The 288,358-nt window shown below is 44.0% G+C and overlaps 1 long non-coding RNA gene across 3 annotated transcripts; it reads left to right on the top strand.

The window, feature by feature from the left end:
* The first annotated feature begins 57,534 nt into the window (after positions 1 to 57,534).
* Positions 57,535 to 265,195, top strand: LOC144773648 (uncharacterized). Of its 3 annotated transcripts, none has more exons than XR_013600043.1 (5): positions 57,535 to 57,547; positions 178,208 to 178,303; positions 195,165 to 195,263; positions 203,730 to 203,793; positions 265,002 to 265,195. It is a non-coding gene; the product is annotated as an uncharacterized LOC144773648 (long non-coding RNA). The 3 variants fall into 3 exon arrangements; XR_013600041.1 differs by lacking the exon at positions 57,535 to 57,547 and adding an exon at positions 167,558 to 167,803; XR_013600042.1 differs by lacking the exons at positions 57,535 to 57,547; positions 203,730 to 203,793 and adding an exon at positions 167,532 to 167,803.
* Positions 265,196 to 288,358: the final 23,163 nt, after the last annotated feature.

The following is a 288,358-nucleotide window of genomic DNA, read 5'->3' as shown; positions in this document are numbered from 1 at the left end:
GGTCTGAAATGTGGCCCCAGTAATTACCAAATGCAGAGATGAATTCCCGCGTTCCACCAATCGCCATCGCTTTTCCTCAACGCTGGTCTTGGGTCGCTGCACCTTGTCTCTTTTAGCAAGAGCTCAATACCTGGTGATCGCATGGCAGGACCCAGCGTGCTACAGAGCGGAGAGACGAGTCGTAGGGAGCTTGAGGTGAACGCCCTGCCCAGCTGTCCATACGAGGATGGAATCATCTGAGCTCGCAGTCACCAATCGGAGGCAGGCGCTTCTACCCCTGCATTAGCCTTTTAAACCCTGGCACCAGCCTTGCTGTCCCTGCTCTGAGGTCAGGACACCAGAGGCATGAAGGGAAAGGTCACTGTCTTTCTGAGCACAGTTTACCTTATACAATTCGATCAGTTTGTCCTTCTCTTGTCCCTTCTGCATCAAGTAGGAGACTACTTCAAGCTTAGGGGCTAGGAGAAGGGGGAAACATCTGATGTCATGAGTCCCAAAGCATAAATGATCTCACTTCTTTTACAGCCGCCATTTTGGTGACTTGTTGTTTATGTTTGAGTCTGGAACATACCAAGGGAGGGTTTCTCTAGGGAGTGGATTCAGAATGAGGCAGGTGGGATATGGATTTCGGTGTTGAGAAAAGTCAGCGAAGGTTCACGGTTCTGAGGGAATGGCGTATCGACTCCCGCCGCCATTACTCATGAACATATTCAGGTAATAAGATGCTGTTTCATTACTATGGTGACCGAATGGGACACTCACAGGTCTTTAACGTGTTCATAATGTCTATTCATACTGCCGTATTTCTCTCTTCTAGTTGTAGGACTGTGCGTTGAACGGTGTGGACGAGGAGGATATTGTCCTGAGGGTCAGACCTGCGTAAGCAATGGCTGTGGACATCACTGCAAACCAAGCCCCAGTGAGTATTGAAGTGTGATAGGAAATGGCCGACCTCAGAAGAGAAGGCTGGCAGCAAGTCTTGTGGTCCTCCCATGGTGGAACCCCTCCTCCCAGGGGTTGTGAGGGTCCTTCCCTGAGCTGTGATGCTGCCTTGAGCCTTTGTCTGATGCAATAAAGCCTTAATGCACCTGTGTCTGATAGTAAAATGGAGGCATGTGATGACATCATGAGATGGATCACTGGCTAAGATGATCAAACATGATGTGAGTTCTACATATTTTGTTTATAGTGTGCATTGATATATAACTACTGTATAGTCTTATTAGTATATTTATTTTATATGCTGTGTTTATAAAGGGCAATATTAATATTTAAGTCAGGTGATGTTTAAAGCAAACCAGACTACAGGTGCTGCTGAATTCAAAAGCACCGACACATATAACTACATTAACACTGGACACATGTCCTCGGAAATATAGCAATGGAACAAGTTACCATATTTAAATCACAATAATGTCTAAGACCGGGACATCCCAATATATATTATGAAATCAGCCAAATTAAAATAAACATTTGAGCAGAATCCCAAAGAAATAAAAAAAATAAAAAAATTTGGCTTGCTTTACCGTTTTATAAATCCCGTGTAGGTTTTTCAAAATGTCAATTGGTGGTATGCCTCAAACAGCTGAAAGCCACACTGATCTTAAACAGATGTGTGGAAGTTGGTATCACAAAAATTGTGTTTAGAGAGTAAACCAGGTATTATTAGGAAGTGAAAGTGTTCACCCTGCCAGGGCACAGGGGACACTTCACCGATTCCTTTTGCCTCAAGTAGGGGGAAGGAAGGGAGACCCCGCTCTAACTATAGGGGGCGGGTCTCTCCACACCCCCAGGTTCACCCCCGTCTTGTGTACGCAGCATCTCAGTCTAATGAAAGACTGACTGCACAGAAGGAAGTGTGGAGAAGGCACATGTAAGGCTGCAGTCCCAACCCCACCCCAGCGGAGACAAGGGAGGGTGTAGTTAATGCCTACAGCCCCCCTCCGGCTCCACAGCCTCGACGTCACCATTTATGGCTTTAGTGCCCCAAATAAATCCCAGCTCCACGCACCGACCATCAGATCAAACATCTGTCCGTTTCTAGGCGTGTGGTCACTTCTGATAAACAGGGATGCCCTGGACGTTGATCCCCCCTGAAATACCAGGGTCAGGGTCAGTGAAAGTGACATCACACACCCTTTAACATTAATGATATCACAGGAAGTGACATCACACACCCGTTGACATTAATTATATCACAGGAAGTGACATATGACTTTGAATCCCAGAAAGTGATGCAACATGACCTTGAACCTGATGACATCACAATAATTGATGCCACTCCACTCAAGAACGAAATGATTACATTTTTCAGGCAACGCAGCAGCTACTTTGCGGCGCTGCACCGCCTAAAAGGGAGAGGGCAGGAATGCCCCATATATAACATTACATGGTGCATTCCTGTCCTCTCCTTGCACGGGTGTACTTTTGTCTGTCTAGCGCAGTGAAGGCCGCTTTGCATCATGCTGCAAGTGTGCCTGTTTGCTAAGCAGGATTGTTTTTGGGCAGGAAGGGACGCCTGATGCTTTTCCTCATGAATGCAGCACACATAAAAGAGAAATAAAAGTCAAGGAAAAATCAAGATATTTCCCCTCGTTACTCCTCCCTTGGGAAGGCGTTGGATTTTGACATATTCCCAGGTCTAAGACTCATGGTAAATCTGGGACTGCGCCTACATTCATGGCGGATGTGACTCCATCCATTGAACACCTCCATGGGCAGAGTAATGGACGCTGAGACTTCTGCTGTCTTGTGTTACTCCAGATTTACCGAACCCTACAGGGACGTGCAAGGGGGCCATGCGTGGCTCGGTAAATCTGACTTTAGTTTTGCATTACTGTTGCGTTACTCCAGATTTACCGAGCCCCACAGGGACATGCAAGGGGGCCATGCGTGGCTCAGTAAATCTGACTTTAGTTTTGCATTACTGTTGCGTTACTCCAGTCGAGCCAAAGTCTAGCCCGTCTGCGCCGGTCCGCGGCCGGACGGGGCGCGGGGTCATAGCCTCTGTCACCTCTAAGTCCCTCGATATACAGTATGACAGACAAGAATTGTTAGATCTATGCCCTACCATTGCCCTTCGCTGTAAACACTCTATGGAGGCTACATCGATACATAGCTGCACTATATGCACCTTCACTCCTGATAAATGCCTCACCACATTTAACACGAAAGGGCTGCTAAAAGCGGCGTTGCTGAATTGCAGATCCCTTAAGAAACATCGTACTCAAATTTATCATCTCCTTGAGGATGAGGAACTCAACATCTTGTTTCCCACCGAGACCTGGTTGGATGAGCATTCTGACCCTGATATAATAGAGGCCATGCCACCTGGATATTCCCTCTCCAGACTCTATAGGAAGGATGGCAGAGGTGGGGGTATTGCTATAGCAACTAAGGCACCCTTAGAATACTCCCTATCTCCCCTCTCAATAGATCATAGTGAAGCAGGTTCCTTCAATATCTTAATAGGGCCGAAACACTCCCTTTCAGGTATCCTTGTATATCGCCCCCCAGGAAGGCTTCACGACTTTACATCTAGCCTTATTGAAGCTACAACTCACCTAGCACTGAGAAAAACCAGATTTCTAGTGCTGGGAGACTTGAATGTCCACTTTGACAATCCCCTTGATAGTGAGGCCTCGGACCTAAAGGATGATTTGCTCTCCTTACAGTTAGAACTCAAAAACCAGGACCCAACTCACCAACTAGGACATTTGTTGGATCCCATTTTTGGGAACTGGAATGGAGTACTCCCTCTGCCCCCACTACCGATACCCTGGTCTGACCATTTCGTGATTCCGATGCAAATACAGATTGCTGCTACCGAACTTAGTCCTGATACTGCTCAACGCTATCAATGTAGAAAATGGAAAAATTTCTCCCTTGACACCTTCATTAAGCTACTTGATAATGCTGGTCCTCCTGGAGGGTTTGACTGTGAGACAGTCTATAATCCGCTACAAAAACGCATCTTAACAGCTTTAGATAGCACTGCCCCTACTCGCACGCTGACCAAAACCAAGAGGGCCAGTAAAGCTAATCCGTGGTTCACCCAGGAACTACGTGTAGCCAAATCCGCATGCAAAAAACTTGAGCGGACATGGCGCATCAATTTCTGCCCAAAAATTTAAAACCTTGTATAAAAAAGCTCAAAAAAACTATAACAAAATGATTCGAGCCTCCAAAGCATCCCACTATAACACTCGTATCACAGAAGCAGAGAGTTCCTCGAAAGAGCTTTTTAAGATCTTTAAAGAAATCTCTATAATGACTTCGAACAATACTTTCCATAATGATTCGGTGGATACTTGCAACAAGATCGCCAAGTATTTTGCTGGCAAGATCACTGACATTTATGCCAACTTCTTGGGTAATATAAAACCAGGACACGACTTTGAGAGGGAAGATGCCGCTTCCACAGACTTCTGCCTGTGTAATTTCACGGTCCCTCCCCCGGAAACCTTTATAAAAACATGCCAAAGCATTAAATCTGGCTCCCCTCGGGACCCTGCTCCTCCCAAAATAGTAGCTGCTAGTCTAGCTGTCCTGGAGCCGCACCTTAGATATGTGTTACAAATCTCCTTCTCTACAGCCGGTCTGCCTGAAGACTGGAAAAAAGCAATCGTACTTCCTATAAAAAAAAGCCCAATGTGAGTCAGGAAACCCTAGAGAATGTAAGACCTATATCTCTGCTACCTTACCTAGCAAAAGTCGCAGAGAAAATAGCCAATACTCAACTTATGTCTCACCTTGAATCTCAAAATGCTTTACATAGCTCTGTCTGGTTTTAGATCGGGCTACTCAACAGAGACAGCGCTCCTGAGAGCGACTGAAACCTTACGGGAGGGAGCAGATGAGGGTAAGACCATGGCACTCATTATGTTGGACCTCAGTGCCGCGTTTGACACTGTAGCACACTCCATCTTGCTACAGTGTCTAAACAAAGCTGGGGTCACCGGGAAGGCATTGGGTTGGCTGAAAGCTTTCTTAACCAACCGGAGCTTTCAGGTTCAGAGAGGCAACTTTCTCTCGGACAGCATAGCTTTAGACCAGGGGGTACCTCAGGGCTCGTCCCTGAGTCCCACCATGTTCAACCTCTACATGGCCCCGCTGGCAGGGGTGGTCCAATCGTATGGCATGTAGCTAGTCTCTTACGCCGACGATACCCAACTGCTGATCTCCCTGTCCCAAGCCCCCTTCTTGGCTGCCGAAAACTTTAAAACCTGTATGAGCGATCTTGCAGATTGGATGACCCAACACTGCCTCAAACTTAACGGCTCTAAAACTGAGGTGTTAATAATTGGAGGTAAGGATACAAGCTGGACCAAAGAGTGGTGGCCATCCTGTCTGGGGTCTTTACCCACTCCTAGCAGAGAAGCTAAAAATCTAGGTGTTTGGGTGGATACCAAAGTCTCCTTTGACAGCCATGTAAACAAAATTGTAGGGAAGTGCTTTGGGGTCATGAACTCTCAACCGTACCCTGGACCTCCTCCCTTTGGAGGCCAGGCGTACCATGACTCAGGCCCTAGTAACTTCTCGTATGGATTATGGCAACGTGCTTCTTCTTGGTACTTCGGAAAAGAACGTTAGGAGACTGCAGGTACTACAAAATTCAGCAGCACGGTTAGTATTGAGACTTCCTAGTAGAGCGGCTTCTAAACCCACCCTGGCAACCCTTCATTGGCTGCCTATTAGGAAGAGAATTCTGTTTAAAGCACTCCTCTTGTGCTATAGAATTATCTCTCATAAAGCACCATCCTACTTGTCTGACCTAGCTGTTTTGTACGAGCCAAACAGAGCACTTCGCTCGATGGGAAAGGGCCTCCTCATGATCCCCTCTATAAAAAAATCCAGAATGGGAGGTCGGTCTTTCCGTTCCCTGGCAGCAATCAAATGGAACTCCCTTCCCACCAATATTAGGCTAGCAAATAATGAAGCCACCTTCAGAAAACTACTAAAAACGTACCTATTTGCCCTTTAGGCTCCCTACCTCCACTGTTCTGACACTTTCCTTTAGCGCGGGGATATGCCGGGAGGTGTCACCAGGCGCTTTATAAACCCCTTTATTATTTATTATTTACCGAACCCCACAGGGACGTGCAAGGGGGCAATGCGTGGCTCAGTAAATCTGACTTTAGTTTTGCATTACTGTTGCGTTACTCCAGATTTACCGAACCCCACAGGGACGTGCAAGGGGGCCATGCATGGCTCGGTAAATCTGACTTTAGTTTTGCATTACTGTTGCGTTACTCCAGATTTACCAAGCCCCACAGGGACGTGCAAGGGGGCCATGCGTGGCTCAGTAAATCTGACTTTAGTTTTGCATTACTGTTGCGTTACACCAGATTTACCGAACCCCACAAGGACGTGCAAGGGGGCAATGCGTGGCTCAGTAAATCTGACTTTAGTTTTGCATTACTGTTGCGTTACTCCAGATTTACCGAACCCCACAGGGACGTGCAAGGGGGCCATGCATGGCTCGGTAAATCTGACTTTAGTTTTGCATTACTGTTGCGTTACTCCAGATTTACCAAGCCCCACAGGGACGTGCAAGGGGGCCATGCGTGGCTCAGTAAATCTGACTTTAGTTTTGCATTACTGTTGCGTTACTCCAGATTTACCGAACCCCACAAGGACGTGCAAGGGGGCCATGCGTGGCTCAGTAAATCTGACTTTAGTTTTGCATTACTGTTGCGTTACTCCAGATTTACCGAGCCCCACAGGGACATGCAAGGGGGCCATGCGTGGCTCGGTAAATCTGACTTTAGTTTTGCATTACTGTTGCGTTACTCCAGGTTTACCGAACCCCACAGGGACATGCAAGGGGGCCATGCGTGGCTCAGTAAATCTGACTTTAGTTTTGCATTACTGTTGCGTTACATTGCGCAATGCAAGGGCAACACAACACTTTGATAAATGTGGCACCTAGTGTATGTATTGATAAATAAAAGGGACAGTTACATAAAACATGTTTAAGAAAATGGTCAACCCCACCAATATAAATCAATATGCAACAATGCAATAATATACCCTCCATTAGTGCTGATTCGACATGCATTTCTTTTACCAAACAAAGTGTAATGTCCCAATCAGAGCTGTAGAAATTAAACCGCACGATTACTGCATGGGTTACATACTGTTCTTCATGCCTCTTTTGCCACCTGTGAGGCCAGAGTTTGCAAAGGCAGTGCTAGGGGTCTGAAAGGGTAACCCCAGAGCCGCACCCCCTGGTGAGCCCTAAATGATGTGAGGTCTGCAGATCAAAAAACAAAAGCAAGGGGGTGCTTGGCCACTCCCCACTGCAGAGGTGTGAGCTAGCTGTGTTCATATGGGTGTGATTACCCTTTCAATGAGTATCTGTCTCTCTGCCCCACATTGGGGATGGGATAGATAGTGAGACAGCGAGAGATGGTGAGGAGGAAAGGAGAATGAGAAAGGGAAAATTGTGAGAGTTACAAAGAAGGACAAATTGGGAGAGAGAAGAGATAGTGAGAGGGCAAGTGAGATGAGAGCAAGAGGCAGAGAGAGAGGAAAGGCAGAGATTAGAGGACAGATGGAGAAACACGAGAGAGAAGAGTGGAACAGTATGACACAGTGAAAGGGGAAGTGTGAGAGATGCAGCGAGAGAAGGATAGAGGTGTGGGAAGGGAAGATTTCGCAGACTACCAGAGAAGGAAAAATGGTGTGAAAGAGAAGAAATCCAAAGAAGCAGAAGGAATCAGAAGGGAAAAGAGAGGAGGGAGAAAATCATACCAATTGAATTTCATGCATGATCCTTCACTCATACCCTTTCACATTCACACATGCCATTCACATAAACCTCATCACATGAACAATACCCTTTTCCATTCACATACACCCCTTCACATTCACACACACCACTCTGATTCACATACACCACTTCACATTCACACACACCACTTCACACACACCACTTCACATTCACACACACCACTTCACATTCACACACACCACTCTGATTCACAAACACCCCTTCACATTCCACTCTGATTCACATACACCCCTTCACGTTGTCCCATATCCTTTAACATTTAGACCTACCATACACTTTCAAATGAATCCTGTTGTATTCAAACATGCCCATTCACTTTCACACATACACTGTCATATTACATTTACCCTTTCACACTCACACATGCCCTTCCATATTAGCACGTCATTCACATTGAATTATACCCCTTCACATTCAATCATACCCTTTACATTCATATAGGCCTTTCGCATTCACACATAGCATTAAATGTTCATATATATACCCCTTCACATTCACGAATACTCTTCACAAATACTCTTTTATATCCACACATGCCCGTTTACATTCACAAATACACTTACACACTCACACATACCATTTCCATTCACGTATACCCTTTTATATACAAGCAAGCTGGTATATCCAGGCCTGGACTGGCCATTGCGGGCACTGCAACAAAATCGGCTGAAAAGCGGCACAGGCAAAGAGCTCTGTCACCCCCTTTTCCGGGAGAGGGTTGGGGGGCAGCCGGCCGAGCACTTTGCCAGGGCCAGTTTTCGTTCCCAGTCCGTCCCTGGTTATATCCTGCCGATTTAATCATATGTATCCCAGTTTACCTTTTTTCCTGGATTTACAGCAATAATCGCACCTTCATCACCTATCGCTTTTCAGATATGCGTTGCAGATCGTGCGCTATCTCAGCGATAGAAACCAGCGATAGGCGGCAATAATTATCCTAGCGCTAAGTGTGCTTAGCCATAATTAACGTCGGTTGTTGGTGATATGCCCCAATGAAGGTTCACGGTTCTGAGGGAATGGCGTATCGACTCCCGTCTGCCATTACTCATGAACATCTTCAGGCAATAAGATGCTATTTCATTACTATGGTGACAGAATGGGGCACTCACAGGTTTTTAACATGTTAATGTCTATTCATACTGCCGTATTTCTCTTTTCTACGTGTAGGACAGTGCGCTGAACGGTGTGGACGAGGAGGATATTGTCCTGAGGGTCAGGCCTGCGTAAGGAATGACTGTGGACATGTGTGCGAACCAAGTCCTAGTGAGTATTGACGCGTGATAGGAAATGGGCAGCTTGAGAAGAGGAGGCTGGCAGCAAGTCTTGTGGTCCTCTCATGGTGGAACCCCTCCTCCCAGGGGATGTGAGGGTCCCACCCTGGGCTGTGATGCTGCCTTGAGCCTTTGTCTGAAGCAACAAAGCCTTAATGCATCTGTGTCTTATAGTAAAATGGAGGCATGTGATGACATCATGAGATGGATCACTGGCTAAGATGATCAAACATGGTGTGTCAGTTGTACATATTTTGTTTATAGTGTGCATTAATATACAACTAAGGTATAGTCTTATTAGTATATTTATTTTATATGCTGTTTATAAAGGACAATATTAATATTTAAGTCCGGTGATGTTTAAAGCAAACCAGACAGCAGGTGCTGCTGAATTCAAAAGCACCGACACATGTAACTACATTAACACTGGACACATGTCCTGGGAAATATAGCAATGGAACACGTTACCATATTTAAATCACAGTGATGTCTAAGACCGGGACATCCCAATATATATTATGAAATCATCCAAATTAAAATAAACATTTGAGCAGAATCCCAAAGAAATAAAAAAAATTAAAAAAAATGGCTTGCTTTACCGTTTTATAAATCACTTGTAGGTTTTTCAAAATGTCAATTGGTGGTATGCCTCAAACAGCTGAAAATCACACTGATCTTAAACAGATGTGTGGAAGTTGGTATCACAAAATTGTGTTTAGAGAGTAAAAGAGGTATTCATTAGGGAGTTAATGTTCGTAAGCAGCCCCCCGCGGGGCCTCTGGTGCACATCCAGAGGCTGCTCCCAGTGGGCTGGGTTTAAAGCGCCCTGAGGCCAGATTACACAAGTACAGCATCATTACATCCAAGCAGCCGCCCTGCCAGGGCACAGGGGACACTTCCCTGATTCCTTTTGCCTCAAGTAGGGGGAAGGAAGGGAGTCCCTGCTCTAAATACAAAGGGGGGGGGTCTCTCCACACCCCCAGTTTCACCCCGTCTTGTGTCCGCAGCATCTCAGTCTAATGAAAGACTGACTGCACAGAAGGAAGTGTGGAGAAGGCACATGTAAGGCTGCAGTCCCAACCCCACCCCTGCGGAGACAAGGGGGGGTGTAGGTAATGCCTACAGCTCCCCTCCGGCTCCACATCCTCGACGTCACACTTTATGGCTTTAGTGCCCCAAATAAATCCCAGCTCCACACACCGGCTAACACATCAAATATCCGTCCGTCTCTAGGCGCGTGAACAGTTCTGATAAACAGGGCTGCCCTGGACGGTGATCCCCTGAAATACCAGGGTTAGTAAAAGTGACATCACGCACCCTTTAACATTAATTATATCACAGGAAGTGACATCACACACGCATTGACATTAATGATATCACAGGAAGTGACATTATATGACTTTGAAGCCCATAAAGTGATGCAACATGACCTTGAGCCTGATGAATTCACAATAATTGATGCCACTCCCCTCAAGAACGAAATGATTACATTTTTCAGGCAACGCAGCAGCTACTTTGCGGCGCTGCACCGCCTAAAGGGGAGAGGGCATGAATGCCCCATATATAACATTATATGGTGCATTCCTGTCCTTTCCTTGCACGGGTGTACTTTTGTCTGTCTAGCGCAGTGAAGGCCGCTTTGCATCATGCTGCAAGTGCGCCTGCTTTCTAAGCAGGATTGTTTTTGGGCAGGAAGGGACACCTGATGCTTTTCCTCATGAATGCAGCACGCATAGTAAGAGAAATAAAAGTCAAGGAAAAATCAAGATATTTCTCTTCGTTACTCCTCCTTTGGGAAGGCGTCGGATTTTGACATATTCCCAGGTATAACACTCATGGTAAATCTGGGACTGCGCCTACATTTATGGTGGATGTGACTCCACCCATGGAACGCCTCCATGGGCAGAGTAATGGACGCTGAGACTTCTGCTGTCTTGCGTTACTCCAGATTTACTGAGCCGTGCAAGGGGGCCATGCGTGGCTCGGTAAATCTGACTTTAGTTTTGCATTACTGTTGCGTTAATCCAGATTTACCGAGCCCCGCAGGAACGTGCAAGGGGGCCATGCGTGGCTCGGTAAATCTGACTTTAGTTTTGCATTACTGTTGCGTTACTCCAGATTTACCGAGGCCCACAGGGATGTGCAAGGGGGCCATGCGTGGCTCTGTAAATCTGACTTTAGTTTTGCATTACTGTTGCGTTAATCCAGATTTACCGAGCCCCACAGGGACGTGCAAGGGGGCCATGCGTGGCTCTGTAAATCTGACTTTAGTTTTGCATTACTGTTGTTACTCCAGATTTACAGAGTCCCACAGGGACGTGCAAGGGGCCATGCGTGGCTCAGTAAATCTGACTTTAGTTTTGCATTACTGTTGCGTTACTCCAGATTTACCGAGCCCCGCATGGACGTGCAAGGAGGCCACGCCTGGCTTGGTAAATCTGACTTTAGTTTTGCATTACTGTTGCGTTAAATTGAACGATGCAAGAGCAACTCAACACTTCGATAAATGTGGCACCTAGTGTATGTATTGATAAATAAAAGGGACAGTTACGTAAAACATTAAGAAAATGGTCAAACCCACCAATATAAATCAATATGCAACAATGCAATAATATACCCTCCATTAGTGCTGATTCGACATGCATTTCTTTTACCAAACATAAAGTGTAATGTCCCAATCAGAGCTGTAGAAATTAAACGGCACAATTACTGCATGGGTTACATACTGTTCTTCTTGCCACCTGTGAGGCCAGAGTTTGCAAAGGCAGTGCTAGGGGTCTGAAAGGGTAACCCCAGAGCCGCACCCCCTGGAGAGCCCTAAATGATGTGAGGTCTGCAGATCAAAAGACAAAAACAAGAGTGCTTGGCCACTCCCCTCTGCAGAGGTGTGAGCTAGCTGTGTTCATATGGGTGTGATTACCCTTTCAATGAGTATCTGTCTCTCTGCCCCACAGTGGGGATGAGATAGATAGTGAGACAGCGAGAGAGAGATGGTGAAGAGGAAAGGAGAATGAAAAAGGGAAAATTGTGAGATTTACAAAGAAGGACAAATTGCGAGAGAGAAGAGATAGTGAGAGGGCAAGTGAGATAAGAGAGCAAGATGCAGAGAGTGAGGAAAGACTGAGATGGAGAGATTAGAGGACAGATGGAGAAACACGCGAGAGAAGAAGAGTGGAACAGTATGACAGTGAAAGGGGAAGTGTGAGAGATGCAGCGAGAGAAGGAAGGAGGTGTGGGAAGTGGAGATTTCACAGATTAACAGAGAGGGAAAAATGGTTTGAAAGAGGAGAAATCCAAAGAAGCAGAAGGAATCAGAAGGGAAAAGAGAGCAGGTAGAAATTCATACCAATTGAATTTCATGCATGATCCTTCACACTCACATACCCTTTCACATTCAGATAAACATCACATTAACAATACCCTCTTCCATTCACATACACCCCTTCACACACACACCACTCTGATTCACATACACCCCTTCACATTCCACTCTGATTCACATACACCCCATCACATTCACACACCACTCTGATTCACATACACCCCTTCACATTCACACACCACTCTGATTCACATACACCCCTTCACATTCACACACCACTCTGATTCACATACACCCCTTCACATTCACACACCACTCTGATTCACATACACCCCATCACATTCACACACCACTCGGATTCACATACACCCCTTCACATTCACACACCACTCTGATTCACATACACCCCTTCACATTCACACACCACTCGGATTCACATACACCCCATCACATTCACACACCACTCTGATTCACATACACCATCACATTCACACACCACTCTGATTCACATATACCCCTTCACGTTCTCCCATACCCTTTAACATTTAGACCTACCATACAATTTCAAATGAACCCTGTCGTATTCAAACATGCCCATTCACTTTCATGCATGCCCCATCACATTCACACATACACGGTCATATCACATTTACCCTTTCACACTCACACATGCCCTTCCATATTGGCACGTCATTCACATTGAATTTTACCCCTTCACATTCAATCATACCCTTTACATTCATATAGGCCTTTCACATATAGCTTTGAATGTTCATATACACCCCTTCACATTCACGAATACCCTTCACAAATACTTTTATATTCACACATACCATTTCCATTCACGTATACCCCTTTATATACAAACATACTGGTATATCCAGGCCTGCACTGGCCATTGCGGGCACCGTGCAATCCCCCTGTGGGCCGCAAGGGTGGGGGCCGATTTTGGGCCCCTGGGGGCTGTTTTTGTTACAGGGCCGTTTTTGCAGCATCGCTGCAAAATCGGCCCTGTAACAAAATCTGCCGAAAAGCGGCCCAGGCAAAGAGCTCGGTCACCCCCTCCCACTTTCCTGGAGGGGTTGGGCGGCCGGCCGAGCACTTTGCCAGGGCCAGTTTTCGTTCCCAGTCAGGCTGTGGTTATATCCTACCTATTTAATCATATGTATCCCAGTTTACCATTTTCCTGGATTTCCAGCGATAATCGCACATTCATCAGCTATCGCTGGTATTCCTATCGCTTTTGAGATGAGCGTCGCTGATAGCGCACTATCTCAGCGATAGCCGGCGATAATTATCCTAGCGCTAAGTGCGCTTAGCGATAATTATCGCCGGTTGTTGGTGATATGCCCCAATGAAGGTTCACAGTTCTGAGGGAATGGCGTATCGACTCCCGTCTGCCACTACTCATGAACATCTTCAGGCAATAAGATGCTATTTCATTACTATGGTGACAGCATGGGGCACTCAAAGGTTTTTAACAAGTTAATAATGTCTATTCATACTGCCGTATTTCTCTTTTCTACGTGTAGGACTGTGCGCTGAACGGTGTGGACGAGGAGGATATTGTCCTGAGGGTCAGACCTGCGTAAGGAATGACTGTGGACATGTGTGCGAACCAAGTCCTAGTGAGTATTGACGCGTGATAGGAAATGGGCAGCTTGAAAAGAGAAGGCTGGCAGCAAGTCTTGTGGTCCTCCCATGGTGGAACCCCTCCTCCTAAAGGTTGTGTGTCCCACCTTGGGCTGTGATGCTGCCTTGAGCCTTTGTCTGATGCGATAAAGCTTTAATGTACCAGTGTCCTACTAAAATGGAGGCATGTGATGTGATGGGATATCATGAGACTGATCACTGGATACACAGCGTTGGCTAAGATGATCAAACCTGATGTGTAAGTTCTACATATTTTGTTTATAGTGTGTATTAATATATAACTACGGTATAGTCTTATTTGTATATTTTATGTTTTGTGTTTATAGAGGGCAATATTACTATTTAAACCCTTCCATGCTGATGACTGCCCCCAGCCTTCATGCACTATGGGGCTCGTGTACTGATGACGGCTGGGGGCCGTCATAAACCCGCCCACTCGCGATTCTGCCGCACAGGCGCAGAATCGTGGCCGCATGGAAGGGTTTAAGTCTGGTGATGTTTGTTGGCAGTTCAAAGCAAACCAGACTAATGGCGCTGCTGAATTCAAAAGCACCGACACATATAACTACATTAACACTGGACACAAGTCCTGGGAAATATTGCAATGGAACAAGTTACCATATTTAATTCCTAACAATGTCACTTACAGGGACATCTATCTATATATATATATATAAAACCTACTGGCGGTCGCCAGTAGGTAGTTATAGTTAGATTCGTTTTCCATAGGAAATCCGCAACATTCTATTGGGAATAACTTTGGCGCCGAAGGAGGGATCTGCCTGTAACTTTCCTTAACTTTGCCTCGCTGCGCTCCGCTCCTTCCCTGAAAGTTTCAGGGGGATCCGTCAAGCGGGGGCCGAGATAAAAGGGGTGTCCCAAAACGTGTTTTCCCCCATGTTAATTTCCATAGGGCGGTTGGACTCACTTTTAGCCCGAACGGCTGAATGGATTTCCACCAAACTTGGCAAAATTGTAGGAACTGGTACCCCGATGTGCCTTTGCTATGTCTCAAGATATATGCTCCTGTGTTTTTTACGAAAATGAACTTTGAAAAAATATATATTGGGCTACATTGGGCTATATATATGTTAGAACCCAAATGTAGCCCAATGTAGCCCAAAGATGGCCACCAGAGACAAAAAAAACAAATGTAGCCCAAATATCAGCCAGATGTAGCCCAACTATAGCCCAATGACAGAATGTCCCAGAGTGTTCTAAAGAACAACTAGAGCGCTAACAGTCTTACTTATGACAAAAGTATGGCACACCTGAAGTCATCTTGATTGGAATGAAGTGTTAACACTTAATACATTGAAGTTGAAAAGGAACAAAATGAGGGGTTTCACTTTGCCATAGAAATTTTATATATATATATATATTCACTGAAAAAACCATAGGTTTTACACCAGTTGTAGTTAGGTGGACATTTTACTGATATAAAACCAATGAAATTCCACATTATAGTTAGTTGGACTCACTATAACTTGCGCGTGTAATGCACTGCTGATGACGTCACATATTACATCACTCATGACACCATCCAGTGAATGTGTGTCTTTCTGAAAAATAAATGTTATATATGTATATATTATTGAATATCTTAGTGAATACATATATTACTGAGTAATGCTTAAATATTTAAATATATGTATTAGTGTTTCACTTTGTGTATAAGTGGCTGCATGGGTTGATGAGTAGGTACATGTGTATGTATATAGGTTATTAGATGTTTTTCTTAGTATCAGTATGAGTGTTTGCATGGTTTGGTGGAGGTATTACTTAGTACATAGATGCAAGAATGACTGAGTCTCTGTATGTGTTTTGAAGACAGCATATGTGAAGGACTGTATGGGTGGATTAGTGTGTATATGTCTGTATTAGTGAGTGAATGACTGTCTTATTAGTGTCTTTATCAGTAACTACATATGTTTTAATGTAGTATATGTGAATATTGCTGTTTATAAGTGACTATATGTGAGAGTGAGGGATTGTAAGAGTTCCTGTTTAAATTAGTATGTGTTTCTATACGTGATTTTTTATGAGAGTAAGTATGCGTAAGTTTCCTTAGACGTAAAGTGGTAGTGTGTGTATAGCTGTTTATGCAAATAAATGGATGTTCAATAGTTTATTTGCATGTGTGAGTATGTGTGTGAATAACTTTTGGATGATTGTCAGTGTGTAACAGGATGTGTAGGTGTATCACTACATATGATTAGTGAATATATGTATGAGTGACTATATAGAACTGTTGGTGAATTAGTGCATGTGTATATAGATGGTGGAATTATTGAATTGGTTGTTGTAACTGGTATGGGTATCTCCATTTTTTTGAAAATGTTAGTTTCAATTGTTGAATGTGTTTCAAGGGTTAGATTACAGTGAAAGGAGGTCTGTCACTGTCACAAGGATGGTGTCATCAGTGATGTCATGAGTGATGTAATATGTGACGTCATCAGCAGTGCATTACACGCGCAAGTTATAGTGAGTCCAACTAACTATAACGTGGAATTTCATTGGTTTTATATCAGTAAAATTTCCACCTAACTACAACTGGTGTCAAACCTATGGTTTTTTTCAGTGAATTTCATAGGTTTTGTAAATGCTACTTCCTAACTATAACGTGTGTAAAACCTATGGTTTTTTCAGTGAATTTCATTGGTTTTTAAAATGCTAATTCAGAAATATCTCGTGTATACAACCTATACTTTTGTCAAAGGTCTGGCAATATTTTTTTCGGAAACAAGCCGTTTTCTTCACTGTTCAAGTTGCATAGAGACTCCTTGTAAAGCGATACAGAATTAGAAAGTCTGTACCTTGCCTTTTTTTGAACGCATTAAAATTTGTCTGTAAATAAAAATAGCCTTTCTAAACTTTCGTGCGCGACCCGGTGTGCGCACTCTCAGCAACAGTTCTCAATAAAATGGATAGCGCATTTCCAGGCTTTCGTGCGCGACCGACTGCGCGCACCCGCCTATATATTTCGTGAAAACTTTGCAATCTGAACTTATTGAATTTCTTCACAGACCCATCAAAGAACTTATACTACGTCAAAGACACTAAACCTAGGCTTCTTTTTTATTATGAAAATTTACATTAAATGGAGCCGAATGTCTTTTTAAACTTTGGTGCGTGACCGAATGTACACACCTTGGTATTTTAAAAAAAAATATAAAAGGTTTTATACTTTAACAATTCTATGCTTGAATCGAGCTCAGAAGATATATTAAATCCGGATGTGTTTGGATTTACTCCTTTTCACGTTTTGAAACTTCGCTGAATTAGACCGCTCCTTCCAAATGGCGTACGTGACCAGATACTGTCACCGCCTACACGTCCCGAAACGCGCATGTGAAGTCATGTGACTCGAAAACAACACTTCCAATTGGTTCTTAGTAGTTTCTATTCTGCAATTTACACGGAGCACTCCACCCACTTATCTCACTATCTTTTCTACTCTCCAAAGAGAACAACGTTCAACATCTTTCGAAAGACTTTCTTTTCACGCGATAATGTGAAATACTGAGATTGTTACAGGATTTTCTATCAGCTATGTGTTCCCATTTCTGTTGAAGCACTAACACCGTGGAAAATTCCACCGATAGCAGTGATATTTTTAACGCCGAGCACCGGCGATTTTTATCACTTAGAAGCCTTCCTATTAGGAAGGTTTATCTCCTAAGTCTCTGATTCTCAAACTGTGCAACGCGGCTCCCCTGTGTGCCGTAATGAAGTGCTAGGGGCGCCGCCCACACTCTAGTGTGACTAACCATCTATAAATTCCAGACATCTCTACCCTGTTATCTGCAATTATGAGCATCAAAAGGAGCTACGCTACGCCCCTGTGAGAGGCCTCACTCCCACTGCTCGAACAGCTTGGCAGTCCTCCAGATGCACAGGAACAGCCCCTCCGATCCATTGAAGTTCTCTGTCGTGAGAGGCCTCACTCCCACTGCTGCAACGGCTTGGCAGTCCTCCAGATGCACAGGAACAGCCCCTCCGATCCATTGAAGTTCTGTGTCGGTCTCAATACCACTTACGAAATGAAAATAAGCACTGAAGAATATTCAAGCATGTAGTACTCCTCCTGCTACAGCATACAGAATGCATTGTATTACCTATAAAAAAGTGAAACACCCACGCTACAATCATATAGAATACTTCCTCTAAAGAAGCCTGTGAATAACTTTAAAACATCAGGTTAACCTTTTTTTACTCTCTCATCATTGTTAAAGATAAGTATTTACAATACTATATTAAACAATGCCATGGTTGTTGCTTTTTAATTTTAAAAATCTTGCAATCTTTCACAAACCCAATACTCATGGCTTCTTTTTCGTGACAAAAATATTGCAATATTACATACCTACATAGAATAACAGAAAAAACATAAAACTACAAAGGCCAAACAGTCTACTAAACGCGGATTTGTAACCTATGGGGCAGATTTATGTTAACTACTTCATACCCAGATATGCACCAGTTAATGTGCACCACAGTATGCTAGTGCTCCGTTACCCATGGTGTGCCACATTTGAAATGTGGCGCACCATGGTACAAAAACACCATACATGCGTAACACATCTGTGCTGAAAAAGTAATACATTGCTAGAGTTGCATCGCAACTGTGATGCAGCTCCAGCAAGGCTCACCAATGCACTATATTCACAATCCTGCGTCAATACCTACGCCTGCTTCAAGCACATGCACAGTTTTGAAACAGCATGGGCCTGAAAGTCACTGAGTGAAATATCATACATTAGTCAGCCACTTTCAAGACGCAATCCTTCAGAGGAACACTTACCGTTTATTAGAGGTAGATCGTCCGACTCCACCGGAGGACACCCCTAATAAAAAAGACATATATATATATAAAATGCGGACTAGCCGCTGTATCGTGCTAGCAAACTTTAACTTAAAAATCGTTAGAAAAAACAAAAGGAATCGAGCAAAATCAGTAGGCCACTGATAGGATCTCTTTTTGACCTCGCTAAAATAGAAACATTAGGAACAACCCCTCATGAGAAATATGAAACTAGTAAGAGAAACCGAGCTCGACGCCATGATGGCTGCAACATAGCTCGGCTCCGCCGCCCACCCCGCCCAAAATAATGACCAACCCTATGCAAATATTATAAATAAATACAACACACCAGCAAAGTAACAGGGTAAAACGTTTTATTAAATAACTATTTACATGGCAGCCTGCTGCAACATGAAAACACTTCCAATTGGTTCTTACTAGTTTCTATTCTAATTTACACGCAGCACTCCACCCACTTCTCTCACTATCTTTTCTACTCGAGAGAGAACGTCCTACATTTTTTGGAAGACTTTGGTGAAATGGCTACCGTATCTCATTCATCTTCCGAATCTGAACAAAATGATCGACTACCTTTAAGAAGAAAAAAAGAATCTTTCATCTGGCAATTTTTCACTTATCCTGAAGATCAAAAGTAACCTGCACGATATGTGACTCGTTTCTCTCAAGAGGAAATCCAACAAAAAAATATTCCGTTTCCATACATACCATGGTGCGGCAAGTCAAACAAGTGCACCCTCTGCAATTTGCAGAGGCATCGACAAAAGTCCTGGCCACACTATTACCATTAGAGGTGGCCAGCACATTTTCTGATCGACGACCTGTATCTCCATCGAGTGCACTGATGGACTTGAGATATTTAACTATATATGGTCTATAACCTATGGTTTTTTCAGTGAATTTTCAAGGTTTTGTAAATGCTAATTCCTAACTATATATGGTCTATAACCTATGGTTTTTTCAGTGAATTTGCTCCGTCCCCACCCCGCCCAAAATAACGTCAAATCCTATGCAAATATTATAAATATATACAACACACCAACAAAGTAAGAGGGTAAAACGTTTCATTAAATAACTATTTACATGGCAGCCTGCTGCAACATCGATCCAAATGCATGACACTGTTCCTGTCAAGGTAGCATAGCTGGCGGCCTAGGGGTAGAGGACCGTTGTGCAAATACCCCGGGGAGGACTCTGGATATGCTTGGTCCCTGAGATTCTTCGATGTCACTGCCTTCCAAAAATGGCATAAGTCCTGGATGTTCGGTGCCATACTTGAGGGTTTGACCTAAAGACACGTCCTACGGTGCCCAGGTCCAACCATCACATATACCTGCGCCAGGAGATGGCGTGGGGTGCACTGGAAGGGAGAGGCGGGGCGAACGAGCCTCCCCCACCTCCCCAGGTGGAGGTTTCTCAGCTGCACCCCAGCACTTCACTCGACATAGGCGGCCGGCTCCCGGGGTCCGGTGGAACTTTCATCCTTTTGGTGACTCTTCCATTCTGGACCTTGTCCCACAATCCATTTGACCTGAAGACACGTCCTGCGGTGCCCTGGTCCAACCATCACATATACCTGCGCCAGGAGACGGCGTGGGGTGCACTGGAAGGGAGAGGCGGCGCGAACAAGCCTCCCCCCACCTCCCCAGGTGGAGGTTTCTCAGCTGCACCCCAGCGCTTCACTCGACAAGATGAGTTGCGCCCGCTCCTGTGGCACATTGCCTCGCTCGGCCAGCTGAATTATGCCTGCTCTTGCTATTACAGCGTCTCACCCGCCATCCGGCTGAATTGCACCCACTCTTGCGGTACAGCGACAGGCGGCTGCCACGGAGCTCAGGAAATGGCGGTCAGCTCCACAGACTTGGGCCTGGCCTGCAAGGATGGCTCTGGACAACCCTGGAACTCGGACGCTTGACTGCTACGGCATGGGCCCCACTCCCAAAAGCGTCCCCTCAGCCTTGAAGATTCTACAAGAGTCACCGGGGCCCCCGACTCCCGCAGACTTCCGGTGGGGAGCGACTGCCATGATTGCTCGCGGAATGGCCACGACGTAGCCATGGGGTGCTCTCATGCTGACGCCAGCTTGAGTCTGAAACTTCCAGAAACACTGTAGACTACCAATTCAATCAGTTCCGGTGGAGCCCCAACGACGTATCGCGTTGTTGCATAATGCGTCATATGACGCGCCGTGTTTGCGCACCCAGAAGTGCTCCGGTGCGCGAGGCGCAGCTTCCCGGAAGCAATCCGGGGCGCGGAGCGCGTAACGTAAGCATAACAGGTCATGTGACTTGATGATAAAACTTTTCATTGGTTTAGAAATATTTTTTGTCCCAAATGATGAAAACCCTCCTTGTTTCCTCTTGGCTCCTGCCCCCTCCCCAAGTCTTGCTCGGCCAGCTGAGTTTCGCCCACTCTTGCGGCCTACGACATGGATACGCCGGGGCGTTCTGGATCAGTATGAGCAAATATACACTTGGGGATTCACAAGCAACAACAAGCCTTTGTATTTGGGGCTCTAAATCAACAACAGTGACAGAGAACAGAACCGAACCGAACTAAGCACTCAGGGGCTACGTTTAAACGTAACATCATCTCCCCAGAGTTACATCACCTTACACACACATCCACTCTGATCTCCTTGGCCTCAGTCAAGCATCAATAGTATGATTTTCATAGGTGAGTCTAGGTTCATGGATTTCCATCCACAGACTAAAAGCCTGGAGTGGGAGTGAAAAAACCATAACTAAGTAAGAAGGAAGGCAGAAACAGAATCTTCCTCTGCAACATCCGGCTCTGCATCGCTACTTACTTATAAATGCAGAAAACTCAATTAACACAAGGGCTCTTTACAGAGCCACCTTGTATCAAAGCACTGAAACTTCTGATTTATCTCAGTTTTCACACGCTTGTAAATAGGTGTGCGCGCCCGAGTGCGCGCACCCCGCAACTTTTTAAAAAAAATAAATATATATTTTCGCCTTTAAGTACCTTACTGCACACCCTGAGAACCTACGCAGCAAAACAATCTCTACCTTCTCCCCTTTCCATGTTCCAACGCTTTGAAATGAACAATATATTTACTCGCAGTGACAAAATGGCGGTCAACACTTCCTGATTTCCTTCGAATCGAACGTTAACAGACGTCACGCAGCAAAAAAAAAATTCCGCGCGCAGCCGCTTCAGTGCGCGCACCCGTGCGCGCGTATACATATATAATTGACTTTAACTTTAATTTTCTCAGCAACTACTGAACGGATTTATACCATTCCAAAAAAAGCGTAATCTGCGAGCCGAACTCTACAGTTTTGCCAAATTTCTTATAAATCCATTCAGCCGTTCGACCTGTAGCCGTGTCTAAACGTCCTATGGAAAATAACATGGAGAAAACACGTTTTGGGACCCCCCTTTTATCTCAGCCCCCACTTCACCAATCCCCCCCAAACTTTCAGGGAAGGAGCGCAGCGGACCGAGCCATCTTCTTTGAGAAATTCGCAAAGATTCATCCACCAGGGCCAAAGTTAATCCAAATAGAATGTTGAGGATTTCCTGTGGAAACTAGGTCCTAACTATAACTATCTACTGGCGACCGCCAGTAGGTAATATATATATTCACTGAAAAAACCATAGGTTTGACACCAGTTATAGTTAGGTGGAAACTTTACTCGCATAAAACCATTGAAATTCCCACGTTATAGTTAGTTGGACTCACTAAAACTTGCGCATGCACTGCTGATGACGTCACATATTACATCACTCATGACATGGTCAGTGACATCACTGACATCTCAAATGACATCTCAAATGACATCATCCAGTGAATGTGTATCTTTCTGAAAAATAAATAATTTTTATATATGTATATCTAAAGGTTGATGGAAGAATAAATGGGTTAATTAATGTCTAAATGGATGTTTTTTTGTGTAAAATTGATTGGTTAACTGACTTATTAAATGTATTTTAGTGAATACATATATTAGCGAGTAATGTTTAAATATTTAAATATCTGTGTCTCACTTTGTGTATAAGTGGCTGCATGGGTTGGTGAGTAGCTACATGAGTGTATATGGGTTATTAGTTTTTTTGAGTATCAGTATCAGTGTCTGTATGGTTCGGTGGGGGATATTACTTAGAGCACAGATGCATGAATGAGTGACTCACTATTTGTATGTATTTTGAAGACAGCATGTGTGCAAGACTGTATGGGTGGATGATTGTGGGTATGGGTGGGTTACTGAGTATGTGTTTTTATAATTGATTGTTTAAGAGGAAGTATGTGTAGCGGTGTGTATATAGCAGTATAATCAAGTAAATGTTGTTTGATAGGTTATTTGCATGTGTGAATTTGTGTGTGAGTAACTATATGGATGAGTATTAGTGTGTAACAGGATGTATAGGTGTATGAGTACATATGATGAGTAAGTACATGCATGAGTGACTTTATAGAACTGTTGGTGAATGAGTATGTAGATGTTGGAATTACCTAATAAGTTGTTGTAATTGGTATTGGTTTCTCCTTTTTTAAGAAAATGTTAGTTTCTATTTTTGAATGTGTCAAAGGTTATTTTATGCTGATAGGTCTGCCACTTTGTCACAAGGATGTTGTCATCAGTGATGTCATGAGTGATGTCACTGACCATGTCATGAGTGATGTAATATGTGACGTCATCAGCAGTGCCTTGCACGCGCAAGTTATAGTGAGTCCAACTAACTATAACGTGGGAATTTCAATGGTTTTATGCGAGTAAAATTTCCACCTAACTATAACTGGTGTGAAACCTTTGGTTTTTTCAGTGAATATATATCTCTCATAATAGTCCATACTTGGAACTAAACCAGTCCCTTTGAAATGATCAACAGTTTAGCATAACCCCAAAGAAACGAACATTTTGTTTGCTTTACAATTCTATAAATCAGATTCTATATATCAATTTGTGGTATACCTCAAACAAAGCTGAAAGTCACACGGGGGCATATATACAAAAGGCTTATTGCCGCAGGAACCTCACGTCTTGCGACGTTCCTTTGGCCATAAACTCTTCACGTTATTAACACAGACTTTAAGCCACTTACCGTGGCTTAACGCCACCTTGTTAATAATGCCGCGTTTCACGCTACAATTAGTAAGGGCTGGGAAAGGTTGTTGCATTGGGCATTCGGTTGCAAACACTCTTTGATGACGCTGCTCCCTATTTACAAGGGTGGTGTAAATAGGAGGCAGCCACAAAATTAAGACAAAAACCCCCCAGGTCTTAACATGGCGAAACAAGGAGAAATTGTTTATTTCTCCTTGTTTTTGCTGTTTCTATCTGTTATATTCTGTAGCATACATAGCAAGAGCAAATCGCCATGAATGACTGTTCATTTGCAGGAATGTGTCCCTTCCTGCACATAAACAATCATTAAAAAAATGAGAATTTGCAACTTGTTAGTGTCCTGCACAATGCAGCACACATAGGAGTTACTAATCGCCATTAGTGATTGTTTATGTGCAGGAAGGGATACCTTCCTGCACATTAACGATTATCCCCTCAACACAGACACCTTTGCACTATGATGCAAGGGTTCCTGCGTTGGTGCTGCAGCTGAACTTAGAGCCAGCGCTAGAGGAAATGCAGGGCTATGCAGTATCATCGTAAATACGGCACAGCCCTGCCTTTTCAGAATGGCGCAGTGTGGTGTTAGCGATTTCGGCTTAATGCTGCGCTTCACCATCCCCTAGTAAATATGCCCAACTGTGCTTAGACGTGTAGAACTTGGTATAACACCTTTAAATTATGTTTATGGAGTCGACAAGGTATTCATTTGGCAGTAGATGGGTTAATGTTAAGTCCGATAAGAGATTTCCAAGCAGGGACCACCCCCCTCCCCCCTCCCCCCCGGGTCTTTAGTGCACATCCAGGGGCTGCTCCCAGTGGGCTGGGTTTAAAGCGCCCTGAAGCCAGATTACACAAGTACAGCGTCATTGCATCCAAGCAGCCACCCTGCCAGGCACAGGGGACACTTCCCTGATTCCTTTTGCCTCAAGTAGGGGGAAGGAAGGGAGTCCCCACTCTAAATACAAAGGGGGGGTCTCTCCACACCCCCAGGTTCACCCCTGTCTTGTGTCCGCAGCATCTCGGTCTAATGAGACTGACTGCACAGAAGGAAGTGTGGAGAAGGCACATGTAAGGCTGCAGTCCCAACCCCACCCCTGCGGAGACAAGGGTGGGTGTAGGTAATGCCTACAGCTCCCCTCCGGCTCCACAGCCTCGACGTCACACTTTATGGCTTTAGTGCCCTAAATAAATCCCAGCTCCACACACCGACCATTAGATCAAATATCTGTCAGTTTCTAGGCGCGTGAACAGTTCTGATAAACAGGGCTGCCCTGGACGGTGAGCCCCTGAAATACCAGGGTTAGTAAAAGTGACATCACACACCCTTTGACATCAATGATATCACAGGTCAGGAAGGGAAATCACACACCCTTTGACATCAGTAAACAGACGGTGGGGAGAGGGAGAGAGGGGACAGTTGAGAGACGTAGAAGAGAGGCACACACATACCGCTCACTTTCACATAAATCATGTCATGTACAAACATACCCATTGAATTTCATGCATGACCCTTCACACTCAAACATACCCTTTCACATTCACACATACCATTCACATACATGAAACAGCCCTAACCACACAGCCTAAACTGTGCATGACTAAACAACGCAGGCGGCACCACGCATATGCCTTTACCACGCATATGCCTTCACCACGCATATGCCTTTACCACACGTCTTTACCACACAATTGCGTGGTTTAGACGTTAGTAGTTAACACTTATTACTCGAGGCGAAGGGTCAGAGGTGACTTCCTGCCTGGACGAGAAACTGCTTGGTGAGTATGATTTCTGGGACTTAAGGGTCGGGTAACTTTTTAGGGTTTTAAGGCTCAGGGCCAGTGGTCAGGATACTTTATAGGGCAGGATACTTTATAGGGCAGAGAGGCCGGTTTTAGGGTTCAGTGGGGGGCCGGGTACGCTGCAGGTCCGTGTTTTGGGCCTTCAAGACAGGGGTCAGGGTACTTTTACAGCTGCAGGGAAGTTTTTAGGGCGGGAGTCTGGGGTGTTTTTTTAGGTCCAGGGCCAAGGTTTTAGGGCAGGGGGTGTTGGGGTCAATTTCAAAGCTGGGAGCTGGGTTTTTAGGGCTCAGTGCCTGGGAGGGGGGGGGCCTTCATTTTTAGAGCTGGGTCCGGGCTTTCAGAAGTCAGGGTGGGGGGTTGGGGTGTTTTTAGGGCTAGGGTTGTACTCTGGGCGGGGGGCTGGGGTTTAGGATAGGTTTTAGGACTAAGGGGAGGCGAGGGCATAACTTTAACTGCACATATGCCTTTACCAAAAATGCTATTACAGCTAAATCCGTTGTAAAGGCATGCGTGGTAAAGGCATGCATAGTTAAGACACGCATAATTAAGACACGGTTGTTGGTAAGACCGCGTGGCTCAGGCATGCCCTGTGAGGGATTGCACCCCTTCACATTCACACATGCCACTTTGATTCACATATACACTTCACGTTCACCCCTACCCTTTCACATTTAGACCTCCCATACACTTTCAAATAAGCCCGGTCATATTCAAACGTACCCATTTAATTTCACGCATGCCCCATCACATTCACACATACACCTTCATATCACATATACCTCTATGCATTCACTAATACCCTTTCACACTCACATTTACCCTTTCACACTAATTTCCCATTTCACACTCACATTTACCCTTTCACACTCACATGTTGTTCACATATACCCCTTCAAATTCAAACATACCCTTTAGATTCATATATATCCCTTTACATTCAAGCATGCCCATTCACACATAGCTTTGTACGTTCATATAGTCCCTTTAACAGTCATGCATACCATTCACAAATACTCTTTCATATTCACACATACACCTTTACATTCACACATAACCTTACACATTCACACACACCCCATTAACATTCACAGATACCGCTTTATGTTCCAACATACCCCTTCACATTCATGCTTACCCCTTCACATTCATGCTTACCCCTTCATGTTCACACACAGGTTGTAATATTCATGTATACTCCTTCATACTCATGCTTATCACTTCACATTCAAAATTACCCCTTCACAAACGCACATACCACCCTGAATCACATTTTCCCATTCACTCCTACCCTTTCACATTTAGACCTACCATACACTATCAAATAAGACCTGTCTTATTCAAACCTACTTATTCAATTTCATGCATGCCACAGCACATTCACACATACACTTTCGTATCTTATATGCCCCCACATTCACATATATTCTTTCATATTGACATTTACTCTTTCACACTCACACATACCCTTTGACATTCCCGTCGTTAGCATTCACTTATACCCCTTCACATTCAAACATCTCTTAATTCACATTTATCCCTTTCACATTCATACATGTCCTTTCACACTCCCACATGTCCTTTCACACTCACACATAGCTTTGTATGTTGATATAAACCCCTTCATTCACCCATACCCTTCTCAAATTCTTTTATATTCACATATGCCCTTTTTATATTCACACATACTCTTCCAAATTCACACATACCATTTGAATTCACATATACTCGTTTATATTTAAACATACCCCTTCATATTCATGCACACCCCTTCCACAGCTCTTAATATTCATGCATACCCCTTTGTACTTGTGCATAACATTTTTCAAAATTACCCCTTCTCATTCTTTGATACTCCTTTCCATTCCTGCACACCCCTTCACACCCCACTATGGCCCTTCAGATCCATTCTTATCTTGTGACAATCTTGCATTTCCTCTCACATTTATGCGTTCACTGTCGGATTCATGCTCATTGACTTACATTCACATATTGCCCTTCGCTTTTAGGCATATCCCTTCACTTTCACACACACCCCTTCACATTCACACATAGCACTTCACACTCAAGCATACCCACTACATTCATTCACTACCCATCACATTCCCTCATAAGTTCACAATGACATTTAAACCATCACATTACGAATTTAAATCTGGCCTGGGTTTTCTTACATTTCCTCCGAGGTGGATCTGGCCTGGCACTATAGGGTGGACTGTTCCTATTGCAGTGGAATCAAGACTGATTCACATATGGTCTATCTTTGTTTAAAGTAGCACATTGACAAAAAACAAGGGTCTGAAATATGGCCCAGTAATTACCAATTGCACAGATTAATTCCTGCATGCCACCCGTCACCAGTGATTTTTCTCAATGCTAGCCTTAGACCTCTGCACCTTGTAACTTTTAGCAAGAGTTGCACACCTGGGGCCTGATTCGCAAAAGTAAACAGACTAAAGTCTAACTTTATGATTTTCGGTATTCACAAAGGGCATTTAGGAGTAGTAAAGTTAGACTTTTGTCCCAGTTACATTTACGTTTTGATCTTAGGGCCTAAGAGTAGGTTGGAACATCTGATGTCATGAGTACCAAAGCATAGATGTTGTCACTTCTTGTACACCGGCAAGTTCTGGTGACTTGTCCATATTTGACAGTGGACTGCATAATTTATTCTTGCACCCACTATGGCTTGAATAGTGGGATAGCTAGTGTTGTCAGCGATGAAAGAAATTCTTTCCCCTAAAACTCCGAGGTGGAAGAAGCAGCCCTAAGATATCTCAGGATTCAGGATCTTGAAGGAAATGTCCTCATCAAATATCCTACCAAGATTTGCAAGAGACCTGAAAGAAGCTGGGTTGAGACCCAGTGTGTCAGGTCAGCAACCTGAGAAACACATAGATGACCCAGATAACCCAGCACCCTTAGCAGAGTTATGTTGAGTTAAGTTTAAGGCATTTTCTTGTCATCCAGCATGCAAGTGCTGTGAATCCCCTTTGTAATGTATTATGGACCCCAGTGGTGTTTCTATCAAGGTTTGGAACCAACAAGGTATAAGACTTACATGAAAGATGGTATGTAGTAAAGAGAGTGGGAGGAGTTACATACAGATTGAAGAGTCCTGCTTAATGAGGACTCCTGCTGGCGTCTGCAAAATGTGGGTAGCCAATGACTTAAGGGGTGGGATGCAGCGCTCCTGGGTACAGCCCACTAAGAAAGACCAGTCCAACCCTTGGACTCCCCTTTGACGCCCGGCCTTACAAGTCAAGATAAATCTGGTCATTGGCTGTAGAAAGGTCAAGAAGACTCAGTGGCAGCTCTTCCTCGGCCAATGATCATGCAAAGCTCTTTTTGAACAGTTATCAGGCCCACAGTAGTGCAGCGCTGAGCCCCACAACCAGCTTGACCTGGGTCTAGCAAAGGTGCATGCATTCCTTCCATCACATTTTGTATGTTTGATGTACAGCCTTAAGTGGCAAAGTTACGCTCAGACGCGGGTCCCGTTCTCACAGTGCGACTAGTAGCAACCTACACCCGACTGAGCCCCAATTAGTGCAAAACTAGTCTTGCGTTACTAGTGTTATGGTTCAGGAAGGAAGTCTCCTGGCTGTTCGGGCTGGACTGTTCCTATTGGCGCAGGGTCAAGACTGGTTTGCATATGGTGCTACCTGAGATGGCATGATGGGGGGGGGGGAGAATGCTGGATTAGAATGCTAGTGAGTGTCCGTGGTCATACACTTTGAAAGCATGTCTCCCATCTTTTGTGTGTTTAATAAACTACTGAGAACGTCACATGGTATCTGTGCTCCTATTTCCTCTACATGGAATTCTTCAAAGCATAGATTTAGGCAAAGGTGTAATGGAACCCGCTGTGCAAACATATATATATATATATTCACTGAAAAAACCATAGGTTATAGACCATATATAGTTAGGAATTAGCATTTAAAAAACCTTATTTTACTCACACAAAACCATTGAAATTCCATATATAGTTAGTTGCACTAACTATATATCGCGCACCCGTAATCCACTGCTGATGATGTCACATATTACATCATTCATGACATGGTCAGTGACATCACTGATGACATCACTGATGACATCACTGATGACATCTCAAATGACATCACTGATGACAACATCCAGTGATTGTGTTTCTGTAAAGTTTAAATATGTTTTACATATTGAAGAATGAGTGGATGTATAAGTGTCTCAATGAAGGTTTTAGTAGGTGCGTGATTGACTGTATGAGTGAGTGATTAAATGCGTCTTACTAAATGCACGGGTTAGTGACTAAACTGTCTGAAAGTGTGCATCAGCATGTCTGTTGTTGTGCAAGCTGCTGCATGTGTTGATCAGTAGCTATATAAGTAGCTATATGGGTTATTGATTGGTTGCACAAGTATTTGTATGGGAGACTGAGTGTGTGTATGACTGGCTGGGAGGTGTGTAACTCTGTGCAGATCAATGTGTACTTGTATCAGTGATTCTATAAGAGAGTAAGTATGTGTTAGTATATGTTTTAAAATGTAAGGTACTCTATGTTTAACTGTGTAGATTAGAAAATGGAACTGTGATTGATTCTTTACAGGACTGACTAGGTGTGTGAGTAACTCCATGGATGAGTGGCAGAGTGTGAGTGTCTGTATAGGTGTATGAGTGCATATGATAGTGTTGTAAAGATGAGTGATTGTATGTATGAATGATTGTATGGGTGAATGAGTGAATGTGTGTGTAGACGTAGGAATCAGTGAGTGGGTATGTAGTAACTAGTATTGGTGTGTCAATGGTTTCAAAAATTATACTCTGTATTTAACACTGGGTGTAACAGAGGTTATATTAAAGTGTGAGGAGATGCATTGTATTGTCACATTAATGATATCATCATTGATGTGACCATTGATGTCAAATGAGATATCATCAGTGATGTCATTTGAGATGTCATCAGTGATGTCATCAGTGATGTCACTGACCATGTCATGAATGATGTAATATGTGACATCATCAGCAGTGGATTACGGGTGCGCGATATATAGTTAGTGCAACTAACTATATATGGAATTTCAATGGTTTTGTGTGAGTAAAATAAGGTTTTTTAAATGCTAATTCCTAACTATATATGGTCTATAACCTATGGTTTTTTCAGTGAATTTTCAAGGTTTTGTAAATGCTAATTCCTAACTATATATGGTCTATAACCTATGGTTTTTTCTGTGAATTTCATTGGTTTTTTAACAGCTAATATCTGTAGCTGTAAAATGTATTCTTCTTTAAATCCAAAAATATATTTTATATGTTTATGAATAATTTTTTTTTTTAAATATTTTTTTTTCTTCGTTCCCGCTTCGCGAATCGGGAAGCTTCCCGTTAGCTGACCTTGATGCCGCGAAATAGACCGCGAGCCGGTAAACGTTTCTTTACCGCAACTGCCGCGTTAGAAAACAACATCGTGACGCCTCCCGTCCGCATGACGTTTCGCGTTGTCGCGTGATACGTCATATGACGTGCTACGTTAGCGAACTCGTACGCTTACCGAGTCGCAAAGCACAGGTTTCTGGAAGCAAACCGGGAGGCCCTGCAAAGCGCGTAACGTAAACACAGCAGGTCATGTGACTTGGTAATAACACTTTTCATTGGTTCATTTCACTTTCGGTTTCCTAATGATGTAAGACTAGGTCATATGATCTAAAATGAACACTTTTCATTGGTTGAGAACTATTTTTTTTCCCAAATGGTGAAAATCCCTCCTTCTTTCCTCACTCTGACTTTCATCATTGTGAGAGAAAGACCCTTTGTTACCAGTGAGCAATGGCTTCTTTACTAGCTTCAGCTGGTGCTTCCCCACCACCTCCACCACATCCAAGGAAGAGTGGACCACCTGCTAAAGTTATAATTCAGCAAGAAGAGGAAGAAGAGGAACAGGACGACCTAGATAATCTCCCTATTATGGCCAGAAGATCTGTTGTACCGGAAGTAACGGGACCAGAGGGCAGGGAGATGGTGCCAAATATACAAACGAGATTTCGTGAAGTAAAACAAGTCTGCGTACATTGCAGTGGAATCATTTGCTACGCAGAAAGTAGCATCACTCTGATCAACAGAGCTATTAACAATCATGCTCATGTTTGTCCGAAACTCCCCAAACAATAAATTCTTTTTTTTGTTTTCTTCCTCCTGTTGAGCCCTTTACAATGAATCGTTTTCGTTGCCCCCTCCGAAAAAAAAACAAAAAAAATATAAAACTGTTCAGAAAAATTCAAAAAAAGTAAAAAAATGTTCAGAAAAATAATAAAAAAAATATAAAACAACAAAAACAATTTAAAAAAAAGTTATTTTCAGAACTACCTCCCCGTTATAAAAAAATTGGTACAATATTTGCAACTGTGCCAACCTCTATTTCTCTTAGTTCGCTTCCCAGTTCGCTCCCCGGTACGCGAACCGGAAGCGAACCAAAAATTTTTTTTTATAAAAAAGAACAGTAAGTATAAGGGAAGGAAACAGACAGTTATGTTAAAAGAAAGACAGCTATAGGGGAGTAAACTAGAGATACTATTACCCGTAATCCACTGCTGATGATGTCACATATTACATCATTCATGACATGCTCAGTGACATCATCAGCAGAGGATTGCGGGTAACAGTATCCCTAGTTTATTCCCTATAGCTGTGTTTCTTTTAACATAACTGTCTGTTTCCTTCCCTTATACTTACTGTTCTTTTAAAAAAATTTTTTTTAGATCTGTCAGAAACAGTGAAAGTAATGAAATATAAAAGACTACGTAGAATATGAGCACTGTATGCAACAACTTTGACACTGACAGAAGCCTCACCTTCTCCATGCCTCCTACACAGTTCTACATGTACATCATAAATGCAAACAGAACAGAATTAATTATACATGTTAAATGGTTTATTTTTGCTGTTCTCAGAATGTATCAAATTTCACTAAAACAGTGACTTGAAGGTATTCATCATATAACAGCGGGAAAAAAAAAACACAATCAAAATGATTGTGTTTAAAAAACCCATACATTACAAATCAGAATTCAGAACTCCTTAAAGTTAACTTACTTTCCATGACGGCCAAGGATGTCCTATGAACAGCTTACACTCTGTTGTGCTGTTATTACTTTCAACCCGCCACTTTCTGAAAGAAAACCTCCATCGTTTTCAAAAACATGTTACATACAATAAATGACTTCTCGCTCTCTACCACACGATTCCACAAGGCCAAATCGTGTCAGAGCCATGTATAACTCTTGGATTTCTTGTAAGCCAATCCCGTCTTTTCGCATTTCCGCAACTTTCAGAATTAAAATGTTGAAGATCATTTACACAATCCTGGACTAGTAATATCTTCCCCTTCTTGCTCAATCATGTTCTACATTTCCTATCACACTGATACTGCTTACTATGAAGCAGACTTACACTACCTTTATGACTAGTACAATTATTTAATTCTCTACATCACTTTTAATCACAAAGCAATGTAAAACAGTAGACAGCATTGCAGACTTACATTCCCTCTACTCCATGTTTTGATTCGCTGCTTCAATTAGCTTATAAAAAGAAATAGTTTTTCTGAACTCATTCAAAGTGCACGTATTTCTCAATAACGTCCAGTGTTATGGTAAAAAGTTATGTCTCTGTACTACACTTATCCTCAAGGCCAAATAGTGTAGGAGCCATGAGAACTTCTTGAAATTCCTCAGAGCACATCCCGAGATTCTTTCCCTAAAATTTTGGTTTTAAAAACACCAGGTAAGAGTTTTTAAGGTCATATGGCAATTTTTTTTTGAAAATTAAAACAGAATCATTGCAGAATGACCAGCCATTTCTACACTTTAAATAAGCTGTATAATGTCCTGATGTTATTGAAGGACCATCATGATATATAATTGCTACAGTTACAAAAGTCCTTCCTGATATTGACAACTGTGAAGCCACAAAATTTTTAATTAAAGTTGTCAATTTTGTTCCATCAGGCCTACATCGTTGGAACATTAAAATGACATACTGGCCATATGTTCGTATAAATAAAGTGGACATCATTTCAGATTTACATTGGCTACACTCCATGTTGTGATCAGCTGCTTTTACTAGCTTATTAAAAGAGACTGATTTACTGTCTGGCAAAGTTAAATATATAAATCTTTCTGAGTCTACACTAGTAGTAGCTGATACCCTACAGTTCTCGCAGTCATGCTGCCATTGATAAGAAAGCCCAAACAGGTGATCTACATCTACACCTTCATCATGCAATACATCAAGCATATACATTAAAAACTCCTGACAATCTTGCTGACTATTTTGAGAGAATTGTGTTTGGCCTGAACATCTGTCTAACAGATTTCGAATTTCAGACACACTTTCTATGTTTGTTCTATCAGTGCTACATTTCTCTAACACAGAATTTAACAAACTGCAAAATCTTTGATCCGAATTGACCACAATCTGTTCTTTTAAAGTTTCTAGAGAAAAGACAACATTAACCACTACATTAGCATAGCAGTTGACACCAGAACTGTTTTCAAATTGAAAACCAACAACATCTTCAACAGAATCCTTTTTGTTTCTGCTTATAATTTCAGGTTCATCAACTTTTCGTCTTTTTGCTACAACCTCCCCAGTATTGGTCACATTTCTTCGTTTCCGGCCTACCACACGTTTCTCAAACAAAGGATACTGAGGCAAATGTGGCGCATACTCTCTTCTCAACCTATTGTATTCCTTAACACAATCTAGATCCGCACAAATGTTTGTGACATCACACTCAATCAAGTACAATCCCGATAAAGTCCTAACTCGTGACAATGCCACATATGCCATACCCTCCTTGAACACAGAACTGCCAATATTCACCAATGCACAGTCTACACTTAAACCTTGCGATTTATGGATTGTCACCGCATATGCCAAGCAAACAGGAAACTGCTTACGACGAACATATAAGTCTTTTACAAGCAAAAATCTAGCAGAACAACGAGCAATTAGCTGTACTTCCTCAATGCCATCAAATTTAATTTTTAAAAATTCAATTCCATCTCTATTTCTGTATTTCACAAAATCAACAACATTACCCATTGATCCATTTACCAGACCTCTTTCAACATGTAAATTCCTTCTTAAAATTATACGGCAGTTCAAGCACACATTCAGAGTCTTTTCAAAACCCGCAGTTTTAGATATACTCTTCTCTAATGAATCCAATTTTGTTTTCAGATTCTCAGACAAAATAATTGTTGATCCCATATGCTCTACTCTGTCAATAGCTTCCAATTTCACAATCTCTTGCTTTTCTAAATGCAACATTTTGTTGTTGAATTTGGCACATTCTGCAAGAGTTGGCATCAAACATATTCCAGATTTTTTCTCAGTAACTTTCTGAAAAATATTCTCAGGCACAACATCTTCGTCTGGATATAAATTTGTCAGTAATCGTGCATGTAAAGCTTCTTTCCCATGCTCGGTCACTTTTCCAATTCTAACATCTTGTAGAATAGTCTTGTAAACTTCATCCTTTGCCTGACGCATATTTTCATGCAGTTCAGCATAATTGAAGTTTAACCATATATTGACGTTGCCAATACTCCCTAAGCACTTCCTGGTATCTTCATGCGTGAGCATTTTGAACACAGGTTGCCCTTTCACTGGTGTCAGCTGCAGAAGATCTCCAAAAACAATGATGTGTTTGCCACCAAATAACACATCATACTCTGTTTTGAGAACTTCTTGCATTCTCAAATGCACAAAGGCAAGCATAACATTGGAAACCATGCTTACTTCGTCAATGATAAGAAGTTTCATTTTCCTCAAGACTCTTGAAACTTCAAAACAAGCATCTCCAGATAGCTTGTGATATTCTAATTTGTTGTCATGCTCCACTGGCAGCATCAGTAAACGATGTAAAGTAATCCCTTTAATGTTATGTGCTGCCAGTCCAGTTGGAGCGGTGACAACACAAGACAGCGATGACTCTGTCCTTTCCTGCAAATAACATGAAATTGCTTTAATAAGGAAACTTTTTCCAGTTCCCGCTTCTCCACTCACGTACAGTCGGACAGGCTTCAACGACGTACATGAGCACTCTTTCTTGTCATGACTTAATCCATGATCAATTTGCATGGTAAGTTCGTCATATATTTTCCCCTGCTCAACGTTGAGTTGTCTTTCCAACTCTTCTAAGTTAACCGCATCCTCCTGAGCATGTGCCATGGCTCTTTCCACTTCATTCATAGCAGTGGCAGCTTCATTTTCGATAAGAGGTCCTCCTAGTGGATCCTGACTCAATGAAGCAGAACTCTGACTGTCCTGAGAACTGTCTCTGGCAATCTCGGCTGCAATCGTTGCTTCCTGCTCAATTTCCACATTCAACATTTCTACATATTTGGGAAAAGCAGGACATTCTATGGTCTCCTTGGCAGCATTGAAAGAGTCTTCGTAACAGAGGAAATCTCCAAGCAGTTCCTCTTCTGCACGCCAAGGCTTAAAAAGTTGCAAAAGTGCTAAATAGAAAAACTCCTTTTTTTCACGAGATTCGCCACTCAATTTTCGATGGTTTATCAAGTGGCATTTTCTTTGCTTGACCAGACATCCCTCACTTCCTATTACAGCATACACTCCTTTCTCAGTATCTTCTTTGATGTTCCTCTTGAATATGTAATTTTGCAGAACCTCATACAGACAAACATTCTCGAGGTGACTGCTTCGATTTGGATAATATGTATCCAACATGTTGCTCTTCAAAATGTCGGTACTGTTTGGCTCCTTTTCCGCCAAATACTCAATTTCCCGCACAGGTTTCAGAACTCGATTACGCGTTGCAGCAAGACCAACACTCGCCCAAACGATACTCCTGGACTTGGCATAGAGACTTGCTGAAGACAACCGGTCAGAACATTCGTAAGCTCCGATTTCTCGATGCGACAACATCTTCAGACTGAAACTGTACAACTTCTTGCTGAGGCTCTTTTCATGGGAAATGTCCTCCCACATATCCTTCAATTCTGTCTTCTCTTTTTTGGTGATGTAAGATGTCACATACCTAGCCACAGCCATACAGTTATCAGCCACAAACTGTATATCCATGTTAGCATTCCACATGGACAAAATCACCGGGTTGTAGTCGTTGATGTACTTAGACTCTTCGTTCCTCTTCAAATTGTATGTGTTTTTAGGTGATTTCTTCATCACATTATGTCGCAGCGAAGACATCAAACTGTTCACTCTTCCTTTAGAAATCACCGATCGTGGAAAGCCGAAACGACATTTGGTGTAGAACTTGTCTTTGTTCCGGAATTTACGACGACAGTACTTTCCACATCGATGGCTTTGGAAACGTAGAACTTTTTCTCTTAGGTTTTTTTTCTCCTTTGCGTTTGGAACAGCACACGTAGAATACTGTTCTATGAAACTCATCACTGAGTCGTCTGCATCCGTTCCAAATTTAGGTGCATCCTTGATCCACAGCAACATATGTATATGAGGAGCACCTCTTGCTTGGTACTCCTTCCTCCAGAAGAAATCCAACACCTCTCCAAGAGGTGGATTCTTCTTATTCATGATGAAAGACATCATACCTTCAAATCTATGATTGAAGTACCTACATACATTGACTGGATCCAAAGAGCACAGTTCTCCGGGTGTCTTGAATTCGATGTTTTCTACGTTAGCATTTGCCTCTCGTAGAAATTCAAGTAAGTCTTCCCAGCCATACTCAGCACAGCTCAAAGTGAGGAACCATGTGGGAGTTCCTAAGTTCCTCAGCATACATTTTAAATCACCATGACGACGGTACCAGTACTCATTAGTACCACGCTGACACGCCATGAGATTAATCAGGTGAGAATCCAAAATACTGTCTTGGACATTGACTTTATCCATAAAGTCACTTGCCGAGATGTTTTGCATGTGTATACCACTTTTCAAGATGTGGTTCACTGCATATGACAGTCCAGACAGATCGCTTTCAAACAGGAGATGAAACAAATAAGGAATGCATTGTCGAAACCTAGGATCTCCTGCATACAATCGCAAAGTCCGGTATTCAGAAGCAGGAATTTGATGAGGTCGCTCATCATATCTTCCTCCCTGACCTGTTGGAAAAAGCTGTGGGAAACACCGAGCTTCCAAACTTTCCTCACAAACACTAATGGGACTCCCTTTCGCTTGTTTCATTTGAAACAACTCAATAGCATTCCCCATGACTTCCTTGGAATGCAAAGGATGAACACTATAATGTTCATATATTTCTTCACTAGTACAGGGTTCTACTTTCTCAATTTGACCAGCACACAAATCGCTATCCTCTTCCTCACTTACTTCCTCTTCTGCAACATATACATTTTTATAGTATTTATTATATTTTTTCAAATACAATGTTGCCCTTTTGACTTTCCTAACATCTACTAAATCTTGCCATATTTTCTTATTCTTTGTCGGAACCCCATTAACTAAGATAACCAGAGGTTCCTCTTCCACTTTTTCTACTCCAATTGTGTTAATGTTTTTCTTCAAATCTAGAGGCAAATAAACAACTCTTCCCTTTAATCCTCTCTGTAAATCTGATGGAGGCAATTTCCCTGTCTTTGGCTCCATTCTTACAATAGCCTGAAAGGGATGGATACTTTGAATCAAAATAGATTCATAAGTATTTAAATCCTTCAATTCAGAAGGAATTTCAACCAATTCCAGATTATTATGAACTGCTCTAGCAGGCATCTGGTTTTGATTTAATTTGTTACAACAATAAGTACACACACGTTGATCCAATCCCAAATCAAAACAATTTTCTACCATCAAGTATGTTGTAAAATCCTTCCATTCACTATTATTTTCCCTTTCACTTTTTCCATATAAATCCACTAACTTAGTCTGATTCTTATAATAAGTGCGTCGACAACACACACAAGTGAAATTTGGCCTCTCACTTGATTTCACCTCAAACGTCGCAATTTCCCTCTGGAAATTATCTGTACTGGAAACCTGTACACTATCTTCCACATTACTCTCTTCTTCTTGGTCAATTTCAACATTCTCCTCTTTACTTCCAAAGTAACAAAACTCAATTTCTTCACATATATTCTTCACATCTATTTCAGAACCATGCAAAAGAGCAGCGCATAATTGTTTTAGCATAATTGCTGGACTCTTAGCATAATACAACATTCTAACTAATTTCCTCACTTTATTATGATGCACTGCTAGCATCCTGAAATGATGAAAAACACTCTGGCATACTCTCCTGGAAAGACAAGCCAGTGAATGACCATGCAAACCTATCACTTCTCTCACTCTGCAAGGATCTAATTCTTGCAACAACTTCATTTTCTGCTTCAAACTTTTCTTACTAAATGACCGTATAAAATCACAAAGCAAATTGATGGAATCCTGTCGTACACTGCAAATACTACTACACTTCCAGGTGTACACAGGACCCTTAGGACGTCTCCCTAAAACCTCATTACCTAACACCTCTTCTGCCTCTGTTCTCACAAGTTTTTCTTTTTCAACTGGACAACCATCTTTCACTTCATAAGCTCGACCACTGGTGTCAACTGCATGCACCAAATCATTATCCTGGAAATAACTCTCCTCATTAAAAAATGCCTCAGAGCTTGAACTATGCATCCATTCTCCAGAAAAAACTTCACAAAAATTACTACGATTAACTATTCTCTTCCATCTACTATTTCTTTTGAAATCATAAATTACCTTGTTTAGCTTCCTAATTCTATTGATTGTCAAAATAAATAACTTACGTTTAATTTCAAATGCCTGATCAATAACTTTCTCAACTATTTTTTTTCTCTTATAAAAAACCACTTTCTGCTGACCTTTCTTAATATTTTTTAACAAATTCCCAATTATCCTGTTGCGGAACATTCGTTTACGAATATCCCTAAACTGTTGTTTCCTTCTACTTTCATGCATAGAGTTATCTCTTACTCTAGCAGTAACATTTCTCATTGGCCTTTCCTTACCATTTGAATTCGGTCTCCTTTTCTGGAGTGAAACATTTTCTGTAGTAATATTTTTTTTACTACACATATTTCTTATGACTGTTTTTCGACTCTTACCCGGTGCTTTCTTGGTGACTTGACAAATCTTTTTGTTAGAGGACTGTTGCAATATTCCATGCTCCTGCTGTCTTTGACGTTTTCCAGCCTTTCTTACTCTTTCTTTGCTAGGCATCCTAAAATCTTGAAATAATGTGCAGTTGAATCTGTGGTAAAATATAATAAAAAATGTTATTAACCACTATTACCCAACAGTAAATTAATAACAGTCATCAAAAACTTAACACACTACTTAAGTATATAATATACTGAAGCCTATCTCCAATTTTTCACTGAACAGGACTCATCTCTTCTTAACCTTGGATAAACCTCACCTACTCTGTGTCCCCTGCACATAATTAAATGTAAAGGGGCAGATTTATATTAACTAGCACATCCCCAGGGATGCACCAGTTAACGTGCACCGCTGCTCTGCCACCCACGGTGTGCCGCATTTACAATCAGATAGGACAAAGCTACATCAAAACCCTGCGCCTGCTTGAAGCAGGCATAGATCTTGACGCAGGTAGGCTGAAAGCTAAAGCAACAACTAAGTGTCGTGTGCAGAAGTTACAAAAAAGGAAAAATGGCGTTTAAACCAGTAATGAGACCATGCTAACGTAATACAGAGTAAAAATATCCAGGATCTACATCAGTTTGGGGTTCACGAACCTGGCAGGTACAAGGCACTGAGGCTTTCCACCGTGCATGTCTCATCCCAAAACATATGTTGTTTGTGAATGAAACAATTTCCCAGACCAAATGCTTTGGATTGGCTACTTCTAAAAAATTAAACACCCCTACTATCCCGGAGTTAGAGGAATACGATGGTTGGAGTAATTTTACTCGTTGTCTATTAAAGATTTACAGGCCCTACTCCGTAATTCTTCCTTTAACATTTCCAGTATAAATCCAAAAGGTTGACTGCTTTGGCAACGTGCCTTATCCACGGTTTAATAACGCTGCCTTTTGCTTTATATAAGTTTTCAAATTGTATGAAATATATACCAATAGGTCGTTATTAACCTTTAGGTAGTGGTTTTCTTCATCAAGTCTGGTCGCTTCCATACACATACAGATTTTCAAAGATGATCAAGAACTTTATCTGAATGGAGAGGAATGCACTGAGACGCCAGATCATTCACTAATGTGTAGGCTCAGACAGTTACACGGTTCATGCAACAAACACCGACCAAATATGGCTTGCGTGTTGCAAGGCACGCCAGTTCCTGCTATCATCCCCACGTTCAAGTTCTTGGAAAATGGTAGTTATTTGATGCTCAATAATGAAGATTGTTCTGGGTTAATTAAAAGTATTCATTTTATCGTAACAGTAAATGAACGGGTTATTTGCTGCAGAAATGTTCTATTTCCTCCCACACATGAACATAGGGAGTCTTCAATCTGGCCACAAATACCAACCTTGGGAGCACATTTCAACAGCATGGCAAGAATAAGAGCTCTTTTGTCTCAGAGAGAGGTGGCCTTGAGTTCGGCCCGTGAAACTTTCGTGCTTCACATAGCGAACACCCGTACAGAGGTGCAGACCCTTTTAAATACAGATTCGACTTTGCATTTCAGCAAGATTACCCATTCATTTCCATGCAGCAGGAGGCCCATAGGAATGAAGGTGCAATTTGCGATTAGCAATTACCTCATCGCAAATTACGAATTTTTCCGACGGTGCAGGGGTATCTCAAGAACACCCTGCTGCACCCCTGAAAAAAAAATTTGGGGTCATATGGCGCACATAAATTTTGAAAACATTCCTTTACCTCAAAAACGATTTTCAACTCATAATTTGAAAACACTGCACATGGGGAAATGACTTAAAATGTCCTTAAGACACATAAAAGCATTTTTTGATTGCCTTTGCAGCATGTTTCAGTCACCTTTAACATGCCTATGTAACGGAAACATTCAAAATCTAAATTTGCCATGCACAGGTGGGAGCATATTTACAAGCAATTTGCTCCACAGACAAACTTCTTACATTGAAATGGGAAAGACTCTCAATTACCTTATAAAGAAGCAGACACCATTATGTCCTTCTCATCAATATTAAAACCATTGCTTTTTCTCAAAAACGATTTACAAGTCATAATTTGAAAACACTCCACAGCTCCTATGCACATAAAAGCCCTGTCAGTACTAATACTTCACATTTTCTCCAATTACAATTTCTCAAACAAACAAAATCTATTTGTGAAACACTTGAGACAAAGCAACATTTGAAAAACACAACTTTCTTCATAATTTTCTCCTTAAAGCACACTATTTTCTATCTAAATTAAAGAAATTTTTTCTCACCTTAGCAAGTACTTTGAGTTTCAAAACAGTCTCAGAAACACACCAATTTGTCTTCAGCAGAGCAAAAGGTATGCACTCCAGAGTCTGCAGCTATCAAAAGCACAGAAATGCTGTAATTCCTCACACATATCTCTCATGTCACCCAATCAAAACTCTTCCCTCACTTTTTTTCAAAGCAAAACCCTTCCCCCCTCTGCCCCCTCTCTGCTTTTTCTGCATAGCAACCACCTCTTGCAAGACCTCTCACACAACAATGTTGCAATTGAACTCTGAACTCTCAGTGCACCTGCATATCCAAAGCATTCTTTCATTTAATGATTTTTTCTTCGCCACTCAAAATACATCTTTCAACGAACTCATCCATGCACACTAACTTTCTGTTTTCAGCAATCAAAATCCACCAATCACTCTTACTGCTTCATTAACACAGAAACTCCTCAGTTTTTTTCATTTTACACTCTCATTTTTTCAACTGCCATTTCATTGCCACACTTCATCTGACTGCAGGAGAACCTTCTCTCGCCATGTTTTCTGTCTGGATTGTTGGACATAGCTACATCTATTGGGCTCAAAGGTACGCTGAAAACAGGAATTTACCTAACCTCAATTTACAAGATGTGGAAATTAAGTGGTTTGGCCACAGAGGATTAAAATGTCACCAATTGATACCATTGGTGAAAACCTTTATGCATTTGCCAAAACCTGACCTGTTAATTGTGCACTGTGGAGGTAATGATTTGGGCACTTTGACTGGGGTAGGTCTGGAAATGCTTTTAAAGGACACCTTTGAGCAATTGATGGCACTTTTTCCTCAGACTGCCTTGGTATATTCAAATATATGCCAATGACAGAAATGGAGGTGGTCGAACCAATTTTGTCCACAAATTGAGAAATCGAGGAAGCATGTAAACAAATCTGTTTCAGCTTACATGAGAGACCATGGAATGGGCTCCCTGTACAACAATAACTTGCGTTACTACATGCAAGATATCTACAGAGGAGATGGAGTTCACTTCTCAGATGAGGGCAACAGAGTTTTCACTCTGAATTTAAGAATGTGCATTGGTACCTACTTATAAGTACCTAAATGTACCATAAACCCAAAAGCTCTTCTCAGAGCTACCCTACATCTGATCACTCACAATTATTATTGTACTCTAACTTTTTTCACTAATTTTCAAGAAAGTACGCTCCCCAGAACGCTTCCCGGTTCGCGAACCGAGCGCACTCCACGCAAAAAAACTAAAAAAACGGTATATATTTTTTTGCCCTGCGAGAACCTTTCAAAGCCTCCACATCAAACCTAGGGGGTCAGGGACGATCTACTATGCCCCCTTATGGTCATTTGCCCCTTCGCTTTGGCCTCCTCTTGTCTCTCGATCCTACCGAGAGACAAGATGGCGGCCGCTACGGACTGTTTGGAATGTTTACAGACGCCGAAAAACCAATCAGCTTCGCAAACCTCCGTAACGCGAAAAGTACGCGAAGCGGAGCGCTGTTACAGATATATATCTTTTTTTGAACGTTAATTTCTCAAAATCCACTGGAGCACATATATTGAGACCTAGCAAAGGCACATCGGGCTACCAGTCCCTACAATTTTGCCAAGTTTCGTGCAAATCCATTCAGCCGTTTTATTATTATTATTTTTTTTTTTGCCCCGCGGGGCCCTTTTAAAACCTCCACATCAAACCTAGGGGGTCAGCGAGGATCTACTATTCCCCCTTATGGTCATTTGCCCCTTCGCTTTCGCCTCCTCTTGTCTCTCGATCCTACCGAGAGACAAGATGGCGGCCGCTACGGACTGTTTGGAATGTTGACAGACGCCGGAGAACCAATCAGCTTCGCTTCACAAAGCTCCGTTGCGCGAAAAGTCCGCGAACCAGACCGCTGCCTGGTCCGCGCTTACAGATATATATCTTTTTTTAAACGTTAATTTCTCAAAATCCACTGGAGCACATATATTGAGACCTACAAAAGGCACATCGGGCTACCAGTCCCTACAATTTTGCCAAGTTTCGTGCAAATCCATTCAGCCGTTCGGGCTAAAAGTGAGGCCAACCGCCCTATGGAAATTAACATGGGAAAAACGTGTTTTGGGACCCCCCTTTTTTCTCGGCCCCCCCTTGACGAACCCCCCCCAAATTTTCAAAGGCTGCTCAGAAACAAAATGTGCCATTTTCCTGAAAATTTCAGCCAATTCCGTCCACAAACGGCAAAGTTATTAGACATAGAATTTTCAAAAAACCCATAGAGAAAAAATCCTAACTATATATACCTACTGGCGACCGCCAGTAGGTAATTTTCCTACGTTCTTCAGTAAAACATTTTGCCTTCGGAGAAAGCACTTCTCCCACACCCCATCAAAACTGAGTGTGATCCATCCCTTGGCTCAAATAAATCTCTGGCCATTTTGAGGGAGGGAGGGGTTGATATTAGAGTTCCCCTTGGTGGGATTTATGACTGCGGGTGTCTTTCCTTTCATAGTGGAGGAATCCACAACAGTAAATCTATTTATTGCTGCCAGGAATCCCTTTGTGAATATGTGGCAGACTGAAGTGGAGATTTTTTCAGTACACTTCTAAACTAGTCAAGAGCTTCTGGTCAAGGTTCAACATTGGCCAGGTTAACCGTTCTTATGCAGATTACTTTGTTGTGCTACCTCATTGATCCTTAACTTTGCTTACAAACCATGCATGGCCTTTTATTGAATTTGTATCCTTGTTTTTCAGAATAATAGGATCATCATCTGCATCCAGGGTCTCAACATTCAATGTCCACCTGGCCCTGGCTCTTCTCTCTTTGCGCCAATTGAGGATGGAGCAGTTGTGGCATTGTTTGCGGATGCTGTTTGTCGCAACTTTTTATTTATGATATTGTTTGGTACACTGATGCATAACAGGAAAAATAAAGATGTATTTTAATATCAGAATCCTGCTATTTAATTTATTGCAGATAGTTTCATGCGTTGACTACAAAAATCTTCATAAATTCATAACATACGCTTTCATGATGCATACCGTTGTTGTGAAGGGTCTTTTGGGCTTGGGTGAGCAGTATATAATAAGATTTTCATACAAAAATACAACTTGAAAATAAAATATTCAAAATACATAGAACAGAAACAATATTACAACATTTCCAAGTTATATATTTAAATTCTTATATTGTTGTTGGTTAAGTCAAACAATCCGGGGCTTGTATAGCGCAGTTACTCACCCGTGAGGTCCTCCAGTCACTGGGGGGGGGGGGGGGGGGCTTGCGGGTCCTTCCGGGTGTAGGATCATTAGAAGAACTAGGTCTTGAGGGCCTTCTTGAATTGGGTCAGTGACGCAGATTGCCTGAGGTGGAGGGGCAGGGTGTTCAGGTCTTTGTGACAAGGAAGAAGAACAATCGTCCTCTGGTTCTGGTCTTGTGGATCCTGGGGACGGAGGCTAGGGCAAGTTCGGCGGAACAGAGTTGCCTGGCGGGTACGTGGAATGCAAGGCAGTGGTTCAGGTATGCTGGTCCTTCATTGTGGAGAGCTTTGTAGACATGTGTGATGAGCTTGAAGGGGCTTCTCTTGTTGACTGGGAGCCTGTGGAGTTGTCGGAGGAGTTGGGTGTTGTAGCTGTGGCGAGGGATGTCAAGGACCAGTCTGGCAGCTGCATTTTGGAAGTTCTGTAGTTTCTTGAGAAGTTTCGGTTGACGCCAGCGTAGAGTGCGTTGCTGTAGTTTAGTCTGCAGGTGATGAGTGTGTGAGACCGTCTTTCTTGATTCTGTGAGGATCCATCTGAATGTCTTTCGAAGCTGGCGGAGCGTGTGGAAGCAGGCTGAGGAAACCGCATTCATTTGACGGTTCATTGTGAGCTGTGAGTTCAGTATGATGCTGAGGTTGCGTTGCATGGTCCGACGGGGTGAGAGGGGATCCTAGAGCGCCTGGCCACCAAGAGTCCTCCCAGGCTGAAGGGGTGGGTCCCAGGATGAGTACTTCAGTCTTGTTTGAGTTTAGCTTGAGGAAGCACCTTTCATCCAGGTAGCATCGTCCTTCATTCCGCTGTGGAAGTTGGTTTTGGTAGTTTTGGGTTCGTTGGTGAGGGAGAGGATCAGCTGGGTGTCGTTAGCATAGGAGACGATGTTGAGTTTGTGGCTTCTGACGATGATTGTGAGGGGGTCCATGTAGATGTTGAAGAGGGTGGGGCTCAGGGAGGAACCCTGTGGCACTCGGCAGCTGATCTCTGTTGGTTCTGAGAGGAGCGGGGTGGTTTGACTCGCTGAATCCGGCGGGTGAGTAAGGAGTGGATTCAGTCCAGTTCCTTGCTGCGGATGCAGGCGTCGTGGAGTCTCGTCATTGGGGTGCAGTGGGAGACCACGTTGAAGGCGGCCGAGAAGTCCAGTAGGATGAGGGCTGCAGTCTTGCACCGGTCGAGGAGGGAGCGCATGTCATCAGTGGTGGCGAGGAGTGTGGTCTCTGAGCTGTAGTTGCTTCGGAATCTGGATTGGGAGATGTCCAGGACGTGGTTTACTTCTAGGAACGCAGATGAAGAGTTGAGTGTGAATGTCCTTCTAGATTACCTTGGATGTGAAGGGGTGGAGGGGGATGGGTCTGAAGTTCCTGAGGTCAGTCGGGTTTGAGAACTGCTTCTTCAGCTGGGTATTGATCTCGGTGTGTTTTTAGCCATCGTGGCAGGTGGCGGTTTTGAGGGAACAGTAGTTTGTGCAGCGAAGCTGAGGGGCTATGGAGGTGGCTGCTCTATGGAAGATGTGGTGCGGGCAAGGATCTGACGGGGCTCCTGAGTAGATGTTTTTCATGGTTAAGTGACTATATAGGTATTCTCCAGTTATAGATGAATGAAGTAACTATAACTTGCTTACTAGCCATGTATGCCTTTTGCCCGTTCATATGACATCACCTATTACATCGCTCAGTTCTTGTTTTGTGATATCATCGATAACATCCATAATTACATATGATAGACAGGATTAATGACATCACCATCCATGGCAAATGCTTTTTTGAGATTAAAATGCTATCTTTTAAGTTACATTTACATCTAACTTTGGCATCACTTTAAATTTTAACCATACATATATATATACACCCGAAAAAAAATGCTGCCCTGTTCTACCCACGACCCTCTCACACAGCCAGCGCTGACTTCCGCTGGGCAGCTGATACGAAAACCAGATGCAACTGAGACTCAGAATATGTCTCGAATAAATAAAATCAGCATATATATGTTCCGTTGCATAGCGTTAGACACAGATTACACATTTCAGACTAAACGCAACCTTTCTCTGACCAGCATTTTGTCAGTTTTTCTAAAACTTTGACTTATTCAGCGTTCTTGAGTCACAGTACAGAACATAAAATAGGATTACAAACTTTGTTACAACTTTCGGATACAAACAGCTGCCAAATTTGAGTAGGGTTTCTTTATTATATCTAATATATTACTGAAAGTCAAACACTATAATATTGCACATACTTTCCCATATTCCATCCTTTCAGAAAATTCTGACAATCACTAATTAAACATTTCTTGAAATTAAAAATTAGACCAATCTAGTCCAAGTGGACATTCTGTCATTATAGATGGTTTATAGTTCAAAGGCAAACATATAAACATCCCCAAAGATACACTCGAAATGAGTATCTCTGCAAAACTGTCATTCAAATTTCTCCTCTCCCCCGGCTTCTGATAATTTGGGTATATCATACCAAGTTCACAAAAAAAAATAAAAACCATGACATTATAAATGTACAAGAAAAATAAGTAAATGAAAGGAGAAAGAGTTTCAATTTAGAGACAGCTTATCAATCAGTCCATTGTAATTGTGTTGCTACATTGATATACCCTTATTGATCCAAATGAACCCACAGTTCTTTGCCCTGATTCAGACCTCCTGGATAGTTAGTTTCTAATGCACTAATGCGCTCCAATTCTAACTTTGTCAGGAATTCTAGTCTAACACCATCTCCTGGTTATATTTCAACACAATCAATGCTTAAACACAAGTTTAGTTGCATCACTATTATGTTCAAAAAGGGGTTCTCCGATATTTCCAGAATTCAGAGTTGAGGTTGTGGTTTCAACATATCTTCATTATTAGACAACCATGAATCCATTTTGCCCTCGCCAACAGGTGTTTCTTCTCTTGCTGATAATGTTGCCTCAGACCTCATCTGTGCCGCAAACATAAATATAATCACAATTTAAGGAGGAGCACCTAAGTATTTAAGATCCCATCACCTGGGTCAGACTCCCTTATAAATATCACATGATCAACATCGGCCCTATGTCGATAAGTGTGAGCGGTTTAGGTCTGAATTGAAAACATTCTGAGTCAATTTATTTACAAATTCTCATCAATATGGTATTAGTTGGTAAAGTGAAGGTACTTGTCAAGACACCCTATGACCTGCACATACTGGTGTCACCATTCATACATGTGCCCCCTGGGACCACGTAGTAGTCACAAAAGGTCTGAAGACTCACCTAGTCTTCCGGTAATGTATGCAAATGATAAAAAGAAGGCGGATTGTCTTCGAGTATTGTCTGTAAACGCCTCTACATAAGCTGGAGTCTGGTTGTATACAATAAATTAAATCTAAACTCTTACCTTATATGGCCCCACAGTCCTGTATGGAGTCTGGGGTGCTGTGTGGCTGTTATACCATTCTGCTGTGGAGAGAAATATATGTTGTACTTAAGCAAACTACCCAGTACCACCCTATCTATTTCTATAGTGTTAAACTGATATATAATATAATTGGTCTGTCAACTACAATTTTTCATACGCATCCTTTCATACATTCTTCTCTCACTATCTGGTGTCACACATCCTTCATTGTTATCCATTTGTGCCCCACTACTAATCACCATACTGCTCATGTAGGAAACTTCCAATGTAATCAGATATCCCCCAATCTATCATCAAATCCTTATAGGACCCTCTGTATTTGGTAGTATTCCGATTATTATCTCATGATAGCCCTCCATATCATCATGCAGCTCGTCTTATTTCGATTGACATCATATCCCGTGTCCACCCGTGACTCGCATACAGTCACAAATCCTCCTAATTTATCCATCCCCCACAGAGGGTGAAGGCTCTTGTATCACTGCTACCACGCCTGCACTAGCATACACTGTTGCCTGTATCTCACATCCGCCTGCACCTCGTTTACCGTCACAGCTTGCACCACAAAAGCTACACTACACCCTCGGTTTCGGGGTTTCACAATAACCCCGCACTCTGCGCCACTCCTACATGCACTTGATATAACATTTTCTTTCACAACTTCCCTTCCCGCCAAGAAAGCCACTACACTTTTCCGTCTCGTGGTGGTCAATTGTTGGCCGCATTTTATTAGGGTTACTAGGAAACATGTATATATTTTGAATTTCGCATGTTATGTCATTATACACTTCCTTGGTATTGTCTCTTGGCCCTTCTGGGCCGGTTCTTTTGTAGGTTGGAATTTTCTTGCGCCTCATTTGCACGGGAAGGGGGTAGCCTTTGTCCCAGAGTTAGGCCGCCTCGCTACCTTGTCCGACTTTGTTGTGCCCTCTGCCTTTTGTTTACCGAGCCCCGCTTTCGTGCCAAACTGGGTCCCCCGCCCCCTCCTGCCTGCGGGCTTGATGCAGGGTTATGGCGCCGGCTCCTGAGCCCCCTTTGGGGGCCTGCCTCTGCAAAACCCACTCATATCAAAATAACCAGGCCTTGTCTATGTTATTATATGCCTGTGTCTCGTCAGCCAGTAACTCGCATACATCAGCAACAGAGAATCCCTGTACACACCCAGTTCCGGGGTCCCTAAATGGTACTCGTAACATACTTACATACTTTAAATGTTTGAAATGCATTCCTTAGGGAGGATGCTCCTGTGTATACACTCACATGGCATGTTGTGGAGCTCAGCATGGGGGCCATGTTCAATCTAGTATAAGTAGGCAGTGTAAGAATAAAGAGACTACCTGTATTCAGAACTCTATTTAAATACACAAGTAATGAGGCACACAACACGTAGTCCATACAGTAACATAGATGTGTAACCGTAAAAGAAATTCAAAGTAGTCCAAATAGGATTTCCTTCTTTTATTTTCTGGTCTTATTAAAAAGGGGGACACACTGGCAGCCGACATGTGTTTCTGCCTATGGACTTTTTCAAGGACCACAGAAATGAGATGTCACGGCCATCCGGGGAAATCAGAAATAACTGGTCCCAGTGAAATATGTACTCCTTAACATATTTCTGAGGAATGTTCTTGCCAACAACTATGGAAACATCATAATCCTGGACTCACTTCAAATTATTTTTTTGTTGCATATTTATATAGTGCGTACTCGGGCCGAAGATCTTGGAGCGCTTTACATGAGCACCGTATTTACATTGCACATTCAGGCACAGGGAGATGAAGTGATTTGCCCAGGATCACAGGATGTGGACGCGACCTCGAGGCTCGAACCTTTGTTTCCACCACCAAAACAGCAGAACTGGCCGACGGGCCACATCCTCCCCCCCTCTCTCAATGGTGGACCCACCCACTTAATTCCGGCGTGAACTATATGTGGCCTTGATAGGCCTGGTAATTATCCTGGAGACGAGGAGATTATCTCACCGCTGTGTTGAATGCTGAATACGTGTATTCAGAGCTCTGCTGTCTATACATGAATGTGGGTGCCATATTCCAATGATGGGCATTGGCATAGAAGTGAGCCCAGGAGTGTAGTAACTTAAAATTGATAGTCTCTATTCATCATCACAGTCTTTATTCGGTAAAAATATCACCATAAAAGAACATTTTATACAGTTATACATTACTTTGAGTTAAAAGAAGGGGAAAGAAGAACATTAGATGAAACCTAAAACAATAAAATTCCCTTATTAATAAAGGATAAAACCTGCACCTTATACAGTAAGGTTGGGTAATTTTTGTAAGCCCCAACCAAACATTCACATCAATACACTGTTGCAAAAAGGTTGGATTGACTTGAAAAACCATGCTGATCTCACCATATCATCCAGCCAGTAAGGGCCAGCTATCAGTTTGGCGGGAGAGAGTGTTGCTTCATCCTCCTAATACGAGTCAACCATGCACTGCTTAGAAATTTGGCCACCCCGCATACCATAGCAGGGGAAGACGGGTCAGTAGTGAGAACTCGTAGGGCCATTCTATGGCACCTCACACCTAACCCCATGCATACTGGTTTCAGCCAAACCGTCCTAGCAACTTTATAAGCGGGGCAGGCAAAAAGTAAATGTGCCACAGACTCCTTTGGAGCCGCACACCCGGGGCAGGAGCGCGGAGAGCCACCAGCGTTAGACCACCCCGAGGTAAACTCGTGCACCGGCAGGGTCCCATACCTGAGTTTTAAATAAAGGGCTCTGTCTAGGGGCTTGGCTATGAGGTCGAGGAAGGGTTCCAACCTCCTAGACCATTTAAACTCTAAGAATCTCTCTGTGTACACCCCCAACCCCACTACGTGTTGCCTCTGCCTGAACCCAATCCCAGTATATCTTCTTAACCACTAGTTTAGGAGGTGGCATTTGGCTCGCCCACGCATCCCTCAGGCCCAATTGCACCACCAGCTGCCTCACATTGCTCAACCACCTGATCTTATTATCGATGTCCAGCAAAATTAGTTCGTCCAGCACGGCAGCATAGTTGGCGAGTTCCCTGGTTCTTCGCAGCCGAACCCAAAACAGTAGGGGGCGCAGCCGCGCTAGGTCTTTAAAGGAACGCCTGCCTAGATCTAGCCGCAAGGGGATTAGCGGGGTAGAGCCAGGAAGAGCCACCAAGTCCCTCATGAATTTGTTTTCCGCTGCAACTAGCTCTGCAACATTTTCGAACCCCCACAGCTCTGAGCCGTATAGTGCAGCCGGGAGTATCTGACCCTCATAAATTGCCATGACTGGTGCCACGGGTTTACTCGTTGACTCCCGATGCTCTCTGAGTCACCCCTGACACTCTTTTATGGCTAAGCAACATTTTAGCCAGGTGGTCCTTCCAGTTCATCCGACTATTTACCCGAACCCCCAAATAGTCGAATGAATCTACCAACTCCAAGGGTGCCCCATGAAGTGAGAAATTATTTCTAAATCTTTTGGAGGGTGAAAGAGCCATGAGCTTAGTTTTCGAGGTGTTAATGGTGAGTCCTCTATCTGTACAAAAGGTACTAAATCGATGTAGGAGCCTTTGGAGTCCCACCGGGGATTTGGAGATCAGTATGGTGTCATCCGCGAAGAGTAGAGTGGGGATTCTTACCCCCGCCAGGGATGGTGCGTCCACCTCTTCCTCTCTCAGATGATCCACCACTCCATTAACGAACAGAGAGAAGAGGGTTGTTGCCATAACGCATCCCTGACGTACTCCCCTCCTCACGGGCACTCTGTCTGTCAACTGGCCCTGGGTGCCCCATCTGATCCTCGCATAATTCCCCTCGTGGAGCCTTACAATGAAACTCAAAAGAGACCCGGGGAAACCCATCTTTTCCAACGTCTCCCACAGCCTTGCTCGAGGGACCAGGTCGAAAGCCGTCCTGAGATCTATGAAAGCCATATAAAGGCTGCCCCTTTAGATGGTAACTGACTTCCAATAGATCCCAAAAAAGCGAAAGACCTGGTCCATCGTGCCCACCTTCTGGCGGAATCCTTGCTGAAGGTGGGAGAGGATTTGTTCCTCTTCCATCCATGCTCCAACCCCTGAGATAATGACCCTGCCAACCACTTTCTGAATCACGTCTATCAGACTGATGGGTCTGTAATTGGCAGGGTCCTCTCTAGCCCCCTTTTTGAACACAGTGACCACCTCAGTGCCCTTCCAAGAATCTGGCACGGGGTGACCCCTGGCAATGAGGTTCATAATAAGGGCAATTAATTCGGCCCAAGCCCTAGGTTCCTTTATCAAAAGGTCCCCCGGTATCCCGTCCGGTCCGGCCGCCTTCTTCGGGATCAGATGTCTGATAGCCACTTCTACCTCCGAGGGCAAAAATGGATCCTCAAGCTCCCTTATAAGTTCCCCTTCACTACCCCTAGCTGCCGTTAAACAAGGGGCGACTTCAGGTCCACCATATAGTGTCGAAAAATTATCTACCCATTGCTGACTTGTTATGTGGGTGGCTAGTGGCTGTGTGCTCTGTTGCCTAGCTTTATTGATAAGGTCCCAGAATACCCTTGAATTCCTCATGCTGACTGCACAGGTTAAGTCCTGCCAATATTGTTCCTCCCACTCTCGTTTGGCCTGTGCCACTACCCTTAAATAATCCTTCCTAGCCGCTCTGACTAGTGAGGAATCTGTCATGAGTAGGGCAACTGTTAACTCTTGCCTTTTCCCCTTAAACTGGGCCGAGTACCAGGGGTTACTAGAAATGGGAGGTCTATAATTAGTTCTACGGCTTTTCCCTTTAGATGAGAAATATTGGCTCACCTGCTCTATTGTATTTTTATAGGCTGTATCAAAAGCAATGGGCGGCTCCAGGGCACGTCCCAACCCCTGTTGCTGTGCTACCAAGTCCAAGGTCAGATCTACCACAAGAGATTTTATTCTCCCAAGTTGATCTTCCTTTAATTGTACCTTGTCCCATTTCAACCTGCGGTTGCTATTGTAGGGGACCACCTCTTTGGTTGACCTCAAGGGAGCACTCGTCTCCCCACCCTTTGATTTACCCCACCTAAACTTGGTGCAGAGGGGGTTGTGGTCCCTATCCTGTGTAGCCACCACCTCCATATCTATTAGGTCTTTCCACAGTCTAACGTCCAGTAAGATATAATCAATTCTAGATGGACCATTAAGCCTATTGAATGTCATTGCACCAGCCCTATCGGAAATAGTCCTACCGTTGAGTGCTCTTAGGTTGTGTACTCTGGTTAGGGCATTGATTTGTATTGCCCTTGCTGACCATTTACGAATAGGGGAAAGTGACAAAGCTGGGATAGACCATCTAGAGTCTTCCCCCTCAGTACCCAAGGGATCATCCCCGCTAAGAGGTTCGAACGTGCAATTAAAATCCCCACCCACAATAATTTTAGCAGAAGGGGAACAATTAGCTATTGCTGAATCTAAACTCGTTAAAGTTGCTGAGGATGTATCCCCCGGTGCCCCTCTAGTGTAGACATTAAATAATTCAAACCTACTCCCCTCAGCGTATCCCCTGAAAGAGAGATGTAGGATATCTCTACACACAAATTCATGAGTAGCAACGTCCCGATTCAGATCAATTTTGATCCAAACCAGCAGTCCTCCCGCGGGTCTACCCTTCCCACTACTTACTGCAGGGGAAAAGTGTGTAGTATAGCCTGATTTGTATAGTGGGAGCAGGCTCCAGGTCTCTTGGAATAGGCAAACATCAAACTTCTCGATGAATGTGTGCCATTCCGGTAGGGTCATCTTCCTTTTTAACCCTGCCACCTTCCAGGATAACAGGTGTATAACCCTGTGGCCTATAGGAGAAAAACTAGGAGCCCCCTTACTCCCACTCCATCCCCCCTCCTTAGGTATGGGAATGACGTCCACATAGGTAGATGGCTTGGGGGATTCAATGCTACCAACTTTGGTGTCTATACACGGTGCATCTGTCGTGGCTCTAATAATGCTACTATCCGAGCTTTGTACTACCAAGGGACCTGTATGTCCATTATCATTCCTCTTGCCACCCTTAGTTCCTCGAAATCAATGCCCTTTGGGTTAGCCATACTTGGTTGGTCCTCCTTCTCCCCCCATAATCTGTGAACGTCAGTCACAGTCTTCCATACCAGATAGCAATGAGAATCTGTTGCCTGTCTCCAGGGGAGTAAAGGGCCTCAGGTGCTCCATTCTACTATTGGTATTTCTGTTGTTTCTCTGGGGTGCCGTGATCCAACCAAAGGGGTCAGCCGCCTGGACAGGAAGCTGGCCATAAGGGGTATACCTATTACTATATAGTGGAGGAGGGTTAGCATGGGGAGGGTACAGCCCGTTTGAAAAAGATGGGGGAAGCACCACAGATCTCAGGTAAAAATATGTCAGAGCTCGTGGGGTGGTACAATTATCCCCGCTCCCAGTGGGCCAATTTAATATGTAATCCACTGCACGCGGGTCTCTAAAATTGACCACCACCAGGTCGCCCTCAATATCTTTACATCTGCTGCCCAACCAGTTAAGCCGCCTGACATGCACTATCTCCCCGTCGATGTTATGTGAAATAGGCCTATAAGTACACAGCCAGTGCATTATTTTGTTTTTCAATTGAGCATAGCCCTCTCTCTTATTATCTAATAATGGCGGGACCCCGGTCAAGACGACCACAAAAGGCACCGCTTGTGGAGGTATCTCCACTTGTGGCCTTTTGGTCGCTGGAACTCTATTGTGCCTGGCGGTTCCCTGTTCCTCCCGCGTATTTCCGGTGGGGGCCCTTGTCAATCCCCTCTGGGAGTCACCCACTGGCCCTGCTACTGGGATGTTTGGGGGCTTTGGAGGGGTCGATCTTTGGTGTACAGGGTCGGCCCTACCAGGGGGATGTGGCTTCGTCTTGGGGGGCTGGGTTGGAGCTATTGGAGCATTGGTAGCGAGTGGCCTTAAGGTGGTAGCGGGCGGAGCAGCCCCAGTCACCTGGGCCTTGGCTAAGGTAGCCATACTACTTATGGCGGTCTCCAAGATGGTGAGTCTAATCTCAACTTTTTTTATGCTCTCACTAATGGGCAGGAGCAGGGACCTAAGTAAGAATTCCAAATTCCCTAGCGACATGATGGGAGGTAATGCATTGGGTACAGGGTCACCCGGAGTGTTGGCATGGTCTGTGGTGTTAATACCCAAGACCGAAGGAGCCACTACTAGCGGTGTAGGCAGAGTTGGATGAGATTCTGGCACCTCCACTGGTACCATATCAGGGATGGGAAGGGCCTTTGAAACTTTCCCAAAATCGGAATGGGGGATTTTGGCTTTACCCTGCCCTCAGCTTCCTTCTTCTCTTACTTGGAGGTGTACCATGCATCTGTACCACAACAACCTGTTTTGGCTTAGTCTTCCTTGGCTTTGCTGCAGTGGGGGGTCTGGGTGATTAGATCAACAGCCGTACAACTGAGACTGGGAGGGGGGGGGGGGAGTCATTTGCAACCTGGTCGGAAGGTAAACCGGGATTGGGAATACAATCCCGCAATAAAAGAGGAACGCCATCCTGAGATAATGGATCCTCACTAATGTTTGGTGAGCCTCTCTCCTGGGCGACAAGATGAGGAGTGGTGTCGGTAAGAGGCCTGTTTTTCATATTTTCAATAGAGCGACGACGCTCTGCCCTACGCTCAACCAAAGACGTTTCCTTATCACCATTACCCGGGGCCCTAGAGAAATAATTGTACAAAGTCCCATTTCTAGCTGCCGCCACCCTCCCAGTAAGTCCCTCCATAGCCGGTGATGCCATCTCCGTCGCCTGAGTCAAGGTCCACAGTTCCGGGAAAGCAAAGTCGTAAGAGAGTAGGCCCTTCCCAGCCTACACTGGCCTGCGAGGGCCTTAGAGGGCCAGCCCTTTGCCCGGTCTTCACCCTGCGCTTCGTCCCGCGCCGCGGAATGATTAGCCTGGTTTTATCCTCCCAGGCGTGTGGGCGTGTCCGCTGCGGGAAGAGCCTGCAGGTGTGTTTAGATCTGCCTCGCAGTCCCGCAGCGGTGTGGGCGGGTCTGACAGCACTGCCGAGGAGCGGGTGCCGCGACCGGGAGCCAGGAAAGCAGGAAATCCTCCGGTGATCCAAGTCTTCAATGCCCCGTAAGAACTGCCTGTGAGTAGCACCCGCGAAGCGGCGGGTGCTGCGGAAAGTTATACTGGAGCCAGGCGTGGGGGCGTGTCCGCTGCGGGAAGAGGCTGCAGGTGTGTTTAGATCTGCCTCGCAGTCCTGCAGCGGTGTGGGCGGGTCTGACAGCACTGCCGAGGAGCGGGTGCCGCGACCGGGAGCCAGGAAAGCAGGAAATCCTCCGGTGATCCAAGTCTTCAATGCCCTGTAAGAACTGCCTGTGAGTAGAACCCGCGAAGCGGGTGCTGCGAAAAGTTATACTGGAGCCAGGCGTGGGGGCGTGTCCGCTGCGGGAAGAGGCTGCAGGTGTGTTTAGATCTGCCTCGCAGTCCCGCAGCGGTGTGGGCGGGTCTGACAGCACTGCCGAGGAGCGGGTGCCGCGACCAGGAGCCAGGAAAGCAGGAAATCCTCCGGTGATCCAAGTCTTCAATGCCCCGTAAGAACTGCCTGTGAGTAGCACCCGCGAAGTGGGTGCTGCGAAACGTTATACTGGAGTCAGGCGTGGGGGCGTGTCCGCTGCGGGAAGAGGCTGCAGGTGTGTTTAGATCTGCCTCGCAGTCCCGCAGCGGTGTGGGCGGGTATGACAGCACTGCCGAGGAGCGGGTGCCGCGACCGGTAGCCAGGAAAGCAGGAAATCCTCCGGTGATCCAAGTCTTCAATGCCCCGTAAGAACTGCCTGTGAGTAGTCTCTATTCTGAAAGTATCATAATATATGCAGCTGGCCTGAACTCACTATAATGAGACAATGGCCTCCCATGCTGGTCTGAGTAATGCAAATGCCAGCCATTGTAAGAATCACTACCGGGAGGATACTGGCAGCCATATTAGAGTGTGTTTTCTTACTGAACAAATTAATATATACATGGCCTGCAAATGGTGTAGTCCGTTCCAGGGGTCATATATGGCGGCCAGATTGGTATATTGGATAGCAGTTATTATAATGTGTAAAGTTATATGTTATGGCATATGTTCACAAATCAATGCTGTGAACCGCTCATAGAAAATTGCTCAAAAGTGGGTATTTATATGAAAGGTTGTGTATATTCTTGAACAGGTCCAAGCTGATGCTGGGTACTCATGTGATAAGCCAGACTGTGCCATCAATGTCTGGCCTTATTATGCCTGCCGTTGTCCTCATTACAGTTTGACGCTATATTTGTCTACTCATTTGTGTTATAAGTGAAAATCAAGGTGATAGAATGAGAAAGCTTCAGAATGTACTCCAAAATATAGAGAACAAGCATTGGCATAGCCAATGGGTCCCACCTTTGCGAACTTATAAGTGTTTAGCTAGATATTGACTTTGCCTATGTCTTTTAGCTGTGCTGTACAGAAGTATGCAAAAACAACAATTGATGGACAGAATGCAAAACAATGTCATACACTCACCCCAGTACAGAGATTTGGGCCTAAATCCATCGTTTCTTTGCACTCCACACCACCCCAGTTCAGACATGGCCATATGCAAATCAGCCTTGACCCTGTGCCTCATGGGAACAGTCCAGCTCGAACTGCCAAGCCATGTCTTTCCTGGACCGGAATCAAGCATCCTAGGACCGATTTCTGGCTATCAGCCATCTTCAGCCATGATAACTTGACTCCAGTGATGTGGAGAGCATGGGACTCACGTCTGAGCATACCCACCCCACTCAGGGTGACAAATGCAAAAACAACAATTGATGGACAGAATGCAGAACAATGTCATACACTCACCCCAGTACAGAGATCTGGGCCTAAATCCAACGTTTTTTTTTGCACTCCACACCACCCCAGTTCAGACATGGCCATATGCAAATCAGCCTTGACCCTGTGCCTCATGGGAACAGTCCAGCTCGAACTGCCAAGCCATGTCTTTCCTGGACCGGAATCAAGCATCCTAGGACCGATTTCTGGCTATCAGCCATCTTCAGCCATGATAACTTGACTCCAGTGATGTGGAGAGCATGGGACTCACGTCTGAGCATACCCATCCCACTCGGGGTGACAAACGCAAAAATAGAAGTATGCAGCATGCTGAAAAGTTATAATAATGACCTGTCAGAAGCATTTTTGTTAACTTAGATATGACCAAAAAAGCATTATGTGCAACTGAACGACCATATTAAAAAAGTATTAAAAATAATGTCTAGAGTTTTTTTTGTCCTTTCAATGCTGGCAACTTGTATCTACCTGTTCCAATGGTCAGTCAGTTAGTGAGAGTGAGTGAGACAGTCAGTTAGTGAGAGAGTCAGTCAGTGAGAGAGTCATTCAGTCAGTGAGAGAGTGAGAGTTAGGGAGAGAGTCAGTCAGTGAGAGTCAGACAGTCAGTGAGAGTGAGAGAGTCAGTCAGTGGGAGTGATAGTGAGTCAGTCAGTCAGTGAGAGTGAGTGAGAGTCAGTGAGAGTCTGTCAATGAGAGAGAGTCAGTGGGAGTCTGTCAGTGAGAGTGAGTTAGTCAGTCAGTGAGAGAGAGAGAGAGTGGGAGAGTCAGTCAGTGAGAGAGGGGGAGAGTCAGTGAGTGTCTGTCAGTGAGAGTGAGACAGTGGGTGAGAGTGAGTCAGTCAGTGAGTGATAGAGAGTGGGAGAGTGTGTCAGTGAGATTCTGTCAGTGAGAGAGAGTGGGAGAGTCAGTCAGTGAGAGAGGGGGAGAGTCAGTGAGTGTCTGTCAGTGAGAGTGAGTCAGTCAGTGAGTGAGAGTGAGTCAGTCAGTGAGTGAGAGTAAGTCAGTCAGTGAGTGAGAGAGTGGGAGAGGGAGTCAGTGAGTGAGAGAGAGTGGGAGAGTCTGACATACTTGCTGTGTTTCCTGTTATCCATATGCATCCACAGAAGTTGTGCTGGGAAATATTCTGTTAAGGATGGGCCATGACAACGAGGGATGCTGAAAACGTTTCGGTGACTCCCAATTTCACCACCACCCTTTCCAATCTCCCAGGAATGGCTTTGTTAACGAGTCTCTGTCGTTTGCCTAATGATATATTGTTTTAACACGATGAGAGGCATCCTAAAGTATGTCTGATGGAGAAGAAAATGTGTACCGCCATCAGAGCCATTTTAGATCCAAAACAAAAACAAGGCGTTTTAAAAAGGCTCCGCGCTCTAAATATTGAATATACCAGAGCAGAAAAGGTCTGGCAGGAGCTATCATGCTGATAGTACAACCGCAACAAGATACTGGTGCGAGATATACCTCAATAAACAAAAGAAGAGAGGTTAATGTCTCTTATAAGCCACTTAGATGGAGCCAAAAGACTCGAGGAGTTCGCACCCTATTTGGGTTTGAGAAGAAAGCCCTCACACACCGACCTAGTCAGTGTCATGCTTCATCATCGGGCCCCACCGAAGAGACCTAGTGCCTCTTCGGTGTGCTGCGACGCCAGGAGACTGCGGAGCTGGTATTGTGTGATGGGTGTGTTGAGAGGTTAAATTAAACTTAAAAGTGTCTAAAGGGTATCTGAAAAAGTTTATTAATGATCCCTAGGACACAAATAAAAGGGTTCTATGTGTCTGAATTATAAAGCCAAAGGTAATGGATGGTTTAATTCAGATTTAACTTAGTCAACATGTTTCAGCCTTAGTATTGGCTTTATTTTACCTAGGCATTCGTCAGGACAATAATAAACCCCGGCGGTATGTACTCTCTAATCGTCCACCCTAACCTGGGGGCGTGAAAGTGAAAAATTAATGAAAAAAAGTGTTTAAAGTGCATAAAAATTGGAAGAGCGAAATGCTCATTCCGAAAAATCACTCCTAGTTGTGGAGTGTCTCGGCACTTTAAGGTTTGGCGCTATCTGCACCATGGGTCTCAGGAGGGGGGTTGGAGTGTCCCTGGCACATCGCCCTCAGCACTCGCAGCCCACTTGTACACCTCGTACTTCCTCAACTGGACCCCGACGATTATATTGATATACCTCTACAGTGCGCCCAGAAAGGGCCAACTAGGAGCTATCATGCTGATAGTACAACTGCAACAAGATACTAGTGCCAGCTAGCCCTTTACAGCGTGACCAGAACAGGGACTGCTAGGCGCTATCACACCAGCGTTCCCAGCTGTTACTAGCGTTCATGATGATACGATCTACAAAAGAAACTATCACACTGGCAACACAACCAGAACAGAGGCTGTGAGGACCAAATCACTCAACCAATCAACCAGAGGCGGGGTTTCAAGGAGCTATAGCATTAAAACACAACTAGAATTAGCAGCCACAAGGAACTATAACACAATTATATCTAAACCACGGCGCTGCTAGGAGAGATCACACCGCAGTACTACATGCAGCCTTTAAAGATCTAGCATACAAAAAAGGCAACTTAGGGCCTGTGATGAATTACCAGAAGACTAAGGACTGGAGGCTACCAGGAGCAAATGCACCTGCAGAATAAATCAAGCAGGGCAACCAGGCAAGGCGCAATCACAGCACACAAAAACAAGCATTTTAAAGATGAAATTGTTCTTGTATTGAAGTAGACAACTTGGGAAGAGGGTTGGGAAATGTTTCTCTTCGAAGAAGCTGCTGAAAACCTTTAAAAAGAATGCGCGTATTAAAACGCGCTGAAAGTTTGAACAAGCATTGGCCGCGCGGATGAAAAAGTAACGCAGCGCGGCCGCGAAATGGAAAAAAAAAACGTGAGTGGTGACGCGAGTTGTGCACACGCGCGCGACGAGGAAAAGTGCTGTGCACGTCCTGCGCGCTTGTGCGCGTTCTAGCAAGTTGGTGGCCGGCAAAGTACTGCTTTTTGAAGCAGCTACAAATGTCTTGCCAGGGCAGCGCATGCGCTGACTCAAGCGAGACCTAAAAAAGGTGCCAATATGAATGTATTGGGGGACGCGCTTTGCCAGTAACAGGGATGTAGCCAGGTTCAGGGACTCAGTCACCCAGGCTCCCCTGCACCGTAACCTGCTTTCTACACACCTGCCATCCATCCAAGCCAACGGCGTTTAAATCGTGCTGCAGGACATCGCTGCACGGAACGCGCTGCGGTACGTGCCCGGACGAAGCCTGGACCAAGGACGGGCCCGTCTTTGCCCGTCATTGGCTGGAAGAGGCAGGGCAGGGCAGGGCCACACCTCTAACATTGCTCCATGACAACATCTTTAACATTAGAGGTTCTGTTAACCCATCTGCTTACGCCATACTTTAGAACTCTGTACCAATCGTTTTTTGTACTCGCAATCAGAACTAATTTGACTGACTCTCTCATTAAAGTTCAAGTTCAAGTTCAAGGATTTGTATAGCGCACTACTCACCCAGAGGGTCTCGAGGCGCTTGGGGGATGGTGGGTGCGTTATTTATTGAATAGCCAGGTTTTTAGTTGCTTTCTGAAGGAGAGGTGGTTCTGTGTAAGTCGGAGGGGAGTGGGGAGAGAGTTCCAGGTTTTGGCCGCTAAGTAGGAAAATGATCTTCCTCCCATGGTGGATCTGTGGATGCGCGGAATTGCGGTGAGGGCTTGATTGGATGATCGTAGTTGGCGGGTGGGTGTGTAGAAGGATAGTCGTGTGTTGAGGCATTCGGGTCCTAGGTTGTAGAGGGCCTTGTGTGCGTGGGTGAGGAGACGGAACGTTATTCTCTTGTTGACGGGAAGCCAGTGGAGGTCTTTCAGGTGACCAGTAATGTGAGCTTGACGAGGGATGTCCAATATGAGTCTGGCTGATGCGTTTTGGATGCGTTGGAGTTTTTTCTGTAGTTTGGCTGTGGTTCCGGCGTAGAGGGTATTTCCATAATCCAGTCGGCTTGTGACCAGTGCGTGGGTGACTGTCTTTCTTGTTTCGGTGGGGATCCAGCGGAAGATTTTTTTGAGCATGCGTAGGATGTTGAAGCATGAGGATGAGACGGCGTTGACTTGTCTGGTCATTGAGAGGGAGGAGTCAAGGATGAATCCCAGGTTGCGTGCGTGGTCTGTAGGTATGGGTGCTGTGCCCAGGGCCGGTGGCCACCATGAGTCGTCCCATGCGGAGGTGGAAGATCCTAAGATGAGAACATTTAAATGGCTGTTCTTCATCCATTTGGCTACTTCTTTCATTCCTTCGTGTAGATTGGTTTTGGCGGTGTTTGGGTCTTTGGTGAGGGAGAGGATCAGCTGGGTGTCATCTGCGTAGGAGATGATGTTGAGGTTGTGTTGGCGCGCGATGGATGCGAGGGGGCTCACGTATACGTTGAAGAGGGTGGGGCTGAGTGAAGATCCTTGTGGTACACCACAGATGACTTCGGTGGCCTCTGATTTGAAAGGGGGGAGGCGGACTCTCTGGGTTCTCCCGGCGAGGAACGAGATGATCCAGTCCAAAGCTTTTCCTTGTATGCCGACGTTGCTGAGGCGTTGTATGAGGGTGCTATTACATACTGTGTCAAAGGCGGCGGAGAGGTCAAGTAGGATGAGGGCAACTGTTTCTCCGTTGTCCAGTGGCGTTCGGATGTCATCTGTAGCTGCGATGAGGGCGGTTTCGGTGCTGTGTTTGGCTTGGAAGCCGGATTGTGAGGGGTCGAGGGAATTGTTGGATTCAAGGAAGGCGGCGAGCTGGCTGTTGACGGCTTTCTCGATGACTTTAGCAGGGAAGGGGAGGAGAGAGATGGGGCGGTAGTTCTTAAGCTCAGAGGGGTCCGCTGTGGGTTTCTTCAGAAGGGCGCTGAGTTCGGCATGTTTCCAGCTTTCTGGGAAGGTAGCAGCATTGAGGGAGCAGTTGATGACATCGCGGAGATGGGGTGCGATGATGGAGTTTGCTTTGTTGACGATGTGGTGGGGGCATGGGTCAGTTGGTGAGCCGGAGTGGATGGAGTTCATCAGACGGATGGTGTCTTCAGTAGTGATTGGGTTCCAGGCGTAAAGGTTGTGAGAGTGCTGTTTAGGTTCTGATGTGGGTGGAGTGGGTTGTTCTTCAGACAGGTTTTTAAAGCTGTTATGAATGTCGGTGATTTTGTTGTGGAAGAAGGAGGATAGAGAGTCGCAGAGGTCTTGGGAGGGAGTGATGTCGTTGGTGCCGGCGGTGGGGTTGGTGAATTCTTTGACGATGTTGAATAGTTGCTTGCTGTTTTGGGCGTTTTTGTCGAGACGGTCCTTGAATGCTGATTTCTTGGTGGATCGGATTAATTGGTGGTGTTTGCAGGTTGCGTCTTTGAAGGTTGTCAGGTTGTCAGTGGTTGGGTTTTTTCTCCATGATTTCTCGAGGGTACAACATAACTTCTTGGATTTCTTAAGGTCATCGTTGAACCAGGGGGCCTTTTTGTTACCTTGTTTGGTCTGGTGGTTTTTCAAGGGTGCTAATTCGTCAGCGCTGTGGGTGATCCATTGTGTGAATTTGGTGGCAGCTTGGTTTGGGTCCGATGATAAGGTGGGGGGATTATGGTTAAGCGATGTGAAGAGCTGGTTGGAGGGGATTTTGTTCCAGTTTCTTCGGGGAATAGGTTGTGGTGGGATGTGGGTCGTGGTCTTTTTGTAGCTGAAGTGAACGCAGCTGTGGTCCGTCCAATGGAGAACTGTGGTGTGATCAAAGGTGATGTATTTGCTGGAGGTGAAGATAGGGTCGAGCGTGTGTCCGGCTAAGTGGGTGGGGGTGTTAACAAGTTGTTTGAGTCCGAGATTGGCTAGGTTGTCCAGAAGGGTGGTGGTGTTGTAGTCGTTATTCTTTTCCAGGTGGAAGTTGAGGTCTCCCAGTAAAATGTAGTTCTCGGAGGTTAGGGCATGTGGGCTGATGAAGTCAGTGATGTCTTCGTTGAATTGGGTGCGGGTCCCTGGTGGTCTGTAGATGAGGGTGCCTCTAAGTGTGGTCTTGCGGTAGGTGTGGATCTGGAAGTGAAGGTGTTCGGCGGTCCCGAGGTTATCGTCGGAGGTGGTCGAGATTCGGATTGTGTTCTTGTGGACGATGGCGATGCCTCCTCCTGTTTGGTTGGTTCTGTCTTTTCGGATGATCTTGTAAGCGTCCGGGATGGCTATGGCTATGTCGGGTGCTGATGATGCGTTCATCCAGGTTTCTGTGAGGAAGGCGATGTCCGGTGACGCAGTGTTTAGTAGGTCCCAGAGTTCAGTGGCGTGTCTGTGGACCGAGCGGGTGTTCAGCAGGATGCACTTCAGGTGGTTAGAGTCGGAGTTGTGTCTGGAGGAAGTGGATTTGGTGTAGGTCTTGTTGCAGGCGAACTTGCAGGAGTGGCAGGTGAATGGGCCGTGGGTACGTCCTGGTGCAGCTTCGTAGCATTGTGTTGTGCGTCCGGGGTTGAGGGCTAAGAGAGAGACGGCATCAAACGTTATGCGGGTGGAGTGCGGTTTGCGGGGGCCAGGGGGTCTGGCGCTGGGCGCGGTCCAGGCGCGGACGGGCGTAGACGGGCTTACCTTTGGCGCGCCTTCGGCGCGCATGGGGCGCGACCGCTGCGCGTGAACGCTGCAAGCGAAGGCATCTGACATATGTGGATAGTGGAAGGGGAGGGGCGAGGGAGGGTCAGCTGGGAGGTGGGAGCGGGGTGGAGCTACGGGCTAGGGAGCACAACAAACAACAAAATGGCTGCACAGGTATAAATCGAAACTGGGCAAGACTGGGGCTCAATCGAGCATAAAGTAATTCACAGAAAACAATGCGAACACACAATGCGCTGATTGAAATATGCAGCGCTATAGAAGTCAATTGCACAATGCAGGCAGCGTCAGTAATGCGGGGGTCAAATATCGCTAATTAGAGGCAGCAGAACGAGCGGAGCCCGGACGCGGTGGTATGAGTCAGCTACGATACCGCTATCTGCTTCAGGGCGCTCTGGAGTCACCAGGTCAGCAAGCCTTGGGAGCGTGGGGGAGCGACCTCTTCTGAGCAGGTCAGGAGAGTCACAGCGCGGGGAAGGGGGTGCCGGTGTATTACTATTTGTGGGAGGGAGGGTCAGCTGGGAGGCGGGAGCGGGGTGGAGCTACGGGCTAGGGAGCACAACAAACAACAAAATGGCTGCACAGGTATAAATCGAAACTGGGCAAGACTGGGGCTCAATCGAGCATAAAGTAATTCACAGAAAACAATGCGAACACACAATGCGCTGATTGAAATATGCAGCGCTATAGAAGTCAATTGCACAATGAAGGCAGCGTCAGCAATGCGGGGGTCAAATATCGCTAATTAGAGGCAGCAGAACGAGCGGAGCGCGGAGCTCGTAGAGCTTTCCGTGTTATATCCAAGTATATTCTGTAAGCATTTGGTAAATAAGTGCACCTCTTTAATAGCCTTATTGTTTATAAGTATGGGCAAAAGAAAGGCTATGGACGATCTGGGAAGGGGAGGGGTAGGAAAGGGCAAGACATCAAAAACGCTGAAGAAAGGTGTTTTGCCTAAAGGGAACAATTGTGTAATGAATCGTACAGATTATATAATAAGTGAGTGTGAGGAGGTCCTGACAGCTCCCATGGGTTAAGATGTATGCACTTCTGGGGCATTAGCTATCAAACATCCCTCCTCCCAGCGTACTCTAAAATCTATACCAGCCATGTTTAAAAAGTCCATTCGGCGAACATCTGTAAGTTCTGACACAGGGGTTGGTGTAGGCGCTGGTTTGGACATACAAGCGTCCTCCCCACCCCATTGTGAGTAGTGATTTCCAGCCAGAGTTTGCCGTAGTATGTACCAACAGATTTAACCCACTGACGAGTATAACCGAGGACAGCATGTCCGCCCAAGTGAATATTAGACCTGTGCCACCAGGAGATCGGTCGATTCAGTAACCCAAGCGACATGTACCTGTAAGTGCCTGGGTTCTTTAAACAAACAGTCAGCCGACTTGGTAGCTCATATAGGAAGGGTTGCGGAATTAGTAAGCTTAGTGAAGGGGTTGATAGAGCAACTAACTGACATCACAAAACGTATTTTACAGAAAGATACCCCCCTTCTAGCTAATTGACAAGGTAGCTACCTTAGCCACGTCATTCCAGAACAGACACATAACTGCTAGTACTCTTTGTAGTGCTTATAAAGGCAGATTGGGTAATGACCCAACATCTTCACAGCAAACAAAGCTAAACTCCTGTCCACCACCCAACGAATGCCGACAACCTAACCAAGCAACAGGGTATGTTTCCGCAGGTGCTAAACAGGCTCATCATAGTGATTACTGAGATCAGAATAAGGGGTTCTGCAGACTGTGCAAGGTCTTATTCCTCCAACATTAGGAGCTCTAGTCTATTGATGCCTGGGACTGTTAAAAGGCAAGCAGAGTCTATTAACCCCTTCCACGGGGGGCTAATTCCCCCGCAAGGCGGGGGATGGGGTGGCGCTGCGGTGATCGTGACAAGCTCAGCTCATCATGCTGCACAGTGGAGCTGTGCTCATGACAAGCTGAGCTCATCATGACTCCGCCCACTCAATGGAATGCCCTGCACAGGAGGGGAATTAGCCCCGCGTAGGCGTTCCGCAGACGTTATGACAAGCTTAGCTCATCATGAGCACAGCTCCACTGTGCCTCATGACAAGCTGAGCTCGTCAAGAGCGTCCAAGGGGTTAATGGGTGTGGGAGAGTAGGATCTGCTTCACATGGGTACCCCCACCACTGTTTGCTGATGTTTCACTGTTTTTCGACCTTAGTCTAGCTGGGGCCCTGCTATCCAGGACCCCAGCCTAGCTGCTTCCTCTCTATAATGGTTTCCATGTACATTAGGTACATCTCTGATTCTATTCTGGAGCACCCTTATAAGTCCCTAGTATATGGTATACTATGTACCCTGGGCATAGGTACCCCAGAGGCCTACCAAGGGGTGCAGCATGTATTATGCCACCCATGGGAAGCCCTCCAAAATGACACCACAGGTCTGCTACTGCAGCCTGGGTAAGGTGGTGCATGCACCGCTTACTGTGGTATAGGTCACCTAAATCACTACCAATGCACACACATATAAACCTATAAGTCCCTCCTATGGCAGGCCTTAACAATCCTGAAGGCAGAGTTCTTTGTTTTTATGTGAGAGGGTGCCCCTGCATGAGCAGAGCCCCTTTGCAGCGTTCGGAGTCAATCCTCTGATGCTGTTTGTGGTGCAGCTGTGTTAGCCTTTTACTCAGGTTTGTAGATCTAGCATAAAACTTAGTGGCATTTGACATAAGAACCTCTCACATGAGTACTTCAATTATTAGGATTAAAAACAACCCCCTACAGTCAACATTAGCAACTGTTTTAACAAATCAGACAAATGTGGTATTGAGGGGTCCTCCTTAGAGAAGGTTGATTGGAGGTTAAGGAACCTTCAATTACCCTCCCAGTTTAGGGACAACACTAAGAAAGGGGACAAAGTTGGTTGTAGTAACAAGGCCCTTGCAGCTGATGGCCCAAGTGGGATGGAAGTGGGTACCAAGACAAGGGAGGAAGACCCTATCAATACTCTTTTGGCTAATCTGTCTATGCCTACTTGAATCAAAATACGTTTCCAGCTAAGGATAGGAATGAAGTGTATTTTTTCCACTAGTCAGGGAATTTTTAATACCTTGTATCTTTTGTAAATGAGCACACTCCCTACCACTCTCACAACCCACCACACATATAGTCAATCCACATAAAATCAAGTGCTCCCACGTAGTCATAGGCCGAAGCACGCCCCGCCCTGTAGGGGGATGGGAAGACACCTATGAGGAAGCATGACACTATGGGATTCATAGTGTGTGAGGGGTATTTTAAAAACACTTAGTGCTTTCCCCTTACATTCTTAAGGACTAGCTATTTCACACATCACAAGAAAATAAATGAAAAAAGAAATAGGATAGAATCTCGTTGTTTATACTATGCCTACTTGTACCCCAGGTTCAGAAGTGTTGGCCAAGGCTCACCCACTCTATACCCCGGTGATCTCTAGTGCTATGATACAAGGGCACCAAAAGTCAAATTTGGCATTTGTCTCCTGGTGGGACTATCCTAAAAAGTAGCACCAATAGAATGGCCAGCATTCATTGAAGACCACAATATTTGGACTTTTCACTTCAGGAGACATGGTCATTGGACCAAATTTACCCTCTTGGTTTTCTCAACTTTCAAAAGCAGCACTGGGGGGACAGCGAGGTCGTCCACTAGGTGGACTTACCATTTGGATTAAACAACAAGCAGGATACAAAGTGGAGGAAGTATTCATTGATAGTCCTGATATTATGGTTATACAGCTTCGTCTGGCAAACGCACCTGATATATTGATTATCAATGTATATGCAAGAGTGTTGCCGGGTGCTAAAGGATATAACACAGTCACCCTTCTTGATAGTTTTTTAGAAAGTAATAGAGGACATTGTAACCTAATAATTGCTGGGGATTTTAATTGTTCCTTCGACCCCTGAGATCAGGATGATGGTGATCTTAGTGTAGAGGAGGATGCACAGTGGAATATTCCATCCCAAGACTTACGTCCGATTAAAAAATGGACCGAAGCCGCTATACAATTAAAAGGTCTTTGTTTGGAAAGGGGAGTCAGGGCAGTTAAAAGGTCACACTCGGATAGATTAGGCTTCTCACACATTTAGTAATGGGGTGAGAAGTAGACGTATAGACTATATATTTCTAAATATCGAATTTTGGTCCTTCCTCTTAGATATGGTAGTACAGGAGCGGACTGAAAGTGACCACAACCCATTGATATTATCTTTGCAGATAGAGGGATTATTCAGCCATAAAAACAAGATAGTCGAGAAGGTAACAGCAGATGTCCTGCGTACCAATGATATGAGGAGAGTTAGATGGGCCATGATTATTGATAATGACAGGGCTATGGAACAGATAAAGGGTGCGATCGTTTGCACCCGAGCAATCCTCCAAAACTGCAAATCACAGGAGAACATCAATTCTATCATTTTGCAGGTCCATAATGATATGTTCTCTGGACACGAAATCTCGCCCCAGGGCAGGATCATGGTTTAATCAATCCTGTAGAGATGCCTATAAGTCCCTATCTATAGCCATTAGATCGAAAGCAATGGGTGTAAAGCAGCAAAGGTAAGGTACAAAAAAATTCAACAACAGGCAAAGAAGGACTGGGGTGAAAAACGTGGGCAAGATTTACTTCTAGCCAGCAAAGGGAAAAATATGAAAAAAGTTTGGCAGCTTGTCAAATGGGGAAGTGGTGATTCCATCCAAACACCAGTTAGTCATGTAGCCCTTGAACTGTGGTCCTCACATTATGAGGCCCAGTTTGCTTCCACTTTTAATAGTAAAGAACAATTCCAGCTCCCAACCCTAGAAACCATGCTGCATTTTGAGAGTTAAGAGGTTGAATCCGTACTTAAATCAATCCCGAGAGGTAGGGCCCCAGGTCTGGATTCTATACCAGCTGATTTGTTTCTGCATGACAAAGGAAATTGGGTAACCTATATTCAGATACTCGCCAATGCAATAGCCAGTGGTGCCCCATCCCACATACATGGAGAGGTGCGGAAATCCTCCCAATTTACAAAAAAGGTGATCGATCCCTACCAGGCAACTATAGGCCAATAAGCCTCATAGACTCTATCCAAAAGATTGTTGCCAGGTTAGTGTTGTGCAAAGTCCAGTCCTGGAAAGCAGATAATGACATCTTGACAACGCTCCAGGCAGGGTTCCACCCACACACTGGCACCATAGACCAGGTTTTTAGGTTCATGTTAATCTATTGGCGGGTTGTTATCATTGGAGGGGGTACAATTTTCGCTGCTTTTATTGATCTCAAATCCGCCTTTGATTTGGTCCCTCATAACAAAATGTGGAGTGCTTTTGCGGAAATGGGGATTGTTAGACCTGACATCATTGGCGTGAGTTTACCTTCCATTTTTGACGGATTGCCTCCTCTGTTATGATCTATTTTTGCTGGTTGTATGTTTTGGGCCCTGTGCCACTGCTAATCAGTGCCACAGTGCAAGTGCTCCCCATGTTAAATTGATATACTGATTGGATTCCATGATTGGCTTATTTGATCTACTGTCAGCCCCTAGTACAGTGCACCATGGGTGCCCAGGGCTTGTAGAGCAAATGCTGCTGGTGGGCTTGCAGCACTGGTTGTGCCACCCACAGAAGCAGCTTGTAAAGTGTGTCTCAGGCCTGCCATTGCAAGGCCTGTGTGTAGTCTGTGACTACCATGTCGACTTGGCCATGTGCACCCACTTGCCAGTCCCTAAACCTTCCCTTTGCTTCATATTAGACACCCCTATGGTAGGCCCAAGGGCAAGGTGCATTGTAAGTATAAGGTAGGACATGTTCTGATGTGTGTAGCATGTTCTAGTACTGAATTGCAGCCATTTTCATTTTTCACTATTGAAGGCTACCTGTTGTCATAGATTAGACTGGGCAGTGAAGATTGTTACATCCCTACAATCCTAACTGACTCCGGAAACATGGTAGAAATTCGAGTTTAGTATGCCTGAACTCAGAATAATAAAATACATCTTTTAGTAAAGTTTATTTTAGTATTCTGTGTTTGCAAATACCACTTTTAGAAAGTAGGTATTTGCTTGCCTAACCATTTGAGACCGCCTCTGCTGACTTGTGTATTCCTTGTCTGGGTTTGTGTGTGACAGGGCTGGGGAAATTCCAGGAGACAGTCTGGGACAGCCCAGTGGTGATTAAGGAGATTTACCTCCAGATGGGAGGGGGAGAGTGCACCTGGGACCTGAATAAGGCTGGGCCTTCTCTCCACGATGCTGGCTCCACCCCCTGTGGCTTGTCTGAAGTCTCTGCCCTGCACAGTGAAAGGAGAAGGGGAATCCTGTCAACAGAGTACTCCAGAGCTGCATCTTCCCTCCCCTGTGCTGGCTCCACCTCCTGTGGGGCGTCTGATGTTTCTGCCCTGCACAGTGAAAGGAAGAGAAGAGTCATGTAAACACAGTGCTCAGGAACTGGTTTAAACTAGGTAGAGGCCTCTCTGCCTTCAAAGAACAAAGGATTTTTTGGTATAAATATTGGGACCCAGTCCCACAGACTTCAGATCACTTCTGGAACAAGAAATCTTTCTGCCAAGGAGAAGAACCAAGGAAGCTGCAGGAGTATGGACTGCCCCTCTGCCAGTGTGCTGTTTGCTGAGTTGGCCTGCAGTGGTTGCTTCATTGCCAAGGGAAAGGAGAAGGAACTTTGTAAGGATTTTCATCTACAGAATATTCTCCAAGGGCTTGAACTGTGCTTGCCTCCTGCTGAAGTCTCAGTGCCAAAAGACTTCACCTCCAGCTCCTTCCTGAATTTCCTTGCTGGGAATTCTGACTCCAGTCACTTGCGTGCCGCTGGGAGCTGGAAGCGCGACGCTTTGAGAAGAAGCGTGTCGCCGCCGCAGCTGAAATCATCTCAATGCCGGAGAAGCAAGAGTTCATCGCATCTCCCTGGAAGCGTGTGTTTATCGAAGCTGTCTGCTGTCTAATCGCCGGAGAAGCGCGACCCATCGAGAGAGCTGTCATCGTATCACCGGAGAAGCGCATCGCAGGGCCTGTCGCGGCTCCAAAGTGCAGAGTCGCCGCAAGGCTGCCAGGTAGTCATCGCATCACCGCATCAAGGGCGCCATCTTCTCACATCGCAACTGGATCATCGCATCGTCATCGCATTGCCTTAAGGCGCCATCTTGCGCACCGCAACAGGTCGAGAATCTACGCATCACCTCCGCACCGGTAAGGCTCACGACGAGTACCCTACTCTGCGCAAGCATTGAGGAAGGAAGCAACCGTTCCCCCGGGTCACGGAACCGACGCATCTCCCCTTTTGCAAGCCTTTTGTTCACTTTGCGTGCCACATCCAAGAACTTTGTTAAGAACTTTGTCGCATTTACCATCAACTTGAATTAAGAGACTTTTATCATCTTTTAAGTAACCTTTAGTATAGTATTGTGGATTTTCGTCGTTTGTGGTCTTGTGTTTAAGTCTATACCTATTTTTTATAAAACCTGTGTTGTGTCCATCTGTAGTGTTATCACTGTATTACTGTGTATATTCACAAATGCTTAACACACTGCCTCTGAGATAAGCCTGTCTGCTCGTGCCAAGCTACTAAGGGGGTGAGCAGGGGTTATTAAGGAGAGTAATCCCTTTGCCCTGACTTAGAAGTAAGGGTCCCTATTTGGACAAAGGTGATAACCATTGCCAACTAGAGACCCCCAGATCTAACAGGGATGCCATTGGAAATACTGGCAATCTTAGTTAAACTTCATGATTCTAATTATGCACAGGTTCGCTGGGGCTCGCAGGGGAGTGTCACGCACAGGTTCCCTGTTTCTAAGGGTGTATGTCAAGGGTGCGTTTTGGCACCTACCCTATTCTCTTTATTTATTAAGAGGGTTGTTCAATATTTTTCTACCCATCCAACAGATGTCCCCACATTAGCCTGCATGAAGTTACCCCTGCTCATGTTCGCAGAAGATACCTTGATAATTTCAAAGACACAAAAGTGGTTGCAGTCTGCCCTGACTAGATTTATAGAGTTCTGCTGTGATCATGAACTTGTGTTAAAGTGGAGAAGACCAAGTTTATGGTCCTCCACAAACACAAAGCCATTAAAGGGAGAGTCTTCATGAGCAACATACTTTTAGAACAGACTGATGATTTTACATATTTGGAGATAACTTTAGATAGGAAATTGCAGTGGAAGCCACATATTGATTTACTGGCTCTAAAATATGCTCGGCTAGCTGGCGTACTTACAAAAGAACAAAGGCTTTCACAGACTAGGCCAAAAAGCCCCGCATTGAAGATCTATAATTTCAAGATCAGTACCTCTATACTTTACAGTGCTCAACTTTGGGGCTTTGATGATTTTTCACCCTTGATTGCAGCTCAAAACAAATTTGTGAGAGCTATAAAAGGCCTTCCATAGTCAACACCGCGTAAGCCCCTTTACTCAGATCTTTGCTGCCATACTATAGAGGACAAGGCACGCTACAGAGCGTTAGCATCTTGGAGAAGGCTTTGGTCAACCCCTGAGTTGTCTGCTTATGCCGAGGTGTTCTCTGATGTTCAGGGGGCAGACTGTTTGTGTTAGATTGCCTGGTTATGCAAGATAAAAAGTTTATTGATAAATATGGGGTTGAGCAATCTGTGGGAAGACCCAGCAAGTGGCACATCCCCCTCGAAAAAAGAGTTTAAGGCAGCATATTGGAACATGGTCAAGACCAATCAGCTTTCATCTACTCCGGGGCATACTTTGTCCGGGGCATTCTTGGAGTATAAACAAGATACTGAGTTTGAATGGTACTGGGATTTTATCACTAAACCAAGTGAAAGGAAGCTGTTCCATCAATTTAGGATGGGTTCCCTACCTACAAAATCATTTACAAGTAGATGGCATTCCTTTATGGATGATGAATGTAATACATGTCCAGCTCATATTGAAATGCTAGCACATTTGTTATTTGAATGGTCAGCTTACAAGTTAGCAAGAAATAAACGGTTGAAACCAATATGCTTGAATCTGGGCACAAGGTCCGTTATCCAGGCGCTACGGATCCTGAAGACCAACATGCATGAGCCTATAGTAATTGCTGTGGCTACATTTTTTAGCCGGATGTGGGGCATCCGAGCCACTACGTTGAGTGTACTCTAATTCTTGTCAGTCCCACCTTATGACTCTATCCTCAGTGGATTAGCATTGTAAGTTCACTCCCAGTATGGGTGGTTGTCGTTGATGGGGAACATCCTTTACAACGCAACTTTTACAACGCACTATTGTTATTGTTATTGTTATAGCGGGTTTATATAGCGCCGAATCACCTGCAGGTCTCAGGGCGCTTTTGACCACAGAACATAACAACCGGGATACTGAAAAAAGGGAGGAGGGAAGGGGCAGGACTCAAGCTAAGCTGAGTGCTGTTCAGAAAAGGTTGGTTTTCAGGGCTTTCCTTAAGCGGAGTAGATTACCCTCCTTACGGAGTGCCTCAGGCAGGGCGTTCCAAAGGTTTGGTAGTAGGACCGAGAAAGATCTCCCTCCCATTGTGGCCAGTTTGAAATGTGGGCATACAAGGAGTTGGGCGTCTGAAGACCTGAAGTTTCTTTCCGGTCTATATATCTCAATCCGTTCCTTGATGTAAGCCGGGGCCTGCCCGTAGATGGCTTTATGGGCTATACAGAGGCTTTTAAAGACGGACCTCTGCCCGATTGGCAGCCAGTGTAGACTCTTTAGTAATGGAGAGGCATGTGCTCTCCTCGGGAGATTAAAGATGAGTCTGGCGGCATCGTTTAGGACTACCTGAAGTCTGTTTATTAGCATTTTTGGCAGGCCTAAGTAGAGCGCATTTCCATAGTCGAGTCTTGACACTATGGTGGCAGAAACCACTGTGCGAAGCATCGACTGGGAGAGGAGAGGAACTAGCTTGCGCAACTGTCTTAAAAGACCAGTGCAGATACCAACCACGGTAGAAACCTGGTTGGTCATAGAAAGGGCACTGTCTAACTTAATGCCAAGACTCTTGACTGTGGCAGCTGGCTGTGGAGTTGGGCCCAGCTCCTGGGGCCAGTACATGTCACTCCAAGAGGAGCACTTGGATGGTACTATCAGCACCTCTGTTTTTTCCGGGTTGATTTTTAACTGGTTAGTGGCCATCCAGTGGACTGTGTATCTGAGTATGTCCTGGGCGTGTGACTGGGCTTGTACGGTGTCGTCTATGCCCAGCAACAGCTGTGTGTCGTCGGCATAGTTAAACACTCGACAGCCCATCCCTGCTAGTGTGTTAATCAGAGGCTGCAGATATAGGTTAAACAGGAGCGGGGATAGTGCTGAGCCCTGGGGGACACCACAAGTCAGACCTCCCACTCCTGATATGCTGTCTCCCATCTGGATTCTCTGGGTTCTCCCAGATAGGAATGATTCCAGCCACCGAAGAGCGAAGCCCTGAATCCCAACCCCAGCCAGCCTGTCCAGCAGAAGGGTATGGCTGACTACCATTACGACGCAACTTTTACAACGCATGTCATTACAACGCATTGCGCTGGGGGGCGCTCTAGGATAGGGAACAGATTTAATTTACTATCCAACACCTTCCCTACTATCCACGGGGACTGGAGTTGGAATAGTAAATTAAACTATTCACTATCCAGCACCCCTCAACACTATGCGTTGTAACAGCATGCGTTGTAAAACCTGCGTTGTAAAGGTAGTCGTTGTAAAAGTATATGTTGTAACGTCATACATCCTCATTGATACCCAAACCAGGTATATGTTTTGTTTTATGCATCAATAAGGGGGTAAATAGCATCTGTCAATAGTTGTGTAAATATTTGTATTTTGTGTATTATCGCCTATGCATTTTACTTATACTTTTTATCAACTTTTTACTGTTTTTAATAAGATGTATTATTATACATTATGAATTCCCTCAGTCACTTTTTGTGCAGTTTACACATTTGTGGAAACCTTTCATGTGTGGTGTTAACCAATTTTCAAGTTGTTTGTTGCCTGGGTTACTAGGGTTGATAAGTCCTCTAAGAGTTATTTTATTGTGAAAGGTAATATATGGCTGTCTGGTAATATGGTGTGCAATATTGGTGTATTCTTTCATGTGTATGTCTGTTCAGACTTCTGATGACATCACCTATGTTACTGCCATAAGTGAAGATAGGACTAATAGTTTCTGTGTATGTGTCTTGCTTAGTTCTGTTGTCTTTAAGTGTGACTTGTGTGGCTATCTTCATTGCTCTTTCATGTACATCTCTGAAGGTATAACTGTCATAGCCTCTAAAAAGGAGCCTCTGTTTAAGGTCAACCAAATTCCTGACATATTCTGTATCTAAGCTGCAGTTCCTCCTGGCCCTGACCATTTCCGTATGGCAGAAAAGTGATATCTGGGATGAGCACTACTTGCATGTAAAACTATGTTACAGCATGTCTCTTTTCTATACATTCTGCTCATTAACTTGGAACCATATATGTACAATTCCACACCTAGGATTTGTTTCTTTTTATGATCATCGTCATTGTAAATTACATATTGTAGTACATATTCATATCCAAATGTACTAGGCAGTAACTCATCCACAGACCCTGCTCAGATCATCAGGATATTATCGATGTACCTATGTTCAATCGAATGTGACCCAATCTGGCCCCAGACCTATTTTTAACGTGGCCTTACTCTCCACCTAATAAAAATGTATTTAGGAAGCAGTAAGGCCATTTTAATTTCAATTCATACACCAGCACTAGCCACCCAAAAAACCCACTCAACTGTAATCAAGCATTGTAGCACACCGGCGAGGCACTCGGCCTCTCTGGTGGGGGTCGAATGATGAAGCATGTCATCAACTAGGTTGGTGAGTGAGGGCTCTTTCTAATAAACATGAGTGACCCTTCTTGAAAGCCTTTGACTTTCTAGCTTCACTCTTTTGTTGTTTATTTGACATTTCCCTTCGGAGTAAGAGTGGAAGCTGCGACTTCCCTTTCTCTCTTTTTGTTTACATATGCCTATAACAACTGGCAGCGCTCTATCAATTATTCATTGGATGTTTTGAATGAAATGTTTGGAAATGGCATCCTTAACTCGTCCACTGTACATCCTTTAGGTTGGTTAGTGTGGCCTTTAAATAATGATGCATGTCAATCGTTCTTTTTTCTTGAGGTGGGCGGAATTTGCGTAGTCGCGCTACGCAAAGTTCCACGAAACAGTAACTAATCTCAGCTAACTCGCAGAAATTCAACGGGCATGCGGAATTGCTTGTTCGCAATGCTTTTTTCCGGTTTGCGATCGCTGTTTACGTGCTCGGGGAGAAACATCTTGTGAACACGCATTTTGAGAATGCGAACAAGCAAAAAATTTCGCAAAGCCGCAGAACTCAGAATTTTGGGCAGTTTCGCATTCTCCGCAGAACGCGAAAATACCCAAATTCCGCAAATTCCGCGAGCGGAGTGGAATTTGCAGCCCAGGCCTACTTTTTTGATGACTACAGTGGATTTACACTTTCTAAACCAGACTCACGTTTTCCAGACTCTCATACTGTCACTACATACTCTGTTGGGAAATTATGCCAACAATGGTTGGAATGCTCGACACATACATCTGTGAAACAGCTTCTTTCTTTATTGTCTGGGCACCCTGATTTAGCAGACTTCCTTTTGGGTCCTAAAGCCCCTCGTTCAAAATGTTTTGAATATGCTGCATATGATGAATTTTGGAAATTGTCCCAAATGGAAGCGGCTTTCTGCCTATGATAACTTGAGCAGAATAATTTGAGAAAGGCTCTTGACATAGTTGATAATAGCATTAACACTTTGTCTTCACATATTTACACTTTAGATAATATTGTTTCATCTGTAATTGACGTAGTACAAAGTTATGTCTCTGTGTTGTGTCATGGGCAACATCAATTGCGTTCGATAATGCAATTTGCTTGGACATTACAGACCCTGGAAAGTGGCAAAGTACCGTGGGATTATTTGAATGCTTCCGCACTGTTTTTAGCATTAAATTCGACAAATAGACAACGGCTTATGTCATGAAAGACGCTACATACACATGTTGCATACTGAAAAATTAGAACGGTTTCCATTCTCCATTGAGAAAACTATTTCTTCTGTATGGGTAATACACAGGGTGATCTCATTGCCTATCTTGCTATTTAAATTTACAGCCTGCATAAAACATTACCTTGTGGGTAGGTTTGAACCAGTTGGTAGTACTTTTCTCCATGAATTATGGTTGTTACCCTTTCATTTCACTGTCAAAGTGAGGATAAAGAAGTTTTCTTAACAGGGAACGGCTGTGATTCTACTGAGAGACATTCTTTGTTTGTCCACAAGTTAAATTGCAAGGGGCTTGTAACGTATCAGCCCCTAATTTGGCACATTTTTTTAAAGGTACGCCAGTGCCTGCTATTATTCCCATGCTAACTTTGCTCTTTAATGGAATTGATCTTATCCTAAATAACCACAACTGCTGCGGCTTACGGGCAGGCATCCCGTATATTGTAACGGGTTCACACACAACATGTTACATGTTGCAGCAATTTCCTCTTTCCTCCTCCACAATGGATTGTGGATAGTTTGCTGTGGCCTTCCATTCCCACTTTGAAGGCAGATTTCAATAAGCTAAGCAGACTCAAAGCACTATTGTTTCAACAAGAAGTTGCTCTCACTTCAGCTCGTGAGACCTTCAAATTGCAGGTGGCTAGAACATCAACTGAGACTCTGCTGAATACCAATCTCCCACTCCATTTTGAGGAAATATTACATCAAATATTTAATGCGTCTGAAACCGAAGGCTTAGCAAATTTTTTCAAATTGGTGGTCTTCGGCCTTGTTACCTCCTTACAGACTATTTTTGGAGTAATACCGGTTTTTATTCAATCTTTTTTTCCCAGCACCTTTGGCGGGATTCCCCTGGTGCTCTTGCTAATTTGCACAGTGCTGATTCTTCTCCTTCTACTACAAAATGGCTGCCCGTCCTGTGATTCACCGCGGTACAAAAGGGGGTGGTGATGGACGGAGCATCTGAATCAATCAAACACTCACACCCAGTCAAAGGATCTGGGTTTAATCCATCACCGTTCTTTAGCCCACTCTGCCACCCCAGTTCAGACATGGCTATATGCAAATCAGTCCTGTGGTTCAGCCACATCCAGAGCAGCTGCGACTGTACTGTGAACGAATGCAGCAACTATTTAGAAGTTTTCATTGGCGACTCTTGGCATCTACTATAGGCTGAACTTCCACTATGCCTAATTCACCTGCGTGCAACCTGTGTTTTACTGTCTCCAGTGCCCCTTTGACTGAGCCCTGGATGTCAGCCTCTCCACTACATCATGTGTCGACCCGAATTATGTACTGTTGGTGGGTCCCTTGTGGGCCCATGATCAGGCCTGTTACCATGACACCTGCCTGAGGGATGCGTTTCCTAATGTAAGGAGAGAAGACTGGACTACCTGCGCTTGTGTTCAGCGCCTCTTACAGCGAAGTATCATCAAGTATCATACAGATTGCCCTGACATGCTCCTCGCCTTCCTCGATTGGATAGCCACCCTCTTTGCTTGCAGAGATGCGGATGGTCTTTTGGAGTGAATTGCATTCCATGGTACTTGTGACTTTTTTCATTTAGAGGGTTTCCCTAAGTACCCTGGGGAACCCAGCATTTTGAGCTCACGTCATCTTTTTGATCTACATTTACCACTGCCTCTTTTCCAAATTTGACTTTTAGTAATTTGGCCTTTACTGATTCACTTTGGCTCTGCTTATCTTGGTGTTCTTTAGCCTGGTGCTATAGACCTGGCCAAGGGGAGGGCGTCACGTGGCACTTGCGCACAATGTCGAAATCACTATGTTAGCATGAGCCCTGCAGCCATTATGCGGCTTTTGTGCACTTTATCATATGACTTTGTTGTTGCAAGTGTCCTTGTTAGTGCTTTTAATATGGGAACTGTCTGCGGTGTTTGTTATCTGCATGTTCCCGGAGTTTAGTCTGAACATTGTGTGCAAGGTGGAACAACATGTCCCTTGTTATTCTGTTCTGGTCAAACCCTAGTACCTAGTCAAAACATACCAATGAAGCTGTTGTTACACGCCGATACTAAGATACATTGGGATACAAGAACAGCGCACACACACACTTGGAGAGGGATTTTCCAGGGAGAAGAGCAAGACAGCACCTGTGATGTAGATTTACCATCTAAAGGCTAAGGTATGGGGTCTGCGGACAAAGCCCAGCGATCTTCTATTATATAATAATTCTGCTTTTTAGCAAAGGGAGGGAGGTTAGGCACTATAGTCTTCTTTTCCATTGTCTTTTTTATGATGACATCCCCCTTCATAATATATGGACTAACTGCCATTCTGACTGTATTTGTAATCTACACGTATACTGCATATTTGAACCTGTTAGCTAAAATAAATATTTGTAACTGTTCAGTGTCTCTGTCAGTTCTTATTGTGGACAAATACGAGGGTAAAAGCGAAAGGGTGTGTCTTGTTACCGCGATTCCCGAGTGATCTGGGAGTGTTTTGTTCTGGGGTGTCTAATCGCTTGTTTTTCTGTCAGTGAGTAGGAGAGCAAGTGAGACACATTTGCTAGTCGGGCCTGGGCTTATGGATACTCAGGTGGTAGGATAACTCAGTCCCTACTTACAAAGGTTCCATAATCCTACTCATAGTTCTGTTCTTTGGCAGAATCCCTGCAACACTACCCTTAAATAAAAATGTGTGATTGTCCAAAATCAGCTACTTTATCTTCAGAATCATTTCTGAATCAGTAGTTCTGCCAGCCTTTAATCCAGGAAGTGTGTCGTTGCCAGCATGCCAAACTCAGGTATTATGTTTGTGTACAATGACACCGCGTCCAATGTGACCAAATCATTCCCTTTTCCATGTAATGCCACACATCATATTTAAGACATTTTGGTGTCTCTGATGGTAGGTTGGATATCAGTGGTTGTATAAATATGTCCACAAATTATGACAACTGCTTAGTGGGTCCCCCTATTCCGGACACAATTGATGTACCTCGGAGGAAGGAAGCATTCTTGTGTATCTTGGGCAGGGTATATAGGCAGGGAATCTAGGTTTGGCAATTTTGAGAGACACATGCACTCATCAAATGACAGTAATTCTTCCTCATACCAACTTTTGATCTCACTGTTCAGGCTCGCAGTGATGTGTGGTATCAGGTTAGAGTCCAAATCGGTGTATTGCTAAATTAGATAAAGATCTTATTATTGTGGTCATCTCTGTTCATAACAAGAACACATCCCCCTCTGTCTCTGTCCCTGATAATCAGAGTGTCATCCTCCTGTAGAGTCTTTACTGTCAAGCTTTCTGCGGCTGTAAGGTTATTAAATTTGTGCATGATAGCATCCAAATCTCTACATATATTTTTTCAAAAAGGTATCACAACAGTTGCCCATAGGAAGATTTGGGGTTCTGGGGGTAGCTTTTTTAGTCGTAGAGAAGGCCTTTAACAGGGTGTCATGGAGTTTTTTTATGGCAAAGCTTACGGCCTAGGGGATTCATTTGTGAAAGCAATACAGGTTTTGTTTAAACCCTGTAGCAAGATTACAAATAATGGGGGAAGAGACGGCTCCTTTTTCAATCGGCAGGGTAACGAGACAGGGTTGGCCTGCCTCTCCCCTACTATTCGCCCTGTACCTAGACCCCCTTGTTAGGCGTCTGGAGGCCTCCACAGAAATTGTTCCGGTCAGTTTGCAAAGCGGGGACACCAAGCTACTGGCCTATACTGATGACTTGGCTATTATTTCATCTGACCATGCAATGTCAGTGGTTGAAAGTATTGCTGAAAGCTTTGGGACTCAATCTGGTTTTTAATTAAATAAAGCTAAAACGCAGATTGTGACAGATAGATTTGTTACAGGTATGGAGAATAGAACTGTAGAAAAAGCGGTTTACCTAGGCATTATCATTACAGATAAGGTGGATGTTATAGTGGATCTAAATATCACCCCTATAATGGGGAAAATTAAAAACAATCTCCAACGATGGAAAAATCTGAAACTGTCGATAGTAGGGAGATGTAATGTCACAAAGATGATGACCCTACCAAATATGTTGTATATTTTTCATGCGATTCCTTTGGGAATTCATAATCTTTGGTTTAACCCCTTGTCTGCGGTCGGAATTCCGCTCCTGTGCTGGACATTCCGATCGCGGGCGTGACGGCTCCCGGCCGTCATCAGCACACGAGCACTGTGTGCCATGACGGACGGGAGCCGTCACCAGCATGCAAAGGGTTAAGCAAATAGAGAAGGAGGTAGCTAGGTTCATTTGGTGTTACGAGAGGACCAGAAGAGGAAATGTATTCCTTTCCCTTCCAAGGGATAGAGGAGGTTGGGGGCTCCCGCATTTTAAGATATATTATGTAGCAGCTTCATTCCAGTAATATTATAATGCGGCGCACCATGGGGCAAAAACGGCACAGATGCATGACGCATCTGTGCTGTAAAGGCGGAGCATTGCTGGAGTTGCGTCGCAAGCGCGACGCAGCTCCAACCATGCTCTGGGGGCCCCTATCTTGTTAATGCTGCGTCAATCCTTACGCCTGCTTCAAGCAGGCATAGGGTTTTGACTCAGCATGGGACCCCAAAGTGACTGAGTGAAATCTTGTAGATTTCACTCAGCCACTTTTAGGAGGCGTTCCTGCGCCGGAACGCCCTCCCCCCCTGTGACGGAATGCCTCCTTCTGGCGCAGGGCTCCCAGATGCGTCACGTTTTAAATACCCCGCACCATGGTGCATTACTTTTGCGTTGCTGCTGCGTAACAAAAGTAATGCAATGTGGCGTAAAAGAGGCGCAAGGGGCTTGTAAAACTGCTTCTAAGACTTTAGTCGATCTATATATTACACCTGCGAAAATTGCTAAATGGGGTAGTACTGAGGGGACTTCTTGTTTCAGATGTCTCTGGACCCCCTCCTACTGGCCACCTGAATTAGGTGTGGCACCAACGCCTAAACCAGTGATAAAGAGTCTGGGCCTTCATATTGATGCCGATCTCTCTAGGAGTGCCCAAATTGGCTCAGTCACCTCTGCTTCCTTTGTCCAACTTCGCAAATTGCTTAAAATTAGGCGCTTCTTTAGTAAGGATTCTATTACCCAAATTGCAATAGCTCTTATTGTTTCCAAAATTGATTATGTGAACGCCCTTTATTTAGGCCTTCCACAATTCCAGAGACATCGTCTTCAGATGATCCAGAATCAAGTAGCAAGGATCATCTACCATAAGGATAGACGCTGCCATATCACCCCCTTACTTAAAGGTCTCCACTGGCTTCCAGTGGAGCAGCGAGCTATGTTTAAAACTGCCTGCATTCTTTTTAAAGCCATCTAAGATACCAGCCCCAGATTCATAGTCTCATACTCAGTAAGCATCTACCCGAACGTACTCTGAGATCCATGCATCAGAACCTTTTGACGGTGCCCAGAATCAGACGTAAACGTATTGGTGGGACCCAATTTTCTTTTCTGGACCCAAAGCTCGAGGTTAATTACCTTCGGTTTAGGAAACAACTTAAGACCTGGTCGTTCACCCTGGCCTACAATTAGATGCTACTCTGCTTCTCTGTTACCCCATTTAGACTCCCCAGCGCCAAGAGACCTGTTGGTGTACGTGCGCTATACAAATTCACATTTGACATAACAAAGCTAGGCTGTCCAGAGTTCGGTTAAAACCGACTCTGCCCGATAATACACTACTTGGTCAAAATCAGCTGACTCGGTTTAAACCGAGTGTCACTGATTTGCATAGTTGTTGCACCATTTGGCCACTTGATGGAGCCATATCATTACAATGTGAATGTGAGCTTTAAAGATACTTAATTTGTCTTAATGGGCGTGCAGCGGCTACCCTTTATCTTAAAGGCGCATTAAGACAAATCTCGGGGGAGTGGGGGGGACACGCATTATGTCTGTCAAGTGATTACGCTTTTATTGGGAATACAGGCAAGTGGTAAACAGAAAGCGCAGCGCATGAACTGACAGGCCCTTCGGAGCTGGGGCAGGTGGAAAGGGGAGACCCGTGAGCTCAAGCAGAGCAGGCGTCAGGCCATGGTTAACACAAGACGAGTGGCAAAATGTGACAAGTGGTAGTATGTGTGACAGCAAGTGGCACAATATGCATGGTCTGAGGAGAGAGGGACACAACCGTCCGTGCCCCAAGAGCAGGCAGCACAGGAGATACCCGTGAGGGGGTGTCAAGGATGTCCCACGCCAGGCAACGTGAACCCCAGGAACAGCAATGTAAACACTCAGAATGTGGGTTCCACCCCTGGGCGAGGTGGTCACGGTGTCAAGTAATTGTAGCACGGGGGATCATGGCTGTTAAACAGATCTGGGCGAGGTCATGGCTGTCAGGAAAGGCAGGCGGGCGGCGGCAGCGACAATCTAGGACAGACACACAGCCAGGCATGCATGCATGTGGGGTGGAGGCCTGGCTGTAACCCCACGCAGCATGGTCACCACATGTCAAGCCTCTGCGGAGAGGGCCATGACTGCCGTGCCACAGAGTGTGAGCAGCATAGGACCAGGGGCATACCAGGCGCGTCTGTGGCGAGAAGGGTCGGGGTGTTTTATGCCCGAGAAGTGTGGGGCGCGGGCAATAACTGCTGAATCCAGAGGAACAATGGAGTGGGGCACTCACGTGCTGCACGCCAAGCCCCCAGCTCCCCTCGGTGCAAGGGGGAGGCGAACTAATGTACACACCATGCAGCCAGCACAAAACCCGCTGTGCTGCCTGTTTGGGGCCACATACAGACTCAGTGGTGATGGGCGGCCTGAGTCCTTAAGCGTGGGCCCCTCACGGCCCCTTCTGTCCCCCGGAACAAGAGCCTGGTGTGCTGCAGCCCCGCTCCACCCAATGGGGCAATATTAACAAATAAAAAAAAGAAATGAATCTCTCTGATAGCGAAGCAGCCAAACAGGCTGCAGGGACGGATGCCGCAGAGGTAAATTCTTTGTGAAAGCATTGCCGCTGTGAGCTGGTTGCTCCTCGGAATCCTTTCATTAGCATTCCTGATTAAATCACGCAGCTCCTCATTCCTGCTCCCAGCATGAGGCAAGGCAGACGGATGAGTGCCGGGGGTCCCTTTACTATTCACACTCAGGTTAATCCCCAAACCACCCGCAGGTGAAATTGTCATGCAAACTACCTGGCTAAAGACAGGCTGGGCTCTCCCGGCCCCTCTCTAAAGACCGCACTCTTTTCCCTATTATTAGATTAAACCTCCCAGAGGAGAATGCGCCGCTCTGAGATTTACTGTTTAGATTTACTGTTGGTTGTGGCTCTAAAACACGTCATCCCGCAGTAATTGCTTTTCTGAATGAAGAGGTAGATGGATTTGCACTAAGAAAGCTGCCCCGGGACAGGCTAATCTTTAAATTATGACTTTGCTCCCATTAAAATAATGGCCCGTACCCTCAAAGATGAAGAGTCTTTTCCAGGCGGCTCATCGCCGGGTTGACTTCTTGGTTTAGGGCTGTTACGTGATTCGGCACCTGTGGTTTTCTTTCTTCTGGGGTCATTTTACATTGAGGTATCACTGAATGCCGTGTTTTCACTGAATTCAATGAATTCTTTAATTTGAAACGCAAAAACAACACTATCCAGCGATTTCATTCATTCAAAATCGGGAATATTTGAGATTATTGCCGGAGTCTCCCAAAAAAAGTGAACCGAAGGTATCAGAGCGCTTTACATGAGCACCGGTCAGTTGCATTACAACCTCTTCTGACATTGGACACTCCTAGGGCCAGCGAGACACCAGGCCCCCTGCCTGGCTCACGTGGGGGGGGGAGCTGTTGTGGTCTGGCATCCGTCTTACTGCAGCCACACCCGAGCACTTCACAGGTCTTAAAAGACCATTTAGTTAACGAGGCCTTGGTTCTTTCACCCCTTCGTGGAGCCCCTGCATTTCACTCTGCCAATTGTTTGAAGAATTAGCCCCCCTCCCCCGAAATGTTTTCTTAGACCCCCCCAATTTTTGACACTAGTTGCGCCTCGAGTTTCTTGGTGCACTCGATCTGTCTGTCTACGGCCCTTCGTGGATGTATGGGTCAATTCACTCAGTTTGTCTTGTTTGGCTTTTGAAATAAAATGCACAAAAACACTGGAAGTAAAACAGATGGCCTTACAGAGCCAGGAAGTGCTTACAATTAAAACAAACACGAAGAAATACATGTAACTAATTTCTAGGCTTTGGAAAAGTGCTGGGTAGTCTGTGTGGGCGGGGCCTGGAGGACGCACATGGATCTGGTCACCTCTTGTTAGCAGGAGTGCTGACATGGGTTGCTCTGTCCCGCAGTGATGATTTCTGGCACCCCCGTGTGTCACGGAACCCCTCTAGCAGGCGCTGTACCGGGCTCAAGGGCCTGCAGGGCATCCTATGGTAGCTTCAGGTTTTTCACGGTTAAATGACGGGAGAGCCTCAGCGTGTTCTTCTAACCCAGGCCAGGCCCGGGAGTAACACATCCGTGCCAGATTTTCTGTACTGTACTGACCATGTTAAGGAGTTCCAGTTATAATTGGTGTGTGCATTTTTGCTACATAGCTATCATAGCTATCATGAAAATCTGGCATGTATTATTATTACATTTTTAGGGGGTAGTGTTTTATATAGCGCCAACAAGAGCCGGAGATATCAGAGCGCTTTACATGAGCACCAGTTGCATTGCAACCTCTTCTGACCCTGCATCTTCACTCTGCAGATTTCTGGAAGCCCCCCGACATTTTTATTAGCCCACAACCTCCTCGAAATGTGGCTCTAGTTGCGCCTCTGCCCATCAAAAGAAATGGGGATATTTTTCTGGTTATAGATGGCACTAACCCATGGGCGTATGAATTGAAAGGCACAGCTTTTTTTTTTATTAAAGCAGCATTTGGTGTATTTCAGTGGGAACTGCTCCCACGAGGCTTATAAAACGATTGCTTCATCTTAGCGCACACACAATGATTTCATGACATAACCGCTACCAATAATCACTATGATCTGGGTACTTAGTTGAAGTCCATCATCATTGTCTGACAAACAAAAAGCGCAAATCTGAAAAAAAATCTTGCTAGTGCTGTATCAATAATGTTAAATGAAAACAAACAGAGAGGCCCACATGCATCATTGTGTCTTTTTGCATTTCTTAATTTGCGAAAAATAAGGAATCGCAAATTAAGAAATGCAAAATGATATGCATCAATATTTTCGGTATTCTTGTGGGATTCGGTAAAAATCGCATTTTTTACCGAATCCCAAAGAAATACCGATTTCTTAACTACATTTTCGCAATTTCCATTGATTCCTATGGGCCAAAAGGCCCATAGGAGTCAATGGAAATTGCGAGTGGCACTTAGAAAATTTCATGGGTGCAGGGGGGGGTCCAAAGGACCCCCCCATGCACCCCTGAAATGTACTTTTCAACATAAGTTACATACACACATGTCCTAAGGACATGTGTGTGTGTAACTTTACAGTTTAAAAAATGCATTTTTGTGCATATTTAATCAATTTCGCAATTTACCACGAAGTTGAACTTCGTGGTAATTTGCACTTCCAATTTTAAAAAAAGCATATTTTTCTATAATGATGCATAGCTTTTAAGAAATCGCACAATTGCGATTTCTTAAATGCTAATGCAATTTTAGAAATCGTAAAAAAGATGCATCCCAACAAGCACTTTTGCATTCGCAAACGGCCGATTTTAAGGAATCGCACCGTCTGCGACTGCAAAAATGCTTGATGCATGTGGGCCTAAGTCCCCACCACTTCTGAATTATGTTGTGAGTTAACGATAATAATGTAAAGCCCGTCTGCATACAGTTGTATGCCTAGTGAATGTGGAGACAAAATCCTTCATCTTCAAAATCCCTTCGGTCAGTTGGCGTCACTCACTTTGCGCATTCATTGAAAGTCGATACACCCCATTACTTTCAAACATCACTAGCTACCACTGAGTGGTAGAGACGGGAATTTAGTTCACTGAGAAAACTCTACTGAAATCCTGGTATCTTTGGCATAAGCACGAAGCTACTGTCCAGAGAAACATGCAATACGTTCTAGCAGCACCCAAAAACATTAAAGTTAAGAACACATTACAAGATACATCCAGAACCAATTAAAAAAAAAACATAAAATGGCTTCTTTTTGCCATGCCGCAACTATGTGTTCTTCAGTTTCACCAATTGGTTGGCAGCCTGTTTAGTGGCATCATTATTTTCCCAATAGTATGTAACGGTTTTTTAAGTGTTTTTTGTATTGATCTAGTTTGCGCAGAACAACATACCTCGCAGAATAAAGACGGCAGAAGAGTATGTGCTGTAAAAGAAAGATTTCATGGTTGAAGAAGTGCGTGGGCAAAAGATGTCCCAATAGTAACTGGGAAGACTCCAAGCCGAATTGCTGAACATCTTGTCACCAAGACCCACTTGAAATTAAAAGAACCCCTAATAGTGACAGCTTATGCCAGATGTCACTTGCTGAGACAATGACACGCTTCAAATGAAAACGTGACGGGGAATTTTCTCTGAATTTTGAAAAGTACAGCTTCATTTTTGGCTGCTTTAATACCTCTGAGTTACAAATGGGTGGATGGGCCCAATAGACCGGAACCAAGTAGGGCCCTTATATAAAGTTTCAAAAAAAGAAATACTTGGTATCCTTGTCACTTCAGCTTATTACTTTTAAACAGACCACGCTATATTCCTTTCGTGCTCGGGTTATTTACTCACCCCGTTTATTTTCAAATTCTCATCTTTTTTTATATAAAGGACTGTGGCCTTCACAAAGGGACAGAAAAAGTTTTAGACACATACTATACACATTTACTTATATCACAATTATCACATATCACTACAAGACACAATGAATTTTCACAAATAGATAAGAGTGTTGTGTTACTTCTTACAATATACCCACATTCAAACAAACCAATGTAGAACAACTATTCAAATCTTTTCGTTCACATATAAGGAAGAAACATTTTTCTTAATTTATATAATCCTTCCACTCTTATAGAGCATAAGTTCTGCTCCTAAGTCTTGATGCTTTATTTCATCCAGCTAGATCAATAGCTGCTAACCGACGCGTTTCGAGCCCCACTGTTGTATCTGTGGGCTCTCATCAGGGCATCTTAATCTCCCACATTGGCCTTTATCTATGAACAAAAATTGAGACACCTATCACTCATCTGTGCTGTCACCTTAAATTCTATCAGCTTTTACCTTTGGCGTTTCTTTATACATACCTGCCAATATGGTAAAAAACTTTTTATTCCTCCTTTCTTTCCTGTTTTGGATGGTGAGCATACACACACTATTCAGCGTTCACGTCTGTAATCAATAAAGTTTTATCTTGAGAATAGAGGCATGAAAAATGCTCCTACTTCAATTATCCCTTGCTGTCATAGCTAGCGGACATACCTGAATTCTTGTTATTGGGTTGAAAATAGAATTTTTCGATTTCGAGTTTATTTTGGAAATGAAAAACAAAAATGGACAACCCCAATAAGTTCCAACTTATGACTAACTACAAGTTCTATTACTTGGGGAGGACGTATTTCGTCCTACCTGTGGACGTTCGTGTTTATCTTACGCCTGCTTTCTTTTCAATTGGCCAGCACTTTCGTGTTGCTCCCGTTTCCTGTAACGGCAAAAGTACCATTCAGTTCCCGCCTGGTTATCTCACAGTTAGCTCGTACTCATGTTTGTGATGCGGGGAAATCCGCTTACGTTCGTTGGTTAACTTCTCCGATGTAAGTTCTTTCCTCATTCAACCTTGTGCGCACTTAGTCTGCCAGCGTCGCGCGTATGTTTACACCCAATATGCAGTCCGGGCGTTGATGGGGCTTGTAGTTAAATCTCCCACAATGCCTCAACTCCTTCTTATTTAACTAATTTGCGGTGGATGCTGGTAGTTTTAGTTTACCAATTGAACATGGAAAACTTTATTGTCCATCACGGGGGAGCGCTCTGCTTAGGCTGGAGCAGGACAATAAGTTGTAGAAACACATTTATTTTAGGGTAGTGCGCTTGGAAAAATCCAGGGGATTTTTACAGTGTGTCGCCTATCCTGGTATTGGACAGTTTATGTGCATGGTTACTGAAACCAATTTTTAAATCCTTGAAATTTCTGTCATCTCGTTCAACCCTGTTTGCACACTGTTGTACCTCATGATTAAATAAGCTTCCTTTTTAAGCAACAGAGATTCCACATCAGCCACCCTCTTTGCACAGTCTTTTTAAGGTGTCTTTCAGAGTGTCCTGCACTTAAAAAACTGCTCAACTAATGGGGCGGTCAACACCTTTTTTTTAATTCTAGATCTGTGCTGCGTTATCCTTCGGTTCACCTGTTGGTTCGTCTTCCCGATGTATAATTTACCACATGGGCATATTACAGCATATACCACATTCTTAGTTTTACAGTTACTGAATGTGGTATGCTTCCATTTCACTTCCTTGTGGACATAAACCGTGCCTTCAATTGTGGAGTCACAAGCGACACAGTTCCCACATTTGTGGTGACCTTCTACTGGTTTAAGACCCCACTGACTACGTAAGTCCATTCTGGCTTCTTTTAGGGAAACATCAGATCGCACTATTTCTTGGCCAATACTCCTATTTCTAGGAAAACCACATTCTACATTTTCGAGCAAATGCCAATTTTTTAGTACAATTTGTTTGAACTTATTTGTATTTGGTCCAAAGGTTGAAACACACACTAGTCTCTTGCAGCAATGTTTCACGTGGTGTAGACCATGCCTGTTTTTTTGCGTGTTTCAAAATTTTTTGGGGATAACCTCTTACTGTCATCTGTTGGCAAAAATTATTTGAATGGTATTCAAAATCCTTTTTTCCGGAACAATTCCTACGGATTCATAGTAGTTGTCCGTAAGGTAAGTTATCTTTCAAACTTTTTGGGTTGTTTGCTGTTATAATGTTATAATGTAAAATCGTTTTTTTGTCAGTCGCTTTTTGGTGCAGTGTTACTGTTTAAGTCCCCTCTTTAGGGACCACTTCCACATCTAGGAATGTAAGTCTGGTTTTACTTTTAGTGTAACTGAATTTGTATTTTATATAAAAAAAAGATGAGAATTTGAAAATAAACTGGGTGAATAAATAATCCGATCACGAAAGGAATATAGCGTGGTCTGTTTAAAAGTAATAAGCTGAAGTGACAAGGATACCAAGTATTTCATTGTTGAAACTTAATACCGCTGAGGCCATATGCACCCAGTTCAACGCATATGTTGCAGAACCTGGCCCAGAGAATGTCAACCTTGAGGTGCACCAGTACTGGCATGGAAAGCTACGTTAGTGGCCAGAGTTGGCAAATTGTGTACTGGCTGTTTTGGCGTTGCCAGTCTCAAGTGCCAATGTCGAGAGGGCCTTTTCACAATTAAAAGTGTACATGGGAAGGAAAGAGAGAGCGCGAATGACCAAAGAATCACTGAAGAAATATTGAATGGTGTACTACAATAAATTTGACTTGTAAAAATGTATTTGGCCCTCATACACTGTATGTACACTGTCATATACCATGCATCAATGAAGAACACCAGCAATAATAAAAGCAAAGCGTTCCATAAACACTGGTAAAACTTTGTTTCCATTGTTTTTTATGGTGCAAAAATGAGTAACCACTGAAAAGCACTGTTTTTTTTAGGAATTGAAATCACTGGAAAACACTGACAAAACACCACCAGAATTTACCAAAAATAGAAACTGAAAACAGGAAAGCCTAGGTTTAGGGAACGGTCGGGTATTTTCTAATTGGGAGGGCGTCTCGCTGGGGGTCTAGATATAGAGTTTCGGGAAGGGTCAGGTAATGTTTAACAGGGTTTGGGTCACTCTGGGGTCTGAAATTAGGGCTTAGGTAACCAATCTATCAATCATATCATTTGTAAAGCGCACTACTCACCCGTGAGGGTCTCAAGGCGCTGGGGTGGGGAATGCTGCTACTGCTCAAAAAGCCAGGTCTTGAGGAGTTTTCTGAAGATTAGCAGGTCTTGGGTCTGCCGTAGGTGGATGAGGAGGGTGTTCCAGGTCTTGGCGGCGAGGTGGGACAATGATCTGTGGCCGGAGGTCACTCTTCAGAAGCGGGGGACTGTGGCGAGGGCAAGGTCGGTGGAGCGGACAAGGCGGGTGGGGGTGTAGAAGCTGAGTCGCCTGTTGAGGTACGTTGGTCTGGTGTTGTGGAGTGCCTTGTGTGCGTGGGTGAGGAGCTTGAAGGTTGTCCTCATGTTGACCGGGAGCCAGTGCAGGTCTCTCAGGTGAGGTGTGATGTGGCTGCTGCGAGGGATGTCGAGGATCAGGCGTGCAGAGGCGTTCTGATTGCATTGGAGCCGTCTCAGGAGTTTGTCCGGGCTCCTGCATAGAGATAATTTCCGTAGTCCAACCTGCTGCTGACGAGGGTCTGGGTGACCGTTCTTCTGGTTTCAGTGGGGATCCACTTGTAGATCCTGCAGAGCATGCGGAGGGTGTTGAAGCAGGAGGAGGAGACGGCGTTGACCTGTTTAGTCATGGAGAGGGTGGAGTCGAGCATGAGCTCCTAGGTTGCGTGTGTGGTCGGTGGGTGTTGGAGCGGTTCCCAGTGCGGTCGGCCACCAGGAGTCATCCCAGGCCAAAGGGGTGGATCCAAGGATGAAGACCTCCGTCTTGTCCGAGTTCAGCTTCAGTCGGCTGTTCCTCATCCATTCAGCCACGGCCTTCATTCCTTCATGAAGGTTGGTTTTGGTGGTGTGGGGGTCCTTGGTGAGGGAGAGGATCAGCTGGGTGTCATCAGCGTAGGGGATGATATTGAGGTCGTGCCGACGGGTGATGTGGGCGAGTGGTGCCATGTAGATGTTGAACAGAGTTGGCCTGAGGGATGATCCCTTGGGTATGCCGCAGATGATCTCGGTGGCTTCAGAGCAGTAGGGGGGAAGGCGGACGCTCTGTGTTCTGCAGAAGAGGAAGGAGGTGGTCCAGTCCAGGGCCTTCTCTTGGATCCCCGCGTTGTGGTGGCGTGTTCGTAGTGTGTGGTGGCAGACCATGTCAAAGGCGGCTGACAGGTCCAGGAGGATGAGGGCTGCCGTTTCTCCGTTATCCATTGTCCAGCAGGGACTTGATTTCATCGGTGGTGGCGATGAGGGCAGTCTCAGTGCTGTGGTTGCTGCGGAACCCGGACTAGGAAGGCTCCAGGATGTTGTTCTCCTAGAGGTAGCGGGTCAGTTGTTCCTTGACTGTCTTCTCGATGACCTTTGCTGGGAACGGGAGCAGAGTGATGGGCCGGAAGCTCTTGAGGTCTTTGGGGTGCGCCTTGGGTTTCTTGAGTAAGGCATTGATCTCGGCGTGCTCCCAGCTCTCTGGCAAGGTTGCTGTCTCGAATGAGGTGTTGATGACTATCCGGAGATGGGAAGTCGGGTAATTGTTTTTAAAAGGCTGGGGTTGCGCAGGGGACTATTTTTAGGGATTAGGGCAGCGGGCTGGAATTTTTAAAAAAGGGACGAGGTGGGGTGGCTTGGGAACAGGCTTGAGGACTGAGGGCAGGGGTTAGGGAAAATTTTATCAGCAATGTGGGAATCTATCCTGCACTCCTATGATTAGTACCAAATTAGTCACTTTTAAATGAAAAAATTTTTGGGTCTGTATTGGGAGCTACCCAGTGGTCAGTTGAGCCCACAACTGTGGATAAAATGCTATGTAGAGGCCTGGTGAAAGCCAGGTCTGGAGACTGGGAGCTCACCTATCGGTCCCTAAGGTTTCAAATAGGTTAATACTCTATTCTTATGTATTCATACATTCAAAACAAAAGTTTAAGTCATTTTAATTGAAACCAATTTTTGGCTTGTAAACCATGACTTGAATCGAATTCAAAACATATCAAAAAGATGTGATATTTACATACAAAAGGATATCAATTTAGTAATCAAATTGTTCACATACACAAAACATATTACAACCGAAATTTCAACATTTCCCAATGCATTTCGGGTCAGAACGACCCTTCATCAGGGGAATTAGACTTGTAAATGTGTTTCTATAAAATGTAAATCAATTACGTGCACATCAGTCCGATTGGAGGCACTGCAAAAATAATAACAACAGTTGGTTTCCTTGTACAAAAATGTCTGATACAGTATAACCATAACATTAGGATTAACAATCATTCCCCTAACAGAGTGCAATTAAAAAATGTGTTTCATGCACAAAGTAGATATCAAGTGGGGGTGAAGGTGAGTGACGCACCATGTCTTGGGGTATGTAAACAAACATGAGTCGTGTCATCTGCAACTTGCTGTGAGAGAGAACTCAAACATGCCTACAGAAGTGTACCACTCCCTAGTAGTTGTTAGGATGCATTTAAGTGAGAACAAGAGAGTGCTTTAATAAAAAACCAATCCCTGATAAAAAAACGATAGTATTAAACATGCAGAAAGAAGTGTAGTTGTCAAACCTGAGGGATATGTGCCTGTCAATGGCTCGAGTATCGTTGCTAGGGTTTGTATAAACCTAAGAGGGCAATATGGATAATTATCAGTACATACGAAGCTAACGTGAGTCATGCAGTGACACTGATAAGTGAGCAGGTCTTACCAGCTAGCTATATAGCAACCACACACACCACACCTCAGACGTTGAATTCCCTTACAATAGCGGTAAGGGAATTCAACGTCTGAGGTGTGGTTGTTTAACTTTTGCACTAAACGTGTACAGAAATCATAATGGTGTCCGCTACATCTTTTGCAGCGGCTATGTTCGACAATATAAGACGTCCTGAGACTTTCTTCACATAAGCCCGCCCTAACATTTGGCTATATAGCTAGCTGGTAAGACCTGCTCACTTATCAGTGTCACTGCATGACTCACGTTAGCTTCGTATGTACTGATAATTAACCATATTGCCCTCTTAGGTTTATACAAACCCTAGCAACGATACTCGAGCCATTGACAGGCACATATCCCTCAGGTTTGACAACTACACTTCTTTCTGCATGTTTAATACTATCGTTTTTTTATCAGGGATTGGTTTTTTATTAAAGCACTCTCTTGTTCTCACTTAAATGCATCCTAACAACTACTAGGGAGTGGTACACTTCTGTAGGCATGTTTGAGTTCTCTCTCACAGCAAGTTGCAGATGACACGACTCATGTTTGTTTACATACCCCAAGACATGGTGCGTCACTCACCTTCACCCCCACTTGATATCTACTTTGTGCATGAAACACATTTTTTAATTGCACTCTGTTAGGGGAATGATTGTTAATCCTAATGTTATGGTTATACTGTATCAGACATTTTTGTACAAGGAAACCAACTGTTGTTATTATTTTTGCAGTGCCTCCAATCGGACTGATGTGCACGTAATTGATTTACATTTTATAGAAACACATTTACAAGTCTAATTCCCCTGATGAAGGGTCGTTCTGACCCGAAATGCATTGGGAAATGTTGAAATTTCGGTTGTAATATGTTTTGTGTATGTGAACAATTTGATTACTAAATTGATATCCTTTTGTATGTAAATATCACATCTTTTTGATATGTTTTGAATTCTATTCAAGTCATGGTTTACAAGCCAAAAATTGGTTTCAATTAAAATGACTTAAACTTTTGTTTTGAATGTATGAATACATACGAATAGAGTATTAACCTATTTGAAACCTTAGGGACCGATAGGTGAGCTCCCAGTCTCCAGACCTGGCTTTCACCAGGCCTCTACACGGAAAATTTTATCACACATAGACCTTTACCATACATGCTTTAGAACAAAATACATTGTAAAAGCATGCGTGGAAAAGGTTATACGTGATAAAGGCGTTCGCGTTGCATCAGAATGCGTTGTTCCATCATACAACCCAATGCTGATGGGCCAAACAAGGATCTCTGCAGCCAGTGCTAAACCTCCCGAGGTATCTCACTGATCAAAAAAGGCAGGTCATGAGCGAGAAAGCTTTAAGAATAGGGAAACTGATAATGGACAGGCAGAGAAAACTGGGGCCTTCCTTCTCTTGGTTGCCACAACCTCCTGATCAGTGTCAGCCTTGAGGTCAATGCAACAGCGCCAGCACCTGAATGATCACTGTCATGTAAAGCCCTCGGTGTCCTGTGCATTGAATAAAGCACACCCTCAGTGACTGCTCCAGTTACAGAAAGCAGCAGTCACAGTAAGATGCCGGCACTTGGGGCCATATTTATGAGAGGATTGCACCACATTTGTCCCACGCAATGTAGTAAATACATGACGCAAGCCTGTAAGTCACATTTCGTTCTGAGTGGTTTCATAAAGCTCAAGCAGAGCAATCGCTGCATTGACTTACTCTGTGCGAGGGAGGCTGTACATGGGCATTGCGGTGGGTGTTCCCATGGAACTCCCATGGTTTTTGACGCATTCACATATTTACAAGAACTTGTAAACCTGGGACTGTACCAAAAGGAAAACATCCTTTACAACGCAACTTTTACCACGCAGTGCCTTTATGATGCAACTTTTACAACGCAAACCATTACGACGCATTGCGCTGGGGGGCGCACTAGGATAGGGAATAGGTTTAATTTACTATCCAACACCTTCCCTACTATCCACGGGGACTGGAGTTGGAATAGTAAATTAAACTATTCACTATCCAGCGCCCCAAAGCACTATGCGTTGTAAAGGCATGCGTTGTAAAAACCGCGTTGTAAAAGCATGCGTGGTAAAAGCATGCGTTGTAAAAGCATGCGTTGTAATGTCATACATCCGTACCAAAAACGTACAACTCCTTTGGTGAGGCATAACGAGGAGAAATATCTTTTATTTCTTTTAATATTTTCCTCTGGAAAAAGCGTCTCGGGATTGTTTTCATGGAGGAAGGTGCCCCGTCCTGCGCAAAAATAATCCTGGCTGCAACACAGTGCAAGGGGTCTGTTTTTTGTGCTAGGCTGCCAAAACAGCGCACAGTCAAGGTGAAAGTACACAAATGTGTTGTATGCCTGCCCTTTCCCACTGATAGAGGGCATAGTAACATAACTAAATATTCTCTTTAGTCCACACAGTTTGTGAAATTTTTTCCATAGTGCAGTTCATCTATATACAGTGCTTCAGCAGAGCATGTGCCTCTGCTATGCAATCTGGTGCCAGGTGGGGAAACATTATACTTCAACAATGGTTCTTGAGCTATATTATCAGACTTAGCTAAAGAAAGGGAAACAAGCCCACCAAAAAGTAAAAAGAAGAAAGCCAATGAGTCAACAATGTCACGAAGAACCAATGCATAAGTGAATACTCAGAGAAATGTAATAAAGTGAAATGAAAAACACAAGGGCGCATGAACAATTACACTCACAATTAGTACATTCACAAAACATAAAACTATGCGGAATCAAAAGACAATGGTAGAGACTAATAAACAAATCACAATATACACAATACACAATAGATGAATGATGTGATCTCTGATTTGTGACATGTACAATGTGTCGACTGCGTTTCAACCCCAAATTCCTTTAAGGGTCATCATCAGGACAAATTAACTTCAGGAGCAAAAGCAACCACTGATAAACTTTCTTAACGGTCTTTCTAAAAGTTGAAGGGTTCTTCACCTATTGGATCAAGTAGTTTCCAACAAGGGGACCTGGCGATTTCCAGAAGTATCACAAATTGGTGAACTTTACAAATGAGAATTTACAAGAAGATTTGGTGACTCAATTAATGCAGAACACGATCATCAACAAATAGTATGGACACCTAGATGATGCGGCAAATTTCAAATAATTTCGTAAATTCAAGGGCGTGTATCCCAAGATCGTGTCATCCACCGGAGACAACAGGTGGGGAAACATGGCTCCTCTAGGTCAGCCAATCAAAGGGGTGGTAAAGACACAATGCTCCAGGGGAGCGACACACACAGCCAATCAAAGGAGGAGAAACATTGCCAATCAAAAGAATGGTGAAGAGGCGATGCTCCAGGGCATAGACAAAAACAGACAATCAAAGGGAGAGTAAAGAGGCGGTGATCAGGGACAGAGAAAAGCACAACCAATCAAAGGAAGACAAACTCAGCCAATCAAAAGGAGGGTAAAAAGGCGATGTTCCAGGGGGGAGACAAACGCAGTCAATCAAAGGAAGATAAACACAGCCTATCAAAGGAATGTTAAAGAGGCTATGCTCTAGGGGAGAGACAAATTCAGCCAATTGAAGGGATGGTAAAGAGGCTAGGCTCCATGAGAAGGACAAGCACAGCCAATCAAAGGAAGACAAACACAGCCAATCAAAGGGAGACAAACACAGCCAATCAAAGGTAGGGTAAAGATGCGATGCTTCTGGAGAGAGACAAATACAACCTATCAAAAGAATGGTAAGGAGGCTACCCTCCGGGGAAGAGACAAACACAGCCAATCGCAGGGATGGTAAAGAGGTGATGCTCCACTTGAGAGACATACACAGTCAATCAAAGGGATAGTAAAGAGGCGATGCTCTGGAGAGAGACAAACTGAAGGAAGTGTCCCGAAAAGGGCCACCCAGTCACTACTGACCTCCTCTCTGCTTTCTGTACCAAATGAAGAGTTGGTCAAACAGTGCAGAATACAAACCAATAATTGTTTTTCCACATACACCCAAGGGCAGATTTACAAGCCCCTTGTGACAACTTTAAACCGCCAGTGAGTCACTTCTGTGGTGCAGCGTCATCATAAACAATGCACTACAGTGCAACATATTTACAACGAGACGCATCTATGGAGATGCGTCACATTGTAAAGCCGTGCGCTACATTATACTTGTGTCAGGTATAATGTATGCAGGTTCCGATGTAAGAAAGCCTCGTAAAAGTGACGCAGTGAAATCTAATTGATTTCACTGAGTCACTTTTATGATGCCACTGCTTCAAAATCTTGCGCCTGCTTGAAGCAGGTGTAAGGAGTGACGCAGCATGATAGGAAGAGGCATTCCTGACCATTGCTCTAGTTGAGTCAGGCGCTGCCCTAGCGCCAAAAGATGAGTCACACATCTCGCTATCCTTGCGCAACGGAGCGCCGCATTGTAAATGCAACGCATCCATTGTGGCGCAAGGTTTATTTTACGAGTTTCAAATTAACTGGCGCATCTCTGCGGCGATGCAGAGATGCGACAGTTCTTGTAAATCTGCCCCTCAGAGTGGAGCTCCATCTGTACAGTAGCTAGGAGTGCTACAGAGGGAACTAAAATCAACAAGCATAGGGATACATTATGTATGTTTCATACCTGGGAGAAGGTACACCCACAGTGGAATTTTCCAGGCAGATGCAAATGAACAGTGAAATACAAAAAAAAGGATTTGATTCTAGTATCTTGCACAAACTAACACAGTCCATGGTGGTTTGACCCTGGGCCCGCCACCAGACAAGTGGGAGAGGGCCTCTATTTACAGAGAAGGCTATGCACTGACATGAACAGTTAACGTATTACTGAAACAAAACCTAACATTTCAGAAATGAAACTTAGAAGATGGCATTTCTCAGAAATGGACAAGATCAGTTTTGAACAGCTTTAAATGGCGCCTGAATGCGAACCAAAACATAACATTACATAAGCATTCTACTGGCCTAATCTAACAAACCCTCCTTTTAGCATGAGCGAAGAACATTTTCTAGGAAGCAGGAAGGAATAAAACTGATATACGTATTCAATGATACTAAAACAAGAGTAACATATCAAAACATTAATGAGAAATAAGAAGTAAAATGCATTTAAAATGAACTTATGAGCATTCCATAAGCTCATCATTAGAGAGGGGTACAGCAAGCGGAGAGGAATCTTCAAGTATTCCCTCATCAATATGCATGAAATCATCAATGTCATTCTGCGACATCATGGCGGCGTTTATAAAATGAGCTGATAGTTTCTATTTGGGCACGAAAACAGAAGCACTGTAAGAACAGCAAAGGAGAAGACACTCAATGAGAATACAGCATAATACCAACACCAATCAGCTGCTGAAGAATCCAGCAAAAAGGGACCAACTCTAATTTCCACTTTCCATGCCCTTTACATTTTTGGTGATGTCTACAATGTGTTGTGTTATGTTTTTCTTCATGTTATCTATCCCCATAACACACTGATCGCCAATTAAAGGGCAGACACCACCTGACTCAGCCAATATAAAGTCTACAGCATATCTAGTCTATTCGGAATATACCCGCATGCTTTCCAATTGGGTGGTCATATCTCTCAAAGCTGCCACAGTAGTATTGGACAGGATTTGTATTTAACATCCACAATATTCCCTTGCCTTTTCTTCCCTGGCTATAGCTGTACCACCGAGGTGAATATTGAAGACATGATGTACCCAAATGTGGTACCATTGCTATAGCTATTCACTTCTAAATCTGTGGCTCCTTCACAAAACTCTTTCGTTAATGTTCCCTTCACCCATCTCTTTTTCGGTTTGATATCGTCACATGGGACACCTAAAGGCAACACCATCCCAAGGGCCACATAGTCAGTCCCATTATAAACCTTAGAGTAAGTCCCATTGGACAGGAAATAAAACCCAGGGTGTGCATACATCGAACCCTCATAATTTACTGCAGAATACCTGAAATTACTCCAAATGTATTTGGATCAAATTTGTGCTCAAGAGAAACTGTTTGCTTGTATAGTATTGTTCCCGAACAATTACTATATAAAGATGTATCTGTAAAATTCACTATGGACAACAAGCAGCATAATAACCAGCTTTACGAGGTACAGTTATCTCTTTATATTGCCAACTCACCAGTGTAATATTGCGCTCTTCCAGGTCAAAATTGTCACAATATGTGCTATTGTCACACCCAGGATAACCCTCCCCCTGTGGCATTCTATAATATAACACAATAACAACTTTCAGAGGAGGGTCAGAGGGAAAAATAATTTAACGACCATTCAGGTAAACACCCCCTATGAAACTATGTAAACAACAAAGAAACCTGAAGGTCGGGAAAGGCTGGAATGCTCAAACAGACACTGGACTTAACGTAACTTCCTGCAATACATCAGTTACCACAGAATCAAGGCAGCACTCAACATGACAGTTTGAGTCCTATCAGCCCACCCAGATGGCGGAGCCTCATCATGTAGGACATCCAGGAACTAGGTCTGTGTACTGAAGCCCTGATGTATTTTGGCTTCGTGTCACTAGGCCATAGTCCAGTCACCGTAAGTGTCCTTACCATCGGTGGAGCTGACAAAAGCAGTGCAAAGAAATTATAATGTGGTGTGTATTAAAATGACTATCGAGGCAAACATTGAAAATGTATTGGTGTTCACCTAGACGTCAGTCTAAAAAACAGTGTACGGACAGTGTGAAAAAATCACTGTCTAATTTGCTTGGTAGTAAATAAGGCCAACATGTTTCTGCCGTGAGTTGTAAATTCACCGGCATTCGTCAGGGCCAAGCTCATATATATGCTACTGCACATAACACTGTCATTTAGTGTACTAGTAAGAAACAACAAAACCTCTAAAAAACCTTGCTCCAATTACCAAGAGTCAAAAGAGTGGTCACTAGGACCATCCTACCATATCCTCATGATCGGTGCAGGTGTTTAGAAGAAATCTTCCCTGTGAAAAATAGGATGGTCCGGGGTAACCAAGTCCAAACATACCCTTGTTTACAAAATATGGCGGCCGGGTATACATATAATTAACAAGCGACAAGGGATATGCGGTCTGAAGGCTAGCAACAGAACCAATAGGATAACAAGGAGTCCCATCCTAAAGAATCTCTTCTGCGCTGCCACAAACACATTATTTATTATAACCCTCTTGTCTCTTCCAATGAAATGTGCTCCCTCAACTCAAGCATGGGTGCATCATATACATCCTCCAAAAACCATAACACTCCCATACTGTTATCATCACCATTACCAAAGCACATTTAATTGTACTTCGAATGGACCAGATTATACGACGTTGGCTCGGAATTATTGGTTGCTCCTCCTCATCAACTGGTCTACCAAGAGGATGCATTATGGAATAAGCAAAGACACGCAGAATAATAAAGAATGTAAATGTTCACCCAGTGTCTGTCACAGCCTCACTGGCACAGGCTCCTATTGTCCATCATTCAGTTGGCGCTCTTGAGCATCGGCAATAGAGCGTGCTCTGTCCTAAGCCCGTCCTGCTCTATCCCATGTCGACAAAAATGGAACACTCTCAAAGCTTACTTTCTTCCCTAACTAATGTTCAAGCAACAGAAACAAAGCAAATGCTGAGCTTTTCAGAACCTCCTGTCAGTACTGCTACACAGTACGGGCCTGCCTTATACAGTCCATCCGTAATCTGCTTTATTTTTCAGCTTCAGTGATCCCAATCCGATGACGTAAATCAAACCTGGCAGCACCATGCACTGTAGAATCTGAGAACAGAGGCTCTTGAATAGCTTGTATTTCAGGGGAAACAGCCTTGTTTAAAACATCATCATTCTCCTTATCCATCCTAGTCCATATCAGCTGTGCATCGCTGAAGGGGACAAACCTAGGCACTTGTTCAAATTTGTCGTCCCCTACTCCTTTCGTGACCCACTGGTCATAACGCAACGGCAAAGGTTTCTTCTTACAGTGGGTGCCATGCTCAGTTTTCTGAGGCAGGGAGCCATCGAATCTGTTGGTGAATAGAATGCAAACTGTTTGTTTTCTGGCCAAGATGATCAAGCAAAAAAGGATATTCAATCTCTGAGAAGCGCTTAAGTCGGGGGAACCCAGACATTCGCTGGGTGCTCGAAAAACCACCTCAAACAGACAACCCAGTTCTAGAGTGTGCTGTGGTTCTAGTTGACAAAAGAGCTAATGGAAGAGCAACCGGCTATTGCAACCCTGTTGTTTCTTGAATTTTTGGCAATTTCAGTTTGAGAGTATCGTTGTACTTCTCAACAAGGCTATATGACTGCGAATGATTAGCAGCGTGAAATTTCTGTTTATTGTGCAGACCCTCACAAATTATTGTAATCACTTTCCCATTAAGATGAGACCTGTTGACACTCCAGATATCTTGGGGCAAACCAAATCGAGGGACGAACTCTTTAAGGAGTACTTTCGCTGTTGTAATGGCCCTATTGTCCCTAGTGGGGTAAGCTTCAACTCATTTGCTGAACGCACATATGACCACTAAATCCTACTTCAGATAATTGCATCGTTCTAGTTCAATGAGGTCCATTTGGAGGACCTCGAATGGAAAAGTGGGTGGTGCAAAATTACCAGGAGGTGTAAGGGTACCTTTCCCTGGATTATGTTTCATGCAGATCAAGCAATGTTTCACCAAATGCGCAGCTGTTCTAGAGATGTTATCCTTATGCCAAACAGGGGCAAACAATTTACAAATGCCTTTTGCCTAATGTTGGCTGGACCATGGGCCATAGTAACCACTGGAAATACATAAGCATCGGGCAACATTTATTTCTCTCAACGGTATTTTCAAACATAGCAACCTCAGGAACAAATCTAGCTGGACCTGCCACAAAACATTTTTTCATTTTACTTCGGGTCGTCTCCTTTGCTACCTGATCTGCAAATGCATTTCCCCACCCCACGTCATCAGAAACCTTTTTATGGGCACTGCATTTAATCATTGCCAATTTCTTAGGATACGTTAATGAAGATAACAATCGCAATATGAGGTGTCCATGCTGGATCCTAGTACCACGTGAAGTAAGGAACCCTCTCTCCACCCACAGTTTATGGGCAACCCTGAATGCGAACTGGCTATCTGTATAAACATTGACAATCAACTCTTCACTCAATTCACAAGCTTGTTTAAGAGCAGCAAGCTCAGCGGCTTGGGCCGACTGATAGGGAACTTGTGATGTTTCTAACACTGTACTCAACATAGTGATAGCATAAGCTGCAGTGGTGGTGCTATCTGGTAATTTAAAACAAGAGCCATCGACATTTAGTTCTCCTTGGGGGTCAGATAGGGAAACAGCAGTCAGGTCTACCCATCCTTTCATCTCTTTTTCTGTCCGGAAAATGCAGTCATGTTTATCAACTGGATCATTCTCAGAAGGGAGGGGCAGTTACATGGCGGAGTTCAGAGTGGCACATCTTTTGATCGTGATATGCTTAGCAAACAATGTCAATTCATAGCCAGTAAGACGTGCACTGATGAGGTGCTGTGTCCTTGTCTTATTCAAAAGTGTATCCACAGCATGGGCTACCATAACTGTGAGGTCTGTATCAAGTACGAGTCCAGCCGATTGCCTGATTGAAGTGACCACAGCCGCAACCGCTCTCAGACAGCCTGAAGGACCTTAGCAAAACGGTCAAGCACAGCAGAAAAATAGGCACAAGGCCACTGTTTCTCACCAAATGTTTGTGTTCTGACAGAAAGTGTGCAACCAGCCATCTCATGAAAATAAGCACAAACCGTTTCCTATAGTTAGATGTGCCAAACACCGGAGTTGTTAGTTGCTCAAAAAATTGCTCAAAAGATTGCAGACATTCTGTCATCCACGGCAAAGGCTCATGCACGGCTTTCGCTGTTAATACAAGCAAAGGTTTGATTAGTAAAGAATAATTCGGAGTGCAGTGTCGATAATAGGAAGTAATACCTATAATGGTACTGATGCGCTCAGGGGTCAACCTCCTACCCTCCTTTGCCAGTAAGTGACCTACGTAGGTAACCTCCTATCGACAATAATGACATTTTGAAAGAGACACCTTATGTCCATGATGTGCCAAATGCAACAACAATTTCACTGTACCATCCTTACAACCGTGTTCCTTATCAGAAGCAATTAACAGATCAAAACCTCACTCCTTTTCCATGGATTATAAGCCCATTGCTCCTGAAAGCGGGAGGCGGCGGCTGGTCTAGTGGTCACTGGGTCGAAAGAACTAGGAACACGATTAAAGAATTGTGGAGCCCTTCGGGTGAGGTCCTAGATAACTGGGAAGAAATGCAAAATCATGTGGTTTGATTGGTTGGGGGCGATTGGTCTCCCTCTATTGACTAGAGAAAGGAAAGAAAGTATGGAAGCTCAAATCACTCAGGAAGAGATCAGGGGGGCCATAACTAGATCTAAGAATGGAAAGGCTGCTGGCTTTGATGCCATCCCCTCAAAGGTTTATAAATTGCTAACAGAGGAAGTTCTCCCAGTCTGGGAGAACTTGTTTAGTATTGTGTATAAGGGGAAGGCGCTGGTCCCTGAATCAAGGAAAGAGGCCACTAAAGTTCTGATTCTAAAACCAGCTAAAGATCCTGGGGAGGCAGAATCGTATCGTCAGATAACCCTGCTTAAAGCAGCTTATAAGATCTTTGTTAGCATTTTGGCAGGGAGACTGGCTAAATTGGCTGCAAAGCTTATACGTCCTGATCAGAAAGGATTTGTTCCAGGGAGGCAGATTCCTGAACTTACCCCAACAATTAATTGTTAGTATAGACCTGGTTACAGCACGATCGATCACACTGGATGCCGCTAAGGGCGTCAACCTTGTTTGCTGGGCTTATTTATGGGAATTTTTGGTGGCTGTTGATTTTGGCCCCTGTTTCATAACAACGTTGAAAGCTCTGTGTAAGAACTGCGGTCACCAGTTCCCCGGGTGTAGCCTGGCACGAGCAGGTAGGCACCCGAAAGCTCAGGTGTTAAGCGACTACACAGCACACGCATCCACTGAGACAATAAGTGCACGCAAGGACTTAGACCACACCAGTTGTGTTTGATTCAAATTACTACGCTTTTATATACGATTAGAATCAGGGCAAGCAAAAAATCACAGTAGCAATAACTTAGTAGTTTCCCTTAAAAACACATGTATTTCATCACTTGGCATTAAATACTAACATGAATAAATATTAATTATTAAATAACTGTAGGCATTTCAATAAATATTGCATTAGTCAGAAGGACGCATTTCATCTGGGATTCAGTTCAGTAAGCAATATAGCATGACTCTCTAACCATCAAGGGTTCAATAGTGCATTTCATCATGAGGGCAAAGGGAGCATTTCATCATCTCTGCAGCACATTTCCAGAACCATATCATTGCAGGAGTAAAGGGGGGGTGATTCCTTAATAAATACAGTAAATCTCCATCAACATTTCATTCTCTAGCTGTAAGCGTTTCAGGAACCTGGCATTACGCAGGATTAACCATTTCATTGGGAGGTATATCATTTCATAAGACAGAAGTAAACCTTTCCTTCCTCAGGAATAATCATTTCATTGGCCACATTAAGCATGAATAAACCCTTTTCCTTAGCCTCCTCAAGCAGGGGTAAACATTTCCTGGATCAGGTCCCAAGAACAGGGGACTTCCATAACCTCTGTAGCATAACCTTCGCATAGGCCTAAGCAGATCCAGTAGAACGGTATGGCCTAGTCAGCATTAACACTTGTTCTCATCAAGATCCTTGAACCAACAGGGTCCAACAATAGTAGTGTCTTCAGCAGGAGCAAGGCAACCAGTCAGGCAGATCCCGAATACCAGCCTTACTCCTGCTCAGGGGTTAACTTGGGCCCGACCACAGTCAGTACTCAGGGCTGATGCCCAGTTCAGGGTCCTTGATGGCTAATTAGGGCCAACGGGGCCCAGCAACAATTTTCCCCGAGGGGAGGGGCGGTTCCGGGGCCTCCTTCTCCCTCCTGGGAGGCCCCGCTTCTATCCTGGTTCTCCGCCCTCCCCCGGGGCTTTACCTTTACTCTTCGGCCCTTCCCGGGCCCTGGCGGCGTGGTCAGGTGGTGCGGGAGGGCTCGTGCACCTTCTGGAGCCCTCCAGCATGTCTGGCAGTGCGGGGCCCTCTCCGGGCTTGCGCCGGCTGGTGGGGGACCCTTGCACTCTCTCTGGGCCCTCCGGCGTCTCACTAGGCTGTTCCTGGGCCTTCCGTAGCGCCCACTGCCCGGGAACCAATCAGGAGGACGCTGGTGGAGGTTTCCGACCTCACAGCCAATCGCGGAGCGGCTGCAGGGGGCGTGACACTTACAGCCAATGGCTGCATGGCTATGGATGGGGGCGCGGCCGGTGACGTGGCTGGGGTCCCCCGTCACGTGATGGGGTGAAAGGCCTCAGGGCCTAGCGCAGCCTGAGAAAATTTTGCGGCGGCCTACCTCAGGCACCAGGGGCCGCCACGAGGATTCCTCAATCTTGGGCCGGATGACGGCACCTCCTCGGCTCACTCTTCCGGGCACGGCGGCGGCCCTCTCCTGGCATCGAGAGCTGCTGCGACAACACTCCCTCACGGGGGGGTCTCTCAGTACACACAGCGGTCCCCGGCAGGGACTACGAGGCCCAGACGGCCCCGCGTTGTTCCGGGTGCTGCACCAGCACTCCTGGGCTGCGGCAGTGATCTCGGCCCACAACAATGCAGCGGCGGCCCTCTCCTGGTACCGGGGGCCGCCGAGGTTGACAACGGTGACACTAGCGGCACGGTGGGGGACAGGCAGGCTCAGAGGACTCCCGCACTATAGGGGTAAGTCGGCCGGCGCTTTTGGGGCACAGCGCTCACGGGCCTGGGCGCCGGGGCACACATTAGAGCAGCGCTTGGTAGTGGTAGCGCTTGGGGGCAGTCTCAGCAGTAGCGCTTTGTGGGCACAACAGCGCTTTGGGGGACACAGCACTCAACGGGGCAAAAGCGCTTCAGGCCGGACTAGCGCCCAAGGACTTTGTGGCGCTGCAAGGGCACAGTAGGCAATGTTAGCAGTTCAGTCAGCAGGACAGGCAGATGCAGCGCTGCTCAAGGGCACAGTAGGGGGGACACTTTACAGACAAGTTCTGGCAGGGCAGGCCACACGACCGTGGCAGGACAGCAAAGGGGCACAGGTTGTGGCAAGGGGCACAGTGTGGATACAGCGCCTGTACCTGGTTGATCCCCAATAGTCCTTTGTCTTCTCGGCGCTTGGTGGTTCTGGCGCCCTTTTGTGGAAGCAGGTTCCTTGTTTCATGAAGGGGGGTTGAGTTGGGGGCTGCTGACAGGCTTCCTCAGCAGGTCACTGTAGATGGTCCCTGGGTTCCCATCCCGCCGGGCCAGATCAGTGGGCTAGTTCCGGGTTCCTCACTCAACTTGGAAGGCAGCACCTAAGCCCTGTCACTCCCAGGGGCATAGGTCCCTGACTAGGCCCTACCGCCTAAATCTCCTGCGTGGGTCCCCCAGGTCATTGATGCCCTAACTGACTGGAAAGTTTCCTTCCCTTTCCTTATATAGGCCCAGGTTAGGTGACCACCCTCTAAGGCGGCAAAAATAGGCTCCGCCCCTATTCTAGAAGGTGCCAGGATCTTCCCTACTCTAACTGTGGGCAGGCAAGGCAGGCTGGAATGGCAACAATGTTTGGGGTCCCTGCCAGCTCCTGGCAACTAGAATGCGCCTTAAGAAGATCATGCTGCAGTAACAAGGTTCAGTGGCAGCCATGTTGGGGGTAGAGAACACCTGCACCTAGCAGTGATTTTACCATTACACAGGGCATCTCAACTACACAGGGCCTATCCAACTTTATTACGAGGGGGGGGGACATCCAGAATTAGGGGAGCGAAAAGCGAAAAATTTCAGGAAAAAGGGCCAAGTCCAACACAACTCCCCCCAAGCCAAAAGTCAGGGTAGACCAATCATCGCCTTGATGGGCTTCCCTGCTTGGGACCGAAAAAGGTGGACGCAGGCCCGTAACTTCAATGGCATCTGCCAGCTCTTCACCATTCAACCCACCCCACTGGTGTTCCTTAGTGGGATGTGGCCAGGACTGGCCTCTAGACAGTCCAAAAGTCTCTGTCCCTAGCTCTCTCACAGAGTGGGGGGCAGTAGCCCCAGGCCCGTAGTACCTTTTGACCACTCTTCTTCTCCTCCTTGCAGCTCCAAACTGCCACTGGTCCTTCCACCTGGAGTCCGAACCCTCAGGCTGACCAGCCACCAGGGGCGAGGCTCTCCTCCCCCTACCTCTCCTTCCAGGGTTCCGCCCATTCCTCCTAAGTGGGACACCCTCAAAACACCACTCTCCCTCCAACCTAGAGTCTAAACTATTAGGTTGAACTGGTGACAGGGTCGAGTCCTCCCTCCCCCTGCACCCCCTCCCAGAGTTCCACACCCTCCTAACCTGAGTAGTACCCCTGAGAGTCAAATCCGGGGGGACTCTGGTTACAGATGTCCCACCCGCCAGGTCCGGCAAACATTCAACCTGGCCACCCAACCCGGGATCTGCGCCCTGTGGCTGAGCCGGTGACAGAGGAGAGTCCTTCCTCCCTCCGCACCCCCTCCCAGAGTTCCGCACTCCCCCACCGGGAGAAGTACCCCTGGAAGTCAAACCGGTAGGGACCTTAATTACAGGTACCCCACCCCCCAGGTCAGGCAACTCCTGAACCTGAAACCCAGTCCAGGAACTAAACCCTGCGACTGGTCAGAACCCCTAACCCCTGGAGCTCTGATTACTGATGCTCCGGGTTCTCCTGACATGAGGGGATCCCCTTCACTGGAAGGCACATTAGAACTGCCTAGGCTCCCAACCTGGGCTCCCCTTATGGAACTCTCCAGGCCCTGTGACTGCGGTTGGGGTACCTCAGGACACCTCCCCGTCTCACTCCCTCCTGTAGATGGGATGTGAGGCCCTACAACCCTCTCACTATCCTGGGACCTAGCTGGGCTACTCCTCACCTCTCCCGCCTCGCTGGGTCAGAAGATCCCTGCACCACTCCCTTCAGGATCACTCCCCCGAACCTCGGGTAGGCTGCCACCATTAGAACTTCCTGGCGCACCTAATTGTAATGCTTGCAGCTCCATTTCTTTAAGCTGGAGCTCGTGCGCCATCTTCCTTTCCTCGATAGCTAATCTTTCTCTCTCCAAAGCAAACTCTCTATCTTCCCTTTCTCTCTCCCTCTCATGCTCTAGCTTAGCAAGCTCCAATATCAATCGCCTCTCCCTCCTCCTGTCCTCATACACCTTTGACGACGCACTCCTCCTAGATACACTACTGCCTGTCCCAGAACGTCTTCCTGGCAACACATTTCCACTCATCACAGTGTTCAGTAGGTCTAGTCCTGCTGGAGCGCCCGCCTCCCCTTGTGTGGCCTGCCCCTCCTGTTCCCCATCCCCTCTCCCCTGTGGGTGGGCCCTTACCCATGCCCTCAAAGTGGTACGGAGCTCCTCCTTTGCGGCTCTCCGCCCAACCGGCACCCCCATCCCTTGACAAAATTCCCTAAGCTGCACCACTGTGTACTCCTCCAGATTGGCTAGCTGGAACTCCATTTTGCCATCTGGGGGCCCAGATTAACCCTGGGCGTAGTGGGGCGTAGTGGGGCTCCGCGGAGCTACGCGGAGAGGGCGAGAAGCTACGCCCACTCCCGCACTCCGCGTAGCCCCACTACGCACCTCCCTCCCGCTCTCCCCTACATACTTTATTTAAGCATTTACACGGATTAAAACAAGTTAAAAGCACTTACCTTGTCCGGGGCTCGTCCGGGTCTTCATCTTTGAATAGCGTCCTTTGCCTGGATACCAATGCGCATGCGCGGGCGGCCGCGCATGCGCATTTCTCCCGAGAAATGCGCATGCGCGGCCGCCCGCGCATGCGCATTGGTATCCAGGCAAAGGACGCTATTCAAAGATGAAGACCCGGACGAGCCCCGGACAAGGTAAGTGCTTTTAACTTGTTTTTATCCGTGCAAATGTTTAAATAAAGTATCTAGTGGAGGGCGGGAGGGAGGCGGGTGGCGGCCGACTCGGCTACGCTCACGGAGTGGGCGTAGTGTTGCCGGCTACGCTGTCTACGCAAAATGCGTAGAAGGCAACACTACGCCTACTCCGTGGGCGTAGCCGATTCGGACGCCCACCCTTAGCCCAGATACAATCAAGGAAAGATAGTAGGACGTAGGTACAATACTGGGTCAACACAGGTCTCTCCAGGCTAGACAGTGGGGGGTCTAATTGAGCAAGCTTGTAGGCACGATAGGTGTCCAGTCTAATTGCAGCGCACTGTGTCCCACTGGAGGGTGCTGTATAGTCACAGGTCCTGGATCCCACCGCTCGCCACCAAATGTAAGAACTGGGGTCACCAGTTCCCCGGGGGTAGCCTGGCATGAGCAGGTAGGCACCCGAAAGCTCAGCTGTTAAGCGACTACACAGCACACGCATCCACTGAGACAATAAGTGCACGCAAGGACTTAGACCACACCAGTTGTGTTTGATTCAAATTACTAAGCTTTTATATACGATTAGAATCAGGGCAAGCAAAAATTCACAGTAGCAATAACTTACTAGTTTCCCTTAAAAACACATGTATTTCATCACTTGGCATTAAATACTAACATGAATAAATATTAATTATTAAATAACTGTAGGCATTTCAATAAATATTGCATTAGTCAGAAGGACGCATTTCATCTGGGATTCAGTTCAGTAAGCAATATAGCATGACTCTCTAACCATTGCATTAAAGGAAATCAAGGGTTCAATAGTGCATTTCATCATGAGGGCAAAGGGAACATTTCATCATCTCTGCAGCACATTTCCAGAACCATATCATTGCAGGAGTAAAGGGGGGGGGGGTGATTCCTTAAACAATACAGTAAATCTCCATCAACATTTCATTCTCTAGCTGTAGGTGTTTCAGGAACCTGGCATTACGCAGGATTAACCATTTCATTGGGAGGTATATAATTTCATAAGACAGAAGTAAACCTTTACTTCCTCAGGAATAATTATTTCATTAGCCACATTAAGCATGAATAAACCCTTTTCCTTAGCCTCCTCAAACAGGGGTAAACATTTCCTGGATCAGGTCCCAAGAACAGGGACTTCCATAACCTCTGTAGCATAACCTTCGCATAGGCCTAAGCAGATCCAGTAGAACGGTATGGCCTAGTCAGCATTAACACTTGTTCTCATCAAGATCCTTGAACCAACAGGGTCCAACAATAGTAGTGTCTTCAGCAGGAGCAAGGCAACCAGTCAGGCAGATCCCGAATAGCAGCCTAACTCCTGCTCAGGGGTTAACTTGGGCCCGACCACAGTCAGTACTCAGGGCTGATGCCCAGTTCAGGGTCCTTGATGGCTAATTAGGGCCAACGGGGCCCAGCAACAATTTTCCCCGCGGGGAGGGGCGGTTCCGGGGCCTCCTTCTCCCTCCTGGGAGGCCCCGCTTCTATCCTGGTTCTCCGCCCTCCCCGGGGCTTTACCTTTACTCTTCGGCCCTTCCCGGGCCCTGGCGGCGTGGTCAGGTGGTACGGGAGGGCTTGTGCTCCTTCTGGAGCCCTCCGGCGCGTCTGGCAGTGCGGGGCCCTCTCCGGGCTTGCGCCAGCTGGGGGCGGGCCCTTGCACTCTCTCGGGCCCTCCGGTGTCTCACTAGGCTGTTCCCGGGCCTTCCGTAGCGCCCACGGCCCGGGAACCAATCAGGAGGAAGCTGGTGGAGGTTTCCAAACTCACAGCCAATCGCGGAGCGGCTGCAGGGGGCGTGACACTTACAGCCAATGGCTGCGCGGCTATGGACGGGGGCGCGGACGGTGACTCGGCTGGCGTCCCCCTTCACGTGATGGGGGTGAAAGGCCTCAGGGCCTAGCGCAGCCTGACAAAATTTTGCGGCGGCCTACCTCAGGCACCGGGGGCCGGCGCGAGGTTTCCTCAATCTTGGGCCGGATGACGGCACCTCCTCAGCTCACTCTTTCGGGCACGGCGGCGGCCCTCTCCTGGCATCGAGGGCCACTGCGACAACACTCACTCGCGGGGGGGGGCCTCTCAGTACACACAGCGGTCCGCGGCAGGGACTACGAGGCCCAGACGGCCCGCCCTGTCCCGGGTGCTGCACCAGCGCTACTGGGCTGCGGCGGTGATCTCGGCCCTCAACACTGCAGCGGTGGCCCTCTCCTGGTATCGGGGGCCGCTGAGGTTGACAACGGTGACACCGGCGGCACGGTGGGGGACAGGCAGGCTCAGAGGACTCCCGCACTATAGGGGTAAGTCGGCAGGCGCTTTTGGGGCACAGCGCTCACGGGCCTAGGCGCCGGGGCACACATTAGAGCAGTGCTTGGCAGTGGTAGCGCTTGGGGGCAGTCTCAGCAGTAGCACTTTGCGGGCACAACAGCGCTTTGGGGGACACAGCACTCAACGGGGCAAAAGCGCTTCAGGCCGGACTAGCGCCCAAGGACTTCGTGGCGCTTCAATGGCACAGTAGGCAATGTTAGCAGTTCAGTCAGCAGGACAGGCAGATGCAGTGCTGCTCAAGGGCACAGTAGGGGGGACACTTTACAGACAAGTTCTGGCCGGGCAGGCCACACGACCGTGGCAGGACAGCAAAGGGACACTGATAAATTTCAGGAAAAAGGGCCAAGTCCAACACTCTGTATTTACAATCAACAGCCAGGCTCCTTCTCAATAACTCCCTCACAAGAAGTTTCCATATTCTTAGGGGTACACGGCAGCGCTGCCCTATTTCACCCCTGTTCTTCAATATTTATATCGAACCATTCAATCAATCAATCATTTGTAAAGTGCACTACATACCCGCGAGGGTCTCAAGGCGCTGGAGGGGGGGTGTGCTACTGATCGAACAGCCAGGTCTTGAGTATCCTCATGAAGGTCAGCAGGTTTTGGGTCTGTCGTAGGCTCAGTGGGAGGGTGTTTCATGTCTTAGCGGCGAGGTGGGAGAAGGATCTCCCACCGGTGGTTGTTCTTCGGATGCGCGAGACGGTGGCGAGTAAGAGGTTGGCGTAGCGTAGCTGCCGGTTGGGGATGTAGAAGGAGAGCCGTCTGTTGAGGTAGGCTGGGCGGGTCTTGAGGAGTGCCTTGTGTGCGTGGTTGAGGAGCTTCTAGGATATCCTCTTGTTGACTGGGAGCCAGTGCAGGTTTCTCAGGTGGGGGGTGATGTGGCCGTGGCGTGGTACGTCGAGGATCAGTCGTGCCGAGGCGTTTTGGATGCATTGTAGTCGTTTGATGAGCTTGGTAGGGGCTCCAGCGTAGGTGTTTCCGTAGTCGAGTCTGCTGCTGACGAGGGCCTGGGTGACTGTCTTTCTTGTATCTGTCGGGATCCATCTGTAGATCTTGTGGAGCATGCGGAGGGTGTTAAAGCAGGAGGAGGAGACACCGTTGACTTGCTTGGTCATTGAGAGCGTTGATTCGAGGATGATTCCCAGGTTGCGTGCGTGGTCGGTGAGTGTCGGGGCTGCCGCCAGTGCCGTCGGCCACCAAGAGTCGTCCCAGGCTGAGGGGCTGGAGCCGAGGATGAGGACCTCCGTCTTGTCCGATTTCAGCTTCAGATGGCTGGTCTTCATCCAGTCGGCGACGGCCTTCATTCCTTCGTGGAGGTTGGCTTTGGCAGTGATGGGGTCATTGGTGAGGGAGAGGATCAGCTGAGTGTCGTCGGCATAGGAGATTATGTTGAGGTCATGCTGTCGGGCTACGTGTGCAAGCGGGGCCATGTAAATGTTGAACAGCGTCAGGCTGAGGGAGGATCCCTAGGGTACGCCATAGATGATCTCGGAAGCTTTAGAACGGAATGGGGGAAGGCATACACTCTAGATTCTGCCGGAGAGGAAGGAGGTGGTCCAATCCAGAGCCTTGTCTTGGATCCCTGTGGCGTGGAGGCGTGCGCGTAGTGTGTGGGGGCAGACGGTGTTGAAGGCGGCAGAGAGGTCTAGGAGGATGAGTGCTGCGGTCTCACCGTTGTCCATCAGGGTCCTGATGTCATCAGTGGCAGCGATGAGGGCAGTCTCGGTGTTGTGGTTGTTGCGGAACCCTGACTGGGAAGGGTCCAGGATTCTGTTTTCTTCGAGGTATCGGGTTAGCTGTCTGATGACGGTTTTCTCGATGACCTTGGCTGGGAAGGGGAGCAGAGAGATGGGCCGGAAGTTCTTGAGGTCTCTTGGGTCTGCCTTAGGTTTTTTGAGTTGGGCGTTGATCTCGACGTGTTTCCAGATCTCTGGAAAGATCACAGTCTTGAGGGAGAGATTGATGACATTGCGCAGGTGGGGTGTGATGGAGCTGCTTGCTCTGTTGAAGACGTGGTGCCGGAATGAGTGTGACGGTGAGCCACAGTGGATTGTGCGCATGGTCTTGATGGTGTCAGTGATGCTCACGCTGGCCCAGGCTAGCAGGGGGTCGTGGTCGATGGTGTGGGGATGGTCTGTTGTGTTGCTGTCTGTTGGGGCTGTCTGGGTGTTGAAGCTGTCATGGATGTCTACTATCTTGCAGTGGAATAAGGTGGCGAGGGAGTTGCACAGGGCTTGCGACGCCGGTATGCCGTTGGTGTTGGAGCTGGGGTTAAATATTATTATTATTATTATGGAATTTTGTAAACGCGCATGGTTACCCGCCCCGGTTCCTTCACGATGTTGCAGAGCTCCTTGCTATTGTGTTCGTTGTTGTCGAGGCGGTCTTTAAAGGAGGTCCTCTTGGCCACCCTGATGAGGTGGTGGTGGTTGTGGATGGCGTACTTGTGTGCTGCGTGGCTGTCCGGAGTTTGTTCACTGTGCCATTTCTTCTCTAGTTTCTGGCAGGCTTGCTTGGAGGCTAGGAGTTCTGGGGTGAACCAGCTGGCCCCCTTGCTGGTGTCCTTGTGGAGGGGTTTCTTCAGCGGGGGGAGGGTGTTGGCGCAGTCCTCGATCCAGCGTCTGAGGCTGTGGGCAGCATCGTCGATGTTGGAGGGTTTGGTGGATGGGCTGAGTGTGAGGTTTGCGTGTAGTTGGTCTTCGGTGATTTTCCTCCAGCAGCGTTTGGGGATCGGTTGGGTGCAGTGGTGTGTGGTGGGTTTCTGGAAGGCGAAGTGGATGCAGCGGTAGTCGGTCCAGAGGTGTTTAGTGGTGTGACTGATGGAGACGTGCGGGCTTGAGGAGAAGACGAGGTCGAGCGTGTGGCCGGCGGAGTAGGTGGGGGTTGTGACAAGTTGCTTCAGTCCGAGGTTGGCAAGGTTATCGATCAGGGTTGTGGAGTTGTTGTCGTTGTTTTTCTCAAGGTGAAAGTTCAGGTCTCCGAGGAGGATGTAGTTGGTGGCGGTCAGGGTGCGCGTGCTGATCAAGTCGGCAATGGAGTCGCTGAACTGGGGGCGAGGTCCGGGGGGTCGGTAGATAAGGGTGCCTCTGAGGGTGGAGTTAGGGTCTGTTTGGATCTGGAAATGCATGTGTTCAGTGGTGCTGAGCGCGTCGTCAGTCCTAGTCGAGAACCATTCGCCTAAATATTGTGACAAAACGACCAGGCCATCACTTTCAGTTCAGGGACCTAAAAAAATATAAGGTTGCATTGTATGCGGACAATCTTGTTATCTTCACCTCGGACCTGGCTTTTACTATTTCCAGGGTGTAAGCTCTGTTGATAGAATTTGGTGTACTATCTGGTTATTTGGTAAATGACGAACGATAATGGGTTGGAATGTTCCAAATTGGAAGAGAAATGTACAAAACGAGTTTAAATATCTTGGAATTATTATTTTATCAAACCACTGGAGGAAATCCCCAGCATAATTTGGAGAGGATAGCAAAAGAGGTTGATGTATCACTAGTGTAGTGTAGTTCCTATTTTCACAATAGGCCCTGCGCATTGGAATAACATAAACAGTAGTATCGACGTAGAAGTGCGGATCTTCCAGGCCTCTACGTCGATACTACTGTTTATGTTATTCCATATTTGGAAAATAGGAACTACACTACATGGCGCCCAACGTGGGGCGCCATGTAGTGTAGTTCCTATTTTCCCAATAGGCCCTGCGCATTGGAATAACATAAACAGTAGTATCGACGTAGAAGTGCGGATCTTCCAGCCCTCTACTGACTATGCTAAACTTAAATTGGGTTTGTTACCAACTAGCTCAGAGGTCACTGGAAACTTTCTTCTCTGAATAGGAAGTGATCAGCTTCCCTGGTACAGACAAGAAGGGATTCAGTTTTCCAACAACCGTTCAACATGACAACTTTGCTCCTCAGATAAGAGTCAATCTCTAGGGTCGTGTGAAACAATAGACAGTTATTTTACTCAGTCAGGGTGGTGCAGATTACTTTCACAATATGTAGAGAATAGAGAGACGGGCGTTGTCAATAAAGGATAACATTTATTGAACAGTCTTTCTTCTCGTACAAGAGAACTGAATTGCCACAATTGCAAGACTTGTTATTATAAAAAGTACGTACAGTAAGATGAGTATTGCGAAATAATACTGTAAAAGCATTGATATGGTTTCTTAGCCATACAATGGTTTAAAATGGATAAAACATATATACATTCATATATACATTAGGCTAAAATACTCAACTGGTGCTTCTAACTACGCCTACCCCAGTGTACCTGACCTCTGCCTAATACTTGGGAGGGGAGTAAGTAAGTAGCTTTAAGTTAAGTTGGTTTTGCCAAGGTTTGCTTCAAGAATTCTCTTCTAAGGGTTTAGTCAACACCATACCTCTGGAATAGAATGATGGAGGTCTGGTATCTCCTTCAGGGAACTCGATATCCCAGTCACTCGCAAGAGTGGCTCGGAAACGCCGGAGCTGGATTTCTCTGCAGGAGAAAAGACAGCGTCTCTTTCTCAGCGCGTCGAGGAGGAGGAGGGGCAGCGTCCGCGGGCAGCTTGCATCTGCTGGGCTCTTACAGGGGACGGCTGTTCAGCTCCTGAGTTCACCACACCATCGTTCGCTAGTTAGCAGCGATAGCAGTAGCGATAGCAGCTATGGTATCATCAGCATAACAGCAGCTTCTTCAGCAGCGATGGCATTGAGGCAGCTAGCTTCAGTGAAAGCAGCAGCATCTGCATTCAGCTTGCTAGCAGGACAGCGAGACAGCAGCATTTGCTTAAGGCAACATTGGTAATATTTATACCTGAAATATGCCTTGTTTGACGTAAGTTTTTGGACATAAGACGTCAATACAGATATCACTAGGAAGTGATCGTCTATCAGTGCTCATTAGAGTTCTATTACTAATCAAAACATAGCAAGCGGGGCTTTCCCAGATTGCTGAGTTTTTACCTTGTTGAAGAACTCGGAGTGTTAATCTAGGAATCTTAGATAGTAACTTCTGCTATGTCATTGCACTAATTGGTTGCAAAGGAAGTGGCAGAGGACGCGATTCTGAAATGTGGCTCTGTTCGTGTGAGGCCAGAGACGAGTTTCTGAATATTGCATTTGATCGGTTATGCCAATATAGGGAATAAATGGATTTATAGCCGTATAGGGGCATAAGGTCACATTATCGATCAGGATCCTAGATTAGAATGCTACACTAGCTTAATGGAAGAATTCTCCCTGACTCTATACGGGAGAGTGCATTTAATTAAAATGGTGATACTCCCTAAACTCTTCAATTGTATCCCTCTGATGTTCCCTAAATCCATGATTGACAAGATACTGTGGAAATTAGTCAGTTTTGTTTGGGCATCTAAGGGAGCCCAGCTTGCCTAGAAGAAACTGAGGCACAAGCTGCAGAAGGGCAGTCTGGCCCATCCAGACCTAAGGCTATACTGTATGGCTTTCCAGTTTATAAATTGTATAATCCTTCACCGGTAAACTGGGGTCTTTGACGTTGGGAGGCCTGTTGGTAGAAATGGTAAAGGAGTGGGGTTCTAAAGGTTTTCTCTAATTTCGGGGCAAGGAAGTTCTTTATAAAAGTTAGGTTGAAGATCCTGAAGGCATCACTTACTCTTTGGCTGGGGGTAAGGAAGATACTTGGAATGGGCTATTTCTCAGATTTCTTCCCAATCTGGACTCACCAGGCACACCTGAGTGCCTTTAAGTTCAGTTAAGTCTCCCACTAAGGAGGGCAGGATTTGAAGTGAGGGGGATCTCCTGACGGTGCAGGGTATGGTGCCCTGGGAAGTGCTGGTGGTAAAAACAGGTGATTCCCTCTCAAAATTCAAGTACCTGCAGCTATTATCCCGGGTGTTGGCCAACGGACAAGAGATCTATGGGATGTGGGAATTTGAATCAAAACTACAGAATTATGGCCCCCAGGAAAAGGAAGTCGCTGATTGGTACTGGACTTTGTTAGAAACCGAAAATAAGAAGCTAAAAGCTCCATATGCAATTTGGGAAGGAGTCATTCAGATGAGGGAGCCACAAACAACTTGGCAACTTTCTTTAAAAGCACTTTATAGGTGGTTAAGCCCGCTAATTTGAAAAGGAATCATTTATTTACGATCAATAGGCGGTACTGGTCCCCCCAAAAACTAGATACGTTTGTATAAGAATCGATCCCAAAGTGTTGCCGATGCGACATGCTAAGAGCCTATGACCTACATATGTTTTTTGTGTGCTCAAAACTACAAGAATATTGGCAGGCCGTCAAGAAAGTTGTTAATGAGATTTTTCCATCGAATATAACAATGAGCCCAACATTGGTAATGATGGGGTTGAAGGATCATTCTAGTCAGCTCCTATCAGCAATCAGGAGGGAAAGGAACTAGAGGAATGTGAGTCAGTATCCTAATATCCGTCAGGATTTTTAATATTATCTCTATTCCTAAGGTTATATTTTCTTTCAGAGGGCTCCTGTTGAGGAGACCCACTCCTGGATTGATATCTATTCATTTGTTTATTGTTATTATTCCATATTTTTTTTGAAGAATGAGGTGCTTGCTTGGTGTTATCCTTTTCAGGACCACCCATCAGTGGAGGTTTTATTGTTCTAGCTCACAAACTATCTCTACCTAATTCAGAATAGGTGTCTGTGATAATTTTAGGTAATTCACACTCCTGTTGTAAAGGAGGGAAATCTCTCAGGCTTTAGCGTATTGCCACTGCTGCTACATTTTCTTTTATATTTGCTACTATTATAGCTGATACCTGGGCAAAATTACCTAATAATTTCATCGCTACGTTCAGAGCAGGTTCTGCTCTGTACTCATTCTGTATTTGTTCTAATACATCTGGTATTACTGCTAATACCATGAGTTCTGGTATTTATGGCAGCGAAAACTGTACCCCAAGCGGTACAATCCCTAATCCGGGGAGCTATCACCATTGGCAAGCAGATTGTTAACATTCTGTGTTTTTCCTCAGGGCTTGTGTGTGGAAATACTGACTCTAGCTGTGTTCTTTTTTGAGCTATCCAGAATGGCATTTGCTCACGTTTAGTGGGCAATCTACCCGTAACTGCGTATAGCGTTTGTGGTGTCATTTTAGTTGTAGAACCCTGAATATGTACTGCTTGTGTAGCTCTTGTTGGCTGAAGTGTGAGTGTTCTCATCACACACTGTGTCAGGTTTCTGTAAAGTTTTATTATTTGTTCATGATGTAGACGTAGGTCTGATTCTAGCATAGTGTCAATCTCTGGATGCAGTGTGTAAGCCACAAGGACTGGCCAAGTGGCTCCATCTCTTCCGAGTGGGCCTAGTCTTGCTTTGTCTTTTGGATGGGGAAGGGCGCCTTTAAACCAGTTAATGTGCTCCTGGTATGTGAACGGAATTTAAATGTACTCATACGGACAGTATTCATTTGGTTTCATCTTCAGTGTAAGAATGAAATGTATTTGATTGTGCATATGCTTGTGGGAATTTAACCCATGAATAGAAAACCTCTATATGACTCATGAGCCTCAATTATAAAAGTGACTCATCCACTCCAAGCTGGGACTCTGTAGTCCGTTAGCTTTTGAGTAAGGGCATACGTAGCGTTTTCTGAAATATTTATTTCCTCTTCTATTTCTTCTTCCCTGACTGCAGTAGACTGTGCTTTCCCCGCATCGTTTTCATCAGCCATTTGTTTGACAAACGTTTCAAGGAAGAGTTTTCAATGAAACTGAGATAAGGTTTTATGCAAATAGGAACTGTTTGACGTCTCTGGGGAAATGTAAGTAGGGGTCTCTGAGAAAAGCACGACTGAACTACTCAGACTTGACTGTTAAATAAGTACCAAACAAACGTTGGTGGTGCCATGTTGTGTAGTTCCTATAAACCTATATAGGATCTGCACATTTAGACAACATACACTATAGGATTGGTGTCAAACTGATTCTATACAGCCCTACCGGGTATGTTAGCCTATATACCAGCTAGCTCACTGTGCCACTAGAAACCCCTCTTACCAAGGAGAGAATAGTTCTTGGTAATTATCGAACATAACAACCCTGATTCCTCAGAATCGTGGAAACTGTACTACTTGTCTCTCAGTCACTCGTGCTCACTTTGTCTCAAAGAGATACACAGAATAAACGGTGGGGACGTTTTTCAATAAGCATTTATTGAACCAGCGTCATTCTAGGGTAAAATAGGTGTGCTGAAATAACCATTAGACAGTAACAGATATAAATGATTATAAGCACCGACAGAGTAAAAGGATGGTAGATTCCTACCTTCATGCTAAAGCAATTGATACAGGCAAGTATATAAAATACATGACAGTAATACAAGCATACTCATACGATGCAACCCTCTACATGTACCTAAATGTACCTACCATGTATATGGGTGTAAAGCTAAGAATCCCTCTAAGAAAAAGTCAACCCCATTACCTGAAGTGAGAGACTGTGGCACCCGTCTTGGCCTCAAGATGGACACCCAGCAAGGGTTCTCAGACCACTGCGAGCTGGAGTGTCTGCGTGCGGGAGCCTCAGCGTCTCGCATCAGTGTTTTTGCATGGAAGTCCTTTTCTCATCTGATTACCTCAGCAAGAGATAAGGTCTATATACTCAAAGTGGTACCCCCTGGTGATATACCTTGTTGTGTCATGTCGGACTGGTATGACGGAAGGAATGACCCATGTACATAGTATTATGCTGGAGATGGTAGGCCTGCTTTCTTGCGGTGATTCCAAGTATCCTCATGCAAAATGAATGAGGCTTAAGCTTTTCGGAGAAAACCCCATGTCATCTCTGGACATTACCGTAACTAGGCAAAAGGTCATTACTAAGAATCGTTATGTAGTGTAATGGTACAGAGAAAATCGGTGAAAGGTTAGGTGACTACCTGAGCCTATATTGGGGTACCTATATGGAACATAACTTCACCTCACCAGGGGACAAGCTCTGGGGAGGTGGAGGTTTCATTTTGGCGCATGTTAAATTGTGTAATTAGCTGCAAATAGGTTTGTTTCATATTTATGAAGATGGATCTGCTATTAGATAGAAGTATGCCATTTGCTGTGGCCTGGTAATATGAGAATGCCTTAAGAATTGTCATTGTATGTTTGATGATAATGCTAGGTTACAATTTTTTTAATGTAGTGTTGTCTGTTAATTGACATGGCCTGTGTGGGCCCAAATAAAGAGCTCACAATCGAATCATTCATTTTGTTGAGTTGGAGGAGGCCAGAAACCATAACTGGGAGCGTCCTGGGCCTATAAACTCCTATGCTTCACAGTAGAACTGAAGCTCAAGTATTTTATGAAAACCCCATCCTTAAAGACCTTGCTCCTTCTATCTGAGGCATATATAAAAGAGAAAACTCGCACGCCTAAGCTTTAGTTTTTCTTGTACACAACCAGTTGTTTCCTATGTAGAACATGAAAAAATTCTCCTACTCCATCTCAGGGATCTATCCAATAGTTTTGCATTTAAAAGCAGCAAAGGAATTGACAGAAGATCTGGAAAATTAAAAGACATCTTTATTACAATTAATTGTGAGGCTCCGTCTTCCAACTGTACTTGACAACTGAAAGAGGCAGCCTGTCTGAGATATCTCAGGCAGGCCTTTTATACACTGTATTATGCCCTGGGCGCACATTCTTGCTTTGAAGTACATTTTTGTAGATCACTCCCATGTTACTACAACAAGACATGTTATAGCAGCAAATTCCATTCTGTTTGTCCAACCTATAATACATCACTGATCTATGTCAAGGATAAACATTCCTTCCTGTGCAGGCCGGACGAAACTCATAATAGAAATGGTCACCTCCCCATCATAAAGGACCACAAGGCACAAACAGAAACAGATAATAGATTGAGATAGAGAAGCATGAACAGGTCATAAACCATTGCAATGTCTGTTGCTCAGATCTTTAATATAGATTGACTAGAGGGCATGGACTGGTTTGACGAGGCCAGCATCACGTAGGCAGAGTCAGCTTGTTCAGGTCAAATAGAAGTCAGGAAGAACTTGAGCTAAGGAGTACGTGTCCTTTAAGACTTGCTCTACCAGAATCATTGGCCTATGTGTATGCCTATGTAGAGGGCAACACCTAAAATGGCTGCTGTTCACAACATGGAACCTGTGGGCTCAGAATGAATCTGTTGATAACTCATGAATACATCATTGTATCGTGACGAAACCACACGCACATATTAAACTCACCATTTACGGTTTGCTGATCTCAAAATCATAACAGAATTATGACAGTTAAACACAGGTTCACATTTCAAAGTACCACAGATGCCCCTTTTGCCCTTACATAGGCAATCACTCAGTCCATATTTGCAACTGTGTCCAAAGTCCGTTATAAGCCTCTTTGGAAGGCTGTTTATCAAATCCGCTTCCATTATCTTCTTCCGCGTTGGGCCTCTCGATTCAGGCCTTTTCAAAAGAAAACAATACTTTTTAGTTGGAGTGCCCTCCTGGCAAAACAGCCACAGCTCACTCGAAAGTCTCAATGTCTCAAAACAATGCACCAGTGTCTCTTCTTCATGGCAGACACTACAAATAATGTGCCCTTCATTGATCAAGGGCACAAAGCATCTCATGTAGATCCAAGCACTACTGAGAAACAACCCAGCAAGATCAGCAGCACTTTCAGACTCGAACACTCATCATTTAGTGTCAGAGGACGCTCAAGCTGCTCTCTCCTGGGCACCGGAATGTAGTGCCTTTTTATCCTCAGGTGCACTGCCTTTCCGCTGGAGCAAAGGAAAAGAGGTGTGTGGGGGGCCAAAAACTCAGGCCAAGGGGATCAGGGGACCACGCGCTGTCAGAGGTTCAAGCACATGACAGTTGAACAAACTGAACAAACTGGATGACAGCCCTGCCATCAACAACAGGGATCCTTCGCATCTTTGAAACCAGCTCCTCTTTTCTTTTCTTTTTACAACGCCTTCTGATTAAACAAATGGCTTGCTTGGGAGGTTCCATTGGGGGCACGCTGATGATCGCTGTCACGCTGATGATTGCTGTCACGCTGATGATTGCTGTCACGCTGCTTTCTCGTTGCAGGAATTGTAGAGCCTAGAAGTCTGTAAGTCATCTGTTATGTTCACTGATGGGGATTAGGCTTGATCTCTCTCGATCACAGGTCTGCAGGGTATCATTCTTCCTTTTAACTATGGAAGATCCCGCAGAACCTGGTGATATAGGAAATGTAACACAATTGTTAGTTTCCTTCAAATCAAGTACAAAAACAGTTCATGGGTTGGGTTTTTAACAAGAGGACTGCAAGCAGGTGGCCTGCAATCTGCAAGGGAGTGACAATACGCCATGGGTATAAAATACAAGAACAAAGGCAAAAGGGCAAAACAGTATTTTTAGCATCTTCAATTATGTTGTTTTCATTATTCTCTGTCATCTATAGCTACACGAGAATTCTATCCAAATGGATTTTCTCACACAGTGGCATTGTCTAATGGGGGAAATACATGTGTTCCCTCAATGATTAAGCCTAGATGTTCCTAAATTCCTTATCTTAGAACACCTCAAATAGAGAAACAACATGATACAGTTTATCAAGGACATGAAGAAAAGTCCCTTTTTTAAAAATGTGCATCAGGTGCACTATGCAATACATAGGCTAATGATCAAATGTGCAGACAAAGGACAAACACTAGAAAGTCCTGGTATTTGCATGATTAGAACACATCTGATCCCACCAAAAATTAAAGCAGCAGGAACAAAAGAGAACTGAAAAATTTAAAATAGACATTGAAGATTCGTTATGTTCAAAAGGGTAAACTTAAGGTATCTCCTATTGAGATGGAAAACTTGTCTTATTATAATATTGGGTCAGTTAACCAGCCTATCACTACCCTGACAGTCAGTCTGAAAAAATATTTTGAAGTAGGCCTACGGAAAATTCTTGCAAACCAGTCTGGTCATACAAAAGGAAATTATACATAACATGGGGGGTCCCTGATACATCACTGCAGTCTAGAAATGTGCACAAAAACAATACACCCATATAAATGGGCTGACTGGTGAAAGGAATATGGAGAAGGGACTAAGCATGGTGCGACATTGGTCAGGGGAGAGTTTGCTTGGGTGCCTCAGGCATGTGACACAGCACCAAGAGTACGGGGGATACACAAAAGACCAGAGTTACATAAATTCTACTCTACCTCTGGCAACTACACCATATACGGTAATCCTAACTAATGTTCCTGTTCTCTCTTCAGGGAGAGAAAAATGAAACCTGGTTTCCTTTCAAGGGACAAAGCCATATGCTATTTGGGAAACAGAACATGATTAAGTAATGCAATATAGAAATTAGGCCACCTTGAGTCACAGATCTATAATTCTATCCTTAGGTCCAATCAAGGATACATAACAATTTAGGGCTGCCTATTCCTTTAAGGGAATGTGCAGTACGTGACTTGCATCAGGTGATACACTTTGAACCTGTATATCTTTTTAGTTCTCTTCAATATCATTATAGCCAATTTTAGGCTTGCACTGGTAAAAGTGCTGCCTGTCTTCCTCACAGTATGAAAACCATATCTGTGAAATGTATCATTATACCAACTTCATCCAATTATTGTGCAGCAATACGTGTCGTCACACGGATCCCTTCACAACACAGGAGAACTTGTGATAGTAACAACATAACATACAAAAAAATGCACATGTCAAGCCATCAGAAAACCCAATATTTGGGCCTGTACCATACTTTTGACAGTAGAACACAACATAGTTGGAGTCTACTGTCAAGTATAACTTTACTGTCTCACTCCTAACATACAGGACCAATTAAAATTTCTCACGATAGGGCCAAATACACAAACGAAAACATGAACATTTTTCTCCAAAGAAATTACGCAGAAAAAAACACATTTCCTTTCAATTAACCAAACTCACGTGTCTTGTCTGCCTTAGAACAATCCATGAATTATCTGTAGGCAGAAGCAGAAAGATACACAACACACAGAAAAAGAAAACATTTCTCATAAAAAAACAAAAATCAAATATAACTTTTTAATGAGAATACAAAACATGACACACTGTAACATATAAAAATTATTTTTCATTACTTAACTGTAACTCTCTTGTCCATTTACCTTGCAAGACCGCCATATTTTATCGTCCTAAAAGAAATAGTTACACTGCCGCTCCATATTTATTCAAACAATTTGAAAGACAAATATACGTTGTATTCAATATACAGATGGTGGGAGGGCGTTAACTGGGCACCTGCCTTAATGGTATCCAATTTTAAAACCAGCCCTTAATGAGACTTTGTCACAGAGCACCCCTCTGGTCACTCATGCATGACACTCAAATGCTTCCACGAGGGCGAACAGCAAATACAACTCCGCCACCAAAGATCTCCTCCATATTTACAGTGCTACTCTTAGGAATATGTGCTTTGGCATACATGAACGGGGTAGGAGGCGCTATATAAAGGCTACTGCTACAAAACCAGTCAGAGCAAACGACTTTAGCTTGCTCCAAGAAGCCCAACCAGCGCCTAGAAACCCAGTCAGAGCTCTGAAGGCCAATCTGGACTCCCAACGCTGGCCAGGGTCCCAAACACAGCCAGAGCTCTCAAGCCTATTCAGCACTCTCTAGCCCTGCCCATCTGGCTCCTATTGAACAGGCATGGCCTATGTGTCTAGAAACTCCAACAGCACTAACAAGCGCAGCTGGCACAACCAGGACTCACTGGCTCCAGCAGTGGAGGCTGGAACAAGGAGCACTAGCAAACACAAATCTAGTGCTTAGATGATCGGATAGGACCTAGAAACCAAGCAGCACCTAGCAGCCGGGCTAACGTCATTAAGTTCATATGGATGCTGAAAATCCACCAGCCAACCCCTAGAAAGCTACCCAGCTCCTAAACAATCTCCCGACTCATAGGCACATACGAAGCTCCAACGCCTAGCCAGCGCCAAGAAGCCTTTCCTCCTAGTAAGTAAGCTTGTGACAAAGATGCAGCGTTTAGGTGCTCGCTCCTTCCTTCCCATGTGTTCTCCCCAGCACGCTTCCCTCTGCCCTCAGTGTAAACGCATAATCACATCTGGTGCCCATCCAGGCCCCTGGACACGTGTGCCAGCTCTGGCGTGGTGCAGGCCCACGTGGCTGACGCTGCTTCCGGGTGAATGATGCAGGCCCGAGGCCCTGCAGCCGGATGCGCAAATAAAACTGAACCCAAGAAACACGAAGCTAAAATAGACCCCCGCCCCATCTAATCGCTGCAGCTCAGTGCCCCACCACCCAGCAGAGCCCTGACCGTCTGACAGCCTGCACTTCCATACGCGCCTTAAAAGTGAATATATTCATAGCACACACACCGCAAAACTGATCTGATCTGCCTCTCGGCGCCTGAATAATTGCAAAGACTTCCAAACACTAGGGAGCTCGTGAATTGACTTCCGGAGGATGAAAAGCCGAATGGGCCCTGCGAGGGCCAAACAGTTGACCTACACGTTACACGAACAGCTGCGCAGGGCCGCTTACATCACTGAACTCGTACTACAGTTCGAACAAGTAGAGAACTGCAGAAGGCCACACCATGAAATGTGCATTTTATGGTAAATGCTTCGTCTTTTTTTTTTTTTTTTAGCTTTAGGTGCTGTTACAGTGCTGCATTAGACGCACAGTAAAACATTGATAAGGTATATAGACGTAGCCGGCCTTGCGCCAATATGACTGTGGAGAATGTGAAACTGTGAAGAAATGTAGTAGTACGTGAATTACTACAGTGACCACCCAGGCCTACTGTATAATAGTGTTGCATGGAGCCAAATACCCACACTCCGCTGTGAATGACATTCTGGTGGCAGAGAAACACAAGCGCAAAGAGGGCCAACATGTATTCTTTGTGGACTGCATCCCCCTTTTCCATGGCACCACTGCCCTGGCACCAATGCTTGAAGTCGCATTAACTTTGGTACAGAGACCCCCTTCATCCAGTTCCAAACGCCTAATAAAAAGGTCTAGGATCCCAGAAACTGAAGTTTCTCAGCCTAGATCATTTTCCCTACCTTTGAAGTGCGCGTCACCGACCGTGTATGAGCTTACAGAGAAACCAGAAACTTAACCTCTTTGTTTTAGAGACCCGCTTGGCAAGGTCATCCTGCATTCCACAGGCGAGGCCCTAATTAAAAGGTCACAAATGTCAACATGACAGCCTTCTACATTGTTTATGGGGAAACTGAAAAGATAACATCTCGGCCGCGCATGGAACCAGCCTTTCAAGTTTCTCAACCTCTGTCACACTGAAGCTGACAAAGCCAGAAGGCTTAATTCAATAATTCACTCTATTTTAAAAAATATAATTTCCCTTTTTAGGCGCTAAAAATGTACTTTCTGTTCCCAGATTATTAGTACATTTACTGTCAATAATTCACAAAACCTAATACCAGTTTTTTTGTTTTTTTAGAATAAAAGCTTGTTGCAATTCTATGCGATGGTACACATTTTCATCAACCTTAAATGAGCAAACTTTTTTCGTAGGCCTAGCTGGAGCCAGAACCTTTAACTCTGATATTAAAACAAGCCTTTGCACTGACACATTGACTCACTGAGTCATAAGAGGGCACAACCTGCAGATATATATATATTAAGACCTAAATGTATGCTTTTGCTCAAGCCTGAGACACTTTTAAAAGGTACTCTGAATGAAAGCAAAATGCAGTTTAAACAGTACTTTACCTTAAAATCGACTTTTGTGTTTTGGGCACAGAAAAGTGAATATCCTACAATTTTCTTGCATAATATGTATCACCAGAATGTTTATTATCTAATTTATGAGTCACGCATTTGAAAATAATAACTTATACCTTATAAAAATGAGCTTATTTGCGCCTATGCTAAGGGAAAATTGTACACACGAATACTTGTCATTTTAGTGATGTAACAAAACTCAAATCAAATTTTGATGCTAGGCGGTCATAGTATAAGTGTTAAGCTTTATGAATATTAAAAAACGATTTTTGTAGCACTTATTTTCAATAATTATTTTTCATAATTAATAATTATTTTTTCTAATAAAACCAATTATTCCTCTCTGTGATTGTTCTACATATAAGAGTCCGCTGCCTCCCTTGTCTATCATTTAGATGCATTAACTCACAAACCTGAGCGCATATGCCTAGCTTAAAACGCGTCACATTCCTGCGTCACATTTATTTAAAAGGACTGTTATGTAAAATTCCACCCGTTTTTAACTAGAGAGGTGCTGGCTGAATGAACATTCTTATTAAATATACTGCAGCTGAAAAAGCTTGCCTGTGAACATCTAACATCGTGCATCTAGAGAAAATGCTGTAAATTTATTTATTTTTGCAAAAATAGGCAATTTCGTTTTTTAGTTTTCTTTCTTTCTGGGCCTTATTTATATCTATTGAATGTGACCCACACACACATACACTGAGCTCATTCCAGACACAAACAGAAAGGGGTCAAACACTCTGGACATACAATACAGCGCGCTCTAACCATTTCTTGTAAATAGCGCCGTCGCAATTTACAACAAAACCCACAAACAAAATAGACATTTAAAAACACATTTTAACCTATAGGTCACCACTTAGGACAGAAACAAGGAACAGCCTATAGACTGTGCTAAAAAATAACCTGCAAATACTCGTAAGTCGTATTTACAACAAAAAACGTTTTTTCATTAGTTTTCCAAAAAGCTGCGAAAAAGGACAGCCTCACAGACCTTTAAATAGAGCTCATAAATTGGAGTTCCAACCGGAGGTATCAGACACGAATCCTCCAATCGGGAATCCTTGTTGCAACACAGAAAATACTAATACAAAATACAAATACCGCGACCAGGCATCTTCGCTCACTGATCGGGTTTCAAACTTCAAGGGGCTATCTCCAACGATATACACGCAAATGTGCGTGACCCTCGGTTTTTGAATACTGCAGTGTTCAAATAAACTAAGGACCCAAACCAAATACTAAGAACTTCGGAACCGATACTAAGGACTTCAAATAACCAATATCAATAAATAACTAAGGACTCAGAACCAATGATTATCCGAACAAGAGCAACCAGGGATAATCCAAAACCAAAGCAACTGAAAGCAACCAAACTGACTAAGGACTGGGAGCGACCCACTTTATTCTTTAACTAAAGCAGATGGAGAAAAAAATCGCTTCATTAACTGCCTATACAAATTGCAATTCGCATATACAAACCTAAACCTATCAACGCTATATACTAAACAAATATTTGTCCACATTTTAACTGCCAATTCCCAACCGTCCTAACAGTCTCTTTTAAAATACTTACGCCACAAAAAAGAAAGGGTTTCTCAATCAGGAGTGGCATCTTTTGGAGATTTTAAGTCAGAAAAATCAAAATATACTGAGCCGCAAAGACAGAGAATCCCCCAGAACCTCTGTGCACAGAGTACCTTTTTTAGTAGATTTCTGTCTTGCCTTCCCCAGTAGTTTTCCATCCTCTGACACAATTACTCCTCCAGATAGCCACTGCATGATCGAGCCACGAGTTGGGCGCCAACTGTAGAACATGAAAAAATTCTCCTACTCCATCTCAGGGATCTATCCAATAGTTTTGCATTTAAAAGCAGCAAAGGAATTGACAGAAGATCTGGAAAATTAAAAGACAACTTTATTACAATTAATTGTGAGGCTCCGTCGTCCAACTGTACTTGACAACTGAAAGAGGCAGCCTGCCTGAGATATCTCAGGCAGGCCTTTTATACACTGTATTATGCCCTGGGCGCACATTCTTGCTTTGAAGTACATTTTTGTAGATCACTCCCATGTTACTACAACAAGACATGTTATAACAGCAAATTCCATTCTGTTTGTCCAACCTATAATACATCACTGATCTATGTCAAGGATAAACATTCCTTCCTGTGCAGGCCGGACGAAACTCATAATAGAAATGGTCACCTCCCCATCATAAAGGACCACAAGGCACAAACAGAAACAGATAATAGATTGAGATAGAGAAGCATGAATAGGTCATAAACCATTGCAATGTCTGTTGCTCAGATCTTTAATATAGATTGACTAGAGGGCATGGACTGGTTTGACGAGGCCAGCATCACGTAGGCAGAGTCAGCTTGTTCAGGTCAAATAGAAGTCAGGAAGAACTTGAGCTAAGGAGTACGTGTCCTTTAAGACTTGCTCTACCAGAATCATTGGCCTATGTGTATGCCTATGTAGAGGGCAACACCTAAAATGGCTGTTGTTCACAACATGGAACCTGTGGGCTCAGAATGAATCTGTTGATAATTCATGAATACATCATTGTATCGTGACGAAACCACACGCACATATTAAACTCGCCATTTACGGTTTGCTGATCTCAAAATCATAACAGAATTATGACAGTTAAACACAGGTTCAGATTTCAAAGTACCACACCTACTGTCCTATACAGCGCGCTATTACTTCCCAGCTAGGGTTGGCTTCCCTAAATGCATGACATATGAACACACAAACACACACCGGGACTACCTTAAAGACCAATAGAGTGGATTTTGGCCTCAGTAAATACAAGAGGTTTGCACGATTGAAACATTTCTGTCCATCTCTTGCTCACTATCCACAATCCCTACAGTCAATTCAGTTCATATTGTGCTCTGTACAACTCTCACGAACAAATATTTACCTGAACAAAATTAGCTTCTGGTGCAACGGTAATGCAGGACAATCATCGGTATACAGTCGAAATATCAAGTAAAAAATATAGAATGGGCAAAATATTGAGTTAAAAATATGGAATGGGCAAAATATCAAATGGACAGAATATAGACACCAAAAATATTGATGGACAGAATATAGACAACAAAATTATCGAATTTTAGGTAAGTAAGTTAATATTTATTTTTTAATAATATCTAAGTGTTTTTATGTTAGTATATGTGTTAAAAGTGTATTTTTATTTTATAATTTATTTAAAGTAATTAATTTTATGGTATTTAATTTTTGCGTAATATAATTCTATAGCGGATTGTGGATTTATAGGGGAATAGGATGGGAAGTAATTTAATTATAATTATTTAAATATTTTAATTTATTTATTGGTATTTATTTTGAATGAATTATTAATGAATTTTTAATTGGTAATTAATTAAAATATAATTGGTAAATAATTTGTATTAATTGAATAGTTGATAATTATGTTAATTTTTTAATTTATTTTCTGTAGCGGGTTGTGGGTTTATAGAGGAATAGGGTGGGAAGTAATTTAATTATAATTAATTAAATATTTTAATTTATTTATTGGTATTTATTTTGAATTAATTGTTAAATATGTATTAATTGTTAATTAATTTAATTATAATTTGTAATTCATTTTTTAAAATTGAATAATTGATAATTATATTAATTTTAATAATGTATCTTCTGTAGCGGGTTGTGGGTTTATAGGGGAATTAGGTGGGAAGTATTTTAATTGTAATTATTTTTTTAAATTTATTAATTGGTATTTATTTTGAAATAATTGTTAATTATGTTTCAATTGTTAATTAATTAATTAATTGGTAATTAATTGGTAATAATAGGTAGTTATTTTTTTATTATTTTAATTGATTAATTATTATAATATATTAAATTGGTAATTAATTTTAATTAATTTGTAATTGGTATTAATATTTCATTTATTTTTAATCATATATGAAGTATTTACTTTCCCTACTGTTGCCCTCCTTGGAGTGGGAATAGTAATTTTTAACCCTATGCTATCCAACGCTTTCCCTACTGTTGCACTCACTGGAGTAGGAATAGTAATTTTTACCCCTATGCTATCCAACGCTTTCCCTACTGTTGCACTCTCTGGGGTGGGAATAGTAATTTTTACCCCTACGCTATCCAACGCTTTCCCTACTGTTGCACTCTCTGGAGTGGGAATAGTAATTTTTTACCTTCCCGCTATCCAACGCTTTCCCTACTGTTGCACTCACTGGAGTGGGAATAGTAGTAATGTTTACCCCTACGCTATCCAACGCTTTCCCTACTGTTGCACTCTTTGGAGTGGGAATAGTAATTTTTACCCTCCCGCTATCCAATGCTTTCCCTACTGTGGCCCTCTCTGGAGTGGGAATACTAATTTTTACCCCTACGCTATCCAACGCTTTCCCTACTGTTGCACTCACTGGAGTGGGAATAGTAATTTTTACCCCTTTGCTATCCAACGCTTACCCTACTGTTGCACTCCCTGTAGTGGGAATAGTAATTTTTACCCCTACGCTATTCAACGATTTCCCTACTGTTGCACTCTCTGGAGTGGGAATAGTAATTTTTACCCCTATGCTATCCAACGCTTTCCCTACTGTTGCACTCCCTGTAGTGGGAATAGTCATTTTTACCCCTACGCTATCCAACGCTTTCCCTACTGTTGCACTCTCTGGAGTGGGAATAGTAATTTTTACCCTCCCGCTATCCAACGCTTTCCCTACTATTGCACTCTCTGGAGTGGGATTTGTAATTTTTACCCCTACGCTATCCAATCCTTTTCTGATCTGTTGCACTCTCTGCAGTGGGAATAGTAATTTTTACCTTCTCGCTATCCAACGCTTTCCCTACCGTTGCACTCTCTGGAGTGGGAATAGTAATTTTTACCCCTACGCTATCCAATCCTTTCGGAACTGTTGCACTCTCTGCAGTGGGAATACTAATTTTTACACTCCCGCTATCCAACGCTTTCCCTACTGTTGCCCTCCCTGGAGTGGGAATAGTAATTTTTACCCCTACACTATCCAATGCTTTACCTACTGTTGCACTCACTGTAGTGGGAATAGTAATTTTTACCCATACGCTATCCAATGCTTCCCTACTGTTGCACTCCCTGGAGTAGGAATAGTAATTTTTACCTTCTCGCTATCCAACGCTTTCCCTACTGTTGCACTCTCTGGAGTAGGAATAGTAATTTTTACCCCTACGCTATCCAGCGCTTTCCCTACTGTTGCACTCTCTGGAGTGGGAATAGTAATTTTTACCCTCCCGCTATCCAAAGCTTTCCCTACTGTTGCACTCACTGGAGTGGGAATAGTAATTTTTTTCACTACGCTATCCAACGCTTTCCCTACTGTTGCACTCTTTGGAGTGGGAATAGTAATTTTTACCTTCCCGCTATCCAACGCTTTCCCTACTGTTGCCCTCCCTGGAGTGGGAATAGTAATTTTTACCCCTACTCTATCCAACGTTTCCCTACTGTTGCACTCTCTGGAGTGGGAATAGTAATTTTTACCACTACGCTAACCAACGCTTTCTTTACTGTTGCACTCTCTGGAGTGACAGTAGTAATTTTTACCCCTATGCTATCCAACTCTTTCCCTACTGTTGCACTTTCTGGAGTGGGAATAGTAATTTTTACTCTCCCGCTATCCAACGCTTTTCCTACTGTTGCAATCACTGGAGTGGGAATAGTAATTTTTACCCCTACGCTATCCAACGCTTTCTCTACTGTTGCACTCAGTGGAGTGGTAATAGTAAATTTTACTGTCCCGCTAACCTACGGTAAAAATATTGTATGCTTTTTATTAATATTATGTTTATATATATGTATGTATTTAAAAATTAAATTGTATGTTTATTTATTTTTTATTTAAATTAATTATTTATTAATTTTAAGGTTATTTAAGTATTTTAAGTATGTTTAAGTTAATTATATTTAATATTTCATAATTTTTCAATTACTTTTAAGACATTTAAAAAATTCGATATTTTGACTATATTTTTTACAACAATATTTTTGATTTGTTATTTTTGTACTTACCTGTTTGGAGATAGGAGTTTGTTATTTTTGTATTCTATATTTTTTACTCGATATTTTGCTACATCGATATTTATGTTATCGATATTATTTCAGTGATCCCAATCATCCCTAAAACGAGTTCGGTTTGGAGGAGCTTTGGATGCTGCGTGGGCGGAGGAGACTGAGTGAGTAAGGGAACCTCAGGAGATGAATGTTTTCCATGTGGCATGCTTCCTGACAATGTCTGGCACGGGTGAAAAGAAAAAAAAAACGAGTGCAGCAGGAAGGTACGTTGATGTTGGCATTCATACTTTTCAGTTCCTGTTACAAAGCTGAGATTGGCTATAACTGCGCGAAAAGTCATTCACAGACTACCAAAAGGGCTGCTGTGGCATAGTTATAGCTCATTTTTCTATATATAAATTCCAAACACTGATACAATGAACAAACACTGGTCTATTACAGTCAACTGGTCTCCTCTCATGAGACTTCAAGACCCACACCAAGGCTAAGGAAAATTAAATTACGTGTCCCAGCATGCTTCTCTGCTAGCCAAAAAACAGGCTGGCTGAAAGTCACTGTCACTGTCTGAAGAAAATGGACAGCTACACCTGCCTCTCTCCAGAAAAAGACTGAATAAGCCGCTTGTGCAGACTGCTTTAGCTATCTTTTACCAAAGGACTTGTGTTCAATTCCAAACACTAATGGGCCTATTACCTATTACTTATTACCGGGGTTTGGGACCGCCCGCCATAAGGGCCGGGGGGGGTATTACGATGTGCCCGCCACAGTGGCGTGCACATCCTGCATTTTTAGCATTGTGGCGGGCGGTGCTCTCTGCACCCCCCGCCACAATGCTAAAAATGCATTAATGCATTTGCATAGACAAAGGGGCAGGCACCGCACGGTGCCTGCCGCATTGTTTATGCAAATGAAGGGGGGTACCACAGGTACCCCCCCCGTGTGCAGCCCCCACCTCTCCTTCACTCTGGGGGCCCGCAGCGGGCCCCCAGAGTTAAGACCGCATGCCTTTCCGTGTCGGCATCGCCGCAGTGGAAAGGCATCTCAACAAGCCCATCATAATATGGCTGGCGGTGTCTCTTAGACACCGCCACCATATTATACCTTTTCCGCCCCGGTCGCAAGGCGACCGGGAGGAAAAGCGGCAGACGGTCTTTCCGTCCACCGCGGTCCCCCCCGCCATACTAATATGGCGGGAGGAATTTAGGTGCGGATGGCGGGCGGATTGCCCCCGCCAGGCTGGCGGTTGCAATCCGCCCGCCATCCTAATGGGCCCCTTAGAGTGGGCTTCATGTCAGCCCATTGCTTATTATTGAAGAGCTTGTTTATCAAGTTATTTCCTTGCTTCTTATTCAATTGCTTTAATTCCTTTTATTGGGCGTGTCCTTCCTCTGGAGCACAGGTTTTTTACAGTGTTTCTGATGGATAAGTTTTATCCAGGCGCGGTTCGTCCATTGGGGCGTGGGGGCGTAGCCCCCCCTGCCCGACACCGCCCGCAGCTCCCTCATGACAATCATGTCAATGAATCAACATGACGTCAGACCGCCGGGCGGGCGTCATGTTGATTCATTGACATGATTGTACAGACGGCAACACAAGTACGCATGCGTGGGGACGGAGGGTGAATTTTTACCCGTGCCCACGCATGCGCACTTGTGTTTTGGCGGCGTTGTGCATGCCCATCAGGAGCCCTAATGGGCGTGCTGCGGGCGAGAGGGTACCTGTGCCCCTGGTGCCAGGATTGGCCAGGGGCGCTGTGACGTGTGCGGGACCGGCAGCAAGGTAAGAGTGTGTGTTTTTCGGTGTTCAGGTAAACTAGCTTGCACAAATGACTTGAGATAGTTCAGTGTGTTAAAGCATCTGCTGCAGAAATGTGTGCGTCTATTCCAGGTCACCCGTTTATTTCACAGCATGGGGTTTTGGAAATGTAAAAATTCTCAGAATTTCTTTTTTGATAGTTTCAACAACAGCCTTCAACAGATTTCATTTTATAAACATTTTCCAGAAAATGAGTTAACAACTGTCACCACGAATATAATGTACTCTTTGAACTAAGGTTATAAAATTTCAAAATGTTAACAAACGGTAGAGGCGTAATAGCATGATATATGCATTTATTATTGCATGCATGTTGGTGTATGTTTGTATGTAAATTTGTATAGTACATACCTAGGGCTTACAGGATGGCAAATACATGGGCGGTAGAAGGTTTCCAGCATAAAAAGGTAGGGGTGATGTAATATGTAAACTGGCACATCCTTCAACATCGATCCTAAAGGCTTGTTAGAGTCCATAATTTATTTTTATATGGTCATAAAAATACATGAATGATGGATGGATGCAGGGTGGGTGCATTAATTATTGTTCGGTGGATGGGCGGGTGGATGGGTGCATGGATGGATGCATGCATGATGGGTGGATGGATGCATGAATGATGGATGCAGGATGGATGGGTGGGTGGATGGGTGGATGCATGAATGAATGATGTATGGATGCAGGATGGGTGGATGGATGGGTGGATGCATGCATGAATGATGTATGGATGTATGGATGGATGGGTGCATGGATGAATGCATGATGCATGGATGCATGCATGATGGGTGGATGCATGATAGATGGATGGATGGATGCATGAATGATGTATGGTTGGATGCATGGATGCATGCATGATGGATGGATGCATGATGGATGGATGGGTGGATGGATGGATGGGTGGGTGCATGAATGAATGATGTATGGATGCAGGATGGGTGGGTGGATGGATGGGTGGATGCATGAATGATGTATGGATGGATGCATGCATGATGGGTGGATGCATGATGGATGGATGGGTGGATGGATGGATGGGTGGGTGCATGAATGAATGATGTATGGATGCAGGATGGTTGGGTGGATGGATGGGTGGATGCATGAATGATGTATGGATGGATGCATGCATGATGGGTGGATGCATGATGGATGGATGGGTGGATGCATGAATTAATGATGTATGGATGCAGGGTGGGTGGGTGGATGGATGGGTGGATGCATGAATGATGTATGGATGCATGGATGCATGCATGCATGCATGATGGGTGGATGCATGATGGATGGATGGATGGATGGGTGGATGGGTGGGTGCATGAATGATGGATGGGTGGATGTATGGATGCATGAATGATGTATGGATGGATGCTTGCATGATGGGTGGATGCATGATGGATGGATGGATGGATGGAAAGGTGGGTGCATGAATGAATGATGTATGGATGCAGGATGGGTGGGTGGATGGATGGGTGGATGCATGAATGATGGATGGGTGGATGCATGAATGATGTATGGATGGATGCATGCATGATGGGTGGATGCATGATGGATGGATGGATGGGTGGGTGCATGAATGAATGATGTATGCATGCAGGATGGTTGGGTGGATGGATGGGTGGATGCATGAATGATGTATGGATGCATGCATGCATGATGGGCGGATGCATGATGGATGGGCGGATGCATGATGGATGGATGGATGGGTGGATGCATGAATGAATGATGTATGCAGGGTGGGTGGGTGGATGGATGGGTGGATGCATGGATGCATGCATGATGGGTGGATGCATGATGGATGGATGGGTGGATGGGTGGGTGCATGAATGAATGATGTATGGATGCAGGATGGGTGGGTGGATGTATGAATGATGTATGGATGCATGCATGCATGATGGGTGGATGCATGATGGATGGATGGGTGGATGCATGAATGAATGATGTATGGATGCAGGGTGGGTGGGTGGATAGATGGGTGGATGCATGAATGATGTATGGATGGATGCAAGGTGGTTCGGGCTCGCTCGATCGCTGCGGTGCAATATGCAAATTAGTTTACGCCACTCCACTTTCAAATGTCACCAGCCGCCCCTGGTTATATCCTTCCTTTGCTTACAATCACGGAGATACTTTTTTTCTTTCTCTTTTAACACTCACTTGGAGTGCATGTGTTATTTCTTCTCTCCTCCTGGCGTGCTTGTTTTACATTTGTGTCCCTCCCTTTATGCTGTATATATATAAATTCCTTTATTCGGTTTAACACACTGGCAAACCATAAAATCAACATTTTTAAAAGTACAATTTCATATCTAGAAAAAAAATCTACTTTCTACATACTAAAATTTGGCCGAAATCAAATTGATACAGTTAGGATACTAGGAGTTATTAGTTCGTTACATTTTCTATGGCCACAACCAGGGTACATTATTACAGGTTTTTTCTATGTCTTGTGACACATCTTAAAAAGTTCAAGACATGATAACAAACGGGTTCAGATTCCAACATTTGTAGGCGAAGCATTGCGGGACGGCATTGTCTCAAACCCCACTGCCTTAACAATGGTAATAACCATATTTTCCGATGTGAAAGGTGGAATTTACAAAACAATATAGTGTGTAAATTAGTTTGTTTTGAATTTTCGTCACACGGGCAGACAGGGAGAGTTTGGTCCCACCTATTTCCTTCATAGAAGGCGACTAGCCTAAAGAAGAGGTCTAACCTAAATCTTGTCAGCAGCATCCTCTCATAGGTACTAATCTGTAGTGTTAGATAGGGCTGAATGCTTTCTGTAGCCTGAACCATGTTAGCGTGGAGGTCCGAGGGTTTTGAGGATTCAGCGGTCAGCCTCAATGACTCTAGATGACTTAATGCTAGTTGTTTCAGAATTCTCTTTGGTAAGTCAATGATGTTTTCAGGCTGGTGATAGTACTTCTCCTTGCCTAGATCTTTAAGAACATTTCTGACATACCGGAGCCACAATATGTTATCAGTTCGATCAAGAGCCATCAACTCTGCTACGATTGTCTGTGTGAGTAGATTTTTTTCGGAGGTCCAAATACGCCTCCAAAGCAATAGCGGCTGAATCTTTATAAGATCCTCCAAATAGGGGACACCAAGTTCCAGGTGCGTTGCGTAAATAGAAGTACATCTTGGTGTTGCTAGCAGGAATCTAAAAAAAGAATTTTCTGCAACCTGGAGGGTACTTACATCTACACAGCCCTAGATGCCCGCCCCGTATAGTGCAATTGACTGACACTTTGCACTGTAGCTTTTTAATAACTCTACTGGAGCCCTTCTCCCCAGTTTCTGTGAAAAACTGATCAGGGCCGCTGTGGCTCTTTTAAAAAGATGGCACCTTGCATCCACTGCAGGCCTCCAGTTCAGTTTTCTATCAATCATGATACCCAGGTACGGATATTGATCAGTTACCTCCAATTTTTGGTCATTAAGGTAGATGCTCCTTACTTGTTTTTTCCTACTACCTGCTATCATAACGAACGTTTTTTTGACGTTCACATGTAGGTCCAAACTGCCCATATAGTCAGTATATCTGTTCAGGGACTTCTGTAGTTCGCGCGGAGTGCGTGCCAAGATTACGGCGTCGTCTGCATTTAGCAAAGCTGGAATCAGACGCTTTTTTTACCTGTGGGAGGTCCTTCGCCTCCCTCAGCATTTCTTCCTCTAGACCGTTGGTATACAAAGAGAATAAGAAGGGGGCGAGGACACATCCCTGTCTGACTCCGCGCTCCACCCCAAACGACGTCGTCAGTTCACCCCTTTGGCCAAAACGCACTCTCGCAGTAGCTGTTGAATATAATTCTCTCAGAAAATCCAAGAGAACAGAGTCCACTCCCATTAACCTCAGGATTGTCCAGAGTTTCGCATGCGAAACACAATGAAATGCCGCGGACAGGTCCACATATACCATGTAGACCATGTCCTTTTTTGCTTGTGTATATTTACTTGTTAGCAGGCTAAGATTAAGGGCCTGCTCCACCGTGCCAAACTCCTCTCGGAATCCGAACTGGAGGTCGGAAATGATGCCTTTCGCCTCAGCCCACTGCTGGAGTCTCTGGAGGATTACCCTACCTACAACTTTGCCCAGAGAGTCCAGCAGTGAGATGGGGCGATAGCATGTAACGTCCTGGCGATCCCCTTTCTTAAAAATCGGGACCATGATAGATCTAGTCCAAGATTCTATCAGACCCACTTTTGCTGCTGCACTGCACACTCTAGTAAGAATAGGGGCCCAGAGGTCTAGATTATGTTTAAAGAGGTCCACCGGCACCCCATCTGGGCCCGGAGCGTTCCCATTTTTACTGGCACCTAGTGCGACTAATAACTCAGAGATATCAAACTGTAAGGATATTGGGTATTCAACCTTTGTAAGTGTGTTTTCAGTCCTTCCTGGTGTTATTGTGTTTTTAAAGATTTTTGAGAAGTGAGCCACCCATATGTCTTCCTCTATGGCCACGTCTATTTTAGGACTGTTATCATCTATAAGGTAGGGTGATCTAACTGTTCGCCAAAATGTCTCGCTATTTTTAGAAAGAGCACTGGTATGGAGATCATTCCATAGCTTCTGCTTAAGTTCTTGTACTCTTAATTTACATGCCCTACTATATTGTTGTCTGCAGAAACAAATCTGAGCCTGGTCTCTAGGAGTGTTTTTTAGGGCCGACTTTAGGTTGGTTAGGGCCACTGTACAGCTATGATTAAACCATCCTATGGTGGATGTATTTGGGCCTTTGGAGTTGGCTGTAAGAAGAGTCTTTGTTTTCTCCAGTATTTGGGTAAAGTTATTTAGAACAGCCTCGTCTGTTTCTTGCAAATCCAAGCATTTGATTATGTTTGGGTAGGCCGCTTTTACCAGTAATTTTGGCCGGGTTTACCTTCTCCCATTTCAAGGTGTATCCATTTAGTTTTCCCATCTCTAATTTATTTTGGGCTAGTGATTTCTCTATAGTTGTAATTACAGAGTTATCCTGGTTTATGTGGAGATCTATCTTCAAGGCGGAATGATCGCTTAGTGTGTTATACCTAACCTCAAAAGATCTAAATCTACATGCCAGTCCAGGAGAAAGAAGGATGTAGTCAACTGTCGTTTGACATCCTCTGCCAACGTAAGTTGGCGGTAGGTGGTTTGTATCTGGGCTTATAGTGTTAGCTATTTCGAGATCTAATTCCGATAGTATGTTATTCATAGCAACCCCTGCTTTAGTGTGCCCAAAATGCATCAGAGGGGTATCTTGCTCATCCGCTATCCCACATTGATTATCTTTGCTTTTGGGCATGGGTGAAGGTTAAAATCCCCTCCCCAAAGAAGATGAACTGCCCCTTGTCCTATCCTAGATTGGCAGAACTGGTTTCTTTTCTCCTGTATATTAGAGAGGAGGGTCAGAAATTGTCCCTCTTCTAAGTTATTATAAAGATTAATTAGGAGAAATGAGTCCTTGTTCTTGAATGCCAGGAATAATATTTGAAAATTTGGATCAGACCCAACTATCGTCACTTTTAATTTCAGGGTATTTGCAATGTACGTGATGATCCCTCCTTTTGGTCGACCCGCATTACAGGTCAGAGCTGGGATAAAATAAGTTCTATATCCTATGAGATGGAGTTCTACTGTGGACCATGTCTCCTGTAGGCAGACTATTTTCCCCTGTTCCAAGAAGTGCAGGGCCGTCCCGTCATCAATTTTAGGGCGGAGACCTGCCACATTCCAAAAGAATATGGATAAAGGCGGTGAGACTGGGTTTTTCACTACTTCATCATTTTCTGGGGGGGGTGAATTTATTAGTTGGGGTAAAATGGGATTAGTTGGTTCAATCACCTCTAATGGTCAATCGACCATTTCAAGGCCACTAAATCTATTCCTCGTTGGGATATTAAACCAAGTATCCCAATGTGGTTGCTCATTGTGAGTTAATCTCTGCGAATATGGGCCTTGAGCATCCCATCCCCCCCGCCTATAGCGTGGTCCTACTGTATGCCAGGAATTATCATGATCTTGGCAACGAGGGGCCGCTAGTTGTCTTATATTGCCAAAATCAAAATGCCGTGGAACTGTTGGTTCCCAGAGAGTTTCATAGTTATTAAAAAAGTCATTGTATTGTCTTACGGGGTAGAAGAAGGAAAGTGGTTTTGTGCTTAAACCCCATTTCCATTCGAGTGTTCCCATGAGCAGATGTAATCTACTACCCTGGGGTCCTCGAATGTAATGACAATACAATCTCCCGGAATCGTCTTTTTACCATTTCCCACCCAGGTCGCTCTACGGACCATCAAAATCCTGGATGGCCAGGATGGTGGGATTGGGCGATTATTATTTAGCCAGTGCTGAGCCTTATTTTGTAATGACCGAGTGGGTTCCGTGCTATGATCCGCTAATTCAGGGACACCTGTCATTACCACCACGAAGGGGGATGCTTCTGGTGGCATCTCAACAGGGAATCTGCCTTCGGGCGGTCCTCTACGTCCTGCTCTATTTACTATTGAAGCCGGGTTTTTTTGTGACTGTGAATTACAGACCGGGGTTTTGGCTACAGATGTTTCAGTTGCCGTTGTTTTTACCACGGGTTTTTTAGGAGCAGGTGTCATATGCACCGGTGTTTTAGGTGTTGCCACTAATTGCACCGAGGGATTACTTTGTGAAATTGTTATAACAGTATTGGTAGGGGGTTTTGTTGGTTTGCTTTTATTTATCTTTAAAGGGCCTATTGGTTTAGATGTTATATTTACCGATGTGGGTACATTATCTTGCGAATTTGTATGATTGGGGAGGGTCTGTTTACTAGTCTTATTTCACCCCTTTTTTTGTTCACCCAGGGGTTGCGTCGGCTTTATATACTTTGCTAAATTAGTTAGCTGATTCTCTATTCTCGCCAGTCTTGCTTCTACTGGGGCAAATAGAGATTTCAAGGTGTCTTTGATGGTATTTAGAAGCTGCAAGTTGTTACTAACAGTTATGTCATTACTGCAGGGTAGAAGAACAGGGAGTTCTGGACTGATCAGACTGGGTGAGTCATGCACAGGATGATTTACAATTGCTGTAACTATTATGTGTTCTGGGCTAAGAGGTACGGGCTCTATCCTAGTAGGTGTATCTGTTATATCAACTAATGTTTTATTGTGTTTTCTTTTAAGTTATGCTTTTTTAAGCCATTCCTATCTATGTCATCATTGCTTAGCAATATTGGAATGTTGGGGCTCTTGCTGTGCATTGAGACTGGAGCTTAACTGAGTGACACTCCGGCAGTTTGAGAGCTGAACTTGTTCTGATGAATAAATCCTATTTAACCTATTGGACTGAATTTGTCTTCATTGGATGCAACATAAATTTGGCGACGAGGTGGTCAAGTCAGCCCTCTTTGGACCCACATCCATCTAAAGATCTTCAATTTTTATCAAGATTCATCTATAACTGCCAGACTACAGTGCCCTCTGATTTACTTCATTTGATCCAACTTGAAGAACCTTTCAAGACTACTGAATTCAAGACATCTCTAAGATAAGTCTTCAAAATATTTCTTTAAAACTTTCCATTGAGAACTTCACTACTTTGACTTATTCTCAATTATTCCCAAAAAAAACGATTTTTTTATCTCCTTGCAAGCTTTTACTCATTTCACTCTCATTTACTTAAGTCTGCTGGGACTCTCATTGTATTTGCCGTAAAGACTGGATTTTCTCTAATTTTTCATACGCAAATACATATGTCTGGAATGAAAAACCTAACGAGTGTCTCCCATTGAATATACATTTTGCCCTTAAGTACTTGGCTTTAATCAGACTTTTGTTGTGCTTGCTGCAGGGCTTGCTTTGATCGACTATTTCACCAACAAATGCAGCTTTCTATGAAGAAGAACCTATAGAGTGTTTCCCTTTGAAGGTACTGTCATGGGGAATTTCTGAGTCATTTTTCACCTTTTTACTTTGACCCAACTGACACTCAGATTTATTTTCCTTGTTCACGCTTCATTTCGCTCCCTGCAGCGACATTCAAATTTTTGACCCAGCTGACACTCAGATTTGTTTTTCCTTGCTCGCGCTTCGTTTCGCTCCTTGCAGTGACATTCAAACTTGCATTCAACGCTTACCGGCTTCAGAACCTCCTGACGTCTGTGCCACTGCTCCCAGATCTTCTGAACGCAGCCATTCTCTCCGCCTTCCCTTCGTCTTCATTTCCTTTGTCATCACGCAACGCTACTACGCTGCGTGCGTAACGTCACTGCCATTTTGCCTGTTACCTGGCAACCATCAGCAAAACATCGCGCTGCTTTATTTACCCATTTTTGCTTGCATGCACTCTCGCTGATGTGCACAGCTTCGATTTTTCAACGTCTTTAATCCTCATTTCCACTACTCCTTCCTGCACTCGCTGATGTGCACAGCTACAATTTTCAGAACTTTACATTGTTGCCTCTACGCTGATAGGCACAGCACTTCATTGAACTTCGCTTCTTTGCCTCCTCGCTGATAGGTACAGCACTTCATTGAACTTTGCTTCATTGCCTTCACGCCGAGTACTACAGCAACTACAATCAAATTTTACTTCATTGCCTTCACGCTGACAGGCACAGCTAAGTCAAACTTCATTTTTATTTGTTTATATTACTTTTATTACACTCTTTCTTGTTTTATTTTTTTCTCCTTACTTATCTTTATTTCCTCATTATGGCCATGCAAACAGCTATTCTTCCTTATCCTTTTCTTTCTGAACCAGGTTGTCCCAAAATAAAATGGACTCAATGGTACAAGTCTTTCAACAGTTACATTATAGCCATTGATGGCATTAAGTTTCCCCCTGTACGTAAAAATGCTATGTTGTATAATGCTTTAGGAGCAGAAGGTCAGAGGATTTTTGACCATCAACCCAAAATTGTACGCCCACCTTCTGATGATTGGAATGAATACACTGAAGCGGTTCTCAGATTAGAAAAACATTTTATTGACGAACCAAGCATTATTGTTGAAAGACAAAAAATTTATACTCGGAAACAAAGAGAATATGAGAATGTTGATACTTTTTTGGCTGAATTGAGAGTTTTAGCGGCTTCTTGTGAATTTGAAGGTCCTATTGATCAATATTTGAGAGATCAACTAGTTGTTAATTGTCATTCTAATGAAGTTCAAAAGAGAATCCTCTGTTGTAGAAATCCTTCTCTTACTGAGACTTTAGAAATCGCAAGAGGTATTGAAAGATCCGTTTCAGCTTCTAAAGAACTTGGCAATAATACACCTTCTATTCCTGAAACTGTTAACAAAATTTCTCAACAAACCTCGCAATCTAATTCACAACGAGATAAAGACAAAACTCCTAACAAATCCGAATGGAAAAAGTCTGATAAATCTCTTCAGTGTTTTAGATGTGGTTCAAAATCTCATCTTGCTAATTCTCCAACTTGTCCGGCCTTAAAGAAACAATGTACCAATTGTAAAAAAATTGGTCATTTTAATTCTGTTTGTAAATTTAAAGCTAAGACCATGTGTGTTATAACTGAGAATCCCACTGAAGTAAATGTAATAACTAAGGACAAATCTTTAAACAAAATATTACTTTCTGTGGACATGATTAATTCACAACAAGATTCAGATGGTAGTGATCCTAAATGTGATGTCATAATAGGGAGAGTGCCTCTCAATGTTACAGTTGATTCTGGTTCCCCAGTTACTATTATTCCAGATTCATTTTTCTTTAAAGAATGGGCTGGGATTGATTTAATTCCACCTGACATACATACGGTGGCTTTCAATGATATTGAAATTGAAATGATGGGATATTTTATTGATAATATCACCTTTGAAGATAGAACCATTGATGCTAAGATTTATGTTTCAAAAAAAGGTTACAAAATCCTAGGTTGGAAAGATCAAGGGAAACTTAAAATGATATTGAGACCAGGTACTGATAATCCCATTTCCTTGGATCACCTTGAAAATGTTAATTCTGTTACCATTGATCCTTCTTCATTAGATGCTATTATGAACAATCATCAAGGTGTTTTTTCTGATAAATTAGGTTCAGTTATAGGCTTTGAACACAAAATTATACTTAAACCAGATGCCATTCCTGTAATCCATAAGGTTAGACATGTTCCCCTTAGTATCAAGGACAGACTTAAAACACATCTTGACCAATTATGCACTGAGGGTGTAATTGAACAGATTGATTCATCACTATGGATTTCTCCAATTGTCGTTGCCCTTAAGAAGAATTGTGATGAAATTCGGCATTGACCTTAGGTCTTTAAATAAGAACATACAGATTGACTGTTTTCCTTTGCCTCGCATTCAGGATATGCTTGCTCAACTCAAGGGGACAAAAGTCTTTTCCACAATAGATTTAAGAGCAGCATACCATCAAATTCAGCTGAATGATGAGTCCAAGGATCTCACTGCTTTTAACACTCCATTTGGTCCTTTTAGATTCTTAAGATTACCTTTTGGCCTTGCATCAGCGGCCTCGGTTTTTCAGAAATTAATGTCCCAACTCTTTGGCAATGTCAAGGATGTTTTAGCTTACCAAGATGACATATTAATTTCCACCAATACTGTTCAAGAACATCTTGTCAAATTGGATCAGGTTTTAGGTATTTCGAACAAGCATGGCATGACTGTAAAAAAACAAAAGTGCACATTTTTACTTAACAAAGTGGAATATTTAGGTCATGTTATTTCCCAAGAAGGCATTAGCCCTAAACAAGACCTGCTTAAGGCTATTCGAGAGTGTGCTCAACCATCTAATAAGGATCAATTGAGGTAATTTTTAGGGTTGAGTGAATTTTATTCAAGATTTGTACAAAACTGTGCTCTGATTAGTGAACCTTTAAGACTGTTAACCAGGAATAAAATTAAATTTGTCTGGGGTAGTGATCAAGTTTCAGCTTTTGAAAAGTTAAAAGACTTGATTATTTCTGCTCCTGCACTTAAACCTTTTAATGAAAATTTTACCACTTATATTACTGTTGATGCCAGCAATACTGGTCTGGGTGCCATACTTAGTCAGTTGGACAATGGGAATGAGAACATTGTTGCATTTGCTTCTAGGCAGCTTTCGTCTTCAGAAAAAAACTACAGTACTATAGAAAAGGAAGCCCTAGCTTGTGTATGGGGTGTCAAACATTTTTCTACTTATGTATGGGGCAAAGAATTTGTTCTTATCTCTGATCACAAACCCCTCATTTTCATTTGGAATGACAAAGGACTGAGAAATGCTAGTCCTCGATTGGTTCGTCTGTTTTCTCAATTATATGACTTTAATTCTGTAATGAGACATATCCTTGGAGGAAAAATTTTTAAGGCAGATTTTTATCAAGGTGTCCTGTAAACACCCCAGAGGGTGATTCTATTCTTGATGATAAGGAAGTAGTAATTAGTCTGGTTGATGGCCTAAAATTAACTGAAGGGATCATCTCCAAATCTGACTGGTTACGTGCTTCAGACTGTGATATTTCTCAAATCCTTTTGAAGAAATTGATATCTGATGGCTGGCCGAGAGAAAGTCAAATTGACAAGAACATGATTCCTTTCTCTAAAATTAAGGATGAATTGAGTCTTGAAGAAAATCTTGTCATGAGAGGGTCTTTACTCATTCCTCCCATGTCTATTAGAGACAAAGTAATTGCCTTAGCTCACAAGGGACATGGAGGGATCACCAGTACTAAGAAAAGGTTAAGACTACATTTTTGGTGGCCGGGCATGGATGTCGCCATTGAAACTTTGTTGAACAACTGTGTTGAATGTTCTCATGCCGAGAAATCTTTACGCACGGTCAATTCTCCTTTGTCTCCTGTAAAGTTTCCTGAACATCCCTGGATGAAACTAGGTATGGATTTCGTTGGACCGATTGGTGGTTTAAACCAAGGTTTGAGATTTATCTTAACCGTGGTGGATTATCATTCTAAATGGGTGTCTTTCAAATTCATGAAGGATCCCAATACTGAAAATGTGATCAGTTTTTTGACAAAATTATTTAGATCGGAGGGAATCCCTAGTTTTCTTATTTCGGACAATGGTGTGCAATTTGTTTCACACAATATGAGGGATTTTTTAAACAATCTTGGTATAAAACATCTAACTACTGCTTTATACAGTCCACAAGGCAATGGTTTAGTAGAAAGGGTGAACCGCATTTTAAAAGATTCTATCCAACTCGCCATTTCTTCTGGCCAAAATGTTCAAGATGTTGTGAGTGATAGAGTCTGGTCATATAATAACACTCCTCACTCCACTACGGGTATCACTCCATTTGCTTTGTTGCGTGGCAGAGAGTCTTTTAATGAATTGTCTCCTGAATGGGTGGTCAGTAAAACCAAGAGTCAAGGGAGTCCTTTCAATTTAGATACAATTAAGGACAGAGTTAAAAATTCCCAAATTCAGTCCAAAATCAGATATGATGACAGTAAACATGTTAAGAATGAATGTTTCTCAGTTGGAGATAAAGTTAGAATAAGGAGACCAGGTAAAGTAAAAGGATCTAGATTTTATCCTGAGACTACCATTGTCAGAGTTGGTAAACACTCTGTCATGGTTTCGGGTGGGAAATGGTGGAGCAACAGACGTGTTGCTAGAGTTGCTGGTGGTAAGTCTGGATCTTCTTCTGATTCTGGCCTGTTGTTGCAATCTGATGAGAGTTTTTTTAATACTGTTTCTAATTTTCCTTACTGTTCTTCTGGTACTGCGTCATCTGCATGTAATAATTCAACAGTATCTGATGACATTTTGGATGGTTCTGAGCTTGTTTCTAATGACTCTTTCGTTAGAGCCAGCTCCAGGCTGAGAGCTACTCCGAAGTATCTTGATGATTATTTGACCTAATCTTTTTCTTTTTACAGGTGAGGAGGTGTGTTATATCTACTAATGTTTTATTGTGTCTTCTTTTAAGTTATGCTTCTTTAAGCCATTCCTATCTATGTCATCGTTGCTTAGCAATATTGGAATGTTGGGGCTCTTGCTGTGAATTGAGACTGGAGCTTGACTGAGTGACACTCCGGCAGTTTGAGAGCTGAACTTGTTCTGATGAATAAATCCTATTTAACCTATTGGACTGAATCTGTCTTCATTGGATGCAACAGTATCTCTAATCTCAGTGGGGTTGGTGATTTTCCGGCCATTTTTCCTTTTGCTTATTGCGCCCTCCCTCCTCCCTCTTGCTTGTCTTATTTCATCTGGAGTGGTTTGAATTGGGAGCTTTGGGGTCCTTTCCAGGTCTAAAATAGATTGGTCTACTGATATCTGGGAATCTGAGAGCTGGGAGACTGAGAGGTCGACGTTGTTTGGTAGGCTAAGTCTACCCTCACAACGGATCCCTTCCCCGGAATTACCATCTGTAACAGGGGATGTTACCTTCGCCAAGTGGCCCATGGAGGATCTCTTAGCATGTTCTAGATCCAGGGACACCCTACCTTCTATTAGAGTAATACTCTGATCGATAAATAAGTTAGCCTTGGTGATAAAATCATCCATTGGGCCTAGTAGTTTATCCCCACCCCCTGTCGTCTTACTCTTACACTTAGTTCCTCTAGTTGATATCATTATTCTTATTATTATTTTTTTTTGGGAAAGTTACAAGGTATGGCCTAGCACACAAACAGTACTTACAATAATCGAAGGGAATTATCAGTGAAAAGGAGTTAAAGAGATGGCCCGGTCCGGTCTCTCAGGTCCTCGAACGGCCTCAAACGGCCCGCCCTTTGCCCGGGCTTAGCCCCGGGCTGAGTCCTGCGTGCGTCCCGCGATGCGCGAGGGCCAGTCAAACTTATACTAATAGGGGGCGTGGCACTGAGAGGGGGCGCGGCACGGCCGGGAAGAGGAACTAGCTGTGGGTCTTCTGCGGAATGCTGGTCCTCGCAGTCCCGGTCTCTGCTCCTCTCTCCTCTGCAGCCACGCAGCACAGGCTCACAAAGCAGCAACAGGGTCCCAAGGGAACAGGGACCTCCAAACACTCCACAGGCTGGGTAAATTGCACAAATGTCCCAATTCAGTCTCGAGCGGCTCCCGCGAAGCGGGGGCCGCGAGAGGTTATATGGCAGTGAGAAGGGGCGCGGCACTGAGAGGGGGCGCGGCACAGCCGGGAAGAGGAACCCGCTGTGGGTCTTCTGCGGAATGCTGGTCCTCGCAGTCCCGGTCTACGCTCCTCTCTCCTCTGCAGCCACGCAGCACAGGCTCACAAAGCAGCAACAGGGTCCCAAGGGAACAGGGACCTCCAAACACTCCGCAGGCTGGGTAAATTGCACAAATGTCCCAATTCAGTCTCGAGCTGTATCTTTTACTTTTTTTGCCCTTCATTGAGTGCTACTCGCCAAAAAAGCACTTCAAAAGCCAATCAGGGGTAGCAATCACTATATAAATGCAAGCCTTTTTCCCTCTTCTATCCCTCCACTATCTTTCTCAATCCAAATAAATGACTAACATATCCATTACTCAAATTACTTTCATATTTCACTATACTAATTCACCACTAATGTTTTGGGATCTGGAGTAGCGTGCTAGTAGCCGAAAAAGAACTTTGACGCATCGTCAGGGGTAGTAAGCGCTAAATAAATGCAATTACAATACAATTACAATACAATCTCCTTTTTTATATGATGCTTTTAGCCTGGAGAGAGATCTGTAAGAGATGGAAATATCCTCTCCCCCTGCAAGGTTTTGACTGGCTCCAGGCCGTTAGAACTATATGCAAAACGTATACTGGTGTCGAGGGGGCCCCTTGCAGTACGATTTGGGACAATTTCCTGAGTTGGTCTAGAACAGCAAGGGACTAAGGCGCCGTCCTATGATTACACTTGCGTGAACCAGTAACCAGCAAACTGGAAGGACTGGATTAGCAGGGCCAGATGTGTAATTGCAAGTAGCCTGTGGGTGGAAAAGGTTGTGTATTAAGGCTTGAATTTGCAAACATTGGTGATATGAGGGGAATAAAAGGGAGGGTAAGGAGGCAATGATCAGGGACAGAGAAAAACACAGCCAATAAAAGGAAGACAAACTCAGCCAATCAAAGAGAGGGTAAAAAGGCGATGTTCCATTGGAGTGACAAACACAGTCAATCAAAAGGGAGACAAACACAGCCAATCAAAGGGAGGGTAAAGGGACGATGCTCTGGCGAAGAGACAAACACTGCAAATCAAAGGAGGGGTAAAGAGGTGATGCTTCAGGGAGAGACAAACACAGCCAATCAAAGGGATGGTAAAGAGGCGATGATCAAGGGGAGAGACAAACACATTCAATCAAAGGAAGAGTAAAGAGACGATGCTCCAGGCGAGAGACAATCTCGGCCAATCAAAGATGTGATGCTTCTGGTAGGAGACAAACAAAACCAAGCAAAAGAATGGCAAAAAGGCCATGCTCCGGGGAAGAGACAAACACAGTCAATCCAAGGGATGGTAAAGAGGCGATGCTCCAGGGGAGAGACAAAAACAGCCAATCAAAAGGAAGACAGACTCAGCCCATCAAAGAAAGATACAAACAGCCCACCAAAAGGATGGTAAAGAGGTGATGCTCCAGTGGAGAGAAAAAATCAGACACTTAACAGAAGACAAACACGGCTTCAACAAAGGATGGTAAATACGTGATGCACCAGCAGTAAGACAAACACAGCCAAACAAATGAAGACAAACACAGCCAATTAAAGGGATGTTAAAAACGTAAAAGGCGAGGCTTCAGGAGAAGTACAAGCACAGCCAATCAAAGGGAGACAAACACAGCCAATGAAGGGGGTGGTAAAAAGGGATAATCCAGGGGAGAGAAAAACTCAGCCAATCAAAGGAATAGTAAAGAGGCTATGCTCCTGGTGAGAGACAAACACAGCCAAACAAAGGGAGGGTAACAAGGGGATGCTGTAGGGGAGAGGCAAACACAGCCAATAAAAGGGAGGGTAAAGAGGCAATGCTCCAGGAGAGAGACAAACACAGCCAATCAAAGGAAGTTTAAAGAGGCGATGCTCCAGGGGAGAGACAAACACAGCCAATCAAAGGAAGACAAACACAGTGTTGTAACTTTCCTTATCTCCCACTTCACTTTTCCCCCCTCTCTCCAATGCTCTATTGGTATGACCCGCGCTCCATCCTGGAGTGCGAGATAGAATGTTGAGGATTGATTAAGCCGCCAAGCTGGGAGCACTTGTTTAAGCTATGACTAATAAAGCTTACCTTTGGAATCCACGTTGAGTAGTGAATTATTACTACATTTCTGGCGACGAGGACGTGGAGCTGAGCCAGGGTCAGTTAGGTGCTTTCCCCCCTGGATGTATGATGCTTGTGCGGAGATTTGAAGTGACAGAATTAGACTCACCAACTGATGTTTGAAGATCACTGGACAGCAGACATATCGGCAATCCGGGCTATACTCATCGAGGAGTTCCCGTGGGGGGGACGTGAGATTCGCGATTCTGGAACGTAAAATTAAGTGGGTGTGAGTCCTCGGTGAAGGAGAGCTGGTGCCGTGTAGAAAGGAGGAGCGTTCCTTCTCGTCTGAGGTCTGACTGGCAGTGGATAATGAAAGGGTAAATCCACAAGTGAAAAAGAAGAACACGAGACAACAGGAAGAAATCGGAGCTTAGCCAGGAGCAGTGTGGTCCAAGGCAAGTCATCCAGTTGCGGCGGGCACGCATCCAAGCTAATTTCAGCCTAAAGAGTTACCGAATTGAAGCGTGAGGCAAGAGTGAAACTGTGGAGGTGCCTGCAAGGTAGAACGACGGGGGAATTGATCACATTCCTGGTACTGAACGCTCGTCTGCACCTTACTGAGCCCCCTCCGTGTTTTGTGAGGACTAGTGTGCGGGCCGTTAGAAGCAGTCGACAGGAAGTACAACACACTCGTGAGGGAGTAGACTCCTGGTCTTGCTCCGAGGAGCCGCAGGGTTGTTGACGGGAAGTTCCGGTTCGGAAATTGTGAAAGAAGAAACAGGACTCCGCAGCCCAAGTTACTTCCCGTAGGCATACTGGAGTAGAGGAAGAAAGGCAAAGAAGCACTTAGGCGAACTCTGGTGTTCCCGCGGGATGCATTGGATGCTGTGGGATTCACACCAGTCCATGAGGTGAGCCTATGAAGCTGTGAGAGTGAAGAGCGGGGAGCGGGCAAAGAGCTGCATTCTGTCACTGCATGAGAAACTGACCCGGGGCAGAGGGTTTGGCGATCGAAGCTAGTGTGAGTGACAGCATAGGAGCGGGACCAACTTAACCAGGGAAAATCGGGGTCGAGAGAAAAGAAAATAGTTGGTGAAAATTATGAGCTAGTGTTTATGATGGTGAAGGAGATCAACCAATCTGTATTACCCAGAATTGCAGTGAGCCTGTGAAACACGGTCAGGAGCGGTGAGCGGAACATAGTGAGCAGTCAACTGTAGTAACTGAATGGTGGCAGTGATTAGTAACAGCGTGAGAAAAGAGCTGAGGAACAGGGGGTAGCGAACCTGGGCTCCTTTGATCGAAAATTACTGAGGCAGCGTCTTCGAGCTGTGGGAAATGTCGGAGAAGAGCAGGGAAGGAGTTTAACCCCTGATGCCACGTGAGGAACAGAATTGAGGCAGTGAAGTGAAGCTGCGTGAGGAATGAGCAGAGGAACAAGGGTTGTAGCGAACCTGGATTCCCACGAAGGAAAAGCCGTGTGAGGAATGAGCAGAGGAACAAGGGGTGTAGCGTACCTGGATTCCTACGGAAAAAAAAATATATATATATATCCACAGAAGCAGCGTCTGTAGAGATTTGAGACGTCTTAGAGGATTATAGAAGGCGTTGAACCCTTGAAGACACATTGTGAAATAGATCTGAGGCAGTGCTATGATCTGCGTGAGGAGATGGCAAAGGAGAATATCAGGGTTCTGTGAAGTAAACTAAACCGAAGTAGCGCGCAGAAGCAGCGTGAGGAAACCTCAGAACTGAGGTAGAGTGTTTGGAAGCGGCGTGAGGAGAATCCAAAGAAACAGAGGGAGCGTGGCGAACCTCCAAGGTTCTGTGAAAGTAAAATAAACCTAAGCAGCGTGCAGAATCAGAGTGAGGAAACCTCAGAACTGAGGTAGAGTGTTTGGAAGTGGCGAGAAGAGATTCCAAAGGAACAGAGGAAGAGTGGCGAACCTCTAGGGTTCTGGAAAGTTATATAAACCGCGTCGGCGTGGTGAAGCAAAGTGAGGAAGATTCAGAATTGGGGCAGTGCTTGTTAACGGTTATTGTGTGTACGGTGGGGCTGCATTAGTTAAGTGGTGGCACCTTCTGGGGAAGTTAAGAGGTATTGCAGTACACCAAACATGGAGTGGGGCCGAATGTACAATCTCCCTCCACCTGTACCGTTCATGGAGGAGGTTAATGAAAACATTGCTGAGTGGAGGGAGTGGAAAGTGTACTTTGAAAACTATTTGTCCGTCCTGGAGGAAGAGGTAGCATCTCTGTCACCGGAGGCTAAAGCGGAAATTCTACTCCACAGCTTAGGTAAGGGTGGAAGGAAGATGTATCACAATATGGAGAAGGCTTTTATGAAAGGTACCGACAGAAATATGTATGAGAATATTCTGAACGTGTGGGATGAACATTATAAACAAGCCACAAGAGGAAAGGCTCAAAGGAATGAAAGTTTCGAGGAGAGAATGGAAGGCAAAGAGGATGTCAGAGCCAGCAAGATATCTCGGATATGCACAGTAATAATAGGTGAAGTTGAGATAGAAATGTTTACTGACTCTGGTTCGAGATATAGCATAGTAAGCAAAAGAGATTGGGACAGAAAATTTGCAATAAAATATGGTAATGAACTAAAAGAGGCCAACACCGTCCTGAAAACATATGCAGGGGAGGATATACAGGTTATTGGTTATAAAGTCATGGACATAGTTTATAAAGAAAACATTACGAGGAGTACGATATACATAACGAGAGGTGTTCTCAACATGATAGGGTGGAGAGATCAACAGAGGTTGAGGATTTCATGGGAGAAAAAAACAAAAGGACACAGAAATGAGCTGGCATGGTATCAAAGCAAACAAGAAACCAGAGGTGAAACTGTTAATGTTCTCTGGCAACCACCTAAGAGTAATGCAGCATTTGAGAGAGCTGCAAAAGGAAAAGAGTGGGGAAGAGAAGCTATTAGGGATGAACACAACAAAAAGAAAAACACTTATCAAAGTCAGGTGGAGGAAAGAGAAATACGTAAGAAGCCAGAGAGAATGGACAGTAGGAAACAAAAGGTGAAGACGGATGGAGAATTTGGAATGGTGGTGGAGAGTGTAAATACCACAACCAAAGAACGAGGATGGCAGATGAATAAAATCAACCAGTCCGTTTGCAAGGAGATGCGGCACAGAATGAAGCTGGATGGGTTCCGACCCAAGTTGTCAGAGGAGCATATGGACAATCGCGATCTAGAAAGAGAGAGAGGTGCAAGTAACATTGAGCCAAAAGGAGAGAACAAAGATGTATACTTACAAGGGATCGAGTATGGAATAATGGAGAGGGAGAGTAATATAAAGCAGAGAGACCTAAAAGGATCCCCATTAAAAGTTATGGAAGGGAAGAGGGGTACAGTCTATGATTTTTGGAAGAAGTTGAAGTGCAATGGCTCAGAAGACACGTATGATTTCAGGTATGGCAAGCCTAAGAGGGAACCAGTGAATATATTTAAGCCAGATGAGACTCATGCAAACGATCGGGGGGCTGTCCAAAACAAATTGCGACAAAGATTGCAATACTGGTCATGATCAAGGAATAGGGAGCAGAAGAAGGCCCAGTCCCGGCATGGATATGGGCATGGAAACGGAAGCTTGTTTCATCAGTGGTAGCCTTAGGGGTGGGTCTGGTCCCAAGCTACTGCCCAGAGAAAAGGACTGTACAGCCATTCTAAATCTTCCGGTAAGGGATGGTAATTCCAGCAGGTGGGGTTTGGAATCCCAGGGAGAAATAGACGATGTAGCAAGCTTGGACATGGAAGAGCTAAGTGTGAAAAGGTGGTGATTCTTCCTTTTCACCTACCGGAGGATGCCTATAGTGACACTTAGTGCATACATTTATCTGTTTTTCCCATACCTTAATGGAGCACCCCTGTTGCCTCCTGACAGTTCCAGTTGTCTAACGTTTGACAAAGTGACCTCATAGCCTTTTCCTTCCTCTCCTGAGTTTTAAATGCACCGGACTGTTACAGTTGATTAATGTTGGAAATGTAACCTGATAACTTTATCCATTACTCTCCGAATTTTAAAAGAGTCTTATCGTATCTCTGTAGATGCATATGAGAATAGAGCCACCCACTCTATCGTTACAGAATGTGCCTGGGGACCATATATTCATTTTTCTCCTGCTCCGCCTGTTGGAGCTATACACATATCTGTTCAGAGCTACGGTATCACAGTTATTGCGCTGTTAGGATGGTTCCTCTGATTAATCTTTTAAGGGGTCCTTTGCCTCCGACCCCACTAATGCCGTGCTGTACACTTCCCCTTCACCTTTCCTCTCCCCTCCTTTTTTCCCCCTCCCACTTTTACCCGCTATGTACCCATTGTGGGAAACCATCCCTCGCTCCCCTCCCTACTCTTCCTTAAGGAGGGAGGTGTGTTGTAACTTTCCTTATCTCCCACTTCACTTTTCCCCCCTCTCTCCAATGCTCTATTGGTATGACCCGCGCTCCATCCTGGAGTGCGAGATAGAATGTTGAGGATTGATTAAGCCGCCAAGCTGGGAGCACTTGTTTAAGCTATGACTAATAAAGCTTACCTTTGGAATCCACGTTGAGTAGTGAATTATTACTACACACAGCCAATCAAAGTGAGGGTAAAGAGGCGAAGCTCCAGGGCAGAGACAAACACAGCCAACCAAAGGGTATGTAAAGCAGCAATGCTTCAGTGGAGAGACAAACACAGCAACTCAAAGGAAGACAATCACAGCGAATCAAAAGGAGGGTAAAGAGAGATGCTCTGGGGTAGAGACAAACACAGCCAATCAAAGGAGGGGTAAGGAGGTGATGCTCCAGGGGAGAGACAAACACACTAAATCAAAGGGATGGTAAAGAGGCGATGATCCAGGGAAGAGACTGACACAGCCAATAAAAGGGAGAGTAACGAGGTGATACTCCTGGCGACAGACAAACACAGCCAATCAAAGGGAGACAAACACAGCCAATCAAAGGGAGGGTTAAGATGCAATGATCCAGGGGAGAGACAAACACAACCAGTCACAGGAAGGGTAAAGAGGCGATACTCTGGGGAGAGACAAATGCAGAAAATCAAAGGAATGGCAAAAGGTGATGCTCCAGGGGTGAGACAAACACAGCCAATCAAAGGAAGACAAACACAGCCAATCAAAGAAAGATAGAACAGCCAATCAAAAGAATGGCAAAGAGGCAATGCTCCAGGGGAGAGAAAAAATCGCCACTTAAAGGAAGATAAACACAGCTTCCCAAATGGATGGTAAAGAGTCGATGCTCCAGGGGAAAGACAAATGCAGCCAATCAAAGGAAGACAAACACAGCCAATCAAAGGAAGAAAAAAAAGACAATCAAAAGGATGGTAAAGAGGCGAGGCTCTAGAGGAGACAAAAAACAGCCACTTAAAGGAAGATAAACACAGCTTCTCAAAAGGAGGGGAAAGAGTTGATGCTCCAGGGGAGAGACAAACGCAGCCAACCACAGGAAGACAAACACAGCCAATCAAAAGGAGGGTAAAGAGGCAATTCTCCATATAGAGACGATGCTCCAGGGCAGTGGACCGGGTCCGAATTTTAGGGATTTTAACCCATTCCAAGATGGCCGCAGAATACACACCGCGTCACGCAGCGTGATGGGCGAAGCCACGTCCCCCGACTACTTCCGGATCCGTGTCTGAATCTCCGGAGTGAATCGTCGGAAGCGCCGGAGGGACGCGGCATCAGTAAGGTGGAATGTGTGTGGAGGAATGAATGAAGAGAGTGTGGAGTATGATACAGGGGCGCATGCATCTAGGTACCGACCATTGGGCTGAAGCTGACGCCCGTCTTTGAAGGTACCTGGGACAGCATTACAAATAATACTTCACAGCAATGATTTGGTTAAGGTTGCTGCCCGTCCCCGGGTAAACATACAGTGATGGGGCAGCGCTGTGGTTGAGGAGGTTGTTACACCACGATGTGTGGTTTGACTACACTTTGGTACAACTGGGTGATGCATGGGTGTGAAGTGCTCAGAATCAGTCAGTAGACTGCAGAGGGCTATAGATGTAATTTCAGACGCTTCCTGCATCATTCCATTGTCGTATTGATTCCATCTAGGTGGCTCGACATACTCCGAGCCCTTGGAGGACACGTGATCACGTGACACGGGGTCCGTTTGCATGATTGCTGGTACGTGATGACCGGGCGATCATAAGGTAAATAACCGTCCATGATAAATTTAATGTGTGGTTTTAATTTGTTGTGATGTGCCTTGAATAGAAACCTTCGGCTGAAGGATAGTACACTGCAGTACTTTCACTGCTGCGCTCTGTTTTTTATTTTTATATTTACACAGTTCCTTAATTAATAAGGTGTGAAGACTGAGAATAGAGAACCCCATCTTTGCCTTGAGGAAGTTGCTGAAAATGGAGCAACGAAACATGTCGGCTCTAAATAAACAATGATGGTATATTATTAACCATTTTTTAATTGGGAGGATATGCAGCACTAGAAATACAGCTAGCAAACCCCACCTAAATGTTATCCTTTTTTTGTCGAACCGATTCTTGTGGTTCATTTTCTATGGGGTCATGGTATATTTATACATAGTTTCACAATAAGTGTTGGTATTTGTTCACTGTTGGTTTACATGTCACTATTCTCATGTGTGCACATTTGAATGTCTTTGTGTACTTTCTTCTTTCGTTTTTCTTCACAAAGAGAGAGTGACCGATGATGAGAAGTGAGTATACCGGTGATTGTTAGCCGGGAACCCCCTTGGGTGATTCGACCGTGAGGCACTCTCTCTGCTCTCACTTAAATTTTTTGGTTGCAGTGAGTAGTGGCCTGTGTTTATGTTTACTTTTATTCTTGTTTACAAGTTTATGCATCTTGACCTGGGCAATAGTGTTATTTTACACATTCAGGGTATCTAGACTGATGATGATATATCAGACCCCTCCTATTGGTCTATTATTTTGATGCTTTTTGACTAGGTAGGGCTCTATTTGATTGACAGTGACAAACACAGCCAATCAAAAGGATGGTTAGAAGGCAATGCTCTGGCAAATTAACAAACTTAGCAAATCAAAAGGAGGATAAAGAGGCAATTCTCTAAGAGGATGACCAATTTAGCCAATCAAAAGAATGGCAGAAAGCTGATGCTCCATGGAAAGGACAAACACAAGAAGAGGAAGGAAAGACATTAAATAAGATGCAAGCAACTGAGAGTGGCAATAAAGTAAAGCAGTGGTAAGCAATGTGTTGTAAGTCTGCTATAATGTCTTGATAAACCCACAATAGGTCCTTCATAGACAGCTGGCACTGTCCGATGGGCAAGACCTACAAATTAGGGTTTTTGTGTCTCCAGTGTTCAAAAGTTGTTTTTAATTCTTATAGAACATTTTATCCATTATCCTGCCAAAGATCACGTTTTTCTAGTTTCCAAAAAGAAGTTCTTCGTTTTTGGGAGCATTTGGTACATTATACTACCAAAGATCTCCAACAAATGTTTCTCTTGAATACAGGTAAAGCTATGCTTTTTTTATTAGGCATTACGCTGTTAACATACAAGTCAATTGGCGTGTAACTGTAGGGAAGTATCTCTTTGACATGGTTAGCCACCACTTATTGCCTGATGTCTGATGTGATTTTGAACTGTAAGTACACTGGGTAATGTTATGTTATGTTATTTTAATTTATTTCGTTCACGCATCATCCCAGAAGGGATATCTTGGAGGTGCATGTATCACGGTAACAGAGGGAGAATACTACTTTTGGAATTGGGTAGTCTTGAGCCATTTCCTGAATTGGGGGTGGTCTTCACAGATTCGCATTTGGAGCAGAAACGTATTCCAATAGAAAGGGGCAAGAGAAGAAAATGACCTGCCTCCTGACCGGGACTTTCTGCGCCTAGGGACCAAAGCTCTGTCACAAGATTTTAATTGTCAGGGGGAGAGTAGCGAGAGATCTTAGACGATAGATATAAAGCTTTGTAGGTTAAGCAGCAGATCTTAAAGATAATTCTGTCACCAGTAGCCAATGTAAAGCATATAGGAGAGGGGAGGATGCCCTTCCAGAATGGACATTCCAAATGAGACGTGGCACGGTGTTGAATCTCACCTGAAGTTTAGATAGTAAGGTCTCATTTGCTGAGACCAGGAGAGCATTGCCGTAGTGCAGACGGCTGATAACCAATGCCTGAACTAAGGTTTTCCTTGCTGTGCATGGTAGTAGAGGAAAAGCGCTTTTTAGCAGATGCATCATGTGTACGCATGAGCCTGTGGTTGCCACCAGAACTTGTTCTTTCATAGTTAGAGATTGATCCAATTAGATTTCCAGATTCTTTACTACTAATTTGGGTGAGGGCGCCATACCAAGCTCTGGGGGCCACCTGTCAAGTGTCCAAAGTTGTTGGGCGTTCCCAAACCGCATAATCTCAGTTTTTGCATCGTTTAGCTGGAGGGAATCTTCCATCATCCAGCCAGTGATTGCATTCATACTGGCAGAAAAAGAATATTACGTTTTAGCCATATTTTTGTATAACGAGATTAATAGCGGAGTATTGTCTGTGTATGATAAAATATTGAAGCGGAAGGTTCTGAAAATGTCCCTAGTAACCAGGTTACCAGTGCCAGATCTCTTTCCAAAAACTGAACCACAACAGGCACAATTTCAGGTACCCATGTAAGCCCTACGGTGTGGGTATTGAAGAGGTTCCTCTGGGGCTGCAGCACTGGCTGTGCCACCTCAGAGACCACTCACCACGGCTATGCTCTCTGCCATGACAGGGCGTGTGTCTTGTGCAGAGAAATCTGAAGAGTCGACATGGCACACGGCCCTGTGTGTCACGCGATCCACCCACTGTGTAAGATATAGGTAAGTCACCTCTACTGCAAGCCTTTAGCCCTAAGGCCGGGTGCACTGTATCCTATGTGTGGGTATATCCGCATGAGCAGATATGCCGCTAGAATGTCCAGTCTACTCTGGAATGTTGTAAGTGCATGTGGAAGCCATAAAAAGTACATGGTGGCTTAACTAATTCCTAAGCTGTTTGGTACCAAACATCTTGTCTTAACAAATCCTCACTGATGACAGTGTGGGCTTTATTATTAAATTCACAAAGGAGACCCTTTTTTGAGGGTCCCCTGAAAACCTGCCAAGCACTGGCATGGTTCCTGACTTGTTTTTGTCAGCCTGCCACTACCAGACATGTTTTTGACCTCACGGGGTTAGAGCCAGCACTCTCAGAGGACGAGGACAAACCCTGTTCTAGGTGAAGGTGCTTCACACTTCCTCCTGGACAGGATGGCCTTCTTGGGTGGGAAGCTTCGAAGGCGAAGGCACCTTTGAAATCCAGCCCAGGAACCTCCAGATACTGGGGGAACCAAGCACCCTTTCCTGCTCCACTTTGGCAGGAGGAAAGGTAGGCAAATTAGTAAGATTAGGATGAGTGTCCCCACTTTGCCTCCACAACCCCTAGGGCGGGGCAGGCGATGTGAACCCCGCTCTTGAAATTCCACCATCTTGGGATGGTGGGAAAATATCCTATCAGGGCTAGGGTAGTGCCACTTCCCTTAGGAAGTGGTCACTAGAGGCTGTGGACACCCTAAAGGTAGGCAGTCCATTTGCTACTACCTGTCCCCAAGTATAACTCCCCTAAATTCAGTATTTAGATGCCACCCCTAGACCTGAACATCATATTCAACAGACAAGAGAAGACCAGGACAAACAAGACCGACTGCACGAGAAATTAGGCCCTACTGCAGAAAGAAAAAGACGCCAAACCCTGCCTGCTACTTGCAGGACTCAACAATGGATGCTGATGTGTTGTCCTGGAACCATAGAGGATGCCAAGTACCCTAGAGCAACCCCAACCTTCAAGAAATGACAGCAAAGCTGACATGGAGTGAAGGTATCACTTCTCTGCACACCTCAGGCACTGATCCTGTGAAGTCTGGTTTGTCGACTTGCTGCTGACTGTCGACCTCAATGCAGCACAGAAGCAGAAGAAGGTACACCAGCTCTGGAGGGTCATATTTATCTCCCCACCAAGTTTGGAGACACCAGGACCTACGGGCCATGGCATACTAATACCTGGGGTACCATACCTGCACAGCAAACACCAAGAGAAGAGTCCGCTCTGGACTCCCGAAACACCAGAAGTAAGCACCTGTGGAGGGACATCAAGACATGTGAGACTACATTCCTGATGGCCCGGCTGTCCCGAGATAACCTCCCCAAGTTGCCTGCTGTTGACCGCGAGGACCTCAAGATGCACGAAGCCTGGCTGAACTTGTCGCTCTTCACCTGGCCCCACCGACCACAGCACCAACCAACCAGCCATGCTCCCAAGGTTGCTAGGCCCTTCCAACCTCCTCCCTCTAAGGAGAACTGCTGGACTTGCCTGAATGTCCCTCTGTGCAGTGTATTTTCAAGTGGCCTCCTTCGTCTTTGCGCATCAGCTTTCAAGACCTCAACACTCTACTCCCAGACGATCCGGGATGCTCCCGAACTTCTCCTGCTGGGAATTTGGACCTGGGCCTGACATCAACCTAAAACAAAATGGTGAACTTCATGAAAGCATCACCTGAATTTCTATATATTTTCCTGCATTTTCCCCATTGATTCCTATGGTGCGTAATAGCATATAGAAGTGATATATTTATTGAACTTTGCAAAATCGTATCTCCGAAAGTACTTAACTTAGAACTGTGTACTTTGTCTTAAAAATTATATTAAAAGCGATAGCATTTTTACAAATTGGCCTCGTATTTATTCTTGAGTGAGTGTCTCATTTATTGCATCTGTGAGTACAACAAGAGCCTAACACATCCTTCTGATAAGCCTAACCGCTCGCCCACACTACAATAAAAAGAGAGTTGGTATTATCTGTTGGTTCCTCTGACTACCCATTGGGGATTCCCCGGACTCTCTACATAGAATACTTCATTTTAGTAGTAGTTTTTAATTTTGAATAAAAGTGCACAGTAAATAATAAAGTTGATATTGAGTTAAATGCAACTTTGTTCAATTTTAGATTCACATGATCGCATTGTGGGATGTGATTCACTTATTCACCTCACTCTTTACACACCACCTTATTTTGTTTTTTTGGTTTTGGACACTATTATTATTCTTTAAGGCAAGATGGCTACCTATGGTGATAAAAGTTGGCACAGCTGGTGAGGACCAACCAGCGAGATCAATTGGTGGTGGGAGACAACCATTACAACGCGGAATTAACAACGCAATACCTTTACAATGCAGTCATCACAACGCAAGTCGTTACAACGACTTGCGCTGGATGGCGCTATATACTAAGGAATAGTATGATTTACTATTCCAACACCTTCCCAACTGTTACGTGGGCTGGAGTTGGAATAGTAAATTATACTATTCCTAAGTCCAGCACCTCTAGCGCAAGTCGTTGTAACAACTTGCGTTTTGATGACCGCATCGTAAAGGTATCGCGGTGTAAAGACCGTGTTGCAATGACATCCATCCATTGGTGGTGCGCACGTGAGGGGTCATCTTGCCATTTTTTTAATGTGATGCTTACGTTGTATGCACCATTCACAGCAATCCTCCTGTATGTTGGTCAGGGGTAAAAATGTGGTAACTGCCATCTGTAAAAATGTCTGTTTTTTTAAAAATTGAATGCAAAAAGCGGGAGGTTACAACCTCATAACAGTAAAGAGAGGCTTATATGGGAACTAAAGATTGTGAATCCCGACCTCCACTTATTTTGTATAGCCTGAAGAGAGGTGCCTTTGCAGACTCGGTCTTTTTGTATTTATACTGGGAAAATTAGGTAGTCAGGAGGCGTACACTCCTCTAAGGATGCCCACAACTCTAGGTTTGACCAGCTGGAATGTACAGCCAAAGATGGCCTATGCATCTTGGATTTACCTCAAAATAATGGGTTCTGGGTAGTTTGATGACATACAACCACCATTCTGTGGTCACCTCAGGGGGCAAATTTTCCGCAGGGTCAACAGTCCCCTGGCCACTGACCTTCACACCCTCAAACGGCCTCTAAATCCAGGATTTAAGGAGCCTACACCAGAACCGCACATCCGCTCTCAAGAACAAGGAAAAAGAAGAGACAAGAGTGTCTGCACTGTCAGGACTCCATAAAGAGAGATGCGAAGTACTGCACCTGTGGCTGACTCTTTGCAAAGGCCGGACAACGACTCATCCAGGACCAGAGGGCCGGTTCCAAAAGGAAGGTGAACCCATCTGCAGCCCAAGTGCTTCACCAGAACTCCCTAGTGCTAGAGGTACTCATCCTCTGCAGTCGGCAGACACAACCCACACTTCCAAGTTCCAAGAAGTACCTTCTGCCGGGCTCCGTCATGGAACAGCCTGAAGGTAACTGGTCAGAAGCATTCAAGGAAGAGTAGTGCTGAAACTCACAAACTTTCTGCATCCTACCTCGTTCCTGGGACCGCTGGAAGACCCTTAATCTCGTCATGAATTTTGCTTATCAATGTCTCCTTAGTCCAAGAAATGTTCCTGAAATTCTCAAATCAGGACAAGTTTCGCCCATCCTCAAAAAAACGACAGCTGACCCCACGGACCTAAATAACTACCAACCAGTTTCCAACATCCCAACTCTAGCTAAACTCCTAAAAAATGTGTTCTCAGCCAGTTAGACAACCACATCACCAATTTCCACCTGCTCAATAAATTCCAATCTGACTTCCGGGCACGGCATAGTACTGAATCGGCTATGACCCACATAGTAGATGACGGACTAAGAATCCCAGACCAAAACGAAACCTGCCTACTTATCCTGCTTGACTTATCTACGACCTTTGACACCGTCAAACATGATAATCTTCTAGATCTCTTGCAGTACATAATGGGCTTATCAGGGTCAGTACTAAATTGGTTTACCTATTTCCTCCCGAATAGATCCCAAAGGTTCAAGGTCAACCAATCTCTCTGTCCACGACCGTCCCAGTCACATTAGGAGTCCCGCAGGGCTCCTCCCTCTCACCTACACTGTTTAACCTATTCACGGAGCCGCGCAATGAGATTCTCGACTCATCAAATATTCACTTTCACATGTACGCAGACGACACGCAACTATACTTAAAGATAAATTCTCCGGATGACATCAAATCTCTCAATCTAACTTTACAAAAGACTCAGTCATGGTTGACTGAAAACCACCTCAAACTAAACGCCCTCAAAACTGAATTCTTACTAATCACCCCACCTAACCAACCAGCCACCATACAGGAATGGCTTAAACAACTTACAGCGCTCAATTGCCAACCTCTTCTAATCGATGCAGCAAAATCACTGGGAGTAACTCTGGACAGTGACCTAAACAGGCAAAAACATATCAGTGCCGCAGCAAAAGGAGCAAACTTTCAGATGAGCACTCTGAGAAAATTAAAACCCTTCCTCCCAGTGAATGACTTCAGGCCGGCAGTCCGAGCACGAGTAATTCCCAGATTAGGATATGGTAGAGCAACTCTCTGTGGACACCCAAGATCTACAACAGCCCCCCTAAGAGTATCTCTCAACTCAGCGGCCAGGCTCATAACAGGCTCCAAAACAAATAGCCACATCTCCCCGGACTTCAAAGCGCTCAATTGGCTACCCTTCGAAGCAAGAATTCAATTAAAAACCACCTGCATGACGCATAAAGCCGTACATCACAACACCCTGCGGTATCCGGCAGAAACTGGAGCTTTCGTGTGGAAACAGATCATCCAGGAGCGCCAGCAACCTTCTTCTAAAGCCTCAAAGATTTGCCAAGAAGAAAACCTATAACCCCTGGCGCCTTCTCTGGATTTGCTCCAAGGATCTTGAAGGCGCTACCCCCAGAAACGAGACTTAACCCCTCAACTGCCTCCTTCAGAAAAAAGTCAAATCTCTTCTCGTGACGAAATTCACTTGAACATTGTATCGGACTCTGGGAACCACCAGCCAGAGACAAGACATTATTTGGAAATACTCTGTTCCTTTTGTACATTGTCTCTTTTGTTTAATTACCTCACTTGTAAAGCGCTCTGATACCCGCAAGGGTCATGTTTGCGCTATATAAAACCTTCAAAATAATAAATACAAATAACTGATACAACATGTGAGGTCATTAGCAGGGCGTGGCCGGCGCGAGGTATAGTTACTATAACTGGTGGGTTTCAGTGGGTTTGTTTGTTTAATGCTGTAGGTTTTAACTGACATTTTCACCTAACTATAACATCTCTTTGTTTTTTAAGCTTTCCCGCTCCTCTGAAGGACGAGGCCTGCTTTAGAAATGCAAACCCAGCCATGGTGGTCTGTGTCCCTCGCAGGCCGCCGTCCCTGTATTCCGAGCCAGCCTCAGGGGGTTGTAAATTGGGTCCCGGACAATCAATATTCATGGGGCTCGTGGTTCTGCAGTCTCCTGTCACTCAACATGTTTTTAACTGACCTATTCATATAAAGGTCAGTTTGGAAAATGACACACCGGTTGCAAGATTTCAGTGCCGGATTTGTAACCAATGTTTACATCGAATGCAAAGAAGCTGAGAGGGATATAAAAAAACATGGGGGTGAGGGGGGGGGGGTCAAGGCTAGAACCTTCGATGGATTAAAACGATTAAAAGAAGAAATGTAACATGGCGTCGACACTGGGCTTCTCTCCAGAGAATGTTCATCTGTGCTAGGAAGGTCCCGGAAGAACCCGCATGAGAGGGACAGGTTACAAAGCACACGCGGGTGAGCAGCGGCCGAGGATCACACGCGGCGTCAGGTAAGACGCGGCACTTCTAATGCAACAGGAACACTTGAATAAATAAGGAAACCCTGAACTAACAATGGGGATTAGTCAGTGATGCTGGGAAGTGTAACTCTTGCTTCACCTGGCCCTGGGTGACGTCACTCAGGCACTGCCTCTGGACAGGCGTCACCCACACTGCAGGGTGTGTCACCCAAGGGTGTATAAAAGCCATCGGGGCTCAGCTGCCGGGCTCACTCCCGCCGACTCCAGAAGCATGAAGGTCGCCGGCTCCCTGCTCCTGCTCCTCGCTCTGCTCGCCCTCTGGGCCGGGGACGTGTTCTCAGCGCCACCAGGTAAGAGCCCGAACCAAGGTGACCTTTGAGGTCCGGGGGTGTTTGCTGGCAGCTCGAGAGGCCCCAGACTGCAGGGGCAGCTGCATTCAAGGCACAGGAACATACATGAACACCGGGGACAAGTGCTGGGAAACAGCGAGGGGCAGGGAGGGGTATTTCATTGAATTAGGGCTTCATAAAGCGCTGCTGTCCCTCCCAAGGGAGCCCCTTGGCGCTAGGCGGTATACAACGTCAGAGGAAGTACTTTTGAGTAAAGCAGAGGCGAGGGCTCTGGGGGCCTTTGAGGGTTCGTCCAGGGCTTTAAGAGGGCCGGGTCTCACCGGGTCTGAGCACCGGCAGTTTTTTAAAGGGGGCCTCGAAACGGGTCTCTGTCGGGCTCCGTTTTGTGCCCTGGCACAGACTGACTGCAGTGGCAGCGGCACAACGATGTGCGCTGCTCACACTGCTCTTCTCACTAATGGAGAGGTTACAGCATGACGTCATGACAGGTGACCCCCCAGGTTTTTCATCCCATTTAAAGCCCTGGGTTCTTCACTTGAGAGAGTGGCAGATAGGGCCAGGGGCCGAAAAAAAGCCATGCCTTCAGCTGTTTCCCGAAAAGGGGGTTCTAGGAACGTGTGCCTCAGTCTCGCGGGGAACTTGTTCCAGGCCATGGCCACAAAACGTAAAGATTTGAATCCTTTAGGCTGGACGCTTGAATAGAGGAGGTTTAACAATTCCGCCGCAGTTCTGGTGAATTAATGAGTGGGCAGGGTTAGGACGGCCCCCGGCCGTCCACCGCACACGTCCAATCTTTGAGTTTCTATATTTATTCATGTAGTTTTGCACGAATTTGAAAGATTATTGTATACTGTGTTGTTAATGGATTTTACTATGACTCTCTTATTTGTAAACCCCACTGTGACGTCAGGCGGCCGGGGCCGTCCGACGCATGGAGACAGGGCCGGTCCTAGCCATGGGCGGTATGGGCAGCTGCCCAGGGCCTCACATCTTCCCTTTCGCCCGGGGCCTCAGAAGGCCTAGGACCGGCACTGCATGGAGAGGGTTAAGGAGATTCTCAATGAAGCCGCAGACGGGAAACAGTCGGAGCACCGCAGTCTTAACCACACGTGTTCCATCTCCGCAAGCTAAACCGCAGTGCGCCGTCTAGCTGCTGGAGAAGGAAGCAGGGAGACCGCGCAGGAAGAGATCCACAGTGAGGTAAGTGGGCCTGGGCTGTAGTTTGGGTCGGCACTAGTTTTCAGGGCTGGGAGGTCGGAGTAGTTTCAGGGCTGGAGGGGGCCGGGGGTAATTCATATTCAAAATTACCCATCCACGCATATCACTCTGATTCAAATATACCCGTTCCCCATACCCTTTCACATTTAGACCCACCCTACACTATCAAATAAGCCCTGTCATATTCAAACCAACTTATTCACTATTATGCATGCCCCATCACATTCACACATACACGTTCATACATCACGTGCCGCTTTGCATTCACATATACTGTTTCACTTTCACATTTACCCTTTCCCACTCACACATCATCTTTCCCATTTACACATTTCATTCGCGTTCACATATACCCCTTCACATTCACATTTACCCTTTCCCACTCACACATCATCTTTCCCATTTACACATTTCATTCGCGTTCACATATACCCCTTCACATTCACATTTACCCTTTCCCACTCACACATCATCTTTCCCATTTACACATTTCATTCATGTTCACATATACCCCTTCACATTCACATTTACCCTTTCCCACTCACACATCACCTTTCCCATTTACACATTTCATTCACGTTCACATATACCCCTTCACATTCACATTTACCCTTTCCCACTCACACATCACCTTTCCCATTTACACATTTCATTCACGTTCACATATACCCCTTCACATTCACATTTACCCTTTCCCACTCACACATCATCTTTCCCATTTACACATTTCATTCATGTTCACATACACCCCTTCACATTCACATTTACCCTTTCCCACTCACACATCATCTTTCCCATTTACACATTTCATTCATGTTCACATATACCCCTTCACATTCACATTTACCCTTTCCCACTCACACATCACCTTTCCCATTTACACATTTCATTCACGTTCACATATACCCCTTCACATTCAAACATTTCCTTTCTCATTCACACAGAGTGCGCGTTCAGTAGTGTGTGAACTCGAGTTTCCCTACTTTATTTTTCCTTGCAATATTATATAGCGCGAACTCGACAACATGGCATGAGCACAATTTACATTACAGAAGAGTACATTCATTTGTGGTAGGCACGGGGAGACAAAGCGATTTGCCTGGAATCACAGGATGTTGAGCTGATGCCGAGATTCGAACGTAGCTCCCCAGCTCTAAAGTTCGCAATTCTAGAACTTGTGGCGGGAGGTGTGTCTAAACGTAAATGTCACCCCAGGGGAAGGATCTAAATTCGCCATGGATGGTATAGCCAGTTTGGGAACAACAAGTCTAGGTTTAGGAGAAATGGAACTCAGTACTTTAGTTACAATCAAGGAACCATCGGTAGCCCCTATTTCCATTAATATCTTGTCATGTAACATAGCAGAATTAAAAAAAAACCTTGTTAACCCCGATTGGAATGATTTCATTAACACTTTTCATATTTGTATGTTCCAAGAAAACTGGTGCCTGTCCCCGCAATACAAAAATGGGTACTCAACCTTTTTTTTTCCTGCAGTCACAGTGGGGAAAGGTCGCCCGTCTGGTGGCCTGCTCATTTGGGTAAAGGTGAATTTGAATTGTGTTGTTACCACCCATAAAATTGATTCTAATGATATTCTGCATATCTCCCTAAAGAGCCAGCCTGGGGGTATCACTTCTGAACTGTTTTGTGTTTATGCTAGAGGCCTTCAAGCCGGAATAGTTTCGCCAATAATAGAGTTGCTAGATAGGAGGTTATCAGATCTTCCACCTAGATCCAAAATACTAGAAGGGGGGGACTTTAATTGTACCTTTGAACCCCTGGACGACAAAGAAGTATTGGGTTTTAACGCAGATCCAAAATACTAGTAGGGGGGGACTTTAATTGTACCTTTGTACCCCTGGACGACGAAGAAGTATTGGGTTTTAACGCAGAGGATTGGAGACAGACTATACCTCCCCTAGTGCTTGCACCAATTAAGAAATGGACAGCCAGAGCAATCCAGTTGAATGCACTGGCTTTAGAACACAACCTACGGGCTCTTAATGGACGGACTTCTTCAGATCGTGATGGGGCAATGACCTATAATAGGTTAGGCTGCCCATCTCGAATTGATTATAACCTTCTGGACACACAATCATGGTCAGACTTAGTTGACATGGATGTTAGGCAATCTTCAGATAGTGATCATAATCCATTATGTATGGAAATTCACTGGGCAAATGGGATCAGCATAAGTGGAAATCCAGAGATGATTACTAAAGAGGTTTTTCCCACTAATTGTAATCTGAAATTAAAATGGAATGTGATCAAGTGCGAAGAGGAGAAACTTAATAGTATCAAAGAGCTAGTTTTAGCTGAAACCCGCAGTCTTGCAGCCGTGTCCCTAGTAACACCTAATCCTCCCGGACTTAACCTGCCAGCCTCCTATAAAAATCTAACAGACAAATTAGGTGAATTTTTCTGCAAGAGGTCCCAGGGGATTTCTACGCTAAATCAAGAATCCCTTAAGAGCAACCCCTGGTACACCGCAAATTGTAGGAAAAAAAGGAAAGCTATCTCCCTAGCTATAAAAAGTAAGGATCCCCTAGCAGTGCGATTAGCCAGACAGGAGTACCGCAGAAGTATAATATCAGCTAAGAAAGACTGGGAGGAGGAGCACTGGCAGCAGCTCAAGGCCGCAGCCTGTGGGAAACACTCTATTATTTTCTGGAAATTGATTAATGCTCTTGATAGAAGGGGGGTAGAGCCAATTTTAAATCATATTACTGAACAACAATGGTACTCCCATTTTTTAAACTTATATTATGAGGATAGTGCTAAAGGTCAAACAACATCTCCAGTTATTGAACTCCAAGGCAAGCCCTGCATGAAGATAGGTACCAAGGAAGAGCCGTTTTCCCAGCGAGAAGTTCAGGATGCCATTTCAAAAATACTACCAGGGAAGGCGGCTGGTCCAGATGGCTTACCGGGGGACCTGCTACTGCACGATCCCAAACTATGGGCAGACTTCATAGCATGCTTAATGAACTTAATCCAGCACGGTCATCCTGTCCCCGAATCCTGGAAGGGTGCGGATGCTATCACCATATATAAGAAAGGTGATAGAGAGGTCCCTGCCAACTACAGACCAATAAGTTTAATAGATACCATCCAAAAGGTAGTTGGTAGGGTCATCATAAATCGAACAGAGTCATGGCTTATAGAAGATGACATTTTGTCCCACTTTCAGGCGGGATTCAGGCGTAATGTCGGTGCAATGGACCAGGTCTTTCGGTTCTGTGCAGTCTATTGGAAGTCAGTATCAATCACCAAGGGTAGTTTGTACCTGGCTTTCATAGACTTGAAAACAGCATTCGATGTTATTCCACGTGCCAAACTCTGGGCGGTCTTACTTGACATGGGATTCCCTGGTTATCTGTTGCAGTTTATCATCAAACTTCACGAAGACAATTACGCAAGGATTCACTGGGTGAGCCAGGGCCAATTGACAGGGAGGGTGCCAGTCAATAGAGGGGTGCGGCAGGGATGTGTGAGGGCTCCGACACTGTTCTCCCTCTTTATAAATGGGGTGGTAGACCATTTGCGGGAGGACCCAGCGGATGCCCCCGTCTTCGCCGGCGAGAAAACACCTACACTCCTCTTAGCAGACGATACCCTCCTGATGTCCAAAACCCCTATGGGTCTGCAAAAATTGCTCGACCGCTTCTGTGTTTTCTGTAAAGACCGTGGACTAACGGTTAATACCACAAAAACGAAGCTGATGGTATTGTCTGCTAATAGAAAGCTCAGGAAGGCTAACCTCTCTCTGGATGGAACCCCTCTAGAGGTGGTGGATGAATTCGACTACCTCGGGGTCAGGCTCTGCAATAATATGAGATGGGACTCCCACTTATCCAAAATGGTTTTAAATCTTAAAAGGGTCTCTGGAGCGATATTAAAGAATCAGCGCCTCTCTATTAGTAGACCAATAGCCCCCGCCCTGGCAGTTTATGAGGGGAAAGCTTTAGCTTCAGCAGTCTATGGCTCTGAACTGTGGGGTGCGGAGAACACTAAGGCATTGGTAGTTGCAGAGAATAAGTTTATGAGAGATATAGTCTCGCTTCCCGACTCCTTTGAAACCACTTTTCTTCGACATGGGTAAAAGATCAATTTCTGACTTAGTCCAAATTCGCCCCTTATTATTTTGGGTGCGTCTCAGAAGGACCCCTGAACTAGCAAATTATGCTCTAGTGCTGGATGTGCTAATTAGTTTGAATGTATCCAACAAAATAAAATGGCTTAACAATTTAAAGAAGTTGGTGGAGTCTATAGGTTTGGGTGAGTCCTGGGCCTCGCAATCCCCCCCACCTAAACAAACCGTTAAAAAACTATATTGGGATTGGATAGAGGCCAAGGAACTAAAGAACCCAAACTGGGGACCCCTGACGAATAATTTCCTTGAACATAAGCCCTTCAGAAAATTAGAGCCATTTTTGGACTTCATTCAGACTTCACGTGATAGAATCCTGTTTCTGAAATTAAGATACGGTACCCTCCCCCTCAATAAATTCAAGGAAGGGTGGAAGGCCAGGAAGGAGCTTGGCTTAAAATGCCCAGGTTGTTCATGCCCGGAAGAATCCCTTGGCCACTTTTTGTTTGCATGTATCGCTTATAAGCAGGCCAGAGCAAAATGGTTGAAACCTGTATGTAGGGAGCTAGGAGTTAGGGACCACAGATCAGCTTTGCGTATTATTTTAACCAACACTTCTTCTATGTATATTGTTTGTGGGGTCGCTAAATATCTGGCAAGTGCCTGGTTTATTAGGTCCAAGCTGCTACCAAATGCCTGTCCAGACCCATTTTAAGAAAGATATTTTAATAATGTCCCCCCTTCATTTTTAAATCGTCTTTTTAGTAATGACATCTTAATTGAAATGGAATCGTAATACTTGATATATTGTTTTATGTAGTCTTGTATGCTTGTACTTTTATGATATATTTTTCGAATAAAGTATTACAAGAAAAGTGTGTCGGTGCTGGCCATCAATGAGAGAGACCTGTGCATTTTTCAAATCGGTGGTGAAAAAATATGAGTATGTTGCTGGAGATGTGGGCCGCCGTGACACCAATGTACTTACCGGGGGAGGGTAAACACCCATTATTCCGCAACTTTCTTTCCGCATACCATCACTCCGCATACTTTCATTCCGAAAGTACCATGACTCCGCAATGCCATTATAACGCATGGCATTACATTTTATATGCTTTTACCACGCATACATTTACAATGAAATTCGTTGTAAATGCATGAATGGTAAAAGCATGTTTTTTTTTAATGTTTGGATAAGATAAGTATGGGTATAGGGGTATATGTTTTGGGGTACTGAGGTATATGTTTTGGGGTGTTTGGGTATTTTAAGGGTTCAGATATAGATTTGGGGTACAGGGGTATTTTAAGGGTTCAGAGCTAGGTTTGGGTTTTGGGGTACAGGGGTATTTTAGGGATCGAGGGTAGGTTTGGGTTTTGGGGTACAGGGTTATTTTTAGGGTTCAGGGGTAGGTTTGGGTTTTGGGGTACAGGGTATATTTATAGGGTTAAGATGGGTTAGTGTTTAAGGGTGTTGGGGTATTTTAAGGAGTAAGGGTGGGTTATGATTATGGGGTGCAGGGGTATTTAAAGGGAGCAGGGTGGGATTAGTTTTTAGGGTGTAAAGGGTAATAAAATTAAATAATAAATAAAAATAATATAAATAATGCAATTTAAAAGAATTAGGGCCAGATGTAGGTAATCCCACAAATACCGAATCATACCGATTTGGTATTTAAGAACTGGCAATCGGGATTTAGGTCATTTTACCGATTTCATTACCGAATCAGTATGATTCGGTAATTACCGAATCAGTATTTACCGATTCGGTAATTGACATTCATTCCTATGGGCCTGTAGGCCCATAGGAATGAATGTCAGTTACCGAATCGGTAAATACCGACTCGGTAATAGGGGGAAACATTGAAGGGTGGCAGGGTGTCACTTTGACACCCTGTTGCACCCCTTAATTGTGCATGTGTGTACATGTTGCAGACATACATGCCCGTCTGCAACATGGCACTGTTTAAAAAGCAAACAAAGGGAGCAGGGTGGACAGCACACGCCCACAGCACAACGCAGACACGCCCACAAGAGATTACTTTGCTGACACAGTTCTTTTACCTTTTAAATGTATATGGTGAGCGTCTGCATAGCCTATGTCCTTCTGCTGCAACTGCCCTTTCCAACGCTGTATTGGGTGTTGTGATTGGTGCTGTGGTTCCTGAGATTACCCGCCTCAAAGGTTTGGGCTCTCTCTTTATTATATTAGTATAGATATAGATCATACCCCTTCACATTCACACAGATGTCTGAATATTTATTCATAACATTTCGTACTGTATAGATATAGATCATACCCCTTCACATTCACACAGATGTCTGAATATTTATTCATAACATTTCGTACTTGTGCATAAAACTTAACATTCAAAATTACCCCTTTCACATTCATTGCTAGTCCTTCCCATTCATAAACACCCCTTCACACTTCCATATGGGCCTTCAGATCTATTTGTATCTTTAGACAATCTAACATGTCCTCCCACATTCATGTGTACACCCTCCGATTCATGCTCAATGACTTACATTCACACATACCCCTTCACGTTGATGCACACCCCTCCACATTCTCACATAGCACATTACATTCAAGAATACCCCTCTACATTCATTCACTACCCATCGTATTAACTCACTGGTTAAAACATTAAAATCATTGACCGAAGACGTCCCAAAAATCAATGGGAAAACGCTCCCGGTGCTACTCTATGCGGATGACGCGGTCCTTATGGGCCGCACTCCGAATTCCTTTCCCACCTTAGTGCATGGTTTTGTCAACCACATGGATAGCTTGGGCCTATGTACTAACTTAAAAAAATCTTTTCTAATGTCGTCTGGTCGCAGGAAACGCCAACTTAGTTTTATGTCTGTGGGCAATCAGAAGTTGATGAGCACTAGCACCTTTCCATATCTCGGGGTGGTCTTTGCTGCGAACGGCTCCTGGACTGAGCACATGGCTCACTCCAGGAGCAAGCTCTCAAAGGCCTCCAACTCAATTCTCAGTTTTCCAAGCCCAAAGATATCAGGTGACATTTTAGCAATTTACATTTTTTTTTTTTAAGTACAATGCCTGCCAACAGCTACGTATGGCACTGAGGTTTAGGGCATCGCCAAGAGCCCCTGTATCCAACAGGAAGAGAATAGATTTAGCAGAAAGCTACTAGGCGTCCCAATCTTCACACCCCTATATGTTTGCCATAGGGACCTCAACCTAAATTTTATAGAAAATGTTATTAAGACCCGCCCTGCCCTCTTTTGGTTATCTGTTTGGAAATACCAGGCCGCATCCCTAACGAGAGAGATCATTAGTGATTGTATTGAATGTGAGAAAGGGAAAGACATCCCTTGGCTAGCAGGGGCGTTTCAGAGCCTATGCAGCGTTAACAAGGGAAGAATCTTCCTAAATCCTAGCACAGCAGTGACTATGAATACAAATGAGCTCAGGAGTGCCCTCTATTCATGATAAAGAGTGGAAAGGATTGAAAAGGAACAAAAAAAATCCCTTGTCCATAGCTATATGGCCATTGAACATCCCGTGCATCCGCTGGCTAACTACCTTACCCTGTCTATGAGCCATTGGGAGGAGAGCCTTTTATTTCGCCTAAGGGCAGGCACTATCAAATTTGTTTTATGTTTTCCCCTTGGTCACCACTCTGGCCATGACCACCTTCCTTGCCCATGTGACGGTTAGAGTGGACAATCTATCTTACATTTTTTGTTTTTCTGTAAATACTATTTAAAAGTATATTAAGTGGCTTTTAACCCCGTATTTTAAAAAAAAATGTCACCGATTAGTCTGGAAAACGCTTACCTGAGGTTACTTTCCCTGGATAACGAAAAGCTAGTTTTTCGCTCATGCAGTTTTTTGAGAATTGCTGTTCGAGCACATCAGTTGACGTCCATTCTTTGAGATTCTATATTATTTATTCATGTATTTTTGCACAAATTTGAAAGATTATTGTATACTGTATGTTGCAAATGGATTTTACTATGACTCTCTTATTTGTAAACATTTAACCTGCTGAGTAGCTGTGCTTTTATGGATATGATGTTATCCGAATAAAGTGGCTTTGAACCTTGAACCATAGGTTCACGATGACCTTTAAACCATCCCATTATGAAGCCAACACAGGTCGAAACTGGTCTGGGTTTTCTTGCATTTCCTCTGAGGTGGACCTGGCCTGGCAGTACAGGGTAGACTGTTCCAGAATCAAGACTGATTTACATATGGCTGATGTGTCTAAAGTAGGAGAGTGACAACAAACAAGGGTCTGAAATGTGGCCCCAGTAATTACCAAATGCAGAGATGAATTCCTGCGTTCCACCAATCGCCATCGCTTTTCCTCAACGCTGGTATTAGGTCGCTGCAACTTGTGTCTTTTAGCAAGAGCTCAATACCTGGTGATCGCATGGCAGGACCCAGCGTGCTGCATAGCGGGGAGATGAGTCGTAGGGAGCTTGAGGTGAACGCCCTGCCCAGCTGTCCATACGAGGGGGGCATCATCTGATCTGAGCTCCCAGTCACCAATCAGAGGCAGGTGCTTCTACCTCTGCATTAGCCTTTTAAACCCTGCCACCAGCCTTGCTGTCCCTGCTCTGAGGTCAGGACACCAGAGACCTGAATGGAAAGGACACTGTCTTTCTGAGCACAGTTTACCTTATATAATTCGATCCGTTTGTCCTTCTCTTGTCCCTTCTGCATCAAGTAGGAGACTACTTCATGCTTAGGGCCTAAGAGTCCAGCGAGACATCTGATGTCATGAGTCCCAAAGCAAAGATGATGTCACTTCTTGTACAGCCGCCATTTTGGTGACTTGTTGTTCATATTTGAGTCTGGAACATACCAAGGGAGGGTTTCTCTCTAGGGGGTGAATTCAGAATGAGGCAGGTGGGATTTGGATTTCGGTGTTGAGAAAAGTCAGTGAAGGTTCAAGGCTCTGAGGGAATGGCGTATCGACTCTCGCCTGCCATTACTCATAAACATCTTCCGGCAATAAGATGCTATTTCATTACTATGGTGACAGAATGGGGCACTCACAGGTTTTTAACATGTTAATAATGTCTATTCATAGTGCCGTATTTCTCTTTTCTAGGTGTAGGACTGTGCGCTGAAATGTGTGAACCAGGAGGAGTTTGTCCTAAGGGTCAGACCTGCGTAAGCAATGGCTGTGGACATCAGTGCGAACCAAGTAAGTATTGACGCGTGATAGGAAATGGCCAACTTCAGAAGAAAAGGCTGGCAGCAAGTCTTGTGGTCCTGCCATGGTGGAACCCCTCCTCCCAAGGGTAGTGAGGGTCCCACACTGGGCTGTGATGCTGCCTTGAGACTTTATCTGAAGCAATAAAGCTTTAATGCACCAGTGTCTCCTACTAAAATGGAGGCATGTGATGTGATGAGCTATCATGAGACTGATCACTGGACACACAGCGTTTGCTAAGATGATTAAACATGTGTGAGTTGTACATATTTTGTTTATAGTGTGCATTAATATATAACTACGGTATAGTCTTATTTGTATATTTATTTTATTTGTTGTGTATATGAAGGGCAATATTACTATTTAAGTCAGGTAATGTTTGTTGGCAGTTCAAAGCAAACCAGACTACAGGTGCTTCTGGATTCAAAAGCACCGACACATATAACTACATTAACACTGGACACAAGTCCTGGGAAATATAGCAATGGGACAAGTTAGCATATTTAAATCACAATGAGGTCTTAGACAGGGACATCCCAATATATATTATGAAATCAGCCAAATTAAAATAAACAACATTTTAGCAGAATCCCCAAAGAAATAAAAAAAAATAATAATAATTTTTTGGTTTGCTTTACGATTTTATAAATCACGTGTAGGTTTTTCCAAATGTCAATTGGTGGTATGCCTCATACAGCTGAAAGCCACACTGATCTTAAAGAGATGTGTTGAAGTTGGTATCACACCTTTAAATTGTGTTTAGAGAGATAACAAGGTATTCATTAGGAGGTGAATGAGTGAATGTTCATAAGCAGCCCCCGCGGGACCTCTGGTGCACATGCAGAGGCTGCTCCCAGTGGGCTGGGTTTAAAGCGCCCTGAGGCCAGCTTACACACGTACAGCGTCATTACATCCAAGCAGTACAGCGTCATTCCATCAACGCAGCCACCCTGCCAGGGCACCGGGGACACTTCCCTGATTCTTTTGCCTCAAGTAGGGGGAAGGAAGGGAGTCACTGCTCTAAATATAGAGGGGGGGGTCCCTCCCCCCGGTTCACCCCCGTCTTGTGTCCGCAGCATCTCAATCTAATGAAAGACTGACTGCACAGAAGGAAGTGTGGAGAAGGCACATGTAAGGCTGCAGTCCCAAACCCACCACTGCTGAGACAAGGGTGGGTGTAGGTAATGCCTACAGCTCCCCTCCGGCTCCACAGCCTCGAGGTCACCATTTATGGCTTTAGTGCCCTAAAAAAATCCCAGCTCCACACACCGACCATCAGATCAAATATCCGTCCGTTGCTAGGCGCGTGGTCAGTTCTGATAAACAGGGCTACACTGGACGGTGATCCCCTGAAATACCAGGGTTACTGAAAGCGACATCACACAACCTTTGACATCAATGATAGCACAGGAAGTGACATCACACACCCTTTGACAACATTATATGGTGCATTCCTGTCCTCTCCTTGCACGGGTGTACTTTCCAGGTCGAACACTCATGGTAAATGTGGGACTGCGCCTAAATTCATGGCGGATGTGACTCCACCCATGGAACACCTCCATGGGCGGAGTAATGGACGCTGCGGCTTCTGCTGTCTTGCGTCACTCCAGATTTACCGAACCCCACAGGGACGTGCAAGGGGGCCATGCGTGGCTCGGTAAATCTGACTTTAGTTTTGCTATACTGTTGCGTTACATTGCGCGATGCAAGGGCAACGCAACACTTTGATAAATGTTGCACCTAGTGTATGTATTGATAAATAAAAGGGAGAGTTACATAAAACATAGTTAAGAAAATGGTCAACCCCACCAATATAAATCAATATGTAACAATGCATTAAATATAGCCTCCATTAGTGGCTTGATTTATCCTGTTTCATTGTTTACATAACGTGATTTATGATGTCTTGTAAGGAGGTGCCACACTTGTGAAACATAGAGGGGACTGGGTATTTGAAACATATCATTAGTTGTGTCCGAGAGACAGTGTTAGAAGTTACGTCGCCTTCATGCAATGAAAAAAATCAGAAAATAAAAAAGCACACATCCCCACACACACGCCTGCACACACATACACCACCCGCACACACTCAAAACACACACATGCGCACATACACACACACACATGATTTACTTAATTTCTTCCATGTTGAAGATGAGAGACACACGCATTTCAACCTAATCAGTCTTAAGCACAAGATCTCACTCTGCAGTCCCAACCCCACCACTGCGGAGACAAGGGTGGGTGTAGGTAATGCCTACAGCTTCCCTCCGGCTCCACAGCCTCGAGGTCACCATTTATGGCTTTAGTGCCCTAAATAAATCCCAGCTCCACACACCGACCATCAGATCAAATATCCGTCCGTTGCTAGGCGCGTGGTCAGTTCTGATAAACAGGGCCGCCCTGGACGGTGATCCCCTGAAATACCAGGGTTACTGAAAGCGACATCACACAACCTTTGACATCAATGATAGCACAGGAAGTGACATCACACACCCTTTTGACAATAATGATATCACAGGAAGTGACATCACCCACCCTTTTGACATCAATGATAAAACAGGAAGTGACATCACACACCCTTTGACAACAATGATATGACAGGAATTGACATCACACACCCTTTGAGATCAATGATATCACAGGAAGTGATATTATATGACTTTGAATCCCAGAAAGTGATGCAACATGACCTTGAGCCTGATGACATCACAATAATTGATGCCACTCCACTCAAGAACGAAATTATTACATTTTTCAGGCAACGCCGCAGCTACTTTGCGGCGCTGCACCGCCTAAAAGGGAGGGCAGGAATGCCCCATATCTAACATTATATGGTGCATTCCTGTCCTCTCCTTGCACGGGTGTACTTTCCAGGTCGAACACTCATGGTAAATGTGGGACTGCGCCTAAATTCATGGCGGATGTGACTCCACCCATGGAACACCTCCATGGGCGGAGTAATGGATGCTGCGGCTTCTGCTGTCTTGCGTCACTCCAGATTTACCGAACCCCACAGGGACGTGCAAGGGGGCCATGCGTGGCTCGGTAAATCTGACTTTAGTTTTGCATTACTGTTGCGTTACATTGCGCGATGCAAGGGCAACGCAACACTTTCATAAATGTTGCACCTAGTGTACGTATTGATAAAGAAAAGGGACAGTTACATAAAACATAGTTAAGAAAATGGTCAACCCCACCAATATAAATCAATATGCAACAATGCATTAAATATAGCCTCCATTAGTGGCTTGATTTATCCTGTTTCATTGTTTACATAACGTGATTCATGATGTCTTGTAAGGAGGTGCCACACTTGTGAAACATAGAGGGGACTGGGTATTTGAAACATATCATTAGTTGTGTCCGAGAGACAGTGTTAGAAGTTACGTCGCCTTCATGCAATGAAAAAAATCAGAAAATAAAAAAGCACACGTCCACACACACACACGCCTGCACACACATACACCACTTGCACACACTCAAAACACACACATGTGCACATACACACACACACATGATTTACTTAATTTCTTCCATGTTGAAGATGAGAGACACACGCATTTCAACCTAATCAGTCTTAAGCACAAGATCTCACTCTGAACATTGAATCCCGCATGTACAAAAAATGGTCACACAGTTAGGAGTCCTAACTTTACTACTACTAAATGCCTTCAGTGAATACCAAAAGTAGTAAGTTTAGGATTTTATCTCATATTAGTTCTGTGAATTGGCCCCAATGCCTTTTATGTTTTAAAAACCAAAACATAAATAAAAGGCATTGTCAATTACAATGCCAATAGTTCAAAAGCGTGTAAATGCGAGACATATTGCATTGCAAATGCTTGTTTTTTAAATGATTGTTTATGTGCAGGAAGGGACACCTTCCTGCACATAAACAATCATGCATGGTGTTTTGCTGTTTTGCTGTTTTAATGTGTACTGCAACATGCAGCACATATAAAAACAGCAAATACGAGGCGAAATAAAGCATGTCTCCTTGTTGCGCCATGTTAAAACCGGGTTTTTTTGGTCTTAATTTTGGCGCTGCCCTATATCTACGCCACCCTTGTAAATATGGGGCAGTGTCAAAATCAATGGGTGTTGCGGCAGGAATCCAACCACAACACTCATTGACCACCCATTTCACGCTGAATATGGCGTGAAAGGGTGCTTTATTTACAAGACAGCATTTAGCTATGTTAAGTAGCTTAGCACTGGTTTTTTGTATCGCCACAGGAACGTCGAATAAAGTGACATTCTTGTGGCAATAGGACCTTGAAAATATGCCCCCAAGTCCGTGAAAACAACATAAAAAAGAAAAATGAACCATTACACAAGTTTATGTTCACTCAACATTAATGTTCTAAATTACGGTGAATTACAGGTGAAAAGGGTTTCTATTAGGAGTGAGTGTAACACGCATAGTTTGCAATAGCGTCATTATGGCAAGTTACAGCTAAATTATTCGGACTCACGTGAATTTCTTAACCCTGCCTTTAGTGCGATTTCCAAAATGGACCCAATGATGCATTTTGCGCTGAGAAAATAGCGCTAAATGCAACAGAACAGGAAGAGCAGCGGCCAGGCATCCCCTTTGCTCTTGTAGGCATTTTTGCTCAAGATTATGCAAAATTATGCAAGTGGACATAATCGCTTAATTTCCAGTAATTTCACATCACAGAGTAATGTGATATTACTGAAATAACTTTGAATATTTCAGCATAATTAAAATGTCACCCCGGTTGCCAGGAAGCGAGGGTGAATATTGTACGGAAGGAATGGGGAGTTTTGCAACTAATACTCATTGGACGTGTTACATATTGCAGCATATAACTCAATTACGCAATCACAACTACGTGTGGCAGTAAACTTAGCTAACTCAGCATTTTTCTTGAAGAAATTCTTGTATGAATCTGCGTCTGGTTCCTTCATTGTCTGGTGTTCTTTTTATGCTTTATTTATATAGGACACGTATATGAATAAGATTTCACTTTTTCTACGTACTTTTACCTTTGCCAACTACTGTGACTGTTACTTATTTGAGAAATCTTTGCCCTGAGGAAGCCCACTTCGGGCTAAACGCGTTGGCTGTTTCTTGGCTGTTTTCATTGGTCATCCTATTTTGAGAATATTGGCTGTTCACTTGTATCATCGTATCAAGAAGCTTTATTAAATCTGGACTTTTTATAAATCTACGAAGGACATCAGTTGTGTTTTGTTGTATCGACACTTTCTGTCATTATTTAGTTTGCCTCTCCACTTACTTGTTTTAGTTCTTAACCCTGCATTTAGTTCTATTTTTGTAGCACAAAATGCACCCTCGTTTCCAAAATGGACCCAATGATGCAATTTGCGCGAAGAAAATAGCGCTAAATGCAACAGAACAGGAAGGGCAGCGGCCAGCCATCCCCTGTACTCTTGTGTAGGCATTTTTGCTCAAGATTATGCAAAATTATACAAGTGGACATAATCGCTTAATTTCCAGTAATTTCACATCACAGAGTAATGTGAAATTACTTTGAATATTTCAGCATAATTAAAATGTCACCCAGGTGTAATTTCTATGTCTGTCTTATGTACAGTTGCTTGCTGAAAGGACCCCCTCTGCTCTATTAAAATTGTACTCCAGTTTATTGTGCTGTGTTGAAGCAGTATTTCCTGGTGTCATATTCTTACTGTAATAAAACATAAACATCTCACCAGTTTGCAAAGGTCAAACCTATTGACTTTGCCACTGCTTGTTTTTAGTTTTCTCAACCGTACCGAAGCATGACCACGGGGAGCCATTACCAAAGTGTCTTGACCGATATTGTAGCCCTGCTTGCAGCCAAAACCTCCTGGAAGCAGCCTGTCTTCGCGCTGTAAGCGCCTGGTGACCTTGATTTCTGCCCCCCCCCCGCCGCCGCCAGTTCCACCAAGCGGCCGCTGAGCGGGGGGACTACAAACCCCAGAATCCCTGGTGGCTCCTCCCCGCCCACCCACACCCACTTCCGCGCCCGGAGGCGCTAAAAACATCGTAGCTCCCTCCGCGTCGCGGGACGCGCGCGGGACCAGCCGGGCTAAGCCCGGGCAAAGGGCGGGCCATCCGGGGCCGGTCGAGGCTGGGCTGGGTCACCCCCCTGACATTGACTTCGAGACTTTCAAAGTAAGACCATAGTCTATTTACTGATCTTTTAACTATCGGTCTAGCCATTGACAGTATTGTATTGTATTACAACATTGCGCTTAAACCAATCTACTACAGTCTTGTCTGGTTTTGACATTCATCCTTCCTATTTGCTTAGCTCTTAGACAAAAGACTATAGGAAGAGGAGTGGATGCCGTAGTAAACCCAGGAAATCCTTGGTGGGAGGCTCTGTTAGGGGGACTCTTGATCTTTTTATTACTAGGGCTGCTCCCGTGCTCGAACGCGAGATTGAATTCACGGAAAAGCGTCTATCCTCGGAACATTTGTATTAAAAAACGTTCATCTCTGGGTAAAATTCGGTCAGCAACCACTCCATCGGCCCAGATTTCCGATAAAACCCTAAACGCTGACATTAGTATTCCATCTCAATCACAAGATCAAACACCTCTAACGCCCCCACATATAAACGACTCACCCACTGATCCACCAGTAGAGATCGTATCAGAGGAGCAATCATTCACAACATCCTCTAGGGATTCCTCGTTTAGGGAAACTAACATCAAAACAATAGGTCATGGACAAATAATTAAAAAAAGAAAGCGCGGGGGGGCAAACTATAGTCACAGAAATGTGCAAAATGCCTAAATTATTCAGGAGCCCCTGGTGAATTAATGGGGAGTATTGAGAAATTTGTCAAATCACTAATATTACCATTAGTAGAGCGAACCAAAAGAAGGGCTGAACAATTGGGGAATATTGAAAAGGCAATAGCAACTAACACAGAGTCAATTAATGAACTCGCAAAAGCTAGACACACCCGACATAAATGTAAGACACCAACAGGGATAACATCAGCTGATAAACTACCCAGTAACAACCTGTCAATAGCACCAGCCAAGAACATCTCGGTCCCCCTGACAATAGATGAGGGACATCCTAGCCACAGGGAAGTAAGACTGGACAGGCAGGCGAAAATAACAGATAACTCTCAGACCAACGCTCCTCGGAAGCCTATTCCTGCCAAGCCTCTAATGACACACCAGCAAATAATAGACCTACCACCAGAGGCGGCACCCTACATGGTGGTATTAACTGGGGTTCCAGAATTAACAGTGGTAACAATCGAAGGCCAACAGGAGCTTAAAAACAAAGTGATATTTTGGTTGAGGAATAACAGGCCATTACCCCCCAACATAAACGGTGAAATTCTTCATGTCAGAAGACTCGGTGGGTAGGTACCAGACCAAAGGACATAAGAGGAGACGTCGTCATCATAAACTTTAGAGATCGCAGAGTAATCAGACACATTGGTGATTGGTACTCTGAGAGAGGAGGGGAAGAAATCTCCACACACAATCTTAGCTACTTCTACCCTCAATCCCTATTGGCTCATCCCCCAAGATCCTGCGCCCTTTATGGGCGCTTCCCAGAAAGCTCTGGTTTTAAGGGCTTTGGTTTCAATGTTCCCACTTTCAATCATTTCTTCACGCTCTCTGGGCTGGAAGGAGTCGATTGACTTTCTAACCTAGATCCAAGGGTCAATCACGTTTTAAAACAATTAGAAACCCCAGCAATCCCAAAGGCTAACTTAAAGGGTGGTAATCAGCCTGAAATCTCAGGTTCTAACTTATACCCACCGATATTCTATCATGAGACAGATAATAAACCCGTCATGGCAGGAGAAATTGCATCAGGCATTATTACACATAATAATGGTGAGGCCTTGGGATACACGGATGAGTTAGCCGTGGAACAGCCTCTAGGGTCAGTGGAAACTCACCCAGGTAAAGTAGGCTCTGCCATCGTCCTTCTTTTCTGGAATATTGCCGGATTATGCCCTAAAATAGAAAACGGTATGGGGGTAAGCTTCATACAGAAATGTAATATAATATGTCTCCGGGAGACTTGGTCAACAACCAAAGTCCATTTGGTAGGTTACAAAACTTTTTTCTCCCCCGCAACACATGTAGCCTCAGGTAGAGCAAAAGGTGGTTTGACCATATACATTTCAAACACAATAAGGGGCCTGGCCATAACCTCAGTAGCTCTGGAAACAAATTACCAGATTTGGAGCCTTCGCTTTAGTAAAGATGACACTGTTCTATTGGTAAATTTTTATAACAACTTACCGGTTGGTGAACTATTGACTGTCATGCGACAGTTGCGCTCTCAATTATCTATCCTGACTGGGGGCTCTGTTAGTGGGGCTACCATTCTATGGGGGGGCGATTTTAATCAACATCCCTGCCAACACAGTAACCGTAACTTGTGTGGGTTAACGGACGAGAACGAGGATCCTTTAGTGCATTTTTCCCATTCAACTATTGGAAACTGTCTAAATGATTCTCTTCTTGACCTGGATCTCAAAATTGTAAATAAAATGAATACTTCTACCCAGATGTTAGATGCAACATATATTGGCAGGGGTAGCCATACCACTATAGACTTCATCCTGATATCCAATACATCAGGGAACCGTGTTACCAGCTTTTCAACCCTCATAAACACACAAAGTGATCACTGCGCCCTCACCATAACACTTCACCTATTACGAGAGCACAGCACTCAAAGTATAGTTAGCGCATTGAGGCAAAACTCTTTACACTTGGACAAACTTAACGGATTCTCCTTAAAATGGGAGAAAGTTGACCTCCAAGAAATTTTGAGTAGAGTGATAAAAATGGCATACTGTTCAATCCTCAAATGCTTAGATCTGTCAGTACAGAGTGAAGAATTATTAAGAAACTTTAAGATGGTCATAAAAGCAATAAATGCGTCGTTACTCGTAAAGTTAAACACTCAAGGGAAGAAAGCAGGATGGTTTAATCATAGATGCACAGCAGCGCATTCTAAACTAAAAATAGCACGGCAAAACCCAAATAGGGTTCCCCAGGAAATAGCAAACTTGAGGCGAGAGTGTAATATAGCATTAAAGGACAGGAAAATTGAACTCAAGCAGGCCTTATGGGATAAACTACATAAAAGCTCTACCCATAAAAATAGCTCAGCATTTTGGTCTGTGGTAAAATCCCCATTTCTATTAGATCAAAAGGATCAACCGGCCATTGATGTGGCAATTGATGAATTGAGTTGGGTGGACCACTTCTCAAAGATCTTTGGTGGGGGCCCAGTAGACTCAACCGAAGATTCAAACGTCGCTCCACTCACTACCACTTATCCATTGGAAATAGAAATTGACATCAATGAGGTTCTACGGGCCATTAAAACCAGCAAAAAAAGGTAAAGGCCTAGGACCCGACGGTGTCCCGATGGATCTATTTAAATCGAACGAAGACCTATGGGCACCAATTCTCACAAGGGTACTCAGGGCAGCCTGTGAGGTGGGGCTACTGGACTCATGGTCCAAATCAATCATGGTCCCCATCTTTAAAAAGGGGGACCGCCAGGAGGTATCATGCTACCGTCTGATCTCTCTGCTGGATTCCTTGGGTAAAGTTGTGGGCAGAATCATCCTCGAACGTCTTCAGCAGTGGGCGGAGGATGGCAGGATCCTTTCAGACATCCAGTTCGGTTTCAGGGAGGGCCTAGGGACAGTTGAACAGGTTCAAGTACAAGTTCAAGTTCGAGCATTTATATAGCGCACTACTCACCCAGGGGGTCTCAAGGCGCTAGGGGAGGGGTTCATTATTTGTCGAATAGCCAGGTTTTAAGTTCTTTTCTGAAGGAGATGTGGTTTTGAGTAAGGCGGAGGTGAGTGGGGAGTGAGTTCCAGGTCTTGGCAGCCAGGAAGGAGAAGAATCTGCCACCCATGGTGGATTTTCGGATGCGCAGGACTGCGGCGAGGGCTTGATAGGACGATCTTAGATGGCGGGTGGGTTTGTAGAAGGACAGTCGAGTGTTGAGGCATTCGGGTCCTAGATTGTAGAGGGCCTTGTGTGCGTGGGAGAGAAGACGGAACGTAATTCTTTTGTTGACGGGAAGCCAGTGGAGGTCTTTTAGGTGTCCGGTAATGTGATCTTGGCGAGGAATGTCCAATATGAGTCTCGTTGATGCGTTTTGGATGCGTTGGAGTTTTTTCTGTAATTTTGCTGTGATTCCGGCGTATAGTGAGTTACCATAATCCAGACGACTCGTGACCAGTGCGTGGGTGACAGTCTTTCTTGTCTCGAGGGGGATCCAGCGGAAGATCTTTTTGAGAATGCGAAGTACGTTGAAGCAGGAGGATGAGACTGCGTTGACTTGTCTGGACATCGAGAGAGAGGAGTCTAGGATGAAACCCAGGTTTCGTGCGTGGTCTGTGGGTGTGGGTTCTGTGCCCAGGGCCGGTGGCCACCATGAGTCGTCCCAGGCAGAGGGGGATGATCCTAGGATGAGCATCTTCGTTTTGTCTGAGTTGAGTTTTAGTCGGCTATGTTTCATCCATTCGGCTACTTCTTTCATGCCTTCGTGAAGATTGGTTTTGGCGGTGTTAGGGTCTTTGGTGAGGGAAAGGATTAATTGGGTGTCGTCGGCGTAAGAGATGATGTTGAGGTTGTGTTGGCGCGCGATGGATGCGAGTGGGCTCATGTACACGTTGAAGAGGGTGGGACTGAGTGATGATCCTTGTGGTACTCCACAGATGACTTCAGTGGCCTCTGAGTTGAATGGGGGGAGTCGGACTCTTTGAGTTCTCCCTGAGAGGAATGAGATGATCGGTGTGGATCTGAAAGTGGAGATGTTCGGCGGTTGCAAGATTATCGTCGGAGCTGGTCGAGATTTTGATGGTGTTCCTGTGGATGATGGCGATGCCTCTCCAGTTTGATTGGTGCGGTCTTTTCGGATAATCTTGTAAACGTCCGGTATGGCTATGGCGATGTCGGGTGCTGATGATGTGTTCATCCATGTTTCTGTAAGGAAGGCGATGTCCGGAGACGCAGTGTCGAGTAGGTCCCAGAGTTCAGTTGCGTGTCTGTGGACCGAGCGGGTGTTAAGTAGGATGCACTTCAGGCGGTTAGAGTCGGAGCTGTGTATGGAGGAAGTGGATTTGGTGAGGGTCCTGGAGCAGTTGAACTTGCAGGTGAGGCAGGCGAATGGGCCGTGGGTACGTCCTGGGGTGGCTTCGCAGCATTGTGGTGTGCGTCCGGGGTTGAGGGCGAGGAGAGTTGCGGCATCATATGTGAGTCTGGTGGGTTGGGTGCGGCGGGGACCAGGGGGTCTGACGCTAGGCGGGGTCCAGGCGCGGACGGGCGTAGACGGGCTTACCTTTGGCGCACCTTCGGCGCGCATAGGGCGCGTCCGCTGCGCGCGAAAGCATCTGTCATAAATGGATAGTGGAAGGGGAGGGGCGAGGGAGGGTCAGCAGGGAGGCGGGATCGGGCGGAGAGGACGGGCTCCGAGGCACAAACAACAAACAAAATGGCATCCAAGTGAAATTGTCAACAGGAAGGGGCACACCGAGTGAATGGCGATTTAAATAAACTTAATATGAATGAGAAACACTCGACAATGCGTTATCACACAAGCGCTATGCTAAGTGGCAGCTAGCAGAGACAACAGCTGGGCAAGCGCGTGTAAGACCAGGATAGTGCTAAAATTGGCAAAGCGCTATTGATAATTAATATACATGCTTGGGCTTCAATTAATGCAGCGCAATGACAAGCAGCAGATTATAGTTAAACGAGTATCACAGGCAGAGCAGCGAGATCATTAACGATACCACTGGAGCAGGGAGCAGGGAGCGACCGCTTCTGAGAGCGCCAGGACGGTCACCGTCACTGGCACAGGCACTGAACCTGACATTAATTTTAGGGAAATACGTTTGTGCAAAGGCGGGCAGTATTTACATGGTATACGTGGATCTGTCAGCCGCCTTTGACTGTGTTTGCCACACCAAATTATGGACAATATTGTTGGTCATGGGGGTAGACTTGCCTTTGGTAAATTTCCTGTGTGAACTTTACACAAATGCTTCAGCCTGGGTGAGGTTTGGTGTAAAAGGAGAGCTATCGGCGTCGTTTGGAGTGGAGAGGGGAGTGAGACTAGGATGTGTCCTGGCTTCCTTTCTCTTTAAGCTTTATACCAACGGACTGGAGCGAGCCATGTTGAATGGGAGCCAGGACCTTCCTCAAGTTAAAAATCGCTCGATCCCGGCTCTGCTCTACGCGGACGACGACGTTATACTGGCGCGCACACCTCTAGAACTCCAGAAGGCTCTAAATAGGTATTCCCAATTTATGGGTGAACTGGACCTACATATTAATATCAAAAAAACTTTTATTATGACTGCAGTATTAGGGAAAAAAGGGCCAAAGAGTATATTCTTAAATAAGGAAAAATTGGAAGTAACAGCACAGTACCCCTATTTGGGCATTATTATCGACCAGAAACTAAATTGGCTTCCAGCCATAGAGTCAAGAAAATTCCACCTAGTAAGAACCACTATGGCCCTTGCAAATTTCTCTAAACAATTGGGCAGGAGACCGCCGGCAGAGCTCTTAACGATATATAGAGCTAAATGTCAGTCAGTAGCGCTATATGGCGCGGGAGTGTGGGGGTACGCTAACACCAATAACCTACAAGTGGCAGGAAACGCATTTCTCCAATTCCTTCTAGCGATTCCAAAAAGCACATCCACCTTTTCCTGTCACATAGAATTGGGAATCTCTTATCTACCGGACCTAGCTAAAATACAGCCTCTCCTCCATTGGCACCGCATATGGTCGGTGGACAAAAACACACTTACCCAGCAGATTATCTTAGATTGTATGGCCATGGACTATTCAAACAAAATTGGAAGGCTAGCATATATAAAAGGTTTTTTAACTGACCTAGGATTGGAAAAATATTACCCGACTCCAACCACAATCCGGTCATTATCTAGGAAGGCATTACAGGCTCTCTCACTTGCCTATCTAGAAGAAATTCGGGTAACTAAAGAAACCTCCAAACCATCTGTCCAACACTGCATCGCTGTACAAACAACTTTTTCAATTCAGCCCTATTTAACCTATGATCTTACTACTTTTGAGAGATTTCTCTTAATAAGATTTAGGTTAAATACCTTACATCGTTTGGTTGCTTTTCCAGAAAGAAACAACTGGGATTCAGTATTCTCTTTATGCCCGTGTGACGAGATCTCAACCCAGGCAACCATTCATACTTTCTTTTTTTGTAAGTATTATAGAGAATATGCTCTTTATTTTCAATAAAAAATTGCAGAAATAAAAAAAAAAAAGAAAGATCTGGCGGACTCCGCTACTAAAACTTGTTGGAATTAGAAGATGCCGCCCGGCTTTGCTATTTTTACAGATGTTGGGCGATGAGTGGATGGCGAAGTGCATTGTCAAGTTCTTGAAATGCATTTTCCGACACCGAATAAACCTGTAAAAAGAGGAAAAATAAATTGCCACATAGTGTTGTGGTATGATAATTCAACTAATTGTGTAAAGAGATTGAGACTTTCCCTTAGAATATTCTATGTGTACATAATGATTGTTCTGAAAATTCAATTAACTGTGTAAAGAGAGAGACGTTTCCTTAGAATGTTTTATGTATATATAATGAATTAGTTTTAATATTGTATAAATTATAGAGAAGCACAATGGTAATTCCCCTCCATTTAAAAAAATCAATACGTTTTTTAAGAAATTGTACTAAACGCTAGTATTTCGTTTTAAACTAGATCATGAAATGTCATTTTTTTTTTATAATGTAAATGCTTTTATGGTTTTTTTATCTGCCAAAAACCGAATAAAGAAATACTTGACTTGACCACGGGTTTTAAAAAATTTGCATTTGTTTCATTTCATGATATATTCTAAGACTGCTGATTCGACAGGCATTTCTTTTACCAAACAGAGTGTAATGTTCCAACCAGAGCTGTAGAAATAAACAGCACAATTCCTGCATGGGTTACATGCTGTTCATGCACCTTTGCCACCTGTGAGGCCAGAGTTTGCAAAGGCAGTGCCAGGGGTCTGAAAGGGTAACCTCAGAGCCGCACCCCCCGGTGAGCCCTAAATGATGTGAGGTCTGCAGATCAAAAGACAAAAAGAAGGGGGTGCTTGGCCCCTCCCCTCTGCAGAGGTGTGAGCTAGTTGTGTTCATATGGGTGTGATTTACCCTTTCAATGTGTCTATCTGTCTCTCTCTGCCCCACAGAGGGGATGAGAGAGAGAGAGAGAGAGAGAGAGAGAGAGAGAGAGCAAGACAGACATAGAGATGGATAGATAGATAGATAGATAGAGATAGATAAATAGATAGAGATAGATAGATAGATAGAGATAGATAGATAGATAGAGATAGATAGATAGATAGATAGATAGATAGATAGATAGACAGAGAGAGAGATGGTGAGAAGGGGAAAGGAGAATGAGAAGGGAACATTGTGAGAGTTACAAAGATGGACAAATTGGGAGAGAGAAGAGATAGTGAGAGGGCAAGTGGGATAAGAAGAGAGAGCAAGAGGCAGAGAGTGAGGAAAGACCGAGATGGAGAGACTAGAGGACAGATGGAGAAACACGAGAGAGAAGAAGAGTGGAACAGTATGAGAGTGAAAGGGGAAGTGTGAGAGATGCAGCGAGAGCAGGATGGAGGTGTGGGAAGGGGAGATGTCGCAGATTACCAGAGAAGGAAAAATGGTGTGAAAGAGAAAAATCCAAAGAAGCAGAGGAATCAGAAGGGAAAAGAGAGGAGGAGGGAGATATTCATACCCATTGAATTTCATGCATGATCCTTCACACTCACACATACCCTTTCACTTTCGCACATGCCATTCACATAAACATCATCACATTAACAATACCCTTTTCCATTCACAAACACCCCTTCACATTCACACATACCACTCTGATTCACATAATTTAATTTAATTTAATTGCGGGTTTATATAGCGCTAGGAATCGACTCCCGGAGGAGTATCTCCACGCTTCGACCGCTGGGGAACCCGTCCTGGCTCACCCTGAGAGATGGTCCCTGATGGGTATCTCTAAGGTGCGACCAAGCATCCCTGGCGGTCTGGGGGGGCCATTGTGAAGATGAGGCAAGCTGATGCCCAGAGTTGCCGAGTGTGGTCTCTGACTAGAGTAGGCACCGAGGCGAGAATTATCGAGTCCGCTGACCCTGGTCCGCGACCCTGCCGCGTCGGGAATCAAACCCTGGTCCCGGGCCGTCCTCTGCTTACGGGTCTGTCGCCTCTAACCAATGATCCACACTTCTCCACTCTGATTCACACACACCCCTTCACATTCAAACACACCACTCTGATTCACATACACCCCTTCACATTCACACATACCATTCTGATTCACATACACCCCTTCACATTCACACATACCATTCTGATTCACATACACCCCTTCACATTCACACACACCACTCTGATTCACATACACCCCTTCACATTCACACACACCACTCTGATTCACATACACCCCTTCACATTCACACACACCACTCTGATTCACATACACCCCTTCACATTCACACACACCACTCTGATTCACATACACCCCTTCACATTCACATACCACTCTGATTCACATACACCCCTTCACATTCACACATACCATTCTGATTCACATACACCCCTTCACATTCACACATACCATTCTGATTCACATACACCCCTTCACATTCACACACACCACTCTGATTCACATACACCCCTTCACATTCACACACACCACTCTGATTCACATACACCCCTTCACATTCACACACACCACTCTGATTCACATATACCCCTTCACGTTGTCCTATACCCTTTAACATTTAGACCTACCATACACTTTCAAATGAATCCTGTTGTATTCAAACATGCCCATTCACTTTCATGCGTGCCCCATCACATTCACACATACACTTTCATATCACATTTACCCTTTCACACTCCCACATGCCCTTCCATATTAGCACGTCATTCACATTGAATCATACCCTTTACATTCATATAGGCCTTTCACATTCACACATAGCTTTGAATGTTCATATATACCCCTTCACATTCTCGAATACCCTTCACAAATACTCTTTTATATTCACACATGCCCGTTTACATTCACAAATACCCTTACACACTCACACATACCATTTCCATTCAAGTATACCCCTTTATATACATACATACTGTTATATCCAGGCCCGGACAGGCCATTGCGGGCACTTTGCAATCCCCCGGTGCGCCGCAAGGGTGGGGGCCGATTTTGGGCCCCTGGGGGCCATTTTTGTTACAGGGCCGTTTTTGCAGCCTGGCTGCAAAATCGGCCCGATAACAAAATCAGCCGAAAAGCGGCCCAGGCAAAGAGCTCAGTCACCCCCTCCCCCTTTTCCGGAGGGGGGGCGAGCACTTTGCCAGGGCCGGTTTTCGTTCCCAGTCCGGCCCTGGTTATATCCTGCCTATTTAATCCGATGTATCCCAGTTTACCTTTTTCCTGGATTTCCAGCGATAGTCGCACAATGTGTTGCTTTCGCTGGTATTCCTATCGCTTTTGAGATAAGCGTCGCTGATAGCGCGTCATCTCAGCGATAGAAACCTGCGATAGCCGGCGATAATTATCCTAGCACTAAGTGCGCTTAGCGATAATTATCGCCGGTTGTTGGTGAGATGCCCCAATGGAGGTTCAAGGTTCTGAGGGAATGGCGTATCGACTCCCGCCTGCCATTACTCATGAACATCTTCGGGCAATAAGATGCTATTTCATTACTATGGTGACAGCATGGGGCACTCACAGGTTTTTAACATGTTAATAATGTCTATTCATACTGACGTATTTCTCTATTCTAGATGTAGGAGCGTGCGCTGAACTGTGTCCACCAGGAGGATGTCCTGCGGGCCAGACCTGCGTAAGCAATGGCTGTGGACATCAGTGCAAACCAAGCCCCAGTAAGTATTGACGCGTGATAGGAAATGGTCAGCTTGAGAAGAGAAGGCTGGCAGCACGTCTTGTGGTCCTACCAGGGTGGAACCCCTCCTCCCAAGGGTTGTGAGGGTCCCACCCTGGGCTGTGATGCTGCCTTGAGCCTTTGTCTGAAGCAATAAAGCTTCAATGCATCTGTGTCTTATAGTAATATGGAGGCATGTGATGAGATCATGAGATAGATCACTGGCTAAGATGAACAAACATGATGTGTAAGTTGTACTTATTTTGTTTATAGTGTGCATTAATATATAACTAAGGTATAGTCTTATTTGTAATATTTATTTTATATGCTGTGTTCGTAAAGGGCAATATTAATATTTAAGTCCGGTGATGTTCAAAGCAAACCAGACTACAGGTGCTTCTGGATTCAAAAGCACCGACACATATAACTACATCAACACTGGACCCAAGGCCTGGGAAATATAGCAATGGGACAAGTTAGCATATTGAAATCACAATGTCTTACAGGGACATCAAATATATAATATAAAATCAGCCAAATTAAAATAAACAACATTTTAGCAGAATCCCGAAGAAATTAAAAAAAAAATAATAATTTTTGGTTTGCTTTACGATTTTATAAATCACGTGTGGGTTTTTCAAAATGTCAATTGGTGGCACGCCTCAAACAGCTGAAAGCCACACTGATCTTAAAGAGATGTGTATTGCACCTTTAAATTGTGTTTAGAGAGTGAACGAGGTGTTCATGTGAAAGTGTTAGTGTACGTAAGCAGCCCCGCGGGGGCGCTGGTGCACATCCAGAGGCTGCTCCCAGTGGGCTGGGTTTAAAGCGCCCTGAAGCCAGATTACACACGTACAGCGTCATTACAGCCACCCTGCCAAGGCACATGTAAGGCTGCAGTCCCAACCCCACCCCGGCGGAGACAAGGGTGGGTGTAGGTAATGCCTACAGCTCCCCTCCGGCTCCACAGCCTCTAGGTCACCATTTATGGTTTAGTACCCCAAATAAATCCCAGCTCCACACACCGGCTAACAGATCAAATATCCGTCCGTTTCTAGGCGCGTGATCAGTTCTGATAAACAGGGCTGCCCTGGACGGTGACCTTACACAACCTTGACATTAATGATATCACAGGAAGTGACATCACACACCCTTTGACATCAATATCACCGGTCAGGAAGTGACATCACACACCCTTTGATATCACAGGAAGTGACATCACACACTCGGACAGAGGCACTGAGTGAGAGTTAGTGAGAGAAAGATAAAGCACTGAGACTAGGGAGACAGAGGAACAGTTAGTGACAGAAAATGAAGAATGCAATGGAAACAGACGGTGGGGAGAGTGTGAGGGGACAGGTGAGAGACGAAGAAGAGAGGCACACACATACCACTCACTTTCACATAAATCATGTCATATGCAAACATACCCATTGAATTTCATGCATTATCTTCACACTCACACATACCCTTTCACATTCACAAACCATTCACATACATGAAACAGCCTTAACCACACAGCCTAAACTGTGCATGACTAAACAACGCAGGCGGAACCACGCCTGTCTAAACCACTCGTATGCCTTTACCACTCGTATGCCTTTACCACTCGTGTGCCTTTACCACTCGTATGGCTTTACCACTCGTATGGCTTTACCACTCGTATGCCTTTACCACTCGTATGCCTTTACCACTCGTATGCCTTTACCACTCGTATGCCTTTACCACTCGTATGCCTTTACCACTCGTATGCCTTTACCACTCGTATGCCTTTACCACTCGTATGCCTTTACCACTCGTATGGCTTTACCACTCGTATGCCTTTACCACTCGTATGCCTTTACCACTCGTATGCCTTTACCACTCGTATGCCTTTACCACTCGTATGCCTTTACCACTCGTATGGCTTTACCACTCGTATGGCTTTACCACTCGTATGCCTTTACCACACATGTCTTTACTACACATATGCGTGGTTTATACATTAGTAGTAGTTGGCACTCATTACTCCAGGCGGAGGGTCAGAGGTGACTTCCTGCCTGCACGAGGAACGGCTTGGTGAGTATGATTTATGGGAGTAACTTTTTAGGGTTTTAAGGCTCAGGGCCGGTAGTCAGGATCCTTTATAGGGCAGAGAGGCCGGTTTTAGGGCTCAGACTGGGGGCTGGGTAGGTTGCAGGTCCGTGGTTTAGGCCTTCAAGACAGGGGTCAGGGTACTTTTTACAGCTGCAGGGACGGATTTAGGGCGGGAGTCTGGGGTGTTTTTTAAGGTCCAGGGTCAAGGTTTTAGGGCTCAGGGCTGGGGGTCAATTTCAAAGCTGGGAGCTGGGTTTTTAGGGCTCGGGTGCCCGGGAGGGAGGGGGGGGGGCTTCGTTTTTAGAGCTGGGTCCAGGCTTTCAGAAGTCTGGGTGGGGGGCTGGGGTGTTTTTAGGGTTGGGGTTGTACTCTGGGCAGGGATTTAGGACCGGTTTTAGGACTAAGGGGAGGCTAGGGCATAACTTTAACCACACATATGCCTTTACCAATTATGCTATTACAGCGAAATCAGTTGTGAAGGCATGCGTGGTAAAGGCATGCGTGGTAAAGGCATGCGTGGTAAAGGCATGCGTGGTAAAGGCATGCATAGTTAAGGCATGCATAGTTAAGGCACGCTTGTTAAGACCGCGTTGCTCAGGCATGCGTCGTGAGGGATTGCATCCCTTCACATTCACACATACCATTCTGATTCACATATACCCCTTCACGTTCACCCCTACCCTTTCACATTTAGACCTCCCATACACTTTCAAATAACCCCGGTCATATTCAAACATACCCATTTAATTTCACGCATGCCCCATCACATTCACACATACACCTTCATATCACATATACCTCTATGCATGCATTCACTAATACCCTTTCACATTCACATTCACCCTTTCACACTCACGTTATTCACATATACCCCTTCAAATTCAAACATACCCTTTACATTCACATATATCCCTTCACATTCAAGCATGCCCATTCACACATAGCTTTGTACGTTCATATAGTCCCATTAACAGTCATGCATACCATTCACAAATACTCTTTCATATTCACACGTACACCTTTGCATTCACACACACCATTAACATTCAGATACCTCTGTTTCAACATACCCCTTCACATTCATGCTTACCCCTTCACGTTCACACAGGTTGTAATATTCATGCATATTCCTTCATACTCGTGCTTATCACTTCACATTCAAAATTACCCCTTCACAAACACACATACCACTCTGATTCACATTTACACGTTCACTCCTACCCGTTCACATTTAGACCTACCATACACTATCAAATAAGCCCTGTCTTATTCAAACCTACATATTCAATTTCATGCATGCCCCAGCACATTCACACACACTTTCGTATCGTATATGCCCCCACATTCACATTTATTCTTTCACACTCACACATACCCTTTGACATTCACGTCGTTAGCATTTACATATACCCCTTCATATTCAATCATCCTTTACATTTACATATACCCCTTCACATTCAAACATATATCTCTTCATTCACATTTATCCCTTCACATTCATACATGTCCTTTCACACTCACACATAGCTTTGTATGTTGATATAAACCCCTTCACATTCACCCATACCCTTCACAAATACTCTTTTATATTCACATTTGCCCTTTTACATTCACACATACCCTTCCACATTCACACATACCATTTACATTCACATATACTCGTTTATATTTAAACATACCCCTTCATATTCATGCACACCCCTTCAGTCACACACAGCTCTTAATATTCATGCATACCCCTTTGTACTTGTGCATACAACTTCTTTTTCAAAATTACCCCTTCACATTCTTTGATACTCCTTCCCATTCATGCATACCCCTTCACACCCCACTATGGCCCTTCAGGTCCATTCTTATCTTGTGACAATCTTGCATTTCCTCTAACATTTAAGCGTTCACCGTCAAATTCATGCTCATTGACTTACATTCACATATTGCCCTTCGCTTATAGGCATATCCCTTCACTTCCACACACCCCTTGAAATTGACACATACCCCTTCATGTTGATGCAAACCCCTTCACATTCACACATAGCACTTCACACTCAAGCATACCCCCTACATTCATTCACTACCCATCACATTCACTCATAGGTTCACAATGACATTTAAACCATCACATTACGAATTTAAATCTGGCCTGGGTTTTCTTGCATTTCCTCCGAGGTGGATCTGGCCTGGCACTACAGGGTGGACTGTTCCTATTGGAGTGGAATCAAGACTGATTTACATATGGCCAATCTTTGTTTAAAGTAGCACATTGACAAAAAACAAGGGTCTGAAATCTGGCCCAGTAATTCCCAAATGCACAGATCAATTCCTGCATTCCACCCATCACCAGTGATTTTTCTCAATGCTAGCCTTAGACCTCTGCAACTTGTGACTTTTAGCAAGAGTTACATACCTGGGACCGGATTCACAAAAGTAAACAGACTAAAGTCTAACTTTATGACTTTCGGTATTCACAAAGACCATTTAGGAGAAGTAAAGTTAGACTTTTGTCCCAGTTAAACAAGTTTTGATCTTGGGGCCTAAGAGTAGGTTGGAACATCTGATGTCATGAGTACCAAAGCATAGATGTTGTCACTTCTTGTACACCCGCCATTCTGGTGACTTGTCCATATTTGACAGTGGACTGCATAATTTATTCTTGCACCCACTATGGCTTGAATAGTGGGATAGCTAGTGTTGTCAGCGATGAAAGACATTCCTTCCCCTAAAACTCTGGGGTGAAAGAAGCAGCCCTCCGATGCCTCAGTAATCAGGATCTTGATGGAAATGTCCTCATCAAATATCATACCAAGATCTGTAAGAGTCCTGAAAGAAGCTGGGTTGAGACCCAGTGTGTCAAGTCAGCAACCTGAGAATCAAATAGATGACCCAGATAACCCAGCACCCTTAGCAGAGTTATGTTTGAGTTAAGTTTAAGGCATTTTCTTGTCATCCAGCATGCAAGTGCTCTGAATCCCCTTTGTAATGTATTATGGACCCCAGTGGTGTTTCTATCAAGGTTTGGAACCAACAGGGTATAAGACATACATGAAAGATGGTATGTAGTAAAGAGATAGGGAGGAGTTACACACAGATTGAAGAGTCCTGCTTAATCAGGACTCCTGCTGGTATCTGCAAAATGTTGGTAGCCAATGACTTAAGGGGTGGGATGCAGAGCTCCTGGGTACAGCCCACTAAAAGACCAGTCCAACCCTTGGACTCCCCTTTGATGCCCGGCCTTACAAGTCAAGATAAATCTGGTCATTGGCTGTTGAAAGGTCAAGAAGACTCAGTGGCAGCTTTTCCTCGGCCAATGATCATGCAAAGCTCTTTTTGAACAGTTATCAGGCCCACAGTAGTGCAGTGCTGAGCCCTACAACCAGCTTGACCTGGGTCTAGCAAAGGTGCAAGCATTCCTTCCATCACATTTTGTATGTTTGATGTACAGCCTTAAGTGGCAGTTATGCTCAGACGCGGGTCCCGTTCTCACAGTGCGACTAGTAGCAACCTACACCCGACTGATGAGCCCCAATTAGTGCAAAACTAGTCTTGCGTTACTTGTGTTATGGTTCAGGAAGGAACTCCCCTGGCTGTACGGGCTGGACTGTTCCTATTGGCGCAGGGTCGAGACTGGTTTGCATATGGTGCTAAAGAACAAAAGGGACACTAGTGGTCAAACAGTATGTGGCTGAGGAAAAACAGAGTGGCATAGGTTGTGTCTTATGTATGTGGCACCAAAGTGTACAGAAAACCATTGAGAAGCCCTCTTAGACCCCAGGTCATAAAACCCCCTCTTGAGAAACTAACGTTCGTTACCACTTTCAGTACTCAGTCCACGCAAGTACAAAAATCAGTCCGAAAGAACTGGCGCGTTTTGAATACAGCAGGAAGATCTCTACCTCTCCCACTTTTCTCTTTCAAAAGAGGACAGAGTCCACGTGATGGGTTGATACATACTAGACCTAAACTGTTCAACCAAGAAATGACCACCACATTGTGGGGCCTCCCGTCTGTTCAGGGTCACTACCCTTGTGGCTCCTGCACAGCCTGCCCACAAACACAAGACATTAACGGTCGACATTGGTACAGACAGACCTTGGGTATTAAAGAAACACACTAACTGTAATAGTGAAAGTCACATACATGGTGACATGCCCATGTTCCCTCAGATACGTAGGGATGACCGCTAGAAAAGTGAAGCTTCGCATCAATGAACATAAAAGCACAATAAGATGCAATAAACAAGCAACGCGTCTTACAAACCACTGCCTGACAAGAAAACACAAAGCTGAGGAAATGAGATGGGTCGTATTAGAGCAACCATTCATCCCCCATCATGTCGGTGATCCTGCACGTTTCTTGGTCATTAGCGAACAGCAATGGATTTTTAAACTCAAAAGCGACACAGAAGGTCTGAACGAGGACATTCCGTGGTTTACTTTTTAATTTATACCCCATTTCCTATTTTTGTCTAACATTGTTCCAATCTATAGACATTCAGGAGATGTAATACCGGTCTATACTAGTCTGAGTCATTAATATCAGGGCGGGACAAGGTCACTTCATTCTCATTCCTTCCTTTTACATCATGACCAACCTGCCCTTTCTAGTTTAGTAAACCAATACCGCATTGGTATCTCATTTTCTACACACCGCCTGGCCACCACTGGCAGCACTTCAGAATTGCCATGGAATAATATATTGGAAGACTTAGTCAGGAGGCTGTGTCCTACAAATGGAATACACATGTGCTATTATATATTAAATGACCTGAATATCTGCATATAGTGTTTTTCCAGGTCCCTTTTCAAATATCATAGGCAATACCTGACTCGCTGAGTTTCCACAGGTATAATTGACCTTCGAGAACCAACTACCAAAACTCACGTAGTACTCATATTAGTTGGTCACTAAGGACAGCTCTTTCGACTTGCTACTGATTAAAGGTTGGGAACTCTCACTCTAAAACCATTCATAATAGTGCCAGTACAATAAATCACCCGGATGTTTACAGATGTCTCTTTAGGACCTGTATTAATATCATGTGAAACATCTGATTCATGCAGTATTTACAGACATATCTGATTTCATCACCAATGTTTCAAGCCTATCGGGCAGACTGGACACTGCTATCATTCCGTCATTGTTGCAGCAACCAATGATAAGCGCACTTCTCCCGCAGACTACTAAAGTCCTGGTATCTCCACGGACTTTTGCTACCATTACGGCCTGGGTTTGCAGCACCCAATGAGAGCTCAGTCTTCCCATTTCAACACACACGGTCATTGGGTGCCTACATTTCTTTTTCTCCCCAACCGGATGAAGTCTATACTTCCGGTTTGGGAAGCTACGCGGGCTCCTTTGTGGTCTGTAAAGGTGTTTTGGTCCGTAAAGGTGTTTTGGTCCGTAAAGGTGTTTTTCACCTATCTGCTCATTAATGAAACGGAACTGCTGGAACGTATACACACACTAGCTAATGAATAGGAAATCTGCCTTTGCAAAGCATATTGAATGCATGGATTACAATCTGCTGAGTCCACGCCATCGACTCTAGTCGGCGAAACTGAAACTTTACTTGGCTGTGATCAGCTTAAACCAATGCACGTGGACCTCTTTCTCATATCCTCAGACTATACGTTTTTGCTTGTAACAAGGACATTGGTTGATAACCTTTCCCATACAACCGGATACGATATAATTTCCGGTGAATTTTGGCAAGGCGGGTCTCCCTGTGGTCCGCACATACACATCTAAAAACTGCTTGATTTCTACTATTGCGAGCCCGCAGTAGCTAGTTAGAATATACGTGCAGTCTCCATTTCAGTCCGCATTTTGGCAAGCGGGAAGACCAATTAAGATTAATTGAAAGGCCTACAAATAGTGCTTGTCCTGCTCCAGTCGGTACCTCCCCCTCGGCTTAGGACTAAGCCTGAGGTACCGACGGACAGGTACGGCCAGAATACATCAGCGAAGGCACGACTGGGGGGTTACTACCAACTGCCTCAGCTAGCCCAGGGACGATACCAAGATTTGGCGGCACCTTCTCCGAGAGTATTTCTCAACTGTTGGCATCCTTAATTCCTCATTTTGACTGCCGGTCTGTATTTGGCCGTCTTTTCAGTCCTTCTGAGCAATTTCTTTAAAGACCATGCTGAGATTAGCGTTTAGGCATTAAACAATAGAACCAGGTTATGATGTGATACCAGGCACTTTATAACTTAGACTGGGCTATCTAACCATATGGTTACAATAAACATTATTTAAACATTATTTAAACGTCTCTTAGAGACTGTCCTGTTGTCTCAAGTGCCTACCAAGGTTTTATGATTGCTTACATAATATAACATAAATGGCAGGATAATATTGTCTCCCTTGCTATTTTCTTTTTGCACATCAATAGAGCGGGGCCTCATTGGCTGAGCGAGCAACAGGAGAGGTGAGGTCTGATCCCAAGATTGTTCTGGGTGAGTTACAATTGGTATACCTTGTGGATATCAATCAAGAATGCTGATGGAATGAACTAGCGACCGCATTGATTTATGTGGTGTAATTGTTACATCCAGTGGATTCTTCCTGTCTGTGTCTGTATGTATGTATGTGTGTGTGTATGTATGTATGTATGTGTATATATATATTACCTACTGGCGGTCGCCAGTAGGTATATATAGTTAGGATTTTTTCTCTATGGGTTTTTTGAAAATTCTATGTCTAATAACTTTGGCGTTTGTGGACGGAATTGGCTGACATTTTCAGGAAAATGGCACATTTTGTTTCTGAGCAGCCCCTGAAAATTTTGGGGGGGTTCGTCAAGGGGGGGCCGAGAAAAAAGGGGGGTCCCAAAACGCGTTTTTCCCATGTTAATTTCCATAGGGCGGTTGGCCTCACTTTTAGCCCGAACGGCTGAATGGATTTGCACGAAACTTGGCAAAATTGTAGGGACTGGTAGCCCGATGTGCCTTTTGTAGGTCTCAATATATGTGCTGCAGTGGATTTTGAGAAATTAACGTTTAAAAAAAGATATATATCTGTAACAGCGGACTGGGCAGCGGCCCAGGACGCGGACTTTTCGCGCAACGGAGCTTTGTGAAGCGAAGCTGATTGGTTCTCCGGCGTCTGTCAACATTCCAAACAGTCCGTAGCGGCCGCCATCTTGTCTCTCGGTAGGATCGAGAGACAAGAGGAGGTCAAAACAAAGGGGGAAATAACTATAAGGGGGCATAGTAGATCCTCGCTGACCCCCTAGGTTTGATGTGGAGGTTTTAAAAGGGCCCCGCGGGGCAAAAAAAAATAATAATAATAATAATCAAACGGCTGAATGGATTTGCACGAAACTTGGCAAAATATTAGGGACTGGTAGCCCGATGTGCCTTTGCTAGGTCTCAATATATGTGCTCCAGTGGATTTTGAGAAATTAACGTTCAAAAAAAGATATATATCTGTAACAGCGCTCCGCTTCGCGTAACGGAGGTTTGCGAAGCTGATTGGTCATTCTGTCACTGGGCTATAGTTGGGCTACATCTGGCTGATATTTGGGCCACATTTGTTTTTTTGTGTGTCTGGCGGCCATCTTTGGGCTACATTGGGCTACATTGGGCTTCATTGGGCTACATTCGGCTAATTAGCAAATAGCTCATCGCAAACTAGGAATGGTAAAGAATCGCTATTTATTCCTTAAAGTTCGCTATTTAGGAAATGCAAAAAACTTTGATGATACATATGGCGGTTCATCTCTAACAAGATAAGAAGCATAGGGATACATTTATGATGACTGGCGCATCACCAGGGATGTGTTAGTCATTCTGTGCCGCTGTTCCGTCACCTATGGTGTGCTGCATTTACAATGCGGCGCATCATGGGGCAAAAACAGCACAGATGCGTGATGTATCTGTGCCGTAAAGGTGGCGCATTGCTGGAGTTGTATCGCAAGTGTGATGAAGCTCCAGCAAGGGTCGGGGGTGCCCCTGTCGCAGGGTTTCTGTTCTCACACAGAACTGTGGGCAGAGGATTGGAACCTCGGCGAATGCATTGCTGGAGTTGTATCGCAAGTGTGATGAAGCTCCAGCAAGGGTCGGGGGTGCCCCTGTCGCAGGGTTTCTGTTCTCACACAGAACTGTGGACAGAGGATTGGAACCTCGGCGAATTAGGGTGTCCCAAAACTCACGTTAGTAATCAAAAACTCCTTAGCAAGCTAGGTACAGTGTCACATTGGATATAACAAACTCTCAATGTTTAGACAATCCAGAATATGAACTTATAGTACCTCAGGATACGTGGAACTCATGAACAGTCGGTCGTTATAGATTTCTTAGAAACCAGAACATGGAGTTAAGAAGAACAGATGTGTATTTGAAATGTTTATTTACTAATGCCGTCTTCTCAGGCGTAGTACCTTAGATAATAAAAGTACACATATTATCAGTAGCAAAATTACCAGCATAGTTACTAGTACATAAAAAGTGAATGGTGATAGTATGTTAACATGCTGTAAATGAATAAGAGTTAGCAACACTTATAAGCAGCCGTGGAGGGAGTTACGGTGAGGCAGGGAGGCGGGGAGGGGGAGAAGCAGGGTGGAGAATACAAGTACACATATTATCAGTAGCAAAATTACCAGCATAGTTACTAGTACATAAAAAGCGAATGGTGACAGTATGTTAACATGCTGTAAATGAATAAGAGTTAGCAACACTTATAAGCAGCCGCGGGCCGTGGAGGGAGTTACGGTGGGGCAGGGAGGCGGGGAGGGGGAGGGGCAAGGTAGAGAGGGCTCCACCCTGCTTCTCCCCCTCCCCGGCTCCCTGCCCCATCGTAACTCCCTCCACGGCCCGCGGCTGCTTATATCTCACCCTCCCTAATACACATATTATATTATTTGCTAAGAAGGTCTCTTTGTGTTGGTTTAGGGCGTGCCCATACTTTAGTGTCTTAGATTTGAAGGAATCACATCAGCATACACCAGCTCTCTCTTCATGTGAACCGCATCAACTGTTGTGTATGTGTGTTCGGCAAAGCAATATAAAACCCGCCTCATGCCCAGAATTGGCAGAAGTTGCACTTATGTTATGAGTATGAAGTCGTGGAGATCAGACCTCATAACAATTCTGTATCGTGTTGTTCTTGAAACTTTAGCACTCGCTGTACAGATATAGTTTAACAAGCAAAGCAGATAGTAGACCAATAACATATTATTCTCATGTAAACCACGATGAACTACTAGGTGGAAAGCTAAAGCAACAACTAAGTGTCTTGTGCAGAAGTTGCAAAAAAGGAAAAATGGCGTTTAAACCGGTAATGAGCCCATGCTAACTTAACACGGTGTAAAGATATCCAGGACCTAGATGACACCTCCCCATGATCCGGAAACGAACTGAATAAGATAATAGAAGTGCCATCTCATGAGAGCAGATTGCAAGTTTATATGTGGACGGTCCGCAAGGTAAAGCATTAAAAACTAGGAAAATGTAATGCTAAAGAAAAATAAAACAGCCAAGTACTTTATCGAGTCTTAAGCCAATAGGCAAGGTAAATAATAAAAACTTGACAAATAAGTCAATGAATTGTCAATGAAATGCTAGTACTCAGCATATCAAACATGAAAAAGGTCTATGACATAACTGTGTATGCAAAATAAGCTGCAACAGCCTCCAATAGGAAGTCACCGTCTTCATCCGAAAACAGTTCAGCCATCCAATTTAAAAGCGGAAAAGAACATACGTGCTCTCCCAGCACCGGATCCTCTATCACCATCAGAGGACAGCTCGGTGGGTTTTCAAGAAAGCTCTGTTCCAAGAAAGACTGTGCTGCCGCCAGTAAATTCCAGGGACCAAGTAGTCCATGCATCAATGCCACAGCCATAATCCTTTTGCCAGGACAAACCAACTCGTGAGTAATGATAGGAGTCATCAGCTGATTAAAGTCGACGTCAGGAGAAACCGGTCCGCAGAGACACAAATCAATGGCCCAATCGAAATCACAGGTCAGGCAGTGAAATACAGGCTGGACACAGGTGAAGTAGGAGAATCGAAAAGATAATCCATATGCCGTGCTTAATATCGCCAACGGCATTGTGCCATAATATTCTAGCATGCGATTGCGGAACAGTGTCAGCAGCTGCAGGGTGTGAGGTTGCATAGGAGGGACATCCATATTTAAAAATGTAAAAAAGCACAAGAGCGTCCGCTGGTAATGCAAGTAAAAATGCCAATCCACGAACCAGAGTGGAGAAAATGGAATGAAAGGAAGCAGGGATGACTCCAAAGATTTTCTCAAATGAAGTCACGAGACCACTGGTAACAACTTTAAAAAAGTGCGCCAGGGACTTTGTGGAGGATGCGTTAAAGATAGTCGGAAACATGTTGCTGAAATTGAAAGGCAAATCTTAATTGAAAAGGGTGTGCACCTCTGTACGGGTGTTCGCTATGTGAAGTACGAAAGTTTCACGGGCCGAACTCAAGGCCACCTCTCTCTGAGACAAAAGAGCTCTTATTCTTGCCATGCCGTTGAAACGTGTCCCAAGGTTGGTATTTGTGGCCAGATTGAAAACTCCCTATGTTCATGTGTGGGAGGAAATAGAACATTTCTGCAGCAAATAACCCGTTCACTTACTGTTACGATAAAAGGAATACTTTTAATTAACTCAGAACAATCTTCATTATTGAGCATCAAATAACTACCATTTTCCAACAACTTGACGTGGGGATGATAGCAGGAACTGGCGTGCCTTGCAACACGCAAGCCATATTTGGTCGGTGTTTGTTGCATGAACCGTGTAACTGTATGTGCCTACACATTAGTGAATGATCTGGCGTCTCAGTGCATTCCTCTCCATTCAGATAAACTTCTTGATCATCTTTGAAACATCTGTATGTGTATGGAAGCGACCAGACCTCATGAAGAAAAGCACTACCTAAAGGTTCATAACGACCTATTGGTATATATTTCATACAATTTGAAAACTTATATAAAGCAAAAGGCAGCGTTATTAAACCGTGGATAAGGCATGTTGCCAAAAAACCCGCAATCCTCTGCTGATGATGTCACTGAGCATGTCATGAATGATGTAATATGTGACATCATCAGCAGTGGATTACGGGTAATAGTATCTCTAGTTTACTCCCCTATAGCTGTCTTTCTTTTAACATAAGTGTCTGTTTCCTTCCCTTATACTTACTGTTTTTGGTTCGCTTCCGGTTCGCGTACTGGCGAGCGAACTGGGAAGCGAACTAAGAGAAATAGAGGTTGGCACAGTTCCAAATATTGTACCAATTTTTTAATAACGGGGAGGTAGTTCTGAAAAGAACTTTTTTTTTTTTTTTTTTTTTCTGAAAATTTTTTTACTGTTTTTGAATTTTTCGGAACAGTTTTATATTTTTTGGGGTTTTTCTTGGAGGGGGCAATGAAAACGATTCATTGTAAAGGGCTCAACAGGAGCAACAAAACAAAAAAAAGAAGTATTTATTATTTTGGGCGTTTCGGACAAACATGAGCATGATTGTCAATAGCTCTGTTGATCAGAGTGATGCTTTTTTCTCCGTAGGAAATGAATCCATCGCAAAATACGCAGATGTGTTTTACATCACCAAATCTCATTTGTATATTTGGCACCATCTCCCTGCCCTCTGGTCCCGTTACTTCCGGTACAACAGATCTTCTGGCCATAATAGGGAGATTATCTAGGTCGTTCCGAAACTGTGCAGCACTGTAGTTGTTAGGATGCCACCTAGTCATATGGCGATGCGTTGTGTAGTTTCCGAAACTGTATTTCTTGTCGGTCCCTCTGGACAGTCTATCTTGACATATAAGGCAAGTTACGTATCTTGCATTTACTTTTTTCTGACCTTTGGGAATTTAAAAAAATTGCCAAATGAAGTTTTCTTTCCGGTGAGACGTCCTGGGCTGCTCAGGCAAAAACTGCCTCTCTTCGTGCTCGTCCTCCTGTTCCTCTTCTTCTTCTTCTTGTTGAATTATAACTTGAGCAGGTGGTCCACTCTTCCTTGGATGTGGTGGAGGTGGTGGGGAAGCACCAGCTGAAGCTACTAAAGAAGCCATTGCTCAGTGATCACAAAGGGTCTTTCTCTCACAATGATGAAAGTCAGAGTGAGGAAAGAAGGAGGGATTTTCATTATTTGGGAAAAACAAGAGTTCTCAACCAATCAAAAGTGTTCATTTTAGATTATATGACCTAGTCTTACATCATTAGGAAACCAAAAGTGAAATGAACCAATGAAAAGTGTTATTACCAAGTCACATGACTTGCTGTGTTTACGTTAAGCGCTTTGCAGGGCCTCCCGGTTTGCTTCCAGAAACCTGCGCTTTGCGACTCGCTTCGCGTACCAGTTCGCTAATGTAGTACGTCATATGACGTATCACGCGACAACGTGAAACGTCATGCGGACGGGAGGCGTCACGATGTTGTTTTGTAACGCGGCACTTGCGGTAAAGAAACGTTTACCGGCTTGCGGTCTATTTCGCGGCATCAAGGTCAGCTAACGGGAAGCTTCCCGATTTGCGAAGCGGGAACGAAGAAAAAAAAATATTTAAAAAAAAAATTATTCATAAACATATAAAATATATTTTTGGATTTAAAGAAGAATACATTTTACAGCTACAGATATTAGCTGTTAAAAAACCAATGAAATTCACAGAAAAAACCATAGGTTATGGACCATATATAGTTAGGAATTAGCATTTACAAAACCTTGAAAATTCACTGAAAAAACCATAGGTTATAGACCATATATAGTTAGGAATTAGCATTTACAAAACCTTGAAAATTCACTGAAAAAACCATAGGTTATAGACCATATATAGTTAGGAATTAGCATTTAAAAAACCTTATTTTACTCACACAAAACCATTGAAATTCCATATATAGTTAGTTGCACTAACTATATATCGCGCACCCGCAATCCACTGCTGATGATGTCACATATTACATCATTCATGACATGGTCAGTGACATCACTGATGACATCACTGATGACATCTCAAATGACATCACTGATGACATCACTGATGACATCTCATTTGACATCAATGACCACATCACTGATGATATCATTCATGTGACAATACAATGCATCTCCTCACACTTTAATATAACCTCTGTTACACCCAGTGTTAAATACAGAGTATAATTTTTGAAACCATTGACACACCAATACTAGTTACTACATACGCACTCAGTGATTCCTATGTTTACACACACATTCACTCATTTACCCATACAATCATTCATACATACAATCACTCATCTTTACAACACTATCATATGCACTCATACACCTATACAGACACTCACACTCTGTCACTCATCCATGGAGTTACTCACACACCTAGTCAGTCCTGTAAAGAATCAATCACACTTCCATTTTCTAATCTATACAGTTAAACATAGAGCACCTTACATTTTGAAACATATACTAACACATAATTACTCTCTTATACAATCATTGATACAAGTACACATTGATCTGCACAGAGTCACACACCTCCCAGCCAGCCACACACACACTCAGTCTCCCATACAAATACTTGGGCAATCAATCAATAACCCATATAGTTACTCATATAGCTACTGATCAACACATGCAGCAGTTTACAGAACAACAGACATAATGATGCACAAATTAAGACTGTTTAGTCACTAACCCATGCACTCAGTGAGACACATTTAATCACTCACTCATACAGTCAGTCACGCACCTACTAAATCCTTCATCCAGACACTTCTACATCTACTCATTCTTCAATATGTAAAACATATTTAAACTTTACAGAAACACACAGTCACTGGATGATGTCATCAGTGATGTCATTTGAGATGTCATCAGTGATGTCATCAGTGATGTCACTGACCATGTCATGAATGATGTAATATGTGACATCATCAGCAGTGGATTGCGGGTGCGCGATATATAGTTAGTGCAACTAACTATATATGGAATTTCAATGGTTTTGTGTGAGTAAAATAAGGTTTTTTAAATGCTAATTCCTAACTATATATGGTCTATAACCTATGGTTTTTTCAGTGAATTTTCAAGGTTTTGTAAATGCTAATTCCTAACTATATATGGTCTATAACCTATGGTTTTTTCAGTGAATTTTCAAGGTTTTGTAAATGCTAATTCCTAACTATATATGGTCCATAACCTATGGTTTTTTCTGTGAATATATATATATATATATATATATATATATACTTGCTCCCAACGATACACCAGCCTGCTGCACTCACGAGCGGGTGCTCCCTTAGGTGGGGGTGTGCCCATCCAATAGATTCCTGCTACAAAATCCAATACGCAGTCCTGCGAAATTAGAAACAGCACTCACAGGGGGGTACAAAGCCAAAGATTCTTTATTTGGCTACCAGCACACACAAGACGCGTTTCGGCGAAGAGCCTTCGTCAATTGCAACTTGGAACGCGCCGCCATTATTTTTAAAACACATACAATGCAATCGTCACAGTGATGGCATAGACAGCGACAATGGACTACTCGTGGGCTACAATGAGCGCCATCTTAAGAGTACTTTTAGACAATGAAAAACGACAAAGATATATATCCCTCGCTTTTCCTGTTGTTATGGGTATGACAGCGTCAAATAAATATTTGGCAAGCCACAAACCATTTACTATAGCCCTGAATGGGCATATATCTTGTCCTCATATAATTTCGCCCTTGGATGGGCTTATGTTCTGCCACCACTTTTTACTGACATGATTACATACACACATACTAATTAAAAAGGCAGTTTATGAAGCAAACCATGTTCTGATGAAAACAAAATAAAAAAGATTTTTTAAGGTGAAAAGAAAAGAAAAGAAGAAGAGAAGAAAAGAAAAGAGAACAAGGAAAAACATCAGAAGCACAAGACCAGTTCATTAGTTATTTCCAAAATTCAGTGATTTACAATATTTACACAGTATTAATATCCTAAATGGACTGCTAAATCCTCATGTGTATTAAGTCCATAAGGACTCTTACTCTGTAGATCTATAATGTATCGTGACTCTAGCCGCCGTAATTTTTGTAGGCGATCACCCCCCCGAGGTAAGGGTGGGACACTATCTAGACAAAAGTAGGCCAACAGATCCCTGTTGCGACTATGCATTTTGTCAAAGTGTCGTGCCACAGGATATGACTCGTCTAAATTGCTGACGGCACGCATGTGCTCCAATATACGTAATTTTACGGGATTGATGGTACTCCCGACGTATCTTAGCCCACATGGGCACATCAGACAATAAATGGCATACGGTGTTGTGCATGTCAGAAACTTTTTGATGCTTTTAGGGGTTTTTAAACCTGGAATTTCGTAACTGAGGGTCCTTTTGCTGATTTTGCAGGCCTTACATCGGCCACATGGAAAGAAACCATTGAGAGGTATTTTATTGGATGCATTAGATTTTACCGTGAGATGGCTATGCACTAAATCATCTCTCAAAGCTCTTGCTTTACGGTAAGTTACCAGCGGATTATTCGGCAAATCCTCCCTGATGACATTGTCCGTTAGTAAAATGTTCCAATTCTTTTTCAGAATTTTTCGGACCTGTTCTGAATTCTGTGAATAGGTCGTGATTAGTCTGAAAGTTTTGGAGTTCTGTTTTTTGCTCTCTTTAGGTTTCAATAAGTCTGATCTAGATCTTTTCTTGACTTTATTTAGAGCTTGTCTAAGCACGCCCTCATTGTACCCCCTCACCTTAAATCTATTCATGCATTGTTTGGCTGCCTTTTCAAACTCTGCTTCGGTGGAGCAGTTTCTTTTGAGTCTTAAAAGTTCTCCGTAAGGAATACTTTTAATGAGTTTCTTTGGATGATGACTTGTTGCGTGTAATGTACTGTTCCCTGCTGTGGCCTTACGATACAACTTTGTATGCAATGTATCCCCTTCCACAAAAATGGTCAAGTCTAGAAAGTTTACCTCTGAGTCACTTATTTCACCACTGAATTTCAAATTTACGTTATTCTCATTTAAGACACCCACATAGGTTTTGGCTTCCTCTATTGTTCCATCAAATATAATCAACAGATCGTCGATATAACGATTCCATGATTTGATTTTCCCATTCCATGTATTATTGTTGTCATTCCAGGCTATTTGTTCCTCCCACCAGCCAACGCTCAAATTCGCGTAGCTGGGGGAGGAGCAAGAACCCATGGCTACACCTGACTGCTGTTTGTACAGTTGTCCCTTAAAGACAACGATGTTATTGTGTAGACCAAAGGTTACAAATTCCATGAGCATTTTATTGTGCTCATAGTATTCCACACCTTTTGTTTGTAAGAAGCTGTGTATGGCCCGTAGACCATCTGTGTGTGCAATACTTGTGTATAAGCTGGTGATGTCCATCACCAGCATGCAATAACCTGGTTTCCATGTGAACTCATCTAGTACATTTAAAAGATGGGTGGTATCCTTCAAATATGACTTCAAAGTGATAACAAATGGAAACAAAAATGAGTCCACATACATAGATAAATGTTCTGTTAACCCCCCTAGAGAAGATACAATCGGTCGTCCAGGAGGGTTTATACTGTCTTTGTGTATCTTGGGAAGATGGTAAAAAGTTGGAGTAATAGGGTTCATACAACGAAGAAACAAAAATTCGTCACTATTTAGCATGTCTTTATTATACCATTTGGTGATCATGTCATGGTACTCTCTTATGCTATTTTGATAATCCAAGTTCGTAATTTTGATATAGCATGAGATATCGTTCAATTGTCTCGAAGCTTCCTTCTCATATTGTGAGACTGTCATGAGTACGATATTTCCTCCTTTATCTGATGGTTTGCATATTAGGGAAGACTCATCACATAACTCTTTGAAAGCCATTTGTTGTTTTTTGTTGAAATTTATTTTCACATTCTTTTGATACTGTACATCATGTCTTAATTTTCTAAGATCTTTAATCACCGTTTCTGAAAATATATCTATGGCATCCGTTGTTGTTGGAGGCATAAAGACCGATGCTGGTTTAAAAGAAGAAATCCCTCCTTTAAGTTGGACATCCATTGCTGAAACCATTTGTGTGTTTGAGATGTTTATACTTTCCTCTCCCAAACTTTCTGCTCGCAATTCTTCCATGGTGATGATACCACTTAGGTCTTTGCACAGAAGGCCTTCTGTGCATTTTTGTTGAGCTTTCTTGGTATTTGGTTTTGTTGATATCGGTTTCAATTTGTAAAATTTATGTAGCTTTAACTTTCTCACAAATTTGAAAAGATCAATGCGTGTTTGCGCAAATTCAAAGTTTCTCTGCGGACAAAAGGAAAGACCTAGTTTTAGTATGGTTTCTTCTTCCATAGTTAATACCTTCGTTGTCAGGTTAATGATGGATAGATCTTCTATTTCATCTAATTCCTTTTGTTGAAGGTCTTCTTGCTCCTGGTTACCGGGGGTGAGCTTGCTGTTTTTTTGACTCCAGCCCCCCCTCTGCGTTTTCCTCGTGGAGCTCTTTGTTCTGGGGGTTTTCCCCTGCCGCCTTCCTGCTGTTTCCTCATGACTTGAAATTCCGTGTAAAAATGGGAGCTTGTGGAGGCTCCCATTCCTTCCTCTACGGAATCCTCATCAGGTGTCACTTCGGATTCAGAGGTTTCTTGTACTGTAGGCGGCGGTCCCGCTTGTTTTTTCTGAATTTCTTTTCTGGGATTGTCATATTTTTTGAGAAAGTCACGACCTATTCACAGAATTCAGAACAGGTCCGAAAAATTCTGAAAAAGAATTGGAACATTTTACTAACGGACAATGTCATCAGGGAGGATTTGCCGAATAATCCGCTGGTAACTTACCGTAAAGCAAGAGCTTTGAGAGATGATTTAGTGCATAGCCATCTCACGGTAAAATCTAATGCATCCAATAAAATACCTCTCAATGGTTTCTTTCCATGTGGCCGATGTAAGGCCTGCAAAATCAGCAAAAGGACCCTCAGTTACGAAATTCCAGGTTAAAAAAACCCCTAAAAGCATCAAAAAGTTTCTGACATGCACAACACCGTATGCCATTTATTGTCTGATGTGCCCATGTGGGCTAAGATACGTCGGGAGTACCATCAATCCCGTAAAATTACGTATATTGGAGCACATGCGTGCCATCAGCAATTTAGACGAGTCATATCCTGTGGCACGACACTTTGACAAAATGCATAGTCGCAACAGGGATCTGTTGGCCTACTTTTGTCTAGATAGTGTCCCACCCTTACCTCGGGGGGGTGATCGCCTACAAAAATTACGGCGGCTAGAGTCACGATACATTATAGATCTACAGAGTAAGAGTCCTTATGGACTTAATACACATGAGGATTTAGCAGTCCATTTAGGATATTAATACTGTGTAAATATTGTAAATCACTGAATTTTGGAAATAACTAATGAACTGGTCTTGTGCTTCTGATGTTTTTCCTTGTTCTCTTTTCTTTTCTTCTCTTCTTCTTTTCTTTTCTTTTCACCTTAAAAAATCTTTTTTTTATTTTGTTTTCATCAGAACATGGTTTGCTTCATAAACTGCCTTTTTTAATTAGTATGTGTGTATGTAATCATGTCAGTAAAAAGTGGTGGCAGAACATAAGCCCATCCAAGGGCGAAATTATATGAGGACAAGATATATGCCCATTCAGGGCTATAGTAAATGGTTTGTGGCTTGCCAAATATTTATTTGACGCTGTCATACCCATAACAACAGGAAAAGCGAGGGATATATATCTTTGTCGTTTTTCATTGTCTAAAAGTACTCTTAAGATGGCGCTCATTGTAGCCCACGAGTAGTCCATTGTCGCTGTCTATGCCATCACTGTGACGATTGCATTGTATGTGTTTTAAAAATAATGGCGGCGCGTTCCAAGTTGCAATTGACGAAGGCTCATCGCCGAAACGCGTCTTGTGTGTGCTGGTAGCCAAATAAAGAATCTTTGGCTTTGTACCCCCCTGTGAGTGCTGTTTCTAATTTCGCAGGACTGCGTATTGGATTTTGTAGCAGGAATATATATATATATATATATATTCACTGAAAAAACCATAGGTTTCAGGTCATATATAGTTAGGAATTAGCATTTAAAAAACCTTTGAAATTGCACCTATATAGTTAGTTGGACTAACTATATTTTGCGCACCCACAATCCACTGCTGATGATGTCACATATTACATCATTCATGACATGGTCAGTGACATCACTGATGACATCACTGATGACCTCTCAAATGACATCACTGATATCATCCAGTGACTATGTTTCTGTAAAGTTTAAATATGTTTTACATAATGAAGAATGAGTGGATGTATAAGTGTCTGGATGAAGAATTTAGTAGGTGCGTGACTGACTGTATGAGTGAGTGATTAAATGTGTCTTACTGAATGCATGGGTTAGTGACTAAACTGTCTGAATGTGTGCATCAGTATGTCTGTTGTTGTGTAAGCTGCTGCATGTGTTGATCAGTAGCTATATGAGTAGCTATATGGGTTATTGATTGGTTGTCCAAGTATTTGTATGGGAGAGTGAGTGTGTGTGTGTGTGTGGGTGGCTGGGAGGTGTGAGTCTGTGCATAGATGTGTGAGCAGTTGATTCACTAGGTGTATGGGTTCAAGAGTGCATGTGGAAACAGCTGTATGGGAGGTTGACTGTGTGCATGGGTGTGTTGGTGAGTGAATGGATATCGTAGTGCTACATGTCCAAGTAAATACATATGTAAAACACAGTGCATGTGAGTTGCCATATATAAATGACTATACATGAGAGCCAGTATTGTGTGAGTGGCTGTATGGATCATTGTGTACTTGTATCAGTGATTGTATAAGAGTAAGTATGTGTTAGTATATGTTTGAATAAGTAAGGTGTTGTGTGTATAACTGTATAATTGAAGAAATGGAAGTTTGATTGATTCTTTGCATAACTGACTAGGTGTGTGAGTAACTCCATGGATGAGTGGCAGAGTGTGAGTGTCTGTATAGGTGTTTGAGTGCAGATGATGGTGTTGTATTGGTGAGTGACTGTATGTATGAGTGATTCTATCGGTAAATGAGTGGATGTGTCTATAGACCATAGGAATCAGTGTGTGCGTATATGTAGTAACTGGTATTGGTGTGTCAATGGTTTCAAGAATGGTAGTCTGTGTTTAACACTGGGTGTATCAAAGGTTATATTAGAGTGTAAAGACGTGCATCGTATTATCACATGAATGATATCGTCAGTGATGTCATCAGTGATGTCAATTGTAATGTCATCAGTGATGTCATTTGAGATGTCATCAGTGATGTCACTGACCATGTCATGAATGATGTAATATGTGACATCCTCAGCAGTGGATTGTGGGTGCGCAAAATATAGTTAGTCCAACTAACTATATAGGTGCAATTTCAAAGGTTTTTTAAATGCTAATTCCTAACTATATATGACCTGAAACCTATTGTTTTTTCAGTGAATTTGCAAGGTTTTTTAAATACTAATTCTATTAGCGGATAACGTTTAAATATGTTAATATCCTTGTGGGACAACCTGAGCAGCCCTAGAGATCCGATTTTTGGACCGGAGCAAGATGCTCTTTGATTGTGCCATATTTCTTGCCTTCTGCCCCCCTGATTGTGCCATATTTCTTGGCTTCTGCCCCCCTGATTGTGCCATATTTCTTGGCTTCTGCCCCCCTGATTGTGCCATATTTCTTGGCTTCTGCCCCCCTGATTGTGCCGTATTTCTTGCCTTCTGCACCCTGATTGTGCCATATTTCTTGCCTTCTGCACCCTGATTGTGCAGTATTTTTTGCCTGCTGCTCCCTGATTGTGCCGTATTTGTTGCCTTCTGCTCACTAATTGTGCCGTTTTTTCTTGCCTTCTGCCCCCTGATTGTGCCGTTTGTCGGCCTTCTTTCCCCTGATTGTGCCGTTTTTCATGCCCCTGCCCCCGATTGTATTATCTTTGCCAGTGTTTGTTCGCTGCTGGTATTGCCTTTGCCTGTGTTTGTTTGCTGCCGTTATTGTCTTTGCCAGTGTTTGTTTGCTGCCGTTATTGTCTTTGCCAGTGCTTGTTCGCTGCTGGTATTATCTTTGCCAGAGCTGTGTGGGCTGTGAGCTCTACTTCTTTTGTGCCTCGGTCTACCTAGCACAAGATGAATGCCAACACTTCCTGGTTAGAAGTGTTGACAGCCAATGAGCATGCTGCTTTCCTGTGAAATGCATGCTGATTGGCTGCCACTGTCTGTCAACATTCCAAAACAGAAATTGTTGGCAGCCATCTTGTGCCTCGGTAGAACCAAGGCACAAGAAAGCAGTGAAACAAAGGTGCAAAACACGCAAAGGGGGCAGGGTAGAAGCACCCTGACCCTCTAGGCCTGCTCAGGGGGTCCCACAAGGCCCCCCCAGGCCCAAAAACAAAAATCACAGGGTGCGTGTACGGTACTCGTACGGTACTTGTACTGTGTGCGTACCCCCGCGATTTTTCCCCAAAAAAATTTGGGGCCTGGTGGTGCCTTGTGGGTCCCCCTGAGCAGGCCTAGGGGGTCAGGGTGCTTCTACCCTGCCCCCTTTTTGAGTTCTACATGTTTGATTTTCTGCTTTCCTGTGCCTCAGTCTACCGAGGCACAAGATGGCTGCCAACAATTTCTGTTTTGGAATGTTGACAGACGTCCAACAGCCAATCAGAATTTCGCGCATGCTAAGGTCCGCGCACGTGCAAGGACGGTGCGCGCACGAGCGTGCATCGTGTCCCGCCTATAGATATATAATTTGAAAAAAGTCGATTTTCTCAACAATTACTGGAGGGATTTTTACCAAATATACAAAATAAATTATTACATATCAGTCTTTACAATTTTGCCAAGTTTGCAGTAATTCCATTCAGCCGTTCGGGCTGTAGCTGTGTCTAAAGGTCCAATGTAAAATTGCATTGGACTCACTTTCACATTCAATTTTCTCAAACTACTGGACGGATTTACACCAACCATACAAAAAGCACTACTCCATACCAGGCTCTACCATTTTGCCAAGTTTGGTGTAATTCCGTTCAGCCGTTCGACCTGTAGCCTTGTCAGAATGTCCCTATGGAAATTAACATGGGGAAAACATGTTTTGGGACCCCCTTTTACCTCGGCCCCTGCTTGACGAATCCCCCCGAAACTTTCAGGGAAGGAGCAGAGGAAAATTAGTCAGATCCCTCAATCGGCGCCAAAGTTATTCCCAATAGAATGTTCGGCATTTCCTATGGTAACTAGGTCCTAACTATATATACCTACTGGCTATCGCCAGTAGGTTATATGTATGTATGTGTGTGTGTGTGTGTGTGTGTATGTATGTATGCATGTATGTATATGTATGTGTATATATATATATTCACAGAAAAAACCATAGGTTTGAGACCATATATAGTTAGGTATTTGCATTTACAAAACCTTGAAAATTCAATGAAAAAACCATAGGTTTGAGACCATATATAGTTAGGTGAATATTTTAATCATACAAAACCAATGAAATTCCATATATAGTTAGTTGCACTAACTATATATTTCGCGCACCCGCAATCCACTGCTGATGATGTCACATATTACATCATTCATGACATGGTCAGTGACATCACTGATGACATCTCATTTGACATCATTGATCACATCACTGATGACATCATTCTTGTGCTAATACGATGAACCTCTTCAGACTCTAATATAACCTTAGATACACTCAGTGTATACAGACACTCACACACTGTCACTCATCCATGGAGTTACTCACACACCTGGTCAGTCATGCAAAGAAACAATCTCACCTCCATTTCCTCAACTATACAGTTATACACACCTTACTTATTCAAACATATACTAACACATATTTACTCTCTTATACAATCCCTGATACAAGTTCACAATGATCCATACAGCCACTCACACATTCACTGGCTCTCATGCACAGTTATTTATATATGCCAACTCTCACATGTACTGTGTTTTACATATGTACTTACTATGACATGTAGCATTCAGATATCCATTCACTCATCAATACACTCATGCACACAGTCAACCGCCCATGTAGCTGTTTCCACATGCACTCTTGAACTCATACACCTAGTGAATCAACTGCTCACACATCTATGCACAGAGTCACACACCTCCCAGCCACCCCCACACACACTCAATCTCCCATACAAATACTTGAGCAACCAATCAATAACACATATAGCCTCTTGTATAGCTAATGATCAACACATGCAGCAGTTTACACCACAACAGACATACTGATGCACACATTCAGACAGTTTAGTCACTAACCCATGCATTTAGTACGACACATTTATTCACTCACTCATACAGTCAGTCACGCACCTACTAAATCCTTCATCCAGACACTTATACATCCACTCATTCTTCAATATGTAAAACATATTTAAACTTTACAGAAACACACAGTCACTGGATGATGTCATCAGTGATGTCATCAGTGATGTCATTTGAGATGTCATCAGTGATGTCATCAGTGATGTCACTGACCATGTCATGAATGATGTAATATGTGACATCATCAGCAGTGGATTGCGGGTGCGCGAAATATATAGTTAGTGCAACTAACTATATATGGAATTTCATTGGTTTTGTATGATTAAAATATTCACCTAACTATATATGGTCTCAAACCTATGGTTTTTTCATTGAATTTTCAAGGTTTTGTAAATGCAAATACCTAACTATATATGGTCTCAAACCTATGTTTTTTTCTGTGAATTTCAATGGTTTTTTAATAGCAAATATCAATAGCTGTAAAATAGATACTTCATTAAAATGAATAATGCATTTGATATTTAATAAAAAAAATTATGTTTAATTTTATATATATATTTTTTAATTTTTTGCCCCGGAGCGCTCCCGTTACGCGCACCGGGCAGTGCACCGGTAAGCGCAACTCTGTTCAGCGCCCCGGTGCACGTTACGGTAAGCGCCCCGTCAGCGCAATTGCCGCGAACGAAAACAACATCGTGACGCGCCGCGTAAGCGTGACGTATCGCGTAACCGCGTGATGCGTTCTTTTGGCGCGCTGAGTAAACGCACCCGGAAGCGCTCCGTGGCGCGACCCGGAGCGCGTAACGTAAGCGCGTCGGGACATGTGACCTGAAAATAACACTTTTCATTGGTTCTCAACTTTTTTTTCTCCAAATGATGAAAGCCCCCTCCTTTTTTCCTCATTCTTACTTTCTTCTTTGAGAGAGCAAGAGCTATTTGTGAGCAGAGAAATGGCTTCAGTAGTAGCTGCAGCTGGTGTACCCCCACCACCACCACCACCACCCAGAAAGGAAGGTCCACCACCCCAGATCCTTCCAGGAGTTGAAGAAGTGGAGGAAGAAGATGATGAGGAGGAACAGTGTAGGAGATTCTTGCCGGAAGAACCTAGGGAAAGGCATGTAAAAGTGCATTTTATATGGGAGTACTTCTCCATCCCTGCTGGGCAAAAAAAAGTGAATGCCCCACATGTCACCTGTTTAATTTGCGACAAAGTCCTCTCCAGGGGCAACCCCAACAAAAAGTATTCCTTCGGGAATTATACAATGATCCGCCACATGGAGAGGTGGCATCCTAACAATTTGACACAGGCTGAGGTACGGGACATGATTCAAAAGAACAGAGATCCTCAGGCCAGCACCTCCACAGGTGAAATTACGGTTGCAGCACCAGAAGGGCGCCAAATGGTGCCAAACATACAAAATAAATTTGGTGGATTAAAGATGGTCTGCATTTATTGTGGAAAGACCATCTGCTACGGGCAACTAAGTATTTCCCTTATTAATGATGCTGTAGACAACCACCACTGCAGCAAGAAAAGAAAGCAGTAGCTTTTTTTATTTTTTTTTGCTCCTGTTGAGCCACTGTTAATTCACAGTTTGTTGTTTCTTCCCTAAAAAAATACACCCTCAGATAAACTAGGGGGTCATGATATGTCTACCGTGCCCCCTTTAGCCCATTCCCAACATTCTTTATCCTCCATCTTCTGTCTAAATTCGACCGAAACACAAGATGGCGGACTCCTGTTACGCTGCCGGTAAGCTTCCCGGTGCACGCACCGGGAAGCGCAACTCCCGCGAAAAAAAAAACCCATTTTTTTTTCTTTTTTTTTGCCCCGCGGGGCCTTTTAATAGCCCCCACATCAAACCTAGGGGGTCAGGGGGGGATCTACCCTGCCCCCTTTTGGTCATTTCGTACTTTGTTTTTTCCACCTCTTGTGTCTCTATCCTACCGAGACACAAGATGGCGGCCGCTCTGAACTGTTTGGAATGTTGTCAGACACCGGAGAGCCAATCCGCTTCTCCTCGCGAAGTTCCGTAACGCGCTCCGGTGCGCGCACCGGAGCGCTGTCACAGATATATATATTTTTTTGAACCTTAATTTCTCAAAATCCACTGGACCACATATCTTGAGACCTAGCAAAGGCACATCGGGCTAACAGTCCCTACAATTTTGCCAAGTTTGGTGGAAATCCATTCAGCCGTTCGGGCTAAAAGTGAGTCCAACCGCCCTATGGAAAATTGCATGGGGAAAACATGTTTTGGGACCCCCCTTTTATCTCGGCCCCCGCTTGACGAATCCCCCCAAACTTTCAGGGAAGGACCGGAGAGTAAATGTGCCATTTTCAGGAAAATGTCAGCCAATTCCGTCCATCAACGCCAAAGTTATTCAACATAGAATTTTAAAAAATCCCATAGGAAAAAATCCTAACTATATATACCTACTGGCGACCGCCAGTAGGTAATATATATATATATATATACATATATATATATGTATATGTATATGTATGTATATGTATGTATATGTATATGTATGTATATGTATGTATGTATATGTATATGTATGTATATGTATATGTATGTATATATATGTATATGTATGTATATATATGTATATATATGTATATATATGTATATATGTATATATATATATATATATATATATTTTTTTTTAACTCCACACGACAGCGAGAACAAACCGACTTACCGGACGTACACAGGCGAGACGCCAGCAGCCGCTGACGACGACCCTCAACGGACAGCGAGCCGGGTGAGTGAACGCTGACTTCAATGTTTTAAACATCACGCTTAGCCTCATTCCCGAAGGTTCTGTACAAGTTTAACACCAAACCCCGAACCGCGGTGACACGTCACCACCCCTTTCTTTAATTTCTGTATGCAGTAACAAACAGTGCATTATAATCAACATGGAGAACGAGGATGGTATCTCAGGAGAGAGAGAAGCAGCCGCTAATTTCATGTTCAGAACCTCCACGAGCAGACAAACGCAACAAAACACAACAAAAGGGACAACTACCACCGGGGGTGTGCTTAAGACACTGTTTTCGAAATTAGAAAAAATGAAAGAAAGAGAAACTCGTAAATGGTGGGAGGCCACCTCCTTGGAAAAATATATCGAATGCGGTAGAATACCGAGAGGATTGCGTATCTACACCGTACCATCGTACGAGAACCCTGATCCGGAATTACTTAGAGATTGGGCAGAGTATACTGCTGACTCGGCGAAAGGTATGGTGAGGATGTTAATAAAATACGCGTGGAGCAATAGAGAAAAATGCCTTAAAGAAATTGCGGACTTAGAAGAGTTAATTACAAAGGAAAAAGACTCTAAAGAAAAAGATGAATTAAGGGATACCATGAACCAAAGAATCAAGAAATACGAATTAACCATCCGTAAACGTAAACAGGCGAAATTCCTCAGGGACGAGCAAGATTACCTCACCGGTAGAATTCTTACATTTGCCAAAAAATTTGATGCTACAAGAAAACGTATGGCACAAACAAATGTAATCCCGACTGAGGAGGAAACTGAGGAATCAGAAGTCTCAGAAGGTGAACAAACGGAAAGAACGGAAAGAACCGCAACTACAAATGATCCTTTTTTAGACGAGTTCGAGGTAATCAAGGAAACCCGCCTCCGCCCCCAACAGAGGAACCATCCACCAGTACCTCAACAAAAACAAAGAGGAGGACGCGGAGGGGCAAGAGGAGCAAGAGGTGGGGGCCAGCAAGCGGTGGCATCCCCAAGAGTCAACAGGAGCGGATTGAACCGCAGAAGGTAGTGGATAAACAAGACAACAACGTTATCAACCTTTCAAAAAGATCTTTAACGAATGATGAAATTTCTATTCTAAAGAAAGGACTAACCTTCTGTCCAGCCAGTGATTTTGATCCGGTCAACACACGGATCGATCTGTTTAAATACACCAGGAAACTGAAGTTCAAAAAAATCCACCTTCAGAACCCTACTAAAAAGATTGCGGCACCCAATCTTGAAGCCTCCGTTGTAAATCCAATTGGAAGTCAAGTGTGTGAGACATCCAATCTTGAAGCCTCCGCTATAAATCCAAGTGGAAGTCAAGTACGTGAGACACTTAATTTTGAAGCCTCCGTTGTTAATCCAATTGGAAGCCAAACATGTGAAGCACTGGCAAACATTCTCTTGACACCAACTCAAGAGTTGACATTGAACTCGACTCCTGGAGACAATTCTTTGCAAAATGACATTGCACAAAAACGTGACCCTAGTCACCTGAAAAATAAATCAAAAAAATTACCCATCACCAATTTTGATGCAATTGATCTTTTCAACGAAGCTGTACTAGAGGATCTCGATAAAATGGCTTCTGGAACAAGAAATAAGATAAACGATAAAAGATCAAATATAACGAAAAAAGAATGGCAAGCGATTAGATCACTAAAAGAGGACACCTCAATTGAAATTAAACCATCCGACAAAGGAGGTAACATCGTGATATTTGACCGAGAGCATTATCTAACTGAAGCTCACAGACAATTAAAGGACAAAGAATGCTACACTCCTATATCGAGAATGGAATACAACAGGAGCATTATAACGTTTCACAAGATGCTAGATGACTGGCAAAAAGAGGGAATGCTATCAATGGACGAATACCTCTTCTTAAAATGTGATGCACCTATAGTACCAACGTTCTACCACCTACCAAAGGTGCACAAACATGCCAAAAGTCCTCCTGGGCGTCCAATAGTGTCCTCCATAGGAAGCCTGCTTGAAAATACTTCCAGATTTGTGGACTCCTATCTGTTTCCTTTTGTAAGAAGCCTTCCTTCTTATTTGAAAGACACTCAAGACTTTTTAAATATCATGGACAATGTTACTTGGGATTCAGGAATGCTGTTGATCACACTGGATGTGGTTAACCTTTATACCTGTATTAATCACGAACAAGGTCTGTGTGCTGTTAAATGGTTTCTGGACACCAAACAGGAGCATTTTAATACCCACAGTGCAATGATATTGTCCATGATCAGGTTTTGCCTGTATAATAACATCTTTCTGTTTGACGGGACACTGTACAATCAAAAAAGAGGTACTTCCATGGGTTCGTGCTTCTCCCCCAGCTATGCGAATCTTTTCGTAGGATGGTGGGAGAAGCACGAAGCCTGGAACGACTCAAATCGGCAGTGGACGGATAAGATACTTATGTGGACGAGGTATATCGATGACCTCTTTATAATTTGGCAGGGAGATCGCCAATCAGCAGAAGAGTACATTTCCCAACTAAATACTAATACGCTTAATTTAAAGTTTACTAGCACCATCAGCACCAACTGTATTAACTATTTAGATCTGGAGGTATTTGTACATAATAACATCTTAAACACCAGATTGTACAGAAAGCCCACTGCAGGGAATGCAGTCTTGCATGCAAAGTCATACCATCCAAGAAGCTTAATAAAAAATGTACCATATGGCGAATTTTTACGCCTTAAGAGAAATTGTTCTCTTACTCAAGACTATACTCTTGCTGCTGCTGAGGCGAAAAACAGATTTGAGGAGAGGGGATATAATAGGAATATTCTGTCCCAGGCCAGTGAAAAAGCCTCTATAGCTAACAGGAGGGATCTCCTAGTTCCTAAATTAAAAACTGAGGCACCTGATGAGATCCGTATGATTACGGAATTCAACACAAAATCAGGCGAAATAACGAACATTTTTCGTAAACACTGGCATTTATTAACCTCTGACAGAATCCTCAAGGGAAATCTGCCGCCAAGACCGTTAATCACATACAAAAGATGTCCGTCTTTGGCGGATCATCTGGTCCACAGCCACTTTAAACCAGTGATTAAACCTGTCCAAATTTCTAAATCGGTGGGGTTCTTTCCTTGTTTAAAATGCAAGGCATGCAAATTTAGTGAAAAAACATCTGAATACCCAAATCGCACAGGCGAGAACAAACCCAATTTGAAAATAAAACAGTTGCTTAATTGCAACTCGGAGTACACGGTGTACTGTCTAACCTGTCCATGCAAACTACGATATATTGGTAGTACCATCAAACCCGCGAAACTTAGGGTCCTTGAACATATGCGGGCCATTACCAATAATGACAAAGCATATCCGGTAGCCCGCCACTTTGCCTCACACCATCAGAGCAAGTGGGAAACATTAAGCTACTATTGTATGGATCAGGTCCCCAAATCAGAACGGGGAGGTGATAGGGAAAAAGCCCTGCGCATCTTAGAATCAAAACACATCATTAACTTAAAAACGATAGCTCCTTGGGGTTTGAACAACAATGAAGAACTTTGGGTTCACTTGTAAGCACGATGGAGTCAATAATGGGAAGGAAACTATAATCAAAGAATTAGAACTGAATAACAGCTTCACTTCCTTTTTTGACATCCAATGCCTTGTGTTTTTGGTTTGTACTGTTGATTTTGCACTGTTTAACTGAACGCCCATTCAGGGCGAAATAACACAAAGAGGATAACTTGGGAAAGAAATGGTTTTTTTTAAAACACCCAAAGTGTATCCCAATCCTAGTTACTGCATTAACTGAATGAATGTAAAAAAAGTATTGAATTATTGAAATAATGTTACTTGTTTTTAAACTGAGCACTATGCACTTTTACACTAATCACCATGATAGAGTAAGCAAAGCAATGCTATTTGCACACTACAAAATGGCGACTACAATGTATTTAAAAAAAGATGTCCTTCGTTTATGTTAATGAAGCAGGTGGATAACCAATGTCTTTAAAATGGTGATTTTTACCACACAGTAATGTTACACTGACGAAGCCTGTGAAGGCGAAACGCGTCTGTAAGGGGTCAGGGGGGTTTGGTGATTAAAAATTTTGCAATTGGATACCAGCGTGCCGGCCTTTCTTTTTCGGGATACGAAAAGTGTGCAGCAATATATATATATATATATAAGAATCCACAATCCTGAGTGTCAACAACAGCGCGCAGACACGAACCAGGCACAGACCACAAACGAGGATTAGAGGTGATAAAGTGCTTTTATTCCTTCGATGGGGACGGCAACATGACGCGTTTCGTCCGGGAAACCCGGACTTGGTCACTCATGCATGTACTTACTCATCATATGTACTCATACACCTATACATCCTGTTACACACTAATACTCAATATAGTTACTCACACACAAATTCACACATGCAAATAAACTATCAAAAAACCATTTACTTGATTATACTGCTATATACACACCACTACACATACTTCTACAGAAACAGAAACATATTTACTCTCTTAAACAATCAACTATAAAAACACATACTCAATAACCCACCCATACACACAATCATCCACCCATACAGTCTTGCACACATGCTGTCTTCAAAATACATACAAATAGTGAGTCACTCATTCATGCATCTGTGCTCGAAGTAATATCCCCCACCGAACCATACAGACACTGATACTGATACTTAAAAAAAAACTAATAACCCATATACACACTCATGCAGCTACTCACCAACCCATGCAGCCACTTATACACAAAGTGAGACACAGATACAGATATTTAAATATTTAAACATTACTCGCTAATATATGTATTCACTAAGAAACATTTAATAAGTCAGTTAACCAATCAATTTTACACAAAAAAACATCCATTTAGACATTTATTTACCCATTTATTCTTCCATCAACCTTTAGATATACATATATAAAAAATATTTATTTTTCAGAAAGATACACATTCACTGGATGATGTCATCAGTGATGTCATTTGAGATGTCATCAGTGATGTCACTGACCATGTCATGAGTGATGTAAAATGTGACGTCATCAGCAGTGCATTTATGCACTGCTGATGACGTCACATTTTACATCACTCACGTGCAAGTTATAGTGAGTCCAACTAACTAACGTGGGAATTTCAATGGTTTTATGCGAGTAAAATTTCCACCTAACTATAACTGGTGTGAAACCTATGGTTTTTTCAGTGAATTTAATAGGTTTTTTAAATGCTAATTCCTAACTATAACTGGTGTGAAACCTATGGTTTTTTCAGTGAATATATATATATATATATATATATATATATATATATATATATAACCTACTGGCGGTCGCCAGTAGGTATATATAGTTAGGATTTTTTCTCTATGGGATTTTTGAAAATTCTATGTCTAATAACTTTGGCGTTTGTGGACGGAATTGGCTGAAATTTTCTGGAAAATGGAACATTTTGTTTATGAGGAGCCCCTGAAAATTTGGGGGGGGTTTGTCAAGGGGGGGCCGAGAAAAAAGGGGGTCCCAAAACGTGTTTTTAACATTGAGTTTTCCATAGGGCGGTTAGCCTTACTTTTAGCCCGAACGGCTGAATGGATTTGCACGAAACTTGGCAAAATTGTAGGGACTGGTAGCCCGATGTGCCTTTTGTAGGTCTCAATATATGTGCTGCAGTGGATTTTGAGAAATTAACGTTCAAAAAAAGATATATATCTGTAAGCGCGGACCAGGCAGCGCCCCGGTTCGCGTACTTTTCGCGTAACGGAACTTCGCGTAGCGAAGCTGATTGGCTCTCCGGTGTCTGTCAACATTCTAAACAGTCCGGAGCGGCCGCCATCTTGTCTCTCGGTAGGATCGAGAAACAAGAGGAGGCCAAAACAAAGGGGGAAATAACTATAAGGGGGCATAGTAGATCCTCGCTGACCCCCTAGGTTTAATGTGGAGGTTTTAAAGGGGCCCCGCGGGGCAAAAAAAAAAAAATTTTTTTTTTGTTTTTTTTTCGTGGTTAGCGCCCGGTACGCGAACCGGAAAGCGTTCTGGGGAGCGTACTACAATGAAAAATGAATGATAGTATTTTCAAATGCTGTATGTTAATTAATTGTTGGATTTTTTTAATATTTTTTTTTTCCTTTATCTTCCCAGGGAGTGACCAGGTACGCGAACCGTTGAGCGCCTCGGTTCGCGGACCTTAAGCGTTCCGGGAGTCCACCATTTTGTGTTTCGGTCGAATTAAGATACAAGATGGAGGGCAATTAATGTTCGGAATGGGTAGAAGGGGGCACGGTAGAGTTATCTTGACCCCCTAGGTTTTCTGAGGGTGGCTGAGGAGGTTTATATGTGCGAAAAAAATACATTTTTTTAAAAAATTTCGCGAGGTTAGCTCCCGGTACGCGTACCGGGTAGCGCCCCAGGGAGTGTACTTTGTTGAAAATTAGTGAAAAATGTTAGAGTAAAATAATAATTGTGAGTGATTAGATGTAGGGTAGCTCTGAGAAGAGCTTTTGGATTTATGGTACATTTAGGTACTTATAAGTAGGTACCAATGCACATTCTTAAATTCAGAGTGAAAATTCTGTTGCCCTCATCTGAGAAGTGAACTCCATCTCCTCTGTAGATATCTTGCATGTAGTATCGCAAGTTATTGTTGTACAGGGAGCCCATTCCATGGTCTCTCATGTAAGCTGAAACAGATTTGTTTACATGCTTCCTCGACTTCTCAATTTGTGGACAAAATTGGTTTGACCAGCTCCATTTCTGTCTTTGGCATATATTTGAATATACCAAGGCAGTCTGAGGAAAAAGTGCCATCAATTGCTCAAAGGTGTCCTTTAAAAGCATTTCCAGACCTACCCCAGTCAAAGTGCCCAAATCATTACCTCCACAGTGCACAATTAACAGGTCAGGTTTGGGCAAATGCATAAAGGTTTTCACCAATGGTATCAATTGGTGACATTTTAATCCTCTGTGGCCAAACCACTTAATTTCCACATCTTGTAAATTGAGGTTAGGTAAATTCCTGCTTTCAACGTACCTTTGAGCCCAGTGAATATAACTATGACCAACAATCCAGACAGAAAACATGGTGAGAGAAGGTTCTCCTGCAGTCAGATGAAGTGTGGCAATGAAATGGCAGTTGAAAAAATGAGAGTGTAAAATGAAAAAAAAACTGTGGAGTTTCTGTGTTCATGAAGCAGTAACAGTGATTGGTGGATTTTGATTGATGAAAACAGAAAGTTAGGGTGTACAGATGTGTTGTTTGAAAGATGTATTTTGAGTGGTCAATAGAAAATCATTAAATGAAAGAAAGCACTGGATATGCAGGTGCACTGAGAGTTCAGAGTTCAATTGCAACATTGTTGTGTGAACTTGCAAGCACCAGAGTTTCTCCAAGAGGTGGTTGCTATGGAAAATAGGCAGAAAGGGCAGAGGGGGAAGGGTTTTCATTCGAAAAAAAGTGAGGGAAGAGTTTTGATTGGGTGACATGAGAAATATGTGTGAAGAATTACAGCATTTCTGTGCTTTTGATAGCTGCAGACTCTGGAGTGCATACCTTTTGCTCTGCTGAAGACAAATTGGTGTGTTTCTTAGACTGTTTTCAAACTCAAAGTATTTGCTAAGGTGAGAAAATATTTCTTTACTTTAGATAGAGAATAGTGTGCTTTAAGGAGAAAATTATGATTTATGTGGCGCAAATTGCTTGTAAATATGCTCTCACATGTGCATGGAAAATTTAGATTTTGAATGTTTGTGTTACATAGCCATGTTAAAAGTGACCCAACCATGCTGGAAAGCCAATCAAAAAATGATTTCATGTGTTTTAATGACATTTTAAGTCATTTTCCCATGTGCAGTGTTTAGAAATTATGATTTGAAAATCGTTTTTGTAGAAAAGGAATTGTTTTTAAATTCATGACAAGGACATAATGGTGTATGGTTCTTTATAAGGCAATTGACTGTCCCTGATGTTATTTTTCTCATTTTAGTGTAAGACCTTTCTCTGTGGCGCAAATTGCTTGTAAATATGCTCCCACCTGTGCATGGAAAATTTAGATTTTGAATGTTTGTGTTACATAGCCATGTTAAAAGTGACCCAACCATGCAGGAAAGCCAATCAAAAAACGCTTTTATGTGTCTTAAGGACAATTTAAGTAATTTTCCCATGTGTAGTGTTTTGAAGTTATGATTTGAAAATCGTTGTTGAGGTAAAGGAATGTTGTTAAAATTTATGTGCGCCATATGCCCCCAAATTTCTTTTTTAGGGTTGCAGCAGGGTGTTCTTGAGACACCCCTGCACCTTTGGAATAAATTCCTAATTTGTGATGAGCAAATTGTTAATCGCAAATTGCACCTTCATTTATATGAGCCTCCTAGCCCATGGAAATGAATGGGTGAAATAGCAATTAGCAATTTGCTCATTGCAAATTAGGAATGGTAAAGAATTGCTATTTATTCCTTAAAATTCACTATTTAGGAAATGCAAAATAGTTTGATGATACATATGGCGGTTGATCTCTAACAAGATAAGAAGCTTATGGATTCATTTATGGTGACTGGCGCAATGAAGTAGACATCACTTACTTCATTGGTAGAGCTTTACATATATTATCTCCTCTGTATTCTTCATCAAGCGTAAATTTAATCTGGAATCCTGAGTAGGCCTCACTTTAAACAAACCTCTGGATAGGCTACATCTTATTGTTATCCTGTATTAATCATTTAAAATGCTAGGGACAGATTTATGATAGGTGTATACCTCTTTTGTGCCACTTAGAAAACATTGTCCATGGGGAAATGACTTAAAATGTCCTTAAGACACATGAATGTGTTATTTTAAAACGTTTGCAATTTATTTGGGTCACTTTCAACATGGCTATGTGACTGAAACAGTCAAAATCTAAATTTCCAATGCACAGGTGGGAGCATATTTACAAGGAATGTGCTTCATGGGGAAAGGTCTTATAATGTAATATGGGAAAAATGACATTAGAGACACTGAAATGCCTTATAGAGAAGCATACACCATTATGACCTTGTCATAAATTTGCAAACCATTACTTTTCCCCAAAAACGATTTTCAAATTATATTTTGAAAACACTGCACATGTGGAAATGACTTAAAATGTCAATAATTCAAAATTTGCGATTCCTTAAATGCAATGTATCAAAAAATATGTAAAAAATGATATTAAGGATTTGAAAACTACCACCAACTTCTAGTTTGTGGTAATTTGCGAATTCTTTTCAAAAAGCATTTTTTTCAAAAAAAAAGGGCCCATATGACGCCCATACATGCCATTAGGGCATGTAGGTGTGCCATATGCTCCCAAATTTCTTTTTCAGGGGTGCAGCAGGGTGTTCTTGAGATACCCCTGCACGCTTGAAAAAAATCCTATTTTGTGATGAGCTAATTGCTAATCACAAATTGCAACCTTAATTCCTATGAGCCTCCTAGCCCATGGAAATGAATGGGTAATTTGCAATTAGCAATTTGCTCATTGCAAATTAGGAATATTAAAGAATTTCTATTTATTCCTTAAAATTTGCTATTTAGGAAATGCAAAATAGTTTGATGGTACATATGGTGGTTCATCTGTAACAAGATAAGAAGCTTAGGGATACATTTATGATGACTGGCGCAATAAAGTGCACATTACTTACTTCATTGGTAGTCCTTTATATGTATTATCTCCTCTGTATTCTTCATCAAGCGTAACTTTAATCTGCAATCCTGAGTAGGCCTCACCTTAAACAAACCTCTGGATAGGACACACTTTATTGTCATCCTGGATTAATCATTTAAAATGCTAGGGATAGATTTATGATAGGTGTATGCCTTTTTTGTGCCACTGTGCGTCACTTTTATGATGCAGCGGTGGTGCAAAATATTTGCTATGAGGTGACAACATTAAAAATTGATGCATTTAGGCAGATATGTCATGGTGTAAAAAAAAAACGTACCACATAAAACCCAAGCAGCAGTGATGCAAAAGATGCACCATGTCGCAAGACAGGCCTCACTTGGGGCCATATGTATCAAGCTAATTAGCATTTGCAAAGATCAAACTTCTATGAATTTCGGCCTTTGCGAATGTTAATTAGACAAATGGTATGTATCAAACAACTTTGATGCAAAATAAGGAGTAGCAAAATTTGCTATTCCTTATTTTGCGATTGCACTGAAGCATTTGTAAATTTTGTGACTACTTAAATGCAATGTATCAAACAAAAACTATGTAAAAAATGACATTAAGGATTTGGAAACTATTGTGGTAAATTAGTGGTAATTTGTGAATTCTTTTCAAAAAGCTTTTTTTCAAAAAAACAAAAGGTGCCATATGACGCCAACACATGCCCTTAGGGCATGTATGTGTGCCATATGCCCCCAAATTTGTTTTTCAGGGGTGCAGCAGGTGTTCTTGAGACACCCCTGCACCCTTGGAAAAATTCCTACTTTGTGATGAGCAAATTGCTAATCGCAAATTAAACCTTCATTCATATTAGCCTCCTAGGCCATGGAAATGAATGGGTAACTTGCAATTAGCAATTTGCTCATCGCAAATTAGGAATGGTAAAGAATCGCCAATGACTAAAAAATCTTCAAATTAAAATGTCAAGTAGTGTGTTATGTTTTTGATCACTATTACTGATTTACTGTTTGATAATAATGTTTATTAACATTTTTTATTATATTTTTCCTCAGATTCAACTGCAGATCATTTCAAGATTTCAATATGCCTACAATACAAAGACAGATAAAGGCTGCAAAACGTCAAAGACAGCAGGAGAAAAAAAAAACGCAGCAGTCCTCTAACAAAAAGATTTCTCAAGCCACGAAGAAAGCACCGGGTAAGAGCTCTAAATATTTCATAAGAAATATTTGTAATAAAAAAAATATTACTACAGAAAATGTTTCAGTCCATAACACGAGAAGTAAATCAAATGGAAAGAAAAGGACAATGAAAAATGTTACTGCTAGAGCAAGAGATAAATCTGTGCATGATAGTAGAAGGAAACAACAGTTTAGGGAGATTCGTAAACGAATGTTCCGCAACAGGATAATTGGCAATTTGTTAAAAAATATTAAGAAAGGTCAACAGAAACTAGTTTTTTATAAGAGAAAAAAAAAAGTTGAGAAAGTTATTGATCAGGCATTTGAAATTAAACGTAAGTTATTTATTTTGATAATCAATAGAATTAGGAAGCTAAACAAGGCAATTTTTGATTTCAAAAGAAATAGTAGATGGAAGAGAATAGTTAATCGTAGTAATTTTTGTGAAGTTTTTTCTGGAGAATGGATGCATAGTTCAAGCTGTGAGGCATTTTTTAATGAAGAGAGTTATTTCCAGGATAATGATTTGGTGCATGCAGTTGACACCAGTGGTCGTGCTTATGAAGTGAAAGATGGTTGTCCAGTTGAAAAAGAAAAACTTGTGACAACAGAGGCAGAAGAGTTGTTAGGTAATGAGGTTTTAGGAAGACGTGCTAAGGGTCCTGTGTACACCTGGAAGTGTAGTAGTATTTGCAGTGTGCGACAGGATTCCATCAATTTGCTTTGTGATTTTGTACGGTCATTTAACAAAAAAAGTTTGAAGCAGAAAATGAGGTTGTTGCAAGAATTAGATCCTTGCAGAGTAAGAGAAGTGACAGGTTTGCATGGTCATTCACTGGCTTGTCTTTCCAGGAGAGTATGCCAGAGTGTTTTTCATCATTTCAGGATGCTAGCAGTGCATCATAACAAAGTGAGGAAATTAGTTAGAATGTTGTATTATGCTAAGAGTCCAGCAATTATGCTGAAACAATTATGCGCTGCTCTTTTGCATGGTTCTGAAATAGATGTGAAGAATATATGTGAAGAAATTGAGTTTTGTTACTTTGGAAGTAAAGAGGAGAATGTTGAAATTGAGCAAGAAGTAGAGGGTCATTTGGAAGATAGTGTACATGTTTCCAGTACAGATAATTTCCAGAGGGAAATTGCGACGTTTGACGTGAAATCAAGTGAGAGGCCTAATTTCACTTGTGTGTGTTGTAGACGCACTTATTATAAGAATCAGACTAAGTTAGTGGATTTATATGCAAAAAGTGAAAGGGAAAATAATAGTGAATGGAAGGAATTTGCAACATACTTGATGGTAGAAAATTGTTTTGATTTGGGATTGGATCAACGTGTGTGTACTTATTGTTGTAACAAATTAAAACAAAACCAGATGCCTGCTAGAGCAGTTCATAATAATCTGGAATTGGTTGAGATTCCTTCTGAATTGAAGGACTTAAATACTTATGAATCTATTTTGATTCAAAGTATCCATCCCTTTCAGGCTATTGTAAGAATGGAGCCAAAGACAGGGAAATTGCCTCCATCAGATTTACAGAGAGGATTAAAGGGAAGAGTTGTTTATTTGCCTCTAGATTTGAAGAAAAACATTAACACAATTGGAGTAGAAAAAGTGGAAGAGGAACCTCTGGTTATCTTAGTTAATGGGGTTCCGACAAAGAATAAAAAAATATGGCAAGATTTAGTAGATGTTAGGAAAGTTAAAAAGGCAACATTGTATTTGAAAAAAAATAATAAATACTATAAGAATGTATATGTTGCAGAAGAGGAAGTAAGTGAGGAAGAGGATAGCGATTTGTGTGCTGGTCAAATTGAGAAAGTAGAACCCTCTACTAGTGAGGAAATATATGAACATTATAGTGTTCAACCTTTGCATTCCAAGGAAGTCGTGGGGAATGCTATTGAGTTGTTTCAAATGAAACAAGCCAAAGGGAGTCCCATTAGTGTTTGGGAGGAAAGTTTGGAAGCTCGGTGTTTCCCACAGCTTTTTCCAACAGGTCAGGGAGGAAGATATGATGAGCGACCTCATCAAATTCCTGCTTCTGAATACCGGACTTTGCGATTGTATGCAGGAGATGCTAGGTTTCGACAATGCATTCCTTATTTGTTTCATCTCCTGTTTGAAAGCGATCTGTCTGGACTATCATATGCAGTGAACCACATCTTGAAAAGTGGTATACACATGCAAAACATCTCGGCAAGTGATTTTATGGATAAAGTGAATGTCCAAGATAGTATTTTGGATTCTCACCTGATTAATCTCATGGCGTGTCAGCGTGGTACTAATGAGTACTGGTACCGTCGTCATGGTGATTTAAAATGTATGCTGAGGAACTTAGGTACTCCCACATGGTTCCTCACTCTGAGTTGTGCCGAGTATGGCTGGGAAGACTTACTTCAATTTCTACGAGAGGCAAATGCTAACGTAGATAACATCGAATTCAAGACACCCGGAGAACTGTGCTCTTTGGATCCAGTCAATGTATGTAGGTACTTCAATCATAGATTTGAAGCTATGATGTCTTTCATCATGAATAAGAAGAATCCACCTCTTGGAGAGGTGTTGGATTTCTTCTGGAGAAAGGAGTACCAAGCAAGAGGTGCTCCTCATATACATATGTTGCTGTGGATCAAGGATGCACCTAAATTTGGAACGGATCCAGAAGACTCAGTGATGAGTTTCATCCAACAGTATTCTACGTGTGCTGTTCCAAACGCAAAGGAGAAGAAAAGCCTAAGAGAAAAAGTTCTGCGTTTCCAAAGCCATCGATGTGGAAAGTACTGCCGTCGTAAATTCCGAAACAAAGACAAGTTCTACACCAAATGTCGTTTCGGCTTTCCACGACCGGTGATTTCTAAAGGAAGAGTAAACAGTTTGATGTCTTCGCTGCGACATAATGTGATGAAGAAATCACCTAAAAACACATACAATTTGAAGAGGAACGAAGAGTCCAAGTACATCAACGACTACAACCCGGTGATTTTGTCCATGTGGAATGCTAACATGGATATACAGTTTGTGGCTGATAACTGTATGGCTGTGGCTCGGTATGTGACGTCTTACATCACCAAAAAAGAGAAGACAGAATTGAAGGATATGTGGGAGGACATTTCCCATGAAAAGAGCCTCAGCAAGAAGTTGTACAGTTTCAGTCTGAAGATGTTGTCGCATCGAGAAATCGGAGCGTACGAATGTTCTGACCGGTTGTCTTCAGCAAGTCTCTATGCCAAGTCCAGGAGTATCGTTTGGGCGAGTCTTGGTCTTGCTGCAACGCGTAATCGAGTTCTCAAACCTGTGCGGGAAATTGAGTATTTGGCGGAAAAGGAGCCAAACAGTACCGACATTTTGAAGACAAACATGTTAGATACATATTATCCAAATCGAAGCAGTCACCTAGAGAATGTTTGTCTGTATGAGGTTCTGCAAAATTACATATTCAAGAGGAACATCAAAGAAGATACTAAGAAAGGAGTGTATGCTGTAATAGGAAGTGAGGGATGTCTGGTCAAGCAAAGAAAATGCCACTTGATAAACCATCGAAAATTGAGTGGCGAATCTCCTGAAAAAAAGGAGTTTTTCTATTTAGCACTTTTGCAACTTTTCAAGCCTTGGCGTGCAGAAGAGGAACTGCTTGGAGATTTCCTCTGTTACGAAGACTCTTTCAATGCCGCCAAGGAGACCATAGAATGTCCTGCTTTTCCCAAATATGTAGAAATGTTGAATGCGGAAATTGAGCAGGAAGCAACGATTGCAGCCGAGATTGCCAGAGACAGTTCTCAGGACAGTCAGAGTTCTGCTTCATTGAGTCAGGATCCACTAGGAGGACCTCTTATAGAAAATGAAGCTGCCACTGCTATGAATGAAGTGGAAAGAGCCATGGCACATGCTCAAGAGGATGCGGTTAACTTAGAAGAGTTGGAAAGGCAACTCAACGTTGAGCAGAGGAAAATATATGACGAAGTTACCATGCAAATTGATCATGGATTAAGTCATGATAAGAAAGAGTGCTCATGTACGTCGTTGAAGCCTGTCCGACTGTACGTGAGTGGAGAAGCGGGAACTGGAAAAAGTTTCCTCATTAAAGCAATTTCATGCTATTTGCAGGAAAGGACAGAGTCATCGCTGTCTTGTGTTGTCACTGCTCCAACTGGACTGGCAGCACATAATATTAAAGGGATTACTTTACATCGTTTACTGATGCTGCCAGTGGAGCATGACAACAAATTAGAATATCACAAGCTATCTGGAGATGCTTGTTTTGAAGTTTCAAGAACCTTGAGGAAAATGAAACTTCTTATCATTGACGAAGTAAGCATGGTTTCCAATGTCATGCTTGCCTTTGTGCATTTGAGGATGCAAGAAGTTCTCAAAACAGAGTATGATGTGTTATTTGGTGGCAAACACATCATTGTTTTCGGAGATCTTTTGCAGCTGACACCAGTGAAAGGGCAACCTGTGTTCAAAATGCTCACGCATGAAGATACCAGGAAGTGCCTAGGCAGCATTGGCAACGTCAATATATGGTTAAACTTCAATTATGCTGAACTGCATGAAAATATGCGTCAGGCGAAGGATGAAGTTTACAAGACTATTCTACAAGATGTTAGAATTGGAAAAGTGACCGAGCATGGGAAAGAAGCTTTACATGCACGATTACTGTCAAATTTATATCCAGAACAAGATGTTGTGCCTGAGAATATTTTTCAGAAAATTACTGAGAAGAAATCTGGAATATGTTTGATGCCAACTCTTGCAGAATGTGCCAAATTCAACAACAAAATGTTGCATTTAGAAAAGCAAGAGATTGTGAAACTGGAAGCTATTGACAGAGTAGAGCATATGGGATCAACAATTATTTTGTCTGAGAATCTGAAAACAAAATTGGATTCATTAGAGAAGAGTATATCTAAAACTGCAGGTTTTGAAAAGACTCTGAATGTGTGCTTGAACTGCCGTATAATTTTAAGAAGGAATTTACATGTTGAAAGAGGTCTGGTAAATGGATCAATGGGTAATGTTGTTGATTTTGTGAAATACAGAAATAGAGATGGAATTGAATTTTTAAAAATTAAATTTGATGGCATTGAGGAAGTACAGCTAATTGCTCGTTGTTCTGCTAGATTTTTGCTTGTAAAAGACTTATATGTTCGCCGTAAGCAGTTCCCTGTTTGCTTGGCATATGCGGTGACAATCCATAAATCGCAAGGTTTAAGTGTAGACAGTGCATTGGTGAATATTGGCAGTTCTGTGTTCAAGGAGGGTATGGCATATGTGGCATTGTCACGAGTTAGAACTTTATCGGGATTGTACTTGATTGAGTGTGATGTCACAAACATTTGTGCAGATCTAGATTGTGTTAAGGAATATAATAGGTTAAGAAGAGAGTATGCACCACATTTGCCTCAGTTTCCTTTGTTTGAGAAACGTCTGGTAGGCCGGAAACGAAGAAATGAGAACAATACTGGGGAGGTTGTAGCAAAAAGACAAAAAGTGAATGAACCTAAAATTACAAGCAGAAACAAAGAGGATTCTGTTGAAGATGTTGTTGGTTTTCAGTTTGAAAACAGTTCTGGTGTCAACTGCTATGCTAATGTAGTAATTAATGTTTTGTTTTCTCTAAAAAATGTAAAAGAAGAGATTGTGGTCAATTCTGATCAAAGATTTTGCAGTTTGTTAAATTCTGTGTTAGAGAAATGTACCACTGATAGAAGAAACATAGAAAGTGTGTCTGAAATTCGAAATCTGTTAGATAGATGTTCAGGCCAAACACAATTCTCTCAAAATATTCAGCAAGATTGTCAGGAGTTTTTAATGTATATGCTTGATGTATTACATGCTGAAGGTGTAGATGTAGATCAGCTGTTTGGGCTTTCTTATCAATGGCAGCATGACTGAGAGAACTGTATGGTATCAAGTACTACTAGTGTAGACTCAGAAAGATTTATATATTTAACTTTGCCAGACAGTAAATCAGTCTCCTTTAATAAGCTAGTAAAAGCAGCTAATCACAACATGGAGTGTAGCCAATGTAAATCTGAAATGATGTCCACATTATTTATACGAACATATGGCCAGTACGTCATTTTAATGTTCCAACGATGTAGGACTGATGGAACAAAATTGACAACTTTAATAAAAATTTTTGTAGCTTCGCAGTTGTCAATATCAGGAAGGACTTTTGTAACTACAGCAATTATATATCATGACGGCCCTTCAATAACATCAGGACATTACACAGCTTATTTAAAGTCTAGAAATGGCTGGTCATTCTGCAATGATTCTGTTTTAGTTTTCAAAAAAAAATTGCCGTATGACCTTAAAAACTCTTACCTGGTGTTTTTAAAACCAAAATTTTAGGGAAATAATCTCGGGATGTGCTCTGTGGAATTTCAAGAAGTTCTAATGGCTCCTACACAATTTGGCCTTGAGGATAAGTGTAGTTCAGAGACATAACTTCTAATCATAGGACTGGACATCATGGAGATATATGTGCACTTTGAATGAGTTCAGAAAAACTGTTTCTTTTTATAAGCTAATTGAAGCAGCCAATCAAAACATGGAGTAGAGGGAATGTAAGTCTGCAATGCTGTCTACTGTTTTACATTGCTTTGTGATTAAAAGTGATGTAGAGCAGTGGTTCCCAAACTTTTGACTCCTGAGGACCCCCTTTGAGTCACCACTGGAAGCCGGGGACCCCCAAGCAATTTGTATGAGTTAAATTTCAAATATTAAAACTGTAATTCGAAAAAAATACACACGTGTACACACAAAACAAATACTCAAAGTACTTAGGGGCAGATTTACAATAAGTAAGTATCAGCAGGGATGCGCCACTTATTGTGCGCCATGCCTCCGCCACCATTGATGCGCCGCATTTACAATGCTGCGCCTCATGGGGCAAAAAAGCACAGATGCGTCACGCATCTGTGCCGTAAAGGTGGCGCATTGCTGGAGTTGCGTCGCAAGCGCGACACAGCTCCAGCAATGCTCTGGGGGGCCGAATCTTGTTAATGCTGCGTCAATCCTTACGCCTGCTTCAAGCAGGCGCAGGGTTTTGATGCAGCATGGGCCCCAAAGTGACTGAGTGAAATCTTGTAGATTTCACTCAGCCACTTCTAGGAGGCATGCCTGCGCCGGAACGCCTCCTTCTGGCGCAGGGCTTTACAACATGGCGCATCTCTCAGATGCGTCACGTTGTAAATACCCTGCACCATGGCGCATCTTTTGCGTCGCCGCTGCATCACGAAAGTGACCCAACGGTGGCGTAAAAGCGGAGCAAGGGGCTTGTAAATCTGCCCCTAAGGATTTTGGGGCCAGATGTACGACCATTTCCTTTAGCGCCTCGCAATTGGTGACACATAGCGAGTGGCAAATTGCGAGTCGCTAAATGAAATGTACAACAGTGTGTTTAACACTGTTTTAGATTCCCAATGGGGTCGCAAATTGCGAGGTTCATTAATATTAATGAGCCTCTCGCAATTTGCGAGCCTATTGGGAATGCCAGCTCTCCTAGGTATGGTGCCTGCTGGGCTCTGCAGGCCACCATGTCTGGTACTGCTTTTAAATAAAGCAGTTTAAAAAAAATGCAGCCCATTTACCATGCATTTAAAAAAAAAAGAAAATGAAACGTTTTCGTTTCATTTTCTAAGGGCAGGCAGAGATCCCTTGGACCACTGCCTGCCCTTAAAAAATAATTTTGCATGCATTTGCGAGTGTTTTGCGACCGCAAAACAGTTGTACATGGTTTTAAGACTCGCTATTTGGAAGCGAATGCCCCTTCCAAATAGCAAGTTGAAAAACCTATTTAGCGACAAACAAATTGCGACTCGTGAAATAGGCAATGTACATGGCCCAATACGTTTTTGCATGTGAAAGCGGGTTCACAAACCCGTTCACGCATATAAAAACGGATCGTACATCTGGCCCTTAGTATTTTATATTGAAGTAATAGCCCCTCTGTCACATGTATTTCATCTGTTTTATAGCATCTCTCATACCATTGTAGGATGTCAGAGCACTTTACATCACACACATATAGAGACATTGAATAGTACATGTAAATCAGTGTGTATATAAAATGTTTAATGAGTGCTTGGTCTGGAAAAGCACAAACTCAGGATTCAGAACATAACACAGTGGCTAGCACTGACTTTAACATTAAAAATGTATTTCCACCCAAATAAATCTTTTTAGCAGCATTAGGATAATGAATAACTGGGAAAAAACAAAAGTTACTAATTGGTACCATGCAGTTTGCAAGCAGCTCTTTGATGACAGTTTATAGGTCCCTCTGCTACATTACGATTGCACAGTAACAAAAGAATCTCTGTGACAAAAGCAGTAACCACGAACCTATGCACATAAAATGCTGCTTTTTAAAATGCATGTTACACGTTCTTCGCAGTAGGCACATTAACCCTCTGTACTACATTAGTTAAGTCAAAGCTGCCACTAAACAAAACTCTCCTCACGCTCCAGCAGGTACATTAATCACTGGCTTTATCTTGACATTTGTATTGCTGCTGGAAAGCTGCTAATTATACCAGAAACTTTTCAGTGCTTTTAAAACTGTTGCCTGCGGACCCCCTGGGAATGTGTCACGGACCCCTGGGGGTCCGCGGACCACAGTTTGGGAAACACTGATGTAGAGAATTAAATAATTGTAGTACTCATAGAGGTAGTGTAAGTCTGCTTCATATTAAGCAGTATCAGTGTCATAGGAAATGTAGAACATGACTGAGCAAGAAGGAGAAGATATTACTATTCCAGGATTGTGAAAATGATCTTCAACATTTTAATTGTGAAAGTTGCGGAAATGCCGAATGATGGGATTGGCTTACAAGAAATCCAAGAGTTATAAATAGCTCTGACTAGATTTGGCCTTGTGGAAAATAGTGGTAGAGAGCAAGAAGTCATTTATTGCATGTAACGTGTTTTTAAAAACGATGGAGGTTTTCTTTCAGAAAGTGGCGGGCTGAAAGTAATAACAGCACAAAAGAGTGTAAGCTGTTCATAGGACATCCTTGGACGTCATGGAAAGTAAGTTAACTTTAAGGAGTTCTGAATTCTGATTTCTTATGTTGTATGGGTTTTTTAAACACAATCATTTTGATTGTGGTTTTTTTTCCCCGCTGTTACATGATGAATACCTTCAAGTCACTGTTTTTAGTGAATTTTGATACATTCTGAGAACAGCAAAAATAAACCATTTAACATGTATAATTAATTCTGTACTGTTTGCATTTATGATGTATATGTAGAACTGTGTAGGAGGCATGGAGAAGGTGAGTTTTCTGTAAGTGTTAAATTTATTGCATGCAGTGCTGCACTTCTACGTATTCTTTCATATGCTGGACTACATCTGCACAATGAGATACCTAAGCAAAGGAAACACAAGTGATGTGATTGTGAAATGAGCAAAATAAATTGCACATATTTCAATTACATCACCTGTGTTTCCTATCATTATGAATCACATTGTGCAGATCAAGTTTAGGTCTGTCCAGGGAAACATAGGAGGTTTCTACTTTGTTGAAGAGTGCAGTGGACATGACTCACTTCATTGGTAGACTTTCACAGATATTATCTCCTCTGTACACTTCAACAAGTGTAAATCTCATCTTGAACTCTGAGTAGGCCTCACCTCAAACAAATCTCTGGATAGGAGACATGTTATTGGCATCCTGAAGCGACACTTTTCTGAAACAAGAGCAATGCAAAAGATGCACCATGTTTTAAGATAGGCCTCACTTCATCTGCATCAAGATACTGTTAGTTTAAAATGTATATCTTTAGGATTGTGTAGGGGACCTGGAGAAGCAGAAGCTTCTGTCAGTGTCAAAGTTGTTGAAAAACTATTTGTCCTTCAATATTTTCCCTTGTCTTTTGTAATTTTTAAATACATGTTTTAATATTTTTCAAATGTTGGTTCTCTCTTTCACAGATTGAAAATATAAAAATAAAATGTGATTAATTTAACGGCAATTATAAGGTAAATAGTTGTACTCTTTTCGTTACATTTCTATCACATTCACCTACTATTAGATCCACTGCTTCACTTCTTTAATCCTCAGTTTCCTGCCTTTGCTACTTTCCTCATTCCTTTCTCTATTACCTACTTACTCAACTCCTTCCACTCTTTTTCTCAGTCCCTCTGTTCTCAAAGTTCCTCAGTCTTGTTCACTCACTCCATCTCTATTACTCTTAGTGTCTGTGAATTACTTTCCCACCTTTTTTTTTTGGACCGCTTCCCGGGAAGTGGCCCGGTTCGCAAACCAGCAGCGTTATGGGAATCCACCATTTTGTGTTTCGGTCGAATCAAGATACAAGATGGAGGGCAAATAATGTTCAGAATGGGTAGAAGGGGGCACGGTAGATGTATCTTGACCCACTTGGTTTTCTGAGGGTGGCTGAGGAGGACCATAGTTCTTCACTCTTGTTCACTCTCTCTGTTTCTATTAATGTCACTGTTTATTACTGATCAAAAAAATTTTTTTCAAAAAAGAACAGTAACTATAAGGGAAGGAAACAGACAGTTATGTTAAAAGAAAGACAGCTATAGGGAGTAAACTAAGGATACTGTTACCTACAATCCACTGCTGTTGATGTTACTGACCATGTCATGAATGATGTAATATGTGACATCATCAGCAGTGGATTGTAGGTAACAGTATCTCTTGTTTACTCCCTAACGCTGTCTTTCTTTTCACATAACTGTCTGTTTGCTTACCTTATACTTACTGTTCTTTTTTTAAAAAAATATTTTTTTTGGTTAGCTTCCGGTACGCGTACCGGGTAGCGCTCCGGGGAGCGAACTAAGAGAAATAGAGGTTGGCAGAGTTCTAAATATTCTACCAATTTTTTTATAATGGGGAGGTAGTTCTGAAAAGAACTTTTTTTTTATGTTTTTGTTGTTATATATTTTTTTTAGTTTTTTTGGGCAATCAATCAATAACCCATATAGTTACTCATATAGCTACTGATCAACACATGCAGCAGTTTACAGAACAACAGACATAATGATGCACAAATTAAGACAGTTTAGTCACTAACCCATGCAGTCAGTGAGACACATTTAATCACTCACTCATACAGTCAGTCATGCACCTACTAAATCCTTCGTCCAGACACATCCACTCATTCTTCAATATGTAAGACATATTTAAACTTTATAGAAACAAAAAATCACTGGATGTTGTTATCAGTGATGTCACTGACCATGTCATGAATGATGTAATATGTGACATCATCAGCAGTGGATTGCGGGTGCGCGATATATAGTTAGTGCAACTAACTATATATGGAATTTCAATGGTTTTGTGTGAGTAAAATAAGGTTTTTTAAATGCTAATCCCTAACTATATATGGTCTATAACCTATGGTTTTTTCAGTGAATTTTCAAGGTTTTGTAAATGCTAATTCCTAACTATATATGGTCTATAACCTATGGTTTTTTCAGTGAATATATATATATATATATATAATTTCTATGGCAAAATGAAACCCCTCATTTTGTTCCTTTTCAAATTAAATGTATTAAGTGTTACCACTTTATTCCAATCAAGATGACTTCAGGTGTGCTATACTTTTGTCATAAGTAAGACTGTTAGCGTAGTAGCGTAAGCGCGTTGGGTCATGTGAATGTTAAAGAATCTGTCAATTTTCACTACTGAAACCCATTGATTTGCACTAAAATCGTTTTTCAATTATCATTTTAGGAACAGAACACAGGTCCTATGTACAAGCATTCATTTTCACTACTGAAAGCCATTAATTTGCCCTAAAATCGTTTTTTAATTAATATTTTATGAACCGAGCACAGATCCTATTTACAATTCAGAAAAGGGGGGGTGGTGATGAACAGAGTGTCTGAATTAAGCAGACCACTCTTACCCAGTCCAAAGATCAGGGCTTGATCCATCACCGTTATTTAGCTCACTGCACCATCCCAGCTCAGAACCTGGCTATATGCAAATTAGTCTGTCCCTGGCCCAGTGCATCATGGGAACAGGGCAGACCAAACTACCAAGCCAATTCTTCACCAGAAAGGAGACAAGCTTCCGGGGACCGGTTTCTGGCATTTCAGCCGTCGTCGGCCCGGCTTGCTTGAATCCTGATGGTGCAGTGAGCAAGGGACTCATGTCTGAGTATACCCTGCCACACCTATAGTGGCCAAAAACGATACAGAAAAGGGGGTGGTGATGAACAGAGTGTCTGAATTAAGCAGACCACTCTTACCCAGTCCAAAGATCAGGGCTTGATCCATCACCGTTATTTAGCTCACTGCACCATCCCAGCTCAGAACCTGGCTATATGCAAATTAGTCTGTCCCTGGCCCAGTGCATCATGGGAACAGGGCAGACCAAACTACCAAGCCAATTCTTCACCAGAAAGGAGACAAGCTTCCGGGGACCGGTTTCTGGCATTTCAGCCGTCGTCGGCCCGGCTTGCTTGAATCCTGATGGTGCAGTGAGCAAGGGACTCATGTCTGAGTATACCCTGCCACACCTATAGTGGCCAAAAACGATTCAGAAAAGCATTCATTTTCACTACTAAAAGCCATCTCCTTTGTAGATATCTTGCATGTCTTTACAGAAGTTATTGTGGTATATGGAATTCATACCATAGTCTGTCAGGAAAGCATAAACAACATGGAGGCAGGAGATGATAAAGAGATGTTAAATACACATTGGAGATAATATAGTGGGAGATAGGAAGTAACTATGAGCAAAATTACTATGTAACATAAAAAAGTTGCACAGTATATTTTAAGTCTCTGGTGGCCATCTTTGGGCTACATTGGGCTACAGTGGGCTACATTTGGGCTCTAACATATATATAGCCCAATGTAGCCCAATATATATTTTTTCAAAGTAAATTTTCGTAAAACCCACTGGAGCATATATCTTGAGACATAGCAAAGGCACATCGGGGTACCAGTCCCTACAATTTTGCCAAGTTTGGTGGAAATCCATTCAGCCGTTCGGGCTAAAAGTGAGTCCAACCGCCCTATGGAAAATTGCATGGGGAAAACACGTTTTGGGACCCCCCTTTTATCTCGGCCCCTGCTTGACGAATTCCCTCCCAAACTTTCAGGGAAGGACCGGAGAGTAAATGTGCCATTTTCAGGAAAATTTCAGCCAATTCCGTCCATCAACGCCAAAGTTATTCAACATAGAATTTTGAAAAATCCCATAGGAAAAAATCCTAACTATATATAGCTACTGGCGACCGCCAGTAGGTAATATATATATATATATATATATATATATATATATATCTATATATATATCGAGCAAAGAGCGCACCTGCGCTTTCAGCAGTCACCCATAACGCGCCGTGCCTTCCAGCTATATGTCACCTCGTGCCCTGGAATCCCCGCTTCTCCTTTCAGTTATACATCCATCATGCGCCCAACGCGTTTCGAGGCCAACGCCTCTTCTTCATGGGGCTGACGCAGAAAACAGGCTGTGGTTGCACCTTTGAAATCCAACTTTATTTCGTTTGGACAGTGCCGCCCTAAGTGGGCGTGGCTAAAGCATGTTAAACCACCAGGATTGATGGTTGTTGTAGTCCGAGGCGCAAATGTCAACAGACCCTTCGGTGGGTTTCCTGATTTCAAGCAGATTAGAATGTCTTGTTATCCCTTGAGTAGGGGGAGAGTGTAGGGATTCAGGAACAGTCATTAAAGTCGGAGCGTTATACCTTTTGTAGCGAAGCTAAGTGCAACGCTCAGGCCTCTCTGTGCTGTGTGTCCCATTCGTTCCAGCCAGGGATGGTGCTCTGCTGCACGGCCAGGGGCAGCCGTGTGTATACAAGTCGAGCAAAGAGCGCACCTGCGCTTTCAGCAGTCACCCATAACGCGCTGTGCCTTCCAGCTATATGTCACCTCGTGCCCTGGAATCCCCACTTCTCCTTTCAGTTATACATCCATCATGCGCCCAACGCGTATCGAGGCCAACACCTCTTCTTCATGGGGCTGACGCAGAAAACAGGCTGTGGTTGCACCTTTGAAATCCAACTTTATTTCGTTTGGACAGTGCCGCCCTAAGTGGGCGTGGCTAAAGCATGTTAAACCACCAGGATTGATGGTTGTTGTAGTCCGAGGCGCAAATGTCAACAGACCCTTCGGTGGGTTTCCTGATTTCAAGCAGATTAGAATGTATTGTTATCCCTTGAGTAGGGGGAGAGTGTAGGGATTCAGGAACAGTCATTAAAGTCGGAGGGTTTTACCTTTTGTAGCGAAGCTAAGTGCAACGCTCAGGCCTCTCTGTGCTGTGTGTCCCATTCGTTCCAGCCAGGGATGGTGCTCTGCTGCATGGCCAGGGGCAGCCGTGTGTATACAAGTCGAGCAAAGAGCGCACCTGCGCTTTCAGCAGTCACCCATAACGCGCTGTGCCTTCCAGCTATATGTCACCTCGTGCCCTGGAATCCCCACTTCTCCTTTCAGTTATACATCCATCATGCGCCCAACGCGTATCGAGGCCAACACCTCTTCTTCATGGGGCTGACGCAGAAAACAGGCTGTGGTTGCACCTTTGAAATCCAACTTTATTTCGTTTGGACAGTGCCGCCCTAAGTGGGCGTGGCTAAAGCATGTTAAACCACCAGGATTGATGGTTGTTGTAGTCCGAGGCGCAAATGTCAACAGACCCTTCGGTGGGTTTCCTGATTTCAAGCAGATTAGAATGTCTTGTTATCCCTTGAGTAGGGGGAGAGTGTAGGGATTCAGGAACAGTCATTAAAGTCGGAGCGTTATACCTTTTGTAGCGGAAGGACCGGGGTGCCGCGAGGCAAATATGAGGAAATATTCAGGCAGATTCCTCAACCGGCGCCAAAGTTATTCACAATAGAATGTTGAGATTTTGCATTGAAAATAATCCTAACTATAACTACCTACTGGCGACCGCCAGTAGGATATATATATATAGCGCTCCAACCGGTTTCGGTGCAAAGAAACCTCCCAATCACTTTCTCCAGTGCACGGACACGAAATGACGTTCCAAGCCCAGTCTTCAAGTCATCATTGTTTATTTAATCATAAAGTGCGGGGGTGCAAATCATAGAACATCGAACAGACGCGTTTCGGGCGTGGCCGCCCTTGCTCACTTATTCTTCCATCAACCTTTAGATATAGTTTCAACCATTGAAATTCCCACGTTCTAGTTAGTTGGACTCACTATAACTTGCACGTGCAATGCACTGCTGATGACGTCACATATTACATCACTCATGACCTGGTCAGTGACATCACTGATGACATCTCAAATGACATCACTGATGACATCATCCAGTGAATGTGTATCTTTCTGAAAAATAAATATTTTTTATATATGTATATCTAAAGGTTGATGGAAGAATAAATGGGTAAATAAATGTCTAAATGGATGTTTTTTTGTGTAAAATTGATTGGTTAACTGACTTATTAAATGTATCTTAGTGAATACATATATTAGCGAGTAATGTTTAAATATTTAAATATCTGTATCTGTGTCTCACTTTGTGTATAAGTGGCTGCATGGGTTGGTGAGTAGCTACATGAGTGTGTATATGGGTTATTAGTTTTTTTTTTGAGTATCAGTATCAGTGTCTGTATGGTTCGGTGGGGGATATTACTTCAAGCACAGATGCATGAATGAGTGACTCACTATTTGTATGTATTTTGAAGACAGCATGTGTGCAAGACTGTATGGGTGGATGATTGTGTGTATGGGTGGGTTAGTGAGTATGTGTTTTTATAGTTGATTGTTTAAGAGAGTAAATATGTTTCCGTTTCTGTAGAAGTATGTGTAGTGGTGTGTATATAGCAGTATAATCAAGTAAATGGTTTTTTGATAGTTTATTTGCATGTGTGAATTTGTGTGTGAGTAACTATATTGAGTATTAGTGTGTAACAGGATGTATAGGTGTATGAGTACATATGATGAGTAAGTACATGCATGAGTGACTATATAGAACTGTTGGTGAATGAGTGGATGTGTATGTAGATGTTGGAATTACCTAATAAGTTGTTGTAATTGGTATTGGTTTCTCCTTTTTTAAGAAAATGTTAGTTTCTATTTTTGAATGTGTGTGTCAAAGGTTATTTTATGCTGATAGGAGGTCTGCCACTTTGTCACAAGGATGTTGTCATCAGTGATGTCATTTGAGATGTCATCAGTGATGTCATGAGTGTCACTGACCATGTCATGAGTGATGTAATATGTGACGTAATCAGCAGTGCATTTCACACGTAAGTTATAGTGAGTCCAACTAACTATAACGTGGGAATTTCAATGGTTTTATGCGAGTAAAATTTCCACCTAACTATAACTGGTGTGAAACCTATGGTTTTTTCAGTGAATATATATATATATATATATATATATATATATATATATATATATACAATTTCTATGGCAACATGAAACCCCTCATTTTGTTCCTTTTCAAATTATATGTATGAAGTGTTACCACTTTATTCCAATCAAGATGACTTCAGGTGTGCCATACTTTTGTCATAAGTAAGACTGTTAGCGTTCTAGTTGTTCTTTAGAACACTCTGGGACATTCTGTCATTGGGCTATAGTTGGGCTACATCTGGCTGATATTTGGGCTACATTTGTTTTTTTTGTCTCTGGTGGCCATCTTTGGGCTACATTGGGCTACATTTGGGCTCTAACATATATATATATATATATTCACTGAAAAAACCATAGGTTATAGACCATATATAGTTAGGAATTAGCATTTAAAAAACCTTATTTTACTCACACAAAACCATTGAAATTCCATATATAGTTAGTTGCACTAACTATATATCGCGCACCCGCAATCCACTGCTGATCATGTCACATATTACATCATTCATGACATGGTCAGTGACATCACTGATGACATCTCAAATGACATCACTGATGACATCACTGATGACAACATCCAGTGACTGTATGTTTCTGTAAAGTTAAAATATGTCTTAGATATTGAAGAATGAGTGGATGTATAAGTGTCTGGATGAAGGATTTAGTAGGTGCGTGACTGACTGTATGAGTGAGTGATTAAATGTGTCTCACTGAATGCATGGGTTAGTGACTAAACTGTCTTAATTTGTGCATCATTATGTCTGTTGTGATGTAAACTGCTGCATGTGTTGATCATTAGCTATACGAGAGGCTATATGTGTTATTAATTGGTTGCCCAAGTATTTCTATGGGAGATTGAGTTTGTGTGGGGGTGGCTGGAAGGTGTGTGACTCTGTGCATAGATGTGTGAGCAGTTTATTCACTAGGTGTATGAGTTCAAAAGTGCATGTGGAAACAGCTACATGGGCAGTTGACTGTGTGCATGAGTGTATTGATGAGTGAATGGATATCTCAATGCTACATGTCATAGTAAGTACATATGTAAAACACAGTACATGTGAGAGTTGGCATATATAAATAACTGTGCATGAGAGCCACTGAATGAGTGAGTGGTTGTATCGATCATTGTGAACTTGTATCAGGGATTGCATAAGAGAGTAAATATGTGTTAGTATATGTTTCAATAAGTAAGGTGTGTTTAACTGTATAGTTGAAGAAATGGAGGTGAGATTGTTTCTTTGCATGACTGACTGGGTGTGTGAGTAACTCCATGGATGAGTGGCAGTGTGTGAGTGTCTGTATACACTGAGTGTATCTAAGGTTATATTAGAGTCTGAAGAGGTTTATCGTATTAGCACAAGAATGATGTCAAATGAGATGTCATCAGTGATGTCATCAGTGATGTCATTTGAGATGTCATCAGTGATGTCATCAGTGATGTCACTGACCATGTCATGAATGATGTAATATGTGACATGATCAGCAGTGGATTGCGGGTGCGCGATATATAGTTAGTGCAACTAACTATATATGGAATTTCAATGGTTTTGTGTGAGTAAAATAAGGTTTTTTAAATGCTAATTCCTAACTATATATGGTCTAACACCTATGGTTTTTTCAGTGAATTTTCAAGGTTTTGTAAATGCTAATTCCTAACTATATATGGTCTATAACCTATGGTTTTTTCAGTGAATTTCAATGGTTTTTTAATAGCAAATATCATAAGCTGTCGAATGTCAAGTACGTGGTAAGTGAAAACATTTTCGTGTTTATGCACACTGATCTGCTTTGAATGGTGCCCCCCCCCCTCATTTCTATTAGGAGTACTCTCTTTGCAGATAGTGAAAGGTAGTTAACGCAGGCCTTTGCCCCCGTTGTAATCCGTCGTGCCTGCTTCTCTCTCCATTTGATTGATTGTTATCCAAGTATTTACTGTTTTAGAATTAGTTCTCTTTGGTTCATTCTCTATTTACAAACAAACACAGAGTCGCAATACTCTGTTTAGTCTTTGCAGATAACGAAAAATCGTGTAAAAAAAAAAGAAAAGGAATCGAGCAAAATCAGTAGGCCACTAATGGGATCTCTTTTTGACCTCGCTAAAATAGAAACATTAGGAACAACCCCTCATGACAAATACAAAACTAGTGAGATGAACTGAACTCCACACAATGATGGCTGCAAAACAGCTCGGCTCCGCCACCCACCCCGCCCAAAATAACGATAAAGAACGGCTGCCATGATTGGTTGCGGAATGACCACGACGGAGCTACGAAATGGTGCTGCTCTCATGCTAACCCCAGCTTCAGTCTGAAACATCCAGAAACACTGTAGACTACCAATTCGATCAGTTCCGGTAGCGCCCCAATGTAACCCGGTAGAGAAGAACTAGCCCTCCCCTCTTTGACTGATGGTTCTTGTTGCCTGTCCCTTCTGTTGTCATTTAACAGAACTATTTAGCCTGCTGAAAGGGGTTGTGTTCCGACCGCTGGTTGGTGGAGACATTTTGACTATATTCTGTACCTGCGTTGTCGCGTAATGCGTCATATGACGCGCCGCGTTAGCGCATCCGGAAGTCATCCGGGGCGCGCAGTGCGTAACGTAAGCATAACAAGTCATGTGACTTGTTAATAAAACTTTTCATTGGTTTATTTTACTTTTCTTATTGTAATGATGAAAGACTTGGTCATATGACCTAAAAATTACGCTTTTCATTACTTCCGAACATTATTTTTTCTTAAATATATGTTATAATGTTCCAGGCTAATGTACTTTCCCGGAAATTTTACAACTGTCCTGCAAGTAAAATATATTCTTTTTTCGAGAAAAAGAGCGTTTCTTCGTCCCATGACGGAGCCGTTGAGCAAAAGAGGGTCGACCTGCTGTCTTAGTCGCCGATACGCCTGAATATGAGATTCTTATCGATCACTTTATGTTGCAGGAATAGAAAACACAACAGCCCTTGACCATTTATCTTTACTGCGTTCCTTCGTATTATACCTTTTACCCTTCATGTAATTGGTCTGCTTTATTTCACTTGCCTTTTAATTATTCTAAAACAGTCACTATTATTAAAAACTTTACCAATGTATATACTACTACCATGTTTTCTTTTAAAAACCTTTATTGTGAAAATTTCATTATACAAATACGAGCCTATAACCACGTGGGCCTGCCACAGAGCAAACTGTAATCGTATATGATGAATAGACATTTACACTGTAGAGGAACGTAACGGGCGGGCCATTAGGTTGCAAGAACTAAGGTGTCTAACACTTACGGAATCGGTGGACGTACATTTTATAATTAAAATACGACAGGGCCAGTTACAATAAAATTATCTAGATATACATTTGCGGGCAAGTACCATGGGTGACGTTAATTCGAACTTTCAACAGTACAGTAATCAATAACACATCAGAACTTAATATCAATAGGGATGTCGAAATAGTCAATCAATTCTCGTCCCCGCCCGCCATGTGCTTCAAAACTGCATACGTATCTCGTCATTTCAAGGTTCTGCAACCAGTACACAACAAGGAGTTACGAGTCCCATTTATTCCGGCGCCATTTTGGGCGAGGACGGGCAGGTCCAGGATATAGTCAAAATGTCTCTACCAACCATCGACTATGATGATGTTCATATGCTGTATTTATTAGAGTAACACTCATCTGTCCACATGAAATTAATTTGCCACAATCTAAACATGTCATTTTAATCTTTCCAAAGTTCTTCTAAATATTTGGGACCGTTTCCCTTGCCTCTGAAGCTCTCAGTGCCACTTCTTTGATGAATGTACTAGCAGGTCAGGGGTTCTCCTCCAAATCTCTCTTTTATGCAGCACTATAATTAATTGGTGCCACCTCTCCATATGACGATGCATGGTATAGTTACCACAACTATATTTTTTTTCGGTTCCTCTGGAGAGTTCATCGTGGCAGATGAAGCGTGTAACGTACCGGGCATTTACCTTTTTTTGCATGTACAGGAAAGGAAAAAAAAATCGAGCGTCCGAGTTCTAAGGTGTCCCAGGGCCATTTTAGTGGACCAGGCCCAAATCCAAAGAACAGGCCGCCATTTTGAGAGTCCTCTTGCAGCCGCCTATCGCTGTAGCATCAAGAGCAGCCGAAACTCAGCTGAATGGCAACTGAAACGGTAAAGGGGCGCCCCACTACAGCAGACGAGCCTCCACCTAGGAAGGCCCATTCACGCCGGCTCCCCCCCCTTCGGGCACCCCACGCCGTTATTCGGAGCAGTATTGTAGGATGGCCACACCAGTGCGGCAACTTGCTAGACATCACCTCGGTGGTAACCGAATCTCAACGCCTTGTGGTGTCTTCTATTCAAAAAACATTGTTATGCTGCCTTCGACCTATTCGCCGCAAGTGCGCACACAACTCAACTGCATAGCTTGCTAGACACCACCTCGGTGCCATCCGGATCTTGGAATGTCAGCACCTTTTGGTGTCTTCTCTTCAGAAAATATTGTTGCGCTGCCTTTGGCCCCATTCGCACATCAGTCCGCTACTGACACCATCTCACAGGCTAATGGGGCGCCCCACGCCGACTTTCAGCATTGTAGAATGACCACACCAGTACAGCAACTTGCTAGACATCACCTCGGTGCCATCCGGATCTCGGCGCCCCACTGCAGATGAAGTGCCTCTCAACTATGAAACCACCACGGTGACATCCGGATCTTGGCGCGTTGTGCTGCCTTCGGCCTATTCGCACATCGGTCCGCTACTGACGCCATCTCACAGGCTAATGGGGCGACCCACGCCGAGTTTCAGCATTGTAGGATGACCACACCAGTACAGCAACTTGCTAGACATCACCTCGGTGCCATCCGAATCTTGGCATCTCAACGCCTAGTGGTATCTTCCATACAAAAAATATTGTTACGCTGCCTTTGGCCCCATTCGCACATCAGTCCGCAACTTAGACATCACCTCGGTGCCATCCGGATCTTGGCATCTCAGCGCCTTGTGGTGTCAGTCAGAAAATATTGTTGCGCTGCCTTTGGCCCCATTCCCACATCGGTCCGCTACTGACGCCATCTCACAGGCCAACGGGGCGCCCCACGCCGACTTTCAACATTGTAGGATGGCCACAGAAGTGCGACAACTTACTAGACACCACCTCGGTGCCATCCGGATCTTGGCGCGTTGTGCTGCCTTCGGCCTATTCGCACATCGGTCCGCTACTGACGCCATCTCACAGGCCAACGGGGCGCCCCACGCCGACTTTCAGCATTGTAGGATGGCCACACCAGTGCTGCAACTTGCTGGACACCACCTCGGTGCCATCCGGATCTTGGCGCGTTGTATTGCTTCGGCCTATTCGCACATCGGTCCGCTACTGACGCCGCCTCACGTGCCAACGTATTTTCTCCGCATTTTATACCCTATGCCGCATAACAGGTCATGTGACTTGTTTATAAATCTTTTCATTGGTTCATTTTACTTTTGGTTTCCTAATGATGGAAGGCTTGATCATATGACCTAAAAACAACACTTTTCATTGGATGAAAACTTTTTTTTTTTCCCAAACGATGAAAGCCCCACCTTGTTTCTGGATGTTTCAGACTAAACTGGCGTCAGCATGAGAGCACCACCATCTCGTAGCTCCGTCGTGGTCATTCCGCGAGCAATCATGGCAGCCGCTCCCCACCAGAAGCCTGCAGGAGTCGGGGCCCCCAAAACTTTTGATGAATTCTCAAGGCGGAGGGGACGCTTTCGAGAATGGGGTCCAAGATCTAGCAGACAAGCGTCCGATTTCCAAGGTGTCCCAGGGCCATTTCAGTGGACCAGGCCCAAAAAGGAAAGAGCCTGCCGCCATTTTGAGAGTCCTGTGACAGCCGCCTATCGCTGCACCGCAAGAGTGGGCGCAACTCAGCTGAATTGCGGCTTTTGACACAGTGGACCAAAAACGGACGGAATGGCAACTGAAACGGTAAAGGGGCGCCCCACTACAACAGATGACACTCCACCTGGAGAGGCCCGTTCACGCCGCCTCCCCCGGGGCGCCCCACGCCGTTATTCGGAGCAGCATTGTAGGATACCAAAACCAGTGCGGCAACTTACTGGACATCACCTTGGTGCCATCGTTCTGCTGCCTTGGAACTATTCGCACAACAGTTTGCTACTGATGACCCACCCCCCGCGACGCCCCACGCCGTTATTTGCTGGGTGGCAACTTACTAGACATCACTTTCGTGTCATCTAGATTTCGGCGCGTTCTGCTGCCTTGGAACTATTCGCACAACAGTTTGCTACTGATGACCCACCCCCCGCGACGCCCCACGCCGGAAATCTGGACGTTGTGCTGCGTTGGGACTATTCGCACAGCCGACCGCTACTTCGTTGTTTTTCCCTAAAAATGTTTATATGTTATTACTATTTTTGTTTTCTTGTATATATTTATAAATTATTAAAGTTTTATAATCTTACTACTTTGTCGGAGTGCTATATATTTTTAATGTGACACATAATTGTAAAAACCTTGATGTACAAAGAGTCATCCCTGGAATCTTCCGCTTCACGCTCGGTCCCCTCCCCAATCACAATACAGGATGGTTTTCAGATAATAGCAACGCTTCTGCTGTGACGGATCCCATCGAGTGTGGGCCTTGATCTACTATAACTCCTTTGAAGAGGGGTGATTCTTTACAGCTGTGGCCATAAACTACATCTGCAGGGCTAGCTGATAGCCTAGGACCGGCCTGGACAATCGGACACAGAGGAAAAGGAGTGTCAGAGGGTGCAGTAGTGAATAGGGCGAAAGGGAGGTGTCGGGCGGGCACAGCGTGTGATTCTCAGGGAAGAGCAGCGCAGATGGGGGAGGTTTATTACCCATGCATAAGACAGAGAGCGGGGGTGACCACTACCTGGGTGAGATGCTTGCGAGGGTGGGGAGCCATGCTACGGATCGACAGCGTGCACAGAGTGGGTCTGGTCAAGGCACCTAAAATGGCTGCCGTGCACGACAAAAGTGTGGCATTTGAAAAAAGACAAGATGGCGCAGACAATGTTTTTCAACACTTCCTGATTTCCTTCGAATCGAACGTTAACAGACGTTGGGGCATATTACCAAAGTTAAGCGATATTTATCCCTAACGATGCATTGCAAAGATTTTTTTACCGTCAGAAATTATCGCAGATAAACCTTGCTATTATCAAGGTTTATCGCAAATACGATAAAAAATGACCGCAATGCATTAATATCGCTGAAAACTCAGCGATATTCATGCATTACCGAGCTAATGCTCTTAGCCATGTTATCCACCTCCCATTGGATAACTTGGCTAAGAACTGCTCAGGGCAGCTGTTACTTTTTGGAGATATTCGCGCTTATCTCGAATATTTCCAAAAGTTGATAATAGGAGATAGCGATGTTAGCGACTGTTTCCAGTCGCTAACATCTTGGCATGCCCACTTTGCATGTCATTAGTGATAAATATCACTCACATGCAAAGTGGGGCCCAAGATGGTCGCTATCTCCTACTAGCCGTCGCTAACTGGTGTTAGCAACAGCTAGGTAATACAGATATAATTTTATCTCCGCGAAGCGGAGCGCTGTTACAGATATATATCTTTTTTTGAACGTTAATTTCTCAAAATCCACTGAAGCACATATATTGAGACCTAGCAAAGGCACATCGGGCTACCAGTCCCTACAATTTTGCCAAGTTTCGTGCAAATCCATTCAGCCGTTTTATTATTATTATTTTTTTTTTTTGCCCCGCGGGGCCCTTTTAAAACCTCCACATCAAACCTAGGGGGTCAGCGAGGATCTACTATTCCCCCTTATGGTCATTTGCCCCTTCGCTTTGGCCTCCTCTTGTTTCTCTATCCTACCGAGAGACAAGATGGCGGCCGCTACGGACTGTTTGGAATGTTGACAGACGCCGGAGAACCAATCAGCTTCGCTTCACAAAGCTCCGTTGCGCGAAAAGTACGCGTCCTGGAGCGCTGCCCGGTCCGCTGTTACAGATATATATCTTTTTTTAAACGTTAATTTCTCAAAATCCACTGTAGCACATATATTGAGACCTACAAAAGGCACATCGGGCTACCAGTCCCTACAATTTTCTATTTCTATTTCTATTTAGGGGGTTTTGTAAAGCGCTTGGTGACGCACAACGGCGTGTCCCCGCGCTGAGGAGCAACTCTTACTGGAACCTATAGAAGCGGCGTACCTTACTGGGCAAATAGTGCAGTTTTAAGTTTGACTCTGAAAATTGATTCTGATGGCTCTAATCTCAGTGCCATGGGTAGTTTGTTCCATCTTGAGGCTGCAAGGTACCTGAAAGATCTTCCGCCCATTCGAGCTCTAGACACCTTGGGAACGACCAGGAGTCCAGAGCCAGAGGATCTCAACGAGCGGGACGGCTCATAAGTAGTCAGAAGTCCCTGCAGGGGAAGAGGGGATCTCCCGTTGATGATCCGATGGCACGTACATAGAGCTTTAAATTCTACCCTGCTTCTGACCGGAAGCCAATGCAGAGATCGGAGGGCCGCGGCCGATGCAGCTCGTCTGGGTAGTTTAAGCACTAAGCGGGCAGCGGCATTCTGTAGGACCTGTAGGCGGTTGAGGTTCTTCTCCAAAGTCCCTAAATAGAGAAGATTGCCATAGTCCATCTTTGATGTGACTAGTGCATGCACCAGGGTTTGTCGGGCTCTCACAGGTAAAAACTTCAAAGTCTTCCTGAGACTTTTAAGGGTCCCAAAACATGATCCAACCACCTGATTAATCTGGGGGCCAAAGGAGAGGTCGGTGTCAAACCAGATGCCCAGATTCTTTGCTTTCTGGCACGGAGAGGGTGTTGGGCCTAGGCAGGATGGCCACCATGCCGACGTCCACGCTGATTGGCAGCCCCCCACGACCAACACCTCAGTCTTGCCTCCGTTGAGCTTGAGGCAGTTGGCGGACATCCAGGCAGCTAGATCTTGCATGCAAGCTCTGAAGATGTCCGCCGAGAGACTGGGTGCACGCGACAGGGAGATCACCAACTGCGTGTCGTCGGCATAAGACACCAAGCGGAGGCCGTGACTCTCTACTAAGGTGGCGATAGGAGCGACATAAAGATTGAAAAGTGTTGGACTCAGGGACGAGCCCTGCGGCACCCCCTGGTCCAAAGAAATTCGCTCAGAGTAGTGGTCGCCCTGCCTCACTTGGAAGCCTCGGCCAGTGAGAAATGAATAAATCCATTTCAATGCTGCTCCTCTCACCCCTCCTTTGTTCAGACACTGTAGCAAGATGGAATGTGCTACAGTGTCGAATGCAGCACTGAGATCTAATAGAATTAGAGCCATGGTTTGTCCCTCGTCTGCACCCTGTCTGAGGGATTCGGTGGCCCTAAGAAGGGCAGATTCCGTAGAATGACGGGGCCGAAACCCGAATTGGGTAGGGTGAAGAATGTTGCCTTCCTCCACATACTTCATAAGCTGTTTGTTTACCACCTTCTCCGCTACCTTGGAAAAATAAGGCAGCAGAGAGATGGGGCGTAGGTTGTCCAGCTTCTCAAAGCTAATATTAGGCTTCTTGCGGAGGGGAAGCACCACAGCCTGTTTCCAGTCCTCAGGTATAGAACTGGATCGGAAAGAGACATCCAGCACGTGCCTGATATAGGGTTCAAGGGTCTCCAGACTGTCACTCAACCTTTTTGGGGATGCAGGGTCACGGGGGGAACCGGATTTAACAGATCTACAGATTTTGACTAGCTCTGCCTGTGAGGGGGTGGTGAAGTTGAGAAGCAGATTTTGATCGTCTTCCATCTCTGCTAGGTCTGCAGGCTCTTCCGCTGCAGGAGGAATTTCGGGAAAAGCAGAATAAATTTTGGACACTTTATCTCCAAAGTAGCTAGCAATGCGGTTGCAAGCTGCTACTGAGTAATCATCCTCTTGAGTAGAGGTTTTAAGAGTGGCCAAAGATTTATATATACTGAACAGTTCCCTGGCAGAGTTCTCTGCCCCCTGAATTCTGTCTGCATAATATGTGGCTTTCTCTATCCGGATTTTATTATGATAGGTGCGCCTCTTAATGAGATAGGCCTCTTTCAACCGGTCGTCGTAAGCCACTCTCCATTGTCTCTCTGCTCTTTTACATTCCCTTTTGGCGCAGCGCAACACATCGCTAAACCAGGGAGCAGTTCTATGTCTGTGGGCATTTTTTGTTGGCCGGCCTAATGGGGCTTCGCAGTCCAGAGCAGCAGTGATGCGGTCATTGAGTAATTTGCTAGCTGTTGCCACATCATTGCCTCCTGGGGCAATTTTGCCAAGTTTCGTGCAAATCCATTCAGCCGTTCGGGCTAAAAGTGAGGCCAACCGCCCTATGGAAAACTCAATGTTAAAAACACGTTTTGGGACCCCCCTTTTTTCTCGACCCCCCCCCCTGGACGAACCCCCCCCAATTTTCAGGGGCTGCTCAGAAACAAAATGTGCCATTTTCCTGAAAATTTCAGCCAATTCCGTCCACAAACCCCAAAGTTATTAGACATAGAATTTTCAAAAAACCCATAGAGAAAAAATCCTAACTATATATACCTACTGGCGACCGCCAGTAGGTAATATAGCCCAATGTAGCCCAATATATATTTTTTCAAAATTAATTTTCGTAAAAACCACTGGAGCATATATCTTGAGACATAGCAAAGGCACATCGGGGTACCAGTCCCTACAATTTTGCCAAGTTTGGTGGAAATCCATTCAGCCGTTCGGGCTAAAAGTGAGGTTGACCGCCCTATGGAAATTAACATGGGGAAAACACGTTTTGGGACACCCCTTTTATCTCGGCCCCCGCTTCACGAATCCCCCCCAAACCTTCAGGGAAGGACCGGAGCGCCGCGAGGCAAATTTGAGAATTTTCAGGATGATTCCTCAACCGGCGCCAAAGTTTTTCACAATAGAATGTTGAGATTTTGCATTGAAAATAATCCTAACTATAACTACCTACTGGCGACCGCCAGTAGGTTATATATAAAAAAGCACTGCGGGCAATTCCATCTTGCATGCCCGCAGTGCTCACCAAATCCATACTATCAACAGCATACCCTTGGGTGAATTCATCAGAATAAAAAGAATTTGCAGTAGCCCTGACAGCTTGGAACAGTGTCTAAGGGAATCTAGGATTAGATTTCTGAGGCGGGGTTATAGTGGAGCCATTCTCGATCAGGCATTGGCCAAAGTTGGTGTTCGGTCTCGAGAGGATCTCCTCACTCCTAGGAATAAGGAGAAGAGGGATACTACTGAACAGGGCTCTGTTCGGTTTATCACCACTTTTTGTTCTCAGATCTCTAAAATTAGCCAAATCATTCGATCTGAGTGGCCAATTGTATTAACCGACGTCATCTTAGCACCATTTTTGCCCAAATCACCGGCTATCACTGTTAGGAGGGCTCCGTCTATGAAAGACGCATTAGACAGAACACAGCCAGAACTGCCACCTAAAACCAATTGGTTAAACAAATTAGGTTTTTTTAGATGCACGTCGTGTCGTGCCTGTACATTTGCTGAGAATGGAACCCACTACACCTCGGCTTTCAATGATAAGTTGATCCCCATAAAAGAACATCTGACATGTCGCAGCGAATATGTAGTATACCAACTTACCTGCACATGCTCTTTATCCTATATTGGGAGCACTAAACTCCCTGCACATCTGCGTATCCTGCAACATATCCGAGCCATTGTTAACTCGGATATGACTTATCCGGTGGCTCGTCACTTCAAAGCAGTACATGATAAAAAATTAAAAGATCTAAAGTACACTTTGCTGTGTTCGGTGGCCAACCCAGGCAGAGGGGGGGATCGTGAAAAACTGTTGTGTCAAAAAGAGGCTTTTTTCATTTTATTACTTGACACCCGGGCCCCAAATGGGCTTAATGCCTTTGATGAATTACACCACTTTCTATGAGGTTTATTGACATATTGTCCATCTGACCTGAATCTAAATAGTTCTAAAAATGACTAAAGAAAATGAATCTGTTTGTTGTATTTTTTGCATAGTATTATGGGTGGGTCTTCATAATGGTTCTTCCGCTGACATTATCAAAGTTTTTCATTGTATTACGCAATGAATTTTAAGCATTGGCACTTTAGCACGAAGGCACTTTTTGTATTCACTCTTTTGAGGGGGCATGCATGATAAGAAAAATTATGAATTGGTTTGAGCGAGAATATTATTAATACCTTTGGACTGAGATTAAATAGACCATCATGATTGCACTGGCAATGAATTGTTTTCACATATTGATCTGTTTATCATTTTTTGATTTTTTATCATTTTTGATGCTGGTCTTGTGATATATATGTTTCGTTTGGTACTTTAATCATCTAAGTCCCTAGGTTAAAGTATTGAGATCTAATTTGGTTTTGAGGCTTTATTACTATTGCTATACTGATACACACCAACTCGAGTTATAATTTTCTGTGCACTATGCAGTGATTTTGTGCCCCCCAGCTCTCATTTATGTAAACAAACAATTTTGAGTGTAATAATGTTTTGAATGTTGATTTAACGTTCATTTGCTTTCATGCCACCCTTGCGTCCTGTTTCTTTAGGCGCTTGGGCTTTTAATGTCAATTTAATGCACGTCCTACTCCTGACGCGTCATGTGATCAAGCTCCGCTTGCGGAGCGAAACGCGTCAGGGAGGGCACTGGCTCTTACATTCTTTTGCAATTAAAATGGATTTTTGAAAACACCTTTGTTTGCTGTGGCTTTGGTTCGTGTTTAAACACTGCTGCTTGTTGAAGAGGTCCACGCCTGCTGTTTCCGCCACGTTTGGCGGTCAGGATTCAGTTTTGAATATATATATATATATATACATGATTTTACAGGAACCGAATTATCTCTCAGACACCAGTTCCAGATTTTGGAACACCGTCAAATGGTAGGGTCTCTCTGATTATTTACTTTCATTATTATATATTTTCTTCACATATTTGCTGTAGTGTTTTAGTATTTGGTCCTGAAGAAAGCCACTGGACTACCTATCTTCCTTGATTGGCTGAAACATGTCGACCTATTCAAACATCATTGGATAGTTACCATCTATTTTTACTATCCTAACACTATTTTTAATCTTTACATTATGATGACCGCTTAATAAATTGGTTCTTCTGGCATTATAATAGTACATTTTAGTTTTCACCTTTTCTCCTTTTTCAACACTGCAATTTATTTTTCAGCACCACCGCGTCTCAATCTTTGGTTATTGTACACCACTGGCGGATCCTTCCTTGGATGTCCCACGATAAACAACTAGTGGGACTCCTGGATGAGTTACCAGTTTTCTTTTACAAAAAATCCCAGATGATGATGCTCCGCCATTGGGTGGGCTGATGGGTTTTCTGTACACTGTACACTGTGGTTCCACATACATAAGACACAGCCTATGCCACTCTGTTTTTCCTCAGCCACATACTGTTTGACCACTAGTGTCCCTTTTGTTCTTTAGCACATGTAGATTGGGGGATAGGACACTTAAGGGTCAGTAATCTCAAAACCCCTTGGGCCCTCCTTTAAAGTTTTTGTTCACTATTTCATATTGCAATTATTTTTTAATTAGATTTTATGGCCTATTACTGATAAGAACAATGGGGAGAATAGCTTGTGAACTCGAAAAATATGGCATATAACTAACGATGAAAGAACTTATTTAATATGGATTTTTTAACTTCTGTACAGGATTTTTATCATTACTTTTATCACAGTGTTTTTAACATGTCATTTTAACATTGCTGTTACTCATTTTATGCACTTACTGGGCCATGTTGGCCGTAATAAAGATTGACTTAACTATTGCATATCCTGCTACCTAAGATGGCAAGATGGGGGCGTAAAAAGAATGCTGGATTAGAATGCTAGTGAGTGTCAGTGGTCATACACTTTGAAAGCATGTCTCCCATCATCTTTTGTGTGTTTAATAAACTACTGAGAACATCACATGGTATCTGTGCTCCTATTTCCTCTACATGGAAATCTTCAAAGCATAGATTTAGGCAAAGGTGTAATGGGACCCGCTGTGCAAACATATATATTTTTATATTTTCCTACGTTCTTCAGTAAAACATATTGCCATCGGAGAAAGCACTTCTCCCACACCCCATCAAAACTGAGTGTGATCCAGCCCTTGGCTCAAATAAATCTCTGGCCCTTTGGAGGGAGGGAGGGGGTGATATTAGAGTTCCCCTTAGTGGGATTTATGACTGCGGGTGTCTCTCCATTCATAGTGGAGGAATCCACAACAGTAAATCTATTTGTTGCTACCAGGAATCCCTTGTGAATATGTGGCAGACTGAATTGGAGATTTTTTCAGTACACTTCTAAACTAGTCAAGAGCTTCTGGTCAAGGTTCAACATTGGCCAGGTTAACCGTTCTTATGCAGATTACTTTGTTGTGCCTCATTGATCCTTAACTTTGCTTACAATCATGCATGGCCTTTTATTGAATTGTATCCTTGTTTTTCAGATTAATAGGATCATCTGCATCCAGGGTCTCAACATTCGATGATGTCCACCAGGCCCTGGCTCTTCTCTCTTCGCGCCAATTGAGGATAGAGCAGTTGCGGCATTGTTTGCGGATGCTTTTTGTCACAACGTGTCATTTATGATATTGCTTCGTACACTGACGCATAACAGGAAAAATAAAGAGATTTCTTTTAATATCAGAATCCTGCTCTTTAATATATTGCAGATAGTTTCATGCGTTGACTACAAAAATCTTCATAAATTCATAACCTACGCATTCATGATGCATACCGTTGTTGTGAAGGGTCTTGTGGGCTTGGGTGAGAAGTATATAATATTTTCATATGAAAATACAACTTGAAAATAAATTATTCAAAATACATAGAACAGAAACAATATTACAACATTTCTAAGTTTATATTTAAATTCTTATATTGTTATTGGTGAAGTCAAACAATCAGGGGCTTGTATAGCGCAGTTACTCACCCGTGAGGTCCTCCAGTCACTGGGGGGGTGGGGGCTGCTGGTCCTTCCGGGTGTAGGATCATTCGAAGAGCTAGGTCTTGAGGGCCTTCTTGAATTGGGTCAGTGACGCAGATTGCCTGAGGTGGAGGGGCAGGGTGTTCCAGGTCTTTGTGACAAGGAAGGAGAACAATCTTCCTCTGGTTCTGGTCTTGTGGATCCTGGGGACGGAGGCTAGGGCAAGTTGGGTGGAACAGAGGTGTCTGGCGGGTACGTGGAATGCCAGGCAGTGGTTCAGGTATGCTGGTCCTTCATTGTGGAGAGCTTTTTAGACATGTGCGAGGAGCTTGAAGGTGATTCTCTTGTTGACTGGGAGCCTGTGGAGTTGTCGGAGGAGTTGGGTGTTGTGGCTGTGGCGGGGGATGTCAAGGACCAGTCTGGCTGCTGCATTTTGGACTTTCTGTAGTTTCTTGAGATGTTTCTGGTTGACGCCGGTGTAGAGTGCGTTGCTGTAGTTGAGTCTTCTGGTGATTTCTTGATTCTGTGAGGATCCATCTGAATGTCTTTCGAAGCAAGCGGAGCGTGTGGAAGCCGGCTGAGGAAAGCACATTAATTTGACGGTTCATTGTGAGCTATGAGTCCAGTATGATGCTGAGGTTGCGTTGCATGGTCCGAAGGGTGGGAGGGGATCCCATAGCGGCTAGCCACCAAGAGTCATCCACGGCTGAAGTGGTGGGTCCCAGGATGAGTACTTCAGTCTTGTTTGAGTTCAGCTTGAGGCAGCACCTTTCATCCAGGTAGCAACGACCTTCATTCCGCTGTGGAAGTTGGTTCTGGTAGTTTTGGGTTCGTTGGTGAGGGAGAGGATCAGCTGGGTGTCGTTAGCATAGGAGATGATGTTGAGTTTGTGGCTTCTGACGATGATTGTGAGGGGGTCCATGTAGAAGTTGAAGAGGGTGGGGCTCAGGGAGGAACCCTGTGGCACTCGGCAGCTGATCTCTGTTGGTTCTGAGAGGAACGGGGGTGGTTTGACTCGCTGAATCCGGCTGGCGAGGGTGGAGTGGATTCAGTCCAGTTCCTTGTTGCGGATGCAGGCGTCGTGGAGTCTCGTCATTGGGGTGCAGTGGGAGACAGTGTCGAAGGCGGCCGAGATGTCCAGTAGGATGAGGGCTGCAGTCTTACACCGGTCGAGAAGGGAGCGTATGTCGTCAGTGGTGGCGAGGAGTGTGGTCTTTGTGCTTTTGTTGCTACGGAATCCGGTTTAGGAGGTGTCCAGGACGTAGTTTACTTCTAGGAACGCGGACGAAGTTGAGCGTGAATGGCCTTCTAGATGACCTTGGCTGGGAAGGGGTGGAGGGAGATGGGTCTGGAGTTCCTGAGGTCAGTCGGTTTTGAGGACGGCTTCTTTAGCAGGGGGTTGATCTTGGCGTGTTTCCAGCCATCGGGGAAGGTGGCGGATTTGAGGGAACAGTTGATTGTGCGGCAAAGCTGAGGGGCGATGGAGGCGGCTGCTCTGTGGAAGATGTTGTGCGGGCAAGGATCTGACGGGGCTCCTGAGTATATGATTTTCATGGTTAAGTGATGTTATAGTTGGGTATTCTCCAGTTATAGATGAATGAAGTAACTATAACTTGCTTACTAGCCACGTATGACTTTTGCCCGCTCATATGATGGCACCTATTACATAGCTCAGGACTTGTTCTCTGATATCATCGATAACAGCCATAATTACATCTGAAAGACAGGATTAATGACATCACCATCCATGGCAAATGTTTTTTTGAGATTAAAATGCTATTTTTTAACTTACATTTACATCTAACTTTGGCATCACTTTAAATTTTAATCATACTTATATGTATATACGAAAAAAACGCTGCCCTGTTCTGCCCACGACCCTCTCACACAGCCAGCGCTGACTTCCGCTGGGCAAATGATACGAAATTCAGAAGCAGCTGAGACTCAGAACATGTCTCGAATACAAAATCAGCATATATATGTTCAGTTGCATAGCGTTAGACACAGATTACACATGTCAGTCTAAACAAAACCTTTCTCTGACAAGCATTTTGTAAGTTTTTCTAAAACTTTGACTTAATTAGCCATCTTGAGTCACAGTACAGAACATAAAATAGGATTACAAACTTTGTTACAACTTTCGGATACAAACAGCTGCCAAATTTGAGTAGGGTTTCTTGATTATATCTAATATATTACTGAAAGTCAAACACTATAATATTTCACATATACTTTCCCATATTCAAACTTCAGAAAATTCTCACAATCACTAATTAAAGATTTCTTTAAATTAAAAATTATACCAATCTAGTCCCAGTGGACATTTTGTCATTATAGATGGTTTATACTCCAAAGGCAAAAACATAAACCTCGAAGTCACAAGAAAAGCCCCTTTGGATTGATACACTTATCACACCATTCGTACAAAAGTCGTACACAAACCGCCTCTCACCAGTAGGATGTCAATGGACACAGGGGATGCAATCAAAAAGATAAATCTGAGCGAATAAAAATCTAAAAAAATACATATTTATTAATTAAAAAGACACTTTACCTATCGTGATACATTAAAATTACTGATGTGGACAGAATAGTGATACAGACCACGTATTTTACAACAGAATAAACATAAACATCCCCAGAGTTACACTCTAAATGAGTATCTGTGCAAAACTGTCTGATAATGTGGGTATATCATACCAAGTTTACAAAAAAGAAACAAAAACTATGACATTTTACATATACAAAGAAAATAAGTAAATGAAAGGAGAAACCATTCCAGTTTGGAGACAGCTTATCAATCAGCCCATTGTCATTGTGTTGCTACATTGATATACCCTTATTGATCCAAATGAACCCACAGTTCTTTGCCCTGATTCACACCTCCTGGATAGCTAGTTTCCAATGAGATAATGTACTCCAATTCTAACTTTGTCAGGAATTCTAGTCTAACACCATCTCCTGGTTTCATTTCAACACAATAAATGCACACAAACACAAATTTAGTTGCATCACTATTCTGTTCAAAAAAGGGTTGTTGGAGAATTCTAGAATTCAGAGTTGTGGTTTTAACATGTTCTTTATTAGATCTCCATTAATGCATTTTGCCCTCACCAACAGGTGTTTATTCTATTGCTGATAATGTTGCCTCAGACCTCATCAGGGCCACAAACATAAATATAATCACAATTTAGGGAGGAGCACCTAAGTATTTAAGATCCCATCACCTGGGTCAGAGTCCCTTAAAATTATCACATCAACTTCGGCCCTATGTCTATAAGAGTGAAGCACTTTAGGTCAGAATTAAAAACATTGTGAGTCAATGTATTTACAAATTCCCATCAATATGGTATTAGTTGTTCAACACTGAGTCCATTACTATTATTCATTAAGTCAAGGTACTTGTAAAGTCACCCTCTGACATGCACATACTGGTGTCACCATTCATAGATGTGACCCTGGGTCCACGTAGTAGTCACAAAAGGTCTGAAGACTCACCTAGTCTTCAGGTAATGTATGCAAATGAGAAAAAGAAGTCAGATTGTCCTCGTATTGTCTGTAAACGAATGAGAACACCTTCAGAAACTGCCTCTACATAAGCTAGAGTATGTTTTTATACAATAAACTAAATCTAAACTCTTACCTCCTGTGGCCCCACAATCATGTGTGGAGTCTAGGGTGCTGTGTGGCTGTTATACCAATCTGTCTGTAGAGAGAAATAGTAGAGAGAAATATATGTTGTATTTAAACATACTACCCAGTACCACTCTATCTATTTCTATAGTGTTAAACTGACATATAATATAATTGGTCTGTCAACTACAATTTTTCATACGCATCATTTCATACATTCTTCTCTCACTATCTGGTGTCCCACATCCTTCATTGTTTATCCGTTTGTGCCCCACTACTAATCACCATAGTGCTCATGTAGGATACTTCCAATATGTATTGATGCTAAAGCTCAATGTAAACTGATGTCCCCCAATCTATCATCAAATCCTTCTAGGACCCTCTGTATATGGTAGTGTTCCGATTACTATCTCATGATACCCCTTTACATCATCATGCAGCTCGTCTTATTTCGATTGACATCATATTCCGTGTCCACCCGTGACTCGCATACAGTCACAAATCCTCATCATTTATCCATTTTCCTATATATCCCCCACAGAGGCTGAAGGCTCTTGTATCACTGCTACCACGCCTGTGCTAGCATACACTGTTGCCTGTATCTCACATCCGCCTGCAACTCGTGTACTGTCACTGCATTCTGCACAAAAGCTACACTACACCCTCCTTTTCCGGGTTTCACAAAACCCACTCGTATCAAAATAACCCGACCTGGTCTTATTATATGCCTGTGTCTCATGTCAGCCAGCTACTCGCATACATCAAAAACAAGCATTGGCATAGCCAATAGGTCTCGCCTTTGGGACCTTATAAGTGTTTAGCTATGCAGCATGTTATCCTGGGTGCTGTACCACAAGAGATTGAAGAGCTATTGTAGAAAATCCAGTGAGCGAGAGAGTCAATTAATGGGGAGGGAAAGACTGATAAAGGGTGAAAGGAAGAGGAAAACCGAAATGAAGAGTTTGTGGGAGAAGGAAAGTGTCAGGTGGGACTGATGCAAGTGTTACAAAAGTAAAGCGAGTGTCGTTTTACAACTAAATCCTCTGCGCAGAGAGAGTCCCTGTTAGCCTAAAAAACAAGTGTTACTAAGGCTCGACATCTAACTAGGAGGCCCTCTTTTCATGCACTAACAGGTGAATAATAAACTCCTCTATAGCTCCTCGTATTGCAAAATTTGCTGGCATGGAGGAGCCCAGAGAAACGCCCTGGGCACGAAGGCGTCCGGGTGATGAGCACTCGGCACCTTGGGATGTCATCAGTGGGAGGGACATCAGAGCCTCTCCTCCTTCCCCCGCCTTCACACAGATCTCTAACTTCCCAGGCTCCAAGAGTATTGTTCGCAGCCGCCACTAATGCATTCATTCAACTTAGAAACCGGCAGCAAAAAAACAGATGTAAGATACAGTGGACATGAAGAACAGGGTCTATACTACCAGCAATAAGCCACATGGTCCTGAATCGGTGAAAGGGGGCCCCAAGGCTACACGTAAAGGAGAAAATGTTGAAGCAAAACAAGCCATAGCGAGAAGGCGAGGAAAGTAAAATGCAGACACCCAAGCAAAAAGTTACTTTCAAATCCCGGTGTTCATCAAAAGTGGGGCATTCGGACCCATGGTCAGAGAGTGCTTGCCACAAGCGCATGGTCTCACCTGCTGTAGAGGTCGAGGGGCTTTTCATGGAAGACACACACGGGAGAAACCGAAGGTGAGCCCTGCGCCGAGGGAAGTAAGCAAAGGATGGCCCAAGAGTGCTTGGATTATCCATTAAACCATGGGAAGGTCTGTTAACCAAAACACGGGTTCATCCTCAAGCCAAAGCACACATCGCCTAAACTCATCAACAAGTTGATAGGATTGATATTTTGTGTCGGTGAGGGCAGGAAGAGCTAACCCCACGGATAACTTGTTAACTTGCTTTGTGCCGTCAAACCACCCTTCCGCAGCCTTAATGGTTTGCCCCATATTGGATGCTTACAGTGTCTGCTATTGTCCCATCAGCACAAACTTCTGCGCAATGCGGAACGGATTCATTTCCACACGTCCCGTCCACCTAAAGTAAAACAGTGCCCGCTGCTTTTCCTGGCACATACGCATTATCGTTATTTTGACAAGTTTTGGGAGCTAAGGTTCTGGCAACATCTCATTACCTTAACGCACACACACTGGAGGGCAACTGGAAACATTTCCTGCACGAGGGGGGAGAGACACTGCGTGGGAGACCAGCACGGGCACGCTACTTAAAAACAGATGTCCTCTGCACGCCGATGCTGGCTCCAGAGAGCAAAACGCTCTGGGAGTAAACCTTTCTAAAGAAGCTGGGACATCCACACGCCTTTGGCCAATTGCGTGCTGAAGCCCGACGCAAAAGCCAATCGCGTGTGAGCACCACACGCACAAGCTTCTACAAAACTGGAAGAAAGCTGAAGTGATTCCAAGAGGTTGATTTCCTAGTGCAGCGCATGCGCTGCGCTAGGCTCGACCTAAACATGATATCACCTGAAGACTCTTCTCCCTTTTATGAGAATGAATTGGGTGATGGAAGAGCTGGTGTGACCCCTTTTGCCCTGCCCACTTTTGTGTTCACTTCACTTGAGGAATGTCTTCCACTCACTGCAGAGTACTATCTCATGCACAGCTTCATTACCATCATGTTAGAAGACCTGGATCTCTGTGTGCCAATCCCTCCATGGGAGCGGAAAACAGTACTACACTGCAATAGGATCTTTAACCGGCCCAAAATTGCTACCTTTGGAGAGAGAAAGCTAAAAAGGCACCTGCATATGTTGTAGAGAACATTCTCCATCAAATGATGTTGGTGATATGCACCGATTTCTGCACCCATCTTTCCAGAAGCTGCAGTGACCTGGCACAGAGCCTAGGAGGGTGGCACCTGTGCTGTTGTCCAAGACAGCACCAAGGGTTCAAGTTCCTATAAGAACACAGCAGGTAACCCCACGACCGTATTCGCTAAGGAACGGAGGAGGAACCCATGGGTCTATTGGCACTGTCGGTTAAAGCTACAGCCTGCTCTTTCCACAGATGGCAAAAGAGATCCAAGCAAGCTGCGCGACTGGAGAGAAGTTGCTGCCTCTCTGTTACACTGATAGTATTTTGAAAAGGATAATATTGACGACCATATCCACTAGACGGTCCCATTTCAAGAGGTCCTCACGGAGTCTGATAGAAAGGCTGAATATTTATCAGTTGGCCTGCCCTAAAGTGGGTCCAGCCAAAGAATAAGTCCCTGCATCGCTGCCCTTGCCGTCATTAAAAGTTTCTCCTGCAGCTGTCCTTTTTAACTGCCGTGGCCACCAAAGAGCATAGGAAAGGAATGCTTCTGCTGGACACCATTCACTGTTAGCGTGTCCAGCCTCCCTGCCTTTCTTTCACCAATGTGCTTTTGAGTAATGCTTGCAGGCAGCAGGAACAATGTCCCAACACAGCACTGCATTAAAAAGTGGGACACTAGGGCATTCCTTTAATACTGAGCTTCTGACATTCATGCCTTCCTGTCCCACTGCAAAGATCTTGGTCGTGGGAGGGTTCTGCTAACTATTTGCAGCATCATAAAAATGCAGTAGCAGGGGCTCAAAATCAGAGAAAGCGCATTTAACACTGGTAGATTTTTGAAAGGAAACCAATAGTACTATCACATTTGCCCACCAGAGCACTGTTTTAGTAAAGTGGTTGGAAGAAGCCCTGGGCAGTGCTACAAACAGAATTCTATACCGCAATAGTGAAATTCCTTGAATTTTGTAGTCTTCCGGAACAAAATGAGGTGTCTCTCTGCCTGCCTATAACATGGCGGGCTCACAGCGGGAACTCGCATCCTGGGCGGCTCAGTAATGTTTAGTCATAGTTTTATTACGGTGCAGGGTGTAATGCCTCGAGAGGCACCAGTAGTCTGAGGAGCTTACTGGGCAATCCGTGGGGCATGGGGCCGAGGCTTCAACGGACTTCTAGGAAATAAGGGACCGGGGAGGCCTAACTTCTGACAGCGGAGGTGCAATAAGCAACGTCTACTCAGTTGTTCGGTTTGTGCCATCAGCCATGTGCGCTGACGACACCTTTTATTATATACTCTGTGGGCTGCGCCCAGCCCAGGGAATTGACTGTGCTACAGAGTATTGCAGTGGCCAGGTGGCTACCCAAATCCCATCCAATCTATGGATTTTAGAATAAACAACGAAACAGAATGTCATTATAGTCCCTTACAGATATCTCCTCACGAGGCGTCTTCAATGCAGTCACATGTTCAGCAATTTATCCAGCAACCCTTAACATAAGAAGTCCGCAACCTGGAACTCTGCTCCGGATTATTACAAAGCTCATAGAGGAGGTGCCTGCCCCGGTCCTCGCTGCTTTCGGCACTCGAGTGATGACTGTCACAGCAGTGGCCTTGGGTACTTTGTTCGGCTACCTCCTGCTGTTCTTCCAGGGTGGCCTCGACTGTCTGGCTCCCTTCCATCGGCACTTCAGTTTCTACTTCTTCCCACATCTCTCTGTCAAACTCCAACACAGCCTCACTCGGGCCACAGGCCTTCTTAAACCACAGGTGTTCCTGGCTATCCACTGATTTCCCTTCTCCGCAACAACGAGAATTCCTTGGACCATCACTACCTTTCAGAGCTCGCGCTCAAACGGCGTGCGAAACTTGGATCCCGGGTGTCGGTCTTTTCCTACCACATAGTCCCCTCCTTTGATGTCCGCCCGTCAAGCCCCTCTCCTCTTGCTGGCTTGGTCGTTGTTCTGTCGGCGGCGGGCCTGGGACCTCTCCACACCCAGGACCGCAGGAGTCCATACTTCACTGTTAGGTATACCATCCCGCACCGCTCTTTATTGCAGGAGGTAGTTTGGCGCACATTTGGTCGTGCAGTGAGGCGTCTGACGGTACGCACTTAGAAACTGGTGAAAACATGATTCCAGGTTGTTGCCTTTAGCCACTCCAATCCTTAAGGCTTTGTTCAATGTCCTCTTGAAACGCTCCACATCTCCATTTGCCTGTGGCTATTGGGGAGTTCTTTTCCGATGTCGTATGCCATGCCATGCCTATCAAGGAACGCATGGAATTCCTGTCCCTGGAACGGCGGCCCATTGTCTGTTCGGAACTCCTCCGGCATTCCCAGCAAGGCAAAAGTCTTCTCCAGTACCGGCTGGATGCATTCAAATGCTGTTGGTGCGACCACCTCCACCACCGGAAACTTTGAATGGCTGTCTATGAACACTGCCATTTGCCATCCATCTGGGATGCCCCCAAAGTCCAAACTTACTTGCGCCCATGGTGACTGGCTCGGCCCTTCCATTGTGATAGGCGCTACTGGTGGGTCGGCCCCCGTCACTAGGCATGCCTGGCACTTTCTTACGTTGTCCTGAACGAGCCGATCCATGTCTGGAAACCACACTTTAGCTCTCAAGCGGGCCTTGGTCTTTTCTATCCCTTGGTGCCTCTGTTGTGCCAGCTCGACTGTTCGGCCCCGCAACGCTGTCGGTATCACTAAGCGAGGGCCCGTTAAGATTATGCCATCCCCCGACACACTCAGCTCCTCTTGGCACCTCCAAAGACCTTCCCAATATTCCTTGTCGGTTGATCTCCTGTCGTTTCCCCTTAGGAACCACTTCCACTGATAGTCACGTAGCATGCGGACAACCTCCTGTAGACACTCATCTCGCAGCGCGCTTCCTTAATGTCCTCTAAGAGCAAGGTCTGGGGATGGGCCTCCTTCACCACCTGTCTTACGAATGCCTCTGCCCCTTCATCCACCTCCTGTCCCTGGACTCCACTCGGCGCCAGCGGGTGCCATGACAGATAATCAGCCCGGTTGCTCGCTCCTTGGTGGTATACCACCTCAAACCGGTATTGCTGAATCTGGACAGCCTACCTCTCGATCAGTGGAGGCCCAATTCTGGCCGTGCCCGCAAAGAGGGGCACCAGCGGCTTTGATCTGTCACCACCGTGAACGTGTGTCCCCACAGGTATATGTTTTAGTGTTGACACGCCCACCGGATGGCCGATGCCTCCCTCTTTATCTGTGCATAGCAGGTTTCCACCACCGTGAGGGCATGGCTGGCATAGGCGACGGGCACCCACTCATCTTGATTTGTTCTCGGTAGCAGCACTGCTCCTAACCCCACTGGGCTAGCATCCACAATAAGCTCTGTGGCAGCTCCCGGCCGAAAATATGCGACTGTTGCACCTTTCAGCAGAGCCTTCTTGACATCGGCGAACGCCTGTGCTTCCTTGTCAGACCAGTGCCACTTGACGTTCTTCTTGGTGAGCTGCCGGAGAGGTTCCCAGATGGTTGCCAAATGAGGAATGAACCGGCCACAGTAGTTGGCCATTCCCAGGAAACTTCGTACTTCGGAGGCCGTTTGGGGAATCGCCGCTGTCCTGATGGCCTCCACCTTAGACAGATCCACTTGCAACCCCCGGGCTGGGAACCGATACCCAAAGAACTCTACTTCTGTGGCATAGAAGTCACACTTGGTGTGATGTAGGGGCAGCCCATGTTCTACCAGCCTCCGAAGAGTAGCTCTCAACCTCACGTGGTGCTCGTTCAGCGATTTTGAGTAAATTCGGATATCATCGCAGACATTGACACCCACCAGGCCCGACAGCGCCTCTCGGACTGGTTCCTGAAACACTTCCGTCGCCGTAGACACCCCAAAACTCATTCTTTTGAAACGTCGTAGTCCTACATGTGTAGAGAAAGTGGTGATGTATCAGCTCTCTTCTGCCAGCATCAGTTGATGGTACCCAGATTTCAATTCTACTTTTGAGAACCATTGAGGTCCGTGACAATCTCGTCAATAGTCGGGGTGATGTGCCTCTCCCGGTGGATGGCCTTGTTTGGTACTCTCATGTCTATGCAAAGCCTAATGGCCACCGGGTGTTTAGGCTTGGGTTCTATTACCAGTGGCGACACCCATGGCGTTGGATCTGACACCCTCTCTGCTTCCACCTGTGGTCTGAGATGGAACAGCACTCTTCGGTGGCGAAGTGTCACCAGTTGACAGTCTCATCAATGTGCAGCTGAACCTCTACTCCCTTCATGCAGCCCAACCCCCGGAACAGCTCAGGGAACTCTGCAAGGATCTGGTCTGCATGCGACTGGTGGATATGTTTCGTGAACATCACCAACCCCAGATCTTCAGCTGTGTGGCAACTCAGCAGCGACCCGATCACAAGTGACATAGAATCGATTGTTAGTGACTCTGTCCTTGTACTTGACCTCCGCATCCATGACTCCCTGCAGTGGGATCGGGGTGGATCCTCCATACGTTAGAATCCTGGCCGCGGTCGGCATCAGTCCAGGCCTCGGGCTGAGCCTCCTATATTGATCAGCATCCAGGATGTTCACAGACGCCCCAGTGTCAATCAGCGCCTGCACACACGACTCCCCTATCTACACCTGGAAGGTAGGCGGTGACCTCCTGGCAGTGTTCATCCCCCGGATGTTGGAGATGACAAATACATTGTCCACCTCGTCCACTGTGACTGCCAGCTGCTGACATCGGCTGTTCAGGTGGCCCTCCTCCTTCATCGCCTTTGCAAACTTTGGGAGGCCCTGTCCCAGGGCCTACCTCCACCTTGCAGTGTCCCACTCTGGCACACCTTCGCAAATGTCCATACTTGCTACATTTGAGGCACTGCCTCCCTTGGGCTGGGCACACTCTCGGTGCATGATCTCCCATGCCACAGTTCCGGCCTTTGCGCCTCTGGCGCCTCTCCTTCCGTTTGGCGCCGGCTCCGGCCTCTCGGCCATGTCCCTTCTTGAGTGCCTCGACCCTTTCTTCCTTGATGGGCGCCGGGAACAGCGGCTGTGCTCCTGTGGACCTCTGCGCAAGAGCCACTTCCATCTCACCCGCCCTCATGTCGGCCAACTCATGCGACCGTCCCAAGACCAGAATATCATCCAACTTGATCCCCGGCTGTCGCAGGATCAGCTTGCGGAGCTCTATGGACTTGCACCCCACAATAAGCTGGCCTCTGATCTCAAACTGCCGATCGATACCCACACAAGTGCTGGCCAACTTACTCAGCCGTGCGAAGAACATGTCGATGGACTCATCGTCACGTTGTTTTGCCTGCCGCAGCTTGAAATGTTCAAATCCGGATTTACCTGCGGATCAAAATGGCGATTCAGGGCCCGTAACGACTCCTCCTAGTCGTCACTGTCACCAGTGTCAGGCAGATCCTGGAACAGGTCACACAGCTCATCACCACCCATCAGCAGCAGCAGCAACCGCTTTACCGAATTGTCCATCTCCCGTGTGGAAACAAAATAGTTTTCCAGCTGCCCCAGTCATTTCCGCCAGCGCGGAGCCGCCGTCACCAGATTTTGCGGCTGTGTGACCAGGCCGCCCACCCGCCGCACCCACTCCCAGGGAGGCGGCCCTGTCTGTCAAGTCCGGCATCACTGCTGGGTACACCACACCCCCAGCGGAATACCATTACCCTACCTGGGCAGTTGATGATTCGCCAGGCCGCTGGGCAAAAGAACTACGCCAGTCCATCCTCACCAGGCGCCACGCCTCACCTTTCCCTGGGCAGACACGGACACCTTCTACCCGGCAACCAGCTGAGCAGGCCAGGAGAACACGCTGAGGGAAGGGGCGGGCTTGCAGCACCCCTCAGTGTAGGCCCCAACCACTCGTCTGAAGACGAAGGTCGGCCATGCGCAGGCACGTGGCAGCCCGAGGGGTCCACTCTCACCTTGTCGCCAATTTAACACCTCGAGAAGCACCAGTAGTCTGAGGAGCTTACGGGGCAATCCCTGGGGCATGCGGTTGGGGCTTCAACCGACTTCTAGGAAGTAAGGGACCGGGGAGGCTTAACTGCTGACAGTGGAGCTGCAATAAGGGACGTCTACTCAGTTGCTCGGTTTGTGCCGTCATCCACGTGCGCTGACATCACCTTTTATTATATACTTCCTGGTCCGCGCCCGACCCAGGGAGTTGACTGCACCACAGAGTATTGCAGTGGCCGGGTAGCTCACTACACACGGTACCTAAAACTCTTTATTATGTAAAGTGCGAGTGTTCTGAGTACATCACAAAAGTATGCACTAAACACATCCCCGTTGTTGACACCCCCCTGACAAACTTGAAGCTTTTCCACCACAGAATCCAGCGGGGGCGGATCATTTATACACAGAATCTCCCGCTGAAGCTGCCGCGTGCCAAAGAAGATGCTCGGAATGAATACCGAGGAATAGATGTAATAAAACAATACCAAGAAAAAAAGTTACCAACTGGGAGCTTATTCATCTTTTCCCCTTAAAATTCAATGCGCTCTACTAACGTAGGCACTGTCCAATGGCGTAGAGAGAGGGAGTGTGTACATGAATGGCACAGGAAAGCCTAGAAGAGCCAGCGCACACAATGCCTCAGAGCTTCCTTATTGAAACATGTCGTCTAGAGACCTCTCAAGTTAACCCCTCCCCCCATATCATAGGACAGGGCAAGTTTAAAGATGCCAGGTACAGCGACAATACTCTCGATCATCCAGCAGGTGGCACCCGCACGCCTCGGAGCAGCTCTGCACTGCGAACTGCCTCGCATGAGCTGTGGCAGACGGTGATTCGTTTTATGATATAACCTTTGTCATTAAACAAATAAAGCACTGCTTTTTTGAGGCGCACGTTATTGTGGGGCCTCTTTGATATGTATTGACTGTAAATACCTGTAACTACTTTTAACACTTTCTAAAAATTAAACAATTACATAAGGTGCGTGCCCGCCTCACCCAAAGAGAGGCCAGCATACGTTTCCATCAGGTAGGCCAAAGGTGGGGGCCAGGGTCAGGGGATTAAGTCTTACCAGCAGCACTACTACTAAACATGAAGAAACGGGCAGCTTTCAAACCTTTCTGGCTGCAAATTCCTAGGTTTTCGGTGCGGTGCAAGTAATGATGAAACGATCACCAGGCCTGGTGCATAAGGGCTCACATAAACATACATCTATTTGCTAGCAAACTGAGCGAACCCCAGCTTACCGCTGAGTAAGAGCGCAGGAGTCCTGGGCCACCATGTTCCTGGTTATCGACCGTACTGGAGGTTCTAAAGCTTGAGGGCAGTCATGACAGACCCAATGTGCATCAACTCGCCAGAGGCTGAGCCCTGGCGTAGTGAAAGTGCCTAGTGTAGGCAAAGAAAATAGGCCACCTGACTTCGGGCTGGATAGCAACCTACTGTAATAAGCAGGGTTCAGTGCTCCCCATAGGTCCCGGTACCACTGCACTTGCAGCACCATTGACAGCTACCCCCCCTGATGGTGGTGTCCCTCGGCCGCGTGAACTGCACGTCATTCTAAGGATGGATTATTATTGGTTTACCATTTCGTCAGTAACTGTAAACAGAAGTCACGTCACACAGTGGCAAGACACGCACCGTGAATAGGAAACTCATTCGGGGCACTGTGAGGGACGAGGGCAGAGAACAAGGTGGGGTCAGTCCAAGGCGGTAAAACAGCGGCCACATGTTGCTTCAACGTTATCAGTGATCGGAGAGTCATCAAATCCAAACTAACGTAGAGAAAGTCCAGCGAAAGGGATTTCTTTATCATCAGGGAACTTGCTGGGGATTCAAAGCCACAGACAGTGAGAGCAGGATTCTGCACTGGGAGAAACCAAGCTTGCAGGAGGGTGGGGGCCAGAGAAACTGGGGCAGAATGGACCAGGGGGCATTGAAATGTTGACACTTAAAGGAGGCAGCAGGGGGAGGGGAGAGAGGAGGGGGCCTGTGCCGGTTTCCCTTGCCGGAGCGAGCAGGAACCAAATTGTTTTAAAGCTCGCTCCCGCAGGGGAATCGCCAAACGTGCGCGCGTTGCCATTCACAGCAATGCAACACGTGCACGTTTTTGCCGGCAAAGCTGTGTCTATTACAAAAGGTATTTTTCCTATACAGCGCATGCTCGCTGCGTAGGCGAGACCTAAAAGGCTCTACTACACCTTCAGGTTCCAGATTTCAAAAAGCCCGCTTATATCAAAAGAACTATGCCTCATCTTATATTATTATATGCCTGTGTCTCATGTCAGCCAGCAACTCGCATATATCAGCCACAGAGAATCCCTGTGCACACCCAGGTCTGTGGTTCCTAAAGGGTACACTTAACATACTTACATACTTTAAATGTTTAAAGTGCATTCCTTAGGGAGGATGCTCCTGTGTGCACACTCACATGGCATGTTGTGGAGCTCAGCATGAATGCCATGTTCAATCTATTATAAGTAGGCAGTGTACGAACAGACATACTACCTGTATTCAGAAATCTATCTACATACACATGTACTGAGGCACACAAAAAGTAGTCCATACAGTAACATAGGTTTGTAAGCATAAAAGAAATTCAAAGTAGTCCAAATAGGATTATCTTCTTTTATTTTCCGGTCTTATAAAAAAGGGGGACACACTGGCAGCCGACATGTGTTTCGGCCTATGGACTTTTTCAAGGCCAACAAAAACGAGATGTCACGGCCAGCCGGAGAAATTAGAAATAACTGGTCCCAGTGAAATCTGTACTCCCTAACATATTTCTGAGGAATGTTCTTGCCAGCCAACTACGCAAACATCATAATCCTGGACTTCCTTCAAATTATTTTTTTTTGCTTATTTATATAGCCCGAACGCAACCTGCAGGTCTTGGAGCGCTTTACACGGCACGTGGAGATAAAGTCTTAATTTAATTGAAAAATTCTTTATTGTATAGTTAATTAAAACCGTTACAATGTTCCAGAACATAAAATGCATTTCATTCACATGCTATAATCAGTTAGATGTAAGCTATTGATACCACATTTTAAAAACATTGTTTTAAAACCAAGCGGAATCTGCTGAACTATAATTGTAACCTATATTATCCTTTAAATAAATTCTCAAAATTGGTCACAAATTCGATTATTTGACAAATGAATTGTAGATCAACTGAGTCCACAGTTTTTAGTATTGCTGAGCAACAGGTGCGCATGCCTTTTTCATTGAACTTCCTCCTCAGTAAATTCCTGCGATCACACTCTAGCACCGGGCAGATGCATATCTGGTCTGAATAATGCAAATGCGATCCATTGTAAGAATCACTACCGGGAGGATACTGGCAGCCATACTAGAGTGTTTTCTTACTGAACGAATTAATATGTACATGGCCTGCAAATGGTGTAGTCAGTTCCAGGGGTCCTATATGGAGGCCAGGTTGGTACATTGGACAGCAGTTATTATAATGTGTAAAGGTATATGTTATGGCATATGTTCACAAATCAATGCTGTGAACCGCTCATAGAAAATTGCTCAAAGGTGGGTATTTATATGAAAGATTGTGTATATTCTTGAACAGGGCCAAGCGGATGCTGGGTACTCGTGTGATAATCAATGTCTGGCCTTATTAAGCCTGCCGTGGTCCTCGTTACATACTTAGTGATTAGTTTGACGCTATATTTAATCTACTCATTTGTGTTATAAGTGAAAAGCAAGGTGATAGAATGAGAAAGCTTCAGAATGTACTCCAAAATATAGAGAAACAAGCACTGGCATAGCCAATAGGTCTCGTCTTTGCGAACTTATAAGTGTTTAGCCAGAGATATTGACTTTGCCTATGTCTTTAAGCTGTCCTGTACAGAAGTCTGCAGCATGCTGAAAAGGTATAATAATGAACTGTCAGAAGCATTTTTGTTAACTTAGATATGACCAAAAAAGCATTATGTACAACTGAACGACCATATTAAACGAGTTTAAGCTATTGGCACTGTAAATAACAATGCCTTTTATTTATGTTTAAAAAACGAAAACAAAAATAAAAGGCATTGTCAATTGCAATGTCAATGGCTCAAACTCGCATAAATGCGAGACCTATTGCATTGCAAATGCTTATTGTAACTCAGGAGCAGCAACAGTGTCGTGGTGTCACCAGGGCTTTAAGTGGAAACTTTTTCAAAATTACACACAAAACATAGTTGCTGCTTAGTCATCTTATGCAACTCAAAACCATTGACAAAGCCAATAGTCCTGACTTTTTTCGGTATGATGTTACTTGTGTCATATATCTACAGAAACAGCAAAAATCTAGTCAGGTGGCACACTATGTTAACCATAGATTTTTAGCTTACATTTTTTAAGCCACACCCTTAATTACATCGGCCACACCCCTTTGAGAGACCCATGCCTTGGCGGCGAGGTGGGAGAAGGATCTCCCGCCGGTGGTTGTTCTTCGGATGCGCGGGACGGTGGCGAGTGAGAGGTCGGTGGAGCGTAGCTGGCGGTTGGGGGTGTAGAAGGAGAGCCGGCTGTGGAGGTAGGCTGGGCCGTTCTTGTGGACTGCCTTGAGTGCATTGATGAGGAGTTTGAAGGATATCCTCTTGTTGACGGGGAGCCAGTGCAGGTTTCTCAGGTGGGGGGTGATGTGGCCTGGTACATCGAGGATCAGTAGTGCCGAGGCGTTTTGGATGCGTTGTAGTCAATTGATGAGCTTGGCCGGGGATCGCGCGTAGAGGGCGTTTCCGGAGTTGAGTCTGCTGCTGACGAGGGCCTGGGTGACTGTCTTTCTTGTATCTGTTGGGATCCTTGTCTCGGATCCCTGTGGCATGGAGGCGTGTGCGTATTGTGTGGTGGTAGACGGTGTCGAAGGCGGCGGAGAGGTCTAGGAGGATGAGTGCTGCAGTCTCCCCGTTGTCTAGCAGGGTCCTGATGTCATGAGGGCGGTCTCGGTGCTGTGGTTGCTGCGGAACCCTGACTGGGAAGGGTCCAGGATTCTGTTCTCTTCGAGGTATCAGGTTAGCTGTCTGTTAACGGTTTTCTCGATGACCTTGGCCGGGAAGGGGAGGAGAGAGATGGGTCGGAAGTTCTTGAGGTCTCTTGGGTCTGCCTTGGGATTTTTGAGTAGGGCGTTGATCTCAGCGTTTTTCCAGCTCTCTGGGAAGGTCGCTGTCTTGAGTGAGAGATTGATGACATTGCGTAGGTGGGGTGCAATGGAGCTGCTTGCTTTGTTGAAGACGTGGTGCGGGAATGGGTCTGACGGAGAGCCGGAGTGGATGGTGCTCATGGTCTTGATGGTGTCATCGACGCTCACGCTGGTCAAGGCTAGCAAGGGGACGTGGTCGATGGTGTGCAGAGAGTGTGTTGTGCTGCTGTCTGTTGGGGCTGTCTGGGTGTTGAAGCTGTCATGGATGTCTGCTATCTTGCGGTGGAAGAAGGTGTCGAGGGAGTCGCACAGGGCTTGTGATGGCGGGATGTCGTTGGTGTTGGAGCTGGGGTTGGAAAGTTCCTTCACAAAGTTGAAGGGCTCCTTGCTGTTGTGTGCGTTGTTGTGGAGGTGGTCTTTGAAGGAGGTCTTCTTGGCAGCCCTGATGAGGTGATGGTGGTTGCGAACGGCGTCCTTGTGTGCTGCGTGGCTGTCCGGAGTTTGTTCACTGTGCCATTTCTTTTCTAGTTTCCGGCAGGCATGCTTGAAATCTAGGAGTTCTGCAGTGAACCAGCTGGCCCTCTTGCTGGTGTCTCTGTGGGGGGGTTTCTTCAGCCGGGCGAGGTTGTTGGCGCAGTCCTCGATCAAGCGTCTGAGGTTGTGGGCAGCGATGTCGGTGTTGGAGGTTCAAATCAATGAACTATACACGTCCAAGGCTGAAAAATGTGTTGCAGCAGCTGAAAGGCCACCACTACCAACAGGAGGAGAAAGGAGGGCTGACTCTTGGCTGCCCAACCGTGCCAGCTGGAAGCCGCTCTCTATATCACTGCCATCCACTCCACAAGCGGCGCGGTCCCCACCCGTCTGCAGGACATTGTTAATGAATTTGCAACGTTCTACCGGACATTATACACCCCAGAGTCACTGGCTAGTGCGGACCAGGTGGAGGCTTTCCTGGAGGGCGTGCAGCTTCCCCACCTGTTGGACAAGGGTACGGTTCTATTGGATTGAGGGATCACCAAGGGGGAGATAGCACAAGAATATGGCGCAGCCTTGCATTGCCCCCTGCACTGCTGCTAAGTTTAGCAGCTTAGCGCCAACGCAGACACCCTTGCACCATAGTCTAAAGGTGTCTGCGTGCAGAGGGATGTGGTTTATGTGTATGAAGGTGTCGCTTCCTGCACATAAATCTTTAAATGCAGTTTTGTCACTTCTATTTGTGCTGCTTAATGCAGCACACATGGAAGTTACAAAATGTCATTTGATAAAGATTGTTTATGTGCAGGAAGCGACAGTACCCTACACATAAACAAACAAAGCTTATTGCTTTTACCATGTGTGCTGCACAAGGCAGCACACATGGAAAAAGCAAAAACGAGGAGAAATCATCATTTATCCTCATTTCGCCAAGTTGAGACAAGGATTTCCCCGGTCTTAATTTTAATGCTGCCTCCTATTTTTGCCACCCCTGTAAATAGGGGGCAATCAATGGGTGCTGCAGTGGAATGCCCATCGCAACACCCACTGCCCACCCCTCTCAAGCTAAGCATAGCGTGAAAGGGGCCCTCTTTACAAGGCAGCATTAAGAGGCTTAACGCTGCTGTGTAAATAATGCGAAGACCCTATCGCCTCAGAAAGACTTGACGTTCCCATGGCGATAGAGGCCTGTACATATGCCCATAAGTTCCTCAACCACAGCCAGAAAAGTTGTTTCTGTGCTGTGGTCTGAACCCAATTTGTGTGCTGAGAAGAATATCGTTGGACTCGAGGAATGCGGAGAGATATTATTGATATGCTTATCCAGGAGCTTTGAAAGACCTGGTAACTCAGGCAGAGACCTGTCTTTTTAGAAGGGGCTTAACCACTGCATCCTTACATTGTTTTTTTCCAGATGTTTGCAGTCCATTTTTAAAGCAAGCATCTTGGCATTAAATCAGAGGGAAGCAGGAAATGATCTAACCGGGTCTGAGGGATGGACTCTCCACCTGAAGGTTGTTCTCATTGCTAGAGTCAGTCGATGGTGTGACCTTTCTCGTGCTTCGGCCCATCTTGCATTTGCACAGTTCGAGAGACACAAGGTCCTGCGACAGATTCTTAGAGGTAGAGTTGTTGGGATCATCGGAATGTAAGTTAAAATAGCCGACTATAGTGAAATAGCCCTATTTATGACTAAGCTGTGGAAGAGGTGTGGCGCAGCAGCCAGGGTTCCTGACTCCGGACCACGGGCTTCACGGTTCGATCCCCAGCGCCGGTGGCAGGTCAGCCCAGTACCATGTGACTCTGGGAAATAGCTCGCTTAGTCTTCCTGAGGGCCCCAGTGCCGGGACATCACTTCGGAGGTAGCTGTGCGCTTTACAAATTCAAGGTTATTATTATAAGCTTGTTACCAAGTTAGGTAAAGTCTGCAGAAAATTGACACAGGGGCTGGGTGTTCTATATCAGATCCAAGAATATTTAAAAGTGGGACTGAGTGTTATTGAAAATGAAAGACTCTGACAGTTCTCAGTTATGAGGGAAGAGAGCGTAGCTTTAAGAGTTACCCTGGATATAAAAGCAATCCCCACCTCGCTTATTAGATCAATAAAACCTATAAATACTGTAGACCTTCGACCACACCTGGAAAAGAACCATCATATAGTCACGTCTCAGTGAGAAAAAGCACATCAGGTGCTGAGTCCATTACAAAACCCACAAATGTCTAGTTTGTGAGCAGCCATGGACCGGCCATTACCCATAAACATGTGCCTCACAATAGGTAACAAAGGCATTTCTGGCTGGGTAAAGTCAAGACGAGGCTGAAAACCATATTTATCACAGGTTAGAAAAGGGAGAATAGGGTCAACGAATGAAGACATGGATCAGCTACCGGGGTTTGAAGTGCCTGTAATTTGTTATCAGTTAACGTTCCCTTATTTTGAGTGAAAGAACCATAATTCTTGGCCCCTGGTCCCAGATGGGCACGGAGGGGCGCAGACGGGCTTGCCTTTGGGGATCATGTAGATATACGGGGACATATTTACCAATGTTCAGCGTGGCCTTGCACCATGCAAGGTGATATAGGTCAATGCAAAACCTAGAATGAAACTTACCTAGCCACACAAGGCCTGTAGGTATTTGGCTCCGAATTTGTAATTTTAATTTCCCTGCTGTCCCTTCTGCCCTTCAACTTGAATTTGGGCTCCTCCCCACGAATGCATTTGCTATGGCAGATGTTTTAAGGTGGGGCAATATTATACTGAATAGTGTCGTTAAAAACAATTTATGAAGTGAGTCGGAAGTGGGACACTACTTTGTGCTCAGCATGCCTGGAATGAAATTGTAGTTGAGAGTAGCATCTGTAAAAACTTCAAGTGTATGTTCTATGGAACCTCCCCCACGGGGGGCGAAGAGCCCTTTCGTTACTAAGGTTGAACCTTCTTGCTTAACGGATTATCTCTGGACCCTGGGAAGGATTACCTAGGGAGGAGAGGCTTTGTGGCCTTTGTTGGAATCATGTCCAAGATTGATATCATGTGATATTTGTTTGTCCTCTCCTACATTCATTGCAAAGTCAAATGGTAAGACAATTGTTCATAAAGTACAATATAACTTCGGAAGCGGAGACTTGAAAATGTCTCCTTGCACCTCCATCAGAAATAGTTTGCACATAACTTTTTAAACATTTCTTAAATATCTTTTAGATATGTTTACATGTTGTAATTTTAAAATAATTGTATTCGGCTTTGCACCTGAGTAATAGGGCATTTTAGGCTTTTTCAAAGGCTATGTAAGTGTTGTTTTAGTATTTCTCTGTAAGCTGAATGATTTTTCTTTCTTATTTGTTCTGTTTCTTTTTGTCATTTCACACCACTTACCTGCTGCATTGCACTAATTTTGTAAAGGTTCCTGTATCGTTAAAGAATTGCACTATGAAAGTTAATTGATTCAATTGTGCATTTCCAAGTGTTCCAACCACTGGGTTTTTATCTAAAAGAAGAGCATGGTTGTATGCCACATGGCTACTTCCTGTATTTTATAACTTTGTATATTTTATATTGTATGTAATGCCTTTTGAAAAAATGTTTCTCGTATTTTTGTGGACCTCTTTGAGTTCCAAATCATAATAAAGTATGTGGAATGGTCCTTAACTGAATATTTTACTTTTTACTTTCAATCATATTATTTCAAAACTTTTGAAATATTTTACTTCAATTTTATTTTTGCCTAGCCATACATTGTACAATTTTTTTTTTGATAATCAACTTTATTGGCATTTTCAAAACAACAAGGAAAATTCATTGGCGGCAGCTCAGCAACTAATAAGTACATTCGGAGATAATCAGCAGCATTCATAAAAGGGTAGAAATTAATCACATTGTACAAATTTAATGAACAAATCCCAGTGCTTTCTTTTTGGTATTTGGCAAAAAAAAGATATCCATAATTTTTATTGGAACAAATTGTAACACGTGGAAAGGTTTCAAGAAGACATCAAATAAAAGTTCAATAAAAGAAATGTGCCTATCACCCTTCACCTTGGAACCTAAGATCATCATCTGTGGCATACCCCAAGGAACTTCCCTCAGCCTTACCCTCTTCAACACCTACATGACACCCCTCGCGGACATAGACAGAACCCACATATTCTATGTAGACGACACCCAACTCATCGTCCCGCTCACTGGAGACCCCTCCAGCACTAGAACCAACGTCTGCATCACCATGACCAGTGTCTTCGGCTGGATGAGGACCAACTTCCAGAAGCTCAACACAGACAAGGCAGAAATGCTGATCTTCAGGAAGACCAGCTACCCAAGGGACAACACCTGGTGGCCCCCGAGATCAGACCCACACCAACAGACTACGCCCCCAACATCCGAATGATCCTTGACAGAAAACTCTCATAAAGGGTCAAATCATCATAGTCACCTCCTCCTGCTACCACAACCTCTGCATGCTCTGAAAAGTCTTCAGATGGATCCCTGTCAACATCAGAAAGATTGTCACCCAGGTCCTCATCATTATCCGGCTAGACTATGGAAAGACGCTCTACCCCTATATTACCACCTAACTCCTTAAGAGACTCCAGACCGTACTGAATGCAGCAGCCAGATTCATTGTCAACCTCCCAAGTGGACCCCCATCACCCACACCTGAGGAAACTTCATTGGCTGCCTGTCCGGAAGAGATGCCGGTTCAAGATACTGACACGCTCACGAGGCTCAGCACAGCCAGGGACCAGCATACATCAACCATGGCCTGAACTTCCACCAACTCGCCAGATACTTTCGCTCCACCTCCTTAACCCTCGCGCACACACCATACACATTGGCTGAAGCCACAGCAGATGTCGTTCCTTCTCCTACCTCGCCACCAAAGC

The sequence above is a fragment of the Lissotriton helveticus genome, chromosome 8 (genome assembly GCF_964261635.1).
Source record: "Lissotriton helveticus chromosome 8, aLisHel1.1, whole genome shotgun sequence".
NCBI classification, from domain to species: Eukaryota; Metazoa; Chordata; class Amphibia; order Caudata; family Salamandridae; genus Lissotriton; species Lissotriton helveticus.
Note: the sequence above shows the minus strand (reverse complement) of the source record. Positions and strands in the feature narration are given on the sequence as shown.